The 288,358-nt window shown below is 36.5% G+C and overlaps 1 protein-coding gene across 1 annotated transcript; it reads left to right on the forward strand.

Annotated features, from left to right (window-relative positions):
* Positions 1-1,534: 1,534 nt before the first annotated feature.
* Positions 1,535-238,477, forward strand: TRDN (triadin). Its single transcript, XM_042796218.1, is given in 39 exon segments — positions 1,535-1,620; positions 34,921-34,928; positions 41,900-42,109; positions 55,508-55,645; positions 57,650-57,676; positions 73,382-73,432; positions 80,731-80,790; positions 82,898-82,957; positions 84,323-84,382; positions 87,005-87,064; positions 88,415-88,609; positions 93,461-93,520; positions 111,103-111,174; positions 122,567-122,629; positions 123,468-123,530; positions 139,415-139,468; positions 145,168-145,203; positions 148,124-148,177; positions 161,379-161,411; positions 162,779-162,805; positions 166,621-166,665; positions 169,633-169,656; positions 172,531-172,581; positions 173,090-173,140; positions 178,330-178,380; positions 180,169-180,219; positions 180,751-180,801; positions 190,070-190,099; positions 202,987-203,013; positions 204,075-204,122; positions 209,408-209,452; positions 211,500-211,517; positions 213,236-213,283; positions 214,155-214,175; positions 218,198-218,224; positions 219,311-219,346; positions 219,544-219,588; positions 220,505-220,552; positions 237,334-238,477. Coding segments are annotated over 39 exon segments (2,277 nt in total). The 3' UTR covers positions 237,477-238,477.
* Positions 238,478-288,358: the final 49,881 nt, after the last annotated feature.

The raw sequence follows: 288,358 nt of genomic DNA on the forward strand, positions 1-288,358 counted from the left end.
CCTTGTACTTAAGAGTAACAGGTGTGCTTAAATTAACCGCTCAAAAAACACCTGAACTATTCAAGACATGAATTAACTTCAGGACCAGCAGCTTTAAGTGCCTGATCCTCCACTCTTTTTGACTGCAATGAAAATGTTTATATACCTTGCATGGCCAGACAAGGGAAAAGAGCCTTTATTCTCTTCCTAATATGCATTGATGGCAGTATTTTAGGAGGAAAAGAGCTGGATCAAATTTATTTCTCAGCCCACTTGTGTTGATATGGAGTGGAAGAATTGATAATATTATTCTGAGTGGTTTAAAAAGACAATTAGGATTTCACCTGACGGTAGTGTTTGCTGGTCACTGCCAGGGCACTTCTGTAGCAATTGAAGAGTTGTTTTTTCACTAAGAAAATAAATGTCCTGATGGGGAGAGTGGGTTAAGAAGGATTCAATTGATGTAAAGAAGGCAAGATGGTGTTTTTTTCACAGAAAGTCTGTCAAGTCAGGTAGCAAAGGAGAGGGATTGGGACCACAAGTCTGCTTGTAGCATGCACCTCTCACTGCTTGCAGTATTTTGCCTCTGTGTATAACCTCCCCCAACACTGCGCAGCACACAAATTTGTCAGGCACTTCTTTGCAGTATGTGAGATATAAACATGATCGTGAACATTAGCTCAAATTTGGTGTGTGAAAAGTTCACATTCTGGTTTGTTGTATTTCAAGTCCTGCCTTTGTGGAGTTTCAGTGTTGTCTGGCCTTTTTTATTACTATAGATGAGCCAAAGGACTGCTTTACCCAACCATCATGCTCTGTTTCTCATTTGTAGAACAGATAATATTTTTGCTGTTACTCTGAAATGTGGGGAATAGAGGTATTGTTATATCTGTCTTCCATGGAGATTGAGTAAACCCTTGCTACCTTCCCTCTCTCAGACAAAAAAAAAAAGAAAAAAACAAAAACAAAAACAAAAAAACCTCCCCTCTCAATTGTCTGTTACCTAAGTAACAAGAAACATGGCTTTTTCTTGTTCATCATAAGGTAGCATTGCTGCATGAAGCAGAATCCAAATATGCAGGTTATGTTTGCTTCACAAAACCTTTCACCAGACATGAATCTGAGCAAATTTTGAACTGTCCAGGTATCTTAGGAGAAGGGGAGAACCACAAGTGATCAGAAAGGAAAACCTTTAAGGCACTAGTGATATAAAACGGGATTTCATAGCCAAATGATATAACTTTATCTTATACAACTATTTTAAAGTCAATGTATATGACTTTAAAATGTACAACTACAGATATAATTATTTCCAAGACTGACAAAATGATCTCAAGCACAAACCTTTATACTGGAAGCCAAATCCCAGAGATACAGAAAATATTTGTGTCCCAGTCAGGATTGGTTTATGGTGGCACAACGGCTGGCTGTCTTGCACTGCTGAATCTGGCTGCATGGCCCCTTCACCCCCCAGGGGACAACTGCCAACAGCTCCTTGGCAGCTGCAGTTTGTGCCAGTTGTACCAGAGCTGCACGGTTTCCTCAGGCCGCAGGAATGCGGCTGGGAGCTTCCAAAAGTCCCTCATGTCCTTGCCTTGCCTTCTGAGCTCTGGGGACGCAGCTGAGGATCTTCTACTCTGTGTCTCTGGGGTAATATTTTTATTTTCATTTAAACTGGGAATGTAGGAAAAGAAATGGTTTAACTGTTCCTTAAGGACCACTGTATTCCCCTGCATTTAGTCCAGCTATGTTCTGCTCTTTCAGGGAGACGGGGGGGCGGAGTAAAGAAGACACAGCAATTCTTTTCAGTAAATGCTTTGCAGACAAATATTCTTTATGGTTTGCATTAGGAGGTTGACTTTGGACATATGTTGGAGCTTGGACAGGAATCTAATGTGATTGACAATGACAAATGGTGACGTACTATACAAGGAAAATTAGTACATGTATTCACTATGATGAGTGGTAAAGACGTTAATGCTCAAACTTATTTCTCCTTTTAAAGGATCCTTTATTTTTTAGATATACTTTTTTCAGTGAAGTTGTAGCTGTCAGCACCGACGAGGTTGAATTTACTAATTCTTATCTTTCACTTGCACTCTGTAAAGAAGCTAAATTGCCTAATGAAAAATCGCCCCAATTAGATTTTCTTTTAAAACAGTGATGGTAATAATAATAAAGTGGGTTCTTCATCTTCAATTCTGACTGTGATTTATCCAAGAATGTGGCTAGAATGAAGGAGAAAGAAAGAGGAAACAAAAAGAAAAATTATAGCTATTGTTGAAACAAACAAATTTTTTAATAAATCTAGGTTCTGTCATGTAATTTGTTTCTTATAGCTTATAATTGCTGAAATATTTTGCATGATATATATTTTTTTCTCCTTTCTTCTGTCTCTATCTCTCTGTATACTTGTAACAAATAATAAATGACAGGTTTTTTTAGTATTTTGCATTGTAGGTTTTTGTATTGCTGGTGGGGTGACTGATTTTGTGTTACACAGAGGGTTAATTCCAGCTGCAGATTTTCGTATTTCAGGACTCAAAGAATGATTTATCTATTGCCAGGAGCTGACATCTATACCATCTGTGGAAATGCATAACTCAAGCATGTCCTAATGTCCCAGGGCAAACAGGGACCTGGGAGTAACAGAAAAACCTGCTGTTAAAAAAAACCCACAGGAGACACACTGTCTGCAGGACCACTCTTAGAGATGCAACGGTGTCACACACATGGGGATGTCCAGGACAAAAAGGCCTGCTTAAACTTGCCAAAAGGGACTAGGATGTATAACCGTCTATTCCCCAAGCCTATTTCCACACCACTGTTGTATTTCCAAACAAATAAATGGCTTTTAATTCACTGTGCCTTGATCCTGAGTGTATGCTCTCAGAAAAGCTAGGAAAGAACCAAAATTCAGTTGGGCCTTATGAGCTTTTGACTGGAGTTATTTACAAGGGGAAACCTTTGCTAATGTGACTATGGGAAGTCCTGTTAGTCTAAGTCTAAGAACACGTAGTACATAACGTAACATATCAAGCAGAAGAATAAGCCATTAAGTGGAAAAGAATGTGAGATTTCCCCTTGGCTTTGAAAGTCAGGCTGAGCAGATAGTTTCAAGCATCCCCAAAAGGGTTCACATTAATGAAGATACTTGAGTAGTAGTTTTACCCCATATTTTTTCCCAAGTACTTGGCATGAGAACATATAGTCATCTTTGTATTTTCACTTAAGACTTCTGTTCAAAATTGTCTTTTTTTTTTTTTTCATCTGTTTTTGGCAGTGTGCTCAACTATGGTGATATCTAGGAAAAAAAAATGCAGATTTCTATTGAAGCTTTTATTAAGAAGATCTGAGGACAAACTTGAAAAGTATTACTGGAAATTTGGTGCTGGGTCTGAAACATGAAGTTCAGGAACAATTTGGTTCTTTTGCTACACATATTTGTGTGATATATTGCTGAGTCTTGTTCGTTCAGCATAAAAACTTGTCTTAAAATTTTGAAAAAATAGTAACTTTTTTTTTTTTTTAATATATTCCTGTTCTCAAGGAAAAATTCATCAGAAGTGAATTTATCTTGCTTTGAAAGGACATTTTTGACCAACCAGCACACCAAGCTCATTAGGATATTAGAACAATTCTCAATCAATGTTTCTGACAGGGGTAATTCATGCTATGTCAGAGTCAAGCCCTATCTCTACTAATTGGTTGGCTACTCTATGTTCTGTACACCACCAACCTTGGATGCAGCTTGTCCTGAAGAAAAGGACAATTAAAGTAGACTTTCTGTCATTGCTTCTTAAAAGGGGTCAGTTACAGATATCTCTTCTTCAATATTATGGAGGTTGTCTTTTATGTGAGACGGATTCTGAGAAATTTCCCAGATATGAAAGTAAAGCCTTAAGGTTACTAACAAAACAAGACTCATTAAAATTGCAAGAATAAATTAGATCAAAAGAAAAGAAAAAAAACATGTAATATGGAACTGCTAAAGCTCATCCAAATACAGTCCACCTCAACGTGATGCAACAGATGCCCTCTCTGAACCTAGCTCATAGTAATACTTGGTACAGTTGCAGCAAAGAACACTGAAAAACCCCACTCCTAAACAAGGGGGCTGCTTTAGTCTGATCTCCCCCCACTGACAGTCTACTCAGTCTGCAAGAAGACCAGGTAGGATATCTTCTAACATCCTCGTTTCCTGGAAGTAGCTTTATAATTAGTGGGCTTTTTTGAATGTTATAAATGGTTCGTTTTTCAGTTACACACCCAGATTGAGGTTACATCAGCAGTTTTGCAGTATGATGTCTAATCAGGAGTATTGTCTACAGTATAGTGGAACGCTCAGTGTCGTAGATATTTTCTTTTGTGGCTGCTGAGTTTCTATCACGTAGGTTTGGAGTAATATTTTTTTTGTGAAACCTAACGTACTAAATGCCCCTTAATGATCTCAGAGTGCCAAGGTGATGTGACCCCAGCATGCTTGTCAGCTGTCGCCAGGCAGAGGCTGATTTGTATTCAGACCAGTTTCTCCTAGAGAGACAGGGATTCTTAACTGTCTGTCAGGTGTGCGCACTAAATGTAGGACAGATCTGCTACTGAGTTCAACTCTCTCCTACATATTAAAGAAGAATTTGTTTAAAACCAAGCTTTAACCTAGATCAGATATGATACCTAGATGTTATTTAGTTCTGTACTTTGGGTGTACTTTAGTATATCCAAAATAAGTATATACTCTGGTCATGTTGATTCCAAAAATGTTGCAACTTGTATTCATTAAATATCAATCACAAATGGAAAACAATTATTTTAGAGTTGTGTAATGGTCCATAGACCATCTCTGACAACTCTGACTGATCATGACTTCAAGGGCATCAGAATATGAATGTGTTTTCCTCTTCATACTGAAAAACACAGGGTATTACCATTGGGACTGAATTAAAATCTCATCTATAAGTTACAGTATTCCTAAACAAAAAAAAAAAAAAGGAGTGAAATGGCTGTTTCAGTGGAAGCCAGCTGATGTCTCAAACAAATATTAGTATTTTTCTTCATATGCACATCACAGCACAGTGGCAGAGATCACTCTAATCCTATATTTGCTTCTGCATATGCCTTTACTATTCATTGGATTCAGTACCATCCACTGTCTCCCTGGCATTATACTTCCATCCTATATTTAGTTCTTATCAGTTGATTACCGGCTGTTTCTGATAACAACATACTCCCAGGATTCATCAGATATATCAGAGTTAAGGTTAAGTTTCCTTTCCTTGACCCTGCTGTGCTGCTGTGCATGCACTGAGATACAAAGCACTTTTCTTTTGCTTAGTTTGATTTTGTAGGACTGAACTCTGAGAATTCCTCAGTAATGTGTTAGCAACAAGCTCAAATATTGTTCTGCATTTTCCTGTTGACTGATGGTTTTACTCGATTCCTCAAATCCTTCCTTTATCAGTATGAAAGTCTCTCCTCTCATTACCTAGTAATTCAATGTGATCTACTGTCTTTCCCTATTCCCTTTTTAATAATATCATCAAGGCGACCCAGAAAAGCTCATAAAGTATTTGTATACTCATACATTGATTACATGAACAACACAACTTTTCATCTAAAAGCATGATTTTGTAATAGAGTCTGTCAAATAATAAACCTCTGACATTTTCCTAAAATAAAATGTTCAAATAACTGCTTTTCTTTGATTCATCAGTTAGGATTCTCACTGAAATACACATTATCTGAGACCAAAGCACATTGTTGCACACAGATATCTGTAGCAGCATGTAGTACTTCCTTCTCCCTTTGTAAGATTGTTACTTTTTTCCATATCCAGTCAACTACGGAGCAAAGAGAACCTTCATTTTATTTTCTTTAACACAGACTTGTATATTTCAGTAATCTGATGTGAGGAGGGGTGCTTAACCTGCTGCTACAACTCCTTCCATCACCACTGAATGTGAGATCTGATCCTGGGACAGTTCATTTACCATGTATCCCCTGTGAGTGGGAAGGGGGTACTTATTGCTATCTTGAGCCAAGAACATTATCACGTTGTGCCTGAGACGTGATAGGAAGAAGATGAGAAGAAATTGTGTGTGTTCAGGATTGGATATCACTTTCAAGAACCAAAGTAGTTTTAAATTTTTTGGTTTTGTTATTATTTGAAATATGAACAAGGAGAGAGAAAGGACATGTTACAAAATATGATTTCCTATCAGGTTAGACAGAGAAGGCTCCCACTAAAATGCATTCTGGGTCAGGTTCATTATTTAAGATAGGTCAGGGAATTAATGTTTACTTTGTTGGATGAAGATCTGTATAGGTTTAGTGCTAGCCTTCTGCATAATGTGAATTTCACAGATTAGTGTAGAACAAACTCCTAAACTTGAGCCAAGTGCCAAACCTTAGATTATAGCAAAATTTCTAACTAAGCCTAAAAAAAATTTGAGAATTTCCCTTGCTTAGACTCCTAAAGAAGAAATGTGATATTCTGTATAATTTTCAGATGGTAATATTCATTTTTCAGAAGAAATGTACATATACCTACACAGAAGGAGAACTTGGTTTCCCTTAGTTCTGTGTATTTTTGCAAAGGCTGTGATTATCTCTAGTGAATGTGACACCCAGCTCCCTTGACTTTGCTCCCCTTAGAGGGAGCAACTGCGTAACTTCCAATACAGTTGCCTAGAGCTATACTTGCTGTAAGATATTTGTGCAGATGACAACTTTAGCCTGCTTCCCAGAATTAATATTTTACATATACAAGGGATGCACAAACTATCAAGCAGTTCTCTTTCTGGCCACTGGGTCGATGTGGAAAAACGATTTCCAGCTGGATTCTATCACTTCCTTTGCTTTTATATTTTGGTTTCAGAATATCAGACCATGATTGAGGGTGAGCATAAATAGCAGCAAAGGAAGTAAGGGATGGGGGCGAGAGGGCAGGTGGTAGGAGCTGAAATGGAAACAGTGAGGGTCAAACAGCCATACACATACAGTTATACAAACAGATATGCCTGGTTATAGTCCACAATCTCAGAACATTCCTGCATAAAACAAGAACAAAATTCAGAAATTAATATTTTCTCAAATTGACTCTTCTTATATGCCTAAACTGAGCCTTTATTTGATTTTCATTTGAATAGTCATACAAGCAAAAGCAATCCTGACTTCGCAATATTGATTAGCTTTGTGCTTCAGGTATTCAGCTGAGATGATATCTCTCACATCTCAAGCAAGTAGCATAACTGTCAAAATACAGATGACCCAAAATGTTTAACTGTTCCTGTAAAACCGAACTGCTGAAGAGAAAGACGTAATTAAGAAGGACAAGGGCTTTGCCTTAGTATCACACATCCTGACACCCTTTACTAACCACTGAGCTATTGTGGGCAGCTGTTTTGTTGATGTGAATGTGATTCCACAAATCATTTTGGTATTCATGAAAGAGCATGTTTGAAAGAATCAGGCTTTGTCTAAAATCTTTTCATCAGCCTTAGTCAGGAGGATATTCTAAAGGATGGTCTAAAGAAGCTAACAGACAGTTAGGAGGATGATCAGAAATGCACTGACTATTGATCATCGAGTAACCAAAACTTGTCAGTGCAAATATTTGGTCAGTAGAGCTGAGGAAGAAAGGGGATGGAGCACTGATTGTAAGCTTTGTCTAGAAAAAGCTAACATTTGCAGACATGGGTCAGGTTTGAAGTGTGCTAGAGGGAAGAGAAAAATAATGTTGGTGACTGTAAACTGTTCAGTGAACCTTCACTTCTGCATCTTTTACACTGGATAAATAGACTTCTTTCCTCATACTTTGCCACAGAGCCAGGTGCTTATATCTCCTGTGGGAAAGATGAGAAGAGCAAATGCCAGCCCATGTAGCAGAGACGAGCTGACTATAGGTTCCCTAGTAAGAACTGTTTAAGATGGTTTCTGATTTCATGTGACGATGACATTTATGTAGAGGTATGCTGGCTCGGGGGCACTTTTTTGCTAATTTCATTTTCAAGATCTTGCCAACAAACATAATTCCACAGCTGTGAAACTGCAAGCAATTCAATGAAAAGATTGATCAGGTTTTTAAATCATTATTCTTATTTGAATTGTTAATATTTTTGTTTCTCTGAATGGCTTTAAAAGTCTATTTGTTTTCAGTTTTATAAAATCTTTAAAATCACAGATTTTTTAAGCTGTTTAATTGTTTCCATGAATTAGATATAGAAAAAATCTGATCTGCTTAATATTTTTGCATATTACCTTCATGCATTTGGACTACATAAACTATTTTTATTTACATTTTTAACAGTGTTCTCTAATACTTAGGTGAACTTCACAGGTATGTGTGATAATTGCAGCAAATCAGAAGAGGACCAAAAAGAATCCAAACTGAAGAAGTTACCAATTAATAGGTTTAAAGTGGTGTCTTAGTTGGCTGTGAACTGCGATTAAGAATCAAAGTGATGAAAATCACCTAAATTTACCCTCCCCCTTAGTCAGTGGTAAGCTTCGTAGGACCCTCCCCAACCCAAATAAGGCCGGGAAGAATGTGCTAAGCACTGAGTGTGCTAAGAATAAAGTTGAGCTGGGATGGATAAGGTTACTTTGAACTCTATATTTCATGTTTCCTGACATACCCCCCAAAGAACTACAATTATGCTACAGAGACTGCAGGAGCGTTAAACAGTTCTTTCCCAGTTCTTTTGCTTTTTGCTGCCTTTCCATGCAATCCTGTCCTGCTTTGAGCTGGCCTTTTATACTTTTTATTTGTAGTGTGCATGGTTCTTAAAATATTAGAAAAAACATGATGAAGATTCACTGTGAGGCATGGCTATTTTTGTTAGAAGCTGATACTTTAGACTGAGCTTTAAGTGTTGCCTCTGGAAGGCCTTAGGTTTCTCTGGGAAAGCAGGAGTCTGCAGAGGAAGGAGAAAGTTCAGAGGGGTGCAAAAGAAGAAGGAACAGAATTAGAAAAAGCAGAGGACCTCCCTTCTTCTCATTCTGCAACTCCTGCAAGAGCCAGCAACCCAGAAGTATTATCTAAGTTGCCACAGTAGATCTTGACCTTTTTAAGAGTATCTCTTACCATCATCATCATGGCCGAGATTACAGCAGAAGGTACGGTAACTATTTTCAAATATAATTAACCAAAATCGATGTGTACTTTGACAGCGTAGATGAGCTAGCGTGTCAATATGGTTTGTTGCTCTTAGCAAATAACGCTTTCACTCGAGGATCATTTTGTTTTGTTTGTTGGATTACTTTCTACTTTTCTTTCCTGATTTTTCTTTTTTCCTTTTCACTCCTGTAGCCTGAGTTTCTACCAGTTACTGAAGCTAGATCTCTGTACACCTCTAAAAATAGCATTAGTCTCATTTGCAGAACAACACTGCTTAGGCAGCTCCATTAGAGTGATACAAGAAGGGCACTGTCAATATCAGGTGGTTTCACCCTTAAGCCTTTGCTCAGGTAAAGCTTTTGTAGTCCCTTATAATCGGAGATTTATTAGAATCAGAATAGCTTAGTTCAGTGGCCCTGATTTTTCCATAAGGAGCACAGAGTATTTGTGAACTGTACATGAAGTTACTGAAGGGTAAAAGCTATCAACTCTGCAATCCTTATTCAGGTAAACTTCTAAAGGAGTCAGTGAAAGTTGTGCTGAAATAAGCATGCCAGAGCTAGGCCTGCAAGAATGAAAGGCAATTGTATTAACCAATAAATACATATTCTAAAATATGAATATTTCATGTACTTTAATATTTCCTGACCATTCATATTTAAATAATATTTTAGATGCATAACAATATTTTATCAGCTGCAGTCAGACAGGGGATATATTTAAAATGCAACCTTCTTTAAATTTAATACTGAATATTTTAGTTGAATTTCATTCCAACCTTTTTTTTTTTTTTTCCAGTGCGGATTACTCCACTGTTTATCCAAATTTAATAATGACACTACCAAAAAAAAAAATGCTTTTAAGCAGTCTTCTGAAAGTTACTTTTATTCTACTTGTTGAGATTATATGGCATTTCAGTATATGAAAGCTGTATTTTTCATCTTCCATTTTTCATTGTTAATATTTGTAAGAGGATCTGCATTAAATGCTGTTAGAGACTGAGACCATTGGCTTCTAAAGGATTGATGTTAGCACTATGTCAAACTGTACAGTCCTTGCCTTATGTCTGGTAAGCTACAGCAAGGAGACAATGTGCATACGATTTTTAATCAGCAGTTGGACGGATCTATAATTTGCTTCTGGCAGCAAATCCTGCCAAAACAGGTGGCTCAGCCTGACAGCTCTAACTTAAATGCTAGCACTGGTTTATCTGGATATTCTTAACTAAGTTTGTTGGAAACATTGGTTATTTTGTAGCTTCTATCAGGGAAACCTGTGAAATTATATTTGTCTTCCAAAATGTGTGCATTAATACCATCAGTGTCAAAGGAACAGTATGGAAGTACCTCTTTCAAGGCTCTCCAAGTGAAAAAACCCTCCAAGTTAGCAAGATGTTTAGTCAAAAATTAACAGCAAAAATAGACTTTTCAATCAGTCTGGAAGTGGCTTTTCAGTCATTTAGCTTATTAAAGAAAGAAAATAAAAGACTCAAAAATAAAAATAAAAATAAAAATAAACAAAGGTAATATTTTTATAGTGTTTTGTAGTGTTTTTACAGGTGTTCCCTAGCTGTAATATTATGTGTGTGTCCTGTGATTTTTCTGTGCAAAGCAATAGACTTCAGGTGATAAGGGACATCAGCTCCACAGTAACCTGACTTTCAGCATGACAGGTAAATAAGCCATATAATTAGTTTAGTTCAGTTTACTTTAGTTGAATGGAGTTTTGGTTTGTTTTCTTATATTTAGAATGTACTTATGTTGATTGGCTGATTTTTAAGCTCTGGATCCACGAGATGGAAATTTTACTTGTGGCAGAAAACTAAGAATTCAGCCTGGGGCTAATGTTTCACTGCAGTTTATTTTCCTCTGGGGCTACTGCTGGCACTCATAAAACAGTCTGAAACTTCAGGTCTAAACTTCAGCAACGTATAGTTTGGACAAATAAAAACCAACTAAGATACCTCTTGCTTCATACAATTCCTTTTAGATTTTACTTTGCTTCATACTACATCCCGGCCCATGATTTGCTGGCATCTTTGTGAATTATAAGGATTAAAGTACTTGCTCCTTGTAAAAGGTATTCTTAACTCTATTTTACACTGTCAGACACACATCGGCTAGACTTAGGCTCCACGCCTTTGGGGATATGATGCTGACATGTCAGAGAGCACCGCACAACAGCACAATGATGCAGGCTTCAACACTGCCACGACCAAGTCTGCTGGTTTAGAGAGATGGTCCAGCCCTGGCAGAGTAAAACTCTTGGTGCAAATCTCAAGGTATCTTATTCTGACAGCCCATGTCAATACCGTGATCTATTCAGAGACAGATGCACAGGGCTGATGGGGTGCTCTTTCAAGTCAACGTCACAATAGTGACAACGACACTCTATAGCTTAAAGATGTAGCCACCAAGCAAAGACTCTGGCCCGCCTACTTACGTTGCAGGCCACATGCACTGCCTGTTAATTTCCACAGCTACAGTTTGGTGGTTGCGGAAATACTGGTGAGGTGTACCCAGTGAAAGACAAAAGTTGATCTCTGAAGACAGCAATTTATAAATGTACTTAAGATGTTGGCAGGACCTAGGTGTTCTGTTGGCAAATATCTAGGAGAAGATTCCATAGGATTAGCTTCAGCATCCTCATATTACATGTAATAGCAACCACAGAAATGTACTATTAAAAAGTGGAAGTCTTTAAAACTGTATACAAAAGAAATCTTAGTACAGATACTAAGTACTCTGTTTTTGCAACACTCTCAAGATCTATTACTATTCTTCTTATCATTATTGTTGTTGTTATTATGATTATTATTACTATCATTACATTTCAGCTGTTAATGAGTATCTTGTAATGGCCAGGGACTTTACTGTGAGCCACTTAAGAGCTTGCCTGGAAAGCCATGGGTATCTATCTATGGTACTCTGCTGTGTTTATGAACACTAGGATTGGACTGGACTCAATGGCAGATGTAGTTAGAGCTGCCACTGCTGAAATACAAATACAGAAGCCTGGCACCTCTGAGAAATGGCTTCTACCAATGTACAGCTTAATCTGTATGTGCATAGTAGCTCCAGCAGCAGCCCCATAGTTGGTCCTTTCTAGTCCAATCTACTGCAGGTCACAGCACAAGGTTGATGGATGTCCCCTGGCACTTTATCCTCCCACGCATGGAAGAATGAACAGAGACTCAGCTCTGCCTGCTGCAATGCACTGGAGACAGTGCACTAATCTAATCCAGGGAGGTGAGGAGAGGAGAAAGACAAGGTTTCTATGCCAGCTGTTTGTCTGCCACAACTTATTTCCCCAGTGGAGCAAAAGAGAAGCAGGAGTCAAACAGAAATGTGACAATGAGTCAGAATTCAGTCCTTATTTTGCTGCTGAGAGCTGTGCAACTACACATTTCCTCTGTCTCAGAGCAGGCTGCAAGGAGACAGGCTAGCCCCGAGGCCACACACAACTTGTCAGTGACAAAATCAAAATTAGCTTCTGGGTTTCAGTCCTTTTCTTAGGCTATTTGATAACTACAAAAAGTTTTAAGATGTAAACCATTTCAAAAGGCAGATTTAACAAGATCTGTATGCTTGAAGATTAATATACGTGAAACTGATAATATATAAGAAATAACACACAGGAGCCAGAGGGTAAAATCATAATGACTTCATGAGTGTGATGGCCAGAAGCTAACAACAGTCTCCAGTTGGGAAAAAGTTTAGCAAAGTCACACTACAGGCAAGAGAGAAATAGCTACTTCTCAAGGTAATTCATGAGCTACTGCTAGAGGTGTGAGTTGTGTCAACCTCAAATGGGCCCTAGATGAATAAATTAGATTAGATGATTCATTTTGATGACAAAAGGCATGTGAGGTGTTTCCTAGCCTTCAGTTAGACTGCTGTTTAAGCACTGAGTTGGGAGGTTTCTATAGAATTTATTTACAGCAAGCACATTTGCAAAATGAAAAGAAGTCTTCTTTTTCTGGCTTTCAATGTTGACTAGGAAGCAGATAGTATACCTGTTGCTGGTGGGTAAGGAAAAGATAACAATTTTGGCAAAGATTTTTTGAAGTAATCAGTCTTCTCTTGTTCAGAAGTACCAGGTAAAGTCAACAGCCTAATTGCCCAGAGAGACAAAAAGTCAGAAACCCCAAGACTGCCTGGAAAAAGTAACTCTTTGGGGGCAACAGAAGCTCCAAATTCTCACTGAAGTTCTTTAAAACTTGGAATCTGCTATGTCTGTGTGCTTGGGCAACTGAGGTGGTTAGTTTGGCTCTAGCCTGGGTGCTTTCTCATAACCTATCGAGGCAAGCAAGCATAAGGCAGAGTTTGTTAGCTTAAGTTTTAGGTTTAAGAATTTATGGGCAATGTTACTCACAGCTGGTATATCTATGCATGGTCAGTTGGTACAGAGAAACTCTAACATATCATTACCTTACATAGCCCCTTAGAATGTCAGCTAGCTGTGAACATCAGGAAGTCTTAAAACCTGTAAACCAGAGGTTTAAGTTAATGTGTTGTGTTGCTAGTCCATGATGGGATAAAAGTGCGTGTATGCAGTTAAGTCATGTTTACTTGTGTGCAAACAGCTGGACTGTATAATCACTTATCCACATTTTTAAAACAAACCTTGTGCTTATAAGTATTTGGAACATATAGTAAGGTTACTTATATGAAGAAATATGTTTAAAAGCCTAGTAGTGTTTTCAAGTTATTGCAGTGATTCCGACTGACTAAAAAATGAAATCTGTGCAACTATTTAGATTCTCAGAAGTCCCAATATACACCTTCAGGTACCTAATCCTTGAAAAAAAATGTAGTCTATAAATATTTTTAGTACTTTTACCCATTGCCTACAATGTAAATACTGAGTAAGAGGTGGATTCATGCTGCTTTTTCTGCTCTACTCTGGAAAAGAGAAACTGGCTTAGTTTAAAACACGTTTCATAATACAGGTCTGGCTTCAGTCCAGGACACACTGAAGACAGAGAAAACAGAGTTGCCCTCTTTGAAGTAGGTCAGCTGCTTACAGAAATGGAGAACCTTTCATTTTCTTTCTGATGCTGATATTTCCTAGTTTCTGCTCTGTATAAGATTGAACTGGTGGACAGAGCTCATTTTACCAGCATAAACCACAATTAAAGTAGTAGAGGGTCGATTGCTTTAAATCAAGATGATTGAAACACCTTTTAAATCACCAATTTTAATCATGATTTAAATCAGCAAACATGAAACTTGTATTTCAAAGCAGCATTTTTAATATTTTTTGCATATGTCTTCCTTCAATCTTTTCCCAGAAGAACGGAAAAGAGACGCTGATTCTTGTTGGCTGATTAATAATATAGTGACTGCATACAGCCTTTCTCATTAAACTTGTGCCTTTTACTTTTAGAGAGAAAGATAACCTAAATATCTATTAAACAGTTCTATAGCTCAGGAGCCATTTATCCAGATTCTTAGTTTTTACATTTTTTTTTTTTTTATGATAGATAATGGTAAATGGTGCGTTTCTTTTTTACTAGATAATGATTTCATTTTCAGTTGTGATTTCTGTCAAGCTTCATTAGGATGGAAATTGGAATTCAATTAAAATGGTACAAACCCAGCATTTTAAAACTGTTTATTTGTATACTGCAATGTACCGGTTATATAGGAAAAGTCAATTTTAAATAGAACCTATTTTGATAAGCTAAGTGATATATTAAACAAAAATAATACTACATGTAATTTAGTTTTTGGGCACAGCATCTTATAAGAGTATATGACTGATAGTGCTCATTTTCTTTTATTCAAAGGTTAGAGAAAGAAAAGATATTTTCTACGTTTTTTTTTTTTTTTAAATCCTAATTACTTCTTGACATAGAATAATAATTGGGTTCAAATAGTAAAATTGAAAATAAGAACATATTCTTTGCATTTACAAACAAGTTATATTCTCAAAAATGTTTAGCTTAATTTGACTCCATCTGCTTAGCCAATGATTTCCAACAGCTCAGTGATTTCTTTAACTTTCTTCACAAGTGTAATGGCTTGATCATTTAATGGCTTGATCACACAGCTTTTTGTTTAAATAAAAATAATTTATATAGATAGCAGTGTAAAAGTGTATAGTCAAGTAAAAGTGTTGTCCTTAGCACATCTTTTCTTAATTTCATATTTAATTTTTAAAGGGTGTATTTTTAAAAGCATTTAAAGAAAACTTCAGTTTCAAATTCAAAAACCGCCAACAGTTGTATTCCCTGCCTTCCCCCAATTTAGGATCACTTGAGTGGGCCTTAAAAAGGAGAATTATTAAAGATTAATATTGAAATGTCTTCAGCAGTTGCAGATGTTTAGATAAGTGTAAAACAGCAACAATGGCTTTTTCCTACAGTGCTTTCACACTAATTTAAAACCAGTTCAAAGGAATGGTCAAAGAGAACTTTACAGAGACATGAAGGCTTAATATCTTTACAGCTCTACATTGGCAGATCAGACTGCTAACAGGGAACATGAAGTAGATAAGCAGATCTGAACTGTAAAGTCACTGCATCTGAAGACTTAAAGCTATGGACAGCTAGCTATACTTCTTATCCATATAAACCCACTGTCATGTTCTCTTGTCAGCTTTAAACATTTCTATTGGAAATTATGATTATTTCATATCTTAGTTTTAGCCTTATGTCTTTATATAAATCTTGCTTTGGTGCATTGAAACATGACCATTCAGACTTTAGATCCCTGAGTGGGAATGTGTTTAAGTAGTATGTGGTCAAAAGGGACAAGCAAGATTTAGTTTCTAGTTTTACTCCTAATGTATGCCTACAGGACAGTTGATTTCTGTAAGTCTATTTTAGAAATTATGAACAAGTACATGGCTATCAAGTATATGACTAATGGTAGAGAAAGCGACACCAATAGGTAGCAAAGATACCAAATGACACCGCCCATGGATCTTGTCCTGTCCCACATTCCGTCCTTTTCTTCATAACCTCTGATACTTTTTTTGCTCTGTAGTAGTTTCCCTTTTTCTCTTTCTCTTCTTCTCCCTCTACCAAGATCAGGGAGATAATACTGCATGTAATATGCAGGCAATGTGATTCTGGCCCCTTCTCTAAATGCAAAATATAATCAGAACATGGTAAAGCACACAGTGAGCAGCTACATTATTCTTCAGACTCATTAAATTTTGAGGAAAAGGGGTGAGCTAACAAAGCAGATCATGTAATGTACAGAAGTCTACACAAAAAACTGCAGAAGGTACAGAATTTATTTTTTTTTCTCATCCCTAACTGTCTCATATGCTAAAACTCACCTATGTTACATTTTCAGTCAAATCAGTTCAGTTGCTCAAAATCACAGTCAGTGCTGGGTTTTGCCCTTAGAAATCAGAATGAAAGAGCTGTGGCTTTAAGTCCTGAATAAGCCTCACTTGAGTCCTGTGGCTGATTTGGGCTTTCTTTAGAATCAGCCCTACAGCACAGTATGAACTTAGTCTCTGGCCTAAAAAGTTCTGCTTGGTGCTATGCAAAGGCTTTTACCATAAGAAAGGAAAATATAAAATGCCAGGCACAGAAAAACTTTCTCACTGGAGAAGTCTCCTCTTTCTATCTTCAAAGATAGTTTTAAAAAATCCTTTACAAATATGTAATGAGTAAAGACCTGCTACTCCCTGTACATGCTTATATTCTCACAACTTCAAAAGTATCTCTGTACCTTTGCCTGGAGTCAAACTGTCAAAGGCACAATGACTCTAAGCCTTTGTAGCCTCCTTTGGTATGTAAATGAACTCAATTCTTTCCTATATTCCATTATGTAGATTTAAGTTGTGGTTCTCTATGAATGTCAGGAAGGCCAAATCTTGTTTCAATCTTCGCTAAGAGGTTATTCACAATTGACACAATTACCATAAATATAGTTTTCTGGTAACTATTTTACTGTTTTTAGAGGCATAATTTAATACAGCTATTCAAATGTTAAGATCCTAATTTTGCTTTGACCTTTTCCTCCTGTAACAGGCAAAAACTTAATTTTGGCTTCAGCTATATCTATGTAATTCCTTCTGAAGTCAACTGAAATGGTATATGAGCATATATGATGCAAGCTACAACTTAACATGCCAAAGATGCCATATCACATATATACAATACAGTTCAGTCTATAGACATTTCATAGGTTTATAATCCCAATTTTTAAACTGTAAATGTAACATGAATTTACTATAATTTTTTTTTCTTGTTAAGGGAACACTTCAAACCCTCTTCTTTCTAGAGAACTTGTTGCATCACTGTTCATGATAGGATTAAAAACTGTGAGCATTTCACAAGGAGATATCCCTTGTGACTCATCCCTTTAAATATTTACTGTTGTTTCATTTTGTTTGCATTTTTTTTTAGCAGGAGTATTATTATAACACTAATTATAGCAAAAGATCCATGATAGTTGCCTGGGAAGGTTAGATGACTTGATGGCTGACTACATCCTATCACTTGGAGAAGAACCACTACACACTCTGCTCTTAATTTGTGTCACAACCTGTAAAGTTGATGAATATGTTATTTGGTAGTGGAGACTGAATTCTGAGGATACAAGTTTTTCTCCTGTTCAAAAAAGGAAGGGCTCAAAAAGCTGTTGTTTTCTTTTCACTTTTTTACTCTGCAACAATATTTGATAAAATTATCACCTTATTAAGAGGCAGGTAAACTCAGAACTAAATACAAGCATTTTTTTTTTTTTTCACAAGTAACCTTGTTATCAGATGCCCAAGCAGAAATAATCCATGTGAGATACATTTATCATAAAATGTATCTCTTGTTCTGGACATTGTAATTTTTTATTGATTACAGAAATGTCATTTGAAATGCTCTGGAGAATTTAATGCTCTGCTGTTAGTAAACCAAATGAAGTGACAAGTTTTCAGATCAGTAACAGCCAAAACTCTTCTTTCTCAACCTACTCTCTTTCATCCTTCCCCTTTCAGAAACAAGTGCTGCCCTGCCATCTGCCCTCTGCCCAGAGACACACCTCCATGCCTATTCCTTTCATTTATCACAAGTGAGAAATCCAAAGGTTTTGTAACACAAGTTCATTATATTTTGCCTTCACATTGCTATTGAACCAGAGGTTTCCAGTGATTTGCTTTTTTTCTTTTAGTGATTTATACAGAGATCATGTTAGAAAGATCACAAGGGAAACTTTGCTAGGTGGCTGTTATTCTGGAAAGAAGAGAATGTAGTAACTTTGGAAATTATGGAGAAAACAGCTACAAATATGTGAGAATGCAATTTCAGGAAAGCCTTTTTGCTTTACAAGGTTAGCTACAAATATTGATGAGGCTTCGTCACACACTTAAAAATAAAATCAAATGTGGATTAAATGTGCATATGCAGATAATAGTGCATCAGGGTGGGTGGGCAATGTGCAATTTTGCCCAACTTAATGAATTAAGATTATTTCAACTATACAAGCAAAACAATGCCAAGGGTTAGGTTTTTGTCTTAAAATATAATTAGCGGGAAGTTTCTTCTAAGAATATATTTGACATCATTTCATTTCTTGCCCAGTATAGGCTAATGCATTTCACACTGTGAAGTGCTGAAGGCAGTTTCACAAAAGAGATACAAATGACTAAGTTAATTTTACAAGAGGGTTTCTATCCACTCATCAGTGTGTCACGTTAAGCATAGAAAACCAGAAATAATATTGCATCTGCAGACATTGCCAGAACTGTAAAGTAGCACTGGATCTATGTTATTTAGTTAGTTAGTTAGTTAGTTACTGTGGTAGTGCCTAGAGGTCAGGACTGAATTGGACGAATCACGTATCAAGAAACAGTCTCTACACTAGAATCTTACAGTAACTTTAACTTGTAATGTTTCTTTGTTTTCCTGAATATTTTTAGAGAATAAAGTCCTCCTGACAATAATTTTAAGGTTTAATGTTTTAGTAAAGTAAACAGGAAGCTGTAGAACTCTCCAAAGGTTAACAATGAAATTCTTGTCAATATTTTTAGTGCTCACTTGTGCTCTTTAGGTATACAAATCATGAGTTATGTTTTCTGCTTGCTGACTGTTTTTTTTTTCATGAGTAACTCAAACAAGAAGAGATTACTCTTCTCTCCACTCTGTCGGAGGCAGCCAGGTCTGTTGGGTGTCAGGACCTATGTATGAGATTCCTCACTGCCCCCCACCAGAGCCATTTGCAGCGGGATGTCTCTCCTCCCAGTGCTAGATGACGGTGGTGCTCCTATGTCCCCAGGTGCAGGGAGGAAGGCAGTTGAGATCATGCTCCCCATAGGCACACACTTCTCCAACCCACCCTCATTCCTCCCTTTCCCTACCTTTAGTCCTCCCCCTAATCATTCCATCTACTAAATTCTTAGTTCTGCTGTCTCAAATCACCTCTACTCCACACAGGACAGGCAGCAATAGTACTTCTCGCTTCTTGTACCTCCAATGATTTTGAGTCTATTCTCATGTCTTGGAAATCTTCATGTTATGAAAGAATTTTTCACCGTAGCAGAAACTGGTCTTTAGAGAAGTGTTCATCTTTAATGAGTTTTAACAATAAGGCTTCAGATCCCAAAATATAGGTGTCTAAATTTAAAACAACAAGTATCTCTGAGGGCCTAAGGCCCAAGATTTCTTCCATAAGTGACCTTTCCTTAGATATTGCAAAGATTATGTAAAATTTCAAGTAACTCATGTCCATTCTTCTCTCTATGATCCTAAGTCGCTCTAAGAAATGCTTCAAGTTGTAACTACTGATTCCCTGTATCTACAGAATCAGCCACTTTCCCCTTTATTCTTTCATTAAGTTGTTTACATTTTCTTGGCATTTCTCAAATGTAAACACAATTCTAACTTCCAGATGTTCCTTTCTTCCCTGAAAATGCCCAGGTAGACAGATATGGATTGCATCTTCTCTTGAAAATAGATGTACATCAGTTTCATTGGAGCAATTCCAGTATCAGCCATATCCCACTGGAGGAGGCAGCTGTTTTCCAGGTGAAACTATTAAACTAGCAACAAAAAACACATTATAATGCTATTATGTGTCTGTTTTCTAGACCAGCAATCTCATTTTCAGCCATTTCCACCTCTCCCTGCTTTTCTATGTTTATATAAATAAGTAGGAAAGGAGATTTTTCGTCTTTTCCTGTACGATGTCTGCAAAAAATTGTTCAGAAGTCTGAATTCCTGGTCGTGTAGGCACACAGGACATAGCAAATTGTTATGATTAATATTAGGTCCTTGTTTTAAGATTTAGAAAGGAACAGTGAAATAAAACTTGTATTAGTAAGTCCCTAGAAAATTCCCCAGATCTTCTTCCCACCCTGCACTATTCATTTTCTCAGATACCTGGTGAACAGCCTGTAGTTCACTATGTAATATGGAAATCAGTCTCTAACCTAAAAATCAACCAACCAAGCAACCAAAAAAATACAGATGTTTTTCTTTTTTTGGACAAGAATTGGTATCAGAACTAACAAATATATGTAAAGTGTCCTAAAAAAATGGAGTATTTACAAAAGTCTGTGAAGTCCTGTTTGTACACCATGTTCCTATTTCTCCTCTCAGTTCTCATCTCTGAATGTAAGCGATACCAAAGATATGTACATTCTCTTTTAGAATGTGTTTTATTCAAGTAAATATAAATTAAACATGAGATACATCATTAATGTATTTTAAAATATGCTTTGTATTCTGCAGACAGAGAAGTGCAGCTGTTAAAATTTTCAGGCTTAGTGAACTTCATGAAGAACTGCATCCTGTCTTAAAGTCTGTGATTTTTCAGAATCATATTGTAAACTTCAGAAACTTCAGTGTATATTTGAATGTGTATTTTCTTATAATAATTGTCTCTATAGTTTCCTCACTAAAACAACTTTTTTCAGCTGAGGTATACAAGTGAAAACATACCTTCCTACAGATTTACTGGTTCAAGTTAGTGTGAATGAAAACTCAGCTAACATGTTCATGCTTTTACATTCTCTACTCTCATATTCTTGAAGATATCACTCCACCTTTTTGTCTCAGTCTTACTTTTATTCAACTTTTTGCATTTACTGTAAACTCTTTTACATTTGTGGACTCACTGAGTATGTCAGGTCAATATCTTTGAAGTCACTATTGTTGCTGTTACTACTAACACAATCTTTGTTATCTTTAAGCTTTTGTTGAGAATTATTTCTCTTTGTCTAAAATAATACTTAGTCTTCAAAAAGTAGATGCACTTGCTTAGGTTTTTAATCGAAGTTGCCTACATGAAGTTTGCTAAATCTCTGAATTTGATTTTGGAAAAGATTGTCTTGTTTTCAAATAGTCAGGATCTCATATCTATGTTGGTTTTCAATCTTTCCTCTTCTCTTATGCCTTTCATTCTTTTAATTGGAAGAATCGGACTTTTCTGCTATATTAAATATAGAAATATTACCTTTATCCTCACAGTGATTGGAGAGAATATTTTCAATGTCTTTAAATAAAACTACAACTACAGTAGTGTCTCATCAGCTGAAAAAGAAGAGCACATGTTCTATGTGAAAGAGCATATTTTTTAGTCCTTTATTATCAGTTAATAAGTTGCTGATTACTTCTGGTAGCAGTAACATTTCTTTTGGTTTGTTTTTCCAACTTGGTTAGATCCTAGGGCAATGAAGTGGAGAGATAAAGAAATCATAAATTATTTTATTATTTATTTATATTACAACCAACATTTAATGAACAATTTTTTTGAACATAGATAAGAATAATGTGAACTTCCCAACACATGGACTATTAATTTTCAACAGAACTCTTGTACAAATACCATTTTCAAGGCTTGTGTGCTTCCAAAGGTATCATCTGAATTTATTCTATATAAATGTTACCTGCCCAAATTTCCACTATATGAATCTGCAAGTACTTCAGCACTGTAACTCCTTTTAATCTATACTTCTTTCTGCAGAGAAGTAGGTCCTGACTAAAGGTGATGTGAATTGAAATATCAGCTGGGACAGAACTACATTGCACATGATACAAATCCTGACAAGATTTTTCCATGACAAGTAGTCACAGGAATGGTGACTTTAACAAGCCCCTGGTGTTTATTTGGCTTCCAAATCCATTTGTGTAATGGTTTGCTAGGGAATAGCACTCTCCGAGGAATGAATACCCAGGGGATTCTGTCAGGTTGTACCCCACAAGGTCTGAACACTTCTGGTAATGGAGGGAAGAAGATCTAACCTGCACTTGCCCATTCAGTGACAAAGAAAATGTTCCAGCTCTCTCCCCCAACAGATATCTCATGAATGATCCTTAAAAGATGACAATACCCCTTCTGCCCTAATCAGCAGGATGAGCAGGAATGAACAGTTGATCTGGGCTTGGAAACAGGCTCAGTTGTAAATAAGACCAAAGTCTTATTTAAGTCTTACTTGCCTGGTTAGGTTGTGTGAACCTTTTGTAGCAGTTCCTAGTGGTGAAGAACCCTAAAGGCACTTTAGCTTTTCTCCATTTACCTGTTCAAAACCAACCTGCCTGTGCAGGTCCTGGGGAGTGCACAGGACATTGTGCATTATGTAGGTAGACTTCTTTAAGAACATCGTTCTATACAGGTTCTTTCACACTTCCTATGTGGCATCTGGACTAGGGTATAAATAAAGCATTATCTTAAATAAAAAACCAAGAAAAGTTATAGCAAACGTAGTACAATGTCTTATGGCCTACTTCTATTTCATATTGTGAATGCTATTCATTATTAGTCATTCAATTATTTTAGATACATTTTGTATCTATTCTTGTCTTCCACTATAATACTTTAATAGCATTCTGAATGTATTGTGCTTTTTAGGGGATGAATTGTGTTAGTGAGTGAAAGATTATCAGTTACGCAACCATAAGAATATAGTCAATGTAAGCTGTAAGACTAAAATATCGACTGTAATGTAAATGTTCATCTTCAGTAAATGTGAAAGTATGCATTTTTTATTTATTAGCACTTATCTAATTACAGCTGAAGCTGCACTATGTTGATATAATAGAAAAGGAAATTAATAAAGAAAGGTTAGATGATGAATAGGTCTTTGACCAGAATATAACAGCTGGCAAATTCTTGAGAAGATGTATACAGAATAGCTAAGCAGCTCTTGAAAGCTTTCTTAAAATTTTAGAAAAAAATATCAACTTCTATATCTGCAGAGGACACCTCTATCTCTTTTCATTATATGGACAGAGTTATGAGTTAAGACTACTATATTAATATTAAAGAAACTTCAGAGAATTGCTTGAAAGTTTCCTGAAATTAGAAAGTAGCGGTAGCTTTGGTATTCTTAAAATCCAAGATGGAAAGACTACAACAAACTTTAGACACATGTTGAATGTGTATAAATGGCTTGAAAAGATGGGCAAAGAAGTTGAACTACAGTCCAAGGAAGCCTGTGGTATATTTAGCTTAAACATTACACACTATAGAGGATCAATGAGCCAGAAGTTAGAACAGGAGACACAGATTCAGCTCTGTCTCCTGTCAGACTTCCAGTATGGTCTTCACTTTTTACTTAATTGTTCCATCACTTCCTTTCTTTCAAATGAAAATAGTATGGCCTTACATCAGAATATGAACTGGGGGGAAGATAAATGTTAGAAGACTAGAGGCAAATAAATCCACATTTGAAGATCTACAAAACTACTTAGAACAGAATTGCACATTTTGAATATGATGTGATACTAGGTGAAGGTTTAGTAAATAGGAGAACAATGACCTATTTATATGGACATGTTTGAGCATCACTAGAAGATTTGTGAATATAGCACAGGCAGTTTGGAAAGAAATACTAGGCTGAAAAATGTCCTTTCATCTTCTGTCTCTATTTCACTGATATGGAAAAAAAGGGGTTTTGTGTTGGATGAAAGAGCGGGATGTAATCAGGACAAACATGCATAAATATTCATTTCAGACATCACAGTTAAACTTCAGGCATAGGTATGCAACATTGTTCTTCACTTTTCCTATCACCATGAGAGTAGGGAGTGAAGCACAAAAGAACTAAGGTTGAGGCAAGATGCCAGGAAAATTACAGAGGTCCTGCAAGTGTCTGATGTGCATGCAGGGCACTCAAGCTGGGTGGAAACTTTGCAGCACCTGCTGTTACTGTGGGCTAGGAATACTGGAGCTCCTATTATATGGATCGGCTATTACAGAGAATGTGGGGAGGTGTTACAGTGCGCAAATGGGAGCTGAATGGTTTTGCGATGACTTTCTACATGTTTACAGCAGATGCTAAAGATTATTTGATCTAGAATCCATGGGAGGAAATCAGGAAACTATCATTCCAACCAGGTCAAAATTTTTCCCTGGTGTAGTTCACTTTCTGTTCCAGTTAGCAATAACAACATAGAGGGACCACCTTAAGATGGAGGCTTTTTCTAACTCAGAATAAAATCTTTTAAACTTCAGAGGCAAGACGTTAGCATTATGAACACTTTTTGGACTGATCATGCCATTAAAAAAAAGTGGAAAGATTTTTGTATGTTCTAAGATATACCCCTGAGATTTGAGGACTTCTCTGCTACTTAGATGTTAGTCTTCCATGACCAAATAAGATAGACTCCTCTTTTGTCTCAGTGTCTAAGGTTTTAATGTAGACTCAAAAATTGAGAAGGGCTATGAACTTCAGAAAGATTCACATGTGTTACATCAAATGTTAGCAAATGGATGCCCCATCCATGCATAGGGAAGAGATGTGACCAGAAAGGGCAACTCAGAGATGTTTCAGAACTTTTGTTCCATTTTTATACTAGTGATGATTAGAAAAATGCAATGAGAGTGAATTAAAATTAATTATATTTTTGCAACATTCTATGATCTGCACAATCATGTGTAGTTTGAATTTGTTTTCTAGAATTTGGAATCTTATATTGTTAAAATAATTTCACAAATATATCTCTCACTGGACATTATTGTTAGTTAATGTATACTACAGACACATAGGCTTACCATTAATGCATTCTTTCTGGTTTGGGTTATATACTTAGAAGCTTAGTGAAGTAGGATAAAGAGATCTTTTAGGCATACTCTATACAAATAGATATTAAAAATAAATCACCTTCTGGTTTAGATATCTTTGAATTCAGAGATTTTCAGCTTATCTGTCCCTGAATAATTTTAAAGGACTGTTAGCCTACAAGTAAATCATAGAATCATAGAATGGTTTGGGTTGGAAGAGACATTAAAGATCACTTAGTTCCAGCCCCTCTGCCCTGGGCAGGGCCCCCTTCCCCCAGCCCAGGGTGCTCCCAGCCCCGTCCAACCTGGCCTTGAACCCTTCCAGGGAGGGGGCAGCCACAGCTGCTCTGGGCACCCTGGGCCAGTGCCTCACCACCCGCACAGTAAAGAATTTCTTCCTTACATCTAATCTAGATCTACTCTCTTTCATTTTAAAGCCATTACCCTTTGTCCTATCCCTACATTCCCTGATAGAGTCCTTCTCCATCTTTCCTGTAGGCCCCCTTAAGTACTTGAAGGTTGTTATAAGGTCTCCCCAGAGCCTTCTCTTTTGCAGGATAAATAAGACCAACTCTCTCAGCCTGTCCCCATAAGGGAGGTGCTCCAGATCCCTGATCATATTTGTGTCTTTCCTCTGGACACTCTTGAGCAGGTCCATGTCTTTGTTATTTTGGGGTCCCCAGAGCTAGACACATAACCCGAGGTGAGGTCTCACAAGAGCGAAGTAGAGGGGCAGAATCCCTTCCCTCATCCTGCTGGCCAAACTTCTCTTGATGCAGCCCAGCGTATAGTTGGTTTTCTGGGCGGCGAGAGCACATTGTCAGATCATGTCCAGCTTTTCATGCATCAATATCCCCAAGTCCTTCTCTGCATAACCACTCTCAATCCACTCATTGTCCAGCCTGTATTTGTGCATGGGATTGCCTCGACACTTGCATCTCTTTCAAAAGTGCAACCATCCAGCCAATTCCTTATCTAGCAAGTAGTCTATCTATCAAATCCATGTCTTTCCAATTTAGAGACAAGGATGTCATGCAGGACAATGTCAAATGCTTTGCACATATCCAGGTAGATGGAGTCAGTAGGTTTTCCCTTATCCATCAGTGCTGTAATCCTGTCATTGAAGGCCACCAAGTTTTTCAGGCATGATTTGCTCTTAGTGAAGCCATGTTGGCTGTCTCCAACCACAGCCTTAAATCTTTCATATGAATAATTTTCAAGATTAATGTGTCGCTTCTCTAGTCTTTTTACAATTAAACCATAGATCAAAATTCTTTTTTCTTTTATAAGGTATGAATCCTATACCAAAAACATCCTTCTCAGATATTCTAACTGTCATATGGATAAATATTTACATTTTCATGGAGGTAGGGAAAAAGCCATTTTTAATTTTAAGATTCAGCACATTAATTCTGAAAAGAAGTTATATTCACAGCATTAGGAACTTGTTCTGTACTGTCATTGGCAATTTTGTCATTAGTGAAAAAAATGTTTTCAAATTATGTCATTATTGATTTATGTGGAAACCACTAATATAGAATGTTGTGGAATATATAGTTAAAAAAAATAATTTGGGATTTGGATTTACTCTGTCAGGTGGGAAAATAAGGTACCATCTTTTGTGAGAAAGAGGAAAATCTTGAGCTACATTCATCAGTTGATAATTCTGCCAATTCTTTCTCTGTAAATCACAAAAGTTGCACAATGTCATTATTATACACCACAAAAGACTAAGCAAATAAAATATCCTGCCCATATAATAACATTAAAGTAATACCCACCAAAAAATTATGTTAAAAATTTTACACTTCTTGGTATCTTCCATGCATATTTCCATGGCTGTCATAAAACTTTTCAAGTCAGAGTTGATACAGAAATTGGAACTTCACTTATTGCTTGGAAATAAAACAAATGAGCTTTTTAAGTTCACACATCAAAGCGTAGCTTTTCATGAACACATTTTTAAAAGTAAAAGTCATAGCTGACCCCCAAAAGCTGAGTTTGGATTCCATAGTTTCTTCAGACAAGTACTAGTGGGGAGGTATGGAGCTGTACTTACTTTTGTACATATTTTAATTGAGACTTGCCTGTAATTTCAATTTTTATTTTATATGCCACATGGATATCTCACTGCCTAGTGAGGGATATTTCTAGGATTTATTATACAGAATGGCTTAATTTCTAGAGCTAAATAATGTAGACAGGTAACAGCTTAGTGGAATTTAACACTAGGATAAATTAGAGAACACTTTGAATCTCATATCTGCGTGGTCAGTTGAGGTCTTTATTATTTTATCTCATCTACTCTGCAGAGATCTGAAGAGGTGTGATAGGAGGATTTAAATTGTAGGTCAATCTCCAGTCCCTTATAATAGATGAGGAGGGTTTGGGGCCGGATTTCCAGGTCACAGAAACAAGAGTCCCTAAAATAATCTGTAGGCTATTCATTGTACTGTCGAGCAACTTTTCTGTGTTTGTTTGTTTCAGAATGTGGTAGCGTGAAAATGAGCAATATTAGAAGTCTTTTGGACTTAATTATGGGTACAAGACAGATTCACTAATAGTCTCATTTGTTGTTCATTTACTTGTGGATAAAAGTCAGGTATCACTAGGAAGTTCTATAATCTGATCACTACTGTGTTCTATTGACAGGTGTTGATTTATTTGGGCTGGCAGGAGAAAGGATGCAGAGAATGGATAGATACGATTATTGAAGTGATTTTGTTTTTTCCTCAGCTAACCTTCAAGGAATCCTAAATTTTCTTGGTTTTCCTTCTTTTCAGTGTGTAGATGAGGTGCCATAAAAATATCTGCATAAGGAGAAAAAGAGAAAACAAGATACCTATGACTCTGTACTTGTACATGAATACTACATAGTGATCTTTTCTCATCAAACTTGAATTGACAATATTTTCACACATTCCAAGACTTGACCAGTGTATAATCCTGAATAAAATGGATTAAGACATGGCTAAGTGATGGTAGCTGGTTCAGAAATGACTGTGAGTAAGAGGGGGCACAGTGACTTTTTCCTAATTGGTTGAAGATTTTGATACTTGGGTATGGGTCTCAATAGTCTCAGAAACATCCCATTTTCTTTAGATTAATTAATACTCATTTGAAATAAATTTTTCTTCTAAAATGTGAGTATCTGGCATAAGCTTCTATTAAAGAAACCTGTGTAAGATAGTGTAAAGATTTCCCAGCTCTTGAGAATCTCAGAACACATTTTATATGACAGATGCATTGTGAATATGTACCCTCAACAAAGATCAACTGTTCTTACTGTGGCAGCATATCCTACGTGTCCCAGATGCCCATAGAGATTGCACCTCTTTCCAAATAAATATCAGAGATGACTGACAATATTAATTTAGTCTATCAAGGTTAAACTTCAACTTCAGATTACCATTTTTTAAATAAATATTGCAAAAAGAAAATTATAAACCACAACATTAACTTTTACCTAAACACTGAATTCTATTCCTCAATGTCAGCTCAGGAGCCCTCTCATGCCCCAAAACTGAAGGGATATTTTCCAAAGGATTCTTCCAAACCAAAAAAGAAGAAAAGTAAAAACAAGCTAAAACCTTCAAAGGAAACATTTATATCATGACTGCCACTGCGTCCTAGAATTCTTTTCTTATGGGAACACATGCTGAATACAAATAGTATATCAGAAAGCATTTTGGGGGGGGTATATTTCATTAGCCCCACAAGTTTCAAAGCAAGCTTCAGAAAGCCTTGTTTCCCTAGTATTTTAGGTGCCTATGTAGAGGACCTATTAGCTATTCTGTAAGTATAAAGATGGAGTACTCATATTTATTAGAAAATAACTCCCTGACAGAAGATAGACCTTGATTCATCTGTTCCTGTTTATTATAGCTAAATACTCTTTCATTAAATTGATTATATTATCTTGCAAGCCACATAACAGTTTTCTTCAGTAGATATCTTTCAGTTTTCTGTCTCCCAGACAGCACAACCTGTAATATAGTTTCATAGTAAATTGTCATTTACAGATGAGATATATCAGTGAAATAGATGACTGACTGTTACGTCCCAATATCTTGGGATGGTGACTCAGATTCACTGATTCTAAGATCAGGATTAGGGTGAAATAGTAACGGGGATTCTTCAATTCAAAAATCTCTACTTTTATTTGTTTGCAACAGATACTGGCACGAAACTTTGTCAACTAGCCTTGTAACTTCTGCAACAAGTGATAAACCCCACAACTTACACTGACAAACTTTGAATCTTACAACACGCATCAACAAGCAACAAATTAAACATGCCCTGACAGCCTTAAACATGTCCCAACAGGCCTTCCCATATATGTGGGGATATAGCACTCAGGCCTTCGATTCGAAACCTTTTATAATCCCTTGCCCCTCCTTCGGGCAGGTACTCAGACTCATTAGGATAATTAAGTGTCATGCACAGTATATGTGTTTAGAGTTCTCTTGGCTTTGGTGCATGCATAGTTTGTACCTTCAGAGTCTTCTGAAAATGGGTTGGTGGGCTTGGAGGTTATTGAGGAGTTACTTCCCCCGCCCTGCAGGTATGACCAGTGCCTGACCTTTCTTCTCAGTGCATCCATCATGAAAACGGCTTCTCTATTGGTTCTTTGTGGAGTTGCACAAGATAAGGAAGTAGAGGATCAGAAAAGTGCGGTCTAACCTCCATGAAGCCCTTTCTTCTTGCCACATCTTCCCATCAATACACAACACAGCTGAGCCCATCAGCTCAGAGCTCAGTTCCATAGAGACTGTTCCTTTTACCCAAAGTTCTTTGTCGGATGTTTGAGACATGAACTGTGATTCTGCCAGACCATCACAGACTTGCCACAAGCACTTATTTTAGTTTTCCCATTTTGTCTCTCTACTTTTTAACAAAGTCTTTTCAATATACTTATATATATATTTACTGCATAACTCTTAGTACAGCAATTTCTGTATTCTTGTTGGCTAAAAATGCCTTTTTCTTCTGTCTCTGGTAAGACAGCTGGGATCAAGACTCTTCAACATGACTTATGCATATATACATTCAAACTATGCATGAGGTGATCTCCATATCTGAGTGCTGTAATGACTGGATATCTCTGTATGGAGGTCTTGGCAGACTTGCAAAGTAAGACACTGTTTGCACCATAATTGTGGAGAGCATATTGAATTATTGCTAGAGCTTCCATTTTCAGGGTCTGTAGATAGCAGTCCATTAACAGATATAAAGCTGGTCTTACCTCCACTCTCGGTAAATTAGAATAAATGAAATCAAGCAAATAATCTTATTAATCATTCCTAGATACACTTATTTAAGAGATAATGTTAGTTCCACTAGAGGAAGCACAGATCTGGAATTGTCTTTACATAGTTTCTTTGTACTGGTATACTTGTCTGGAGTGAAGACAGAGGTATTTGTAACCTACTGCTTATCCTAGTGACTTTCAATATTTATTATGACTATCATTATTTTACAGATGGGAACAGATATTTTTCTTTTTTTCCATAACAAAAAAAATGTCAATGTTTTTCTCTAATCCCCTCTGAAGGTTTCAGGGATGTGTAGAGCTGAATTTCCAAAAACTAACAAGAGGAATGCATACAGTGCTCTGGCTTCAGAAGGTTTCATGCTATTTAAAGATAAATGGCAACCATTTTCATCCAACCTTCATATTGACATTTTAAAAGATAAGATGTACCTCTCAGCTTATATCAACTCACAAGTACATCTAAATATCCGTTTGGCATCTCTTTCTGAAATGTCAGATTTCTAAGGTGAACAGGAGGGTAAAACCTTTTTTTTACTGTTTTGGAGCACCAGTATGTTTCCAAAGAAAGGAAGGTATTACCACCAATCAATAAAAATATTCAGGCGTGGAACCAAACAAACAATGATTTTCAGGGTGTTGATAGTTTAGGACTGAGTGTTCCAAATTCAGTTACATTCTTATCTCACCTGCATTATGAGAAGCTGGAAATGAAACATTTGATTTTTGAACAAATCTCAACATTCCTAAATGAAAATGTAAAAACCGTATCAAACAGAAGAGTTATTTCAAAGATAAAAATTTGAATGTCCAGTTTTCATGATCATGAAAAGGCAAAGTCTACTGCCTTTTGAAAAGGGAGCAGCAAAATGTCCCTGTAACATTCTTGGTCACTGCAGCAAATGACAGTTTTCTTGTTCTTATCAACTGTATTTTCTGCAGTTTTGATTTTATAGAAGTAATTTATTTTGTGTTGATTATTGTTAATCCCTGTGGTCTGCTAAATTCTCAAGAAATTACTACACAAAGTGATATAGTTGTAAGTAAAATGACCTATAAAATTTTCCAATAAAACCTGCTTTCTTTTAAACCTGTTCCTTAGGGCTTCCCTTACTTTTCTTCCTAAAGCTCTTTCAGGTATGAGTTATTGCAGAGAGGTTTGCAATACAATCGGTCATATTTCTATGGGCTCAACATCAGAGAAGATCTTTTAACTACTACCTCAGCACTAATCCCTTCTGTGTCTACTGTATTTGAATAATCAAAACAATGCAAAAGCTTTTTGAAATAAATATACACACAAGAAACAACCACACAGAGACAGAAGGTTAAAGGTTGTATTGACATAATGTTCTTTAGAAGCAATTTTGGCATGAAGTGAAGGCATTTTTTACACTTCCGTGCAAAGGTATATGAGACAAATTTTCCTCCACTTAATTTGAAGTATCAACCAATGCTTTACTAGACTATGAAATTAAAACATGTAAGAAAATATGGAAATTCAACTCAAAACCACTGAAGTTCAACTCTTCAAGTGATTTAAGACTCATCTCATATGAATTTTCAATGGGATGTAAGCTCCTAAATTCTGCAGGCATCTGCTGATCTAATTGGGCCCTCTGAAGTCAACAGCTAGAAGTCAGTCAGCTGAGAGGGGTTACTTTACTGCTGATCATATTTTAAAACACAGTATAATTGGGGTATGACTGAAACTGGCTTCCACTTCCCCTCCTTGAAGTTCTCAGATTGCTTCAAGACATCTGTACAAACAGGTAGCATTCCTGTTCTTCACATGTAATTACCTAATACTACAGTTCATACCTTGGCCTATTCCAGAACAAGTAGTAGCTAGTATTAGTGTTTCTTCAACATGATCCAGTGATGCATTACCCAAAATGCAGATGTTGTCTGTTAGGGTCACAAGCATCAAGGGCTTTTTTTTGTTGGTGGTTTTTTTTTTGGTTTTGTTTTGTTTTGTTTTTGTTTTTGTTTGTTTGTTTGTTTTTGTTTTGTTTTGTTTTTTTGTGGTGGTAGAGGGGAGAGTTTTGTAAGACTTTTGTTCCCACTCTTCAATGCAGGAGAAATATGTTTGGAGCAAAGAGACATTTCCTCAGTTATATATCCTCACTCCTTTTCAAAATCTTCTGAAGATCTTTTTTTCTGTTACATTTGTTGCTAGAGCAAATTGAATTTCCTGACTGTAGAAGAGTTCCTTCCCTACTAACCTATTCCACACTCTGAGTTTTTCTAGACAAACCATCCTTAATTGCTGCTACTTGGATTTCTCCCCTTGATCAGGAAGGCTCCTGTTGGGGACAAGTCCAGGTTTCCCTCAGGGGATTCTGAGTCCTCATATAACAATGGCCCAAATCCATCATTTGAATCTGCATGGCAAGGAATTAACCATGTATGCCAATTGTTACACGAGATACAACCAATTTTTTACACACACAAAAGTATCTTTAAAGTAATATTTGTAGCTGTCCTCAAAAAAACCCTAAATCAGATCCATGCATTCAAATAATTATAGCTAGATGGAAAATGTGGGATTTGGAAGTATTTTGATTTGGTATTCTTGGAGTATGAGGAACTGCTGTGCTTCAGCTGATTAATTATTTCAAAAAATGATTTATACCAGGTATATAATGCATTATATAAGGAAGAGGAAAATACAGTAAAGAAACTTATTTATAAATACTGAAGCTTAGTTTCTGAGTTTTCCATATTTCTTTTGTTTAGAGTCACTAGCACTTCACAGCGGGTTTTGAAAAATTGTTTCATGTGGAAAATAAATCCTGCCATACATTTTATATTTCTTCTTTTTATTATAAAGGCCATTTGCATAAAAATAGTAGATTTGTTTCTTAGAAGTTCATTTTCTCTTGCTGCTCCTTCCCATTTAGAATCATCATAATCCTCACAATAGATTGACATGGAAATGGTTGTCATATCACAATGGAAGAATTAAGACTGTTACTAGGGTATAAGCAGCAGGTTCTTAAAGTGAAAAGATCCTGTTTCCATACAAATAGCATTGCAATTAAAGAGCAATGGAGAATCAATAACAGAAATAAAATATTGTTAAAAATGGATTTTTCTTTAACTTTGATATTTATTTTGAATTATTTGATTAAAATAAGGTCAGCAAGAACATGAGAACAGCCAACACGTCAGAGGATTGGTTCAGCAAGTGCATTATCTTGTCTTCATCAGCAGCCACTGGCTGAGGAAAAAGTGTTAGTTGAGGCATTAAATGCTTAACCCCTGACCTGCCAGAATACTTGCTCAGCATATAGGGATATGAAATAAAGGAAATTCTTAAATCGGAGATTATGTCTTTGTTTTCAGAAGTCCTTCTTCCTTTCGTACAGTTGCCCAGTCTCTATCATAATCTGGCCATACATCATTGGAAAGTAATTTCCTGTTCATAGTTATGGAGGCTTTCTAATTAGTATTAGTTAAGCTATTTTCTTCAGAGATTATTTACTTTTTTTTTTCCACATAACACATGGTAGTGTACTGTACCTGTACTGGTTTTGTGTGGAAAGGTTTTGATAGTGGGTGGGCTACAGGGGCAGCTTCTGTGAGAAGCTGTCAGAAGTTTCCCCTGTGTCTGACAGAGCCAATGCCACCGGCTCCAAACCTGGCTCCTCCGCTGGCCGAGGCCGAGCCCATTAGCGAGAGTGGTAGCGCTTCTGGGATAACGTATTTAAGGAGGGGGAAAAGGTGCTGTGCAGCAGCAACTACAGCTGGAGAGAGGAGTGAGAATATCTGAGAGCAACTACTCTGCAGACACCAACACCAGTGAAGAAGGGGAAGGAGGTGCTCCAGGCACCAGAGCAGAGATTCCCCTGCAACCCCTGGTGCAGACCATGGTGAGGCAGGCTGTGCCCTGCAGCCCATGGAGGCCCACGGTGGAGCAGACATCCACCTGCAGCCCGTGGAGGACCCCACACCAAAACAAGATGGGTGCACCCCAAGGAGTCTACGACCCCATGGGAAGTCCACACTGGAGCAGGCAGAGGAGTCCAGCTGGAGCAGGTTTGCTGGCAGGACCTGTGACCCCGTGGGGGACCCACCCTGGAGCGGTCTGTGCCTGAAGGGCTGCGCCCCGTGGGAGGGACCCACGCTGCAGCAGTTTGTGAAGAACTGCAGCCCGTGGGAAGGACTCATTTTGGAGAAGTTCATGGAGGACTGTCTCCTGTGGGAGTGACCCCACGCTGGAGCAGGGGAAGAGTGTGAGGAGTCCTCCCTTTGAGGAGGAAGGAGCAGCAGAGACAGTGTGAGATGAACTGACCACAACGCCCAGCCCCCAGCCCCATGAGCTGCTGGAAGGGAGGAGGTAGAGATATAGGGAGTAAAGTTAAACCTGGGAAGAAGGGAGGGGTGGGGGAAGTTGTTTTTAAGATTTAGTTTTTATTTCTCATTATCCTACTCTGATTTGATTGGTAATAAATTAAACTAATTTCCCCAAGTCCAGTCTGTTTTGCCCGTGACGGTAACTGGTGAGTGACCTCTCTCTGTCCTTACCTTGACCCACAAGCCTTCTGTTATATTTTCTCTCCTTTGTCCAGCTGAGAAAGGGAGTGATAGAGGAGCCTTGGTGAGCACCTGACATCCAGCCAGGGTCAACCCACCACAGTATCTTAAGAAACTTTGATTATTATAATTCCAAAATATATATCGCACCTTAGAATACAGCATTAATATCTCCCAGTTTTCACCTCATGTTATTTAGTAGTAGTAGTGCTGCTATTAGTATTATTTACTGACATTGCGTGAAGTACAAATTTTCTTTGAAGTAGATAATGAAATGGCTTGATAGGTTGTATCTTTTATTCTACAAACTTCTTATTGAAATCAATGAGATCAAAAGATTGGTGTACATAATTTCTTGGAGAATGAATGGAAAAGATTAATATAATTTACTACTTTAAATTATCAGATTCTCTCTATTGATCAAAAATAAAACCAATACAGATATAATAACAGAAAAGGAAATTAAAAAAGTACACAGCACCATATGTAATTATAAATGACTTTTCTGAATTCAATCATTCAGTTAATTTTCATGCACCATCCTCTCCATATTCCATAATCTCTATTCCATTTCTTTTGTCATGTAGAATTGGTTGCTGCATAATCTCCAACCCTATTTTCCACATTTCATAAAGAATATTACATTTTTATAACTATCAGTCACCAATAAATCTGCAAATGTTCCCTCACAGACAATCCCAGTCACAGCTTTCTAAGCCTTTATTCTGCAGAAAGACTACCTTTTAATTTTGAGAAGTTTGCCAATATATGCATGATATGTATTGAGAGGTTTCTCTTTTTGCACTTTAATTACATAAACTGTAGAATAACACTTTAGTGCTCTGTGCAATGAATTTAGAAGTCTGTAAATTCTGGTATCAGTTGTGAAACTCCTTTTATATATTCTCTTTTAGTTATTTCAGTTGCATTCATCCATTCATACGTACGGGGATGTAATATGATACAAAAGAAAAGAAATAGCTGAATGTCAGCCATCTCAAGAAATTTATGCTGCAGCTCTACATAAATTAGCTTTTCTTAAAATTTTCACATTTCTGCTCAACAGTTTGCAGAAGGTCCTTTATAGTCAAAAGACCTAGACTAGGTGCCTGCCATGTGTTTCTGGGGTGAACTGTAGATCACTGCCTTACTCACAGTCTGTTGCAGATAACGGTGATGGAGAAGAGCTTTCAAAGATGAGCTGAATTTGCCTATTTAAGTTGTTTTTCCCTGTTTCTATCTGCCTCTATATCAGTGCTAGGAAAAAGTCTTGCCTTTATTTTACCATGTATATCCAACAGAAAACATGATCCATATTACTGGATCTAACTAGGTTCCTAACCTACTGAAGGTTACCAGGACTACAGATCCTCCATAATAGGTGTTTTTAAATCCACTGTAATCACATGCTTTAGCAGCATTTGGAGGAGAGAAAAATATTTGGCCCAGCTGGACTCCTCTTGCTTTTCCTCTTCTGAGCTGTTCTTCACTCTGTTACTTACCACACAGTACCTGAATTTCTTGGCCTCTGGTGCTGGCCAGGTAAGATGGTGGAGGCTCTCCGTTCAGGTGTGTACAGTGGGTTCTGAGTGTCTCTATTCTCTCCTCTTAGCATTTTGTTCCCACATAAATGTATAAAGGAGGAAAAAAACATGAGTCTAGTGAGATTTTCAACTCCTTGTACCTATGGAAGTGCTAGAAAATTGGCTTCATGTTTATGATGAGGCAAAAGCTTTCTAGGCAAAAGTCAGCAGACCACTTCAAGAAAGCATGTTGTTACTGATATTTTATTACAAGCTACTATTAACCACAGCAGAAATTAGATCTTCTACTTTCCATTTTATAAGCCAAGGCTGCAGAAACCATAACAGAGTTGAAAAGAAGAGGATGCCATACTCAGACATAAGTATCACCTGAACAACAGGTGTAGGCGTAGTCTTTTCTTGAGGTAGAAAGCATTTTCCCCACATGGGAAAAGAGTGGTTATTGTGACAGCTGCAGATGTTTGTGGATTCACTAAGTGTGATGTGCTGGGCCTGAAAAAATACAGCGGATTATCATATATCCATTACCCAGTCCTTCACTGAAGGATTCTAATCCCTTGTCCTCTTCTCCCTGATGTACCCTCCTAACTGTAAGATGAAACTCCTGCTTGCCTGATTGCAACAGTCGTGGATTGATAAGGTCACCAGGTTAAAGCCCAAGGCTCAAGCCAATGCTTAACATACAGTGTCGATTTATACAGTCATTCTCTTTCTTTTCTGCTCCCTTAATTAGTATTTAAATATTCCAAGTGAAGTGGAATAGGTCGAACAGGAGACATTAATGACCTGAATCCAGAATACTCTATAGCCTATTTGTTGGAGTATTCATCTGGGAAGTGGAACAGACAAGTCAAAATCTACCAGCTCTCTAATTTAGAGCAGACGGCACTGAGGCTTCTCACATCCCAATTGACTTGCCCTAGCAACAATATTATTATTTAAAAAGGAACAACCTCTTTTTTATTAGTAGCATGACTAGCCCTCTGTTTTTAATATGCTCAGCCTTAAAAAGTCATTACACATTAAATACTTTACTTGATTTTAATATTTTTTTATGCTGTTGACAGAACAAGGACTTTTATACATAAAATAACTATGGAATAACAGAAATACAGAAAATTACTATTTTACATTTGAATGAGCCTGAATTAAATAGGGGTATTTTTTTGTTTTGGCTTGGGTTTTTTGTTTTGTTTTATTTTTCTTCTAGGGTAGCCGAAGGTATAGCTGCTAAACTGTAAAATCAAGTGCCCATCCTTAACCATGGACTCCTATACTTATTATGTCTTAAGGAGAACTCAGCTCACAAATACAAAGGCTATTTTATCTAAGCTCTGGACTCTGAAAGTCATACAGTGTTCTCCTCAAAGTTGTCACCAATTGTCAAGGTTTATTTATACTTATGAGACCTTATGGGTCTTCAGATTTCATCCTAAGTGACAACTCTGAAACCAGAGAAATAGTAAGAATCTCAGAGTTTTAGCTGTTTGGAATTTAGCAAATCAATCTGTTGATGTAAAGATGACATTTGTGACCTGATGGGGTAGTTCTGTGTGCAGGAGAAATTGGGATGTGGAGTCAGAGGTAAATATCCCTAGAGTAATCTTTTTATAGAAGTGTATATATAACTTTTTTAAAGTTCCCATCCTCATTGAAAATCAATAGCAATCACAACCCAAAGTGCCAGGAGGCTCTAGCAGACATGTGGTAGTGGATTAAAATTGGATGACTTCAGTTGTACCCTGCACTCCTGTGATGGATGTTGCCTCCCCCCAAGTAGGGACAACTGAGCTGCTCATGAATCTCCTGATCCACTGCAATGTTCATCTAAAGTAAACTGACTTGGATTCTGGTTGACTGTAATACAGACAATGATATTTGTCTTGAGAGAGAATATGTGTACTATATGGATGGCAAGAATATCTGGGAAAGTTCAGGAGTCTGATTTTAATCTGTTACTGAATGATCCCTGTCAATTGTAAAAGTAAAACTCAGTAGGCTCCATCAGGTGATTTCAAAGCAACAGAAATGCCTGTCTCTTACTTTCCCACTAGACACCTGAAGCCCCACTGGCCTGTTGGGCAAGAGCTCTGCCTAACTTTGGCACTTTTCTGAGAAAAAGGAGAATTGCTGCTGGCTGAACTAATGGAAATATTGCCCATGTGTAGGACCGTTCTTTCTCTACCGGTCTAGCTGTCTAAATAACATCACTGCAGGTTTGGGGAGGAGGGTAGCACTGGTAGGAGATGGACAAAAATGCACACAACACCTGCACACTGAAAAGCAAGGAACAAGCAGGGAAATACATCAGGATAGCCCCATGGGTAGTGCAATAACAGAATGGTTGTAGGGGGCAGGACAATCATCTTGGTGTTATTGCCTCTTCTTTTTGGAGTCATGACATTGCGATGGTATCAATATACAGTCCACCCCACATGAGATTATGTAGTAGCAAGCAATGTCTTCCTCAGCTAAACATCTCAAGCCAATTTTGTTTATATTAGTATCTAGGCACATAATAATCTAATTTCTATTTTCAGTGGTTTAGGACATCCTGTTTGGGTTCTTCCAGAACACTAGGTTCTTGCAGAAGTTACTGTAATGTAGATGATGCCTGCCAGTCCTGTGAGGATGTCTCTGATATAAAACATCTATAAGCACTGAAGCCCTTTCTTAGGCACCTGAATCATACTGCAGGTACCTGCATCATGATCTTATAGCAGTATAACAGCATTTTCCTTAGCTTGACTTCCAGTCAAATTTAAGTCAATAGCTGTTTACTCTCACTTCAATTAATGTAATGGTGGTGATTTTATTGTATAACATCCTGAGTTTTTAAGGGGAAATCTGACTTGGCTACATCAGCAGCCAAAAGCACATAGTAGATAACCTTCTAGCATATTTGAGCTTTGCCTCTGCAGCATTGCTCAGGCTGATAAATTGTGGGAAACTATTTTCTTCACTAAACAAAGCACATAGCAGCCTGAATATGAAAAGTTAGGTATACTAGATAGGAAGAAACTATTTTTACATAACAACAGACTTAGAGGAATGATCCTTTGAATGGTAATTATTTGTGTAAGTCTATATCTATATGCACACATAGAGTTTTAATTGCTTCTATTATAACTGTGCAAAAATCTGTCATCAGTATGTCCTTGGAAATATACTGTGGTACTAATCAGATTTGTCAAGATGAGACAGTACCTTTCTATTCTCTCTTACACATCATAAACTCTGACTGATATCCCCAAGGGAAAAAAAAATGTATAATATATCATTTATGACCTGTTGCATGCACAATTTACTTGCATTTCATATGCAGTAAGATAACAAAATGCTATTGATTTTGAATTTGACTTTAGGAAGCTGATCTCTATTGCTAGTTGTCACTTGGCAGATTTTTCCTCCTGCTGTGAAATGTTTGATCTAAAATTTATGTTTGGAGAAATGGAAGCAGTGATGATTTTATGATATTAAAAAAAAAAAAAAAAAAAGTGCATAAATTTTATCCTAGTAGATAGACATTTTTCATAAGGAGAATAAACATTCTATAAATAAGACTCAATTTCAAATAAGCAACAAAAACCATGTAACATGCCAATCTTGTTCTGCTTATACAACACTGCTGTGTAACAGAACAGCTTTCCAGTGCTTGAAGGCAGGCACTGATCAGTGTCAGGATGCTTGTGCAGAAAAAAGCTTAAAGGGTAGAGTTGAGGGAAGTACACACAAATGCAATGCACTACATAATAAACAAAAGAAATGTAGAATGGTTCAGGATATGAATCTGAACACACTAAAGATATGACAGATTAAGAATTAGGGAGCATCTGATACCAAATTGTCCTTCCCAGTTCTACAGATACGTGTGAGTTACATAAAGGTCATTTCAGAATCACCTGAGTATTGTTCTCACATTCTGCAGAAAACAATATTCATTAGCATAAACATTGAAAGACTTGTTATACCTTTTTTTTTTTTTTTTTTAGGGATAAATATATGTACCTATGGGTAAAATGGGTAAGATCAAGGATATAATCCTTTCTTCATTTATTTATTTAAGAATAACAATATAGCAATTCTCAAATAGAGGCTACATACCTGTTGTGATGGAAATACCTGAAAGTCTTCAACAGCTTTGTACCTTATCTCCAGTGATAGTTTCCAAATGTATATTTACCACTTTCTATGTAAAAAGCGAAACTAAATCTGTTTATCTTCGCATAGAGCAGCTCTGACACTTTCCTTACCTCCATCATCCTAGAAAATTATCTGCTTTATAGGTTGCATCAGCTGTGAGAGAAGACAGGTGGTCTCAGGGTGAAAAGCAAAGGTAGCAAACCAGGCAATACCTGATTATTTGAAATTTTAGACATCTGTGTGGGCAAAGGTCCCTGAAATCACTGGCATTCATTTAGGAGAATTGACATCATTAACTAGATCAACAACATATGTAATATATCACTGAATAATTTAACAGTAGCATACAAACAGATATTGTAAACTAAGCTAAGTGGAGATACTGTGCTCTTCTACTGTTTTTGACTGTGGAATTATTAATATTTTTACTACTGTTATTGTATATATTGGAAAATAAATATCAACTAAGGTTGTTCAGGTTATAACTTTCTTTTGTGAAAAGAAGTAATTTGAGGACTTTCAAATGTGATCAGGTTTCAGTTACCACAGTTTTGGTTTGTGTTCAGAATTAATATTTCTCAGTACTTCAGGAAGAAGCAGATTAAGTCATTATGGTTAACTGTTGGTTTAACAGTTAATATGTGTTAACTGTTTATTTAGTTAACATGCATACTCACCTTCCTACTAGATTTCTGGTACCAAACCTATCCTTTCAAGAATTAAGTCTGCTTTGCCACTGTAACTCTTGTTTCTTAGGAGACTATTTCATTAAGTGAAAAATGCCACAAACAAAGATATTTAAATATCAGCTACTCTTTGCAACTTGTAAGGATACTGGACATGTAAATGACTTGTGTTTCTGTTACATGAAGTGGAATATATATGTTCCTATTGCCACTGATACATGTCCTCGACATCAGAATCCAGTCAAACCTTGAGTGACATAGACATACTCATTCCATTACAATCAATGGAAGTACACTTAATTACATCACCTGAGAATCTGGCTTATAGCCCATAACAAGAAAGTCCTTTGTAGAGTAATATTTTATGCTTTCATCAGTCGCTCTCCTAGGTCTGCAGCTATTTGCAGCAGACTAAAATCTGTCATATTATAATCAAAAAGGCTGATCGTGGCTATTTCACCATGTTTGCTTCCAGATTAACTTTATTAAAGTAGCCCCAGTTCAGGAAAAACTTCTTCCAGAAGCCACAAGAGCCTGTCTTAAATAATGCAATATATATATTTATTTTAAATAGTCCGATTACAGAGCGATTTCAAAACAACATTTATGTTCTTGATTTTTAGGCTCCAAGTGTTACATTCTATTTCCTCTGCTTTGTCTAGGACGTATGTCTACAACCACAACAATAATAGATGGTAAGAACGGATCCGTTCCCTCATCATCCATGAAAGTGGGCAAGAAATCAGTTACAGAAGACCTCGTGACAACGTTCAGCTCACCAGCAGCATGGCTTCTTGTTGTTGCTCTGATTGTCACCTGGTCAGCAGTAGCTATTGTAATGTTTGACTTGGTGGATTACAAAGACTTTGCAGGTAAAATTCAGCATATTTTGTTTGACAATTTATATATTAAAATTTAAAAATTTATTAAGGAGTGTATATTATGTAAATATGCATGTCTTTCACCTTCTTGGAGACAGCACAGTGTCTCTGCTGAGTTTACCAGGAGAGGAAATATTGTGAGAAATGTCAGACGATATTAGTTTACACTTCATACATCTTTATAATTTAAATATCTCCATTTTGCAACTCATCCTCATCCTGGAAAATGTGTATGTTGACAGTAATATAATATGTATATGAGCATGTACGGTCAGATTTCTGTTTTGCAATTTCTATATAAAATTATTTCAAGAAAAATAAAATTATTAATTCATATTTTCTGAAATATAAAGTCTTTCATAGTTGCTTTGAGTATTGACATCTGCTTACACGGTTTAATGACAAGAAAAATGCAAAATATAATTTCTAAACACGCTAACCCTAAATTCATCTTCAAAACCCATAAGCGCAGAGTATCAAATTCTTAATATTATCTAAGTCACACCCTTGTCTTCAATAAGGCAGTAATTCTAGCCTAGCTCAAGATTTGGCAAACTGATTGGACAGGATCAAGTTCTGGGCTATATATTGGTTACTGCCAGCAAAGAAGAAAATGAAGTGGGTGGTACAAGGACTGTGATCGTGGTTGAGGAACGGGAAGAAAGGAACGAGGAACGGGAAGGAATGAGAAACAGAAATTACCTCACTGTTACTTGATTTTTCTGCCTTGTATCTGGCAATGATATATAATGAAAAATAAAATAAATTAGCTATGTTTGTAAAGGGTGCATAGCATTCAGCAAGACACTTCGGCAGTAAAACTTTTGTGAGGTAAACAGCTTATAATGTCTGGGAAACCTGTATGTGAAGCAAGAAAAAAATTACTAGGGTCATTCTCTTTCTTAAATAAGAACTCCAGCTCTAATGTTATCACATCTGTCACAATAATTAACTAGGAATTGAAATTCAGACTTCAGCCTATTAATTCAAAACAAATTGAGTTGATGTTTCAAAATTAATTTCCTGGACTTTATTAGTTTACTGATGAATCCATAGATTTTTGTCCTGCTATATATCAACATTGACCTCAAGATTTACTTAAAAAGCTTTTGAGACATACATAGATCTTGAAAGAAACCAACCAATCCTGGATCAATAGATGACACAGAAGCTTGAAACATGGAGAAAATGTATCACAAACCTCTGTTAAGTTTTTGCTTCTCATCTGTCTTTGTTTTCAGAAGGAAGTCACTTAACTTCCAGCAAAACATAGTTACTTTTGAGCAATCCTCCCAAAACAGCCATCAGATTTTAATTTGTACACCACAGGCTTAATGTTACAATGTAGATATAAACCAAAGGAGAGAAATCACCTTATTCTACTTTTAATTTTCTATATTAATTATCAATCAGTCAAGCTCTTAATATGTTTTCAATGAGCAGTCAAGAACCAGGGCATAACTCAGACTAAACTCTTAAAAGAAGTAGTTCCTGAGCTGTCAGCTCACACATGCTCTGTATACTAGTCAGGGTAATGGTAAACAATGAGAATATGTATTTGTACTGGAGACTGAAGGAAACTTTCTAAACAGGCGGAAATCTGATGTTCGTGTTGTATTGGTTAAATGAGCTTAAATCCCACAAGTGGTGATGGAAACTGACATTTTCAGACCAGGCTGTAGAAATAAAATAATGTAAAATTTAATCTTCCGGGTGAGTTCGTGTTTTGTGGAGATCTCTGAGAGATGATATTTTAGTATGTTGAGTTCATGAGTTTATTTCTTTTCCTTCCCAAAGATATTTCTGTTCCTAAATGATTAATTAAACCAGCATTTAAATTGTGTCTCAATGGTGAAATGATAAGAGAAGGAACTGCTCTGCTCCTTCTTCAGACCAGGATTTATTAGATTGGTTTTGTTATTAACATGAATTTAACAATGACTACATAACTCTTGTCATGACCTTTGCGTTTCAACTCCTGAGTTCCAACTCAATTTGATTTTTCCAGGTTAAACCCACTAATTTAAAAAAAATTACATGCAAATAGTTGAAGATTTTGCATAGGACCATCATATGACAATTTGGCCCTTTGCCTCCAGTGGAAGTAATGCCATCTTTTCATATAGAAAGTATAATTTGGAGTGTATTTTTAAGTGAATCCTTAAATCTAAAACACAGTGATATTTTCTTTTGGGTTTGACACTGTTCTTTGAGCAACCAGACCTTCATAAAAAAAGTGAATAGTTACTTTCAGGACTGTAAATTTAGATTTTCAAGCAGGATTAAAATCAGTTTCCTACTTTTCAAATGTAAATGAAAGATTCCAAAGAAATTATATTAAACTGTATAATTTTTCATCTATAAAATACAGAATATTCAGTGTATTTTTCCTTAAACACTTGCTTTTCATAAGTCAGTGCATTCAATTTCTTTCCCATTTCTTTACCTGAAATTCCATGACGTTCAAGTTTAGAAAGTATGCATAGCATATGAATGAGGCAAGCTGAGGGAGCTGAACTCGGTTAGTCTAGAGAAGAGGAAACTGAGGGGTGACCTAGGAGCAGCCTGCAGCTTTTTGAAGGGCAGTTACAGAGATGACAGAGGACTCTGTTCCACAAGCTCACATCAGACACTTGCACTCTGTTTCTGTGCCAGAAATGTTTGTCTCTGTAGCAGAGGCACTAGCAGTGACTGTACCGCACAGGACTGACTGTGGCAGAAAACAAGAGTGGGCTGACATAGTAAACCAGGCTGAGAACTGTGTGGCTGAGGAATTTACATGCATTTTTTCCTCCTGATTGCACTACCGAGCTACCAGCCTCTGGCCAATAAAGGAAGTGTAATGACCTGAATTACGAGTTGCCTAGATTACACAGAGACTCATGGACCTCTGTAGAAGCACAACACATCAGTGGAGTAGGAATTATTTTAGCCTTGAGCTCAAGTATTGTTTTCTTATTTCAATAATTAACAATTTTTCTGTCATTATCTTAAAGGCAATTCCAAGAAGACATAATATATTAGTATATGTATTTTAGCTCTTATGTATTCTTTTAATATACCAGTATATACTTCACATTGTCTCTATGATTAGGGTGCCAACGCATAGATTTTACTTCTTGATTACAATGATTTCATGTTCTTTCAGAAGTTAACTATCAAGTTTGGGAATTTTTATAATTTATATAAAATAGAACTTGTCCCAGAAGTAACTATATGAAAATAAGGTGTTTGTTCCACCCCAATATAGATGTGGTAAATTATTTGGGGGGGGGGGGGGGTGTCTATACTCAGTGTTTGAAAAGGAGCCTTTAGAACTGGGGGAGGCTGAAGGAGGGTAACACTTAGGTTTTAGGTCACAGAAGTTAGATTACCTGAATTCAAGCTCCAATAATAGAAAGATTTATGACATATTTTGTGTAATTTTACACATCCAGAACATGATTACTGTAAATTCTACAGTTCTCTGTAGTATCCAGGAGATGCTGGTTATGGTATAAAATATTGCAGGAAGACCCTATGTTATAGACTGCACATGTAAAGCCGTGCCTCCTCAGTGGTTATATGTCAGTTCGTTCAGAGGTTAGAACACAGATGGGTTCTGCAAGTCAGCTTCAGCAGTGGATTTTGACAAAAGCACGAGACAAGAATTAGATCAGTGCTGAAAGATTCACCCCTGTTCTATCTACCCACAAGAAGGAAATCAAATTTTGCAGTTTTGCCTCAGTGTGTTATGTTCATTCCTTTGAGAAAAGAAATGAAAACTTGCATTCCTATCATGTTGTATTGTACAACTATAAACAAGACTGAAATATTTCTAATGTGGTATGAAGGTGACATACATTACAAAAGCCTGAGATAAGAAACTACAAATCTCATGCAGTATGTAGTGCATATGAATATGCAGTAAGTAGCATACTGCATTGCAAGTTTTCTTATACATTCTCAGTATTTTCAGAAATACACAAAAAGATTCATTTTGGTTTGATGTGTGCTTTGCAATAGTTTTTTATTACAGCCATCCTTTGTGTTGGAAAACATACCTTGTTAATTGGCTTCATAATTCATGAATGTATTTCATGCATTTCTTGTACACATAACTGGATTATATATTTTAATTGGTAAATGTAACTAAATAATTTAAGATTATTTTAGTCCTAAAGATTGATTGCCCTGGAATCCATGTTTGCTAATGGGCTAATAAAGTGTTCAGAATTCCCTGCCATCTCTGTGACCAATTACAGCTAATTAACATCACCCTAATTTCAGATCCAGAGTGTTCAATATTCAGAGTAAATTGATAGTGATTTAGCCAGTCACCTAAAGGCCAGACTAAATGAAACCTAATGAAACCTCACCAAATCTGTGAAAAGCAAAACTCTCCACAAAATAATCTAAGTGAAAATACAGATCACCCAGATAGCACAATGATCTTGCCATTTTATCGTGCCTCATTTCTTAGGGAAAAAACAAAAAACAAAAAAGCAGTTTCTTTGTTGTGGATAATTTGTTTTGCTCAACCATAGTGAGGTTTTTAGAGACCTGCAGCAAAGGCAGATCTCTGTGGAGGTAATGCCTGTCAATGACAGGAATGGGCAGCTAACAGGGCATGGAGGCACAGAGCTCCCAGCTCCACAAGAAGCAGCAAGGATTCCAGTCAGATTTTTTTTGAATGCTTATTTTTATTTTCTTTTTTTTTTTTTTTTTTTTTTTTTTAAGTTAATAGCAAAACATCTGGCCAAATTGTTGTGGGGTCTTCCACATCAGCTTCTGACTAATACAGTCTGAAGTCACTGTTTCCCTGCCTTAGCTTGTGGTCACTTCTATTACTGTCTTGCAGCCACAGAAAGCTATTAGCTGGCCCTGGGTAGCCAGGATGATATACTTATTAATATTCTCCAGTAGAAGAAAACAAACAAACCAATAAAAATTTAGGAAACATATATTCACATGAACATCTATATTTTGGAGACAAAAGATACATGAAGATAAAGAACAGGACTCCAAACAACTTGTAGTCCATAATTGACACATAAGCATTTTTTTTCCCACTGTCCTGCATGACAAAACTGTAAAGTGCAAAACCTGTTAGTTGCAGTGTTTGTTTCATTGTTAAGAGAAGTGGAAGTCAGCAAAATATGACTATTCTAACAGGTTTATTTTCTTTTTTTACTTTGTGAGATAATCAGAATGAGGAATATACACATCTGTTTTTCTCCTGGAATGTCATCTCACTCTAGACATTCTGTTGGCCTGATGTTCATTGGAAACTTTTAAGAACTGCAAAAAGAAGAGTGTATTTATAATTATCCTTGTAATTTATGACAATATATCCCCCAGTATTAAAACTCATAATACCTTTGCACTTCTTCAGGAAAAAGAATGAACTTCTGGATTAGTTTAAAGCACCAGCCAACTTAATGGAACACATCATTTTGTCTCTTTTTTTGCAGTCTTACCAAATTGAAATAATTAGTAAAAACTTTTCCATACATGCAAAACCCTAGACAAATTTCCCACAGAAAAAAGGACTGGGATGTAAGAAAAGGTGTTGGCCCTTGCTGTGCTCACCTTGGAACTTATCAAAACTAAAGTCTTCTGAAATAAAATTTTTACTGTATTTACAGATGCCAATCTAGAGCATGAGTAGACAGCTTACCCATTTCAAAGTTCTTAATGAAATTCTTAATTGAATTATGTGGGACTAGTATACCCAAAACATACAAACCAGGTTTTTTTCACTGTCTTCCATAATAAAAACAATTAAGGTGATTTAAACCCAGTTCCAGATTTAAACCTTCAAGAAAGACTGTCCAGATGATGACTTATTTACCATGTTTCACTCTGCAGCAAATCTCACAGCTGATGAATGACAGTCTATGAAGTCCTGCAGTGCTGCAAGTACTATGTTCTTCCCAAATGGTCTAGCATATACAAGATGATAAACTGTGATAGAACAAACTTCATGAGATCATGAAGTTGAAAATATGAAATTTCAGAAACTGACTCAATGAATAGGGAAGGATCTAAGAAGACAAATAAGTCTTGCATACTTAAATATTCTTCATGGGACAAAACCCACAAATCGTATTTCCGGCCCATAATGGTATCTGTGAAATTTCTAGTTTTAAACAAACAAAGTCAGTAATTCATTTCAGTAACAATTGCAGTAATGTAATTCATTGGTTATTTGCTGTTGAAGAAAATAAAACAATTCAGCTAGAATTAACTATATGTAATATATTATTGTCAGCAATATGTTTATAACTTGTGAACATACCTGTGCCTTATTTAACCATGTTTTTACATTGCCCTGATTTGTACTGTATTGTCTCACACCTACAGCGTATTGTTTTTCTTCTTAGTGAACTCCAATCTCTGCTTCATCAGAGCAGCCCCACAGAGATTAACTAACTCTTCACTTCACTCCTTAACAAATTCCTCTAGTCGAGCGACAGCTGAGGATGTTCATTATTGTTAATGGTGTCTCTTCCTTTCTTTTATTGGCCTTTTTGGGGTTCATCCTGTTGCCATCCGCTATAGCCACCTATTCACAACATTGCGATGATCCCTGTTTACCACCTGGTAAAGATGTTCTGCCTGCAGTGTTCTGACTGTGCGTACGTGCCCGTGGTCTGCTGGGCAGCAATAACAAAGCATGGGCCTGAGCAGCGTGCCAGGACGTGGCAGCACTGCTTCTCTGCTAACCCCAACTCTGGCTGGCTGGGGCTGCAAAGTCCGTTGCAATAGCTTCCTCCCCATTTTCACATCTTGCTTGAAATAGGTCCGTCAGCCAAGAGGTGCCCTCAGTCAGGAGATTCCCGGGAAATGGTGGCAAGCCGACAGATACTCATTTTACCCTCGTAAATGCCCTTTAAAAATGCTGTTGTGCAATTATTTAACAGCACTGCCTTTTTAACCCAAAGTTAAGATCTGTGTTCTTAGAGAATTGAATCCTTAGAATGAGAGAAAAAGAAAGCTTCAAATTATTTTAGACAAAATGTCTGGTTGTTTCAGAAAACACCACCTAATTAGGGTGTGATCTATCAAATCAGAAGCCTTTCAGCTGATATCAAATCAAGTCCTGTATATGATATGTAAGGCCCATCCTAAACCTACATTACTGTCCAAGTGTATGGCTATATCAAAAGTACCTGAAATTCATACTTTGTGACACTTTGTGAATGTCTTTCTAAATTTTGGCAAGTAGGTTCTACATATAACTGTTCTGTTCTCATTTGGGGTAAAATGCATTTGTCCACTTTCAGGTGAGGTTTTCTCTACAGACTTGACCTCAATATAATTGTCTAAGGCTGATATTAGAAAGAAACAGAGAAGCTTTATATTACAAACTGTAGTCTTCATATTTACATATTTAAGTACCTGTAAAATTGTAATTACTGTGTAATGTTGAGTCTGTGTTTTCTGTGGCATTGTTTTTATACTTAAATTTTAATATATTTATAGTTAAAAATGAAATTATTTTTATACTTTTAACTGAATGATATCTGGAGTTTGTCCTGAAGCTTAGTGCTGTAAGCATGACAAAAATGTTGGTCTATGAAGTAGGAAGAAAAATCCCAAGGACACCTATGCTGTTAAACGGGACTATTAATAATGGAAGGCTTTATGTGTATATTAAGTTTTATATGTTAGATACTACTCTTCAGAAGACCACAGAGTAGAAACAAAATAATACTAATAATAACAAACCTTAAAAATATATAAACTTTGAAATTAAAATACAGGTTTCTCTATATTTATAAAAGAATATTTTCCTAAAACTAGGACACATTTTATTATCACAAACTAGTGTTAGGCTTTTATATTTTATCAAACATAACAGAAATTCTCTGTCTTCATCAGCTGTACCTTGTCACTATCAATGAATTAGATTATATCTCATAGATCAATCTTTACAGCAGATAATTAACATCACTTGTAATTTAATTGCATTCAATTCACTGAAGTCAAAATGTGTAATTGATGAAAATCCAACAATTATTAAGTAATTCACTGCAATTCATTAAAAAACTCACTTTTAAAATAGGTTGAACTATGAGTATATATTTAACTATTTGAAAAGCAAACAAGATTCGTAGAAGCTACAGTCCTTGCAGAATTATTAACACTGGAATAATGCCTGAAGTGATTTGCACAGATAAATCAATTACTCACTTTTTGTTGTGTACTTCACAGGAATAAATGACACAGAGCATGAAACATAACCAAATTTGCCTGAGACACTATGACAAATCATACCATGTGATTAATCAATTCCTATTTCCAAAAGCCACTGTTAGAGGATCCAGTATAAGTCCTGATGAAAAAATAAAAGTTTCTTCTGTTTGCAAAACACCACAGTTTTACTGAAGTTGAAGTGACTTTTTTACTTTATTAAAATTATCTTTTGTCCCACAAATGTACCTAATGCTGATTGAAGGACTTTGGAAGTCTGTCATTGGTTGATTTCAAAGAGCTGTGTTAAGTGTGAGTCATTAATTACCATAAAGGGATGAATTCTAATTTCAAATCAATTGGAGTTCAAATTATGAGCCAAGGAGAGTTCAAAACTGAAGAAAATAACTAGTCAGAATTCTTGTTCTCATGCTTTGAATTAAATTAATATCTCTGTACCAATAATGCCGGAAAGGTAGAAAGAATTGTAACAGTTTAATTTTGATGTAATAATAATGAAAGGCAGTTTCAAAATACATAAGGAGCTTTCAGAAGTATTTAATACCTACAATACATCTGAAATTATTTCTTAAATAATTATTTTAACCAAATTTGCATGCCTTTAGTAAAGAAATTCCAAACAAGATTTAACATTTTCTTGCAGATATCTATAACAGATAACAAACATTCTCTAGCTAAATTCAACTGATTTTTCCTACAATAAGGTTTTCTTGAAAGGTAGTATATAAAGTCCCTCAATTTGACTGGGATTCTTTCTCTGTCAGCTTTAACACTTTCAAGTTTCAGCATTTGCCAGAAGGTTCCAGAATTAAAATTTTGAAGTTCCCACTGAAAAAAAAAAAAAAAAAAAAAAAAAAGGCAAAACTGTTAATTACTCTCATAGCAGTGAAAGTGCCAGCACAAGTAGAGCTAAATTCTACTGAACTGAAAAACATCACTTATACTGCACCAAGTAATAAAAGACCATGACAAAACAAAATGTTATAGCAAAGCATTGTTGGTGGTAGCAGTGTTGTTCTGGAATGCAAGTAATTCATTGAGGTGAATAGTCATATTGACCTGGAACTAATTATGACTGTAAAGTTACAACTCTAAGTGTTTAGCCAAAGTGTACAATGATGAAAAGAATTTAAATATGAACCAGCACCACTAATAGGATCCATGTCACATACCTCAGTCATATGAAAATAAGGTGTCTTGTCCATGATAATTTTTCAGACTTCCTTTCCTTCCTAGCCTATGGAAAAGGATGTGCATCTTTGGAAATTTATTCATATAACCCTAAAAAATATGTCAGAGGAAAGCCAGAGACTTGCCTTCAGAAGGTCACAATATGTCTTTCTGCATTGGCTTTTGAGGGAGTCTAGAAACCGCCAGGGATTCAACACCTGGCTTTCAGGTACATTTAGCTAGATAGAATAATCTGAATTTAAACTGTGATTAAATGAAATTACATACTGTCAGCAAAATTCTTCAATATTAATTGCATGTTTCTTCCCTGAGCTTAACCTGCTGAGTAACTATTCACTTTATTTCCCCTCCTTCCTCTTTCCTCCTTCAACAGACATTTAGCATTTTTCTACTAGATTATGTAAGAGGAACAGTTGGCTCAGTCTCCCTCCAGAAAAAGGTAGAACTTCACAGCCTGTATCTATCTGAGATATACTCTGTATTCATAAAGGGTCTTTACAGTTTAAATTCAAGATCCTGTCCCTTTTACTTCCAGCACAATAGATGATATATCTTATATCATAAATTAATTATTGTTTATAGTTATATATTAGTTACAAATTATATATTGCATACTGTAAAACATATGCTAGCAAGAGAAGTATGCTGTGAGCTTAGTTTTAATATAAATTTTGTTCTAAGTCTGCCAAGAAATGAAAAGTTGGACAGAGGACAGCTAATCCAGTCTGAATGTGTCGAATCCAAGACTATTCTAAAAAACATTAATCATCCTATACCCTTGCTGGACATTTGTAAATAAAAAACATAAATCTAAATTACATCAAAATATCAAACTCAAACTTTGTTGTGAAAATCTGAATTCTCTCAGCTTCACTCTTGAAACAAAAATATGCAAAGCCTCTGGAAATGGTTAACTTTCTTTGCATGTGTGTGAGATAAATGGCATATTTCTCTCTACTTGCTACCCTCTGAATTGCTTTATTTCCTTCATTTCTTGTGTGTTTTGTTCTACTAGGGAAAGAATCTGCTATTGTCAAAGTTGTGGGGTGAGCTAAAAGCATGGATTTCATCAGTAGTAACTTTCACTTTAACATTAGCTGGTACGCTGTTGTTAAGCATTTTAGGACACATCGCTACTGCTAGAAATACTTTTCTAAACTGTAGGAAATACAACAGAAATGAATCAGAAGATCTATGCACCAGGAGACAACTTTCCAGACCTGTGTCACTTGCATCAGACCAGAAGTGGATCTCACAGTATTTGTTTGTATACAAAATTTAATTTTGCAAATACAACTAAAATGCCCTCTACACAGTCCCAAATTGATTTTTCTAAACTTTGTATGTTAAAGAGTTTTGCAACATGGGCCTGTTAGCTTAGGCATGACTAGAGAATTTCACCTTTGGACACTTACAATTTTTAATCCATTTTCATAATTTGCTATGAAGATGTTAAGAATTAAAGACCAGGATATGACACTGAGGTCTCTGATTCATCAGCAAAAATGGTTTGCCTTGGGGTTGTTGGAATAATTTCTTCTGCTCTCGATCTTGCTCTTCTTTGAGCATTTCCCTTGCCTGCCTGGGGGGACAGCTCTGATACCTGTGAAGCAGTTCTTGAACTGCTAGTTGGTAGACCAGTATATTAAAATAAATTGACACCAATTCTTGTTTATTTTACAGCTGTAGTCCCTGCAGCTGTAAAAGCTTGTGGCTGTAAAAGATACTGAGCCATCCCTAAGCAGCCAGTAGGGAAAGGGTAGCTGGATAGCCAGACTGGAAATCAAGTCAGCTGTCTGAAGTTAAACCATCCCTGCTTGTGAGTCAAAACCTCAGTTATGCTGATACCGCTCTGGCCATGTCCATTCTGCTAGTCTGCTCGCACTCCTTAGCGCCTCTAGATTAGAATAAAGTGCACATGACATTAGGGATGAGGTTGCAGATTTACTTTTTAATAGCCTAGATATAGGTATTCATTCTCCTGGTAAACACTTCAGAAGAGCATTTGTGCAAAATCAGTTGAAAAAATAAAATCTTTACATCTCAGTGCATGAGGCCAATGCAAATAAATAACTGCCTTATGATAAGCAAAGTAAATATTCCCTGTTATACTACCCAATCTTTCTGAACACAGTAGTGCACACACAGAGTAATACACTAAGTGAAGCGATCATGCATATTTCTTTGCAATTTTGTCATTTCATCATGACACACGATTAATGTATTTGATGTGCCTGGTTGTTCAGTAGCATATATCTATGTAATACAACCTTCAAAAAAAACATTAACCAAAATATTTATTAGGTCTACATTATTAATAAGTAGATGCAAAATAATAGAAAATCAGGCTGGTCTTTTCTGTTTCAGATTAATTAATTAGAAATAGAAGGAATTATTTAGTGATACATTTATTTTTCAAATAAAGCTACCTGTATATTTCATTACAGCACTTTTAGAAAATAACTGTTCATACTGCTGTCATCAAAGAAGTTGCTTCAAACCTGCACTTTGCCTGTCTGTAACCTGCAAGTCCATGTGAGACTACTTCTGATTACTGCTAAGGTCTGGCTTGTGAGTCAGAACATTGCAACCAGAAGTAGTTCTGAAGAGACTTGTGCTTAATTTCCTACTAAAATATTTGTGTACAGAAAAATAGTGGTAAACAGAGATATGGTTCCCATCTTGATAGTCTTAAATTCAGTGTATATATTTTCTATTGGAACTCCTAGGAACAAGACTAGGCCAACAACTCAAATTATATTTGTGATCTACATTCAATTGTCTACATTTGTGGGAAACCTTCATACGGATAAGGCAATCATTCAGTCCGCCATTTCAAATGTAGTGAACAGCAACGTAGAGTGAATAGGAGTTGTCCCTCTTCCTAAGTAGAGTTTGGTATGGATTTCAAGAAAATAAAAGTTTGCTGGACAGGAAGGTTAGAAGAAATACTCTGTCAGAGGATGGAAAGTTCCCTTGAAATACTATGCCAGCATAAACAGGGTAGGGAGAAATCTGGTGAAATCACAATTTGAAATGCCCTTAGGGGAATACTTGTATTGCCCATTGATGGTTCCTTTCCCATCGGTGGAGTTCATCATCCCCTCCAGATACAATGAGGAGCAGGGACCTCACGTTCATTAGATGTCCCAGGAAGGTGGAGCACATTAAACTACACAGCTTCCTTGTTTGCCAGCTTAATTGCCTACAGGAGCAGTAAGAACAGAACTAGTCAAGTATGTAAATGTTCACAAGTGTTTGTGAAAGAAACTCTAGAAAATTTGTAAGAGAAGAACCAGATACACAGGAGTACGTGTTTGAAAGTAGCTGCCTCTGTGTCACAATTTGAATTTGCATTCCCCTACAATCTAGACTCAGGTTTATTTTGGCCCGAGTATACATAGCTTTCTTGTTCCCATCTTTTATATGTACTCCATGGCAATGATACAACCTGTCTGTGTGGTTAAGCCAGGGATCAGCAATTTCTCCATCCAGGACTTGTGCAAAGGAGGTGGCTCACAGGAAGATGTGACAGAAGGAGCAGGACACAGAAGGCACTGAATCTTAAACAGGCGTCAAGAGGCAGAGGATCTGAGCCAGAGGGGAAAAAAAAAAAAAAAAAAAAAAACAAAAAACAACTGGGCTGAAGGAAAGAGATTATCTACAAGGATGAATATTAGGTAGAATTAAATCTATATTTATACTTTGCCCACCAAGCCTCAGAAGAACAGCCAGAATTTAGAGGATAATATAAAATCAAATTATCCACTGGGTCCTTAATCTGTGAGCAGCAAATACAGTAGGATACAGATTATACGAGTCTTGCACAGGAAGGAGAGCTGTCCTCAAACCTTTGAATAATAAAAATTAACATTCACAGTCTTTGTTTCTGTTAAAGAAGGTATTATAATCAGTTCTGTATAAAATGAAGATTAACTTTAATCACTGAAGGACTTTTTTTTATTTTCAAATCACTTTTGTTTTAAACTCTGCACTCAGGAAGATCTGTTAACAAGCTCAGCACAGAGCCACTGAGAATCATTCATGAGACATTGGAAGAAACCACTGATTGGCTTTATGGCTTTATTTCTTTACTGTCTGACATCGTATGGAGTGATGATGATGACAGTGATGAAGGTATTTGTAATGTAAAGACTTCTGTAACTGCTGTAACTGCTGTTTTACATGCATTATGTTGGCTTACTCAGCTTTTAACCTCACAGACAAGAAGGTCAAACAAAATGAAAAGTGAACACTGTTGCTACTAAAGCATCTACCGGCTACTCCAATCAGTAAATTGGTCTCTTTGTTAGCTTTCATCTCATGCTTAATGTACCATTACAGAAAAGCTGTCAGAATTAAATATTACGATTAGTACATCTTGAAGTAAAGAGCACTAATTTATACAAGACTTCAAAGCCACAACCAAAACGTGCATCAGGATATTGCTTCAGAGAATGGTAATAGCTATTCTCTTTTAATCAGCAAGAATCTAAAGAACCCTGGTAAATATACAGATAGACCAAGAAACTTAAAACTTTTTAATTTTAAATATTGCTGATAAGACAATATATTGAAATTAAATGAAAACAAAACAAACCAACCAACCAACCAACCAACCAAGCAAACAAAAAAAAAAACCAAACAAACAAACAAAAAAACAAAAAAACAAAAAAAAAAAAAAAAACAAACAAACAAAAAAAAAAAGAAAAAAAACAAGAAAGAAAATATAGCATTTTGGCTAAACTAGGGGGATATTCAGTGACATATTGCAGATAATTCTGTTTTCTAGAAATTATGGTTCTGCCATTATAGTAACATTCTTCATCTGATACTATCTGATAAATGAAAATAAACTGCTAACATTTCAAGTTTGGAAATAACTATCCTGTTGTAAAAAAAGTAGTTCTCTGGTATGCGCAGAACAGTAGTGGATCATCATGTCACATCATATTGGTCATTTTGACAAGCAATGAGTGTGGGAGCGACATCTTAATTTCACAGAAGTTTATTTTATATTCCATTTGGCTATACCAGAACATAATTAAAAAGCAACATGTACTAAAACTGACTTCTACCTGTTTGTTCATAAACCTGAGATATTATCAAGTGTGTACCTTTTAAATGTGTGCATGAGTTTTTTATATTAGCATCATGTATGAATACTAATAGGTAGGCTGCTACATGTGAGTCTGTGAACTGGGCATCCTATTCTGAGATATGATTTACAACTAGAAGAAAGCCAGTCTCTCATATGGTTGAGAAACAGAAAAGGTGAAATATGGAGAGCTTGCTAAAATTTGAACAGTGTTCATTTTTATCATTTCATAGCTCCCAAAGCACCTGCAAGCTTTCAAATACTCAATTGGGTAAGTGTTAATGCAAGTGGGAAAGGTCACAGAATACCTGACATACAAAAATTCAATGTCTGAATACCCACTAAGTGTTGGGAAACCTCAGTCCTACTAGCCTTTGGTCCAAGTGGAATTTCATCAATTTTGTACTAGGAGTGTGAAAAGGCAGTTGGCAACGTACTGTACTATTATATAAAAAGTAAGTGCATGTGAACTCCCTGCCCACTGTGTGCTTCAGTCAGTGCAGCTGAGGCTGCATATTTACCATAATCACTCATGTTAACTCCTTTAAATTCCATGTCCTACATGGAGGTGGGATACACTGCAGCAATCAGGTGCTCATAGTTCCACTGAAATATTTTTTGACTTGGATTTCACTGGAAGCATTGTTAGATTTACAATCTTGTTAACTTGCATATACATTTTATCATTTGGAACTAAAATGAAACTGCTGGGTCTTTCCTCAAAACATGAAAACATGCATAAAATCAAGCAAATTGTAAATTGTAGTCACAAGTTAACATTCAGAAGCATAAACACAGATTTGCACATTTCCTTGGTTACTACTACATATTGAATTTATCTACCCTAGACCCAGGAAAACCTCTATGGTAAGAGAAAGACTTTATGAAAAATCCAAAATCTCAGAATAGAGTGCTTGCCATTTAGCATATAAAGAATAGCATTATTATTTTATTAAATTAAAATGAGCCAACATGAGAAAAAATGTGATTTTTTTTGTAAATGATATTTCTTCTCTGATGTTTGTTCTTTTCTCTTGGTTTAGGTGAAGTGGAACCTTCCCTGAAAAAAGGTTGGTCAGTTGCCTTTCTATAGTGGCCAAATATTTTGCAACTGTTTTAAGAATTATCTAGTATATCTATGATATAGATTCTGCCATTAGTTACATGTAAGTCTATTAACCTTGTATGTTGTGCATTAACAAATAGTTCAGTAAATAAGAAACTCGAGTGATAATAGTTGGTGTACTGTTGGTTGCTTTGTGAGTATTCTTAGATTTCATTATAATCCAGAAAATCTGAAAAATGTTCATAAAAAAACAATAAAATTACAGAAATATTATCTGTACCCTTGCCCTGCATGTGGGACTTCTATTAATACCAATATGAGTTATGTGTATGCCTGGATAGAAATAATATTTAGAAATAATAATATAGAAAGAATATTTACTGAGAAATAATGGTGAGGTGTTATAAAAACATTTTGCCTTGTGCCAATCCAGAACCTTAAAATAAGGACTACTTCTGAATCTTCTGAAGAAAATGACTAAATCATCGATTTCTTAAAGCAGACAAGTGAAGCAAGTAGGATTTTTAATATAAATCTTTTCAGACATTAAAATTGTCATGCTGAAACATAAAACTTAGGTTCAACTTCTATTCAATCAAAATGAAAATGTATTAGAAGGCTTGACATATTGGTGATTGGATATAAACCTTTTCAAAACTAGGCTGTGTTTTTTTCTCCAAATTGAGCACAGCTTGATAATAACAAGATGTGTAACCAGCCCTATGTGATCTGAATTTGGTATCCATCAAATTCTCGGTAGGTAAATTCCTGTATTGAAGAATCTATCACCCCATTCACTCTATCGCTGAGACTACAATCCAGTTTTCTCTGAAGTTAATTGGAACTGGATCAGGCTTCTATTTAATGACATGTTTTGTCACTCTCAATAGGGCATCCAAAGAATTAATAGGCTTGAAGACAAAGACCATTCATTCATTTTTCTATGGACAATCCTTCATGTTAGGACTGAAGAAAACTTACAGACAGTGTAGGAAAACATTACACCTCTTTACTCTATCAGTGAGAATTGCAAAAGGTCCGTTATTTCCCTGTCTCTTCTCCTAAAGACAGAAATTTATTATTAATTTTACAGTTGGTGCAGAGTCTAAATCTGTGACATGTCGATGGCAGGGCTGCCAGGTGTGCGGGTGGAAGGTGTCTACTCACCATGGTCCAGTTCTAGCTGACCAGGCTGGGAATACTGTGGAGATACTTCACTGCTGGGAAGGCTTGATCCATAAAAACATTATGGACAACAATGAATTATTCCTTGGAAATCAGTGACGTGATCATGTCTCTTACATTTTGCACTGGGACACTAGGCTGTAGAAATAGAATTCAGAGAAGCCATAACAATAAGCTGGAAGCTGCTTAAATTAGTCCACTGGAAGTGATGAGATGATTGTTTGGACCTAAGAGTCCTCCATCCAAGAAGCTGACAATCTAACTGCCAGACTGAAATCTTTTCCTCAGTATTCAAAGCTCACAACCCTACTCTGGAGATAAATGCCTGAAAAAGTCTTCTATTTTGGGCATGAAGGAAATTGACAAGGAGCTGGTGATTCCTCTGGAGCTGGTATCTTACAAGATAACTTAACCACAGAGACGTGAAAAGGCTCAAATTCAAACATGCTTCATCAGCCTGGGCTGTAAATCAGATTTTGAGTGAGCTTTTCCACCTCCTGGATCAAGGTCTTTCCCCCCATCTTTCAGAGGATAAGGAGTCCCATCATTATCTCCCCGCAAAAAGCTGTTTCTTAACTAAGATTGATCAGGAAAGTCATCTCAGGCCCTTTCTGGATATAGCTGTAAGCTTTCACATAGCAACATCCTCAGATAACTTGTTACCATCTCCAGATGACTGGAGGTCTCCATTTCATCCTAGCAGCTAGAATCTAGCCTTGATTATACTTGATTTTGTAACCTCTTTTTCTGGGCTACAGAAATACAACATATGTGGCCTGAAGCCACCAGTCCATTAGAAATGTCAATGCAAACTATTGGACGTGTCTGCTCAGTGACAGGCAGCTGTGAGCTCCTCAGAGCTGTTACTGTCTTTCTTTGCAGACTTCTGTTAAAACCAAGCTGAATTGCCAGGGTCTAAGCCTACAAAGAAGTTTTCTGAGAGCTCTGTGATAAAGTGTAGTCAATAGCTTTTCTGCTTAGGCACAGTGAAATTCACTCCCAGGGCTAAAGCTCATGAGTGCAGAAGGGAAAGCCTCGGGAGGTGAGGCATGGGCTCAGACGAGCTCTTGCAGGTAGCACTCTCACAGACATCACGATCTGTTCATCTGAGCACAGGATGCAGAAATCTTTGAGTAGCTTTTCCTAACTAATGTGTCCTGTCATGTCTATGGTCCAGAAATAAGAGTTCCGGAAAAAAAAAAATTCTAAAACAAAACAAGAAATTGCATCCATGATTTTTCTCATGTGACTGCTGTTAGGGCTGGACCCAAAGGAGGACCAGCTATACAAATTAATTTGGAAACGTTTTGGGTATCAAAATGTTAGTAGGTAGATCTACAAATTCTGAACCAAATTTTTAGGTTATGAAATATTCTCTGTTTTCTTATGAAGGACCATTTCTGCATCAAAGTCCCTTCCGCTCTGCACAGCACTATTATCTATAGCTTTGTGAGTGATCTTCCTTTAGGTGTCTCTCATGCTTATGGCATTTGAACATCCTAAACAAAAATATGACCCAGTGATATGGTGCAGTATACTACTGCTGTCTTTACAAGAAGTTTACAGGAAACCTCTCAAATTTCACTGTGGAAATGTGCATTATGGTTGCTCTGCCTGATTTTTAAGTATTTGTATTGGATCTAATCCATAGTAACTGTGGTATTCATGATTAGGCTGAGAATTTTTGAAAAATCTCCATACTTATTTTTGGTGTACGGACAAGCTTTTACTCTTTTGCTTTGTTGACCATCAGATTTCTTGAATGCTAAAATGTTAACACAAAATTTACTTTATAATGGAATATAGTTACTGAAAAAATAAGAATATTGTTGGTACCACAATTAGAAAAGATTCAGGGGGAGTGGTAAGGACACTGTGTAGATGAAAGAAGAAGAGGAAAGTGTAATGATAATTACAAACCGAAAGAAAGCAAAGATCACCTTCCTGGAGACATAAATTAAAAGCAAAGATAATAAAAGTAGAAGTAATGACAATAGGCTTGCACATGCAACAGAACTAATATTAGTTTCAGAATACTTTAGAAAACATGAAAATGCCTCTTGAGTGCCTTTTTTATTGCAATTATTTTTGCCAGTCCAAGTCGTATCACTAATATTTCTCTTTAATAATTTGAAAAGAGCGAACATTTGATATTGTCTGGAATAAAAAAAAAAAAAAAATGTTCTTCAGGGGATGTAGTGAAAGATTATTCTGTAGAGGACCTCACAGTCTTTAACAATGCACATTCTTAGCATGCAAAAATTGCAGAGCATTTTCACAAAAGATATTGAGAAGTCTAATAGCTGCTTCTTGCACATTTAATGTGCTTTTGGCTTAATTTCTTTCTACAACAATGGTTATGACTGATAATCTTGTTAATTTTTTCAGAGTCAGTTTAACCTTTAGAGACAAATTCAATTACTTGACAGCTGCATGTTTTCTCATATTTTGGTCATTTTTACTAGAAATTATTGCTACAGGAAAAGAGAGAAATATTTACTACTTTTTGGTGGATGTTACTGACATCAGCTGTGAGTTTGGAAAAGAGTTGAGAAACATGGTGCACAAAACTGGAAATAATGAACTGTAAAATATAAGTCCGGACACTTCAGCATTGTCATCCATGGCTAAAAATATCATTATTAAACTGTTCTGGAACTTCACTTCAGTTTGCATATGGGTAACTGAAAATTTAAATTCTGAACATGGACTCCTCATTTAGCTAGACAGGGTACACCTGTCAAACCGTGCACACATAGCCGTGGGTTTTGTGTGTTATGGTAGCATCTTCTTCTTCTGCTTCAAAACAGCCAATGCATTCTAGATGGGAAACAGGAATCTGGTACGTGGTTTTAGGAGTAAATTGCTGGAAACCTTTGAAAAGATTCTTAGGTCAGAATTATTTGTGGTTTTACTTCATACTTTGGAGTTTAGGAAATTGTTTTCATAACCTTGATTTCCTGATTTCCTTCCCTGATTTTATGTTTGGGCTTAGGTTAAATCCTTTGTCTTCCTCTTTCTCTCGCTCTCTTGCAGTCTGTTTCAAACACATACATATCACTTGGTAATTTTCAATTCAATAGATACAATGAACTTTGAAAGCAGAGTAAGAAATAAAGCACCATCATGTCATTGTTAACAATTTTTGTATTACAAGATAGATTTTTATTGGCATAAAATTATTTTATACCAACAGTCAAAATAAAGTTGATTCCTTGAGGTAGAGATGGATCTCCCAATTTCTGTGAGTTAGCCTATGTGGGAGATAGAAAGATGTATACAATTGTTATATGAAATGATCCTATTCTCTTTACTTGGATATAAAATTCTTTCTTTAGAAAATGCAGTTAAAGAATCATAGATAAAAACAAGAATCCACAAACAACAGAAATTTCTGTTAAATTTTACAAGAAATATTGTTAATTACAAATAAACCTTTTGCCAAAGTACCTTATCCTTGTGTCTTCAGTTCAAATGAGAATATTGTTGCCTGAGTATTAGGCTGGCTATTAATATGCTGAAGACACAAACGTCATGCTCTTCTTATAAGACAGGGCAACTTCTGAGGGCACACTGACTTACCCTCAGCGGCTCTGGTCAAGGTGCAGTTCTGCCAGACCTGACTCCAGACACTCACTCCCTTTAACCCCCTCTCCACCCCAAGGTTAAGATAGTCAGCATTTTTTCAGCACAAACTGCTCAGATCCAGGTATTAATCTGTGCTAGCAACAAACAAAATACTCTCAAAAGAAAAGGTTCTCAGACCAAATCATTTCCTACATCCCTTTTTAAGAGTAATCAAGCAAACACCTACGACAGCCTGGGAAAAGGGAGAGGTAGGAACAATCTGCTTAGAGAAGACTGGTAAGGGATTTCCTAATTTGAATTTTCAAGTGGTTTTGATATTATGGCCTGTATAAGCCTAAAAGAACTGTTTGGGTATTCAGACAGGGTAGGGAAAAACATCTCAGCAAATATTTGAGGTTTCAGTTCTGCAATTTATGATGTGTGTCAGATCATTTTTATCTATTCAGTACATAAGAATGTTTATATATGATCAGACCAAAAGTCCAGCTCACACTGGACACTCTGGATGGGACAGAACTCCTTGCTGCCCAAGAGTGAGCAGTGCAAATGTCTCAGGAAGGATATAAGAACTATTAAAATATAGTGATAACTTCTACAGTTCTCCATACTCTAAACATTTGCCCCAGTCAGGGGCTCCCCGAGTCACGGTGTCACTGAATTCTACAGGGACCCAGTTCTTGCATGGCTGCAATCTATCTACTGCTTTCTGTGAACCCAAGGCTACAGACAGTATGCACATTAACATTAGGGAGCAAAACAGCCACGGCAGTTAAGTTGCTGCAGTTAGGTTTCATAACAAGATTTTGAAGAAGACATTTTTCTTTCTCAAATTCCCACATGATTAGTTAAGCAACAATTAGTCCCACTCATCTGCTATCTTAAAGATGTTCTGCATATATTAGGAAGTTTTACTTTTAATTCATGATCATCAAGCAACAATCTTTGTCACACTAAAAATATATTAGGCAGGATTCAGGTGAATAAACAAAGCTGACTACTGTCATTTTAGTTACCGCACAGTATCTCAGATGTAGCATGGGACTGGCAGAAATGACACAGGACCTATGGGAGAAGTGCATCCTTACAGGGTAGCTGATGACTACCAGAGTACATTAGGATGTTTAAAATGTCACCAGGTGCGTATTAAGATTCTTATATTTAAAATTCTATACTAAAAGTATTTTCTAAAGTTTAAAATAACTGTAAGTTATACATAAATAATCATTTGTTATTACTATAGTTTATATCACAAGAATATCTGGGAAAATTCTCATTGATAGCTAACATAGTAACTAGCTTTATTACCGGGCAGATACTGAAATTAGAACATCATCTTTCTCTAATTTAGAAGTCCTTTTTTTATACAGAAACAAATCTGGAAAAATAAAGAAAACAAGTGCATTTTCTTGAGGTAATATTCATGTTCAGAAAACAGTTTCCAAACAAAAAATTGGAAATGGACTGGAGAAAAGAAATTCAGAATACCATAGATGAGACCTGAAAACTGAGTTGCCGGCATGGTTATTATATGTGTGTCTTAGAAATTACTTATGCAGTTCCATTCATCCCTAAAGTATATATCTATTTGTACTGGTAATGCCTTCTGAATTCAGCTTCTTTTATGTTGCCATATGGTAATGTTCACTTTTTTGTGTATGAGTTGCTATTACAGATCTCTCTAAAAGGCTTTCACTGTCTCCCTAGGCTACACTTTACTACAAAGCATTCTGCATATCTTTGTGTAAAGTACACCCTGTGTTAAAAGATGAAAATCATTGATTGATTCAGTTCTCAGATGTTAAACCGCTTTTCCAGATATGTATTTTTTGCATTTTGCATTTTTGTGGCATCCATTTCTGTTATTAATATTCTTTTAATAATCTCGTCTTGTTTTACTTACTCTGATCAATACAGTAATAGCATATCCACTATAAAATAGCATTTTATAATGTAAAGAAAATCTTTTCCATATTATCCAGATGAAACAGAAATATATACAACTAGGGAACAAGGATGTTCAGTTATAGTTCTTTGGCCTATTGAAGAATAGTGATTGGGTTTCAGACTGAATTGGAACATTTTAATCCAAACTTGCCAGCTATGTTTTAATAGATACAGAGAGAACTTTGAGGCACAAGGCAAGCAGGAATCCTGGGCAGAAGTGTAGCAGCACAGAGGTTTGCAGCCGTTTAAGCTCTCCTTTTAAATCAGGGAAAACCTTAAGCAAAGCTGTGCATGTGACCTTCATGGAAATCTTCATTTGTGCCCCAGCAACAGAGCACTGAGGGTGTTCTCGCTCTAAGGGAAGAGGAGAGCGTTAGGCAGATGCCCCCCGGCTGAGAGCCTGCTGTGCCTGGAACAGAGTAAATGCCTGACCTGGGAAGCGAGAGGCTCTTCCAAACCTCACTTGTACCCACAGCACCAAAGCTGGGGTTCCTGCGTGTTTCTGAGTGACCTCAGATCCCCTCACAGCTACTGCTGTGCCAAGGAGAGGGTACGGCAAATGGAGCCCCATGCTCATGACCCGCAGGAAAAGAATCTCTCTTCTGCATGCCAGACCCCTAAAAAACCCCAGGGATCTAGAAGTGATTGAATTTATATATTTATATATTTGCAGACTAATACGTTAAGGTAGGATATGCAGAGTTGACATTTTTTAAAGCTGAGCAGAGGAACTGTGGTTAGTCCCGTGATTTTTTTCTATTTTTGCTTCCTTTCACAAAAAATCTCTTATTGAATAGATTTATATGGGAAAAGATTTCTTTGATGCTAATCAAGATTATAGATTTTATGTATTACTGTATATATCATTTTGCTCTCCTTAGAGGTCTACAAGTTTTGTCTGCATTTTTTTCTGCATAAAATTACATTAAATTAAATGCAGACTGATAAAATTGATTATGGAAAACATAATTTAAAATTGGTCCAATAACATCTTTGTAGGCTGGAATGCAAAAAGAGAAACATGTCAAGACAATTTTACTTTCCACAGAAGGAAAAGAAAAGCTTAGTTTTCATCACATAGCTCTATCTCTAATTTGTTTGGGTTACGGGGTTTTGTGGTTATTTTTTGCCTTTTTTTTTTTTTTTTAATCAAAGTGCAATTAGTATTCCTTTTACATTTCAGAACCAAGGTACAGAAATGAGATCTGGAAATGAAAAAAGCTGTCTTAACGTATTTATGTACTTGGAATAAAAATTACTTTTATGTAAAAAATGTTTAGGGTTGAAGATCTTTTAATATCTTCCAATTTAAATTCTTTCAAAAACCCAGCCATTAAAATTCCTCCATATAAAACAGTCTGCATATGGTCTTCCTGAAGGATGCAAGTGCTGCTTACAGGATAATTAGTCAAAGATAATTTCAAGTACCCTGATCCCCTTAAAAACCTTTCTGTTAAGATATTGATTTTCTGCTGCAAATGGAAACCTTACTAGAGTAAAAAGAAAAATCAAACCAAAAAATCAGTTAGGCTTTAGAAAAAAAAGAAAATAAAAGAAATGGTTGTACACTGTGTCAAGTTCCATTTGCCTTGGTAAACTGAGGTTTTCAAGCTGGAATTATCCACAACCTTGTCTTTCTTTTTTTTTTTTTTTTTTTTTGGTGGAGGATGTAGTACAACTTTTGGATTTATCTCAAAGAAACAAATCTTATGAGAGGTATGTAATTGCTACCATGTTTACAGCTAATATTCCAGCCTTAGGGACTTCTATCAAACTTTCCTTCTCACCTCAGCTTTTCAGGATAAATAAATATTTTTATATTTTGATAAAAGACAATTTTGTATTGAAAGTGTTTGTGGGATTAAGATTTTAAGAAGCCCTTGTAGATATACAAAAATACCCAAACATATAAAAAAGAGGAAAGGTCATTGACACCAATCAGTGATTTAGTGATAAATATGTTTTAATAAGAACATAGTAATATAATTATACACTTCTACCATTAATTGCTAAAGTTATTTTATTCTATAGCAAAAGGAATGCTATTTCAAACATAGCAATATGAAAAAATATGTACATGTTTAATTGTCTTTATCATAATGAAAAATGGAGTAATGGAATAAATTCAGTTTAGAAACTTGGGGATTATGAAAGGATGGCTTATAATAAAATCTTTACGTGGGCTGGGATATTTAGCTGTTATGAAAATAACATGCACACTGTTTTGAAAATGCCTTCCTTGCAATGAATCTCCTTCATTGTATGGTCTTGTAAAAATAAAAATAAGATAAAACCTCACCCTGGAATGAAAGCACTCCTCAGCATGATGATGAAGATGTCAGCAGGTCATCTACAGTGAATTTCTATTATAGACCAGTGAATCTGCAGTAGTGTGGAAACAACTGAATATCTGTTGAATTAGAATCTCATCTATTTATTTTTGTCTTGTTCTGGCTTTATAAAGAAGGCTTAATATATATCTGGAAGGCCATGTTAAATCCCTGTATTCTAGGGGAAACATAAAGCCTACTTGTTTGCTGTATGCTACTCAAGATAGGTAAATTGTCCAGAAATATTGAAGGGTCGTATTCTCTGTATCTCTGATAGCTGTTTAGTGATGCCAAACAAAGTATCAAGTGGAGGGAATAAAGGCAACTGAAGTGAAGTAGCTGAGCTTTGCTAAATAGATTTAGGACCAATCAACATAACTTCACAACAATGTTTACAGTTTAGAACAACATGCTGTTTTGGTTAAATATATACCAGAGCAGAGGGTTTGCACCAAGAAGAATGAGAAATGGTCTTCTGTGACCTCTGTTGAAAGTAGTCTTATACAGCAAATGAAAAAGATGCTGTATAATTCTGCAAAATAAAATATAAAAAAATAAAATAAAAATGAAAATAAAAAAGAAACCTTCATTTTCAGTCTAAATTGTAGTTGTGATTTCCAAAAAGATGGATAAACAATTTTGAAACCATATTTAAAAGGCATTGTGGCTTGGTATGTCATGCAGTGAATGAGCACACAAACCATTCAACATCTTCATCAATAGGAGGCAATTCATCTCCTGTCACATTTTCAAGAAAGATCTTACAACACATAACTTCAGGAAAAGTATTTCTGTACCCCAACCTCAAGTTGCTATGAGTCTCGGGAAGGGGAAAGATCTGAGAAAACACTGGGGATAATAAGACTGTGCTACTAGCAATCTAGTAGGGAAGTCACCAAAATTAGTCATATGTGTCACTCAGACTTTCCAACACTGAATGCTGGTACTTAAAGCCTTCTGTTACATTGATTTTGGTTCTTGGATGTAAGCACAATATGCCAATTTAATTCCCTAATTAAATATTTAATGTCCTTTTTCTTTTTTCCCCCATGTTTTTTTCCTATTGTAATATTTGGGTTGATGTTGGGTTTTTTTTTTGTTTGATTGTTAGTTTGGTTTTTTTTTTTTTTTTTTTTCTCTAGAGTACAGCTACATGATGTATTAGTAGTTAGCTGCAAGTTGTTCTAATGCAGAACTTCCTTTATTCTCGTCCTAGCCCCACAAGGATAACTGTCACCCTCACCAGCTGGTACTATATAGATTAAAAATAGACATCCGTTGTACAATTGCAAATTTCTCTTGAGGATACCAGCAGCAAGAGAGTTGAATACAATTCTTCATACAGACAACATCTAGAAACACATTAGAAATGACATCCCTCTCATCTTCTAAAGCTCTTAACACCACTCACTCTTGACTTGCCCTCGGTATCTATTTCCACCAACTCTTTAGGATAATCAGCTGCCTGCTACCAATTAGTCTTGATAAACTAGCAAGGCTATAGCCCCATTAAATTGCTGACAATAGCTGTAAGGGCTCAAATGCAAATTATTAACCTCTGGTTCACCAGGACGCTGAATAGGACTCATTTTCCTTTTTACACTTAGATATTTATAAGAAAAAGAATGTCAAAGCACTGAAGGTTTATATTGCTATGTTACCTGTAAGAGATTATAAAAAAGATGACCAATTGGTGAAATTTGCTTAGAAAAAACAATGTGTTATCATTTCAAGTAAAATTCCATCTGTTCAGTTATACCTTTAAAAGAGTAGATACACTAAACCTACGTTCCATTGTCACTACAGTATTTAAGTAGAAATAGGATGTCTTTAAGTATAAGGAGATAATACTGAATGTCAGGGATCAGAGTTAAATTCCCAGTTCTCTTGCTGACTTTCTGGGTTACCAACTAAAGCGCTCTTGTGTTTCAGATGGGTACAATAATCCCCTTTGTTCTCACTTTGTATCTCATATCACTGACATTTTTTATTTGCTTTTGTTTTGTTTTGTTTTGGTTTGGTTTGGTTTGGTTTGGTTTGGTTTGGTTTGGTTTGTTTTTAAGGAATATTTCATCTGCAAGACAGAAACAAAGGGTGGGGACTAAGAGCTGGTTTAGTAATACCATATTGCTATTCACCACTTCATCCTCTAATGAAGCAATATGTGGGGCTCTGCTTTCCTACTAGGAGAAGAAATGTAGCCCTCTTAAAGTTTGAAGTCCTGTCATACAGAGATGGCATCATCATAGAATCATAGTATGATTTGGGTTGAAAGGGACCTTAAAGATCATTTAGTTCCAACCCCTACCATGGGCAGGGCCCCCTTCCCCCAGCCCAGGGGGCTCCCAGCCCCGTCCAACCTGGCTTTGAACCCTTCCAGGGAGGGGGCAGCCACAGCTGCTCTGGGCAACCTGTTCCAGTGTTTCACCAACCTCACAGCTGAGAACTTCTTCCTTACATCTACTGTAAATCTACCCTTTTCCAGTTTAATTATTACCTCTTTTCCTATCACTACTATGCCCTTGTAAAAAGTCCCTCTCCAGTTTTCTTGTAGGCTCTTTTTAAGTACTGGAAGGCTGCTATAAGGTCTGTCTGGAGCCTTCTCTTCCCCGGGCTGAACAACCCCAACTCTCTCAGCCTGTCTTCATAAGGGAGGTGCTCCAGCCCCATGATAATCTTCGTGGCCTCCTCTGGACCCATTCAAGCAGGCTCATGTCCTTCATGGACAAGTTAGGGGCCCCAGAGCCGGACACAGGACTCCAGGTGGAGTTTCACGAGATTGCAGTAGAGGGGGGAGAATCCCCTCCCTCAATCTACTGGTGACTCTTCTTTTGATGCAGCCCAGGATACAGTAGGCTTTCTGGGCCACAAGCGCACATTGTTGAGCTTCTTGTCAACCAACAACATGCAGTTATAACACTATGTGGTACCTAAAGTAATTCATGTGGGGCTAGGCCCATAGGTGCTATCATAACACAATACAATTAAAGTAGCTAAGAATAATGCTATATATTTTACTATGTTAAAAAAGGAGATACCAAAATTCAGAATCAGAAACATGAGAGCAGACGGAGAAAGCAACTCTGTTTCAGGAACCAGGAGAATCTCCTCGTGCCCTGCCATGAGGTGCTGTGGTCTTCCTGCACACTGTTGCACCCCTGGCTCACATGGATTCAGGGGACTGTAATCTTTTTCTCTTTCTGCCAACCTGACCTTCCTGGAGCTGGGGCTTTGTATTGTACAACCAAATTCTGGGCAGTCATTAGATATGGTGAACTGCTGTTAATGAAAATTAGCTGAGTGAGGTGTGGGGGAAGATAGTGCCCAAACTCCATGTTCAGCAGGGATTTTAAGTAAAGCTGCCTGTGATACTGATCCTCAGCTCTTTGTGTGGGCCTGCTTTGGGTCAACAGTGCGTAGATATATCAGCCTGCTAACCCTGGAGTTGGATATACCTCCTTTCAGCATCTTGAAATGGTCAGTGAGGAGACTACTAGCTTCCCTTCTTGGAGTTATTTAAAATAATCATCCAGCATGTTCTGTATATCTGCACAGGACCCAAGGTCTAGAGAAGTCAGTGTCAAGCAGTATCCAAAATTAAGGAAATAAAGTATTTATCCATTCAAAACCCAAGAAATGCAAGGGGAAAGATAATTTTTCATGTCTGCTTGATAACCAATGAAAACAAACAATGAAATACAGCTTTTAAAATACATACTACCTTACAATAATTTAATAAACTGTGCTGTCATCTCATAAAGAATCGGGATGGTTGCCGTGGTGACAAAGATTATTTTTGCTGCTGCTTGGTTCTGTCATTTTTCTAAACATGAATTCATAATATTTAGGATTTATTAACAATGTGTCACACTGATAGAGATAAATTACATGCTTTAAACTGGCCATGTAAGTCTTCTATAATATTATAGTAGCTTTGTCAACTCAGCAATAAGATATGATGTGATTACTAGAAAATTAAAGCTATTTGTCATAAAAGATGAAGCAGAGAGTATCAAAACTCTCAGAACAGAAAAATAAATCTCTAATAACCTAATGTGTTTCCTTCTTTTAAATATTTTGGAGTTAGCAAAGAGTCACTATTTTCTGTCTTGTAAATTGATCAAGATCGGTGTGTATTAAGACTAGATTTATTTGTGCTGGGAAAATTTAAGTCGTAATGTATTAGAATTGATGTGTTCCAGGCTTCAATTTTTTATGATGGTTCAAACTATAATGGGGAGCCTATGAAGAGATCTTAATGATGGCAGAGTTTTCAGTATATAAAAACATATATACACACACTTACGGAATATGGAGATATATTTCACTTCAAGGAATTTGTGTAGGGTTTTTTGTGATGTGTGGTATCCTATTTGTAGCAGCAAGTTAGATGAGATGCTCAGTGCAGCTGTCTAGAGTATCTTTTTGTGTATCTTACTGAAGTATTTTTGACAAGTAAGCTTCATTGATGATACAACATGAGGCTGATTTAGATCGCCAGCTCTGCGGTCATTGCTTCATACTTGTTTTGCATTCAAACTAGCAATAAGAAATTCCTTAAAACCACAATAACTTTTAAAGCACTTCTTTGAAATAACAAGGGTTTATACTTATTTTTTCAAGAAAATTAGGCTTATTTTCTGTAGTGAGACACATAATAGATGGTCGGAACCCAGCAGAGCTGAAGCATCTTAAGGCAAGCAAGAAATATGTGTTCGTGTAGATGACTCTGCTTGAAGAATGTGATTTATCACTTAGTGGGCCGTATTCATCTCTGTGTGTAGGATGACCTCTTGAGCTGGGCAAGATATGTTCTCTGCTGTATGTTGCAATGCAGAGGAAGTGACTCAGCTTTCTTTAAATGCACTAAGTCAGGGTTTGCAGACAGTCCTGAGCAGCGGCATGGAGAACCGCTCAAATGTGCTCAGAATCAGGGAGCGATCCTCCGGCTGTTCTTGTCTTTCACCATTCCTACCTCTTATACCACCTAAACTAGTTTATGCATCCTTTTAAGCAGAACAGGTGGGAAAAATTTGAAAATCCAGCAACTTGATTCTCTCAGTTGATAGAAAAAAATCCTCACGTAGTTGCAGAAAGAAAAATAATCCAGGCTCAGCTGAAATACAGTAAATCAATATGGCATGATTTCTTCCTAATCACAACCTTTGAGGTTTATAGAGCAATAAATGAGCTGCACACCCAGGTTGCAAAGAACAAGATGAAAACTGAATAAAAAGTCCTTTTAGCTTAATGACATTGTATAATTAGCTTGGTTATTCTGCCATACATTAGTGCCTAACAGTGATATGTATTTTGGACTTTGTTACCCTTTATCGTGGTGAAATAATATTATCTCAAGCTGAAGACAACATAGGCTGATGCCATAAAACAGTTACGTTTCTTTCAAACCAGACACAATCATTATTTCAGGTGGCAAGTACTATCCAAAAAAATATTTTGGTGATGTACATCCTGTTACAACCTGAGCAAATAACTAAGGGTATAAGTGGAAGATTTCAGTTGTCTTCAACAGGCATTAAAATAACTCATTAGAGTTGAGATGTAATATGCATAACTTTATCTCTGTTAGATTAATTCTGTGTTCAGTGTTCTTCTTGTTTAGATCCTGCAGACCAAATCTAACTCTAAAACACAAGGAGGCATCTCCCATAGAGTCTAGTGAAATTTACATATGCTTTTGTCAAAGGCAATTTTGATCTAGTATTTTATACCAGTTTCCTACTGCAAGAAATATATGCATAGTTTAATGACTTTATTGCATACGTATAACTAATGGCCTTTAAATTTTTACTACTGTATGCAAACAGTGCTATGCAAGCTTAATGTAATTCTGGCTTGCTTTTTCTAAAATTCAACATTTTGCAATTTCAACATTATCCTGGATTTGGCACAATAAGAACAGTAGGAAAAAAAATCAGTTACAGAGGTATATAGCAATAAATTCATATCAGTGTCACAGGTGAGGAATTTTGTTCAGAAGAGGTGTCATGGCAAGGACAAGTAAATGCTGCACCACTTCCCTTCTAACAAGGCAGTTCTCAGTGTTTTGGTATACAGCATGATTAAAATGAGTCATTCTCTGAGACAACGATCCCTAACCTGGAAAATTTTATCTCTGTAGTTTGTATACAGCATTGAGTCTACCTTTTATTGTGTGTTGGAGTTACCAAATCAGCATGTGAGCTTTAGAAAATTTAGAAAATGTAGTAAAAAGAACATTTTTTCCATCCAAAGGTAATTTGGAAAACATAAAATACTAATCCTGGTAAACAGCTTAAGATACATACAGAAAAATGTTTAGTAAAAGCATGTTTTTTCCGATTCATGACCAACACATTATTGTATAGCTGTTACAGATCAACAAAACCTATTCTTGACTTCAAAAGTAGCTCTATTGCTCAATTAAAAACAGAATAATTTTTAAAGTCACTTTATTTTATGATTTCAGTCCATATATATTGTCTGCAATTATATCTATAAAATTGAACTTTATTGTATATAATTCTGAATATGCAGATAATAAAGCCATATCTCTGCTATAATATTTGAGGCACTTATTTTTTTGTTGTGAGAATGCATCTGATATTTTTGTGTGTTAAAATTATTTTAATATTGATAACTCTACATTGCATTTTTTTCAGAAATTCATAAACAGAAACTGGAGAGACATGAAAAAAGAACACCATTGAAGGGTAACTGTATCTTTTCATCTATTTACCTACATATATGTATGTTATATACAGTATATTTGTTAACTATATGATACCACTGCTGTATTACAAAAACAAAGATCAGTTGGCATAGATAGTAAATGATCAAAAATTCATGTATGCTTACACATTAACAAATAGTGTCATTTTATGTTTGTGTGACTACATTGTAAATGCACATTCATAAGATTCTCCAGCCCAAACTTATCCAGAAATCTTTTCTGTAGCAAAGGTGCAAGAAAGTAGAGTGCTGATGAACTTCCTCTGGTGCAAAATGTGTGAAGTGTGTTGGGCAAGGAAGAAAGTAAATTCATAGGCCAGTGGGTGCCATCCAAGTTAGGAAGTCGCAGTTAACAGTGAGCCAGGTGTGTATCAGAGATAAGAAAAGCCTCCATTTTAAGAACCTGCTATTTTTCAGACTGTTTAATCTCCTCTAACTGGCACTTTCCAAAAAATTCACAGAGGAACTGGTTTAGACTGGTTTTCAGAGGTCATGTACACAAAGAAATTTCCTGGGATATGTGCAGATTTTTTTTGCTTAAGAAAGCCTCCTCTGTAAAGGTTAGGCCACATAAAATTTGATGAGCATGTCTCTGATGCACGAGTGCTGTGCTTAGTAATGGCAGAAGGAAGCAAGAAGGAAACTTATTAAAAATAGTCTATATATGCATACCCCTTCCCTCACACAATTATATTCATTTCTGTACATATTTTTTATATGGTTTTATAGTATTTTACAACTCTAGTGCTCACTTTCCAGTTCTGTGCTAATCAGGGTTATCTGGAGTGCCTAGGATGGCTTCTCAACTACTTAATAAATAATGTTGTATGAAAATGATTTTTTTAGAGTATCAGTGGGCTAGCCAGGCAATAATGAACCCAGATCCATTATCAAGGAATCCCAGCTAAGGCCTTTTCAAGCACAGTATTCTAAAAACACAAATGACAAAAACAGCCTCTTGTGTACCATTTCATATATATAGAAGTGCATTGCTTTACATAGAAGAATATTAACATTGCAGAAATGATTACTAAGAAGTTATAAGATGCCAGAAAAAAAGCATTCAGGTGTCATTAGTTAAGTCCCTTTATGCATATGTCTCATAATGCAGTCTTTAATTATACAATCACTTACTGAAGCACAGGACAAATTTTTTTTCTGTTTCTCATTTTCATATTTAGTCCTAAAAATTCATCTTCTACATAGGAGGAACAATTACAAGAAAACATTCTGTCTGGTCTCAAGCTAGAGCACGATAAAGGTATCAATCTTTAGGGAGTTTTACTGTTGCCTTTTAAAGTACCTCCAGGAAGCATGTGCAAATATAATCTTTTATTGTGTTCAATATGAAAAATCCAGAGGCAAAATGAATGTTTTAAATAGAAGCAAACACCCCAAATAAATTTCAGTCCTCCACCCAAATACATGGGGGCACTAGACTTATAAAAATAAATTTAAGTATATTTTTGAATAGTCAAACCCCTTGAATCTAAGTCCCAAGATTTACAAGGGAGTTCCATCCATAAGCCTCATTTTGAAAAGATTGTACTGAAATATGAGGAATAGATAAAATGAATGAAAATCCCAGATGGAAGTGGCTGAAATTATAAGAAAGGTTCTTACGGTATTAAGAGCCAGGCACACTTGTGCCCTGAAATTTGCATTTAATTAAATATTTTGATAAACTACTAGGAATAAAGTCCATTTCAATTATTGTACTTAGTCAGTTTAATCCTGAAAAAAAGAAATACTCTGAGAAATGATTTAACAAAGCATTTGCTCTTGCTTAAGAGCACTGATATTAAATTATTTCATGATTATGTGTACACAGAAGCGCAAATTCACGACAAAATAGGGTCTTTCCCTTTTGATACTTGATGAATTACTACTTCCACAGGGGTCAACAGCACCCTGGACTGTATGAGCAGGAGCTCGGCCAGTCAGTGGAGGTAAGGGATTAATTACACCCCGTACTCAGCCCTAGTGAGACCATATCTAGTTTCTGTGTGCAGCCCTGGGCCTCCAAGCTCAGGAGAGCCATCCATAAATTGGGGCGAGTTCAGTGTGGGGCCGCTGCAGAGGTGAGGGCTGGAGCCGTGGTCCCGAGGGGAGAGGCCGAGGGATGGGGCGGCCTCAGCCTGGGGCAGCTGCCCTGCGAGTCTGTCACTTTGCGACGTACACAGGCTTTGCGAGACTCTGAGCCGCTGCTGAAGGCTCTTTAAGAAGTAGGTGCTGTAATTGTTCTTACTATCAATGAATAAGAGGCAACTATGCAATATTTTTTGGCAGCAAAATACATTGAGATAAAAGTAGATCTAAGCATATAGCTTCTGTTCGACGGAGGGTCCAGTGATAATCCAAATGGACCGATCATTTCTGATCTTTATGAAAAACTGATATTCAGCAGTGAAATGAGTTGTCCTGCATTTCCGGGAAACGTTTTATTACAGCAAGCATTGAGAGGGAATGGGAAAAGGTTGGTCTCCTGTGCGGCTTTTCCAAAATACATTCACTCATACATTGCTGTTGGAGTGAGGGATGGAAGAAGACAAGGTGGTGATGAAATGCTACCTCTGACAGCCGTACATTAAATCACAGTGATTTTAAGACAGATACTTGTGTGCCTCTGAATTGACACTGGCCTCTGTTTTTTAACAGAAAGTATCTTTGAATTCAGCCTGATTTGACAAATAGATTCCAGGCCCTTCAAAACCTTTTCATTTACTATGCCTAGCATATATCTGTCCCTCCTACCTCTATTGAGTTGTTAATAAGGTCATATTGATAACACAAATATTAAACATGACAGAATAAAGCTGACTGTATTTTAGCATATGGATAAATTATGAGATTATAATTATGAGACAAATATAATGTATCCCCATAATTTAATTTTCTGTAACTGGAAGACAAGATATCTGAGATAGCTAAATAGATAAATAGAGCTGGACCATACAAATCCACAGTATACTAGAAACCCACATAAGCTGACAAAATTAGAAAGTTAAATGGCATATTTATGTTTGATACAGGGGTTGTCTACCCTGATTTCTGGAGGTATGGCTACCGATATACCTGAGTTAATTTTAAACTAGGTAACATTATAGATACCAACATAGCTATAGCTATAGTGGCTCAGGTACATCTGTCAAGTATTTATTTAGCTGTATGGTCTTACAGCAGCCTAGGGTGAAGCCAATGCTGTGGTCAGTTTGACTACCACTAGTAGGTGTCAGAACTAAATCTCAGTTCAGATGGATGTAACAATGTCTGACTCTATTGCAATTAAATCTAATTTTAAATTGTACAAACACGTAGTTCATGAGACATTCATTTTTTCTCCTATGTAAGCATTTATGTTCAGTGCTGAAGGGCTAAATCCCGCACAGGGTTACGTGCTGCAGTGAGCAGCATATGCATGTCTGGTGCCCACTGGGGAAGATCTGATCAAACTCAGAGGCAAGCCTCTTCCCTCTTCACAGGTAACTGAGGTGGTTTGTAATGAGTGCGGGTGTCTCCACAATTCATCAGTTGCTGGGATTTCCTTAGATTATTGTTTTGGACCTGGAAACCTGTACCCCTCTCCAGATCAAGCCCTTTCCTTTCCTTTTACTTTTTTTTCTTTTTCTTTTTTGACTGTTCCTTCAAGAATTAAGATATAGCCATCTAAGGTTACTTTACTTCTGAATAAAAGCATCTACACAGAGATTTAATGCTCTCTGACTAATGCACTCTAACTTCATTGTATTAGTTCATTTATCTTAACTTTCCTGAGTGTTGCTCTGTAGACAAGCACTTAGTCAGTTAGATGGAGCAAGCAATCTCTGCTTCATGCTCACTGCACTCATCACCTAGTTTTATACTAAGCAGCAGACTTAAGACTTACTCAGCTGGAAACTATTTTTACTTCCCTTAGGTATGGAATTAGTGCCTCCTTATTGCATCTCTTTTTTTTGCACTTGTTTTTTTTGGAGTGGGGAATGTCTCTGTCTCAAACACTTTAATGAAGAAAAACTAAATCTCATCCCCCTTCATTATGGTCCCACTTGATGCAAATATACTATTAGATGATTGAAATGTGGTAAAATCTCTCAGATATATGGTAAAATCTCTCAGATATATGCTATAGTTCTTGTTTTTAATTGTATGTGAGGTAGATAGCAATATTCTTATATGATTAAGTTTGGAATATATTGTTAAATTGCCTTCAAATTTTCCATTATAAGCCCCTATTTTAGATTATTTATAAATTTACCACATTCCAGTCACTGAGGATGAAATTTTTCATGCTCATCTTTTTGCCTCAGGCTGAATTTTCATTCAAAGTCATATAAAAATGTTTCAGCAATTTCCAAAATCTAGGTTAGTGAGAATTAGGTTGGGGTGTTATATTTTTCCAATGCTAATAACAGTTTATTCTGAGTTTATACTTTTTTGGTATTTGCAAGAAAGTCCAAGAAGATTTCTTTAAGTTGTGGGAAAATTTTAGCTTATACACTTGTCATAAAACTAGTTTTAGTTATTCTTATTTTTTATGGATGAATCCAGCACCCTATTAAAAAAAAGAAAAGAGGTGATCTTTTAATTATAAAGTGTAACATAAAGCAAATAAAATGGTTGAATTAAAGTTGAATGAACAGTTTTAGTTCCAGAATTTTTCACCCAAAGAGTGCTTGAATTAGTAGCCTTAAAAACAGTTTTATGTGCTTTCTCTTTGGTTTTTAGATGCAAAAGAAAATCTTATTAACTCGAATTTGTTTCACAGAACCATGGAAGTATGACCAGCCTGTCTTATTTCTAAAACCTAATGTTTGCACCTAAGTGCTGCAGGCTTGAAACAAGGCATGCATAAAGTCCTTTACAGAGAAATTGGTATCAAAGTGACTAAATCTGGAAAAGATCTGTAGACAGTGAAGTATTTCCTATGACAGAGCTTTTAGGACTACATATGAAGATGAACATGAAAATATTTCAGTGGGGAAAAAAGAGTTAATAAGCAAAAAAAAAATCATATTTCAGTTTGCCAGATCAAAAGCTTCTGTGGACTTTGGTGTTCCTACTGCGCTGTGATTGGAGAGTCAGAAATGGCCAGTCATCACAGCCCTGAAACACGAACCCTTTAATTTTTGGCAACACCTGCCCTTCCCGGATAAGGTTCTACCCAAAAGCCATAGCACTGACAGTGTCCATAAGAGGTGACGGTAAACATTACAATCTGAGATTAGCAAACACTGAGGCTGTGGGGATATCAACACACAGGATAGGACTGGAACAAACCAGAGATCGCATTCAGCCTATCACTGGGAAGAGGAAAATAGCTTATGCTTATGCCAGCATGATCTCTGCTTATCCACATTCCAGGCTCCCTGCCCAGATACATCAAGCTACTTTTATTTCTTAAGAAGGAGTCCACTGATGCCTTCTCCATGTTTTTATATTGGAATCCACACAAATATTAATATTTCCCTGCATTTTAGCCCTTTAGACCATTTTGATGAATTGAAGGAGCCTTAAATTACAATCTTCTGTCCACTTTAAGGTCTGCGGACACTTAGTTCTGTTAGTGTCATTCAAAGCTTGCTTTGTTTTGTTTTGTTTTGTTTTGGTTTGGTTTGGTTTGGTTTGGTTTGGTTTAGTTTTGTTTTGTTTTGTTTTGTTTGTTTTGTTTTGTTTTGTTTTGTTTTCCAAATCATTAAATAGGGAAAAGCTATGGATAAACTAGAATAAATTTTAAGAAACCTACAACAGTCTCCTTTACACAAGTAAGATGTTCTGTGTCTAAAAACAAGCTTTCTGATTGCCAGTCTGTTCTGCATAGTTCAGCTATATTCTTTGACATAGAGACTACAAGGGCTTTTGTCCAATGTGCGAAAGCTCATGTTTCACTGCCACTGACCCTCACAGAGCTATTGTTTGAAAAACTGTGCTATTGCCCCATCCAAAACTGACAACATGTTGGCTCAAAGTGTTTTGCACAGAGCTAGCAGCTTCTAATACAAATATAAGATGTAAAAGCATGCTACAGTTTCTGACAAAATATTCAGTCTAAGTTCTACATGGTGTCTGGAAGGAGGAGACTGCTTTTCCTTGGTATGCTACTAGATATCCTAAAGCAATTGAATGAGTTACAGTCTGTAATTCATTCAGTAATACACTGTTGGTGTTGCTGGATTCTTCACAGCCTGTCTTTTTAGTGTAAATTGGCTGTCCACATTCCTTAAATGTTTTCAAAAATCTTCCTTCAATATCCTTCCACTGTACTAATTGTTATCAGCAATAATTTACCTGTTATGACTGGAAATCTATTGGAATAATGCAAACACACCCAAGACATAATGAAAATACTGAATGTTTGGAATGATTTTTCTTAAAGACATGGACTTATTTTTTAATGAGGAAATATTTAATTGACAAAAAAATGCTTGCACCTTTGTGAAATGACATTTTCTAGCAAGCTGATGAACTGAATGTATGCAAAAACACTACTGTGCTTGTGTATAAAGCTCACAGTTGTCTTCTAATCAGAGTTGTGTTTTCCGTAGTTTACTTCTTGACAGAAGCCTGAGTATTGCAAAGAAAATATTTTTCCCTGAAACTGCAAAATGTTAGTCTTTTAGTAGTAGAGATTGACAAGGAACATATTTGTCTATCTAAATCATTAGAATGTGGAATACAGCCATGTCCAAAAACATGGTCTGAAAGTCGGGTGGGTAATAGGGGCCATAAGGACTCATGTTTGCCAGCTTCTAGCAGGATGGGTAGTTGGTTGTGTTTTGAACAGCTGCTCTCCCTGAAGTTGCGCTCTGATTAAAAGAGATGTTTTCTTTTTAATCCATCCTGTGGATGAAGTAACAGGTAAAAATAAAAAAAGAGCACAGAAAACAGTATGGCAACTGTTGGGGTTTTTTTTAAGAATAGAAAGCAATGCTGTCAGGGACTGAAAATAATTTCCTCTGTCAGAAATCTTAGAGTCAGGGTGCTTGTGTAATGGGACCAAAAGAGATCCCACAGATTTGATTCAGGTTGCTGAACAGTCACTTATTTTGCAAAAATACAGTCTAACATCTGAAGACTTATTCAAGGAAAAATATTTCTCTTGGACCTGGAATTAAATATTGACATTAAGAATGTCTATACATCATCTAATACACGAGACTCAGAGCTAAAATCCGTTATTTGAATTTACAAATATTTCTTCTCGATTGCTTTGGTGAAAAAATAGATGTACGTCATACCTCCAGATTATAGATTTATTGTGGGTTTTTTAAATTATTTCTAGTAATCCACAGAGACAAACCTGAAAAACAAGATAAAATTGAGAGGAAGGAACCCCTAAAAGGTATGTTTTCAGCATTTGATGTTCTTTGTCTTTACCAGTGTTTCAAAACAGTCTAATCTATTGACTCTTAGACCCTTCTTGTAAATCCCAATTATGTTTAAGGATGGAGGAGGTGGTGTGAAAGTTAGCTGGAAGGAGAATGCGGATTTTAAAAGCACTTTGAATTCATCAATCTGCAGAGAGGCTAAAGTTATATTCAGAGATTAATGAATAAGTTTTTACTGTATTATTAACTTATGTAAAAGATGCCCAGAGCATAAATAGGTGTCTTTTTTATTCTTCTTGAATAACTCCAAGCATAATATTTGTCTTTGGGAATACTTCTGAGCAAAACATAATGAGTAAATTATAACATACAGGGCACGGTCCCTGGAGGCATTCTGCTTCAGAGACCTGCCTTTGAAAAAGAATTTCACCAGACTTATTTTAGAGACGTTAGAGAGAGGGTGTTAGAGAGGATTTACTAATTTGCTGTTGCTGTATGCCAACAACAAATTACAGATCCGCCTGTTGTAGGAGTCAGAATCAGGATACTGCTTCCTCTCCACCCACGACTCACGAGCTAGTTCTGGGTTCCAAGAGCCACCATCTAGTTTACCCCTTGTGAGGGATTTTTTGGCAAAATTGAATTTTGTTGGAACACATCTACTTGTTGAAACACTTAAAACATTCTGAGAACATGTCTGTATACCTAACTGTATTTCATCTTAAGGTGAATGTATTAGTTTTGTTTAGTGAACTATTGCTGCAGTTGCTACTAAACACTACTGTGAATAGAGATTGTCTATATTCATAGTACTAAGAAGTATTGCTTTTGGACTGTACATTATACTTTAAAACTAGTACTATGGATATGTGTCTTTCTAAGGCCTATTTCATTACAATGTGACTGGGAAACTCCAAAGTTTCACTGCATCCCTGTATTTTAACTGCTCATTTTCTACTTTAAAATGTATTCCCTTTACAAGATTTAGATAATGGAAAGAGCAAATAACATCCTTCTCTAATTTCTAATCAACTTCTGTGATGAAGTTTAAGAAAGTTATCTAATGACACAAAGAATAATTAGAAGGGTCTCAGTCACTTAGAAGTGACTCAGTCAGCTATGTCAGGAACACATTTTTCATGTATTTTACCATTATACTGCTAAAAAAATCTGAGAGCCTGATTCTTCTTTTGCTTACAGTTAGATATGAAATTCACAGTACTGTAAAAGAACTTCCTTATTTTCTCATATTTGACAAAGGGAATTTTACTAAACTGGGATAAAATCTCCACAGGAGTTAGAGTTAAAGCGAGCTAGCTTGCAGTTTCACGGCTGATTTTTCTGAAGTGCTCTTAAATCCACATGCTTATTTCCCATTGTCTGGAAAATTATTGTGTAAAATCCTACGAAAAGTGAGTGGAAAATGTTATGTGGATGAGTGGATAGCATAATACAGTTTCCACTGCCACAATGTTAGTTTTTACTTTGCACATACTGGGCATCTAACTATGGCTCTGTGATCATCACTGCCAGGGACTGATCTGAGCTAGTGTCCGTTACTAGCTATCTGTATCCATTACTGGCTATCTGGATCCATTACTGGTTATCCATTTCAAGCCAGCTGGCAAGTGACAGATGTGTCATTTGTGCACGTGATGCTCTTATGCTCCAGGACTGATTCCAGGGTTTTAATGAGCCTCTGCCTGACAGAGTATGGGGTGGCCCAGGTGATGTCCTCTTTCTAGCGCAGGCAGCAATATTTACTGTGAGCTCTGCCTTAGTCCTTGACAGTTTTCTGAAAACCTCTGTTTAGGAGTGGACAGACAGTTGTAAAAAATGATGTAGTAAACAGCTGTGGCGTGTTACAGTGGCTTGGATGGTAAGCAGTAACTTCTTAGCCAGAGTTGTCTGCTCACACCCATGTACTGTGATATACGCTGGGAAGATATGCATGGTATAGCTCAGGAGTAACAGAGTTAGCCATTTTGTCTCCTAAGGCTTATCTTGGTAGAAGTGTTTTTGAATCTGGAGTCTTTTCCACAGTTTGGTTTTGGTTTTTTTTTTTTTTTGTTTTGTTTTTTTTTTTTTTTAATATATATGAACACATTTCTTCTCTCCTAGTGACACATAAAGACAAACTGGAAAGACAAGAAAAACCTGAAAAAAAGGAAAGGCATGCAGGTAATGATTTAACATCAGAATTTATTTTATATTTTGAGGTACCCCAGAGCTAATTATCTACTCAATTTCCATTTATGTATCCGCTTGGTTGGAAAAAATGTTATAAAACTTTATGAATAAAGATCATGAGATCATATGAAAGCTTGCTGACATACAGACTGAATACCACTTTGCATGTTTGTTGGGGTTTTCTCTGAGGAAGGGAAATAACGTATATTTTATACTCTGGATTAGTATAATGTCCCAGTAATCTCTAAGTATTTCCAACACTCACAGTAAGTATGGTCGCTAAGAGAATACTGTCATCCAGGAAAAACACCTGACAACCAGTAATGAGGCAGGCCATGTGAAAAAAATCTTTTAAATACAATACTGAGTAGGGCTGTTGCATAGGCATTGAATAGGACAGGACTAATTCTTAAGTAACTTTCAATAAATAGGTATCTAGCAGTGCTGTCTTCCACAGTTCTTTTGAAAAACCAATGCCAGTCTGGAGAGTACATAGCAATGCTCATGTATACTTTTTTGTGTCCTTAGTATAAACTCATGTGCTGGAGTCAAATCATCAGCTGAGTGCTTCCACATGCCTCATCCCTGTAGGATGCCTCAGGGAATATGAACACATACAAATATCAGTTCTGCACACCTGTGGACAAGTTACTGTGTAAATATTAATTGCAAAAAATTAGCAAATCAGATCCCACATAGGAGAATATTCCAGACTACCTACCACTCAATAACTGTTTCACAACTCAGGTGTATTCTGAAGCCTGAACCAGAAATCTACTCACTACAGTGTACTTTATTTCAATTTGTAAAGTGGAAATTAAAAGCAAACAAAAAGCCCCAAAGAGCATTAGTTATAATGCCATTGCAATTAGATTTGTAATTAATTATATTGTTTAATCATTCATAGCTGGAAAAACTGTTAGTTGTTACGTGGAGTTCACAAAATCCTTCAGTAATGAACCACAGTAATAAACAAGAAAGCTCAAAAATAACAATAAATCAAAATAAACCAATAAATTACAATATAAATAAGACAAAATGAACTAAGAAATGGCATAAATAAGCATGACTCTTCTTGACTAACTTCTTTCATGGGATTACAGTTGTGTCAGAAAGGCCATTCCTCCCCCAGATGATGGCAGAAACCTCAGGGATGGTAGACAAGTTTTTGAAAGTTCAAATCACGTGTTTTGGTATCAACAGCAGACAGCAGCAGCTGAATCAATCTTTCTGGTTCTTTGTATGGATAGCCGTGATGCCTAATTGTATTTCTTGATTTTTTTTCTCTCCTGTTTCTCACTTAAAATGCAACATTTCTCTTTTTTAATAACCATTAATGTTGTTATTTATTTCTAGCTCTTCACAAAGAGAAACCTGAAAAGCCAGAAAAACATGAAAAGAAAGCACCTTCTAAAGGTAATGCAGGTTATTATTAGATGTACAATTTTAGGTTTTCAGTGCTTATATAGTTTGAGAGACTGTGGAGATAAGTATTTAAAGTATAAAGGTCATGTAGTCTATGCACCATGGGTTTGGTTGCTCTCCCTTTTGCTTGAGCAGGTCTTGATAAGCACCTGGGGGAAGTCTTGTTCAGCATATATTTCTTGCTTAGTTCTCTTGTTTTGATGTGGAGAGGTAATTATGAATCATTCTCGTGAAGCTAAAGAAATAAACCTATGACTATTATATTTGCATTCCTTGATGTCTTTTCCTCCACAATGGGATTCACTAATTTGCCTGCAAAAGAGGTTTTCTCTTGCGTATCAGTTTCAATCTGGTGCAGACCTAATGCAAGAGTGTTTACTTTCTCTCAGTTTGGGTCTTCCAACACATTCAAAAATAGATCTTCATTTTCTTTCCTTTATTTTTTTGCAATAACATTTCCATCTCAATACATGATTTGTACTGTACTCCAAGGGAGAAGTGGCTCTGGTTCAGATTTGTATATCTGTTAATTGTCATATAAATTCTGAAGCAATATTGTGTATGAGAGGTGATTTTTAGTATTATTTTGACTGATAATTCCATCTTTACCACCGTTTGGACAGAGGGATTTAAAAATCTAATCAACTTGCCCTGTTATGCCATTTTTTAAAGACTAACATTTATTACTGCTTGGAATTTGAGTGTTTTTGCTATGAAGTTTTTTGTTGGTTTTGGGTTTGGTTTTGTTTTTTTTTTTTACATGCATTGCTTTTTGGAAGCCTGATATTTCTGTACTGAAGTTAGGTTTCAAACTTTGCTTCTTCTTACTTGTACTCAATTAACTCTTGAAAAAAGTACTATGTAATGTATCTTAATATCAGTCTGTTCTAACATTCAAATGAATCTCATGATAATGGGTTGTATGAATTAATATAGATTCAAATGTAGAAATCAGTCTTTATTGGACTCAACCTTACTCTAAGGAGAAATGTACAACAGAAAGTAGGAGTGAAGACAAAGTGGAATGAAGACTGAAAGCCTTAAAATACTTTGAAATGTAACCATTGTACAAGCTCTCTTTTAAAGGGGTATTTGGTCATTTTTTTTACTTTCAGTGTATAACTTGAAAGTGTAGGATTTTTTTAATAAAGTGAAATCACACTGAAGTAATCCAGAGAAAATAAATGCCCACTGTGTCTGTGTAGATTTGAAAAGCAAATAACTTCCAAGAATAACTGAGATATTCCTAATGAGCAGCCAGCCTATTTACCCATTTATCTTCTGCTAGCTAACCAAATAATCACTTAGAGCTTTATTGTGTTTAATAGCAGCCATGACTACAGTCACTGGCTGGAAAATTTTATGAAAAATTTGGCCACTTAGTAACTGGGGAGATTTGTTGCTGTGGTGTGACAAGATGCTGCCCTCTCTTGAATAGATTCCATGTCACACGAGACCGTATGGGTGACTCCGTGCACAGGGGCACTCATTGCCTTCAGTGCTTCCTAAGGCACGTTTCCGCCGGCAGTGTGCTGAGCTAGACACTGGCAGGCTCATCTCCCTTTGGTCTGGGGTCTGTTCTAAACTGGATCAGCTACCAGTGGTGCCAAGGGGCCATTTCAGCCACTTGCAGTCCCCAGGAAATGAGGATGTTTAGGTCCAGGCCAGCTTGAAGGAACAGGATTACTGGTAGTCAAGTGACTAGCAGGTTTTCCCTATGCTCTATAGAAAGACTTGGGATATTTCTTCAACCCCTGTTAAAGGCTCCAGAAAGCTTCAGTGGTATGAATGTTATTTAAATACATCATCTAAACCTCAGCTATCTTAAAAACAAACAAATAAACAAACAAACAAACAAACAAACAAACAAAAAAAAAACACTAAAAACAACACAACAACCAAGCAAACAAAAAACCCCACAAACCTAAATATCAATCATTGCTCATACAAGCACAATTCCAGGATAGAATTCAGTTAGAGAGGATGCTACTATTATGCAGTTATCACTTGAAAAAAGTAATTAACTCTCAAGGCTGTTTTGATCTGGAAGTGTGTCTGGATAGAAAGCAAGAGGTGAGATAAAAGTCTCTGCATCAAATTTTGACACCCTTTCTGGGAAGTAGCACTGTGTGTTTACACAGTGTATCCTGTGCAGACATGAACTCACTTGAGCTGGGGTCTGAAGTGGGCACCAGGTTTGTGAATGTGTTTGAATGACAGTGAGGCCAAGCTAAGAGAAACACCTTTCTGTAAAACAAATGTAGCTACATGGCTTCCCGTTGGCTGGAGTGCAAGAAGTTCAAGACTGTGTCTGCTCAGAGCTTGAGCTGAGCAAGTTTGTTTCATCTAGAGTATGCAGTATAAATGTTCCCTACAAAGCTTCAGATCTACGTGACTGACTTGTTTCTGGTTAGGTGAGTCCTGACAGATATTTTGAATCTTTTTACCCCAGTGTGTGAACCTGACAAAAAGAAACAAGAATTTTGCAAACTGGAAAAAAACAGGAATCACGTAGAAATATGAAATTTCCAGGGATACTGTTGCATTTTAGCAATATTTTCTCATACTTTATGAGCTTTTTTCCCCCTAATATACAATTGTACTCTTTTCTAGTAATTCAAAAAGAGAAGCCTGAAAGACATGAAAAAGCCGAAAAGAAATCTCCTCCCAAAGGTATTTATTTATACTACATTTTTAACCAGAATCTACATTAAAATTAATAAACTTTATTTTATTGGAGCAGAGAATATAATGTATATGAAAGATCATCTACATGACACCATAATGAAATTAAAATATAATTTGAATTAAAATGTCTCTAGAACATCCAGGGCTTAGTCCTATGCATGATCCCTTTTAAAATGTGTTGAAATTTCAAACATGAGAATTAAAGCTATGAAATACTGTTTTTCTGAAAAAAAGTAGGCCTACCTGCAAGTGATATGACATATGCATTTTCACTATAACTAGTTAAGGAAATTCTTTCTTCACTAGTCAGCAATACTTGGTCATGCCATTGTTTGCTTTGGATGAAGGAATGCCAGTAGAATATCTGTATTCTGGTTTAGAATAGGTAGAATTATTTAGCTTACATATTGATAAAATCATTCTAGTCAGCCCAGTGGCTTGATAGAAGTAGAAATCTAGAGCCTTACAGAAGACATGCATTTTGTAGTGTACAAGTTTTGCCTCAAGGATGGAGATAGAGCTATGAAGAAAACAGAAGTGAGCATCACACTAAACAGATCAGTTTAAACCATATTCAGTGGCATTTTAAACTACTGTTGAATTTTCCACTGAAGTGAGCTAGAAACATACATACTGTCAGCACCTGTGTCTCAGATGAGAAAAATCTGCTGATACATACAAGCAGAAGGAATATTCCTGGTCTCACCAACCTCTGTGTAGTTTCAGACATTGATATTTACTATTTGGTAGTTCTCCTTGGAAACCTCACTCCGCTGCAGGACACAACATGAATTGGCCTGTCTCAGGCTAGTCTTTCAGCCTGGAAATTGATGCAGAGAGAGACTGAAGAACTCAAGCCTTCTTGGACAGAGACCTAAAATCAGTGCATAAAAGCGACCCTTACAAATAACTACCATTTAAATTGATTCATTTTTACAATTTACAACAGAGTTTAGCTCTCATGTCTGAAGATCCTCAGATTTAGCCTTGAAGTAGATTTTGTATTTGTTTCCTTAATGAACAACATTTCTCTCCCTAGTTTATGCCATAAAATCTATCATACTGTTATTATAATAATTTAAAATTATTTGCCATAGCTTACTATATTTAGTATCAGTCAAATACTTGGTACAGGACTGAAGACAATGTGCTTGCATCTCATATTTCTGTGTAAATCTGTCTGGTTTTGGGGGATTATCATTTTCATCATATCTGAGGACTGTGTTAATAATGAAGAAATATTAATTAATAATAGCACAAGATAAAATAAATTGTATTGAGTATTATTTTGTGGGGAAAGAATGACACTGAAAGCTTTTTCTTTATTACCTGCAGAGGAGAAGAAAGTAAAGAGCACTAAAGTGGAAGCAAAAGTTAAAAAGGAAGTAAAGGATGGAAAAGGAGAAGCAAAGATGGCTGAGAAGGTCAAGCAGGCAGAGACTAAAACAACAGAAGTTGGGCTAATAAAGGCCAAACCGAAAGTTAAGGAGGAGAAAGCTCTTCAGACTGTAACTAAATCGGAAAAGAAAGGTAAACAAAACCAGGAGGAAACAGATGAGGATCTTAAAAAGTTAGTGGGGAAGAAGCAGAGAGAATGGAATTAAAGCTGGCAAGGACCAGTCCACTCATGAAAAACAAAAGTGCAGTACAAATAAATTCCAGATGAATCTCACACTACTAGAAGGAGACTATCGAGAATAAAATAAATTTAACCCTAATAACCAGAATATTCTATTTGTCATGGCTAAAGATTCATTTTAGTTTAAATCCTTCTTCACCAAGGACCAATCTCTTCAGATAGGCCTGAGTTTTCATGGATTTTCTCAGTAGCATCTTATGTAATACATTACTAGCAGAATTATTCTGGAAAATATAAACCATCCAATGGACTGTTGGGAATTTTGTTTGGTTTCTACATATCTTCCATATCTTCCATATCTATATATCTTCCATAGCAATAAGGAAAGTAGCAGCAGAGGAAAGGGAATGTAATAATTTGTTTTACATCAGATTATATGAGGCATTGTCATGTTGTTATGTATTGTCTGATATGATGATATACCTGCCTGATGCAATTTGATGTGAACAACTTCCAAATTTCTTCTAAAAAGGAAAGAAATGCCATTACCCTGGTGAAAGGAAGAAATTGAATGATAAAACAAAGAAACAACATGCATCAACACCAAATGGAGGTGTTAAATATACACTCCTTTTTGTCCAAGCCAGCCTGGGTTCTTCTACTCCCGAGTTACACAGACTGATTCCCTGGTTTCCCTGTGCCTCTTCCATGGCATTAGGTACAACTTTGTACGAATGAAGGCAACAGGACCTGCCTCTCTGTACAAGGTGCCACACTGCAGGCACAGGATTATTCTGACATTAATAGAGGCAGCTCAGTGTTGCGTGGGACACCTATCTGGTCCTTTCAGCTGATAGCCACAGATAAATCACTTTGCCTGAGCATCGTAGCAGCCATCCCTGCCTGGATATCTGAATCTACCTGGGCAGATTCTCTTGGAATTTCATAACCATCAGCTCTGGACATCTTAGGAGTTGCCTAAACTATACCTTTCTAATAACCTGAGATTTTGAGACATGGTCCGTTTTCTGATATGCACAGTGTGCTGAATTAGAAATTTTTAACATTTATTTATATTCTAGTTAATTTTTGTTTTTACCTGAAATATTGGAGCCTTCGAGGCATAAAATCAAAGCAACATCTTTCAAGCTGACTGTTGTGACCAAGGGGAAAGTTCAGCAAATTGTTAAGCTCCTCTTGGGAGGTGGAAATCTCCTTCAGTTTTTGTTTGCTCTGACAGAGTTTCAGTGCACAGTGGGATCCATACTGTTCAGGAGAAGCAACGGTGTGTAGATGAGGTACTTTACTCCCTGACAGCAAAATATTTTAAGTAAGTAGAGGTCAAAGATTGCAGAGAGCCATAGAGAGTGGTGGTGATTTTTTGTTTGTTGGTTTGGTTTTTGTGGGATATTTTCACCTCTTTAGCTGATAAATGCCAGGAAGATGATCCATCTTAACATCAAACAGAAACAGATCATTTTGTAAGTCAGCTTTAGAATGTGATCCCAGTGACTGTGCACTGAACCCTGGCAGGTGGAAGTGGGAATGAGCAGCTGGATTGAAGGAAGGAAGGAGCCTCTTCATCTGTGCTTATCGCTGGAGATAGGGATAAACATGTTCAGTGAAAGCTGCCTTTTCTACTTTCATCCTTCCTTTTTCCACCGTAAGCCTCTGCTGCCCAGCTGGATACTCTCAGAAAATTCAGTTCTATATTTCAGTCCCACTGTGACCCAAGGTGAACGTAATTTTGAGGTCAATGTGGTTTTGCCAAGATTTCCTGATCCTGCAATCCTTACTTGTCCTTGCTCAAGGGAGTAGTTCTGCCAGCTTTTCTGCAACAGCATAAAAAATATAGCTGTAATCACAGAAGAGCTGTTATGATTTCCCTGCTGTTGCATCATTCCTTACTCAAATTAAAATTTAAAAAGATAGGTCATCTCCCAGGGTACATCACATGAGGTCCAACGACAAATATATCTATGACTGTTTTTATCAACAGGAATCTAGTCCCAAACTTTTACATGATTTATTAATATTCAGATGAATATTTGTAATATTTTAATATTACAGAGTTTAAAGGTAAAAACTATAGTGAGAAATTCTCTTTTTAACAAGAGGGTTTAAATTAAAAGGAATTTTTAGCTATGAAGAGACATTTAGAAAATCATATTCATTTAAAATTTCTTAGGTTTCAATTTGCTGATGTGCTAAATTCCCATGAACTTCAATGAGATCTTACAGTGCACTTTATTATCTCATATACAGTAGAAATGCTATTTTTGTTATTCAGTTTAACATATTGCCTTCATTTGTTTTTATAAATCCCAGTTTTCAGGGATTGAGTTGTTAAAGAAATCCTATGAGGCCAAGATTAATATGAAATCTTTCTTCTTGGGTACAATAAAGATTAAGGTGTTTTTTTGGTTTGGTTTGGTTTTTTAAGTTTGTTCAAATTATATTTCCACAAAAAAAAAAAAAAAAACAACATAAAACAAACAAACAAACAAACAGAAACACCAAGATAACAAACAAACAAACAAAACCCCAACACAAATACCCACAGTCTATTATAATCCTGGTCTATATTATTGTGTTTCAATAATAATTTTAATAATTAATAAATAATAATTGGATTATTTTAATATCAATGAAATGGTGCAAGCTGCTAGGCTCTCAGGCTGTGTCTATGTCATAACCTAAATAGAACCAGCACAGGCTTGTGCTCTGTCCTGTGATTGTCCATACAGCTTGTGTCCCTCGACATAGTTTTGCCCCATGCCATCTACCAGGCTTTTGTACAGTGCTTCAAAATGGTCCAGGGGCTCTTCCAATGGGCAGCATGGATGAAGGCAGCTTGTTTTGGCAAAAGATAGGTAAAAAAATCTCAGCTCTGTGGGCAAGAGCTGTGCCCTGTCATTTGCTTTCTGGGCTAAAGAACTGGCATTGGTCTATTTTATTTATTAATACTCACTGAGGCCATATTTGAAAATGTGTTGAAGTCAGTGCAAACACTTTGCTGACTTCAGTGGCTTTAGATGAGCTTGCTGAGAGTACAGATTTGTACTTGTTTTCTCACACATACACTGCTACTTTTTTCAGAAAATTAGCACATATACTTAGGGCAGATATTGCAGCCAAATTTTTTAGATTCCTTAAGGATGGAATCCAAAACTGGAGCCAGCCAGAATGATACATTTGAATTCCAAAATATGAAAGTAGAAACTGCTATGAATAGTCAGAGGTTTTAAAAGCAGTGTTTATAGCCACAGCCCTATGTAAGTCCTGAAAGGTCTGCCCCAGGTTCTACAATAATGACTAGTATTACCCTCACCATCACAGTAACAAGAAATAGCTGCATTGGCTCCTATCAACTAGTAGAAACAATTGGATATTTGCTGAGCTTGTAAACCCTCTCCTAATTTCTGCAACTGTGTAGGGAATCATGACTTAAAAACTTCAGTTCTCCACTCAAGGACTTCTATGGCAACCAATATAACAGTAGCAGTCACATAATTGCCTTAGCATCAACTAACACTGATGTTCCAATAAACTATGTAAGAAATCAAATAATACATGAGTGCTAATACACTTGGGAATGTATTTTGCAGTTAAATATAAGAGTTATGCCATTTTTAAAATTTAAAGTATTCCAAAGTCTTTCTTCTATTTGTTCTTAAGTTGGCAAAAATAAAGTGTCTTTGTAGGTGAGTAGGAGAGAGATGCAACAGGAGGTGGAGAAAGGAAGAGATGTAACTTCTGTAGCCTAGGAACTGGGCTAGAACAGTCCAGGACAGATGGATGAATATGCTTAACTCAAGGACAGCTGGGAACTAACTTATCTAACCAGAGTTGGCATTTAGTCATCAACATTAACTTTTAAAGCTAATGTCCCTTAGAGTCCAGTGGGATAATGTGTTTTTTTTCTGGCCAACTGGAGAACTCAACAATAATATTGCAATTCTTTAGTACTCAGTTACAATTCATAACTTTTCTTCACCATTCTTATTGTTATAAATTTTTATTAAGGTCCTCAAATCTGCTTATGTATAGGAGGAATCAATAGGCAATCAACATTTCTGAAATCAGAGTTTTATTTAGATTCAGAAGCCTTAATTTCTGAATAGCATAGTTTTAATATACATATATTTATCCAGATTTAATATATACATATATATGCATTTGTAAAGTTTAGTGTTTGGAAAATAATTCTGTAGTGAAATGATAAAATTCTGTGGAAAATCTCATTGCTACAAGAGTGTAAGTACACAGAGTTATCTTTATATTCCAATTCACTAAATGTACATATTGATTATACTGTTAAAACAATATTAACAAAATACTGTGATATAAAATTTTATTGGTTTTTTCTCTAACCTGGCTATGGCTATTTTAGATGGATCTTCAAGGATAAAAAAAAGTCTTTGGGACCTGTGGCCAGGCAGCAGTTTGCACAGTACTTGTGTGTAAGGTCAGGACGTCTGTCAAAATAGAGGCTGTGCACTGCTGACCTGGGGCGCACACTGAGCCTGCCTCCCAGAAGAAGAGTTGGTAGCGCTGGGGCATTGGTAGCTCTGAAGTTCTTTACTGGGAGGCTTGAACTAGATCTGGACAATAAATTGTTTCTTTCTGAACATGTGAGCTATTTAAAGCCCATGAAAAAAATCCAAACAATACTATAATACTATCCCTGAAATGTGCCTTTGCACTGCCAAGCTTTATCTTCACTGTTAAATAGAAACAAGATTTTAAATTTACTTTCTTCATTACTCTTTTTTTTTTTTTTTTCCTTTTTGCTCTGTTAGATCAATATGCATTCTGTCGCTATGTGATTGACATGTTTGCGCAAGGGGATTTTTATCCAGGTACTTTCCTACATCATTGAACTCTGTTCTAATATTCTTCTGTTTCCCTGAGAGTTTCTGCTCCTTTATGTATTAAAAGTGTGTTTTGTATTGTTGAAAGGTCTCACAAGTGCAACAAAGAGTGTGCAAATAGTTTTAATAAAGCATAAGAGCTAATGGCTGTGTTATTAAAGCTTTTAATTTTCTGTCTACAATGCATGAATTAAAATTAAGGTCATGTTAAAAGTAGAGTCAATTTAAGGCTGTAGAAATTGCTAAACTTTTTTTTTTTTTTTTGGCTGAGATGCAAGAGGAAGAAGTTTTTTGTTAATAGCTTATTGGTTTTATTCCCCACAAATAGCAAGCCTTAACCCCAGAACGCTTCAAAAATAGAACTGCCATTGTTGTTCTCGGTATATAAAATATCCTAGATGATCCTTCACTTCTGTGCTTTATCTTCTCTCTTCCCACATCTCCATGTTCATCTATTTTAACACAGACACTTAATTCTTATCCAAAAAAAGAAGCTAGAGCTCCTGATGATGACTGAGCATCATCTCATAATATTAAATCAATCTACCTTGACCTTATTTAATGGATACTCTTCCTTCTGAAATCCAGTTCAAGAGGACATACTATAGAGAAGACATAGTCCTAGGAATGATAAACAATGATATTTATGAAGTCATGGATAGACTAAGAACACACTAAGTCTTGCAAGCTTTGTTTAGTCAGTTACTTACTCAAGAAACTCTCCCCTAGTACTTCTCTGAATTGGATGTGTTTTCTTGTCTCTATCTTGTAGCTCAGGTCCTCTCTTGACATGCCCAGGTCCAGTCAGAGCTGGGAAGTCCTAAGGGTGTAGCTGAGAAACAGAGACTCTCTAAATGGCGGGATGAAAGACACAGATTTTTGTGGAGGGAAAATGAACAAGCTTGAGATTTTGGAAGGAGAGGGTTTGTATGGCCTGTTCTCAGTGGGTGACACGGAAAGATAAGGGGTTCCATTAAAAGAGATCAAGGTATTATATCACCTCTAGAATTTTCAAGACAGACAGATATAAACAGGTCTAGGCTCAGAGTGGTAGAAAGGTTAGCAAAACCTTCCAGAGACCTTCAGTTATGCTTTTATTTTAAAAATAACCCCCTGTACCAGATGTGATTCACTCAGTTTCTGTCTTTACACAGCTGTAACATTAATAAATCACAACACAAAGACTTCCATGAAGATCTTAAAGATCGCTCTTATAGTTCTCCTGACATTTGCTAGCAGCTTTGACACATGTCAGAGCCCTTTTCTCCAGATGGCTCCCTGGGCTGATTGACACTGTCCTAAAGCAGAGCAGACATGCTGTGGGAATGGAGTCTTGGGGAAGATTGCTTTTCAGTTTTGACCTTTCCAGCTGCAAGGAAACTAGGAAGACCATGAAAGGGAGCTGGGAGATAGAGATGGAAGTCTGTAGTTACTTGAATTTCAGAAGATAAAAGACATGACTGACTGTGCTTGCCTTCCAATGTTTGCCTTGTGTCATTTCAGTGTGCTATGACAGAGTTGTGCTAAGAAACCATAGGTAGAACAGCTGAAAAATATTCAGTGGTTATTTGGTGATCAGGTAGACTTAAAGGAGAACAGCTAGGGCAGCATCCTGAGTTGTCATAAAGTGGAAATAAGTCTTAAAGCACTTTAAATCATCTGATTTGTACATGAAAAGGAAGAGGATAGACCCTTAACTTAGGGTCTGCAATAGTCCAGTTATGGACCTGAAAAGCAACTTTTTGACCTGCTAAGTCATTTGTCGATGTCTGAAGTTAAATGCTGTGAATGGTTGTTGTGATGGAGCCTGACATATTTTTGTGGGAGGTAAAATAAAGCATTGCCTTCAAAACAGGCTTTAGTCAACCCACAAGCTGTGAAAGGCAATGCTAGAACATCCAGGCTGTGTCTCTGAAAAGCAAGATAAGGGCCATGCATGCTCAGCTCTGTGCTCTTTATAGAAATCATTGAGGAGAGCACCACCAAATGCTGCTCAGTTAGTGTTTTATTACTGCCTTTCTCAGGCAACGTGCTCATTTCACACAGGCTTTTGTGAATTGAAATATTACGGTAATTCATTTTCTTGAATAGATAAATGTGGGGAAAACACTAGCACACAAAGTCCCTTTAATAACCCTAATATCCAATTAGCTTTAAAGCCTGCTATATTTTATCCTTTTATCAGTTTATATATTTTATTATAAATTACATTGTCCAAACAAAGAGATCTGAGTGTAATTCAGCTAAGGAATTTAATTACAGTCACTTTGACACCACAATATTTTCAAACCAGGAGTCATTTCTGTCAATCCCAATATTGACATTTGTGAAGCAGAAAAAACACATTCTTCTCATATAAATTTCCTTCACATAGGTATATTGTTTTTTTGTAGGATTGTTTACAGCAAATCTTAATTTCTGTCTTCTTGACTTTAGAAGAGCAATACCCCACTCATCAGATTCTTTAGGCACAATATATTAATTTATAATGTCAGTGACAACAATATCGTTTAGTATTTATTTTTTGATAGTATCTTTGGAATTATGTGTATAATTGAAAAATTCATATTTATTAATGGCAACATTAGATTATTTTACGTTAATAAACTATGTGCAAGATTTATAACAAAGTAGACAATTTAAGATGGCATTTTATATTGATCAAATAATTAAAACTCTGGTCCTTGGGTTTCATCAATTAGATACACTTTTCAAAATATATCAATTAATACATTTTGACAGTTGCCTGAACAGTCTGAGGTCAGTTTAATACTCTTGTGTTGATTTTAACAAATGAGGCTGAAATGTTGTTCATTTACTCAAAGTTTTGTCATGTTACTGCAGTTTTAGCTTTAGGAAATTAATGAAATATATGTAAACTGTACACAACATTCACAGGAAGCCGTAGAAGGGAAAATACTTACAAAGCTGCTTCATGAAGCATTAACTTTTTTTTTTTTGTTTCTGTTTCTCTGGCCATCATTTGTCTCTAACTAGTTTCATGAAGGTCCTTCTGTAAATCACAACAATTATATCAATATCAATTAACTCTGAGACTTCTATTTTATTTTTTATAAAAGGAAAGTATCTGAGGTTCTCAATACTTCACAACAGATATCAGTGCAGTGTTAGCCATAATCTCAGATAGGTTTTGCTAAACCAGAAGTCCATCTCATGAATATCATGACTGCAATAGTGATTTACCCTGGATTCTGCTGAGATATTTACAGATGGTCCTTTTGAGCTCTATTGTACACATAATAAAAAATTGCTTTCTGATTTTATCTAATGAAGTATGGAGCTTAAGAATATTTTTTGACTTTCTGTCTAACATACATGTGATAAGTGACCATCTCTCAGAGGGACTGCTGAACCACCTTTCCTCCAAATGATAGCTTTTCTGATACAGAAGGCCAGTGATTTCTTTTGTCTAGTTTCATGGATATAGTCTATGCCATGCATTTGATAATTTATTTTATATTTCTGAATTTTGTTCTGGGTAATATTTCTAGTGTTCTAATTCATATTTTTATATTTTATTGATAGGAGAAAAGGTTCTAATTTAGTAGAAAACTTTAACTTGATTTTCATAACTTTTTTTTTTGCCCTTAGAGAGGCCAAATCCTTAGACATGTGGATGGATTTTAGGGACACTAGTTGGTCACTCTTTTAGTATGTAGCACACACATTTCTAAGTTAACTGGATCTGCTCTCTTTTATTCCCTGTTGCCATTCTCTTGTTTTACCACTCCTCCCCTGTTTTCTCTGCAATGTTTGCAAGCTTGCTTTACATTTATATTTCCTGAACTACTCTGGCAGATCAAGGAGCTGTTCCAAGGAAGTACCTTTTTTATTTTGCAGCTACCTAAAGCGGATTCTTGTGTATCTGTCTTTTTGCATGCCCACCTCAGCATGTGGTTGTGCATGCTGCATACTGTTAAGACTGATAACCTCTCTTGGGTATTTGTTCATAACGTGGTACCCTTGTTTCCCACAGGCATACTGTATATTTATGGTCAGATTTTGTTTTCATTTTAATCACTCGGAAGTTTATTTTATTTTATGTGCTTAGTTTTACTGTGTTAAAGAACTTTATTTCACAGCACACTGGACTCACTACTGGATGATCTTTACAGCTACCTAAATGATGACAGACAGAGGGAGAACAGATGTGATATTGTCAGTTTAGCCTATGTAAAATCTTTGTACTGAAGCACCAAATAACCCTATGGAGCTTATCCCACTACATGACTGTTTCCAGTAATAACTAGACTGCACAGGAATGTGACTATACCATTTCCTTTCATCAATTTACCCTCATACGGTTATTGTGTATTTCCATGCCAGGGTCTAAAAGCCAAAGTGATGTAGATTATTTTGCTAATTTTACACTTTTGAAAAAATATTTACCTTGGAGAAATTCATCAGGATTTCTGGCACAATTACATGGCAAGAGAGTATCCTATATGGTAAAACAATCATCCCACCTTATTAAAAAATCATCGATGCCTCACCCTTTGCACATACAGTCATGAAAAAGAGAAAAAAAAAAATATCACAAGCACAGCTAAGAAATTCAGGCAAAGTGTGGTGAGAGTCCATAGGGAACCCTATAGTCTGCTTAGTCCCAGAAGGAAGTAGCAGTCTGAATGTCCTTCATGTCTACAACATTAATCCAAGGCTTGCCTTTTCTCTTCCATTGATCAAGAAATATTCAGTCAAAGAGCAGGGATTATTGTTATTACACAATTTGATAAGACACTTCCAACACACTGTCAATATAATACATGCCATTTAATATCCAAAAAGATTTATGGAGATACTAGTATAAAAGTACATCAATATTATAATATCATGGAGTAAATTTCTGTGGGGAAAAAAAAAAAAAAAAAAAAAAAAAGAACATGAAGTGCCTAATTTTGAAAGTAAAAATGCCTGTATTTGCTGTGGATGGGCTGTAATTCTGGAGTTAAATACTTGCCCTCTGCTGTTCAGATAGGAAAATGTTTTAGGTCCTTGAACTATTTTGAAGTGTCACTCCTACCTGATTAAAGCTAGGATGTGTTGTGCATATATCAATGACAGGGTGTAACTTTTCACCTTGTTACATTACATTTACATGGGGGCAGCTTTGATACCAGTGTAGTGCAATAAAAAAAAATCAGACATAATAAATAAGGAAGCAACATGTTACTTGCTTCTTGTTTGGAGAAATTCAGCATTAAAAACTGTGGACCGAGTTATAGGCTTTTACATTTGAGAGAGAAAGCCAGAGAACATTATTTTCTTTCTGTGGTGAGATGCTTTCTGATGATATCAACTCAATAACCCTCTACCCTACAGTAGAAAACAGAAAAACCAGATATTTGCTTTAGCAAAATGCTAAAGGGAGAGTTTGAGAGCTGTGAAACTTGTCCAGTTTTACTTTTTCAACAGGAAAGGTACATAAGAACTAACAAGTCTTCTCCCTCTGGGGGCAGTACTGTACCCCAAAATTTGCAGAGACTTAGCTGGATTCATCTTCAGAGTTGACAGTTAGTTGTCCATCAGTTTATTAAAAAGATGTTCATATGATGAAACACTTGTCAACACATTTTTTTCTGCTAATGACATAAATGGAGATGATTGAACGACAGAAGCATTTATTCCTCTAGTAATCTCCTGAGAGAGTTCTGATTACTTTTCAGTCCGCAAAGAAAGAAATAATGAAGAGAATTTTAAAAATATGTATAAGAAGCTAAAAATTAAGTTTTAATTATTGAAAAATTTCTAATTTATTAATGTGCAATTCTTGCAATAATTTTAGCTGTCATTTGGAGTCTAAATATTGCTGTTTTATATTTCTATTCATTCATGTAAAACTATGAAAAGGCATGCACTGATGTCATTTTAGTGAGATTCTTGTCCATGACTTCTCTCTCACCCCAGAAGCTGTGTCTATTTGGTCAAACCCTGAAAGGACATTGATCTCTTAATGGGGACATTATCAGCACACAATCATGACACCATCCCACAGAGGCGAAACATCTATCCATTATTGCCTGTTTATATCATCCCACTGCGAATCAGAGCCAGATGCCGGCACACAAAGCTGCATCTGTCAACACTCTTACGGCATTCTATTGTAACTTTGCCAAAAAAAAATTTCAAATGACATTCACTCTCTCCGAAGCAACTACCCAGGGAATGTATGGTATTCTGCCTCTGTAGAGGAATGGATCTCTTTCTTCGATAGTTCACTGCAAGATACGCCAAGGAGTCAGATTTATGTGGTACAAAAGAAAGCCAAACCCTTTGCTGGTGTAAATGAGTCTATATCTTTGATTTTAATGGAAACAAAGCAATCTAATCTGTGAAAGCAGAGAAACTTGACTAAAAAAAAAAAATATTCTTACACTTATTTTTTTTTACTACTATTTCATATTATAGTCATTTCATGTGGTTCAGTAACCAACTTTCAAAATCAAGGGTCATTTCAAAAGGTTCATTAACAATATCTGAGGAAAGCTAGTTGTGTTGTGAAAGATCATCAAAAGATTCAACCACTTGAGATTTGAAAAATAAGCTATTTAGAAAGTAAAGGCAAAATTTCAATGCCAAAAAAAAAAAAAAAAAAGAGCTAATAATAAACAAATTGAGTTTCATATTAAAAAGTTAAAAATATGTTCAAGCAGTGACCCTGTAAAATAGTTATTACATTTAATGTCTCATTGTCATCATTGATTTCCAGTTAGGATTTTTACAACAAATACTGATGGTATTTCAAGTAAAGTAAGAAATTGAAGCATTATAGAGCTACACAACCCTTCTTCAGTACTCAATATCATTGTCAGAATATGAAAAATATTTGCAGAACATTATTTAAGCCAAAAGTAGATTTATCCATTTTTTTGAAGCATAGTTGGCAAGGAGACAACTCAGAAACCTAAAAAACATAAGTTCCAAAGTTCAGCCTATAAGACCATATGTTTCTTTCTTAGAGCTTGTATGGCTTAAAGTATGGGGAAAAACACAATTCCCAAAAGCAATAACCTCCTTTTCAAGCCTAGATTTATTAGCTTTTAAAAATCAGTATATTGTAAAAGAACCCAGTCAATGATTATGCATATTGCAGATTTTGCTGATGGTATTTCTATTTGGAACACACATAGGATTAGTTATTTACAGGGATGGGATACAATTGTCAATAAAGCTGAGATGGCAGCATAGGCAATGTTGGTAGAAAAGACTGTCACTGAAGTCATCTAGATCTATCTCTGACAAACTGTAGGGTTCAAAACTTGCCACGATAGACTATTCTTCCAGTAAAGATTATTAGTTTAGGCTAAATGTTTCAGCCATTTCCAAGACTTAGAAAGAAATTTTGTGTTGACCATTTAAAATTTGTCTCCTTCAGGTCTTCCTTTTCAAATGTTCCAAGTGTTCCTAAACTAGCTAAAAGTGGGACAAGATAAATTGACTTATTTGTTTCACAGGATGGAACATCTGCTCAGTAGCGGCCTGTTAGCAAATATTATAGTCAAAAAGACTTTAGGATTATCTACATGGATCCATGTATATGTACCTCTTGGTCATTTTCTAATGTTGGAGAGCAAGCTTGATGTGTAGAAAGATTTTGGTGTTGTAACACTGAGCACTACATTTTATAGCATCTATATTTTAAATTTTATTAACCTAATAGTCTCTGAAGACCTTAATCAGTTGTTTAATCTCCTTACACAATGCCTGGGAAACCATAAAGGCCATCGTGGAGTTGCTTAAGCCAACCAAGCCAGCCAACTACATCTTAAAAGCCAACTATTTCAGGAAACTAGGAACTTTACATGGGTTTCAAGCAAACATCTGTCCCTGATGAGATATGATAACCTAGAATCTTCTCCTTCGGTTAGTTGTATAAGCCAAGGTTATATATCTCTAAAATATATATATATCTAAAATTATAAGTGAGCTAATGAATCCATTAACTTCAGAATATACTCCTGAAAATGTCTTAGGGAAATCGACCACCATATAATGAGTCTGTCTCAACTTTAATAGAAAGGAATATAGCTGAGATCTATGCAAATGTGCCTTTAAACACATTGATGCTGAATACCCTGATACTGAATACCCTGAAATACCATGAAGAGGGAAAAAAATATACTGAAGGTATTTCAGTTTTCTTCTGAATTTTTCATTAACAACGCAAAACCTGTAGATGCATTGTGGGACTGAGAGAAGTTACTCTCTTCATCCAAGTATAGATTCTCCGTTGTCTCTGCTGCAAAATGATGAAGCTCAGTTTTAACAACAGAAAAGTTACCTGGTCACCATACCGCACAGATAAAAGAGCATAGACAGGATCTACAGATGCTTTGACAAGATACATTCCATCATGAAGCATTTCCAGCTTAGCAATGTTACTTCACCTCTTCTTCTGTGAGAGCGTGAAATGCAGAGGACAGAAGAGTGTTCAGCTGTGGCCTGAGCAGCAAGTGCTCTCCCTGCCTTGCTTATGTCTGCTTCCTTCTGCACGTAGGTGACAGGCACTGTGACTGTTACCTGTGGCAGGTCCATTCTTTTTACCATTTTCTGTTCAGGCGCTTTCTTCTGCCATCCACTTTCTTTCTGCATGTAACTGGTTTGTCAAAAAAGACATGCAACTTACTGACATATACCTAGAATGAATCAAGACTAATTTATTTTCTCCTCATCAGGAAATGTTATTCTTACTCTGCTACTTCACTTTCCTTTCTCTTGTTTCACCTTGTCCTTCAATACTCAGTATTATCTGACAAACAGCACATAGAGTTCAAAAGGTGTTCAATGTCCACACACATTAAAACTAAACAATGCTTTTATCTTTTTTTTTTTTTTTTTCAGTTAATCTTGACAACAAAATCCTTTCTCTTTATGTGATATTCATTCATATAATTGTTGGAGGTTTGGGGAGCATTATGTTGCTAGGCAGCAGTTACAGTGTGAAAAATCACGCACAGCTCTTGATTTTAGACCTGGAATATTTTGGTGGCATGTAGTGTCATCTTTATGTAGAACTACAAAATGAGATGTTTGTAAGTCATTGCACCTCACTTAGATACCCAAAAATTAATTGCCAAACTTTAACCTTTAGCTGTCTTTATAGCCAATAGTACAAAATGGAGGCCTCCAGAGGACAATTTCATCCTAAAAAAGATGCCTAAGATAGAAAAGATGAATCACCCTTTGAAGGTACCAATTTCTTTCCATTGACTATAAATGGATCCCTTGGGTGACATCTAGATTTAACTGTCTAAAAGTTAACTTTTAAATGTCTGGTTGAGAAAGAGCTACATATATTCAGGAAGTATGCAAAAAAAAAAAAAAGTGCAGGCAAGGATTTTGCTCAAATGAAGACTTGAAATGACAAATTTTCTCTAAGATTTCAAATGGTATTACCAGGAGCAGCTGTTGTCTCATCCAAAAAACCAGCAGTACTACTCTGAAAAGTATGAATAGCAATAGTAGCACTGCTATAGCATTTTGGGTGTGAGAGAAGGGGAAAAGAAAGAAAAGTAGAGGGAAATATTTTCTTAAATAACAGTGGAGAATGGTCCCTGAATAAATGTGACAAACAAAAGAAGCCTAAATAACTTTAGCACCAGAACAAACTTCCAATCTTTAGATCTTCCACTTTCACAGAATTTAAGCTTTGGAATTTTTAGTTGTTGTATGCTTACAACATTCAATATTTCTTTAAATAAAATTTTTGTTGTATATGGTTATAGGTGGGATAGAAAGGCGTGATAAGTTAAGTCAGTTTCCCCAAAATCATAGAGGAGGCCTTGAGCACAAGGTTTGAAACTCATGACAGTGAATTCCAGGACTAAAAATAATCTCTTTACAGGAAAAAGAATCTTTACTGGGAAAAGGAAAGGGAATGAAGAATCAGAGGTTACCAAAATATGGTTGTTTTAAAGTAATTGCTATCTTCAGTATTACAGTATTTTTGTTCCAGTATTTCTCCTAATTCTTCCTACCCTTTACACAAAACTAACAGCTTTAGTTTAAGTTGCTTCTTCCTGAAACAATTTAGGCCATGTATTCTGTCTTGATGTAGAAACCACAGCTGCTAAGGAGCATCAAACCTAACATCACCATATGTTTTAAAGGGTGTAAATTTTAGCCTTGAATTTTAATATTTATATTTTTACTATCACTATGTCATAATCTTGTAATTCCCCAAAATATTACAGCCATGGCATTTTTAGAAGAAAGAGAAAGCTCATTGAGTTCCTTAATTACACAGAGCCTAACCTTCAAAGATATTAGATACTTAACGCCTACCTAATACTTAGCTCTCATTGATTTCAGTGGGAGTGAGGAACAGAGTTAGTAGCCAACACCTCTACACTTTTGGGTACTGCTTTTGTTATTTGATCTAATAAAATCTCTCAGTTCTTTTCCCTCTAACTTCAGATTGCATTTCTGAAATTCTAACTTCAGAAAAATGGTCATACATTCACTCTTTTAGGTGATTATCAAGTACAGACAAGACAGGTAACATAATCATTAACTTATTGTTTCTCTCATTCTGGCAAAAAAAAGATTCAGAAAAGTGAAAATCTTACTGGCTTGTGGTCACAGCTATTTGAATTCAGTTGAACTTCCAGGGATTTCTATATTAAATATATTAATTATCTACAAATCTTTCTAATTGTGAGAGATAACAATAGCTGTAATATGATTTTACCAATGCTAGGCAGTTTTTGTTTAGCAAGACATGGCATATGCACTCTTGAAAACAACATAAAGTTTTAGTATTCTTGAAGTAATGTCTAGATAACTTCTCTGACTTTAGCATTGAATGAATCTGAGATGTAGTTGGACTAATGACAGTTGAAATGATGCTATATACAGATAAACCAAATACAAATAACTCAGAAATTACTGAGCAGTGATCCCATGGCATAGTCAGTGTCTATTACCTTTCATCATAACAGCTTATCAGTCCTCTCCATTCTGGTTAATTGTTAGCAGCAAGTATTTAATTGCAGTGTTTTATTTTCTCTGTTTTAATTATATTCCTGTGGATACTTCATAGTGTGAAAAGTATGCATCTATACCAACTCCTGATATTCGTTAATTATACTAGGGTCACTGTATATGATATCAATTTATTAAAGGTTATTTGGGGAGAGAGAGGAAAGCTGAATATGTCTTTTCATTTTATAATCTGCTTTTACAGTCCTTTCACACTCTAGTATGTGGCAATAATTATAATAATCCATCATTTCCACACAATAATCCATCATTTTCACTGTTCTAGGACTTACTTCTTTGAGATTCGTCTTTCAATATTTCTAAACATAACATGTGGGATTACTCTTACCTTCTAAATGCATGTGATTAATAGTGGGAGGAAGCGGAGACAATTCAATTCAATTTTCAATATTTTCTATTTTTTTTTTTTACTGTCCGGAAAAGCTGTGTGACTTCTTACTTAATGTGTAATGACAAAACTATTAACACTTAACTTTTAACTCCTTAATGACTTCAATCTTCTGAACACAAAAATTAGAACAGCTTTTACAAGATATGGATTGAGCTAAAGAGGGATTTTGGAGCCTAAAAATGGTAAAAATCTGTGGAAATGAATTCTCAACAGATATATTGTTGTAAATAGCATTAACTGTGCAGCTCTGTCAAGCAGCTAAGATGCATTGCATACATTTCTGATTGGGACCAATAATATCAGCTGTAGGTTAAAACAGCAAAAAACCCTCCACTCATAGCACTAACCATGTCTCTCTTCCCTGCCTAATTCGTACAGTTGTTATGCACACTTGCATTGTGTGAGATACAAACCCACAGGAAAAGAAAAATATATCAAATTCCCAGCTGTGACTTTAATTGTGTTTGGTGGCTGGATGAAAATGTACCAACTAACTGGTGTTCACACAACCTCCAGAAATCTGTGCCAATGAAATCTCACACCTGTTCAGTTATCAAATCAAGTAGCGCTAGAAAAAAACAATTTCTGTTCAGAAACATCACTAAATAAATACCTATATGTATTTGTGTATATTTGTGCATGCATATGTACACACATGCTCATGCATGCATCTACATATAATATATTTTATATAGGTATATATGTATATAAATGCATATAAGAATGCATTGTCAAAAACAACAGATGAACTCAAATCTCAGTGTGTTACAAACAGAAGACTATCAAGTTGCTGCTACTTTTTGCTTGGTGCCTTGAGAAGGGAAATTTAATCCTTCCCACTACTCCATTCAAAAGAGCATTTAGTTTATCAGCCTGCATCCATCCTTCCTATACCTTCACTGTCAACCTTCTGGTCCTTGCTTTTAGCTTAAATAGACGGATGGCTTCCCAAGGCTGTTAGGTTGTTTATAATAGGCTTAATTTTGTTGTCTGTGTGTTGACAGAGAAGTACCTATCAATAACATGCTTTACACATAAGTTAGACACTATGCAGAGCACCAATATTATCTGTGATATTTTTAATGTACTTTAAACCCAAGTGAAACATATAGATTGGGCATTATCCATGTAATCTCTCCTTGCCTTCTTTTCTTATGCATCATAATAGTAACTGGCTGATAGCTGGTGTAACAGAATGTGAACATTTAAAGGATTGTATTGCTACTGGTAATCACTGCATATAGTGTAGCAGTATTTTTCCTTAGGTAATACCAGCTCCGTGCAAAATGAGAGTTTCATCGTATGTTGGGCAATTATCTATTTAATAAAGGGCCAGATCCTTAGTATAAATGAAAAAGGGAAATATATTTTGACTAGTAAGGTAGGCCACCTTAAAAGCCTCATTTTATTATCTGTTAATTCCATTTGCCACTGTCAAAAATTGAGTTCTAAAGAGATCATTAATACCCTGTTTTAACTATTTTTTTCCATTTGACATAATTTTGTTATCACTTTTAAGACTTGTGAGCTACATCTAGATTAGTAAATCAAACTCATCTCAACTATTCTCTGAATATGATTCCTTCTGTCAGCGATCTGCATCCATTACACTTCCTCAAGGTCAAAGTGGGCCAGATACATCCAGGTTGATATTGGGAGTGGTACCTAGCCCTTGTTAACTTCTGAACTCTGTCAATTAGCTGTTTGAGACATTGCTACTTGGCACACATCAAAACTGTCAGAGGCTATTAAAAAGAATTTTGCAGGACACATATGTCTGAATTCCAGAATCCAGTAACATTCCCAGGCACCATTTTTCTTACTGCGTTCACAAAATCATCGTCTTATGAAGTGTTCCTTAGAAAGATTGTCTATTTGAGGCACCTGTATTTAAATTCATTCCTTCCCAAAAATGAGCATTTGCATTGTTCAAAACAGTTACATAATCTTACCTCTTGATCCTCAGCTATTCCTTCTTAATGAAAAACAGTTTGCTCATAGTTTTTCATGCACATGTACTGTGGAGAAACCTTTCCTCACAATTGTGAAAATGTCTGAAAAGTAATGACTGATTATAAGGGAGACCCTCATCTTTAACTTCAAGCAACTTACACATCAAAACTGGAAGCCTGAACAGAATGGTTGAGCTCCCACAAAGATTTCAATGTTCTAAAAACATATTTGGCAGTCTTACCTCATTCTGCTGATCCATGTCTTGTTCCAAGTTTCATGAAACATTTGATTTAAATTTACTTTTCATAACAAATGACTCTGCAAAGATCACACTTACTTTATTTCAATTATGACTACTATCATTAGGAAAACATGTCACTTCTGGGCAAAATGAGATTTATCTGAAGAGGTTTTGCTGCACAGTTTGAGGCACACTGTGATAAAGTGTTGATGCTGTTGAACTGCAGGATTCTCACTGTTCAGATAACTGGTATATGGATATGAGGAAGTGTACAGTCATAGGAATGTTGTTTCCACATAATTGCTTTCTGTGGTGGCATTTTTTCTCCCCATATCCAATTTGAATATTCAACCTTTTGCAATGCTTTTAGTTGTTTAATAATAATAATTTCAGTATCATTTTAGAAGTATTTTCTTTATCCCATGACCTTTAGCTTTAGAAACATAAAAATAGAGAATTTATCTATGTCAATTAAGGTCACAGCAGACAAACTGAACTGAGCAAATCAGGGAAGAAAGAAAACTCACATGATTTGATGTTATCATAAGAAATCAATTTATCCTCAATGCTCAGACATGACATTTTTGACACATGTAGAAAGGCACTTCCTAGATTGAGAAAAGTAAGGTAATTAAAGTTTGTCTTGTATTCCTTATCATGTAATATAAAAACTAAAATATTCATAAACCAAGTCAGAATGAATTTCTTCATGACATCTCAAGTGATTTAATGAACACTGATGACAGAAGTTTCACAGAGCTTGAGGACTGTAGCTTATTTTCAATTAAGTATTCATGTTACTATCTAGTGTCTTAAACCTTCTACTCATGTTTGCAGCATATTTCTTTCCTTTCAGTCACTGGAGGAAGCTAGTGATGTCTTAACATGACAATTTTTCTCTTGGTGAGCACATTCCCATGAGTTTAAATTCAAAACATTTTATTGTTTCAGTTTCCAATGGTTGTAATTTGTTGTCAAATAGCTGTTTATAATGTCATATGTGAAGGAGGTATCTGTAGCACAACTGCATGGACAGATTAGGCAGAGAAATGTATGCACATTTTTGTGTTTGCAATTCCATCTTTTGGAGTGTCCTGGGTTTGAGTGAGTGGTGGGTTTTTTTGGTATCAGGAGAGGGGGCTATAAGGGTGGCCCCTTGTTAACTCAAACCCCAGTTGAAAAATAAAATAAATAAATAAATATGTAAAAACAAGTCAAATTAACCTTTTTGGTTTATCACATATTAGAAAATTTAAGTCTACATTTGAAATGAGAAGCAAATAAATATGCAGACACTAAATTTCAGTGCTCTTTTGTAACTGTATTTTTAAAGCAATGAGATAACTGGATGTCCGATAATAATAGTGGTAATCTGGATAATGACCTCTCATGATTCATAGACTAATCTGATTGTCCACTGGGATCACTGAAAACATTCTGCCTTCCTCTCATTTACATCATAGATATGTGTCCAACTGGCCATTGCTGGAGTCAAGAGAGTAGACACCATTAATCCTAATGGTCTGATCTGATGAGGCCAATTACTCATTTCTATTTATGAGTTCTCTGTACTGCAGGAAACCACTCCTGCTTTATAACTTACAGAGGAGAGAAAAAGGAAGAGAAAAGAAATTTGACTTAGGATATCCCCTTTAACATATTTCATCAAAAGAATGAATAAAATATTTATTCAGTTACTGTCCTTTGCATTACTATCAAAGTGAAGAGAGAGAATTTAATAACACATGGAAACATTAAAGAAGCTTTTTATCAGAGTGGATGGGAACCTGCTCAGAACAAACATGCTGGCCTAAGGGAAAGATTTTGATCTGTGAAACTTAAGCTTTTGGTTCTTAAAACACTCTCATATTGGATCATGTGGTCCATTTGCATGAAATAAATGATTTGCTCAAAACTTGTAAAACTATAAAATAGAACTTGACAAGTCATTAGCAGTAAGTGGTATCACACTGGCATTATACTAACACTGGTGCAATCATTAGAAAACTGCTGCTACAGCAAAGAACAGAAAGATAATGGGGCCAGCCTGTAGTCTGACCTAGAGGTGTTAGATCATTGCTCCACACAGTAGATACCACAATGCAGTCCAAATTATTGACTATCCTTCTTCATTACTGATCTACTCAATGTTCTGAGCCACTGTCCTTTGTCATTTTTTCACACAAAACAATTAGTCCAAGTTTTAAAATTTATCACTTTTTCCACCTAGAGATATGTGACCTAGTTTAGGAAAAAACAAAGAATAGAAAAAAAAAAAAAAAAACAACACTGAATTTTAGTATGGGAATTTAATCAAAACCTGTAGGAAGGATAACATTATTTACCTGTTATTTATTAATTTTTATATTGTTTTTGTTTTCGTCCTGAACTAGGAATTCAATTAATGAAGTTTCTGCATGTTGACAGAAGTTATGGATATAACTTTTCTATTCTGGAGGGCAACAAACGGTATTCAGCATCTCATTAGTTCAGTTTGCAATTTCAAGATAGTTTTCTTTTTTTTAAGACATACAATGTTTGGAAAATCTCAGCTAGACATCTGGATTCCTGAAGTTTGCCTACCATTCATTTTAAGGCTAGAGTCATTCTGTGATGAGATTTGTAAATATCCACTTGTGATTACTGCCAAGACAGGAAATACATGTAAAACCTAAGATTTTTACCATTTGTTGCACAACACCTTCACTGCATTGATTTTGTCAATGTGTCAACTTTTTGTCAGTGACTCGGGCATCTGAGTTGGCTCTGTGTGTGATATTTTATACAAATTACTGGATGCACTAAACTATATGCTTGCAAATTATTTGCCTGCAATTGTACATATGCTGATGAGATGTAATAACATTAAGACCATGGCGCTCAAATCCCACTGCAGTCTTCAAGATGATGTTTTTCTCATGCATTCCCCATGAGTATACATACCTTTGTAAAATGAGAGGGGTAAGTATGATACTGCAGTTTCCAAGGCTCATTAAGATCTTAATTCCTCTTCTGAGTCATCACGAAGCATAAGGCATGGCTTTGAGTTTCTGATGTGGAGCAGGAGCTGAGATTTAACAGCCTGATTGCATGAGGACTCTGGTGCAGTGAATGTATGCTGGTGCATATGACCAAATTGATATCATATTTAACTAGTTAATTTTATTTCAGAGATCACAACAAATTGTGCTTTACAAATGACAATGACACGATAACTAGTGACCATAAACATCAAAGAAATAAATGAAAAGGAATTGAGAATGCGAACAGATGTTATAAACCAGAAAAGAAACATTAGTAATATAAGATTGCAATAGATCTCTTTGTGAATCTTTGGGGAAATGAAGTGAAAAATATTTTGGATAAAGCATTGTAACTGCACATAGGCCAAGACAGTACAGAAAGTCCCAGTTCAATACTCTGAGAGACTAGAGGTGTTTCAGTCAGCTGCTGGAATCAGAACCTCGTCAGTGTTTACCATGCATGACCTCATTGGTATTGTCTAATTAAGAATAATCCTTAAGGATGAGAAATATAATAATTTTTACTGGTGTTTCAAGGAGTTCATAATAAGTGGACTTGAGGGAACAACTGAAGATCATTTGTTTGACAGAAGAAAATAAGCTTTTATTGTAGAAGAGGCAATATGAACATGTAACCTTATTATCACAATATTATTCTTCAGAGGTTTTTTAGTCTAATGAAGAAAAATAAAACTGTAAGAATTTCAGCATATGCTTGATCCACTTCAACTTCATTGATTTAAAATATATCTCTTAAAAATAAATTATTTGTTGAGAAATACATTTCCTTCGTATGGTGTCTGGAAGATAATGGCTTTTATGCACAGTGTAATATTTTTAACATGAAAAAATCTGAAAGGAATTCAACCTCCCAGTGAATCTGATCGGATTGTTAGAGAATACATTTTCAATGCTTCTTAACCTATATGCTCATGTGCAGGACATAAGGAAATGGTACCACCTCGTCTTCTTCTAGAACATAGTCCAAGAAAGAAACCAGCAGCTAATGAAGGCAAGTTTGAGTTTTTTCCTTCTTTATTGGCTTCTTCTCATTAACTTTACCCTCTGTTTTAATGGATTTTGTTTATAAATATAACCTATATTATAAAACTGATCAAACAATTAGGCCTGGAACATGAATGGCACAATCATATTTACATTCCTTATAGTAGTCCCACAGATGGCTCAGGGGATTTCCTGAATGAAATAGATTACAGGATCAAGGCTCAATCTATGAAATGCTTTGGGTGGTGTTCAGCCATAAGGTGTTATCTAACTTTAAACATAATCAACGTTATCCTCTTAATATACTTCGGATTACTCTTCCAGCTATTGTTATTCAGTAATGTTTCTGTGTATTATCTTCAATAACAAACATAATATTTCTGGCTCTACATTAATCAACCCTATTCCTATTGTTAAAACCACTGAAAGAAAAAAACAAAGTCAGATCTTACCTTCAGAAGATTAAAACATAAACCCTGAAACTGTATTGTATTGTTTACAGTCTAATCATATCAGCAAAAATGTTGAAATATGCATTTTAATTTTAATATGGATTGTGGTTGATGACTTAAAACTACTACTTCAATGTACAGTCTTGGTCTCTACACCATACAATTTAATAGTACAAAACATGTGAGTCTTTTCATGTAATTATATAGCAGTTTTCCTATAATACTTTGGAGTTATTCAGTCACACCATGGCACTTGTAAATCTCTCTCATAGAAGTTTTAGTCCTATATTATCCAGAAAACAATTACAGTCTAAGGAAAAGACAGATGGGGTGGCAGCAGAATAAGGAACAAGAGCTACAAGATTTGCCTGCATTTGGAAATGGAAAATGAGAGATAGGTTTTGGCAGAACCTATGACTAAAACAAAGAGTTAAATTAATTAGCTACTTCTGTAAGATGATTATTGTGAATCAGAATGTATGGATAAAAATAGTTACATGACATATTATCTGTTTCCCCAAAATCCCTTTTACCTTAATTGTACATTTCTTTATAAACACACTATTTAAAGGAGTATAAAACTGTGGTTATTGTGACACAATATAGTATATAAATAGATTTGCAGTCCTGCTTATTTTAGGAAAATGTTTGAACCCTGCTTATCAGCAAAAAGAAGTCCCTGCAATGTTAAACACTGTTATCCACCAATTAAGCATAATGGAAAAAAAGACATAATAGAAAAAAGGGGCTGTATTTGCTGAGTGATAAACTTGATCTTTAAATATAACTGTTAGACAACATGAACTAGCATCAAATTAACATTAAGTTCTTGATTTTCAAAATCATGAGGAGCATGCAATTACTGCAATTGCACATGGAAATGACTGTTTATGACCAGTTACACATTTGTGTGTTTCATTAGCTCATTTATGCATGCAATTGAGTTAATTGTGAATGTAAATTAGACACCCATTTGGCAAACAAATTGGGGGGCAGATTATCTGCTCAGAATCATTCAACTAAATTCCTTGTAAGGCTCAAGGCCAGTCACTAGGATACAATAATGTTCATGCAAGAGTTTTGGAGGAAATGAAGAAGGAAGAATTACTTGCAAAATGCTGCTGTGAAAAGCTGTTACATTGCGCTATTGTGTGGTTTCCATATATGAGAAAATATGGCACAGAGCTGTTAGGAACCCTAAACCCTGAATCTTTAATTCAGCCCTGGGAAAAATAATTAAGTAAATTATGGGAATATTTGGCACAATGTCAGAAGGGAAAAAGAGAAGTAGGCAGAGGAATTTAAATCTCTGAAGTAGTTTAAGAGATCTCTCTCTGTGCCTTCTTAATGCATACATACCTTTATGACTGGTACATCACTAAATACAACTGACTAGGTAAAGGGACAGATTGAAACAAAATATTCTTCTTATCATAAATATAGTTGAAGATAGGATAATAAATTCTCAGAACATGGAACAAACACAAGCGTTTGGTAGCTGAGAAATGTAATTTATATAACATGGAAGGACTGGCCCAGCCTTTGACAGAAAAAAACAGCTATGAAAAAAGGAAAAAACATAGGAAGTAACAGAATCATTGTCATACAGAAAATTTATTAAACCAATCTATTTAGACTCTAGGTTTTCCAACTCAGTGATATTCACACACTGGATACAAAACCATGCAGCCAGTAAAGGCTGAAAAGATTTTATCATTTTTCTAGGTTGTGATGTGTTTACTATTGTCTTGCTTTGTCACTGCCATCTTAGGTAATCTTGGACCATTCTTGATCTCTGATAAGGTGAAAATAGTGTCAGTATACATGTCAGATGTCTCTAACATTTTTAGATTACTTGATACTTTCAAACAGAAAGCTTTTCCTGGATAGTATCCCATGTCCAGTAGAAACTATGCTCTGCTGAATTGGTGAGGTCTTATAAAAACAGGATATTGTTACTATGTATTAAATCTCAACCTTTCTCTCTTTGTCATTGCCATTTTCTCTTCCTTACAACTTCCTCACACCTCCACAATAAATCTTTTGGAAAAGGGTGATTATGTAAGACAATCTCAATTTTTACATTGTATTCTAGTAGTATGAAATAAATTGCATTGAAGTGTGTGCGTGTGAATTGAACTTTTCAGATATCTCCTGCTTGAAAAGAAAAATACTTTGTACTTATCTGGTCAGAAGGGAAAAGAACAGATCATTGCTCTCCTGTTTCATGGTGGTTTGACTCTTTTCAAAAAGCACTGCTGTCTTGAGATCTTACACTCAAAGTTCAATGAAGAGTTTGGGGTTTCAGATTACAGACAGAAGAGAATAGCAAAACAAAACAAAAGATCATATAACAATAAACAAGAGAAAGAGGGAAAGTGAGTTTGTGAAGAGAAAGATATTGATACATAACTTCTACTTGTGTTCCAACTTGGAAACATTGTTTGGTAAACCATGAAGTAAAAGACCTAATTTTAAATTCTTTATCTTATCGTTTTCTGGAGCATTCACAAGGACTTGGAGGCAGCTCTCTCAGCTTGGCTGACACTCTGATGCTACCATCTAGGGAGGACACTGGTGATGGCTGTAATTTGAACAGATCTGTTCTCCATGGCTGTCTGAACTTTGACTTTAATATGCTTCTTCTTTGACTATAGCCTTCTTCACCTCTTTTAACTCTAGCTATCTTGTACTTTGTTATCCACTGACATCTTAAAACTGCTCTGCAGTGTACATTGATTCTGTGAGTCCCTCTCTCAGATTTTGACGTTTTTGCCCAGCTCACATAGCTTTTATCTTCCTCTATTTCCTCTTTCACCTGAGAATGACTCTGCTTTCTGGTAGTCCTCCCATGGTACGCTCCCTGACATGGCAGGGTCATCTCTCAGGAAGATGTCGCAGTTAGACAAGAAATCTCAAAACTAAGCTCAGAGGCTTTGCTAGTTATTAATAAGGCTTCGTACTAATCGTTCCAGAATAGCATGTCTTTGCTTTCTTACAAGATCACAGCACCTTTGTGAGAAGCTTGTATCAAAATATTTCTCTCATTGGAAGGCATCTTAATGAATATTGCATATGATCTCAACAGACAGTATGCTTTGTACCACATTGAAGAGTGTTGTATCACAAAAATCTTTGAACAGCATTTTATCTGAGTATGATTTTCCAGATTATATATATTGTCCTAGAAATCTGTTCTTGTATTTTTGAGTGGGAGAGCATTTATCATGGAAGAGTCATCAACATAACCATTCTGATCTGTTAATGGATCGTGATGGACTCCGAAATATCCCTCTTCTTTGACTGAAGTATACTGGCAGTTCTTTGCCATCTTGCTCATATTTGTGATATTAAATTAACTAAAAAACAAAAATTTAAGATCTCTGTAATGTCTTCAGATGATCTCTAAGGAAATAAAAGTATTTTCTCTAGATCACTGTTTGAATCCTCTAATTACAGATTTTGCAGAATGTAGTAAAGTGGGTTGCTGTGAAATATGTTTAACTTCCTCCAAAACTCCTGCAGAGGTTAAATTGGTATTGAAATAAAAATCTGCACCAATCTTTGCTGCTATATAGAATGTACACTGACTATCTGAAGAAGAATGTCTAGTCTATACCTCAGTTCATTAATATAACATTAGGGGATATAACCAGGAGTATCTAAATTACTAAAGCCAATACAAATTTTGACAAAGCTCTCTTGATGTATAAAAGAGTATACTCTATACAAATCAATCTATACAAATCAATCTACCTCTGTACAGTCTGTCAATGGCTGCCTTCTCTTCTGTACACAGATTTTTATATAAAACCTTTTCTTTTTCTTTTGTACTATAAAATCAATTACCCTTAAAAAAATCCTTCTAGTGAAAACCAGTGATTCACGATACAAGAGAAATGCTTAAAAAATGCATAATTTTGAAGTTTTAGCCAAAATTTATAAAAATTTTAATAATATTAACATGATTTTTGGATGAAAATCCATTTTCTGATAAATTTTAATCCAGGAGAGAATAAAAAAAAAAAAAAAAAATGTTTCTTCTCAGAAAATAGGTTTTAATCTTGTTTATTAGAAGAAACAGTTTAGGTAGCTTTAACAAGCTACTGTATATTCCGCATAAAAACAAGTTTTTTGAGACATATGGGCCCTACCTCTCCATGAATCTGTACTGAAGACGGCAAAACCTTTGAAATAATATGCACAGGGTCTCAAAGTGAGTTATTTAATGATTTAGATTAGACATTTAAGCAGTAAACTCTAATGATTTGAGATAATGAAAAAAGCCTAAATCTTCACTGTTTCAGAAAGACCTTGACATTTTACTTAATGACATAAGGCTCTTCTGTACTACTTTTATTCTAGCATAAGACAGAAAAAAATATACAGACATTGGGAAAAAATCTTACTAGAATGTAGAAAAATTATGTACAAAGATATATATATTGATTATACATATTACTGTTTTATTATTATTATTGTTATTATTAATAATAATAATAATAATTCGATTTACAATATTAAATTATGCATTTAAAAATAAATGTTCACCAAAATCTACCCAATAAAACAAAACCAAATAACTCTGGGGAATATTTGAACTTTTAAAGTTTTTTTAAACTGTTATAGAAAAGCAATGATCTTTTACACATTGCACCTGCAAATGGAAATTACTTACTTGGATTAATATTCTCTGGGCTTTCAAAGGCAGAAATCCCATGTTTCTTTGGAAAGAAAAGAGGAACCTTTGCAGAAGGTGTCCTGCATATCCTGGACATCTTGTTTTCCTAAACCTCAGACATTCTTACTCAAAAACATGCCTCATAAAAAGCATAACCGAAAGCCTTCCTCAGCACTGGTAACACAACTGGTGCTGCTGTTGATACATGTTGCCTAATAGGGATGCCATTCACAAGAAGGGAGAAAGCTAACCCTGCTGCCTTAGCTGTGTTGGTTTGGCTCTTGCTAGGGATGGTTTTACCATAGTAAGTCAATGTTCCCCTGGGACTTTAATTCTTCATCATAATCATATTTGCATCATATCTATCACTGACCATTGTCCAATGGAGTTTCTAGTGTTGATCTTGTCATGGAAGTTGGCATGCCCACTCTTTTTTCCCTTCACATACTCATTCTGGCTTCATTACACCAGTATTTGTACTCCTTTGCTCCCTACTGTGTTGTTTAGTGAGGGCAACATATGGCCCCATGTTATTAACGCACAGTTTTGGTGCTTAATTCCACAGAGCCATGAAAAAGGAGTCTATAATCACTACAGGAAGAAATGAGGAACACTTATGTGGGTCACATGAAAGCACTAGGAATTCAAAGCATGCTGTTGCTATTACATACTTTCTGCAGACCTCAAAAATATCTCCATAAGCAAACTTCAAAGCTGCCAAATAGCGTTTAAAACTAGGATTTGAAAACAGTAAAACGGTTTCAAAAAGCAAAATCAGACTGGAGAGTTTGCCTAGGACTTCAGGGTATATTATATCTCAAATCACTTGTGTGCCACATCAGTCTTTCACTTGCTCAATATAAGAACAAAATGTATTGCACTACTCTGCTGAAACGAAACGGTGCGGTTTAAAAAGAGCTTTGCAGAAAAAATGCACTTAATTTTGGCCTAAGCACTCACCTCTAAGTTAGACTACATGAGTGTGTGTGTGTTTGTGTGTGTGTGTATGCACATACACGTGTTTGTGTGTGAAAAGAAACAATTCTGAGAACTTTAGACTAGTACTATTTAGGTTTCTTTGATCTTCCCTGACTTTCCAGTGGTTTGGCTGAAAGAAGACAAAAAAATTTCTCATAGAGAAAATAACTGGACCAAGGACACCCATACCCCAAAAAGGGATATTTTTCAGAGACAATTGGGATCAATTTTCCCTTGAAATTTAGATTTAATTTTAAAAGTATGAATTTGCACGACTTCCTAAACTAAGCAGAAAAAATTCCCTATATTTTTTTTTAATTCCTCCAAAATATTTGTAACCGTAAAGAGGCCTTATTGTGTGAATGTGTTTGAAATAATTTATAATCAAAAGTCCAACTCACCAGTCATTCTCAGTCTCCACCCTAAGCAACATGCAAAGGGGAAAGAAATGTCATCAAAAACTGAAAGGTGATGAATTGTTTTAATGTGTATGAGGATATCCAGGTCCCACTGAAATCAACGGCAAAGCTTTCATTGAATTCAGCAGAGAAAGGATTTCAGTCATCTATTAAAACAAAGAAAGAACAACCATAATCTTCTCAAAATTAATAAGTAAATACAATTTAAAAAATACACCTTGGGGTTTGTTTGAATGGTCTTTTAAATTTATGCCAGTGATAGCTTAGAGTGTACAGAGATGCTTGCAGAAAAATTAAATTAAGTTTTACCTGAAATGAAGTTACTGCATTCAGTCTGATTTATAGTTTCCCAGGAAAAGATAAATTAATGTTTGTTTTGTTCTGTTTTGTATGTAGGTGAGTATATACCTATCTCTGCTGCTCCTCATTTCTGTCAGGACGAGAATCAGTAGGCAAGAAAAGCTGTTGTAGTATTTCACAAAGCCAGGCAATATCCAAAGTCTCTCACAAGAGCTTTTCTCTTGAGATTTCCTGACAACAGGGTTTTAGATAAATGCAGATAAGCCCTGTATAAGTATCTGAACTTTAGAAGGCTTATCTGAACCAAAACATCTCCAAACTTCTGGTATTCAGTCCCACTAGGTAGTGTTTGTTATACACATGCCTCTCCACAAGAAGGTACTAGTGGCTGTATTTTGTTGCCTTCCTTACCTCAGTTTCTCAGAGTGGATGGGATGAGCTGACAATTCCTTCCAGAGTCAGTGTTTCTATAAGCACATAGAGCATCTAGAGAAATACAGAGAAGAAACTCTTAGAGCACCTTACTTTTCCAGCTCCCAGGCAGCATTCCCATGACACTATGCAGAGTAACTCACGTGCATCCCTAAATTTAGATTCTACTCAGCACTGGCACACTAGTACACTGGTTTTACCAGGCCTGTTTTCAAGTGTTGCATTGTTAGCATATTTCTGTTATCTCCCCTCCCCCCCATTGTCCAATAATTAGTTGACATCCCATGAGAATAACACAAAGACATTGTCAAAGCTGGTAAAGGCAATTCAGATTGAAACGCCTTTTTCTTGGTCTCTGTTGAATCTTACTTGCATTTCCACAAGTATCCTCAGTCCCTCGCCCATTATTCAGAAATAAATAGTTCCATCTCAGATGTTTATTTGCTTTAGGGCTGTTCTCTTTGCTCCAGTCTCTTCCCAAGAAAACCATTATATGCTGCTTCTTTTTTTTTCCCCCAGGAAAAAAATTTTACCTGAATTTCGCATTCAGTAACACATCACTGCTTTAATTCACACTTTTCATGCTCCCTGGATTCCTCTTTGTACTCCATAAAGCTCCACTTCTGCATAGAGTCTACAGAAAAACTTGACTAAATGCAAAGTCATTGCATGTCTTGCTGAATGATTCTGTCATCTTGTACTCTGCTATGTACATATATCCTTATTTCATTCTTGTGAAAGCATTGCATGCTTTTGAAGGTGAGGTCTTTTTGTACACATAATTCTTACAACCTGTACATAAAATGCGGTCCAGTACTAGTATTCCTGGTGAAAATATAGCATTAATTACATTATTAAGGAAAAGTAACAATATCGATAGATTTTTCAGTAGTCAATTGCACTTGAATTCCATATTGTAGTCAACACTGAATCATCAAAACTACCTTGTTTTTCCTTGTGTAACCCACTGTTCATACATACTATGATCCTTCTTTATGCAGCTGATCCATGGACATTTGTAGTCTTGTTACTGTTCCTAGCTAAAAAAATCAGTACTTTCAATTAAAAGATGGGGTTCATAGGGTACAGTGCAAAAGACCTATATAAGTTCCTATTTAATTTTTTTCTTTGTCTGTGTACATAGTTGGAGAAAACCCACTGCATTTACTGCTTCAGAAATGACATTTTTTGTTGGTGTTAATATTACTTAATATGCAACAATCTAAAAGTGAGCTGCTCAAATTGAGAGGAAATTAATTTATTCAACAAATGGGATTGCTTTCTTAAATCAGAAATAGCTCTTTCCATAATATCCATTTACCAAGTCCTTCATTCTCATTTATTTAAACTTTTGTCAGCAGTAGCTGTGAGGGACATCAATGGGGCTAGATGAAGCTGAGATGTGAATGGAAACCCTGTGACTGTTCCTCTCAGACTTGACCAAGAGTGCATATCTTACATTGGGCATCACTAGTGGGAAATGGGGTCCACAGGACTTTAATACCTCTATGTAATCATCCTCTAGAAATGTTGTAGCAAATATAGATGTCTCTATGCTCCCTGGACACTCTGAATATTGCAGCTTGAGATTTTGATGGAAGAAAATCACAACAGTGTGATTAATTGGTAAATGATTTAGCAATAAAAACTGCAGCTAGGGGTGTAGTCTCCTTGTGCTTTAGGTTATTTGCAGTAAAAATTCCTGATACTTTCTGTACATCCTCTATACAAAGCTTCACTTCTCAGATCTCCATGTCTCAGCTCATGGATCTCAAGACACATACGGCTCTGAACATTGTCATGAAACTTGGAGCAGATTTCACGTGGCTTAGCTGGGCCACAGAAGCATGCAAAGTGCTAAAAATGCAAAAGCAGAAATAGTCTCTGATTAAAGATAATCTTGTTGGTTGTAAGGACCTTGGGCTTACAAATTATTCCTGTGCAACACCTAACAGCAGAAGTATAAGGAAGTGTTGTTAACAGCTCCACTAGAACTGAGACACTCAGGAAGAAATGGAAATCACAGTAGTACCAGCAGCATTTCAGTCTCTAGTTACTCGGAGTAAAGGCTAGTGGAAGACAGTTAGAAGGAAGCTTTTTTCTGACAGTAACTGATAGACTAGAGGTACTTAACAGTTTCAGTTAAATTGGGCAGAGTAAGCAAACAAACCACATTTGAGAAATTAGAAGAGTTGTATATTTCAGTGGCACAGGAAAGTGGAGCTGTGGAACAGCTTGTGTGCAATTTGAGGCTGAAGAGTCTTCTATTTTGAGGAGACAGCCACGGTCCCTAGCATGAGTCTCTGGAACAGCGTGTCAGAGAGAGACTCCTGGAAACTCAAGAGATAGACAATAACAGAATACTAAAATATATAAAAGAAAATGAAGCTCCAAACAAGCATGTAGAGGATCAGCACTACTCTGATGCTCGATATGTGCTTAAGAAAACTGAGTACTATAAAGCACGCTAACTACACAAAGGAATTTGTAGCTTTAAGTCCAGTATACTCAGAGTTTCAGCAGGGAGAATTAAGCACACAAGACACTGGGTGAAACATTCTGTAAAACATGCGAGGATTTTCTGCTTCATTTTGTCAAGACAATAACAAGGGAAATGCATTGAACAGATCTGCTTAAAACAAGAAAGAACCGGAACATGTCAAGATGATGCTTAATGTTAAGTACTGTTGTCAGAAAATCAGTAGAAGTATGGTTTGGGGAGACCCTGAGTATTGGTAAATACATTGTCTACATGATAGGCAAAATAACTTTATTTATGAAACCACCATGGACAGACTGTGGGATTAATATACTCTATGAAAATAGCATTTTTTCTATCAAACATACACATCTTTTGTTTTGGTTTAGGAAGCATGCTGTGCAGCATTTCAATTAATTTTTTTCATTCCCTGTTTGTATATATTTTTTCATGCGGAAGAAAAGTCTATTGTGGTACCTAGAGAAGTGAACGTTACTTCATTTTTCCTTTATCTTCATGTTAATTTATGCAAGGGATAATAGCATATTTGCCTCTTGGATCTACTGGCTTCAGAAAATATTCCTATACCATAAATATTTTTAAGGTAAAGAAAAGATTCTTGCTTAAAGGCTTATTGTCCTGTGTTTGTGCTGTTTTGTATGGTAATAAAACCTGGTTTCTTATCCACATTCATAACAGTAAAACATCACAAAAAGAAAACTGTAGTTCCACTAAATACATCAACACCCAAAGCCATGAAGCACAAACTGGAGGTAACGAATTTGGCTTTTTGTGGATGATCAGTTAAAAAAAGCATTTAGGTTAGCTATTCTTATACTCTTGTATTCTTCTCCATCAAAATGGGGATTAATATCCCAGAGGAAAAATAAGAATTATAGCTTCCTCCTTTCCTCTACTGAACTCTCAATTTTCTAATTAATAACATTCATGGAATAATTAATTAAATTGCTGTAGCTTTTTGTATTAAAAAAAAAAAAAAAAAAAAAAAAAAAAAAAACTCAAACCCAAAAACCCAGAAAACCCCAAAACATTAGCCTTATTTCTACTGTTGTCCAATTAATTGATAAAAGAGGAAGATGTTTTTAAAAGAACAAGTCATGTTCTTTTGTAGTTGATGCTTTAACTGCAGTTCTTCATGAATAACAAACGTTCTCTAATGACAGTTTCACAGGTTTAATTCATGAAAAGTGTTATAAAGATATATTATATATGCAGGGTTTTCATGGCATTCTGCACTTATTCCTAAGTACCATTTGCAAGTTTTGTTGCCATTCAGTCAGTTTTTATAAAAGAAGCAGAACAGGTACGTGGCTACTGAATCACCACAATAAACTGTCAGTTACATCAGGTTAATGGGCATAATTTCTTGAATTAGTACTTACTTAAGTTATTATCTGGTGTATGTACTGGTTCCAGTTCTATCCTTTGTGCCACATTCACTGTCTGAGTATTAAGCTGTATTTCTGAGCTGCTGATAGTAAACTCAGAAAGTGACCATCTTACCAAATTTAGAACGTATTGCAGTTAGTCAAGGATTCTCATCCCAAATATATATATATGTACATACATATGTATGTGTGTGTGTATATATATATCTATGTAAAAGTAGTCAGCCGAACTTCTATTTTCTTTTGCAGAGAGAAAAGAGGCAAAGAAAAAGACTGATGTAAAGAAGGCTATGACTGAAACTAAAAAGAAAGGTATGGCTTGGAAATGTTTTTTATTGGCCTCATTCAGCTTTTAGTCTCACTCCTAGCTCAAATCATATTGTATTTTCTTAGGTTAAGACTATGCTTCTGGCTCTGTATTGTCCTTCTCTTAGTTGGTTAGTCACTATTTGCATGTTACCACTTCTTCAGTACCTGATGTCTGGTATGTTCAGCGTCCCATATTTTTTAAACTCTTTTTCTGACAAAAAGTCCTGTTTGGTGGTCATATATTCTTATTAAGCAATTTAATGGAGTCCCTATATATTGTAGGACATAGTGCTACTGCCAAGCACAAAACTCTTTGAAGATATCACTTGGTTTGTGGTACTCCACTTTCTGAAGATGGGGTAGATTGATTTATTTATTTTATAGAATCACAACCAAAACTTGCAGTGACCAAACTGCAAAGCCTTGAATATCCATCCAAATAATATTTTGGTTCATTCATTCCCAAGAAGCATCTAAAATCCACCAAGGTCTTGATTTCATTGGAAAATATTTATGTCATTCATCATTTTTTAATGATCTCATTGCTATTGGAGCTTAAGCTAAAAGGTACTACATTCATGCACTGATTGTCGCCTAGCCTTTGATGAATTATTAAGGGTCCAAATCATCCATAGTTGATGCATACTGATTAATTTTCATTTTCTGCTGATTGCTCTGTGGCTAGTTGGGTGCAAGTGCTATAAGGGAATAATCTGAACTAAACTCCCAAATAAGTCACATTTTTTTCAGCATGTGCCCACCAGGACTCGGCTGACTGCATATTTGAGTGTATGATTCAGAGTTCTAGCATATCAAATTACTTTCTTTAATTAAATCTTAGAAAAAGAAGGAAAAAAGGAGAAAGCTCATGAGAAGACAGCTGTCCCTGAAATTAAAAAAGAAGGTAAGAATTTGAAGTCTGTCTTTCTCTGCAGTAAATATCTGGCTATTTCATGTAAGAACTTTCAGGTTTTAAGCATTTGAGATAGGAGTATATGTAATTCATTATCACTTAAGAATTCAATCTGGAAGTATATATAAGGAGAGAGAGAGAGATAACTCACAGTATATTTATATATATATATATATATGTATATACACACATATGTGTGTAGTGTGTTTCCATTATATTATATATATATAAAGTCTCTTACAGATATTTTCTATATATATATGCATATATGCATGTGTATATATAATGCATGTAATTTTCAATTGTGTGAACTTGGGATTTTCACAAAAACATTAGAAACACTGCTTTCTCTTATACACTAAACCAATCAAGGTCATAAGTAGTTTCAACAGGTGAATAGCATGGAAAGACTAAATGGAGCGTATAGGTTTTTGCATGAATTATTTTAAAATTTCAGATAATTTTAAGTAATAAATAGAAATATCAACATATCAAAACACTTACTGTGGTAGAAAATAGATAGTTATCTTTCTGAGGCTTTATCCATGCCCAGGAAATACTTGTTTCAAAAGTTAAAAATAAAGATAGTGAATGACCTGAGCCTAATCAATCGTGTTTCATGCTATTTATTATAAAAAGATAAATTGTTCAATAAGACTAGAAATTAACATTTGGGTCCTTTCTACACTGAAATTGTTGTAATTTTTCTTTCCTATTATTTCAGTAGATTTGCAACTCTGTTTAATGCACAAATGTAAACATATTTCCAGTAAGTGACAAAGTCTGTGAAACTGTCTCATTAAAATCAAGTCTGATTAAAATCAAGGAGAAACAAAATGGTCGGTCTAGTGGTATTGTCATTATCTTGATACCTAGAAACACTGATTCTACTTACTACATTGTCAGACACTTTCTCTATAACCTTCTGCAAGCTATCAAGTACACAGATGAACCTTTCTGTAGACTACAGTAGCGCCTAAGACCATGGAGAAAGGTTTAGAGGACTGAAAGATTCAGGGCTATAGTTACTATGTCCTCAAAGCAAACCTTGTGCTCTGTTATCTAATCATTGAAGTCTGTTGAATTTTATCAAAAACTGAGAGGATATATAACCCATTGTTTGCTAACACTGTGAATTACATATGCAAATTTCAATATGCAACTGGTTTCTTTGTCATTGAGTTGTACATGGCCTATCTAAGGTTTCCTATTCAAGTGTTTATGGATGGGAAGAAAAATGTTAATTTATGTTTGGTGCAATATAAAAATAAACAGAATCACACAGAATACCTTGGAATACTATTCTGGCAACCTTGTATTTAAATACAGTAGTCTTTTATAGTAAGGAGTGGCACACTAGGGAAAGAATGGGGATGAAAGGGAATACTCTTTTCCAAGTTAAGTTGCATTTTTAAATGTAGAAACACAGATTTTAAAAGAAAATAAGCTGACAATTCAAATATCTTCTCTAATTTTATTCTGGTTCTAAGCTTGTATTTCACTTGAGAATACAGAATTGTAAAAGATTACATTTTATGGCAGAGCTGCAGCATAAAGTTATTAATATGTTCATCTTCACAAGCTGTTGCTAAATCCAGTGAGTCATCCTACCAATGCTGGAAAGACACAAATTAGACAAACCGAGACATCCACACATATCTGTCCCTTTTATTAGCTCTGTAGGTTACTGCATTTTGAAGAGTTTACTAGCCTTTGTGTAAGAGGATGGTAATCCATAATATATTCTAGCTACACATGTTGCTGTTATTCCTCATTCAGTCTGCTCTTTGAATACGTGTGTACTTTCTAGCTTTGATTGGCAGTACCTATTGTTATCCCTAAAAGGTTTTAAGCCTGAAATAATTGCCACATTTGATCAACAGAATAGTAGTGCATAGTCCAGTTTTGAAATGAGTCACCTCAATGCCTGATAGTATTTACATGCTTTGGGCAGACACAGCAAATGAACCTCAGAGCGCTTCAATCAGCAGCATAGATAAGCATCCAAAAGCAAGACTGTAGGAACAGCTTCCAATTTTCTTACCTTTTCCCATTAAAAGGGTAGGCAGAGGCCACTGCATTAAAAATAAACTCTTCACCCTGACTTTCAAATCCTCATGTTACCTCTGGATGCCCCTGATTTTGTGCCTCATTTTTCTTCCCCCAACCTTTACAATCCCTGAAGCCGAGGTGCGCGCGGGGAATGCTGCCTCCTCCTCACCACCTGCACCCCTCCCCATCCCGGCACCCTGGTCCCACCTCTGCTCCTCACCTTCACATACCTCCTCCCAGAAGACTCACCTCTGACAGGAGGCCCGTTAACCAGACTTATCCCAAAGAGGAATGGTGGTGTGTACAGGCTGTCAGGCACAAGAGAGAGAGAGAGAGCAGGAGGTGCTCACTAAGAACTAGGCGATAAAAACATCTCTAAAACAATGCTCTGAGAGCAAACACTTCCCTCTATTCCTATCCATCTCTTCCTCTAACAAGGAATGTTTGTGATTACAAATACTGAACATTTTTGCTGATTAACGTTTTAGATTAGGTCTTTGTCCAGAAGACAATTTTATCTCTAGTGTAACCAGAATGGAGTATTTTATTGCTCTCCATTAACTGCATCCTGTGATGTATTTGTTTATTTGCATGCCAGCTCACCCTTTCTCTGTTCCTCTCTTCCTCCATTCCTCTCTCTCTATTTCTGCTGCTGCAGAGGAGCAAGAGTCATCTAATGTGAAATGTTCCCAGTCTTTAGTACAGAGTGAACTGAATGATTCTTAATTAGCTTTTAAAAATGCATTGCAGATAAAACCACATTAATCCTCTGACCTTCAGCTCGTACAAAAACATTGTGTTAATTGTCCTGAAAAATAGATAATTCCATTGTTACAAACTCAGAGGTCTTGCTTAAACAAACATAATTGTCAGACACAAGGGTCTGGCACTGTCACACTTCAAAACATTTTACAAAAATCTATGCAGCGCTACTCTGGATAAAGAAGAAGCTGCTTCTCCAAATCCCTGCGAAGGGGCTTGCTGAGCCTCAGCAGAGACAAGCCTTTACCAGGCTCTCCCAAAGCTCTTGGTGGCTGGAACACATCGGCTTGGAGGGATCCAGCCTTCAATCTGATTGAGAAAGAGAACCCTCTCTGCTAAATCTTTGGTTCACAGCCCTGAAGAAAAATGAATATTCAGAGATTGGTGTTTTCAGGTACTCATGGTTTGCTTGCAGAGTGTTTCCTGACGGTCCTTTTCTCAGAGTGTCAACAAGTCTGGTGCTTCTCTGCTCCTTGTATCAGCTTTCCTAAAAATTCATGATGTTCACATGCAGCCTTTGTCTTTAAGTTTGATTGCTGCAAACTCCTTTCCCACTTTGTTTTAGTTCTCACAACAAATAACATAGGTAATAAATGAGCTTATAAAGCAATGAAAATGTCAGCCTGGATCATCACACCATTTCCTAACTAAAGCTCTGCTCAGCTGTCATTGATGATCTTGCCTTCCTGTTATTGCTGCATAATTTCAGATAATAATGGTAATAAAAACACCTCTATCTTGTGCAGCATTTTTTGATATTAAATCTTAGAATCACTTTAGAAGGGTAGTCAGTGCTTTTTCCTCCACTTGCCACACAGGGAAATTCAGGTATAGACATGTAACCCAGGCTATCTGTCCACATGGCTTATAATATAGATCTTATGAATGCCAGACGAATGTTTGCTGGATTAAAGATCCCAAACTTTTATACACTTTCATTATTTCCCTAATGAAAGTCCAGGAACACCAACCAATGCAAATGAAGTTCAGGAAGAAAATGGTTTTGCTTAAAAACATAAGTCCTGATCAGCTGGATAAGTGTTCAGGAATCCCCAGTCTCTGACTCTCAGTCACAAATGTTCTAACACTGTCAAAGTCAGGTACCTCCCTGAACAGTTCTGCTTAGCAGAGATAAAACAAGTCAAAATGTGCAGATGCACTCATCCTAGATCAGCAAGCACAATCTGACTTGTGTTTTGTTGTGTTGATACATGCATGCTCCCAACAAAGCATTCAAGCCCTTACTAAGACCACTACAGCCCCTACCTAAACCAGGGAGCTAGGTTGCAGTGGTTGCACACCCAGTGTCATGGATGCATCTATCATATAATAATTTTGGTTGGAAAAGACCTTTAAAGTCATTGAGTCCAATCGTAAACCTAACACTGCTAAGTCCCACTAAACCATGTCCATAAGTGACACATCTACATGACTTCTAAATACCTCCAGGGACAGTGATTCAGCCACTTCCCTGGGCAGCCTGATCCAATGCTTCATAACCCTTTTGGTGAAGAAATTTTTCCTAATATTCAGTCTAAACTTACCCTGGTGCAACTTGAGGCTGTTTCCTCTTATCACTTGTTAATTGGGAGAAAATACTGACACCCACCTTGCTACAACCTCCTTTCAGGTAGTTGTAGATAGGTCTCCCCTGAGCCTCCTCTTCTCCAGACTAAACAGCTCCAGTTCCCTCGGCTGCTCCTCATAGGACTTGTGCTTTAGATCCTTGACCAGCTTCATTGCTCTTCTTTGGACATGCTCCAGCACCTCAGTGTCTTTCTTGTGGAGAGGGGCCCAAAACTGAACACAGTATTTGAGGTGTGGCCTCACCAGTGCTGAGTACAGGGGGACGATCACTTCCCTGGTCCTGCTGGCCACACTGTTTCTGACAAAAGCCAGGACGCTCTTGTCCTTCTTGGCCACCTGGGCACACTTCTGGCTCATATTCTGCTGGCTGTTGACCAACACCCCCATGTCCTTTTCCACCAGGGAGCTTTCCAGTCACTCTTCCTCAAGCCTGTAGCGTTGCATGGAGTTGTTGTGACCCAAGTGCAGGACCCAGCACTGAGTCTTGTTGAACCTTATACAGTTGGCCTTGGCCCACTGATTCAGCCTGTCCAGATCCCTCTGTAGAGCCTTTCTACCCACAAGCAGATCAACTCCTGCCCAACTTGGTGTCATCTACAAACTTACTGAGAGTGCACTTGATCCCCTCATCCAGATCATTGATAAAGTTATGACTATGATAAAGATGTGTCTGTGACGCATGATACTGTGTCATATATTTCACACCAGGCAGTTTTAGCAGAGGAGGGGAGTGGTAATGTGTCTCTAGCTAACAAAGTAAATCTTTGCCTCCTGAACAGGAAAACTCTCCAAGGGTTTAAAGTTACAAACACTGAGGTACATTTTAATGATGTCACTGTAACAATCAAGAAAATTTGTTCTGCAGTTATGAAAAAATAAACTATAAGTTAATCTTAGATGTAAAAATTGATAACGCTACCTTATGAATACCACAGAACCAGGTTATTCTTGCTACCCTGTCATCCAATGAGATCGTGTAGCTGGGGGGAAAAGTCTATGTTTAATCATGCTTTAGAGGAGGGATATTATAGTAGTAGGTAAGCCGAACAGATTGGAGATGATCAAGCAAGAGTAAAAAAGACCTACCAAGTCCCAGTGATTTTTTGCATGGTTTGACCACAAATACATTTCCATCAACTGTACTTTCTTTGTTTTAAAGGCCAGTTTTTTGTAATTTAATAGGAAATGTAGGGAAAAGGCCATTTTATGCAGCAACAGTGTGTTGTTTGTTATTTTGCTCTATACAGACAAGAAGACAAATTCTTCTGATCATTTTAAAATTCCTGGTCTGAACAGCAACAAAAAATCTGTTTAATTTTATGACTTCCTTGGCTCAACCATTACCCTCTCAGTCTGGATATTAAGCCTTCCATTACAATAAGAGAACAACTACTGACACCTGGTGGCCAACTCTCTTTTTCTTTCATTCTATATGCCTGGCTTTTTTGTTGTTTGGTTTCAAATGTGGCTATTTAAAGAGTTTGCTGCTGAAATGATAAATCTATTCCTTACTTCTCTACACTCCTTATCCTATTGCTTTCATGGCTAGAAAGTTGTTAGAATGTCATCCAAATGTGGCACCATTCTCAAAAGAAACATTTTGGAATGACAGTGCTTCCAGCACTGCCAGAAAAGTAAAAAATAATTAAAATATACCTTATGACATAAGTTTATACTTAGGAAAAAACCTTGTTTGGCACACCCACTGATCTAGAAGAGGAGATGCACACCACACTGCCTGAAATACTTTGGGTTGATCCATCTGCAATGGATTGAATACTTCATCTGGAATCCAAATGTGGATCCCAGATTTTTGCTGATGAGCAAATGGGTTGTGCTTGCACACATTTGTAGGAAGACATCTCTGTTGTCTCAAGAGTAGGGCTTGAAACTCTGCCCTGCCCACCCCCAGGAGTGTCTTTCCAGATAGGAAATAATTGAAGTGCTAACAGCTTTCAGCAGCCCCTCCTGGGCACTGCCAAATGTCATCTCATGTTCCCTAATGTGATAGATGTCTCATGGTAGATGTTGGGAGGTATGATGAGTGCTTTCAGAAGAACCCCGATGTCAAATCTGCAAGGGCAAGTGAGGTGTAGAGGTTGTCTCAGTCTAGACTGCCTACAAGGGCAAAATGGAGTTGTAAAGCCAGACCAAGAGAGACCAAGGTATTTTAAAAGTGGCTGGTCACATACAGAAAACAAAACACATTTATTCATTAATTTTCTTATGGCTTATAAGACAAAATATGAAGAGAAGGTAAAAACTGCAGTGCTGAGGAACTGGGATGCACATATACGTGTTATTTTACATTTTGGATTGGCTGGACCTGTCTTCAGAGTGGATGCTACAACATGTAGGAGTTTTGTGAGATAGAACCCTGTCTGACTGTATCTTTGCCTTTGCTTTTTTGTTTTTTGATTTTTTTTTTTTTTTAATGAAAAAAAGATGTAGTGGGTTGACCCTGGCCAGCAGTTAAACTCCCACAGAGCTGCTCACTCAGTCCCCACCCACCAGTGGGATGAGGGAGAGAACAGGAAGAGTAAAAGTGAAAAAAACTTGTCAGCTGAGACAAAGACAACTTAATATGTGAAAGAAAGGAAAAAAAAAAAAAAAAAAACCAAAACAAAAAACAGCGATACAATAGCAATCACTCACCATCTCCCACAAGCAGACCAATTCCCAGACAGTCTCAGCAATGGCCACCCTTCTTCTTGTTCTTCCTCTACCCCCAGTTTTTATTGCTGACCATAACAGTATATGATAAGAAATATTCCTTTAGCAAATATGAGTCATCTGTCCCAGCTGTGTCCCCTCCCTACCTCTTCTCACATTGTTGGGGGCAGGCAGAGTGGGAAAAAGAGAAAGGCTTGATGCTATGCAAGCGCTGTTCAGCAATAGCCAAACCACTAGTGTGTGAACAGTATTTGAGCCACAAATACAAAACATATCACCATACAGGTTGCTATGAAGAAAATTAACTCCATTCCAACCAGACCCAGTACAGGAACCTACAACTTGTGTTTATTTGCAGCTAGGTTTAAAGAGATTAAGAGGAGAGACAAATGTAAAAATTAAGTAACAGAAATAATAAGCAATGTGTTGCCTAGTGATTCCTCATGCAGACAAATGAAGGTATAAGAGCAATAATTAGGGGAGCACAGTGTGCTATGCGTTGAGAGCAAATTCAGGAACAAATAATATTAAAGCACACACACACAAGAAAAGGAAAATCAAGTTATGGGCATTATCACAGTGTGATCCTTCTCTAGGGTAATACTTATCAATATTCTTTTTACATCTTTCTCTGCTAGACTGTTCATCCACTTGTACATTTCTGCAGGGGCCACGGCTTGGCTTGCTGTCTGTTTGTACAACCTTTAGAAAACACCCCAGCTCTGGTCTCATCTTAACTATGATTTCAATTGGTAATATCATAATATGAATCAATGCCCATACACCAAAGCCTATAAAAAACTTCTAGTTTTCCCAGCTGGGTCTCTGGAGCTTCAGGTTTCATCTCCTGTACTACAGGCTGATTCACTCCTGACTAATAACTTGCTCGTGACACTATTATGCGTGTCAGACCCATCCTAATTTTTACTTTCCTACTCCTCCTCTCCTGGATCCTATTCATAACTCACCTGCTGCTTCCTGACATTTTTCCATTAGTAGAGGTTTCTGCTTTCAGACACAAGCTACATACAGAGCCCTCAGCACCGTTTGTATTTACCAACCTGCAGAAATGCTGGATTAGAATTCCTGCACAGTCACCAGCAGGTGATGTTATTCACTCTTCTTTCTCTGACACAGATATCGTTTAGTGGCATCTCTTGATTTTGATAACAATTTTCTGTTTGTGGGTCTTTGTACAACAAAATCACAGAAAGTGGAGATGGAAATGAACTATTAGGACACCTAATTCATCCCTCTGACAATACAGGATAATTCCTTACAGAATATCTTCAAGTGTTTTATCCAGTTTAGCTTTAAATATCTGAAGCAACTAGGCCTCCATCAATTCCCACAGTTCATTCTACAACCTAATAGATCTCACAGTTAAGAAGCATTTCATTCCAGTCTGCCTAAATTTTCCATTGCTTAATTTTATCCCATTACTCAGAGTTATATTCTCTTGTGACACCCAAATATAGTCTTTCTAACCTCAGGGCCCAATTCCCTACTACCTCATGTTATAGTGCCATTATATTTACATCTGGAAAGTAGCTTTAAAACTGACAAGGTAAATGGCAAGTTGAGGTTGATATTTTTTCATATAGACTTGAAATTACTAACCCTGCAACAAGGAACACCAACCATGGCCACACATCACCTGTGTACTGGACACTGGAGAGACTGGAACTTGCACGTCAATAAGATGTCCAAATTGGAGAAATAACAGAAAAAAAGTTATTCAAGTTATTTACAAATTAAGGATATTCTTCAGAGAGAGTAATAAAGTATTCTATTCATCTCTTCAGAAAGAGGTAACTTTGTTATTGTGGATACTAAGTACCTGTAGAGAAAAAAATAAAGATTCAGGCAACTATAGCTCCCTTTAAACTAGTAGGAAAAATTTAACAAGAATGAAAGACTGGGAGCTGAAGCTAACTGAATCCAAACTGAAAATGAGGTACATGTTCTTAACACTAGGAGTGATAAACTACTACTGCATAGGGTGAATATTGCTTCCCCTGATGTCTGCAAAAGATGATTGTTTATCTAATGGAAGATACACATCAGCTGAAAAGGTGCCTAGTTGAAGTATAGGAATCTGACAGCAAAGTGTCAGACTAGATAACCTGGCAGTATGTTCTAGCCCTGAACATTATGGAAGTGTATCCTCAGAGATACACACGATAAGCTAAAAGAGAATTCAGTGAAGAGTTCAGGAATGCAGCAGGAGACAACTGTCTTGCAGGTTCATTGGAAAAATGGAAATTCCTTTCTGCATTATTTCTATAAGCCTTTGTAAGCTGAACACGTGACTGGCAGTCATCCTCTAAGTATTCAGTCTTCCATGGAAAATAGAAAAGCCTGCATTTCTAGTGGATATTTCTAGAAATCATAAAGAGACAGATACGATTATCTAATAAAAATCAAATTATACCTCTGCAAATAGATAAAAACAGAAGAATAAAAATGTGTTAACAGTGAGGGACAAGGCAAAAAGTCCATCAGAGTAGAGATGCAAACACAGCAGAAGAGCAATTCCCATGGTCTCCATGTGATGCTGTTAAGGGAGTCTGCTCCTGAAACCAGACAAAAGACAGCCCAAATATGTCTTACACTGAAAGTTTCAAAGCACTCAGTGGAATCTGAATCCTCACTCCATCATCATCAGTGACTGACAACATGATTTCAAAGATATTTAGGTACCTAAAGATGTAGTGTGGCACCTGGTGGGGTTTACAAGCACATCAAAGTAGGCCAGGCACAAAATTCCCATTGATTTGCTGTGAGAACTGAGCTCCTAAACTCCTCTACCACTTTTGAAGAAGTACAGAGGCTACAAGGTCACTGTGGAGTTTCTGAAAATAGTGTCCCTTCTTGCCTGTTGAAAAAGTTCTTCAGCCATGAGTGGTATCATTATTTATACCAAGACCAAACCAAATACGTATACCCTTCCAGGACATAGTTAGGGTTCAGTGTTCAATAGCTAGAAATAAGGTGAAATGTAAAGATGTGAAGAGTTAGAAAGAAGTTTGTCCTGCCCTTTTGTTGTCCCTCCTTCCCCTCATAGTAAACTGGCTCAAGGTAAGACTGACCCTCCATTGCAAGTGATGTGGCTACTCTGAGGTGGAAGACTCACCACCTCTTTCATTTAGTATCTATTGGCTTCAGAGGAAACTCAGACTCCCTTCCCTTCCTTGCCCACCTCCATGTGTTTTTCAAAGAAATCTCTGGAAGAGAAGGTAAATATTCACTGCCTGAAGTACCTGCTTTGTTCATGAAATGTTAGCAGCAGATGAATAAACTTTAAGCACCTCTCAGTGGCCCCTTTGCTAACTATTGTGAGTTGAGCGTTTTCAAGGCTATGCTGACTATTGCTCAGCCCAGACCTGCTTCTTTGTGTTTGTTCTTTTCCATCTTTGACTGCACAAGGCAGGGAGTGATGTGAGAAAGGCAAATGGTGAATGATGGTGGTAAGATCTGGTTGACAAAGAATTAGAAATGTCAACCCTTTAATAAATACAGAGAAAATGGAGACCTGGTTTTGTAGTACAAACTCACTTTTTGAAGAGGTGGCAAGAGAATCTTCCTTGAGCAAAGCACAAGAGCCATTTTAGTGTCTGACAGGCAATCTCTTCTGATTCTGCATTGTCAGTCTTGTAAAGAATTTTTTGGGGAAATATGATACTAGAAATAATCAAGTTAGAAGGTGGTATGTGTTCAATCTAAAGTCCACACGGGTAACCAAATAATCAGTTTGCCTTTGAATTTTCAGGTATATAGAATGAAGTACCTGTGCTGTGCAAGCAGCTGTGCGGCATAGCTTTAATTATAGAATCTAATTTATTGCATCAACCCTGTTTATGTTGGTCTGGGGTTTAATGTAATGTTTACTTTTCTAGTCACATCCAGAAATAACAGGATTAGACGATGACTATGCCTCAAACAGCGCAAAGTTAATCTTTTTAATGAAGGAAAACAGTTCTGTGCCCTCAAAATAAGATGTACATCTGAGTCAGCAGGCCTGAAATTTAGGGTAATTACTCTGTGTGAAACATCCATACACAGACACATCAGCCAGGTTGCAATGACATACCTATGTTGTGTCACCTATTTTCAGCTGTCACTCAATGGACAGGTTGAAGGCTTGACCCACCGATAAATAAAGTCAATGAGAATCTTCAGAGTTTGGGATCAGGCTGGGTTTCTTTCTTTTCTTTTGCTTTACACTTAAAAAGAAAAAGTAAATTTTCCCTTGACCTTGAAATTAAGTTTTAAAAGCTTTACTAAGTTTTAATGAACACATATTAGATAAAGACTTTCATGTCACTTATTTGAGAGTACACTTCAGTCTTTTGGATGCCTTTCCCCTGGAAAGGTTCACAGACCAGAGGTATTCCTGACTTATAATAAGGCATCCTTTACACTTCACTCTTAGTTACAATTGTTTAACCTTTCAGTAAATGTTCCCAATGGCCATAATTGTTCTCCTGATCTGTTTTTCAAGCAGCAGAGCCAACTTTGTGGCTTTGTGATACATAACTCTGAGAGACTAAGTCGGATGAAGTATTATTGAATGATTAGGATAATAGAATGGGCAGATGTTCTTCAGCGGAAGAACCATACATAGCTGTGGTTATAAGTGCATTGATTTTTAGCTTGATTGCAGTAAGTTCTGCATGAGGTTACTTTCTCATAGATTTTGCTTCACTTACGAGAGTGTAATTAGAGTGGTGTGTCACCTATAAAGATGAACGGATGGACATTATATTATTCAAGATCTCTCTTTTCACGGAGTGAGAAAGCTGACTCTATCTGTGTTCAGAAGTACAAAAAATATCTTCATCCTAGTGATAATGTCTACTGATACCATCTGTACATCCATCTAACCAACAAAAAGAAAGAATTTTAAATGTGTTGAGAAGTACAGAAAGATATCACAAGGACGCATAGCATACGTATGCTAAACAAACCCTACTTTGACTGAAAAAAAAAAAAAATTCTCTTGGGAATCATTCAGAAAATATTGGTGCTGAGCTTTCCTAGGAAAAATGTAGAGAGTATATCCGCCATGCTGTTTCAGCAAAAAGTAAAAAATGATGAAGAAAATTTTCAGCTGTTATAATATTTACAATAATTCAAATGAGAGTTTATTCCAGGAAAAGATCTGATTCTTAGATTTTAGGAATGAATGTTATTACCTGCATTTGCTACACAAAAAGCATTATCTTTTCCCTAAATGACTTCAGTTTGTATAATTAACTTCACTTACAGCTTGCTGTGTGTGGATGACTGTGATCTCATATTGTGCTCCATAGTTTTGCTTTTTTAAACCGCTCCTGATGAATGCAGAAGGCAATGGAACATGTTTCCACCTGCTCTGCGGTGTGGGAGACTGAATCTATTTTAGCAATTACAAGGTAGAGAGGAAAAATCACTAATTAGTGGAACCATGAATCACCAGTACAGTTGAAATTGGCTATTCCCAAACTGCAGGCTGTTTCTTACTACAAGTGTAGCTGAATCACTTGTTTGCTCACATCCTTCTCTATTGGCCTTATTTTTTACACTACTGAGTAAACTCTTTTAATGATCTTGGGAAATCTGTTTGAGATAACATTTGGTATTTCATCCACGCACATTGCCGTACAAATTTCTGGAAAGTTCTGTGGACTTTAGGCTACTGCCTGCATCTGATGCTGAGCTTCTCAGGGCTTGCAGGCCCTTGATGGTTGTGCAGAACATAGAAATCCTTTGTAAATGGTGATAGATACAGTGGTGAAAGGAGACAGTGCAGTGGGTAAGCAACACACGCAATGACTGGTGATCAGAGGGGACCTGGAGACACCAGAGAAATTAAGGAATTATCAAAAAGCCTGCTATTGTGAGTGGGAAGGAAATAGAGACGATGGTGAGGAGAGAGGGCACTCTTCATGGAGTGTAGAAGGAAGGGCTTGAATATTTTTCCTGTTTTGATGGAAAATGATCTGTCAAAGTGTTACAGTACTGTCACCAATTTTCTATTGTAATCAAGAACAGAAGAATGTTAGCTAGTTCTTCATAGTCCTAAATTCTTCAGACCTCTTTATATTCTACATTGGTTATCAGTACCTTTTGAGAATTGCTTCTTATAATCCAGTCTCATGTTGCTTGAGGAAACTTGATTCTACATTCAGAAGCTCCACTGCCTCCCATTTTCACCCAGCAACAGTAACATCATCTGCAGTTTACCTTCACTTCACGTCCTACAGTCTGGAAAGATTTAAACACAAAACCTGTAATCTGGGATTCAAGGTTTACTGGTCTCTGCCAATATATTTCCCTGTTATTCCTGAGTTATTCTCAAAGGAAGCTAGTTAAACTCTGGTCGGAGAGTTTATTGTTGTCACCTAATGGGTGAGGGAGCAGCTCTGAAGCAGCAGTGGTGCAGTACCTTGCTTTTCCTTGTGCACATCTTCAGGCCCACCAGTGCAATGACACGCTTTTCTTATGCTTACCAATAAATGATATTTTGGAAAGGCAAGAGGAATTTTTGTCAGTAGTTGTCACAGAGCATATGGCAATATCATGCTCAGTGATTAAGAAAGGGAACAAAATCAAATGTTGGTCCAAACGCAGAATTTTCCATGTGGGAGAAATGTTGGTATTTCTGCACAACTCTTTTATGCTTATGTCAAATTTTAGGGTTTGAGGAAAGTATGCTAAAACATGAATCTTACATTAGTATGAGCAGTTTTGATAGGGACTTCCTAGATTTTACGCCCATTGAAAAGAAGAAATTATACTGTTTTAATTCATTGTAATACGGAATTTTAAAAATCTTAATTGTAAAATGGAGACGTTACAATAGAAAGTATAAGCACTCTGATAAAATGCCTGTTTATGTGGGTATCTGCTATTTCAGAAGTGACTGAAATCAAAATAAAATATACTCCCAGAAGCTTTGAGATGTGGTAAGATGACAATTACTTCATTAATGTCATACAATTATTATAAAATTATCAAAATCAGTATAAATTAAAAAACAAATAAATAACAAATTCTTAAAGACAGTTCAGAATTGAACTCTTCTCAGAATGTTGGAATATTAATTGAAATCAATACTATTTTGTGGAAATAAGTTTTAAGAACTCCAAGTAAATGAAAAAAAATGCTAGACCACATTATATTTCAATAGGAGGTCTGAAAATTCTTGTTTAATTACTATATGTTCAATAGCAATTCATTTTTCATAATGATCCTTTACAAGTGTAAATCACATTAACTGCAAATCTTGCTACTTAATAAATTGTTTTTAAATTCTGGTACATCTGCTAGCTTGGGAGCAGACTGTACTGAGACTGGTCTCTAGGCGACTTTAATTATGTTTTTCATTCACATGATGGAAATTTTCAGCCATCAGATGCCACCTGCTATCATTTTTATTTCCACTCTTGTGAACTTTTGCTCAGGGCAGCAAAGGCAACATTAGCTGTCGTACTTGTAAGGTGCATTGTCTTGAAAGCTCTGCTGTTGTACTGCGTTTACAAAGCCAGAACCAGGCTCCCAAAGCATGCTCTCAGGCGTGCTTTGGCCGGTAATAACAGCCTGAAGCCTGGGGTTTTTTGGAGAACTGGTACAATTTAGACTTCAAGACACTGGAAAACTTCATTTCAATTTTCAACAAAATTCTCTCTGATTCTTGAAGTTTCTGTTCATTTTTCAGCCCCCATCTCTTTTTCTTCTCCTACTTTTAATTACAAATTTTATTGAATATGTAAGTCAAAATAAATTATAAGAGCCAAACAATGATGTAAAATTTGTATAAATCTTATTAGAAACATTCTTGAGTCAGCTGGTAGAGCTATGGTCATGTTGTGTGAGGCATCTTCATCACATAACTTATTTTCTGTTGCTCTATGTAGTGGGCTTGATTAAGTCCATTCTAGTATGCTATCATCAGCTAAAGTATAGAGAAGGTAGGTGGTCAGTGCTATCTGAGGTTTAGGATGAGAATTCCTCCTTTAGTAACTGCTTAACATTTCAAATTTACCTTTAGTTTTTGTTTCAGTGAATCATGTCTTTCAGAGGCATCTAGTAATTCCACAGGGTCTTCGTGCTTAGTCCAGATCAGCCAGAGTAGAGGAATACTTGCATCTTCAGCAGCCTTAACTTTAGCTATTGGGTTACACAATGTTTGATTAGGATATTAGCTACTGTTCAGTTCAGACATTGTGGTTGCCAACTGATGCTGAAATTAGTTTCTGTTTGGAACTTAGATATTACTTACAGTCATGTTCTTTGGTAAGCTTCCAAAGTTAAAAGTTGTTTTAGATACAGCATATAAAAGAATGCTTCCAGTAGTAGAAGTGGTTTTAGGCAGCTATTTTAAACAGTGCATCATTAACAGAGCTATGAATATATTGTCTCTAAAATATTAATTTATCTGAATGACACTTTCAATTTAAAATCTTTTATACACTTACATACATTTCACTGAGATTTCTAGGAAGAAAAAGCACAGAGAAGTCTTTCAAGAGAGTACAAATTGAGACCTATTTATTTCACAAAACTTCTAAATATACAAAAATTATAGGTTGTATGGAGTTGCTGAAGATCTTCTGTTCTCAAATGTACAGTGTACACTATACTATAAAACCATTGTTAAAAACAGCATAAAAGTTTTGTGAACCCCAGATCTAGAATTCACTGCAGAGCAGTGTTTGAAATACTCTGATCTGGAAGTGTGTTTAAACTCAGACAACCACATTCTGTACTAGAGCACTGGGGCATCCTTGTCTAATGGCTTATTACCAAGCTCTTAGGGACTCACTGGCATGAAAGGCACTATATAAGCTTAAAGGAATATTTTTTTTCTTGCCCCATATGTAGTTTAGATGTCACTTGCAGTTACTGTGTACTGCTAGTTTACTTCAAACGAATGTTGATCGAGGCCTGAGGAAAAGATCGAGCTATGTGCTAAAAAGAGGCAAAAGAATAAAGTATTGCTTTGCTGTTCTACAGAGATACATCTGTGCTGGCTGCCAAATGTTCATTCCTAGTTTGAATTCAAAATTGATCCTTTTAGCCTGTACAGATAAGATAAAAGTCTGGTCATATTAGTTTAAATATTTGGTGTTTTTAAATAAAATAATTTTTTTAAGTTTTACTGTATTTTAATCTTTTTCAAGAAGCAGTAAAAGAAAACCTGTTCATTCACCTGGGAAGTGTGGAGCTTGTACAAACATGCTTGTTTTTTGAGAATACAGACCAGAATAAAACTGTCTTCAAATATCTCCTGAGAATAACTGCAAAAGGGTGCTTCACAGTCCTTCACAGCTGACAAATTATTTTGTTAGTATGGTACTTAGCCTTTTAAAGTCTGTTGTAGGTGCTTGCAAAAAAGCCCATGGCTAGCATTGTTAGAGGTAACCAAAAACTTTGGATTGCTCAGTATTTGGGTGGTTTATATAAGCCCTTTAAGAAGACCTGAATATCAAACATGTCCTCAATAACTTCTGAAAAATTGATTGCTTCAGATTGGGTACAAAATTACCAAAAGTATCAGTTTTTGAGGTCTTATGTCTGTCGTCGTTTGAGCCTGGTCAGCAGCTAAACGCCAGGCAGTCGCTCACCCACCCTCCCCCCCGTTGGGAATGGGAAGGGAATCGAAGGGGCAAAGGGAGACGCGTGGGTTGAGATAAAAACAGTTTAATACCAGTGACAGAATAACACACTGACAGCAGTATCAGCGGGTAACGTACCATACAGCTGCTCACCACCCGCCTGCTCCCGGCCGGAGATCCCCAACACAAAGGCCCCACAGCCACACTCCCAGAAGTGAGAGCCCTTCCCGGCCCTCTCCTGCCTTTATATGGTGAGCATAATGTAAATGATATGGAATAAGGGGTGGCTACTGTCCTGGTTGGGGCTGGCCTAGAGCTCCCGTTGGTCTGGCAGCGGGAGGAGCTGCAGCCCCCTGAGACCCCAGGGGCTCCCCAGGCCCCAGTGCCCTCACCTGTGTGCGGGGGCGGGGGGAGCACAGCTGGAGGGCTGGGCCCCGATTGGCCGATGGTCCATGTCATGTGATACTGTGCTCACTATATAAAGGCAGGAGTGAGCTGGGAGGGGCTGCCACTTCCTGGGAGTGCTGCTGTGGGGCCTTTGTGTTGGGGATTGCCAGGTGGTGAGCAGCTGTATGGTACATTGCCCATTGATACTGCTGTCAGTGTATTATTCTGTCACTGTTATTAAACTGTTTCTATCTCAACCCGCAAGTCTCCCTTTCCCCTTCCGATTCCCTCACCTTTCCTAAGTGGGGGGAGGGTGGGTGAGCGACTGCGGGGCGTTTAGCTGCTGACCAGTCTCAAAAGATAACATGTCCTATAGTAAGTCTACTAAAGGGGAGTTTTTTGTTGTTTTACAGTGTTGTAGAAGTGGAGTTTTTCTTGAAATTAAAATGCATTCCTTGTTGTTGGGTATCAAATAGTTCTGTCACCAATACCAAGGACAGTCACAGTGCTTTTGGCCATACTACTGGTCAATGCTGCTAGAGTGCCCAGACTGTTGTTTATGTGTTATATGGGTCCTAATGAAGTTATATGGATTCCAAGTGTAGGCATCATTCTTGTGTTATACATTTGACTTTCCTGTTGCCAGACTTCAGAAGTAAAGTTTTAAAGAGAAAATAGCCTAAAGCTCTGGAGATTATACTTCCTAGGCTGATTGGCAAAGATGTGTTTGAGATAATGTTCACACATTGTCTAACATTGGTGTCTGAAAAAAGTTAGTTTCTTCTGGAAATTCCTCTTCTTAACTAACTTCAAAAACCAGACCCACCAAGAGGCCAGAGAGCTTGATTTTCTTTTTAAGAAAAAGACATAATGACTATAAGAACACAATGTAATATACACTGTGTTGCTGTCCTGGGTTGAGTGAGTGGTGGAGTTTTTTGGTGGCAGGGGAGGGGGCTATCGGGGCGGCCCCCTGTGAGAAGCTTCTCGAAGCTCCCCCAGCTCCAAGCCAGCTCCACTTCTGTTTGGGAAATTGAGCCAATCGGCTGCACCTCTGCGATAATGTGTTTAAGAAGGGACGTGGTGACGGGCAGGGGGACTTGTGAGGAGGAGTTGCTGCAGCTGCATGAACACCAAGGTCAGTGGAGAACAGAGGAAGAAAGGAGGGGGGAGGTGTGCTGGAGCAGAGACCCCCCTGTATCCTGTGGTGAGACGGCAGGGCGGCCCCCCCCTGCCACCCATGGAGGTCTACAGTGGAGCAGACACTGATTTACAGCGTGTTGTTCCTGCCCAGATGATCAAGGTTCTGTGCCCGAAGAAGGCCAGGGTCTCATGGGAAAAGGCAGCCCCCTCTGCTGTAATTCAGCACTGGGAGGATTGCAGCACGTGGGGGAGTCCCACGCCAGAGCAGCTCGGGAAGGGCTGCAGCCGTGGGAGAGAATCCAGTCAGAGGAAGTTGGTGACCCATGACAGAGCAGTGTGGGGAACACTGCGGCCCGTGGGAGGAATTCAAGTCAGAGAAAGTTTGTGGAGGACTGTGTCCTGTGAGAGGGGGACCATGATGGATCAGGGGGTAACAAGTTTTGGACACTCCCCTCACCGAACATGAAGGAAGTGGCAGCGCTGACTGCACCCCCCATTCCCTGCCCCTGCGCCACTGGGGGAGGAGGTAGAGATATCGGGAGCAGAGCTGAGCCCGGGAAGAAGGGAGGGGTGGGGGGAAGGTGTTCTCAAGATGTGGCAATGTTTATCACTGTCCTACTCTGTTATGTGTTGTTAGTGTCTGTAATAAATGTATGTTCTTTTTTTCTTCCCCTAACGAGTCTGCCTTTTGCTCGTGATCATAAAAGGGGGATTTTTCCCCATCCCAGTCCTATCTTGAACCCCAAGCCTGGCTCTCTGTCCCTTCTCATTGCCGGAGGGGAAGGAAGACAGAGCTGCTGCATTGTGGTTGGCTGTCAATCAGGCCCAAACCATGACAGTTGCCCAACCACACTCCTGTGGTTTAAAAGTTAAACCCTAGACCTGTGTGAAACAAAAATGAATGAGGCAAAATGCTCATTGATTTAAATTACACTAATATAACTCATTGTTCTATTAATTTTTGGTATTATTCTCATTTGAGTTGTTTAGTTTCATTCTATTTGTGCCCTATAGCAGGTAATCACATCTAGGGACTTCAGAAGTTCTGATCAGTTTTCTGTCCTTCTGTGAGAACTACCAATTGTTAAGTTCTTTGCAATTACGTCATTTATTTCAGTCAGCTGTGAGGAGCCTAGATGTAAAAGCTATATACCTTCAAAGGAAAGTCCATTGTTCAAGGTCCTACAAAACCTCCTCTGGACAATTTTCCGTAAATCCTTTCAGCCTAGTTGCATAAGTATGGTTTTAGAAATCAAACTTTAGGCACCTTGGCTTGAAAGAATAACCTAAGAGTAAAAATATTTACATTTTCATGTCAACATGTGCTATTGGAATAAACTATTGGTAATTTTTCTGTTCTTAAAAAAAATCAACAAAAAAACCCTACCCCAAATACACCAAATTATAAGATTTTCTTACTGGAAACATTTTCCAGATATTTACTCAGAATCTACTATATGTTATGTATTTCAGATGATGAAAAAATACGTTGAGCCTTTTAACATAAATTATGACTCTAAAATAGATTGAAGTATTTTGTCCTAATAAATGATGACTTCTATGAAGAAAAGGAAAGAGAGAACTTGAGGGCTTTATTTAGATCCAGTCTGTTATTGTAAATGATGGTGCCAATTTATTTAGTTTTTTATAACCTCCAGCAATAGGAGATTATTGTGATAAATGATTCATATCGCTGCAATATATACCTCTTAAAATTTCCATATCTGGCAGCTAATAGGCACTTCCTGAAGGCTTCAATAGGCTCCTTAGCCAGATAACGTGGCTGAAAACTGCCTCATGATTAATTTCATCTAAATGTGGTAATTATCATACTTTGAAGTAATGCCTGCAAAACATGCTTTCACAGAGAGTTAGTGGAAGCTGAGGATTAACCTAGAAACATTTCAGTTCAGAGCAGCATATCACCCAAAAAGAAATGTATTTTCCTCTGAATTTTTCAAGACTTTTTATTAGACTACTTGGCAGTCATTTTCATTAACTTATCTCATATCAACTTCTTCACAGCAATGTAGAGAGCAACAGAAACTGAAGTAACTTTGTATTATTATCGGTAATGGGATAGTCTTGGTTTTGCAAGCTACTTATTTTGGCAGCTTCTGTCCTGAAACATTTGTTGTATTAGTGTTTAAGAGCACAATTAATTTATCATTCATATATGTTGTGGACAAAAGAATTATCCTGCCTATATACTGTGCATACTATAAATTATCAGAGAGGATGTTCATTTCCTCATGGACACCCAGGGGAATAACTTCTACCACTACTCTATGCATCTCTCTCCTCCCTGTCTCACAGGACCTCCATGAACCACTTCTTAGTTGTACAGGTGAGACTAGTGAAAAAGGTATGTAAGGCTCCAAGTGTGGTTATAAAAATGGCTGATTTCTGTACCCAGCTAAAAGCCCTGAGGTAGAATAGCATCAAAAATTATAATGGAGAGAGAAGCTATCATTGAGTATTTCCTTCCATTTACATCTGATTAGTAAAGGTTCCAAATCTTCTGTCAGCCATCAGAAAAGTCCTAGAAGAAGTGGCACAAAAATTCCACCTTAACTGAAAATGAGACTGAACATCTTAGTTAAGTCACCCTGGTAGGCTACCAGGCAATGCTGTATTTTGATATACCCAAGTTATATTAATTTTATTTAAATCAACCAGAGACAGATTTTTGCCTCTTACATGGTCTATATGCAGGATTGACTGAATTTTTTCAGGGTCATATGTTATTCCACACTGGCTCAATTTTGATAAGTCATATATGTGCTCATTTTTAAAAACGTGAAAGAAATGCACTATCTTGAACTTCAGTTGAACATTGGCAAAAGTTTGGAGAAGCCAGGATCTTTCCTCCAGGATAGATTGGAGGGATAGCTTGGGTTCTGTCTGGCTGTCTCCTCTTTAGCTGTAAATCTTCCATTTGTTTTGGCATGTGGGAAATACATGACAGCTGGAGTTTTGGCTAGGTGTTATGTGGAGCCTTCCTAACTAGGCCTCGATTGTATGGTTGTCAACAATTGTAATAAAAGAATGCCTTTCATTAGACGTCTCTATACTTAGGCTCTTAACGCATCTTCCCTTGCATTTCTGCTACCTGACAATGTGCATGTGGTGAGCAACCGTGTCTCAGCCAGTATATGTAAATCATGGTAATGTAATCACATGTTAAATCTCATAGATTATTATACCAAAATTAAACAAAAATGTTAATGTTCACACAGGTTTTGTTACATTTACACTCGAGGTCAAATTAGTGCAATTATACCATGAAACAAAAAGATACACTGCGTCATTCAAATGCACTTTTCAGCAAATAAGCTGTTTCACCTCTAAAGCACGCACTGCTGTTTTCTACCTGTAATCCTTCCTGTATTTTTATGCGTATGTGGTTTTTTATCTTACAGATAAAAAAGAAGCTGCTGTGTCCAAAGAACTCAAAAGTAAGAAACTACTGTGCTATAGATTATGATCTCTTTTATATGTCATGTATTTTTTTAACAGCATGTTTCAACAATCCAAAATTTTATTGAATTGTTGAAAATACAAAGGAAGTAGCTACACCATTTATAATTGAAAAATGACATGTTTAGACTTCAGCTGCCTCCTACTTTTTAAATTCATTCTTATCCTACTTCTAATTCCACACTCCTCTTAGTGAATGACAGTTTTGCCTTTCCCTCTTTCCTATCACAGTCTTCAAAAACAAAGTTTCATGGGGAAGGAAATGTCAAATGAGGTCTCAGTTCAATGTGCTCTCAAGTGGCAGCAATTTTGGTAAATGTGCTGAGAAGACTGAGAGTCAAACATGCTGGGGACCACCAAATTTATCTTCACAAATGCAAAACACAGGCCCTGCCTATCTAGTTAATTCATATTCAGACAGAGAGACTTCTGAGGCAGAAGAGAGGCAGGGGTTGGGCTCTTCTGCATAAATAACCAAAAAAAGCCCTAAGAGCGTAATATTGTTAACAAGGGGACTCTTATGCCTTCCTTTTCTACAAATTTACAAGCATCAGTGCCTCAACACAGTAAGAATAGTAAGACAGTTTCACTGGTAAGACTTCATCTGCTGAAATCTCTGTTCTGAAATTATGGTATATAAGAAAAATTAGGAAAACTATGGGGCTTCAAAATCTCATTCAAATTCATGATTAAAGAATGAACTGACTCCCACCTCCATATATGATCTTTCCCGACCTGCATGGCAGAATAATGCCCTGTCATCCTCAATTTTGCAGGAATTTATTAAAAGATTTCTTTTGGCAATCAAGAAAATCTTATACATTGACTCACTACACAAATTTTGCAGAAATATTGAACAAAAGTTTCAATGGATTTACTTCACAAATAATGTCCTGTTAGTAAATTAACTGCTTGTTGCAAGCAGGTCTTAAGGTATCTATTCATTTGGGCATGATTCCTCTCAGGAGAGAACTTCCCAGCAGCTCTCACAGTAAAACTTCCCACCTCCATCACATGAGTGAAATTTGCAGGGTGACATTTTCAGCTGAAACTTGTTCACATAAAGGTGCAGAGTCATAAGCACTTAAATAATTTGTGAATTATAAACTAAAAAGTGTATGCTTACAAAAGGAAGTTTAAAACATTTGGCACATTTGTTTCAATGCTACTGAAAAATTAAATAAAAAAAAAAGTATATAAGGTTTTGGTCAATCATATGCTTCATTTTAAATTATTTCCTCAATTTAAATTATTTCAGTTGCTCAGAAACAAATCTTGATAGAACAAAAAGAATCATAGCTCAATTTATTTTCACAGATTTACAAACAAAAGTGAAAAAAAGTCTCACTGGCCAGCAAACTGAGAGCTCAGAAGGGAATAAATGTAGGAGTCCTGCAGTTTTGTATTAAATCCATCTTGTCATTTGTAGAATGTGTGTGGGACCTCTTGTTTCTTCTGCATGAACAGGTGCTCAGAAAAGTAATACTAAGTAAATTCTTCTTCAAGGTTTTTTATCTATTTCCCTGAAGGAGGGGCAAGCACCAGAAGTAATTACAGTGCTGTGATAATAGCTAAGTTAGGATATAATTATTTGTTACAGGCTTCTAAATGGATGGAAACAAGATAATCCCACACATGCAAACTATATTTTGTTTTCATTTTGTTTCACAAGGTGATATGATGCATCTTTTATGAACTTCTCAAAAGACTGAAGGGGAAGAACTCAAAATTACGTTCCTGATTTAGCCATATTATTTTTCTTTGTAATAACACAGTGACAGATGTGAAGGATTAACTAACATTTTTTTGGCATTCTGTAATTCAGATTGTGATTAAAATGATTAATTATTTCCTCTCACAATATGGAAATGTGAATTTTAAGTTAGAGGATCTTCTAGTTGATATAAAAAGTCCATTATGAAAATTGGTGGAGTTTAGTTTATGGATATTTGTTAAATTATTTTGGCTTACGTACAGTCTGGTTTAGTAGTTCCTCAGGATAAAAGTGATTAACTAAACATGTGTAAAGAGTAAATAAATCCAGTAGGCTAGTTAGGTTCTTCTCTCCAGGACTGAGATTCTCCAAGTCTGTTTGGGGATGCACATTTTGGACCTTCATTCTGCAAGGAAATATCCTACCTCAGCAAAGAGAGGGTAGTGCAAATGTTTCAAGGAAACACAAAGAACAGAACTACAGTTAAACATCGCGAGAAAGCCAGTTTCTCTGCTAGGAGAACCCAGCATTTGTTCTTTTAAGTGCAGGACCAAACATGAATTTGTTCTCCCAAAGCTCCTCCTTTCCTTCGGGTGAAGAGAGGCATGTCTGTGAATGTACTTTGCAGAAGTATCCTGATTTCAGCATTTCTCATCAGGGAGAAATTCAGATTAGGGAAAAGGATGCAACCTTGAATAGCTGTGCAATCCCACGAAGCACTGCTGCTGCATTCACAGCAGTGAATCCTCGCCAGCTGCTGTAGGCTGGTTCAGGACCTTCTGCTCTCTAAGCTGTGAGATCAAACGCAGAGGCTCCCAGCCCATAGCTGCTGCCTGAGTGGTGAGGCCATGCCCAAACCCCTAGAAACCTGCTTTGCTCTGCTTAGCCAATAGATATTGAATTGCTAGACAGAAAAAGCTAAAAAGTTATTCAGTGCCTAATGGCAGGAGTTTGCTAGCCCTTCAGCTGGTTATTTTGTTGATGTCTTTGAGTTTATTGAAGGAAGCTCAGCTTTTTTCTCTTTGGGTAATCACTTTGTCTAACTCATCAGTGAAAACACTGCTACAGGCTGTACCTCTTTAGAAACCTTTCCTCAGGTTTCTGTTTTTTTTTTTTTTTTTTAAGATTTAACACTTTGTAGTAATTGGTTACATTTGGTTTTTTTTTTTTTTTTTTTTTTTAAGAGCCAGCAAAAGCTCCTGCAGCCAAACCAGCCACTAAAAAAGCAGCAGCACCAGGTAAAGGAGTAAAATGTTCACATTCGATGTATTTCTTATATTCTTGAACCAGTTTATTGCATCATAGCACCATCTGCTGGATTATATGAAAGCCACTGTTTTGGGTTTTGTCTGCTCTAAATTATTGTGATAATTTGTGTGTGAAACCTTTGCTAAGAACAAAACCATTTTGCATTGATCTCTAACATTATGGTTGCTTTTTGTCATCCCATGGCAGATATCAGATGTCATATTAGGCTATTCTGCAGGGCTAGAGATCAAAAAATGAATCTGAACGTAGAGTGATTTTAAAAAAAAATATTTACAGAAATTAGTTTCCATGTGAAGCTATAGTCAAGCCCTTTGAGAAGAGGATATCGTTTTTCAAAGTGCCAGCCTTACAGGAGGCTTTCAAAAATTAAGCTTTTAGACAATCATATATATGCATTGAAAAAACAAGTAAGCTTTTTTTAAACAAAATAATGGTACAAATTCATATCTGAATTTAGATTGAATTGTAAAAATCTACTACTTTTTATTGATTTCCAATATCTTCTGTTTCCCAGACATCTTCAAAACTGTCACATTGCATTTCTGCTTAATTTAATAAAATCCAATATAATGAATAACAACCTAAATATTCAGGATACTTGTAGTTTTACTACATTTTAAATTAACTAACAGGAAAAAAAAGGGAATTCCCATTTGAAAATGTGAGAAGCATAAACCCATAATATTATTCTACTCTATAGTAGGGTGGCCAATGCTGTACCAGGCTCTGTGCTGCTGAGCTGTGCCTGGTGCTGGCATCACAGGAGTGGCCAACCCACTTCCTCCTCTGCGTCTTGCTTCCATCTGATCCCACTGTCTGTGGCTATGTGGATCTATGTCAATCTGGGACCTTTTTCTCTCTTCTTTCTTTTTTTTTTCTTATAAGATAGTTTTCTTGCTGTCTTTCTTGAATTCAGACCTTTTCAGTCTCTATCCGAGAGATTTCTTCCACTAAGTAAGAGAATAATAAGTTGTACCAGCAGGGGATACTGGGAATTGGTCAAGGACCGGTGCAAGCCAGGAACATCTTCTGTTGCCACAAAAGGGCTGGAAGCCTGAATTGCAGTTGATATAGGCTATCATAGGGCATATTGTACAGCTGCACATTGTACTGCGTGTAGCTGGCCTAAGAAGTGTCATTTCCCTGCTGATGCTCCCAGTCCTTGCCTGCTCTGTTTGTTTGAGGCTGTGTAATCCACATTATTGTTGTGGTTTAGAGCTAAAAACTGTCCTAGAAATATGTGTGTGTGTGTGTGTGTCATGGTGTTCAGTCTGGATCATTTCAGTAAGTCTGGCTCCACAAACATTTATGTCTATGTAACTGATAATTTCTTAAAGCAGCTTTGTTGCCAAAGTGTGTTGTATAGTTAGACCCTTACATGTCTCGACAGTACACTGCAGAAATCGTTATGTTAGAACCATATGCTTATAATTAATTCATTCCACCTGCTTGCATCCAATATTTGTGTTCATTTTTGAAAAATATTCCAGTGAGTCTGCTTGTTGGCAAGAATGGTGATGACAGTAATCTGCTTAAGATAAAGAAAAGGGGAAAAACTGGCATGGCTTCTTATGGAAAAATAAAATGAGTTTATATGTTCTGACACATTTCTAAATATCTAGTTTGCCTTAAAAGAGATAAAGAGCAGTAAGCTTTGACTTCTACATTTTTCTTTACCCTCCTCTCTGAAAATTAATTTACCCCCGGAATAACTCACCATAGCAAAATATTAAATATGCTTGTTTGGCAACATTGTAACTAGACTGCTGCCCATTAGCACAGTAAATTAAATACATTATCCAATTTCATATTTCATTTTCTTCCACATATCTTATTACACCACACCCTATTCCCCAGAATACCTTAAACTGAAGGTTTAGTCCTATTAATGGACTGAAGTGACTGAGGGCACAGCTGGTCATCTTCCAGTGCTTCTACATCACATATGTTCCTGGACTTAATGTCACTGGTGAAGAAAACCCTGCTTAATACACCGTGAAATATTTTTATCTCCATATATTTGTGCATGAAAAGCAAAGAAAGTGAATGTGGAATTTTGAAGTCTGAGAGCTGTGTCTGGAAACTGATGGCTGCTCTTAGGAAACCAGCTTCAGTGAATATCTGTTACTTGATTTTCAAAGTGGGTATTTTCAAATGTAGTGCTTTCTCAAAAAAAATTACCTCTCTGGCAACCATCTGAAACTGGCCTGGAGAGCATAGTATCTGGCTTTAAAGCAAAATAGTTTCACAGATATATGCAAGTGATGCTATTCTGAAGGGAGAAACCAGAGCTGAAGATATTTCAAGACACTAGTCTTCTCCAGTTATACTGTTTTATGATGTCCTAACCCAAACCCTGCTGCAACTTCTGCTTTCAACATGGTGCTTCACCTCTCCAGCTGTGCCAGGAGGACACGTCTGGGAGTGACCTAGCCTTGCAAAATATCTGTCTATCACTTTTCCTTGAGGAGGGGCTCATGTTTCTTTCACAGGATTTCCTCAGGCATCCCTCTTTGTGCTGGGCCCAGTGTATTCTCTGGAGGGTTTCTCAGCCCCTGGAGTGTAGGTGCTGAGCACCTGCCTCATCCTGCCGCCCTCTGGTAGGATGGGCGACTGGGAGGGAAACCTGCCCCTCGCCCCCCATCCCCACGGAGCCTCAGCTGGGAAAAGCTCCCTCACCATGCCGGGTGCCGAGCCCCATGGCTATCGATAATTCTCTGCCAGGTCCTGCTGTCCATGTGTCAGTTGTGGGGCACAGACGCATCATGCCTCCGCTTGGTGAGTTTGCTGGGTCTGTTTTGGCATTGAAAGGAAAGCAAGTGGGTTGTGGTGCAGGGCAGGGAAAGGAGCACAAGGCTCAAACCATGCAGGGAGCGTTGGCGGCCAAATTAGCAGAAGGGTGACTGGGATCCCCAGTAGGCAGCAAGAAGCCTCGGTGCCACTGAGCCCTGCACGCTCCTAAGGGATGAGAGGGTCAGGGATGAGAACAGCTCATCTGTGAATCCCTCTCATGAGATAATCTCAGATTATAGGCAACATTCCTGCACCTTCTTTAAGCATCAGTAATAGTGCTTTCCCCTGATGGTTCTCCTGATTTAAAAATCAGCTCTAACTCTTTTCAACACTGTAAAAATTAATTCCTAATTGCAGCTTAGAATTTCCCTGGAATGGTCTTGCAATTTTTAATTTAATTTTACAGTATGTTTAACAGAGTTTGTGCTGTCACTTAACTGCCTAATTACTGAATTTTAATGCCTAATTGTTCCCATCTTCCTTTCCGCACACATGCAAAAAAAATCCTATTCATGGCTCCCTTTGGGTTTATAACAGAAATATCATTTTCCCCTTGAAAATCAATGAAATTTAGTTGAGACCCAGAAAGAATAAAATAAGTATGACAGACAAATAACCAATTTTAAGTGCTTGGATGTCAGTTGAGTCCAATCTCTCAAACTGACTGTCAGTTGTGCTAGAATCATTACTATTTCATTATGACTCTGATTTTTCCACTGCTGGTAAGAAGCAGAAAGAAAGAGAAAAAAAAAAACAAAAAAAAAAAAAAAAAAAAAAAAAAAAAAACAAAACAAAAAAAAAAAACCAACAACATTATATAGGAAATGAGTTCATGAGGTAAATACAGAATATTGGAACACAGGCTATACTGAAAAACCTCGTCAGAGGATCAGTGGAAGAGGTTCAAGTTGCTCTGCCTAATGCAGGAAGAATTACTGGTTCTACTGGTAATGAGCTGTAATTACGTAACAGACAAATGATTTTAATTCTTGGTTCAAGGTGAACAACAGCAACTAAAATGGCAGCAGGAAAGAATCTTTATAGTTGCCATATGGTATAACCAGTGCTATTGTACTTAAAAAGGAAGAAATAAAACAACATTTATGGGACAGCAGGTATGAATTGAAATGGAGGAAAGGTTTATTAAGGAGCTGAGCTCATTTCTTGTCTTTTAATTATGTCTTTTAATAGGACACAAGTACATAGAAAGAATGTTAAAATCATGTAAATGTTACAAAAGTTTAATAAAATCAGCATGTCCACTGAAGAGTTTACCAACACTGTGGAATGGGCAAAACTATCATGGATTCTTTTTCAGGCTTCTCACAGTCAGGTAGCTCTCCTGAGTCACATGTCAGGGTGTATTTTACTTACAACACTACATCCCCTGCATCATCCATCCACCTACTTATGATCTTCTTGTGTAGATGTATTGCCCAAAAGAAGAGACATCAGAAACCAGTGTAAATTGGATGTTACCCCCGTGTAAGAGCTTTTGGAAAGAGGAAAATGAGAGGAACAGTGTTTCTTTCTCTTTCCCACTGTATGTGGACATAGCCCTAGTAGAGTCTGCCATCCTGCAATCTCTTCAGGATCTTCTGAGTGAGCTTACGTGCTCTGAAATTTCTCTTTATAAACAGCCACTGCCCTTGGTTAACATCTCTGCATATATTTATGTGGTACAAGTGTTACCAAGAAAATTCTTCTGGTAGCTGGAATAGTCTGTTAAGATTTTTAGTCCCTGAAGTTAACTCTCTCAGACTTTTTCATAATGTAAGCAGACATTTTCAGGGTTTATTTTATGTGTTTAAAGTTTAGCTCTTCGGGAACAAATGATAGAGGTAACTTACTGCATGCATAAGGATAGGCTTTGTGGTTTATTTCCACATGAAATAAATCTTCACTCAGGCATCACGTGTTTATGCAGAGTAAACAAAATAATGAAACCCTACCTGTATTAATTTTGCTGCTCAGGGTCCTTCGGTTTATATCCAGGATCATTCTGTAGTCCTTTTGAATCACAGAGGCTTTCTTCTCAGTCCAGTTTAGCATAATTCTTCCTCTCTTTAATTCACCTTAACTCTTTGGAAAGTTAAATATTGTATCTTCTCTGACTTATTCAGTTACTTTCTGGTTTTAAGGGGAGAGTTATAGGTTTTTCTGTCTTTGAACAGTAGGTGGAAATTATCTGATCTCAGTCCCCAGCAACCTGCAGAAGGATAGGAAAAACAGGGTCTTGGTCCTCACCTGTTTGTCCAGGAGAGCTTCTGCTTGACTTCGTGAAGCCTCGCAGCTGGCTCTGCTCCTGGTCTGCCAGAAACACACCGTACCCTCAGCAGCCACCACCACGCTGCTATTGCAGTAGTCCATCACTCAACTGCTTCTTAATATCTGCAGAAATGTATTATGTGGCTGGAGACAAATTTTCAGTCACTGACATTTTGATTCCAGCTCAAATCTGAGAAAATATTGCAGACTAGGAGGTCTTAAATTGTCTGCAGGATTATGTAATCTGGATCATTATCTAACTCTGAATGGGAATGGAGAAATGAATTCTTGATTTATGTGACAATATACACCATCAAAGGGGAAGAATTTTCCAATGTTACAAGATTTTATTTTACAACCTTGAATTCTTTGCGTACAGGATTTATTTAAATGGAGCATGAAATAACTTATTTCACACTAAACTTTCTAATCTGAAATCCAGTTTTTATTCACCAATTTTTAAAATCTTTTTGAATAAATGGCCTAGAATTCAGGATATTTTTGTTACTTTTCCTAGGATGTTGAAATGCCCAGTCTCATACCCTGTCATACTACTGTTGCATATATATATTCCTTAAAGTATCCTGTTTCAGGATCATACAGAATTAAAATAATTTCCTATACTTTGTTTCACATCATAGTGAATTGTGAAGATACTTGTACTAAAATAGCAGCCTTGTTCTTTTTTTTTTTTTTTTTTTTATTAACAGATATTATTAAATGCCACAGCCCAGTCTATACAACGCAGCAAAGTACTGTTGTAGTACTAACACAAAAATGGCATTACTTTAAGAGTAAGGCAGGGGGAGCAAGTTAACTACAAAAAAAGAAATTATTTAATACATGAAAGTAACAAGAATCAGAATAAAATAGGGCCAAAATTAAATGCTATTTAAATAAAAATCAGAGCCAAAAGGATTATTTAAGTGTTCACTCTTTATGGAAAAATGCATTTTAAGGTGTTTTGTTCTGAGGCTGGCAGTCTTTCATAGCCCTGAAGTTGTTTCATGATTTAAGTGCATTTTTGGCAAGAATTGGGCCCAATTTCAGCAAAGCACTCAACATATCTTTAACTCTATCTTGAGTCAGCAAAGCATTTAAGTGCGTGCTTAAGCTTTGTTGAGTCCACACTACCACACGCACTAAGTATATAATTACCTCCCCAGTCATTAGTCTTTTGGAAGACCACCTTTTCTTTGCTAGAAAGTGAATAAATGGGCCTCATCTTGACCATTGAGATCATTATGAAAATGGCACTTGATTTTCAGGGGTACAGTGGTGTGGACTAGAGTTTTCTATTACGTATATTACTATACTACATCTACAATTTATTATGTTCTTGAATGCAGCAGTGCTATCTTTTAGAGAGAGAGCAAGTGGAAACACAATATGCTTTACTATGATGTTTCTTAAATACAGATTTTCTCACATCATCATACAGGTCTACTTCAACTACATATTTGAAAGTTTCTGTATTAAGGAATTGCAGTCCAGTATCATAAGTATAAAACAAGTCATTATCAATATACAGTAACAGTTTAGTCTGCAGTGTGACACAAATAAACTAATGAGTTTTTTCTCTTCTATAACAGCTGCTTGGAGTGCCCAAGTTTGGAGCTTTACATATTCCATAAATGCTGGCTTTATTTCATGTATACAGTAGACTCTTCTACATTTTATTGTCTGAGCAACACACTTCTAGCACCTTCTGTCAATGTCCTCCTTCATGATGCTGCCTCTGCAAATACATTCTGAAGAAGTTGCTTGTCCTAGTTAAGGCAGTCAAAGAAGCCTTTCAAAATACTTAAAACACACGATCGCTTGATTTGTGGTCTGAGAGGAAGTATACCAAAGCTTTTGCTCGCTCTACCCTACTCCTTTGGACTAAGAGACATCAGTAGCTAGCTCTAAGTCAGGTGCTACATTTAGAGCTCCTTTTCTAAGTTCAGTAATTTTTAATTAAATTTATTTCTTTAGCATCCCATTGCATTAATTTTTATCGTCTAATATTTTTGTTACTGAATTAAATAATTTAATCTGCACATCATGTTTGCTTAATGACAGGGGAAACCTAGAACTGATAGTTCAAAGTTTTCTTTCTCTTCTGAAATGTCTGTCCAGACTCATATTCTCAATGAGTTGCAGAGCTTGAAGCAGAAGTCCTTCCTTTGTCAAAAGAAGGTGAAGTATGAGCAAGTAGTAATGGCTGAGTGCCATCCAAGCTATGACCACTCTCAGTGGGTATGCTCTTGTCATAAATCAGTTACAAAGTAATATGACTCATTCTACCACACAGCAAGAGATTATTAAGAAAACTGAGATACTTTCACTTTGCTGTGGTCTATGAGCATGTGTATAACTGCTACACCTTATCTCATGCTCAGTAATTTTTATCATGTTGCTTGTTGCCCTCCTTTGAGAAGTTCCATCTGGAGTGATGTAGAAATACCTTCCCAGAAGTACTCTTCATTCAAATAGATGTGGTTCAACACAGGATTTTTCTAAATCCAATAGTGTCCTTCTACTCACGGGGGATTGACTGAAAATGCTTGCACCTGAGCAGCTTAGTCATAGTTTTCCAAAGGCTGGAAGTACTCTTCAGATCCTTGTTTAAAAGGAAATAAATGTTAAGCTTTTTCATAGGTAAAGATCTACTAGCAGATACTAACTCTCTGTATTAAAGTATCATGACATGTTTATAAATTACTTTTTTTTTTGCCACATGAGCCTTAACCTGAAAGCCCATGCCAGAAGTCCTAAGACTAGTGAAATTAATTTGTTCTTAAAACAAATTAGTGCTAATGATAGGCATTAATAATGGATTTTTTCACAAGGGCTCTGTTCATAACATGTAAGGTTTTTAGAGACAGTCCTTTTCAAGGGTAGTACATTAGTTTTGAACATAAGCAGTGCCCTAGTCAGAAATGTAGGATTAACCTATTTTTCTTTTTAAGAATTCTAAATTAAAAATATTTTTATTCAAATGGGAGTTAGTCATCTGTGCTGTATGAATACACCCACACTGTGTATTGGTTCTACTCCTGATGGGAAACCAGAGGACCCACACCCTCCCCTTCTCATATAGAAAAAGTGATGAAAATGTTGTTTTTCTTGGAGTGATCAGATATACTCTACATTTACATAAGTATGTTCTTCGAGAGTTTTGACTTGAGCAACTGATCTATTTGCATGTGATTTGAGTCCTCGGGGAGTGTTTTTCCTCTAAGAGGAGCTTTGCAATACTGACAGGACAGACAACAGAAATTTGCATTCTTTCAATTTCTTCCTTATGCCTGTTACTTTTCTCTTGATCACCCCAATTTTTTCAGAAACTAACAGAGCATTTCAGTCTCTGAAGAGGAAAAAGTACCTATCTGCTTTCTGAGAAAAAGCTTTGTCATTAGGCTCTACTATAATTATACTGGAACCTTGTGGAAAGAAGTTGCCTGCTTTCCCTCTGAATGAATACAACCTTCTATTCGAAAAACAGATGATAGACATTCTGCCTACTCAAGTATGAAAGGACAGATCCCATCAACCTCAAAGAACCATCTGAAATCTAATAACGACCCCACCTTCTAAGATCCACATCCCAGGGACAGTGCTCAATGTATTTTGATCATGATACTAGACTTGAATGAAGGTTTCTAGCAATCTTTATTCAAGTATGTGTACATAATATGGAAGATCGTGTACTGTTACAGCTATTTTGATATCAATATGGGTTTTTTTGGTTGTGTACACCTCTTGAGGAAGAGACAGAACCTGTTGACTTCTTTAAAAGATAAAGAAGGGTTTACTAAAGTATGTCTAGTTTAGCATCTCCCCTGTAATGACAGCAAAGCTGATATATAGTCATATGGGAAGATTTTGAAATCACAGATGTCTAGTTTGCCTTTGGTGAGGACTGACCACATCCATCCAAATTAGGGACCTTGACTAATTTGATACTATTTATCCTGTTACTAGCTTCCTCTCTGAGCATCAGACATGCATTCAAAATGGTGCAGGAACTGTGTTGAACAAGAAATGAGCTGTATTAAAATGAAGCTAATGCAAGTGTTTGAATATGAGGCAGCACCTCCATCTCCTCCCTCACAATTATTTATTTATATATTTTGTTAAGTGAAATTACCAAAGAGGACAGTATAACCCTAATCCTCTGCAGAAAAGTCTTTAAATTTTTTTGGTGGCTTCTACCTTATTCAGGAATCCTGAGGCATTTCTCAGTGGTGAAGACTTCTATCCTCAGTTTTGATGCTATTGCTTTCTAGCTGTGAAAAAAAGCTACTGACCCAATAGATTGGACTGAAAGTATTTGCATTTCATCCAGGCCTCTTCTCTTTCTTTTCTTTGCACAATGTTTTCCAAATTTTTCCCAACACAGTAGCAGATTTCTAACACAAAGATACTGATACAGAGAACTGTCGCCTACTTTCCTTTTCTTCACAAAAATCCATCAGAAAAAGTTTATTACCCACCTCAAATATGTTTGTTTAGGGAGGGGAGGGTATATATGTGTGGCATGATCTCCCCAAGTAAGGGGATTCCTTGGCGTGTTCTTATCCCAGAAAGAAAATTATTTGTCTAGTTCATTATATTTATAAATCAAAGTATATAATGACAGTGAGTTTTTCTACATTGAACCAGGAAGTAGAACAGCAGTCAAATATAACAGGACAAGTACTTCTTGGACACAGGAGAACTGGGAAAATCTTGTTTGATGCAAAACTTTCTAATGTGGATTATCTCAGGTCTAACAATGTGACTAAGCTCATATTGCAATCTTTCCCTTCAACAGAAGGGACTAAAGGGATCTTTTCTGTATCTAGCTGCTTATGTTCACAATATTCTTAATGAAAGCATATCTTGGAAAGCTTTACCGCCCTGACTCATTTGGTTTTAATTAACGAGCATGATATGAAGGTCTGAGAAGGGAAATGACAGGCATATAGCCCATAAAACCAGGATTACAAAACTGTAAGACCAGGTTAACTTTCTGCTTTCTAAGGATTTAAGTATTCAAGACACTACATGGAATATGACAACAGTACACTTCACTGAAATAACTGTGGTGAAATTTAAACAGTACAGAAAACACCATTTTTATGTAGCTAGAGTACAAACAAAATGGTGTTGGTTATTGAACATGTGGTGCTTACCACAGAACAGCAAATCCACTTGAAATGTCATTTATTTAAACTTTTCCCAATCTGTGTGAATCCATACACAAATTTTCTTTTTCTGAACACTTCTTGGACTTGAAAGCTTTATCTGATTAGGAGATAACACATGTGCACACACACACACACATACATATATGGGCACACATAGCTATACAAATTAGGATGGGCTATCAATTGTTGTCTTCTGGCAGATGGCAGAGGGTCACAGTTTGTGACTATCCATCCTGGTAGTAAAGTGAAGGTGCACCACAGCAAACATGCCAAATTAGATGCTTTTCAGCACTGTTTGTGCTTTAGGGAAGACTGTGTTTTACTGAAGAGCGACAGAGACATGTTCAGGTTCTCTTCTGTCTCCCACTTGCTGCAGGGGCGTCTAAGAGCATGTCCCTAGTAATGAAACAGAAACCATATTTATATGGTTTTATGGACACTTTATACATAAATTTGCCAATTTTCATGAAAAAGGAAAGCCACTTGTTCAAAACATCAGAGCTTATAAAGGGGGTGAAATGTCAGACTAAATCAAATCTCAATTCCATGCACGGTAGAAAAATAATATATTACCAGAAAAAGTTTCCTGAATATAAACATGCTGTACTTTCTCATATACATACAAAAATGGTTAAATATAAAAAGAATTACAAATGTCATGGTAAATGCCTAATGTGTCTACAGTTAGCAATATCCTTTCATGTGTCGTACTAAATACATGTCAGTACAAAAAAAAAAAAAAAAAAAAAAAAAGAAAGTGACATTGAAATCAAGCAATGATAACTTGTAACAAAAAGGGAAGATCTATGTCTGAACTTTCCTGAAGCTTATGGCTCACACAGTGAAAGGTCTCAGTTCATTCCATTAAAATATCAGAGTAGGAATCACCTGGAATTTCATATTGGTGTCAAATTTCCCCAGAAATGCTCGATGTCAAATTCTATGTTATTAATTTTTTAAAATTTTTGTCATGGGAAAGGATCTTATTTCATATGCCTCTGGAAGTAAAACTGTTATAAAAGAAGCTCTATAGAACTTTCTTAATGTTTTCAGTTGTAAAAAACAGGAAATAAAGTTAAATAAATGGAAAATTTTATACCTTGCAAAAACACTTGCTGAGTGTTGTTAATGTCATACTGTTCCCTGATCTCATGAGAGCTGACAGATCTTAGAATGAGAGGGAAAATTAATTGCCTCAGAACCACTAAAGTCGTAATTACATTTCCTTCAGTTTCCAGGAAGCTGTCCTGAGCAATAGCAAAACAGAAAATCCCACAAAACCAATCAAAACTCTCATTTCACAGAATGAGTTCTAAAATATCTGTATGAGATTGGATACTCTGAAGAGCACTTGAGCTACACAAAACCAAAGCTGCAGCTGTTATGATTAAGCTCATTGAGTCAGCCAAACTACTGATTCCCAAACTTCACTCCTCACTTTTTGTTATATTTCTCCTCCTTGACCTATACTGGGGTTACCACCCAAGGTAGGATGTCATCAACAAAATATAATATTTATTCAGAAAATAAATCATTTAATGTCAACTTGCTCTTTAATGTCAACCGAGTTCCATCGGTTTTCCATATTGCTGGGAAAATCATATCCCTGGCTCATTGCTTTGGCCACATCAACCTCCTCCATGACCGTTTCCACTGAATCTCACCTCTCATATACAATGGGACTATAAAGCATCTATGATATTTTAAATGTGTATATGTTATATAATAATTACATTAAAATGTGCTTTATATAACCATATTAAAGCTAGATCCTTGATTTCAGTCAGCTAGTCTGGATGCTTTAAAGTGTACATTTTGGCTGAAAGATATTGCTTATGAAATTTTGATGAAATTCCATTAATATTTTTGGTAAAAACAGAAAAATTAAAATCCTTTTTTTTAAAAAAAAATAACTCAAAACAATGCTTTATTTTAGAAACTATATTTTTATTTAAAATATATTTAAGCTGGCTTCTCATGTAGATTTAAAAACTTAGACAAAAATTAATATTTTATTTCAGATAAAACTACATGTGTTGCTTGACACAAACTTACTGGGAGTGGGAGTATGGGACAGTGACATAATTTTGTTTAAAACAGCAATTGTGGGGTTATTTTCATATTTTAGATCAGCTTGACCTTTATAATACTAATTATTTTCATAGCTCTGCATGAAGTATATCTCTTTTAGATGTCCACTTTGCATTCAGTATTGATTATTAATTAATATTTAATGTGAATATTAGTCATATTAATGTTATTGATCAACATGTTTAATTTTCTATTGGCAGTTCTTGTTCTTTTTTGCTTATTCAGTTCAAGGATAAATCAAATTTAAGGGTAGGCTTGCTTTTAGTGAGGTTACAACATTCAGAATCACTTTGAACATGGAACTTTAAATCTTGATTCTAGAGTGGAAATTGATTAAACATTAATATTCCTCAATTGAATACCACAGCATTGATACAAATGTATTATATAATAAACATGGGGAAAATGTAATCTTCAGATAGTGGTAAGCGACAAGCATGTATTGAATAGAAACCGCCTTTATCTTTTAATCAATCAGATCAGATACTCTTGAATTTAGGTAATGTTCCTGTGTGGATCCAAACCTTCACAGCAGAGCCCTTCTATATGCTGTTTAAAAGCACCTGCAGGCATCATCTGCAGAGAGCAAAAGCTTATCTATTTTTTTGTTACAGTGAACGTCAGCCAAGGCTGGTAGATCACATTCAGTCTCTCCCTCTTTCCCCTGGAACGCCGCCTGCTCCTTCTCTGAGGATGTTTTGAAGCACATTCTGGCAAGATGGGAGGAGCTGTTACAGAAACTACCATTAAAAATTTGTAAATCCCAGTCCTAGTTTGCCAGAGGGTACAGAGTTTAGGTGGAGGAAAATTATACTTGATTTTTTTTTTTTTTATTTTTCAGAACCACACAAGAAAGAAAAAATGATGGAAACTGGTGATTATTCTCCCCTTTTTATCTTACTCTTCAACTATCCTAATGTTTTAAATTAATCCATATCAGGGGTCAATGTTTGATTTGTGCTTATTTTCTGTTTTTACAGCCAAAACACCAAGGAAAGAAATAAAAGTACATGGTAAGACATGTGAAAGACAGTGAGTTTTGGAGTTTCATTTATCTGGCTTGATTTTAAATTGAGAAAGGATTAAATAAAGAGACCAAAACAGTGAGGCCAGAGATAAAGATTTGCTGATCTAAACAAAGTTACTTGAGCAAATGAATATCTGTGGAGCAGCCATGCAGTGATTTGGTCTTCTGGAACTGAGATCTGACCAAATGTTGCTGAGAAGAACAACAAGGGTGACAATTTTTAATTTGAGCTTTTAGAAGTTTATATTTTCAATGAAGGAGGCCTTCTTGGAGGTTGCAGTAAATGGGTGGAGGACAAAACACAAAATAGGAGCTTCAGGATGTGGAGGGGAGGAAATATATAGGTTATTTTATTTTGTTTTTAATACAAGGACCCATGCTATTCTTGTATCTAGGTGCTCTTCTTATTCCTGACTGGAATCTACTTCTCCATCTTATCCAAATTTAGGAGAGCACAAAGATTTTCAACTCCTTTTACAGCTAAGATTGATGACTCACTCATCAGCTGACTCTATTTTCTCAATTATAAATTCTGAGCAAAAAATACCCACAGTAGACAGTCAATTATAGAAAAATGAATCTGTCATTTTCTATAGCATAAAAAACTGTCACAGGGCTTCAGAATGAAGCTGTGGATAATGAAGAATGAGAAATGTGGTAGTTAATTAATTTGGATTTAGTTAATGTAATTATGAAGAATGGTAAGCAAATTAAACTGAAAAAATAAATTTTCGAGGAAGACTTTTAAAGGTGGATCTTACCCTGCATCAATACGAGAAGAGTTCTGTGCTTTGAGTTTTCAATAAACCAAAAAAAAAAAAAAAAAAAATCATTAACTTCCCCACATTAGTGAAATTGTGAAAAGGACATTTCTACTGCATACCCTCTACCTATGTTTTACATGTACCTGTTTTTAATCCTTCTTTCATCCTCATTAATTGAAAATAGTAGACCTATTTAAGCTCCATATATAACTTACCTCTTGACCTTGTTTTCCATTGCTTTTAATCTGCAGGTTAATTAGTCATCTGCCATGAGACTATCCAAATAAGCAACATATGTGCGTGTCAGTTTTTCTCTGCATTAAAAAAATGAACGCCTGCTCTGCATAGATAGGTAGCATATTGGCCAAGGGAAGAGGTGCTAGGATCAATCTTAATTTCTTTATGCATTTACAAAACTTGTTTCCTGGAATGTTTTCTTTCATTTTACAGCATCTGTAGAAACTCTGAAGTCAAAAGGTGAGCAACTTTATCTATTTTAAAAATTTAAATGGAAGATTGCTATTGCTAACTCTACTGTTAACAAAAAAGTTTCTTGTGACAAAACTAACAGGTGTGACTTATGTAAAACAAAGTGAACCTTTTAAATTATAATGGATCCTTCCTTGCAGCACCTCAAAGCACCTCTAGAAAACAGGTGTCTTCTACCTGAGTTTTCCATAAAGTAACAAACTGTAATTCAACAACTGTATCAAACTCAGTTGTTGTGGTTTGAGCTCAAAGGGCAGCTGAGCACCACACAGCCGTTCACTCACATCTTTCCCCCCCAGTGCTGGGAAGGAGAAAATGAAGAAAAAGTCTGAGAAATAAAGATAAGGACAGGGAGGGGCAGCTCACCCATTAGGGTCATGGGCACTAACACTAAAAAAGACAACACTTAACAGACAGAGTGGGACAATAAGAAGCATTACCAGATCTTAAAACCACCTCCCCCTACCCTTCCCTTCTTGCTGGGCTCAGCTCTGCTCCAGATCTCTCTACCTCCTCCCCCAGTGGCGCAGGGGTCAGAGGGTGGGAGTTACAGTCAGTTCACAGCTTCTTTCTCCACGGGAGGGGAGGGAACACTGTGCATTCTTCCCCTGCTCCACATGGCTCTCTCCTCGTGGGAAACAGTCCTCCATGAACCTTCTCTGGAGTGATTCCTCCCCATAGGATGTAGCCATTCCCATGTTGATCTGGCACGGGTCACCACTGCATGTTGCAGACTTCCCAGCACCAAACTACAACAGCGGGGGCCACTTCTCCCCTCAGAGTCCCAGCTGCTCTGACGCATCTCCCCCCTCCTTCCTTCCACTAACCTCAAGATTTGCATGGGTGCCCTCCTCAGAAGTCCCAACCCCTTCTCAGATTCCCCTTCTTAAATATGTTATTGCAGAGGTGCAGCTGAATGGCTCAGCCTTGGTGCAGAGGCGGGTCTGACTTGGAGCTGGGGGACTTTGAGAAGTTTCTCACAGAGGCCACTGCTGTAGCCCCCCTCCCCCACTACCATAAACCCCTGCCCTAACAAAATGTAATTCTCAAACTCTATCAAACTCAGTTTCTAACTCTAAAAGAAACCATAAGGATTTTGTGAAAGGCAGAAAGGAGAAGTAACCAGTCTTCTAGAGAGACATACCACAACGGGTAATATTTATCTTTTTGCAAGCCCAGCTGCAGCACAAACCCAGGGACTGAACAGTTGTTTTCCTTACTGAGTCTAGGAAGTTTTACAGGAAGGTTCAGTGAAACAGGTTTTGCCTTCCTTTCACACAAGAACTGCCAATGGCAGAAGGTGAGAGGAGTGGGAGCATCAGTGCTTGCTCCAAGGGTTGCTCCTTTTCAGAAGGCATAGGGAACCAGGACTGGGGAGAAACATCAAGGTCATAAGTTTGACCTGAGCAAATATTTAATTGTGTGTCTCAGTGTCTGACTTTTTACATATATACAATGCACGATACTAGTTATGAATTGCCTTCAGGAACATTGCAGATGTCAGTTGTGTCCTAGACACAAATGGAAAATGGAATGGCAAGTTACGAATCGCACTTCACTCTCAGTCCATGTTTATTCATATCGATGACCATCTTGCTTTATAAACATTCCTTTTCAAACAAATGGGACTGCATATATCAGCTGCTCAGCCTTCTGGATTGTGGTCTTTGAGCTGTCTACCACAAGTCAAAGGCAGAGAATTGAGAGTTTCCAGGTTTTAATAGCCTGTTATCATTCAAGTGTCTTCTTTTTACTTTAGAGTTCATCTCTGAAGCCTTATACATATTAACCAGTAAATTCAGACACAAGTAGTCACGCTGAATTACAAGGCAGTAGAATGCTCTTCTGGAGCATGGGGAAGGGTTGCAGAATCACCACTATGGAGATTAATGTAAGGAAATCAAAGCTGATACATTATTCCCTTCATTGGATGTTTTTAAGTTCCCTGCTTCATGGGCTAAATTCATAATGCTGTCATTGTTTTGCAGCTAATTGTATTGAGCAAAACAGAAACCAGAGTAATTTAGGCATTTATTTTCTTTATACTCCCACCAGACAAAACACAGAAACTAAAGGAAAAAAAAAAAAATGTTGAGTTAAGCTTTTGCATTTTTAGCAAATTCCAGACAGTCAAAGCTGAAAATAAAGGTAGTCTTGCTGCTATGGGTGATTGAGTAAACCTTTCCCCTATTGCTTGAAGTCTCTGAGTAAATCTTTTTGTTACATTATTATTTCTTCTGTAACGCTGTAGTATGCATATGGAGTCAACATTTCAACATCTGAATATATTTCTGCCAAGCCTGTGTTCATCAGGGTCTGAAAAGAAGTGAAGCAGTTGTTTCCTGCACAATCCTTCTGCAAACTTGAAGTTTTCTTTGGCCACTACTGGGAAATGCTGTCATATACCTTTTGAAATTTTTATTCCCACCTATTATATTTACTGTTTAATTTAAAGTCATTTTGTTTAGGTCACTTGTAAAGTTTACAAACAGAATTAGCAGGGGTTTTGAAACTACAGGGTTTTTACCTCTATGCTTTTTTTGCTGTGAGTAGCCTCAGATTTTTCTAGTGAATACTATATTTCATATATATTTAAGTGAGAAGAAAACATTTGTATACGTAATAGATCTTCATCATGTCTTCTGCACTTTGCAGGATGGAAGCAAACTCTTCCTTATGAGATATTGAATTAAGGGGCGCTTGAAAAAAATGAATAGGAAGTTCGCAGTTCATTAAGGATAAACATAAATTGTAGGTTTCTGTTATATGAAACAAGAATCACTCTGTTATTTCTGTTGTCAAAAGGTCAGTCTCACAACTGAATATGTTGGTGTCAGCCACCTTAGTTTTACTGTAGGATCAGCCTAATATTGAACTTGGAATTATTCTCCAGTATTTAAGTAAATAACAACTGTTTTAATCAGTCACCAATTCCCATTAAACAGAAATAGCTGATGTTAGCTCTGGAGAAATTGTTAATTTCTGAAAAATTACTTGTTAACAAGTGATCTAAATTTATGTTGTTAATTTTGAAACTCAAACATAGCCCATACTCCAGGGGGAAAATGGTATTTATATTAAAAAGTTACAGCTGTTTGTTTAGCCTCTTAGTAAGAATCACAAAGTAATGTTGTTATTTTCTTCTAAATATATTTTTTTACAATCACAGATGAATTCTAGTGGTGTTTAATAGCTATATCTTTCACTAACTCTGAACAAAATAATTGTTTTTCAATCTGTATTTGTTTGTTCTTTATTGCTGCTCTTTATTTACTTGCTTGCTATTTTTCTGCTATTAATCCATTTAGATTTAGCAGCTCTCTGGGCACAGTGAGGTTTTCAATATTCAGTAGCTGTTGGCAAATTTCAAAATTTTTAAGCATATTCATAGAAGCCAAATAGTCCTGTTCTGAAAACAAGCAAGGCTTTTTGTGAAATACTCTTCTTTGGTAATTAAAATAATTTATCTGCTGGCATAGAAGGAGCTATAGGCCATTCCCACTAGCTTGTGCTTCTGATGAACTATCAACATCATATGAAGTTTTGTTGCATTTTCTCACAAAAGGTTCTGTAATTCTCAAAGAAAAAGGTTCCTTGTTTGCTATTCCTCTTTTCTTTTTAGGTTAGATAAAAAATTCTTATTTTGTAGTCATACATTGGGGGAAAAAAGGTATCTCATGCTTGCAAATCTTTGAAACCATTTGCTTCAAAGTAATCTGTAAGCATTTAAGAAAAGATTTGTCTATTGGGGCAACATTTCTGATTAGAAATCTTACTTAAACCTTATCTTTGTTTTGCATCAGTACCTGAAAAGAAGGAAGAAAAAGCAATGAAGGCAGCAGAACAAGGTAAAAAGAAAACAAAGCATGTTGGCATTATCTCTCTTAAAAGACAATGACACAGAAACAAAAACCTCAGATACAGACAGCTGGATGACAGCAACCTTTAAATCCATTGCTCAGCTAGTATTTGTCGGGGCTCTGTTACGTTTATCAGAGCAACAGGGAATTTCCACTGGGAAACTATCCTTGTCCCACTTCCACAAAACTGCAACACTCACAAAAAGCTTCAGGTGAATAGGCCACCCGCTTCAGCTTAAATGTCCTGGGCTGGGACTTTGTGTCCCACAGATCTTGCAAGAGGCTTCCTGCCCCTGCAGCCTAGACACGGATCAGCCTTTATTACTCAGTCTTAGAGAGTGACTTGCAATGAGGTAAAGGGGCAGAGCCACCTGAAAGTCAGCTGAGCTGTCTTTCTTACCCAAAATGGAACATTAGCCCCATGAAGAGCCACAAGAGTCCACTGCAGGGAAATTCAAAAGCTTCTGAGGGCAGAACTCATAGATGTTTTAAGCAAAAAGCTTAGGGTTGGTATGGATGAGTCATGAATGGGAATGTCTGGGAGCGAGAACATCAGAAGAAGAAAGGATACGAGAACCTCATGTGTTGATGGCACATAGTTCAGAAGGTCACAAAGTCTACATACAGTTTCCCAAGCCAATGAGAGTGGGAACACCAAGGGACAGTCTACACCCAGGCTAAAACAAAACTCAAGCTACTGAGTGATGATGATAAACGTAACAAGAAAAGTATTGGAGCCTTAAAGCAACTAGATGAAGATCTGCCTTTTCACATTATATGCACTTATATGCATTATTATTGTTACTTTCTGCATTATATCCTTCCTACTTGCTTCTTGTATACTTGTTAAAAGCAATCCATACGTTTTTAGGTTAGCATGGTAAGGAGCAAAATAGTAAAACACTGGCATAAATACCCAAAGCTAATCAGCCCTGGCTTCCTCTATATAATACAGTTCCTAACCTATTGTGTTTTGTTACTGTTTACCAAAATAATTTTTGTATTTACTCATGCTCAGATTGGCAATTAGAACCCTGATGATGAATTTGGCATTTTTTGTCTTACCACATTGGCATTTTTTCCAAACTTGACAGTAACCTTTAGAATAAGGTATAAGACATATTTACCCATGTATCTTTGGTCAGTTGAGCTAATATCTCATTCTTTTCTCCAGTTTCTCAGTTTCAGCTTTACTCAGCATTACTCAAGCCAGCGCCAGCACCCTGTAGCAGCTGTCAGCTGCTTGTTAGTTGTCATGGAAAATGTTATAATTAGGTGGGCTTTGGCCTAGATTTCAGTTGTTAGTCTGGGTATCTCCACACTATTTCCCATTGCCATACAAGTACTTCCCCAGCCATCTGCACTGCTTCTCCTCTGTTTGGCTATCTCATGCAGCAATGAGGTGGTGTTTGCTGTAAGATATGTCCCTTCTACAATATGCCACCATTAGATGGGACTTCATCTGTAAAATATTATAACTGTGCCATAAAGAGCACAGAGTGAAAAGTACAAACCATAGTTTCACATGGCTGGCACTGAGCAGGGATTTTTAAACCATCAGTTGTGGTACCCAGGAAGCTCAAAAGCGTACAGACTTTCCCATGACAGCAGTCAGCAGCAGCAGCACTGTCCCCATGCCAGCAGCCATCTAGCTCCTGCAAGTCAAAGGAATAAGAGCAATGTGTAATGTCTATCACAACTATTTCTGCAGCTACTTCCAAGTGCTGGCAGCAGCTCAGTTCTTCTGCTGCACAGAAGCGAACATAAACACCTTCAGACAGCAAATGCCTCTGCTTCTCATTTCTGCACCTTATATGTATGGAGCTACTGCCAACACATTGATCACTCAAAGACAAATGAGCAAAAAAAACTTTCAGGAATTTTTTTTAATATTAGCATGTACTCATATTTCTCATGGAAATGTAAAATATAAGGTGATGGAAGCAGCTCTGAATTTTCTTTTGAGTGAAGAGAAAACTGTACCTAATGCACTGATTCCAGGTATCTGAAAGATCTGAGGGAAAGAGAGGACTCTCTTAATCAGGGTAGTATGAATATACTAGTTTTTAAACTGAAAGGGATTTTTGAGCCTTTTAGATGGAGAAATTAAATAATTTATTCTGCTAGCTGTTATATGTAAGGATACATGTCAAAAAGCAGAGGGATTCAGACCTGGTCAGAATTAGGATTTGCAATTTAAGAAAAGCACTCAATATAAGGAGACTTGCAGGAAAATCTGGAGCGTTGGGGGTTCTGTTTGTTTAGCAATCAGGACATAGCTTCATTGTTTCAAACCTAAAGGTTTTAGTGATCAAACATTCTATTTCAGCTTTGACCTTAAATCCCTGTGGTCTAGAAATGGGCTAAAAGGTTGTAGCAACATTTCAGTTCACTGATCTTCTATTAGTAGCAATGCAAAGTTGCATGTAACATTTTTAACTGTTAAAAGGAGGGCGAGAAGGCAGAGAACTCCCATAAATGTCTAGAAAAAGACAGTGCTTTAATTCTTTGCCCTATTTGTTTGAAAAAAAATGACAAGAAGTGTCAGGTGATTGTCAGGGAGTTACCACCTGTTATTAAGGCTACTGAGAATTAATACTTAAAAGAAATGAGGAAATGGCAAAGATTTTTTCTTGTGATATCTAGTAGTATTGAAAAAGGAGTTAATTACCATAAATTAAAGCAAGTCATATGAAACCAGGTTTTTTATGCTCTTGTTGCATGTCTGCAAGGTATTAGGTAGGAACCACGAACATTTTTCACATTTACTGTCAAGCAACTGTGGTGTAGAAATCACTTTTAAGGTATATTTAAGCACTTAGGGACAGCATATATTTAAATACATTTTCATTAGCTGATTGTATTAAAAATAATTTCCTATGTGAACATGTATTCTAATATTTCCTTTTTCTTTTCTCTTTTCACTTTTACTTCTCTTCTCTTCTCTTTCCACAGATAAACCAAAGACGAAACATGGAAGTAAGCTATAGTTTTACATATTGCTCCTGCCTACAACTGATAATGTCAGATCTTTAAATGAAAAAAAAATGTATAAAAGCTCCTGCTTCTAGTCAGAATTGCAGATTACAGTTTAATAGACAGACTAGATCTAATATAACAAAGTTGATAATAGTAATAATGAATATGTTGAGAAATTCTAGTCTGATTTATCCAAAGAAGTTTCATCCTAATACTATATATGCTTCCTTGACAAAAGGAAGAGTCTTGTGCAATGCCAACACAAAGACCCCACCAATTTATAAAGTTTATGTTTATTATTTTACACTCAAAATTCTTTTCTCCACACCTGCTAGGCTCATTACAGGTCTCAGTCATGTATTCTGGTGCCAATATGAGCTTAACACTGCAAATCAATACAGCAAGTAACACAAGTCTCTTGTCATGGGATTTGTGTTACAGGTTGTCATTTTGCCAAGTTATGGCAGACTGTGTGACAGACCTCAGTAAGTTCAGTGCTACAGAATATGGTTGGTGTTTATTTACACTTTAATTTCCTATTTCAAGGTCAGTCCTGGGTAATTTTTTTTAATTTTTCAACATGTGCCACATACCATCATAAAAGCCATTTTTTCTCCTGGAGATGACAACTATGACTGAAGCACCTTCAAAGGTTTATAGATCACAAAAGTTTCCTTGTTTGGGGATCACTTGGGACTTCAAGCTTTGTCAGTAATGACTTAAGATTTCAGTTCATAATTTTTTAATGTTTTTTTCAAAATGCATCATTGATGTGACATCTTCTGCAACAGTTTGAGTAACTATGTTCTTAATAATGGAAGTGCACAACAACTTTAAGTTCTTACAGGCAGGCTCCTGAAAGTAAAAGGTTTATATTGTGTATTAAATTATTTATTTTTTTAAAGGCATAATAGCATAGTATTTATGTGTGTTACTTGTATTCTTGTATTAATCACAAAATCTTTATATGAAATGTGAATCACAAAAAAACAAACACTACAACAACAACGATGAAAACAACAAAAGGAGAAAGGTCTGTGTCTTTCACTCTTTTTTTTTTTGTGGAGACCATTACACTGAACATAGAATCTCTGTGGAATTTTTCATAAATCATAAGCACAAAAGGACAAGTTTTTCAGAAGACTGAGTTATTTTATGTTAGCACAGATTTCTGTCATTAACTTAATATTTAAAAATTGGTGTTGACTTTTTATTAGGACTATTAGAGATACATAGTTCCACTGTGTATGCTTCACAGACATCTGCAGTAAATTATTTGTTTTCTCACTTTCAAAATTAGTGACTGAATCATAAACTGGTGAGTACAAAACTGAAAGTAGAAACAGGAGAGCAGGGGTAACTTCTGAAACAGATGTCTGAAATGTAGTGAGGATGGAAAGAGACAGCTTTAGTACAACAAAGTTACACTTTTGACCTTGTTCAACAAATTGCTTTCCCAAGTCTTCTCCTTTAAAAATTATATCATCTGGAAGCACAATCTAGAAGGAGAAAAATAATGAAACATTTATCCCTTGATGGCAGCCCCAACAGAACAGGAGTTTCAATGTCAACAGTAAATTAAGTTTTTCTACTTGATGTTTACTTCTACCATAAACAAAATTTTATTATTTCTGGATTTCTTCAGATTCCACATGAACTTAGTTTGTTTTACAGAGAGCTGAATACTAAATCATGAACAAGAACATTTATTGATACCATGATAAATGACTGTGTGACACATTCCATACTTTTATAAAAAAAGTAACAATTTGTGAATTGTGTGTGCTTAAGACTGTAAACAAGTATCACTGCAGCTACTACAAGTTTCATATCTATCTGCTAGACACAACCTCCTTCTCATTAGGAGTCTTGGTCTCTTATCCTACGTGTAGAAACCAAGAAGGTCTTCTAACAGAATTCTTTAAGATCTTCTGGCACTGAATTTCTGCCAGGCTTTTCAATATAAAGAATTTTTTGCTTTATATCTGATGGACAACATTGTTGTTTTGTGGGGTGTTTTTCCCCAGAAAATACATGTTAATTAGTATTTCTCAGCTAACATGTATAAACCAGTGTAACCAGTAGTTGTATGTCTGAAACATTTATTTAACATGCAAAAATACCAACCCCAAGTTTCTATTCTTTCTGACTAGCTTGTTTTGGGACAGTCTCATCTGTCTTTTTAATTTTGAAGGGAAAAGTTTTGGAGACCTTGGTTTCATCAGGCCAGAATGATGATCTCACATGTTATCTGAAACAGAATTCTTGTCTTCTGTCTGGTTCAAATTCTTTCTTATGACTTTTACAGGGGACTGCCCTTCCTCGTACAGTATCCATCAAGGATGATGTGGTCTAGCAATCTTCACTATGTGTCTGTAGGCAAAATAAAAAGAACTCTTCATCCTCTTATTTGTCATTATTTTGTTGCTATCTCAATTTGATATGCATCTGACCCTTAGGAAATAATAGTTCCAATAAAGAGACCCTTGGACTTGATCAGCAAGAATTGACAATCCCAGATGAGAGGTCATAGCCAGCTCCAATGAGTCAAAATTGGCAAAGGGTCAGCTTTGCTCTTCTTGTTAACAAAGTTGAAAAAATGTCCTTATCCATATTAAGATAAAGCTTGCAAATTTTGTAAGTTTTATAGCTAATCAATAAAACACACTTTCTGGACTAAACCCTCTGACCAGAAACAGGTAAATTTCAATATAACTCTTCCAATCACTCTGGTTTTCACTATTTCTTTCAATATACAGTTATAGTCTCTCATGTGATATGGATGCTTCATTCTCTCTTATGATTAAATCTCATAGTTTCATTCAGTTCTGGCTTCTGACTGTCACTTTATCAGTGTGAATTCTTCTTTTACAGATCCTGGAAAAGAGAAAGAATTGAAATCTCCAGGTGCTACAAAAGATAAAGGTAACACATCAGGGTAAAACTGTATAAAACCCTAAGATCTGTGTGCATCAAGAAAAAAATCTTGCAATGCAGTGGCCATTTTGTTTTTACATTATAGTTTAGTTAAAAATTTATGAGCATAATACTATTTCAGTAAATTTATGATAAAACTCAATTGGCATTATCTGGTTCAAAAGTGCAAATAGAGCCTTGATAATATGAAGCATCTGTATGAAAACTTGGAAGTCCAAACTCAGAATTTAGGAACACTTGTTAATGTTTATTATTACAAGTTGCAAAGTGAAATAAGTTTTGAGTGATCTTTGTTCTTTTATTATACTTAAGAAAAATTCATGGTTTCACTTTGTGAGCATGCTAAAACTGATGAAAAACAGTTTTATGCTACACATCTAATTAGTATCATGTCTCAGTTAGAAAATGTCAATTATTTAATCAATCATTACCCCAGAAGTATTAGATGTTAACCTTTTATCACACTAGCTTGAAGATTAATACAATATTTTTACAGAAAATACCAAAGAAAAGCAAGGAAAGAATCCTACGGCTTTAAAAGATAAAGGTAAGAATAAACAACAGAATATAAAACTCATTGAAAACCATACAAAGTAGAATGAAGATATTCATTCTAAAATAATAATTGTAAATCTTTCTCATTATAAATCTTAACCAATCAACATTTAATTGGTTAAAATATTCTACAGGATTTATAGCATGAAAAGAAGGGGGGGAAAGGGCATAAATAGAATATGGTGAGCCAATTAACTTTCAGAAGTCTTAAAATTAATTAGGTAAGTATCACAAAACCACTCTAAGTAATAGTTAAGAACTTTTCTAAAACTTTCTCTTCTGAACAATGTCAAGTGTTTAATAGGAGCTAGTTAGTAAAGTCTGAACTAAATGATTGCATAAATCTGTAGACATAATATAAATAAATTAAACTTTATGCGCATATGAGTGGGTAATGTACTTTCTGGACTCTGCAAAGACTATAGTTAAAAACCCATAGCTTCATCCAGTCAATCACCTGAAACATGAGAGTTGGTCTGACTCTTTCTTTTATTCCTTATTTTTTATCAGACAGTTCCCATGTCTTTTTTAATTTGGTCAGAATAGATGGTTAGCTCAGCTGATTTTCCTTTCATCCATTATTTTGCTGGGTGCTTTTTACCCATCTTATTGCTTCCGTCCTTTCTAGAGATAGCCGTATATGAAAGGAGTGATTTATGGATAAGTCTTATTTGACATGTTCTTTAGGTTCTTCAGGATAAAAAGATCTACCACATAGATAGACATATTAATATTTATTTTAAATTATAGTCATATGCTATTTCAAACAAAGAACTGAATGAAGAGTTTAATTCAAGCACTATGGAAAGATGGAAAAAAAAAATCTAAAGCAAAAGGAGGAATAATCTTATTGCTAGATATATTTTCTAAATCCTGGAAGCTGTGTTCGTTCATTCACTCTTGTTTAATTGGGCAATCACTAATTAATCACTTCTTTATCTTTATACACAAATTAAAATTAAATTATAATAATGTGTAAATTCTGTGGTTCATGTATTGTCTTCTATGTATATTCTACTCCTAATGTACACATGCCCCATTTACATGAGCTTAGTTACTATACCAGAACTGCATACCCAGACTCTCCCAGGGTCCCATAGCCCTCTCCACAGCCAGCCTGTAATCTGTTGTTTCCTCATAGCGTTGTGTTGAAAAATTAGAAGAGGCCCTTGAGTGACATCTTTGCCCCTTCCTCCTCTGTGTGGAGCAGGTATGCTCAGCCTGCTGCTCCTTTTAAAGGATTACTGGGGGAGGGGAAGAAAAGGAAAGACACAGGAGACCCAAAACAATTTTCATGTTTGGCAAGAGTTTCTTTAGAACCGATGGAAAGGGGCTTGCCAGCCCTGAACAAGCTTCTGTAGCGTGTACTTCACTGAGTGCTCCCACGGCGCTGCTTTTAATCTCCTAGGCTCATGCTCAATAGGTCAGCAACTTCAGTCACTAAGTTATTAACAGGTCTTTTTAACATGACAGAGGAGGTTAGACCTTCTCCACCCAACCTTCTGAAAGAGACAGGCAGGAATTTATCTTAAACCTCAAGTGCAGGCCATGTTATATCGGATTTCCTACATTTTAGTAAGATAAGGCAAATATCTCTGTAAAATTTCCAACATATTACTCAAAGTGTTACCAACTAGAGCTTCACATGACTTTCTTTACTCCATGTAATACAGTCATGTATGCCCAATTCATTACTGCTGCTAACAGCAAGATCTCAGCCTACTACTTGATGCTGAATAGAGCTGGAAATGCACCGCAGGCCCCTGAGTCCCTGCAGCAACACTGATGTCCAGCCTAGTCAAGCCTGATCCCTCAGATCCTGAGAGCACTTGCTGATGCATCCATCACTGTTTCCCATAATAGGCATCAAACTTGCCTGGTTTGATGTTCACAGTTCACTGTCTGTGTCTAAAAATGCAGGTGCTGATTATTGAGTTAAATAGCTCAGTTCAAAATATATTGGCAGCAAAGACTCTATAGGAGAAACTTAGAAAGGTGTGTGGGAGAAACCCTTAGAAATCTTGGTGTCTTTCTAGGCTCTGTGCCTTCCCTATTGCATTTTGGATAACTCTGCTACATAATCATATATTTAGCACTAAAAATCCCCCATTTCAGTCACTATACTTGCCCAAACTTTAGCTCATAAATGAATCAAAGCCTTATTTGCATGCCACTTTTTCCCCTTTGTATCACCTCTTCAAGTCTACTCAGCAGGCCTCTCGAAAGGTTGACCAGGTTATTGGGGCCTTCTCTTCACTCTTTGTAACTTAGTGTCTTACAATGTGTTTCTTAAAGTGTTTCTGGCAAATAGAAATGTATTAAAGGACACAGGAAAGTAAAGACATTTAAGACTGCATATACATGAAATTATGTATCTTGGGAATTTGTTACTGTTCATGTAAAACCAAATAAAGGAACATTTTTAGGTAAGGTGTTAAATACTTGTGATGATTAATGTTTGCCTTATGCAATAAAAGATGCATCATCATGCCTCATTTTGTTTGAAGGATGGGCTAAATTTGGATGAACAAGGATGATGTCCAGACCAAAAACCTTATCATAAGGCAGGCTATTTTTCATAAACTGATGCATAGTGTTTTTATTTAAAAAAGAGAGGAAAAATAAATCCCCCTGCAATGGGAGTTATAGCTCGAATACTCTACAGATCACAACCTCACAGTGTTACCTTATCTATTTTATTAGTTGGATAGAGTCTTCAATCTTAGAGTCTAATCTTATTGGCAATAATTAAGAACACTTGAAGAATACACTTTCAGTTGTCTTATGACAAAGGACATCTCAAGACTCCTGAATTTATAACTAGCTTTTCAGTTTTCTCCTGAAGAAGCCCACTTACAATAATGACTATATAAACGCTGATTTTCTGTTGACATAAACATAGTCAAATAACGTGAGGCTAATGAAACTCTAAGGTATAATTAGCCATGTAGTTTTTCAGTAGATATCTCACCCAGATAATCAGAATAGAAGCTCGTTCATCCAGAGTCTCTAACAGTGGCACTAAAAGCTTATCATATATCATATATAACTCCTCATTGAATTTTTGTAAAAACTTTTCTAAAATTGTACTGTGTTGAAAGTGACAGCATTTGTGCTGTATAGAAAATGTAAATTCACTCTTACCTTGTGTTCCATGATTTGTTTTCCAAATAAATGCTCTTTTTTTCCCTCTTGTTTGCTTTTGCCATGTTTTGGGATATCTTTGCATCTTTTCTTATGTCAGCTATGTGTGGAAACTAAGCCTATTTACTTTTAGACACCGATTGGTAGGGGAAATATGTCAGTAATGTGTATTTCTTTCTTACCATATACATAATAGCACATTATCAATACAGAAAGAAATGTGGTGATTTGCACTTGTTATGCAATGCTTGCACTTCCTTTAAAGTAAGAGTAAAATGAAATAACATCTTGCCTGTAGCATTTTTTATCTTAACTTATAACACACCTTTTTTTTCTTTAAAATAGAAGGATTTATTGTGAAACTCACCTACAGAAAAACAATGTGTGTTCAGCTAATATTTCCATCTACTTCTTTGTTACTGCCATTTGCATGAGAACTAGATCTTTATCCTGAAGAATGTACACACTGCTGTTGCTGCACCTTTCTATACCATCCTCCTAACCTGATCCAGCTTCACCCTTGGAGTAAGATGTGGGAGGAAAGCAGCAAGGTGCATGTTGGCTTTAAACCAACTTCATGTTTTCACTATTCTGGGACCATCAGCAAAGTGGTCAGTTGAGAGCAGATATTTGAAAAGTCTTTAGTGAGTCCCTGTTTAAATCCCTGAAGATAAAAACCTGGTCCCTGGAAGAAAAGAAGGACTGATGATCTGAGTAGCTTTGACTCAGAGGGTGGGGAAGTTGGTGCACCATGGAAAGTGTCCTGCATTGATAGCTGCATCCAAAAGTTGTAAGAGTCAAAAGTGCTGAACCTGCTTTAGGAGCTACAAATCGTAGGAAATCTTAGGGATGCCTGCTACATGGATGGAAAAAAAGCCTTCATGGGCATATGCCACCAAACCCACAAGGCCAAAGGAAATAGTTTGTGCTAATGGTTGCTTTAACAGTGGCTGCTGATCTTTGAGATCACAAATGTGCACATAGAGTAAAATGGCCAAGTTCGGTAGCTGTTGTCTCAAGGCTTCCTATGCAGTCAACATAGAAACTCCCTCAAAGTGTTTCAGTCTTCACACTGGAAGTTTTATCTCAGTCCACCTGCTGCTGTGAAGACCAGGCTCCTAATTTAAGTATCTGTCCCTGAATGGTGTGATTTCTCCAACAGCTTCAGCCACCCTGGAAGTGAACTTTTTCTGTTACAACTCACACTTAAGGCCAGATGGATAAGTGGGATTGCTTCCTGGTACCATGGCAGCCAGGAGGATGAGCAGAGTTAAACTTATTTTGGAAAGGATCTTCTTTTAGCTTTATCTGTTTTACTGAAGCTTTGGTTAACTCTCGTTTGGTATAAATGGCATGTTTTTTTCTGGATGCTTAGGTGCTATATCCTGTCAGATGGAGTGCAATTGGGTCTAGTCAGCATCCTGCAAGATGTGATATTCTCTCACTTAAACCACATATATTCATAAGCTTATGAAATTACTTTGTCACTTTTCAGAAAATTATTTCCTCCTAATATTCCCTGATACATACACTTAAGAGGTTAAGAGGTTATTTCTTAAAAAAAAAAAAAAAAAAAAAGAATATTAGTTGTTTATACAACATAATGTATATTTTTCTTGTGCTTGCTGATCCTGAATGCATGCACCCTGAAGGAACAAGGCCAAAATTTTGTCTTTGTCTTCAGCCCATCAGAGGAAACAAAATAATCCCCTCTGTCTTCAAGAAGTTTTGGATAAGGCTCTAAGAATTTCTAATCCTGTGTCATTACTCCCATTTTCCCCTTCTCCTTCTGATTTCTTCCTTCTGTGAGGTACCTACAGAGTGATCTGTAGTAACTTCTACTCTTGCATTTGCTAATATTATTGCACCTTAAAAAATGTACTTATATATAATTTACTTACTAGAAAGAAAGTAAAGTCAGGTCTATTTATGTCCACAATTTTAATCTTAATTTTTAAATATTTGGGAGGTTTTCTTTTAAGTGTAGAAGGGTAGTCCTATCTTCTAAATCTCAAAAACTTAATTATCTCCCTACAGATTCTCTGAAAGGAAAGAATCCCAAGAATCCAGAGGGGTCAAAAGAAAAAGGTAAGTGACAAGAAATTCAGAACCAAATTTCAGAACAGCTATTCAATGGTAGAAACAGGTCTTGACTAGGAATATGTGAGGATGGAAAAGCAAACCCATCCTGGTTCATTTTCAGATTATTTTATCCATTATATTGTCTTTAACAACATTTGTGCTATACAGATCCCCAGTAGGGTTCCTAGTATCTACGTGGACTTCTTTTAAATGCAGAGATTTGAATTTGCATCATGGGGGAAATACTAAGATGTATTTCTAAACCACTTTTGTATATTAGTCTGTCAAAAACAAGTTGTCTAAATCTCATAACAGGGACATTCCTGCAGGGAACTAGATTAAATATGACCCATGTGGCTATGGCTCAAGAATGTGCTTGACTGAGAATGAGATTGGCTGAGTCTAACAGCAGATCCAGCTGTTTGAGGGTGACTGATATAATTCAGGGCTTTTTCCTAAGTTATTGGCAACATGGACACATAGGTCTCTAATCTTTTCAGTTGCCAGAGGTGGGCCTGCTAGCTGTGCACACAAAGGTCACGGATTATTTGATAGTGTCTATTTGGAGAAAACCTTATTGTTGCAATGTGGCATGTATTGAACACAATGCAAAGAATTATAAGATTCACATGCACTGATGACACTGGAGAGTACTGAAACAGCTCAAAAATTTGAGGGAAACAACAAAAGCTATCAGAACTGTGCATGGTTCCTGACCTATAAAGGCTCATCTGAGGTGCAAATTGTGGAGAAGTCCCATCTTTTTGGAAGCTGGAGGTATTCAATGCAGTCCAGACTATGGCTGGCATAGCGCAGAGTACTGAATAGTACAGCAAATAATACAGCAAAGTGATGCACTTCTGGGAGGAATGTATTATTCCTTGTGAAAACTCTGGGGAATGAAGCCAGGGCACTACCTTGGGCTCAAGATTCTCCTCTTTGTCACTGTTGTCCGTTCGTGTGTCTCACTTGGGTACCACAAGAAGATCGTAGTTATCCTTTATTTGTGCTTAACCAGGTTCTGGATTTTCTTTTCTCCTTGGGTTCTGCTTTGTCAGGTACAATAAAGAGAGAACTAGAATAACATTTTTTTTTCTCATCTCCTTTAATATTTTGTCATTAAAGATACAATTATGTTCTTAGACTATTCATTGTGACATAAAATATATGAATGTATATTGGAAAGATGAGCACTGTTCTTATTTTTTACCCAACTTGTCTATGATTTTAAAAAGGCTATATATATTCAGAAGTAAAATCCTGTTCACAGGCAATATCAATATGGCCTCTTTGATATTAAAAGAGCAATGGAGTCCTGAATGAGTAACTGGTCTTTTTGTCACTCCTCAGTAAAGAAAAATCCCACTTACCTTTATCAGCAGCCCTTTGCTTTCAAGACCAGTACCCCTAATGTTTTAATTGTATCAGTGTGGATTAATTTTTTATTTGAGTTCAGCAAAAGAAAAATCCATTGATGCCAACTGCTCTATAGAATTGCTTTCCCTTTTATAAATTGTTATTCTTCATTCCCTACTTGAGAGACAGTTTAACAGTTTCCTCAAAATGCGAAGAAACTAATGATATATCGAAGCTTATTATTTTGCATATCCAAGTCTAAAAGGATGAATGAATAACGTTGTTTTGTCCCATTCTTTATTTCCATACTGTTAAATCCATTTAATTATCACATCTTTTTTGCTCTCTACATATGAAACTGTTTGACTTCCTTTCATTTCAAGTGTCATCTTATTTCTCTAACCTGACTTGTGATAAATGTTAAATGCTTCTTTCTAGAGACTGGTAAAAGAAAAGATGTGAAGCCCCCAGCAGTCTTAAAGGAAAAGGGTAATGTCTTATCATTATGTGGTTTGGAAACAACCAGTAGTCTTCATGAAAGAGATTGCTGGTACCTCAGGACAGTTTCAATATATTTTGAACTACAGGCTTTTGGTGAAAAGAAACTAAACCTAGTTTCTTCTCACTTATAATAGAATCATAACCCTTATTGTGGTGTTCTTTAACCACTGTCTGACCTGCAAAGCCAATATTGCAGCAGGAATGCTGGTCTGTTCTGAATGAATTAGTAACAGAGCTGTTAATGAATTCATGTGACAGGCTCAAATGACAGGCTGCACAGGAATGAGTGCATGGCTTGAACTGCAGAAACTGCCAGCTAATTTAGTGGGAATTATTTTTGTTTTGCTTTCTAATCTGAAATTGAGCCTTTTATTGAAGTAAACAGAAATTCTACTTCTCAACACCTAACTCCTTCATTTGGTTGATCTGGTATTATGCACATTTGTTACAGTACTGATGGACAGAGTGTATACTTATATTACTTTCTCCTTCATTTTTTGTGTTTGATATATTTTCCAGACTCTTCAACAGGAAAAGAAATGAAGGCTTCAACTATGACTAAGGAAAAAGGTAACTATCCCAAATTGAGCTGAGCCTTAGCATAAGATTCAGTTGAGAAACTAAATCCTTTGTGCAAGTATTCTCAAATGAAATCCTAGTCTGCTCACTTAGTCATCCATAAATATCCTTGAATGTCATCCTTTGCTCCTGGACATTTTTTTTACCTGGCTGATAAATGAGAGACACATATGGGGCTATACAAGCAAGTTCTAGCAAAGTTATGAGGACTTATTTTCTTCTTTTTTTCACTTCTGTCTCATTTTTTCTATGCAAATTTGTCATTTCAGATTGCATTTTACTTTTCTTCTATAGCACATTATTGACTGTGCTTTGCTCTCTCTTCTTGCATTGAAATATCAGCACTAGCCATCAAATAAAAATCAATTACAATTTACAGTACCTCTCAAATACTAGGCATTGTTAGGCAGTGATAAAACTGTAATTGTAATTAAGGAACTACTTTCAGGTTTATTTTTTCTTATCAGCTAAATTCAAACAAAACTTAATTTTACTTTGACAGTATTTGCATATTGATTAAATACTACATGCTCTTTAGAAAGAAGTCTCTATGGTTAAATGTGTAAATAATTTAACATGGATAAGAATATGTAATAACTTTCTAGCTAGTAACAGTCATTTAAGCCATGGGAATATAGTAGTCAATCTTAAAAAATTGCAGTCAGTTTTGAAAACTGCTTCAGATAATTGAATAATATTACTTCCTATCTTTAGATTTTCCTTAAGGATCACTAGAAATAATGAGGCAACATTTTCTCTGACAAAGCTATAAGTGATAACATTTGCAAGCTTTTATGTGCAGCTCATTCACGTAGTGTATGTAGGTAGTATATAGCAGAATTGTAGAAATCAGCTATTACTTTACATAGTTAAGGTTTAAGTGCTACAAAAGGAACTAGGGTTTAAATAGTCTGAAACTTCAACGTAGTCGAAAAGGATAAACCTGGATTGTCAGTCCAAGGTCAAGGACATTAGAAAAATAAGGACGCATTATTGTATCATTTCTTTTAATTTACTTTAGTCAACAGGGAGTATTGAAGTGCGGGGTTCTTTTGTATGTTGATTATTAGTTTAATGCAACTTGGATTTTTATTTTGAGCTTCAGTCAAGAAAGGCCTATGATCTTCCTGCTAGGTTCTTGCAATCCTATCTCTGAATCATAGGTAGGATAATGAAGAGTTAAACATTGATTAGACCCTTAAGTGTTTGACTATTGATCTTCTCATTGAGTTTCTTATCTGGTTTTTGTCTTAAGCTGTCCATAAATATTTCCAGTTTGAAGATTGATTTATTCAAACTTAAGTGATAATCAAAGTAAAATACTATTTATTATCAAAGATCAAATATTATAATAACATAATATATGTCTATAAGAGGTTTTTAGCTGCACTGCTAATGAATTAGCTTCAGTGAAGTGTCAAACACCCACCCAACTATACAAAAAAAATAAGTATTTAAAAAGGACTTATTTAACTCGGTTTGATCAGCCAGTGAAACAACAGGTGAATAACAACTCCTTTTCCAGAAAGGACATGCTTAATTAAACATTGTAGAATTTCACTGACTGCACATGAAGTGGTTAATGCTCACTATATTTGAGAATGAAACTCAGTACCCAGAAGTGATTAACTCCACTATTTTTTTTTAATAACATTAAGTCTTCTTCCCATAGTATTTGATAGAACACATGCAAGATTTTCCTTACACTATAGCAGTAGAAAATATGAGCCATGTTCCCAGTGAACTTTCATATCACACAGAATTTTTCTGCATGTGCTAACTTTTTAACCTATAGATTAATACACTGTAAGAGACATAAAAGATTCTGTATTGCTGTGTCATCTTACAGTCTTATCACTTCCTACTTGTCAAGAAAGATCTGAATGTTTAGTACAGGGTATGACAAGTTGAACTTCACTGCCATACAGGATCACACTAGAGACACCTATGATTATTCCGATGAAAAGCAATGGCTTGGATGAAGCCTGAACTAGACCTGATTGATTTTTATAGTTACAGGAGGATATTTGGATAAGCAATGCTGTAATTTAGTGGGGACTAATTCGACTGAGTCTGCACAGCCTTTACCAGCTTCCCAAGTGAGATGAGTGCTACTACCCTAGGGGTTTGCGTACAGCCGTGAATGTCACCTGTGGATGTACCTGATGCCTTGCACACCTCACTGAGAGCAACTGGTATCTCACAGCAGTGAGACCATGTCTCTTTGACTCTAGCTGGCTCTATAAGAACTTAAAATATTTGGATTAGATACTATAAGACACATGATCAGGCCGACTGCCTTCTTTGTAGGTCTTGTGTATCTTAGTTAGGTCTGTAAAGTGGCTGTTCTGAGCTGGACTGCAGATCCTTCAAAGCCCCTGGAGCAAGACTGCAACAGAAAAGTGAAACTTGAGTGGGAAGATCTCAGGTTGTATACAGGTGTATACAGATGCCACCTGAGTGCCCACAATAGAATTCAGTCATTTTCTAGTCACTGAAGTTCATGACACAGCAAACTTTATACAAGCTCACTTTGAAGACATTTCAGCTCAGTAGCTGCAGGTTTTTAAAAGTTGTTTCAGTCTTTTCAGTTCCATGTGACAGATCTTCATAAGCCATTTCTTAGCTGCTGGGATTCATACGAATGCAGCACTTCCAAAAGCAAATACAACTCACTCAGTGACACTGAATATGTATGACAAGACATTGACATTTTGTCAGAAGAGTGTAACCCTGATACATAAAGTGGCTTTAAGCATCCATGTGGGATGCTGTGCTTCACTAAACCTCTCTTTCCTAACAACGATAAGTGACATGTCACATAGATCAGGCAGTTTGAGAAAAGCCTCTCTAGGGAAAGTGTTCCAGAAATTTTGTGACCATTGCCCTGTAAAGAAGTCCAAACAGGAAGTCACCTTTATGAGCACTGGTACTTATTTTTAACTAAGTGAAAGTACACAGGGATCTTCTTCAGTGGACATCTCAGTTTAAAATATCCAACCAAAAAGGCCTTGAGAAACAACAGTGGTTTGATTAGCACTTGCCACTTTATAGAGATCTGTCAAATCCAGTGTATATTGCATTAATAAAAGTGGCCACAGTGTAACCCCTTTGTTACGATAAATACATTTTTGAAATGTGAAAGTCGAATTCACACAAGCTGGATATAGAATTGCAAGAGAAAATCCTGAATAACAGAGAACCTAAATGTAAGGTAGATATATTAGGTGTATAAAAATTGTAATATCAGCCTGTTCGAATGGCCCATCTATTACAGAAATTCATTGCTGTATATTGCTGATAAGGAATACTTCAAGAAAATATCAGAGCTTTAAAAGTCAGACACTAAGATAATGACAGATATATAAATACCAAGACTGAGTCATAATGGGAGGTACAAAATCCCCATTGTGAGTCAGCAATTCTTTGTAAAATTCTTCAATAGACATTAGAAAATAAGAGAAAAGGAATAGAAATAACATGCATAATATGAATGAATACCATTTTATAAAAGGAAGGAGATAGAATTTTAATTCTAAAAGGCAATTTATATAAATTAATGGTAAGGCATGTTTTATGGCCAACTATGAAGTGTAACATTGTCCTTATGGCTTAATACTTGATTTTTTTTTATTTTTTAAGGAAAATATTAAAGTTGAATATGTAGCATCTATATATATGTGTAGAAATATACATTGAGTAGCCAAAACAAGTTTGTAAATGTAAGTATGTCTATTGATACTTAAGGTATTTCCCAGAGGTAGGGACTGATACATGCTGGGACTCCCACATCTCCACAATAGCACTCTGAAAAGTCCTCTGAATGTATATTTACAACATTTTATTTATTAATGCTTATGCAATGAAACAAAATTCTTGTTGCATAATACTATTGTCTCACATAATATATGAGATCAGAAACCAGGATTCTCTTTGACTGGGACAATGCACTTCTCAGCAGCTGACAGAAGGAGGCTCCCTCTGGTCTACTGCCATTTTATGGCCCAATTGCCCTCTTTTTTGCACAGATCCCATGAAAAACTGTCCCTCTCCAAAAATACTTCATACTTTGGGCACTCTGTCTGAAAAGTGAGATTGGCAGGGAGGCATTTGCACCCTCTGATGCAGCAGAGAGATCAGATCCCTGGGTAGCTCTGCCCCGCTCCTTGGTCTTTTGCGAGATTTTCAAACAGAGATTAGTGCCTATCGTTGGGAGTGTGCTTGAATTAATCCTCATACATTTTTAAGTATCAAGTTTCAAGGACTCATACTGGGATGAGAGAAGTCTGGCTTCTGCCAGTAGTCAGTATTTCCTGTTCTTTAGCTGTTGGTGAGAGGCTGGACCAGACTGCACGCACAAAGGGGACTCACTCAAGAATGTAACCAGTCTCTTACCACCTCTACCCAGTGACTTTACAGGGGGCCTGATAATCCATATAGTGTGAATCCTGATAATCTGAAGCAGAGTTTGCAAACTTGTGTTGCTTTGATTCTGGACAGTGTGCTTGTGTATTCTCATTAAGGTGTTGCTGTTAATAAAGAGAAAAACACTGTAAACATCTGCGGGGGGAGGGGGTTATGTAGTGAATGTAATTTTTCTTAGTAGGTCTGACAGGTACATCTTACAAATTAAGGACAAAAGGGATAGTCAGGTTATTCAGGGGAGTTCAACCACATCTTTCTTGCCAATTAATACTAAAATGCATGAAGATAATTGAATAAGAAGTTATTTCTCCAAACCTGTTCATTAAAACCTGGACCAGAGGAGAAAAAAGGCAGGAAAGGTGTCTCCTGCTACTGAATGAGAATCATTCTAAACACAGATGCTCCAACCAATATAAAGGCTAAATTCTCCTCTCTGTTGCTCCTTATACTGGTTCTTTTAACTGTGGTTTCTTAACAGGATTAAAATTTCTCTTGACATGGATGAGAGAAATTCTGACCTCAAAAAACTGGAAGAGAGAGAGAAAATAGCTATTAGGAAGACCTGAGAGAGAAATATCACTTTATACAGTTCCTAAATATTTTAAAACAGTACCTTCTTCTCAAGCTATGAACAGATGGACAATTTATGGTGAGATGGGCAAAGACAGTATCAGCTTAGCAAATGCCAGCTGCTTTGCTGCAGCTGCCTACATGAGGTGGTTTTCACTTCAACATAACAGCATGCATATGAACAGTTATCACAGAGTACCTGACATTGAGTCTGCATTTGATCTTGTTTTACCATAACTTACATGCCTATAACCAAAATAAATGTAAGAACTTACTCAAAGCTTTCAACTTCAGCCAAATTAGTGACTGTCTGTCTCAAAGTGTGCCAGGGCAATATATAATATTTTAAATTACTCCAGGTTTATTCAGAGATTTTAAAATCAGTCAGAAAAGTGGTGAAATCATAATTACAATCAAAACAAAACCAACTATATGGAAAATCACATTACAGAGATCTAGCTTGCATGGTTTCTACAAAAGGAAATTATGTCTTAGCAATAAGTGTTTTGAACATCTTAATAAAATAATAAGCACTGGATTTATAGGATGGTTTAAGTAGGTCTTTGGAAAGTTCCAGTATAAGAATTGCTACAGAAACTAAATAGCTGCTGCCTAAGATGCACAGTATTGAAGAAAATAAATATCTGATTAGGAAGCAGAAAGCAATTGATGCATTTTCATCTTGCAGCCTGTTTACAGATTAATTGCTTATGATTCCATGTCCGGACTCATGTTATATTCCTTAATTAACACGAAAAGATAGAAATAGTAATGTAATGAAATTTTCAGATGACATAAAATTAGTTAAAGAATTCAGGATCAGAAGGGGCTGTGATACACTGAATTTACAAGGTGAATGGGAATCATGATGGCAAAGAAAATTTAGTGTCAATACATAGAATGTAATATATGCTGGAGGGAAAATATTAAAGAAGAATTTATCTCTAAATTAACTATGTGTATTCAGAAAAGGACCTAAGTATTACTGCAGACAAGTCAGTGAAGAACATTTTTCCATATGCAGATGCATTAGGAAAAAACACATATAGTGTTTTAAAGCCATTGCATAAATCAACGATGCATCTTGTCTGGAGTGTGTGTACAAAACTCTAACATGATAATGTGGCACTGGAGTGGGCTAGGAAAGAGCAACAGAAGTCTCATAGAAAGAGGAATCGGAAAGATTGAGATTAGCTTTGAGATTAATTAGTACGATCATGATAAGATTGAAAATCACAAATCTAAGTCAAGGGCTCTTCAAAAACACAACAGAGGAACTGGATATCTACATGGAAATGCAGTTTTCGTAGCCCAAATTTTCATAATTGATTATTGTAAATTTAGAAAGGCAGTTAAATTTCATGTGTCAGGATGGAAACCAATTGCTTGTTCTGAGAAAATAACAGGAGAATTTGTGGAAGAAATCATTCTTTGACAGTGTTCAGACTAAAATCTGTTCCTGGCTACTGCTGAGTCATAAATCTACATGGACTGGATTATTGTTGACTAGGAAACCGTGTTTTCAAGATTTTTGGAGTTTTCAAGACATTTTCAATATTTCAGAAATGTTTCCATTTGCTGAAAAGCTCAGAAAAAAAGTCCCTCAGATCTATCATTATCTATGGGATTAAAGGACTGCTGGTGATCTAGATTCAAGTTTCCTATAAAAGTTAAAAAACGATAGAACCACCCTAAATCTGATTTTTTTTTTCTCCATGAAAATACTACTATGACACACTTCTATGATGTTTCCACCACTCAAAATTTACTTTTATTTTCCCATCCCACTGAAAAAAATTTGAACAAGATGTGCCATGGTTCGTAAGGATTTTTTTCCCCATTCCCAAAACATAGAATATGATGGTGCTCACTTTCAGTTTCTGGAGTAATTGTCAATTTGGATTCATGATCCCTGAAAATAGGATGTATATACTTGATAAACATATTTTGTTTTGTATTATAACTATATTATAAGGAAATGTATGACTGGATTTGGATAGGTCTACGAAAGGAAGACTGGTTTAAGGCTGTTAATATATTCCTCTTTGAAGAGGTTTGTAAGTACAAATCCCTAATTAAAGAACTAGACAATACGTCTCATCAGTACCGTGCAAAAAAGTTGGCTTAAGAATTTGTTCTTTCTCCCAGTAATCAAGGTAAAAAAGAACACAGCCAAGAGCACCTCTCATATCTGAGCATCACATTTTCTAGATCATCATTCTACGTTGTTTCATGTCCTTCCCTGCCTAGCTATAATATATTGCTCACATTTGTTCTCATCATGTAATCTGGGTTTTTATCAGTTGTAGACCAAATTCCTTGGGTAATCTATCCATCTGTTTGTTACATTTCAGATATAAACACATTGCTTCAGCTTCTGAAAGAGCAATGTAAAGGATGATGTTTGTGCTCTTTTTCATTTATTCCTTGTTATTTTAAGTTTGAATAACAGGATTTGATCAGAGAAATGCTGTTGACAACAGTCAGAATTGAGGTCTCTCCGTCTCTTAAGAATTGTTGAGTGTTTACAGAACATTCCATCAGAAAAACTGTGACAAAGGTGAAAATTCAAACAGATGTCACAACGGGATGTAATAGCAAAATAACAGAAATTATCTAGCCATAAGTGCCGTGGCAGGCACGGGCAGACCTTGCTCTGCCTGTGCTCACCTTGGGACCAGAAGCATGGTGAGCCGCATTCCAAAAGCTGACAGAACAGAAGTCAGGAGGAGCCCAGAGGTGCATTACATGTCCTCTTATAAGCCTTCTTCTTCTTCCTCTTCTAAGCCTTATAACCCTTCTTCTACTGCTGGCCACATTCCTGAGGTATTGAAAGCATGTTTCATTCTTAGAATAAGTGGTAGAAAACTTGAAAATCCTTTGAAATCAGATTTTTTTCTGATGCAGGCCACTGATAGATAGCATTTTAATAATTTCCAATTTAACCTTTTCCTTTTTTATCTGTTTCATCCAAATGTAATAGTGAATGAAATGAAAGGACTTTCCATTTTAACACTGAAGAGGTAGAGTTCGGCACTCAACCCCAAAATGCAAACATCTGAGACTGTGCCTACTCCCTCCTTTGACCTCATGACCCTTGATTTCTGTCCTGCACCAGGGAACATTCTCCAACGGAAAGGCAGAGCTCTGCTTTTACATCCTTCCTTTCCAGTTCCAGTGCTGCATCAGGCCAGTTCATACTGGCAACCTGGTGCTAAGCACTGTTTTCTGGGGAGTAAGAACTCTGAATTTTAATTCCTCTATCTTCTTTTGTCTGCAAATGCTAGCCTAAGGCAGAGGCTTACTACCACCATTTTTAACAGTCATGTTTTAAAATAAAGTGACATCTATAACTACATTTTTCGAAGGTTCAGCCCTATAAATGTAGGCTGGGGAATGGGTAGTACATGGATTTCAAATGGACTTAGGTATGAACTTGGCTCAGTTCCATCAGTTTTGCAGCAATCATCTGTAAATGCAGGTAATTTTCCCATTTTAGAGGCCTCAGTCCTTTTAGTAAAATTTTGATATGTTTTCACAGTATCCATTGCAGATACATGCATTATTTTATTGTAATCCCAGGCTGAGCTTTTGGGGGACTTTTATTCTGTCTCCAGAGTTTGAATACTGGTCACACAGCACAGCTTGCTCTAGAGAACTGAGTCCAGGTTGTTTAAACTGGGTTTAAGGTTTAAAGCAGCAGTTTCCTTCCAGTCTCTTTTGAATCTTCCTTCCTATAAAACTCACGGTGTCATAATTGGAGGTGGGACGGCTGCATGATCAGATCTTGTAATTCCTCATGTTAGGCAGAGACTTAGACACCTGAACTTGACTTCAGGTGGTTTTTTACTTCTTATTTTATGTATTTTTTTACCACTACTAATTTTAGTAGCAAAAAATCACATATTTCCCTTAAACAGATGATGCTTCATAAATTTCCTTCAGACTCCCTTTACCCCTTCATGCTTTCCCATTCCAGATTATCCTCCTTCTTCGTTTGTGACTAATTGCGAGAATCTAGAAAACTGGAATTTTCTCTCATCAATAGCAGAGCTGGGTGTCTGTGAGGAAACACTTCAACTTTCTGATCATCAGTTTCTTCATCTGAGAAAGAAATCTATTTCTATTCCTATACTGCTTAATATATGTATAGTTTGATATATATACACAAAAGGCTCGCATATAGGTGTTTGAATTATTTTTATTGATATTACCTGTTATTAACTTCAGTTGTGAAAATACAGTATTTTTATTTCCATTACAGCTGCCGTGAAAAAGGAGGGGGAGAAGAAAGGTAAATCAATTATTTTCCCTTGACTGAAGTGTCTTTCAGGTTGTGACCACTGTGAGAAATGGTTCTTTCATTCAGTGATACAATTGCGGTGACATATACCACCTCGCGTGCTACCATCAGCTTGCTTTCTCTGCTCCTGCTGTGATAACAGAGTTGTCATTTCCAGTATTGTTAGTTCCTTTTCACCACAGGCCAACACAGCCCAGTATCAGACACATCATCATTCTGATTGGGAAGAAAATGAAAAGCTTTTGTTACCATGTTAGGATTTGTCAAAGAGAACAAAACTTGCAGTGCACCGTGCATGCTGACCTGGCTGTTTGTTCTTTGCAGAAGGCGCTTTCCTAGAGACATTTAATTTCTTCTTTTCAGATACGTGTGTAGCATGAATGTAAGCTTTGATGAAGTCATTCTTTGGTATTTTAACAGATTAGTAGAGAAATTTGACCTGAATGAGAGACTAAAACATTACTTAAAATATGTAAAGATTTATCAGAAGTTAAATATCTATTTATAGCGTTGTCTTTCAGAATAAGAATTGCTGAGTTGAAACATTTTTTTTGTAATTTGTCAATTTTATTTCAACTTCAAAAATAGTGAAATGTTAACACTGAAGTGATATTTTTCTTTAATATATTCAACTTTATCAATTATTTGGTTTATAAGGCATATTTTGCTCACTAACCCTGGAATATTTCCAGAACTTTTCCATAGATTTCAAAGGATTATTTGAGATTTAGTATTGAGTAAGTGAGAAAAAAATTGTCTCTTTATTTCTGAAGTTTACTGATGGGTGGGGTGGGGTAATTTTGGGGCAGGAGGAATGTCTTTTGTCATTTCAAAAAGCTTTGGAAATTCTGTGATTTACATAGTTGAACAGTGGAGCCAACCTTTGCTGTCTATACATGAAGACATTTTCAATCCTGTTAATTTATTATTATCCCTATAAAGAGTTGTTAACTGAACTGGAAAAAAAAGAATTATAGTCTCAACTGTTTTAACAGCTTATGAGTGAAATCTTGGCTTTGTTGATGTTAGTGGCAAAAGTCCCATTCACTCCACTGAAGCCAAAATTTTACCTCATGTGTTTAACAGAATAATAAAATTAATTTTGGTTATCAAAAACAGCCATGCTGAATAGGTATCAAGCAGGATATTTTGTCCAAAGATTAATTTGCAACAACTGAGGCATGAAAGGTGGCACACAGACATCAAAATGCCTGCTGTGTTCACAGTCTTGAATTTATCACATAAACTGTTACATCCTTAATGGAAAGAAAACAGTGAAGAAATTGCTAAGGGTGCTACTTCCGTATGCCTTACCACAGGTTATGGGTCCACTCATTTACAGAATAACTTCAAGGGAATTTGAAAAATCTACTGCTTGCCCTTGGTTCATTTTTCACAGGTTAGCATTCTTTTCCTCCTTAGCCATAATCTTTCCCCAAAAAAAATGATTAAAATATGCATTTTTAATGAACATTTTTTGAAGTTGGATCTTTTTTTCCATTTAATTTTCTTTTTTTTTTATATATCTTTTCTTCTAAAAAAATAGCTTTCTTAGATTTCTTAATTTGTTGAAAGGATTTTACCAACAAGTATAGGTAGGATACTTTCAAGCACCTGGCTCAGGGCAGGGTGTACTTAATCCTGCTGGTTACCACCAGTTTGCTTCACAGAAACTTGGAGGTGCAAACTGAAAGTCAGCTTTGGTCATTCTTGTGATATCATAATTTTATTTATTTTTGGACTAAATTTCCCTCTGGTTTTCTGAAATCATAACCAACATTGTCAGCAAGGAAGGTAGTGATTCTAGTAAAAAATATGCTAGTTCAATGAGATTTTCCAGTAACTGAGGAAAACTGGTTCAGTTACATTCCTGTCTTCAGTAGATGTGCATTAAACTGAACAACTAGAGAGAGGTGACAAGGCCTCTTCCAAAAAATGAACATGCTATGCTTTATCTTCCTCATCTACCTTCACACTGTCTGCAGGCCCCACATGGGAAATATTGTATGTCACTAGCTAACTCCTAATATGATCAGACATTATTTATTTATGATTATTGTGTTATCCTAAAAAACTGCTCCAGGCTGAACGTGTATTCCTCTGACTGGCAATAACAAGCATCCATGTTTGCTCGTTTTGCTTAAGGATACAGTAGTTTTTGTCCAGCAGCAAAAATAATAGAAGTAGCCAGGCAGTGCTCTAAATTGACTGGCTTATTATCCAAAATATATTATGGTAGTAGCTTTCACAGTTCAAATACCACTTTACCATTTCTCATGCGAATCATGAAGCACATAGGCACTGTACTGTATATGAAACTTTCTCCAATTAGCCTGTCTTATTCAAATACACACCCCTCATCTAGAAAAACAAGAATAATGTGCAATACAGTGACAAGCCATCATAAAAAGAGAAGAGAGGATGGAATGACACTTTCTATCGACAGTACATTCCATGCATAGCATAAATCAGACATGAAGCAGTTTAAAAGAAGAGATAGAAAAGAACAAAATTGAGATAGAGAAAGCTTACATATTTCACTGATTTCTCCAAATATGAGTGATGCTAACAGGAACCTTAAGGCCCAAATTATGCAAGAAATTTATGCATTAACCATTTTTATTTGAAAGGTTAGCTCTCTAAAACTTTGTGACCAAATTCCTAGAAAATGGTCAGCTTCAGCTTCCAGCATCATGTTATGCCTTCTTTCAACATGTGTGGGATAGAGGAGCTGTCATAGAAACGTGTAAAAAGTTGTCAGTTCCTAAAGGATAATAGGTAACAACCCTTTGCATGAGGAAGGCACTTCCTAAAATCCCCAAGAGCAAATCTGGATGCCAGTACACAAGTATTTTTAACCCTTGCTCATGATTCAAAGCACTGCAAGCAGGGATTCACGTGAATTACAACAGACCCACGTAGCAGTGATGTGAGATAAAGCCCACCAGCTTTAGGGCACCTCCAGAAAACAGTAAACAGAGCTGTAACACCAAAATGTTTCAGCATTTTTTCAGTTTTAAGTGCCCTTTTAAAATGTTTTCAATGTTTTTTAAAACCAAAACAGTATTGTATATTTCAAAAATATTTCATAAATTCAGGGAGTTCCAAAAATGCTTTGTGTGAAATGAAGCCAGATTAAAACCAATGTTTCACAGTTCTGAATAAAATGGAATTTCTCATTTCAGTTCATACCTCCCATAACTTACTGATTTCTGACTAAAGAGGGCATGAAGTGAGATGGGGATGTCAAGCAAGCAGCTTTAACAAGCTTCATACTTTCTCTCTCCAAGTCAGTCTCAGGAAAACTTGCCTGAAGATTTGTTACTTCTGTGATTCTAGTGAGCCCAAACAGAATTTAACCATCACATAATCCCTGTGGGTTATGCATCCACATGTCTACATGTAGAAAAATCCATCTTATTGTTTAATGTGAATCATGAACCTGAGTTGCCAGGAAGTTTGTTTCTCCAAGCTCCCTACAGCTAATGAACGAGAGAGAGACCTATCTTCCTTCTGAGAGCAAGAGTGCATCTAATTTAGGGTACTTGTCTTCTAGGTGTCTCATAACCTATATGGACTGCCTACAGTTAGATTTTCTGAATACTTGTAAGCTAGTGAGATACAAAAGCTAGTTGTCTCTTGATAACATGACTCCCATTCTGATTTTCAACATTATCGTTATGTCAGCTTGCTCTTCAATTCATTTAATATTTTTTAGAAAGCCAAAAAACACATTCATCTGACAAGATTCAACAGTAATAAGTTGACAGGAGAGTATGCAGGATTGCATTTTGACCTTTTCCTAATAAATGCATCATGGTATACAGATAGTTTGAGTGCAGCTAATATAGAACAAAATGCAGAAAATGGTCAAGGCATGCACATTCCAGCTCCAAGCTAGATATTTTTGCCAATCCAGTAAAGGAAAATTTCTTTCAATTACTCCTGGCAATGGTACCCCACCCATCACTTGGAAACTGCTGCTCTACATATCAAGTGTGGTATAAACCAGGCAAGATAGAGCAGTGTTCATTTTCAGTATGTATAAAAACCAAGATGCTTTCCAAACTGAAGAAGAACTAGGTAGTAGTGCATTTCAGAATGGCCTCACTTTGGAGTTGACCAGAAAAACTAGAAGGCAGCTTTCTTATTCATAAAGCAAATTGTCACAGCGTCATGGGATTTCTGTTCAGCTGCAAATGCCACTGGTGCAGCATGAACCACACCTTCATCATGTAGTTTTCTAAGATGCCTCAAAGGATAGAAAGTGGACTACCTAATTTTATAACTGTGAAGTATATTACACAGCCCCCCTAACAGCCCCTAGACAGAGGCGGCGGCAGTGTGTGTGGGGGGAGGAGTGGGGAAGTAGAAATACTTTTACAAACATTTGCTTAAAGTAATGTCAAAAATTCAGCATTATATATGACAAAATAACACAACCAGTAACATGCTACTATGCTGTTTAAACTAGCAGTGCTATTTAGTCTGTAGTTGAAGGCAGGCTTCTCTCTCAAGAGTTAGCAGCATTGAATTAGCCACAGGGTGGAGCCTAAAGGATCTTTGAGGCGGTAGTTACCATTGCATTCCTCAATCAGATTAACTAAATAACGCGATTTTACTGAAGAACATTCTATGGGAGTCTTAAACTGCAGACAAGGTATTCTTCAGTGTAAATCCACTCCTGTCTAAGGACATTTTTCATTGAATAGATGATTGGCCGTGCATTGGTGAGCTTTGACTTTCCATGCTGAAGCAACAAAACCACGGCATTTACGAGCAATATGGATGAATGGAGGATTTGCATGAAATATGGAAAATGCTTTGAAAAGTCTGCATCAGCTGAAATTTCTTGTCCTCTGTTTACCTTGTCTCAGCTAACTTGGGGGGGTGTAAATAATTTATGTCCATTTTTCAGGGTTATATGAGACTTAATGATCTGTACAACCTCTGTTAAGTGATGACCAGATCTTGAGGGACCAGGCTCATGCACTTTCCATGTTGCAGATATTTCAGTAAGGATAAGACATGACCAGAAAACACCCTCCAAAGTACCCACTCAGTATAAATAGGAAGTAGGTAGAGGAATGATGAGTGAAGAAGGCTCAAGACTTTTTACTGAATTCATACATTTAAGAACTTTAGATCCTCAGATGAGTTTAATCATTAAGAAACTTTAATTCATACAAATTTAGATGTCTGAAGTTAGTCGTCTACATTGACGCTATTCACCATAGTCTCACTTTAGAATTAATGGAAAGAAATAAGTATCTGCAGAGAATGTTTCATCTGTCTCATATATCTGTCATAATTCAGTATATTTATCTGTCAGAATGAAAAGACTTGCTCCCTGGAGATACCTATATTTCTGATGTGACTATAGCAAGGAACATAGTTTAGATTTAGTAATAAAATAGAAAATTAACCACAGTGAACATCAGGATAATTTGTTGTTAATTATTTTAACAGTCCTCCCTCTTTTAAGAATGTGACATCGAAAGAGAAGAAAGGTGAGAAAAAGGATCAAGTCATTTATAGATCTTAATAGCTGACTGAATATCCACTCTCACTGTACTTAGATGGCGGGGCTAATGCAAATGTTTATACAAACTCCATGTTTAGCTCCCTAGCAACTCATTTTTCAGTGTACTCATACTTAAGACATGTAAAACTATGATGCTAACTTGCATCAATGTTTTTTGAAAAATACCCACAATTTTATTCTCAAGATTTAATCTAAACCTTGTCATTGACCACACCTTTGTAATCCATTCAAGGTAAAATTAAGATCACACTTTTTTGTATGTTTTATGTAACAACAAACCTGCAAAACAAGTTCTGGTGCAGCATTTCAATTGCAGTTATGATTACAACTTGTGTTAATCATTCTTACTTGCCTTAAAGTACAACGGTAATTTATTCAGCCTCTGCTACCAATAAATGGAGACAGCTAAACTAGTATTTTAATGATTATGAAACAGCTGTGATTTCTGAAGAAAGAGTGATCTGAGTAATTGGTGGCCTACGTCGTTGCTATAAGTTAGGTGTAATACATGTATATCGGCATCATGTCAGCAGCACTCACCTGTCAATCAGCATAATATGCCTAAACACCTGGATATCCATATAACACATGGTTAATTGGCTAAAAATTTCCCCATGGGAAAAGCTGTTACTTTATTACTCTGTGCTAGGATGTCTGCAAACGGATGCTCAGAGGGATTCTATTCAGATGCAATTCCAGAATTAACAGTTCTTCTAGTGGCAATCTACATTTCCTTTTTTTATCTATGCAGACATCATTTTCAGAAATGGGGTCTTACAAAGTTGTAGTTACAACAAAACCAGTGACCAGCAACATTTCATGAGGAACAAAGATGGCTCAGGATGTTCTGCCTCTAGAAGTTAATCATTAGCCCTTTGCTTTAATCACCATATTAATTTTGATAGCACACTGGGAAAAGTCCATCTTTTCAAAAGCTAGTTATCTTTTATTGTTGTCCACTCCTTATATCAACTAATCTCTCCTCCAAAATTGTTCTTTTCTAGATTTTTACAAGGTCATATTATTCTTGTCTTAATGACAATAATTTTACATTTATTTAATAACATATGTAAATACATATTCAGCCATGATTATACTTTTACAAATCCAGTCATAGGTAAGACGGAGATCAACAAAAAAGTTCATATTCAAAATAAATGCATGGAATCTGGACCCAAGGGGTTAGTTTGACACCTTTCACAAATAACAGGTTTCATAAAATAGACTGAAGATTCAAATATTAATGAATATTTACATCTGCAAGAGGTGCTCCTTTTGGCTCCAATTGTTTATATAAAATGGTGAACAGCACTACTTTTACATAAGCTAAAGTCAATATTCAGGAAAAAATTCATCACTCTAACATCCTACATACCTCAGTCTGCCCAATTTCACTCAGTTATCCTTTCTGAGTCAATAATTTGTGTTGCAATAAAGCATGGCCTGAGATTGGCTATGTTTTGCCTTAGATATATGCAAATGTAAAACTGATATTACTAAGAGTGAAAGCTTGTTAAGCATATTGTCCCTCATCTGTATGTTCCCATCCCACAATTTCAGGGAAGAGCACATGAAAACGTCTGAAGCTGAGGATGATATTGAGAGGAAGCTCTTCAGGCCTTTCGCCACATGTGCCTAAAGATGAAATACATTAACGCAGCACATGTACCTCATCTACATTTGACTGAAATTTTATTCTTTCCAGCTCCGTCAATGGAAGATGTGTCCTCCTGGGATTTTAAGACTTATAGTACTTAAAGACATTAGCTTTCAGTGCTATCATACAAGATTGCTGTTTCAACAAGGCTTACATTTCCCAGTGCATTTCTATTGTTTAACTGACAAACTGGGAAACAGAGAAAGACTGGGATCATTACTGATGCTCCCTACAGGCATGCATCTCAGATTGAAGTTGAAGCAATTCCTCTCATTAAAAATCATTTAAAACTCTTGGAAATGTCTGTACTTCTTTGCTACTTCTCCTATATTTACACCATGCTAAAGTTTCTCCCTTCCATCCTCTTTCTAAACTACATTTTTTTTTTCCCCAGTTATATAAAGTGCTCTTGAATTGCCAGTTAAAAATAAATCTTAAAAAACAAGTTGTTCTAGGCAACAAAAACAAAATCGCCCAAAATCAAGAGTCAGCACATTCTTCACTATGCAACCCCAAGGTATAAGGCAAACCAAACTGCAAGGACACAAACCTGCTAACTGTATGAAGGCAGATATCTTGGACCAGGCTGCTCTGGTAATGGAAATAAGGCAGAAGGAACTGTGAGAGCAGCCTGACAGCTTTTTGGTAGAAAGTAGCGATAGAAAGATCAGTCTGTTGCAAGTGAATATACTACAGGTTCTCGTATCAGTGGTTAATTATTAATTATAATGGCAAACAATGGCATTTTAGGAGGGTTTACCTGAACCATTTACCCTGTTGTCATCATTACTCACAAGAGTCCTGATGAAACAATGATCCAAGGAAGTCTGTGGTGTTGCACAGACCCAGACAAACACTCCCTGCTAATGAGTGAGAGCACTAGCTGAAAGCTCAAGTTCTCTGTTTCCCTGCAAACCTTCCACATACCCTTATATAAATCAATTTCAGTATTTCAAAGCTGTCATGTTAATGTGGGATAATGCTTCTTTAATGTGTAGAAACCTGGACAAATATCCTGGAAAATTATAGGTTTAAAGTAAACCCGAAATGTAAAATGAACGCTGTAGGGAATCAAGAGATCCGGTAAGGACATGGCTGGAACAGCATGTACTTTAATATAATCATACACCAACTTCCTCTATTTATGCCACCACCACACTCTTGCTTTCTTTAACCCATCCATAGGGTAGCTATTGGCCATACACTGTCAAGGCAATTTTCTAACATAGAGCAGGGGTCAGGATGAGGACAAGCCATTCTCTTTATAGGAAGCTTGTTGCAGCTAATCTGTGAGAAGACATTTTTTTAGACATATGCTTAGAAGGCTGTTTTTTCTGTACAGTCAGTCTGCCAGCAGCTCAGCCAGCCAGCAGGACTTGAGTAGGACACAGTCAGATATGAGGGATTGGGTCTGCTGATCTAGAAAACTTGTGGGAATATTTGATTTCTCATTTGAATGACAAAATAAAGACAATAACTTCACAAAGGTGGAGAGCTGCTCTTGAACAGAGTGATAAATCCCAATAACCCTTTAATAACCCTTTTTTTTTTTTTTTTTTTTTCCAAAGTCATTATCATCTGAGACATTCTGAACTGGTCTAATGTAAGGAATACGTTTTATTCTGGCTGACTTTTTGATAGCATAGTTGCTCCCCAGTCTGAAAAACCTTTCACTGACTAGACCAAAACTGTTTTATTCAACCTTAAATCAAAAGCGCATTGATGATTAAACACAATAATGTGGCATCTTTAACCCTTGCAAGACTACAGTATTCCTACTGAATTTTAAAAGAGGAATGTCCATTAGTTTATCTAAGGGCCAAATTGAATATCTAGAGTTCACTTTCAGGGGGAATGAACTTCTTTAGCTTGAATAAGGAAATCAAAGATCTATCCTCTGTCATGATGTATAAACTAGAAGGTTAAGGTACAGATCTGGAGAATTCCATTAAAAGACTCCTGCTGATCTTAATTCTTCTTTTGGCCTGTAATGTTGTTACAGATTAACATCATGGGTGTGTTTGTCTAATGCCCAGTCCAAATCCTGTTAAAGACTCTTTGTGTTCACTTTAATGAGAGATGAACCAGGCTCTTAGCCTAATGGAAAGTAACGTTCTTATTTATAATACACATGTAGCTACCCAATTAGAAATCATTTTCTCAGCTACAGCATGTGTTATTATTTTGTTATTCTTCAATAAAACAAATAGTTCTGGCATCGCTTTCATTTCCTGCATGACATATTCTTTCCTTACAGAGTGTGCACACTCACAAATATATTTGTTGTCTGAACAGCAAATGACTGTTTTCCAGATGGAAAATAGACATGTTATAATCCAAAAGCACGTTCTGCTTTTAGCCTCACCAATTTATGGTTCAATAAAACAGAGAATTTCTTTTCTGAACCCATATCAGAAGCTAATTTACAAAAATATGCCGTATATAATTAATACCCTTCTGACATTCAGAATAGCAGGCAAGAGTCAAAGAACATTTGAAGTGAATGTGAAAAAACATCAAGATAACTACCAAGACTGGTTATCAAGTTTAATTTAGAATGACACAAAAGAAATTTCAAAAACATTTTTGCTGAGGGTAGAACCAGATATTTTCTTTGATACAATTCAGATCTTATGTAGCTTCAAAAATTTCACCAAAGAGCCATCTGTTTTCATTAGATCCAAATCTGACCCTTTTCCTACTCTAATATAACTTAAATGTTAAACAAATAAAATATTTACTCAGGACTGAATTTTCTAACATTGTGAACAGCAAGCAGGTATTTACCCAACAGGTAGCCCTGTTAATAACAGCAGAACAACAAGTGACACCAAGAGTTCACCTAACCCAACACCAATGACCAAACCAGCAAAGGCCTAGGGAAGAGTACAGGAATAGAACAACCACACAGAGATCACCTTGCGAACTCCCACAATCTCAGCTCAGGAACTTCCTAAGCCAGAAACCGTATCTTCATGTTTAAGAGCAATTGGTAGATTTTTTTTCTTTCCCAGTCACTTTCTGAAATCTTTAAAATTTTCAACATTCATACATTTTGCAGCATGGAGTTTCATAATTTATCTAGTCACTGTATAAGGAAATATTATTTAAACAAGATACTACATGAAATGAGTGAGAGCAGCAGAATATAACCTTTCATTTCTCATCCCTTACCTTAAATACCATATAATATATCATTAAATATTCTAGAAAGTCTGGGTAGGTCATTAACATTTAGGTTTTATCTTCCTGTTTTCACTAACTAGACTACAAATCAGGGTATCTGTGATATAGACAATCATAATACTGGAAAAATTAAACTAAGGGTCTTGGGATTTAATTTTTCAGCTTTATGCTTACTGTATAAGTCATTTGAATTGCATCTTTGATGAAATAGTGTGATAAAAAAGAAAGAGAAGATTAATATTTGATGGACTGAAATCGGAGTTAACACGTATCAAAACATAAACATTTTTCTTTATGGCCTAAAGACCATTTCAAATTTTCACTTAGGGTTTTTTCCCAGCAAAATATAAATATGTTTCAGAATAACCAATACATCCTGTAAAAACTTTTAATTTTAGAAGATTTTTGTTATTCCATCAACATATGTAGAGGAAATATCTCTGAGATTTACACTAGAAGAAAAAAGAAGGCTAAGTTAGGTGAAGCTCTGATAGCAATAATCTTAGTGTTCAAGCTGTGGCTGAATACTGGTGCTATACGAGATTGTCTAACTAATACCTCCACAGAAAATATGAACAAGGGCAACACAGTTACCTTCCTAAACTTGAGGGACCAGACTTTGGCTGAGTTCCTATTGCTTTAAACATTCTCTGTGACTCATATTCACAAACAGAAAAGGGGTAATAACTGCACGGGCTTCACTAGAAACTTAAGGTGTAATGGTTTTGTTTTGGCTTTAGTGTTTTAAAACAAATTACAAATCTGTGATAAGGATGTTATAACAAAAGCTTGTTTGTGATCAGTAAGAGTCTTTAAATTAATACTGTTCATATGTGGCCTATCTCTGATCATTACCGGAGGTCACTGAAAGTGTCATGTGGCACAATATTCTATCATAGCTATGTAAGTCATTATACCAGCCCATGAAGTTCATATTTTTTTTAATATTTGCCATTAATTTCCTTTTGCAAATTGAAATTCATAGCTAGGTGAGTATATCTCACTATGTCTTTTCTCATAATACAAAATTAATTTCCTCTACAAATTTCAGATATATTTTGGACAAATTTTATAGAATTTACCTAAAATTATGATGTTTAGGGAACAATTTTTTGTGGGTTTTGGGGTGTTCATGAAAAACAATTGAGCCTAAATTTACAAGAACTTTTTTTTATGCACACAAAGAGAACAAATGTAGCTTTGTCATGGGATCCCTGTTTTTCTGTTGTTTGTTATTTATAATTCCTCCCTTAGGAACAAGAATAGACACTTAATTTGTATCTTTATTCTCTATTACCCCCCCAAAAAAATTCCATTATTTTTGTTTTTTTCTCTGCACACCGTCTCTAGTTGCTGTTTCCTTAAATGTACAACAACTTGGATTAAATAATAATATAAAATGAGAGCGTTTTTATACTACAGGGAAAACAAGCAAAACAAAAACTCATTTTCACAGCAGTTACTTTTTGCACCGAGCGGGAGCTCGGGAGCTCAGTGAATCACAACCTGGGAGCTCACAGCAGCAGAGTTATTGCTTGTGTTGCTGGGCCTGCAAAGGCAGCTCATCCCCTGCACTGCTGCAGCTGTCTGTGGGATTATGCTCTTTCAAACACAGGGACTGCTACGTGCAGGTGGTAGAGACTTTATTCTCTTAAAAACAACAGCTGTATTGGAAAAGTCAAGAGGAAAAACCCAGCTGGTAGGTTAGGTCTTGGCATTTCACTTCCTTCTGTAGAACCAGTAATGACATTGGGTACAGCTCCCTGAGCTTTTGCTTTATCTGATACATGTTCTCTAAAGGTCCGTGGAAACTATTAGCTCAATTTTCAGTTTTATCTCATCTGGTTTTTTTTCTGGAAAAAAACAGAAAATAAAAAGGCACAAAGTTTAGGAGCTGTGGCACTGAAATGATGAGTCCTTTTGTTTAGATGTGCCCTAATTATGTTAATTACATCTTTCTGCTCCTTGAAATATCACTGGAACTATCTGAAATTCATTGACATCAGTAGGGCAGGTGCGATCGTCATGGACTTTTACATTTAGACTGCCCCAGGTGTCATCTCCTCACTCAAATCATTTGTCTGGTTTTGTCCTCTATTGGACACATTGTGGTCTGAACTTGTCCTACCTCTTAATGGACACTGAACAATGCAACTCACTTAGCAAGATAGTTGCCTTAGGTTTGATATATATGGTCATCATTTAGTGAGGGCAACTCAGCCCACTGAGGAGGCTCAGAGCCTTCCAGCAGTATTTGTATCAAACATTAGCTATATGAGAATTTTAGGTTGCCTATGTTCTTTAACTAAGTGTCCCAGTTAGGTGTCTGGGGTGGGTAGTGTAGGACAGACAATGGTAACTGTTGCACATTTTAATATAAATTTCACTGAATGTTTATTTTATGTGTCTACAAATGTCATGAATAAATGTATTAAATCCTGCATTACAGTCACAAAAATATTAAACTACACCTTTTCTGTTTACTTCTAGCTACCTCAGAGAAATCTCATGAACACAGTAAGTATCGAGTTGATAAAGAATGATGTTACTTCAGCTTTTATGAGGAAGGTTCATGTCGCCAAAGTTTTAGCAGTTTAAGATAGGATTCATCAACACAAGCTCACAGGAAATTTTGGCGTATGAAACTGGTTTTCAATTACTCTCTCTGTAATTCAAGACCAGGTGTCTTTCGCAGGTTCCAGTTTGCATGAAAACCATTTTCCAGTTCAGGCTGAGATAAGATCCGCCTGTGCCCTCTGCCTCCATGGCAGCTTTGCATTGGAAAAAATTCATGGGGCCACAGACGAGGAAGGATCTGTGCAATTCTCTGGCTAGGGCTCTGATCCAAGCAATAGAGAGATTTATCTCTTGGTATGCTGCAACCCTCACCTGCTACACAATGTAGACATAGCTGCTATAAATCAGTATGAAACATATATTTAACATTCCTCCAAAATGCCATAGCTTTCTTTTTTTCTGTCTCATAATGGTGGGGGTTGGATATCATGCTGTTTTTAAATAGCACAAAAATGCATACAGCTTATATTTTAATACAGCATAATATTTACTATTGTTACTGCTTCACAAGATATCTATGGGATCCAGGATAACAGAGAAATATGGAAATCTGTTTTTTCTTTATGCAATATACTGAACTTTTATGTGCCATTCTATATGAGACAAACCCACTTCTGTTGTAATAAAACATTTTCATGATTTCTATATTAAACATCAAGGAGGAATTGTCTACATAGAAGATAGGTGATAGCAATCAAAATTAGTAGCAGAAGCATTTCACAATTTTAGAAATTCTATGATATTTCTAAAAAAACAGAGAATAAAATTTTGTGATTTCTTAAACCAGGTTAAAAAGTAAAAAATTTTGTTTGATGTTATTTATAATTTTAGGGAAAAAATAATTAAATACCTTTTCTCAAGAAAGATATTTATCAAAAAATTCTTCTCAAGTCTAGTGTGAATAATACAAAGTCATATTTTGAAATCATAATAAGAATCTTTTATTTTTAAAATCTTCTAAAAATTAAAAAGCCTTCTAATGTAAGGGGTTTTATTTGCAGAGCATGAGCACGTTAAACATGAAAAAGCTATCTCTCAGACTAAGCCAGGTAGGTTTGGTAATTTAATTTCCAGTTACTCCAGGCTTCACTCAATAAGGATATATGTAGTTTGCAAAACTTGGAGACTTCCCTGAGCTAAGCACTGATTTTTTGCTTTGTGTCATTGGCTTTTTCAGAGCTTGGGAGAGGAACAAAAATGAGGGTGAAATTTAAATAAAAGGATTCAGCTTTCACAGTTTTTCATAGTATCTGTGACTCTCTCTCACTGGTGCAGTATGGTTTATAAAGCATTAACAAAACCCATTTTCCAGAGTTTGGGGAAGGAGTTGACTATTGCCCTTCAGTACATCGGAATAATACTGGGAATTACCCCCGTAATCAGGCTTTTCAGTAAACCAGTTACATGAAGTGGGTAGGGTCTCCAAAAAGGATGAATTACAGTTTCACTAGATGTATTATAACCCAAAGAGAGGCAGCCTCCAGTTTCTGAATCTCAGAAGAACAGGAGCTGAAAAATTTTAAAAAATAATAAAAACAAAAAGTGAAAACCTGGGCTGACTATGCACTCAGGTAAACTGTAAATAACAACCAGAGACAACTGGCTGCAGGACAGGGGTCTCCCTTTTGAATGAGGGCTTAGTGCCTCATCATGTTTTTGGAGGAGGAAGGCACTCAGGAGTCCACAGCTGGGTCTGGTGCAAAGAAAGAAAACTAAGATAATCTCATAGAAAACTCAACTATTGGTGCTCTGTTTACATCACTCCTGAGTGGTTTTACCAGATGCAGTGAGCACTGAAAAAAAGTATCAGGGTCCCACCAACCTTTTCTGATAGCACTGTTCTTTGAACTTCACATAAAATAGAAGTGGTCATGAATAAGTGATTGGATAAACCATGTAAAACCTTATGTGTTCAATGATAAACAGGCAGCCTTTTTTTATTATTATTATGGGGTTTATTCTGATTTTTTTTTAAAAGCAAGAATTTTCTTCTATGCGTTTACTATTTTTCTCATTTGCTTTTATAATATGATATTCTACTTGTAAGTTAAGTATTTTTATAGACATTTTGAAGTTTCCTGCAAGTCTTGAGTAGCCAATTTAGTGAAGTTGCATTGCTGAGTTTGAGTCAACAGAGGAAAAAAGCAATGTTTCTCACTACAGCCTTTTTTTTTTTTTTTTTTTTCCCTCATTGATCACTTTTTGTGTATTAACAGTTAGCAGAGTGCTTCAGCCAGCAGGTGAGTGCAGGTAGGTTCAGCCAAGGCAGGAATATCCTAGCAAGGAAGCCACCCTACCCAGTTCTGCATATCCTGGGAGGGGTCAGTGGTGTGCCAAACAGGGGACTGTCCAGGCAGGTGGCACAACCACTCACCTTTCCTGCAAAATTTAATCAGTCCTGTTGCACAGTCAGCTTGATCTCATCCACACAATGTCATAAAAATAAATTTCCTTGGTGAGGCATTTGCAAACATAAGAACACCATGTCACAATCGAATACATTGGACTGATTAGAAGCTTGCTCTAGTATAGTACAGTATTTTCCAGACGAAAGACCTTGGAATTTAAATGCTTGAAAGGAAAAAAAAATAAATAAAAAAGGGGGAAAAAATGGCTTGCTAAATTTCCTTTAGCATAAAAGATCTCTTCTCAGATGATTAATGGTTGCTTTGGAGAGCAGTGGCTGTTTTGAGTTTCAGTTGATGACTGGAAGTATTAATCTACAAGCACTGGTGGTAGCAGTGCTTCTGCCTGCTGTGTGCCAATGAGTGCTCTTGAGTTATCAGACTGAATTATAAAAGCCTCGTTCTGTATAAAGCAGTGACCTCCTTTTTCACCTTGATTCCAAGCAACTTCAAACTATTATTCCTATACCTCACGTCATCAGACTCAGAAGCATCACATGACTGAGAAACTAGAAAATTTCAGAAAATATATTGATCCTGTAGGGAAATGTTTAAATTGAAGAGTGTTTTGTGTATGTGTGTGAGAGGAAGTACAGCAACAGAATTCATTCCTGATGTAATTCTTCTGAAACTGCCTGCAATACACAGAGAGATGTTTACAGCTTTATATTTTTCCTTTTAAATTAGATACATCAGGGGAAAAAATTAATATTAATGCTTGTAATGCTGCAAAACTAGAGCTCTGCAGAGGAAAGACATTTTCTCCAATGAAAGATTTCAGAATGTTAAACTCTGAGCTTATTCAAAATTAGAACAGAATCTGAATTTTTCTGAACCATTCACAAAAAAATATTTGGACTTTTTGTGGCTTTATGAGGACATAATTTTTTATTTTTTTTCCTGAACTCCTTATTGTATAGTAAACAACAAGTTTGGGAAAAAATGGAAATATTACTTCTGTTCTTGCCAAAATAGTATGTATTATCCTCATCAGATTTTTTATCGCTGCTTTTCTTCATGTTGGATCTTGTGAACAGAAATTATTTTGTGAACCTTCCTGATGTTTTGAAGTGTGTTCCCTCGTAGAGAGTGTTCTCCTTAAATTTTGATAATTTATTCCTTGTAGTTTTCCTTCTGGTTACAATCAGTGGCTAGAAAAATCAGAGAAGAAGCCATAGTCACCTCCTGGAGATCTTCCACATCAGGGTGTTCTCCAGTGGAATCAACAGATCAGTATTTTCTGTGTGGTTAGGTTGCAGAACAAGTAGATGAATGAATACCAAAGAATTACTGTATTTATTCCCAGATGAATGCAAGTCGACAGGCCTGTCCAAGACACTTTGTTTTCAAGAATTAATTCATTGTGAAAAGAAATCCCTCCCATACTTTTAAATGGATCAAACATGTCATCCACTCACAGACTTGTTTGATCAACTCTTAGAGTTACAGAGCAAATACTGCTGTAAATTCTCACCAGAATTAGAAAAATTTTTAAAAAAATCTTATTTAGTGTTCAAAAGAGCAGCATTAATATCTAAAGAAAGAGAAGATCCAAACCTTTTGAGCTTTACTTGTCATTAATCCAGTGGATGGTACAAGACCTATGTTTAAAGTCAGCATGCTGAGGCTTTTTGTGTATTGCTACATAGAAAACTTAATACCCCAACCTAAATTAGTGAAATGCAATGTTAAATGCTAAAGTTTATCTAAGAGCAGAAAGGGGATACTTTATCTCAACAAGTTGCACCTTCAAGCCGCTAGTTGTTCTATAAAAACATTTCTAGCATCACAGACAGCCATGAAATTGAGATGAGATTTTTTAATTCACTACTTTCATAAGGAGCTGACAATAACAATAGCTGAGTAAGGGGGGAAAAAAGCCCTAAACTTAATAAAAGTGAAAATAAATTAAATCGCCACCTACCAGATGACAACTAAAAAGCATAATAATGCAGGGCTATATTTTATTTCCAAAGGATAGAAAAGATCAGTAACCATGGAGCTTAATCCCTCCCCGTATTTTCCCCATCAGTACTGATTTTCTTCCAGAAACAAACAAAAAAACCACAGAATAAACAAACAAAACCCAAATCATGATTGCTGTACGTTTCATGTCCATACTTGCACTGTAGCTTTGCTGGATGCTGCTGTGTTACGGATGAGAAAAGAACTATGCAGCAATGAGGCTGCTTCTCCATCTATTGACAGATGATAGATATCTTTTTAGGCATCTTTGGTAAGTATACACCTCTGGGAATTTCAGAGAATCAAGTTAAAAAGAAATCATCACAAAGAAGATAAACCTGCTCTCTGCCCTCAAGAGAAAAAAAAAAAATCCTCTGGAAGATACATGCTAAATTCAAAGGAAATGTCATGTATATTGAGACCACACAACAGTCTGCTCTTCTAAATACTGTACTATCTACATATTTAGTCAGAGTGCAGATTAGGATTAAGCATCCAAACTTGGACATTTGGGTTCCAGACAGCCCCCCAAAAAGAGCAGCAGTTCTTGAGGTTGATTGTTTGAGGGTACATAGGTACAGTGATGGCTAAACCAGGAATCTGATACTTCACAGATGGTTCTGGACAGCCACCCCCCTCCCAGTACCTCCCTCCATCATCTCATTTAAGAACCAGTTTGACCACCAGGCTGGAAATAATGCTCATATTCAGGAGCCAAGCAGCTTTGTGCATGCACAGACTACCTGGTAGGTTTTCTAGCAAACTAGTACTCGTCTGAGTTGAATGGCTTCAGGGGACTCTGCCAGACCTGACCTCTTCCCAGACACTGTCAGTTTCAACCTGATGCCTTACAGAAGTCTTGGGGAAAAGAAAGGGGTCAGAGGCATGTGGCTGTAAACTTCTATCAATGAGAGGAAGGGGAAATACATTCTGAATGTGTCTTAAACACGTTTAAAAAGAAAAGTAGTGATGTATGTGAATGTTGTAAGGTAGGGGTTAGGAGAGATGTTTGAATTAATGTATGGGAAAAGAAAGAAAATGGATGTAGGGCTATGAAAGAATCCAGAAGGGTGAAGATCAAGTCAATCAAACTGGGCAGAGCAGAGATCTGAAAATAAAAATCCCAATTCCCACCTGACAGGACCATTGGACAGTTATGACAAACCTCACCTGATTAGAAAGTGTAGTCCTACTTGTGCCTCTGTCTGAAGCTTCATCCAGCAGCCTACTCAGAGGAGAGCCAGCTCAGGTCTGGTGGCTGATGTCAACATGGGTCCGTGTCATCTGAGAACTGTGCAGAGGAAAGCCACGGGCAGCTCAAGAGCCTGTGAACTTGGGCAGCTTCTCTCATGAGATTAGCAGAAACTCAGGGCTTCTCTAAGGTTTTGTGACTGATATCCAGCTGGGTCTAGGTAAGCTTGTCCAGTAGCAGGTGGTATGAACCAGCATTCAGTCTGGCACTGTCCCATGTGGATGTGCTTCTGCGAGTTAACATGTGCTCAGGGGTCTCAGTACCTTTCTCATCTTCAGAGCGTAGGCACACGTGAATATGTCCACGCATATTTGCGGTTAGGCAGTATCTAAGCAGAAGTTCTCAGCATTGTATAATACCAAACTGTTGAACTGAGACACTTAGAAAGGTGATGTTCACAGTTATAATTGTTGTATTAATAGAATACAGTTTCCACCTGAGTACCCGCCTGAAAGACACTACCAGGTATGTGGCTGTGTTCTGGTGGCTGAGACATTAGGCCCAGTAATTTATTTTTTCCATGGAGTATGATCTCACCTCAGAGTCAAAACTCATAATGCATACATGCTGTTTTACAGTACTAGAATGAGATAGTGATGCTAAAGACATCTATTTATTTTGTGATTGTGAACCATATGTATATTATCATGTATAGAAATATTCTTCCAGTTCAGTGTCAATTTCTAATTTTAATGCTGCTTTCACAATACAGAGGAGAAAATTAAACAGCAAAAGACAACTCCCACTGAGAAGTCAGGTAGGAACAAGTCATTCTCTCCTGATTTATGGGGGGGTGGGGGAGAGGGGGTGTTAGACACTATTCAGTATTCATCTAATATAGTACCTTTGAATCGCAATCATTTTTTTACAGTATGTTGAAATATGTGACTGATAACACTTTCTTAGAGCAAATCCAGCAGAATGACAACTGCAGATACCATTCTAAGAACAGTCTTTCCGATGACGAAGCCAGGTCAAGACATTTCAGCTTTTGTGCTGCTTGTTCCAGCCTCTCTGCCAGAGCTGGGATAATGTAATGGGGTGTAGCTGTAAATCAGATCTCTGAAATGATCTCAAATATCCTTGTAAGGCATTGCTGTTTGTTTTTTTCCAACCTCAGATCTTTCAGGCGACTGAATTTACAGAGACCAGTGCCCAAGTAGGGAGTAATGCAGGAGGATGAATTACCAGTTGGGTTAGGAACTTACATGGGTCTTAAACTGGCTTTCTTGTGGGGAAAATGTTTTTGGAACTAATCTCTAAGATTTGGGGTCTTTTCTATGATTTAGACCTTGTAGGTTTTGTAATAGTAATGCTGACAGGAAAAAATCCAATAATATTGACTGTTACAGAAGCCCTGAAGAGTCACCTAAGGAATTAGAGCATTCTCATCATCATTCACAGTCAGCACAAAGTTGTTTTGAAAGATTTTTCTAGATATCAACCTCTTGATTTCTACTGGGGGTAACTTTGATCCAAACATGAAATGAAAGATTGACAAATCGGGGACAATGATGCCAGTGATGGATTTTCATTTGATATGATGATGATGATGATTAATATTTTCAATAAAATAAAATGCTGGTTTGTTTTAAGCTGAATGATGCTGGTTACTACCTCATGTCTATTCTTATTTCGCATGTCTTTTCTTCCCTGCAGTAGCAGACTAGATGTTTTACAACATAGTATGGTTCTGTATTTAATTGAACTTTTATATAATTTGTGGGTTTATATTTCTTTCTGCAAGAACTCTTATGATAATCTATCGTTTTACTATAAATCAATGTTTTACAGCTCTCTATCCATTTATCCAATAAAAATACTTGTTTGGTAGTTTTTATCTGATCATAAACTGCTGTAGCTTGTTCAAAACCATATAAATTATGTTTCTGTTAATAGAATTGGAGAAATTATTGCAAAATACTTCAATATATTTCTAACCTGAATGTTTAATGAGTTAATTACTGATATTCACACAAGTCTGGAGAAGGAAGAAATGACATCTTTGAATTTACAGGATTTTCACACCTAAATTCACAATTTTGTTTTTAGAGTCAGCTAAGTTTCACTTTTAGTCTGTGATCAAAATCAGAAGGCTCAAACTGTGGTTTAGCAGTGGTTGGAGCAAAACTGCCAGAAATATCGTGACTTGACTACTTTTTGTAAGATCTGTTAGAGTCATGTGCTTGCCAAGTCTTTTTCCTGTTTGTTGGAACGAAACTGAAAATGCAGTATTTCAGGTTGGCCGACTTAACATAAGCCACTACAGAAATAACTTGTAAGTTTTCAGATCAATACCTTTTGAGCTTGAAACAGGCAACTTCAAACAGTGGGTAAGTCTTCTTATCTTTCTTTAACAAACCTTTTATGATTATATGAATTAGCCTCTGGAGATGACTAGCGCTCTCCTCACTAAAAGCATAGACCGATGTGTTCCTGGTGTTGCAAATAAGTTGAATCCCACACAAAGTTTCCAATCATCTGTTAACTGGTCTGGAGCTACTTCTGATTTACACTGTTACACAGTGAGAAATATTCCTGGAATACATAAATGTGTTACCATGCTAAATGACAGGTTACTGCATTTCAGCAGGAGTTTATAGATAGTGGGAGTTGCAAAGGTCTAAACCTGCATTTTAGGGGTCTGGATGTTGTGCATCTTTACATGAGTGGGGAAACTAAAAACAAGTGATAACTGACTTCCATAAAAATATTTAAATGTAAAAAAGAAAAGAAAAAAAATGTAGAATCTCTTTTCTTTTTCTATCTAAATATTTCAATTTACTTTCTTTTGTCTTCTGTAGTCCAGGCAAAGACATCAAGTACGTGGTACTTACCTTGATCTGAAAAATTCTTGTAAAATAGCTGGATATGTGTGGCTTTTTTGATTTTAACACATGGAAACTCTCCCTTAGCAGCTTCTACTTTTGCTTAAAATTATAGTGTCTTTATCACCATGCCTTCCATTACTTTAATTTAACATACTGTCTTGTCACTGCTATTTAAAAGCCTATTTGACATAACCAATGCCTTCATTGCAGGAATCAACTCATTCTATGCTTCCCATACCACAAGTATCAACAAAAAAATACATACAGGAGTGACAAGTTTTTTTAAAAATCATTGGTAACAAAAATTAGTTGGGTTGAGTAAATATTGCTGAATTAAAAAAAAAAAAATAAAGACATCATCTTATTTTCTTCCTAATCATATAATATTTTAGTATATCTACATCTAGAATTTTTCTCAGTCAAAAAAAACTGAAGAAAGAGTCCATAAATTAACTTACCATTCAACCTGTTGGCTAGCTTTCTATATCTTTTTCATACATTCAACATGCAAGATAAACTGCAAAAGTAAAAAAAAATATTAAGTCCCCAAATACTGCCACACTCAGAAAAAGTCCAGATATGGGAAAAATATCACACCTCACTGCCATAAGTTTTAACTCATATCTCATAAAACTATTTCCCATTTGAAATTCCCTATCATGTCTTCATATCTTCACCTGAAATCACAGTTGCTAGGAGCTCATTTATTCATCTAAGTAGCAGAAGGGCTGACGCATATTGCCCTTTTTTCAGGGGCTACTTACAGTTTCAACATTTTCCACTTTACAGACTACCTTTGTGTCCTTGTTGTTCAAAAAAGTAACTGATGCACATTTTTTTTAGCTGTGTGAATCATCACCTGGAAACAAGGCCAGCATAGGTGTCCATTGGTTCCTCAGCTCTAAAATGTATTGTGGCCCCTATTTGCATGCATATGCAGGCAAACGCATAGCTGCTGCTATGCTATGAGATTTGTGATGTGAGGTTTTTTAAATTCCTTTTAAGCTGGTGTAATTTCTGTATAAATGTTGTAGAGCTAGACCTTGGTTTTGAAACAAAGCTTCTTCAACTTTTCCATTTCCAGCAACCTAACATAAATTCTCATTTTTTCTGGTAACAATTGTGAAATAAAAAGGAGAGCAGAGAGAAAAAAAAAAAAAAAAAAAAAAAGAACAAAAAGATGCATTGCCTACCAAACAGTGCTAGTTCTCTAATTTTCCACAGTTAGATATAATTTATTTTTATGGAATAGGATGTGTTTGAGACTTGGGGAATTTCAGCTCAAGTATGTCTGAATCAACAACATACAGGTCAAGTGAATGGTTGCTGAGTTGCTCCGTACTCTCTTTTCCCATAACAAAAATGGAGAGCAGATATAAATTACATTTCAGAAATTAGGAGGAGACCCTATTAGCAGACTTATTCCTTAAGATACTTGCATGACTCTAATTAATAATAGCTATATGTGTGGAGCTAAGTGCAATACTACTAAACAGTTATTTTATGGAAGATCCCTCAGTGGTTAATCTGTTAGTAACTATTCATGTGCCTTTTCTGCAAAATAACAGCATGAAGCAAGAGCAAATGGATGTTTATTCCTGAAAAAGTTATATGCAATCTTTCTTAGTTTAAAAAAAAATAAATAAATACATACAAAATGTAACTTAGAAACATTATGGCAATTTTTTTATCATGTTTCTTTTATCTAGAGCATGAAGCAGTCAGACATGAAAAAAATGCTCCACCTACAAAACCAGGTAAGTACTGCTGCATTTTATACCTTCATTACTTTTGAAATTGTTATTTAAAGAAATTGCAAAATACAATTGCATATGACAAATGTCAAAATCATGGCCCTGTGATCTGTTTTGTTGTATAGAATGGCCTTGACATGTGATACAATAGCTAAGATAGCACACTATGTATTTCCAATGCCAGTTGTCATTTTCTGAAGATATATATATATCAAAGGTTAAATTTCTGCTTCTGTGATTCCATCAATGTCAAAGAAGTTATGCCAGCAAAGGATTTGAGCCGTTTTCTGAAAGTGTTTGTTTTAAATTGCTTAATTTTACTAATTATTTGTGGGTATTTGCCATTTATTTGAACGTCACAGTCTTCGTGCATGAGTCAATTTCTCAGAACCAGCAATAGTTTAATTTTCATCCATAGCAGGTATTATGCAATATGCTATCCAGATCATGACCTGCCACTATCCATCATCCGTGATAAATGTCTCTCCATGTCATAGCTCCTATGCAGCCTCACTTGTACAAGATAGAGCAAAATTACTGCAGGTGTAGGAAGCAGCATTGTTCAGTTTCACTCTGAAGCAACCACTATGGGTTCACAAAATGTCTTCTTCATGATTCTCTGTGAAAGGAAAAAAAATGGAAAATTAAAATTCTTATTGCTTACATTCTTCACCCTTAACTCTAGCACAATTATCATGTGTAGATGAGAACATCCCTGCTATTATTATCTATCATTAAATTGTCATTAATTACTGTGAGATTACTAAGAATTACTGTTTGATAAATAGAACAAATAAAGCCATTCTCCACTATAAGAGTATTATGCTGCACCTGACAGTTCTGACCATTTTTCTTTCCTCTTTTTATTTCTCAGTCAAATTGAAAAACACTGCAAGTATGTGTCACGTCTTGTTTCCTACAAAATATAATCCTTCCTTTCAGCTGCATGTTGTGCCAATTTGCATTTTTGCAATTTTGTCATGTTAGATAATGTTATTTCTTGCTTATACTACAGAAAGTCTTGTACTTCATCTGCTTATTAAGAGCTGAACACATCAAAACTAAGTACATTTATAATTTAATATTGTGACACTGCAAAATTCAGACTCTGTTCGCATTTTTTATTTTTTATAGAAGTAAATTGTGCTAGTAGCATAATTGATGCTCTGGTGATTTTAGATGAGTGTAGACACATGATTTATCTTTATGCAAACATGCTGTTTGTTAAAAATAACAAAATGGCATGTAGTATAACTGAATTAGACAATATTTTCATTACTTCTTTTACCATTTGGAAATTACTTATTTCATTAATTCACTAAGCATGTTCTTGGCCTTGTTTCAATACACCTTTCTTTTTCCTACTTTAATAAAAAACTAAATTAAATTAAAGAAGAGAAAGGAATATTTCCCTTTTAGATGAGTTTTAAGGAGGATTCAAGGAGAATTTCTTGCATAACAATGACTTCCACTGAAGTCATTGGATAAAGTCCTTGTTAAGGTCAGTAAGACTTCTAAATAGATGAAGACTTGGATCTATGCTTATTGTAGCAAGTCATTACATATTACATACTACAAATCATGATCGGACAACAATCAGAAGGACATTGTTTACACTGCATGCTTTGAATTATGAAAAAGTTGAAGTACAGACGTTCATATATGAATTAGTTGTAATCTCTTTAGCACAGCATCTCTGTTTCCTTTTTTGTACTGTGCCTGGCACATCAAGACCAAACCCTGTGTTATTCTGATGCAAAGTAATTTACAAAGAGCATCCAAAATCAAGGCCAAGTCCCATGAGACACAGACCTCTTCCTGCTCCAGGTCAGAAGCTGACAAGACAATGCAAACCGATTCCATTAAGCTTCCTAAATTAATCACCTATGTTAGGTACTTGAAGTTAAAGAAGATGAATACCCACTCTTAAACACCCGTCATAAAACACAGTGCTATTCTGAACCCCAGCTCCAGAGGTAAAGGGTGAACATGAACGATGTGAAATATGCCAACACTGAAGGATCTCCTGCAATCCTGAATTGGAGTGTTCAGTTTTCAAGTGATCATTGCAAAATTATTTCTTCCTCTGAAGCAATTGGTGGGTTTATTTCCATTTTTTTCCAGTATTTTACATAAATTTTCCTCTATTTGACTCGGTTATTCATATTTATTCAGTCTTGTATTCACTGAATCTGTTCACTGACGTTTTATGTCTTCTGCTCTGATTTATCGGAGAGAATGCTACCTCTGCCATTCTATCTCTACTATATCTCTACTATTAGAGACCCATCAGAGATTTAAGTGACTAATTCCTCATGCTTTAAGAAGTATGGATCACTGTCTACAATGATTTTGTTTTGTTTTGTTTTTTTTATGAAAAGCTATATTACCCTAGCATATTGTGAATATAAGAAACAGACAAGATATTTTCCCCTGACCTTTGCAGAGGGATGTTTGTACCACATTCTTGAGCTTATATCCTGCTGCTTGAAATTATTATAAAGGTTAACAGTGCCTTTAGAAAAAGAAAAAGACAAACAAAACCCCAGTAACAAACATACCTATGATATGATCATATAGAGAAGTAATTCTGTTTATCTGTTTTGAGCTAACCACCCTTGAATAGCCCTAGTTCAAGATTTTAAGCACCTGAGCTATCTATTTTAAGTTATCTTTTTTCTATTAAAATAAGAATACTTATCTGGATCACTTAGCTTTCTTTATTTGTAGACCTCTAAATGTCTTTGTTTCATATATTTCTCAGCCAGGTGTACAGTATACTTGTCATAACATGAACATAGATGTCATGTAATTCCGTATGAGATGTAGGCATGGGCACAAAATACTCACTGATTTTGGAGTTCAGGTCTAGTAGGAATGTAAAATAAATCCATACATTTATCCTGGGCTGAATTTATTCACACATTGTAACCCGTGCAGTCTTATTGTAAAAGAGGTTTAAATCAGTATAGATCGTATCATTAAGTGAATGACAGGTTATAAACAGATATACAAGATTGAGTTTGAAAAGTCCCAAATTAACAACAAATACATTTTTACAGTAGCCCACTATGTGAATTACCATACAATTATAAATGCAATTAGTAAACTATCTTATTTTTCACTATTTCTGTTTTAGCATGCAGGAGGGTCTTTGACATCAATTGATTCTATATTAAATTTGAATGTGTAATGAAGCTCAGAATTTGCTCCCTGTCTACTGAATAATGGCTCTCCAATTGTGAGAGGTCACCTTGAACAGGGGACAAAACTGGTGGCATATCTTAGTCATGCAAGAGGTAATACCAAACTACATTTTGCAATCAAGATAAAGAACATTTAGGCTGACATTTTAAGAAAAAACTAAGCATGGTCTAAAGTCTATTCCCATTTGTTTCTATAATGAATCTCCCATGTCAGGTGTAAAGTGTTCCCCAAAGCCCTCAAAGTGGAGGTTTGCTGACACATTGAGAGGAGAAAATGGCCCTTAGATTACATACACCAGAGGGTCAAACTAACTACCCTTAAGGTCAACAGTCTTACAGTACCGCACTATCTAAGGGAATCAGTCATTCATCCTAAATTAGGATATATGCATATAACTGGGCCAGTCCAGATCCTTCAGTCAGACAACCCCTCAGTTAAGGAGTGAGATCTTGCACCCCTTTCCCAGATTTAGTGCCTCAGACAAATATATTTTCTTTTTTTTTAATTTCTGAAAATGATAAGAGGTATTAATCCATGGATCACAGTGTAGTAATGTATCAGCTTTCAGCAACTATGAGCATGATCATAAGCAGAAATGTAATTTTAAAGACATAAGCATGTTAGCATTAAACTGGCCTTCGCTGAATGCCTGTGATGCTTAAATATTGAGCACTGACATTTATGAACAAAAACCTGAGTGAAAGTTTTCTGGAATGTCTTAGTGAAAATCATGTTTCATTGTTTAGTCTTCCTGTTGAAAAAACATTGACTGAAACTTTTTCACCTTGGTATGAGCTGTAGAACCTCATGTTCATCTGAAGTCAAAACTCAGCATGAAGAAAATACAGAGATAATTCAATCAAAGGAGGCCCTGAAATGTTTTATGAACATATTCCTTTTTTATCCAGCTTTAGGTTCAAGGAATAAAGGTTTTGCTTGATTAGAGAGGTTACTCTCTTTCCTTAAAATTGTGTTCTAAAAAAAAATCTGGGACTAATGAAGTAGTTATGGATAAAAAAAATTTCAATTTCAAATCACAATTTAATTAATTCCTTTGACTTAAAAAAAGTACTGATGGTTTACACCAGGGAATTTCTGTCCCACTGAATTGATCGATTTTCATTAATTATTGTAGGTAATATAATAACACAGGAATGTATGCTTCTTTTGTGCTAGGTGCTGTGCAAAATGTAGCCAAAATTTTTCCAGCTCTCTAGAGCTTTTACTCTTAAAAGGCAAGGCAAACTGATAATGCAGGAGAAACAATTATACAGGGGTGAGTGCCAGCTTTTCAAGGTCAGTGTCAGTCTTTGGTTGAGATGTGTGGATGATAAGAGATGTAACAATTAAACTGAATACATTTCTTGTAAAATTGCATAGTCAGCTATAACCTTGAATGCACATTTTAAAGTAACTCTATTTAAATACTTGCGGACTGGAAAGCTTTCATTGGCACAGTGCTTGCATTTGCAGGAACCATTGCATGCTGGATTATAGTACTTCAAAGAGTGAGAATCTTAGCTTTCAGTATGAAATTCCATGTACCCGCCCATTGTTAAGGCATACTTATTTGCAAATTAATATCCTGCAGAAAAGTTGCAGATGAAAGACATCTATTTAAATGGTTACTTGCCTTGAAAAAACATGGTACTGAACCTCATAGTCTTTTCCTTCTCCCCTTTCTCCTCATTTCTGGTCATTTTTCTGAAGAGCCAACAGGTGAACTCCCAACAGCAGGTAAATACTAATTTCCTATGGTATATCTTATCAAAATAATTAATAAACATCAGTGTTGGTTTATACATGTTGCTCATCAATAATGAACAACGTTAATGTAAACCAGCATTGGTAAACTGACAGAATCACAGCTATGTGGCTCTCTACCAAAGAACATCAGATTATGTTATTTCCACTGTTCATCTTCTGCAGCATGTTTTGGTGAGATAGACACAGGTGATCAGCACTGAACAAGCTAGTGTTAATCAGATAATACATGCACCAGAAGACTTTCAACAAAGCGTTATTACAACTGTTCGGATGACGGGAAGTGAAAATTAACAATTCCAAGGCTGCCTGCCAGTTTTCTTCTGTAGTCAACAGGGAATACTGAAATGGGCTCAAACTCCTGAAGCAATACACCTTACTTAATTTCAGTCCGCCTTGTTGAATGGAGTCACAGACCAAACGCCTGTGTTAGCAGGCTGGTGAAAAGGTTGCCGAAAAGAAAAAAAAAAAAAAGAAAAAACCAACCAAACAAAAAAGCCCCACATGTTCTAAGTGAATGTAAAATGAGAGAAAAATAAACCAAATAAAATAAATCAGAATCTACTTCTGAAGGACTTCAGAATGGTCATATCTGGTGGTTCTAAAGGTCCATTGAGCTCCATATCCTGGGGTTCTTTAATCGTTTATTTGCTTCAGACAATTGAGATTGCTCCAGGAAAGAGGGTAAGAAGCAGGCTCTAGGAAGCAGAATCCTTCCCTGATGCATTTTGGCCACCAATAATTAGGGAATTCTAGAAATTGTTAGGTAATTACAGAATTCTAGTGCCTAAATCCTTTATCAGGAGTTTCCAAAATACTCTGCAACCAGCATTATTCAAACAATATCCAACAACTGTTCAGAAAGCCCAGAACTGCCACTAAGGGTAGCAGCCACTGTGGTAATATTAGATACATTGTACACATGCCATGAGATACATTTACCACAGATTTTATTCCAGGGAAATTACTATCGAGATCAGCTTTGTTAAATATACTTACTAAGAGTCCCATATTTCTGATGCGTGTCAGTTAATGATGTTTCCTTGCAAATCTTTCTAGCCACGAAAAAAACAAAGACAAGTAAGGAAAAAGAAGGTAAGAATTTACTCTCCATGTGCATATATATGTAGAAGGTCACAACAAAAATAGTATCAGAATACAATTTTACATGTATTGCTATTTAAAACTACCCCTGTCTTAATTGTTGAAGAACTTTACTTGAAAACTCTAGGTAATAATCTATTCAGCAGTCAATTTACCAACCTTGAACTGTGCTACTCTTTCCTTGCTAGAAAAAACAATTGCGAAGAAACATCTGAAGGATGAAAAAACCAAAGGTAATAAAGGGATGAAAATCTCTGCAAACAGCAACGAAAATGCAAACATCGGGGTTTTTTCATGACATTGGAAACAGGAGCTTTGCTGGTCTTTCTAAACACGTGCAATTAAGGCAAAATGATGAAACTGTGCATAAATCCCCGGCAATTGAGTGCCTGAAGGCTGCTTCGCATGTGAGCGCCCCGGGTTCCGTGGGCGCAGGCAGTGTGGCTGCAGCAGCGCCAGCCTGCAGCCTCCTCGCCCGGCGCAGCGCCCGCAGGCTCCTCCAGCACCCTGCTCACGCACCGGCGCGCTTAACAGCCCCACCGCTGCCACTATGCGCCCCGGTGAGGTAGGGCAAAATTCGTCTCCATAGCGTGTGTGATGCTTTAGATCACCAGCTTCCTCCTGTGGAATAGCAACATCGATAACAAGAAGCGCTTTGTGCACGTAAGATAGACGTCACGGTCACCTATATTCTCACTAACCTGCTGTACACAGCACTGCCTTGATTGTTTCCCTGTAGGAATATCCAGATAGAGAAATGTTTTCTGCTATACCTCTGAAGATAATTACTAGCAATAAGTTACACTCATTTATTAAGTTAGTAGTCTAACATATAACTGTCGCCTCTACATTGCTTAAAGACAGTGACTTGCATATAAACATTGTATATTGAAGACCTGGAACCTCAAAGGGTAACAGTTGTACTGGTGTAAGTTTACTAATCTAATATCTAGAAGTTTTATTCTACGGTTTTACTAGACATAAAATATTTAAATAATTTACTAGGAAAGTCATGCTTAAAAAAAAAATATCCAATTTACAGAGATTCTTATCTGTAAGTTGATTCCAATAAACTAGCATGTTTCTTATTGAAATTTATTTTTGCCTGAAACTGAAGATTAATTTATCACCTATGTTTTTTTTCTTTAGGAGTCCCACCACTTAAAGAAGCTCCACGACATCACAACCTGACATCAGGTACATGATTTTCCTTTATTGTAAAGGAGATTCCTTTTCCTTTCGAGAATTTTCTTCTTTTTTTTTCCCCCAATTTTTGCTTGTGGGTTGTTTGTTTGTTTGTTTCTTTCTTTTAATGGAGATCAGACTTGCAATCTTTTCACATCTCTCATTCAAGTCTAGGGGACAAGATGTGAGGCAAGCCAGGTAAATCAAATCAGTAAATATTGTTCCTGTGGAGACAAATTTGCTCAAATGGTATTGCTTTACCACCTTCCTAAAATTATATTTAGCTAATAGTTTAGTTATAAACCAAGTATCCTGTTATTAATTTGACAGTGCATTATTTAAAATAAACATATGCCCTCATAGAAAGATCTGTTCCATAACAAAACCACATAAGAAGAATCATGCTCACTTTCTTTCCTCTCATATTAAGAAATATTGTCTCCCATCACAGTGTGCCCTCTGCCCCAACCACCCTATAAAAAAGGTGAATAAAGGTAGGGCATTTTAGGAGGAAATCTCGCTGCATTGTGTTAATGGTTGGCTCCATGTTTTTCCTCCTTTACAGTAAAAAGAAAAATATGTTCCAGATTCTTGACTAGTATAAATTAATCCCTTTGACGTCAATTGAAATGCATTGATTCATGTCAGATAAGAATCAAAGTCTTTAATCTCACCTGTGAGGTGTATCTGGTTTATACAGAAAATAGGAACTAAATATTAGTATGGATGCTCTCAATGCAACTTTGTTGTCTTAAACTACTGAGGAAAGAATTTCACTGCTAATAATCCAGACTGTTTTGGTGTATACAAGTTTTTTACCTCTTTTACCTCAAGTAGAATGCTTTAGAGTCCTATATACATGATATAAAACATGTAATAAATGTGTAGCTTTATGTATCTGTGTATTTATAAATATCTATTTATCCATATGTATAAACTTAAAATATTTGAATAATAATAAAAAATGGTAGCTAAGTATAAAACATGTATAGAACAATCTGTCATCAATGAAAAGAAATTATAAATGAAATGCTAAGATCAAGCAACTAAATGTTAGTATGTGTATTTGTATGAAAATATTTGCACACATGGATCATAAGAATTTGTTGTTTAAGGGCAACTACATAAAAAATGGCATAGCTTTTTTTTCATCTTTTTTTTTTCTTAGTCAAAAATACAGAGTTATACAGTCAGATATAGACTTTAATTTTTTTAAGGATTCCGTTGTTAAACGATAGATACAGAGGTAGAAACTATGTTAGCAGAAAAATATTACTATTTTAATAGTATAGAATTCATATAGACCAAGTAGTGTTAATCGTAATAAATAACCACTATGTTAAAACAATGATTTTTCCAGGGGAGAAAAGAACTATCTTATGGTACAAAATTCCTAATTCAATGTAAAACAGGAATATACTAAAACTTGTCTGCCAGCAGTCTTTCTTCTGCACATCATGCTCCTGCAAAGTTTACAGCATTCAAAAACTGTTACTGTGGCTTTCATTTACAGTAATTGTTATGATGGGTTAATTTAATTGTACATTATTATTACACAGTTATTCTTGACTGGATATTTCCCAGATCATAAGCAGTTCTGTGAAAACAAGTCTTCATAACTGACTTTGCAAATAGAACTTACTATGGAAATATTTTCAAGCTGTTCTTTATCCACTGAAAAGAATAAGTTAGTGTTCAGACAATGGATGAAATGTTTCCAGAAGAACATCAGAGTGATTTCTCTTTATGAATGTTGTTCTTTGGTATTTGCTCAAATTGAGAATTTAAAAGTCCTAGGTCATGTACACTTGAGTTGGAACTTGATAGTTTTTGTCTATTCTGTTTGCAGATGAAACCAGTGTATTTTTCTCAGTGTGCTAAATATTAATAATTTTTGCTGATAAATGGAAGTAGAAAAGGATTTACACATTCTGAGCTAATCTAGAAATTTAAGTAGTAAATCTTCTTTCAGCCGTCAAAAGCTGAATAGATTCACATGTTCTTAGATTTTGATGAGAGTTCTTCAACCTTTCCCTGATATTAAAAAGCAATCAGATAAAGAATAACAAACAAGTTTAAAAGCTGTATATATCTTCAATTTTAGAATGCTACACATTTAAACAGAATTTTAAGCAGTACTGTACCTTTCGTAAGAAATGGTAATATGTGCAGTAGACAGTATATTTCATTCCCCTGTAGAGCTGCAAGGAATTACTTAGAATTCTTTCCCCTTCTTTCTCCTGTCCTAAATGTCAAAATTGACACCTATACAAAGATTGAAACTTACCCACACACACAAAAAAAAAAGAATTCCTAGAAATCCATTTTTTTACCTTCTATATTATAATAAATATATTTTCAAGCACATAGAAGCAGATTTTTCAATTCTTGGAGTAAAATTTGAGGCTTATATAAATTCACCTCTATGGTGAAGACTATCTACCATGCCCTTTATATGAACAGCTTTATAATTTTATCAAAGTCCTAGTTTGTTTCAAGGCTTTTACCAAGGTATGAAAATCTAAACTAATCAAAAGTTCATTATGTTTATTACAATTATGTTGTAGCTGTCCTCATGGCTGAAACAGGAAACAACATGCATTTTTCATACAGTCAGTTGGAGAGGTTGATATTTTTACTCTGCTGTTATCTAAGCCTACACATGTGCAAATGTGGCAGAAACAAAGAGAAACCGTAATGGAAGAGCATGAAAAGCGAGAAATAGTGAGATTAATACTAATCCTGTATAAATTTCTTTTTTAAATTAGAGAAATTATTGTGGATTATTTTCAAGGTCAAGAGAAATCAAACTAGTCATGCTAACTTCCATGTAAATAGATGTGTCATTAAATAGACTTACATAATTCACGCATCTGCCCTCATATTTTATTAGAGGTTTAAAACTTTTTTGGACATCAGAAATTCTATAATTACTGTCTAGTCAAAGTTGTACCTTTAGGAAAACTAAAATTATCATTAAGCAGAGTTGGAACACAGTTTATGTGAGCATATTATGCTAGCATTTTTATTAAAAAAAAAAAAGCTTTTCTCAGCTAGATTTTTCCTCTGCTTCTGCAGTGATAAAGAGGAACACAGTTTCCCAAATGTTTTCTAGCATAAATAGGAATCATTTCATCATATTATCAGCAAAAGATATGCAATGGCACACCACATGAAAACCTCAGCAACTCCAGTATATGAATTCATTACATGTGTATTAGCATGTGGTGGTTGGTTTATTATTGTAAGGTTGTTTTATTGCTTTGCCCTTTCTGTCTTCCTGTAATTATTTTCCAATGCAAAGATTTCCAAATTTAGCAAAAGGAGAAAGTTTTATTTAATATGTGATTTGATATGAGAGCTGTTTGAGAGACCATCAAGGATGTTTCCTCAATGCTAAGGGAAAATAAACCTGCCAGCAGTGCAATGTGTAAGATTTTTTCCATGGGTCGTTATTTTGAAAGAGAATGAGATCAGATTCCTTTATTTTTCCCTTGATTCTGCAACATATAAAAACTTTGGAGGAAAATATGACCTTTTTCATTATTCTGAAGTTGCAGTATTTGTCTATTTAATTAAGCACAAAGATATTGGTACTGTTCTATAAAATAGAAGCATTGAACTACTTTGAAAATAATGCACAATATTCAAAAGTGAAGGCAAGAACTTCATCACTGCAGGACAAGTATCTCTTGTCTATAGATGGGTGATGAACTGCAGATACTATATTTTTTATTCTCCTTGCCACCTAGACAGTCTGTGTATATCACATGCATGATGGTACTGGTATTCTGCCAGCAGTTTCTTCCAGAACTTGAGCTACATAAACTCATACTCCCAAAGCTGACCATCTGAATGCAACTAGATCAAAAAAGCTGAACCAAAATGTTGAGGAGAAAAGATGTGATGTCCCTTCTCAAAATAGAAAGATAGATCAAGGAAGGGATAGATCAAGTTAAATGTAACTGCCATGTCTCTGAAAGTAATAATGAAAACAGTAACAGCATCCTTGAAATAATTCGTATTAAAAATTCATAATTTTTTTCTCACCAGAAGTCAGCAATAAATCAGTAATGTTAATGTTGTGTTTTCTGGACATAAACAAGTGTGCCATTGACTGGAAAATAATAGAAGGACCTGGCAGTCTGAGAAGTGTCAAAATTTTTTGTGTAAGATCTGTGCTCATTCATTTACAAGACCTGTGTCTATGCAGGATATTCTTATCCAGTAAGATTTTCCAGGGTCCTCATCGCTCTGCAGTACAAGTACTCAGCGCAAGAGCAGGATGAACTGCGTACTAAGGCTGCTTGCAGGAGACCCTGTGTAGAATAGCCTCCATTCTGTGGAGACACATGAATGTCTCAACATTTCTCATTCATTAGAATTGTGAGGACCAAGGCTGCATACGCAGTCTTTCCAACAACTTGGTGTTAGCCATTCCACTATTCTGAAGTTGACTTTTAAAAAATTACTTGAAGACTAAATCTCGACAGGCTTGTCTAGACAAAGAAGTGGAGGAATACTGTGTATTAACAAGAGTAGTATATTTAAAGAGCTCAGTTAGAAAGTACTAAATGCTTGAGTGGTCACTTATTAAGAACTAAGCTAACCTTGATTCAATTTAGTTTAACCTATTTCAAAATAGATGAAAATTTCACTGATGTTGCTTTAATTCTGCATGAGTGCCCACAAAACAATTTTGTATGGCCTAGTTAATCCACTTTTGAAGTTAACTTGAATTAATCTTCCTGTTTGTTCCTACATAGAAAAGTCATATAAGAGGGAAATATCAGTCACATAGTAGTAGCTAGGTAAAATGAATGCTTTATGATCTGGTCTGAAACTGGTTAAATGTCAGTGGAAAATTTCTGGATTGCAATAAGTTTTGAAAATCAAAATCTGTAAATACACACTACAAATAAGAAAAATACATCAGATTTTATATTAATTATAAGTTTATAGATAGCCTCTCAGCATAGTGACATTGTAATCTGAATTATGAATTACAAACATTCTATTTAAATACCCAAAGGGTAAGTTATATCTTTTGTAACAAATAAATTAATGGAGAGAATCTAGAAGCACTTTGGGTTCCTGCTGTGTCTTCTACAGGAGATCTATCCCTGGCTCTAAACTAATCTCCTTTTTTATCTTTGGTTATATTTGGTAATAAGAGATAAATCCTGAAGATTAAAGAGCAGAGGGAGTACTTTCTAATCAATAGTGAAAACCACTGTTAAAAATATAAAGCCATACCCAAAACATTATTTTAGAAGATTTTAATGTCCCAAAGAGCCTGTCAAAGAGGTTCCATAAAGCTTAAGGTTTCTACATCCATAAGGCACCTTCCCCTGCAGCACAGAATTTTTTGGCCCCTACATCCCTGTTTTTGAAACAGGGAAAGCTGCTGACCTAGTGCTCAGTTCCTACAAAAACTTAATTAGGCTCCACAAACTCAATTAACAATTCCTGTCTGCCAGACATGCTTTGAGTACAACTAACCCATCAACATCAGGCCCTCGACAAAATGCAGCTGTAATTACTTTGCGTTGAAAATGGTGTTGATGGTGATATTCTTTCTGTACCTGTGCAGTCATTGTGTACTCTCCAAGGGATTTAGCTGACACTCTTTCAGAGCTCTCTTAACCTGGAGAGACTCAACTTTATATCTTCCCCTTCCCAGGAGGGCACTAGGGCTACTGAGTTACAGAATAATTATGGACGGAACACCAGCTGCCTGTTCCTCTTGAATTTATACAATTCCAGATCCATTAATACACGAGTAATTGGTACTGGAGGTTAATAGACAACATTTATCTATTTGATATAAAGGTCTGTTCCTGCTTCAAAAACCTCTTAATGTATAATACTTCAAAATGTTTACTGGGTAAAATTTATAAATAATTCTGGACTAATTCTTATACTATCGGGCACATCTAGTAGTGTATGCATATGTACAGCACTAAGTTTAATATCTAGAGAGCTTGGTAGTCTGTAATGGAGGCATATTTCCTGTTGTCATTGGAGAGCTGGTTTGTGAACATGACTTCAAATGTAGGTGTTGTCATTCAATCTAAATGTTTTTCAAGGTGTCTGAAGTCTGCTCTATATCTTGGTCTACAAATATTATTAGACCTCTCCCATTACACATGATAATGTGCCATCTCAGATTATAATGATTGTTTACATCAAAATGGAACAAGCAAAATTCTACCAGGGAATATAATAAGGGAAAACTCAGAGTCCAGACTGAGATCCCAGAACTAAAGAAAGATCTTTTCTAAAAAAATTAGTTGGAGGATGAGGAAAAGTTGACAATGAAAAAAGCAGTTGAAAGTTGAGGCTTTTTACAATTAGTCCATAAATTGATTACTTCTTATGTTAAGCCTCAAAATTATTTGCCTAGAGAATTATTAGACAAACACCTATATTTTCTATAAATTTAGGGATAAATTGGACTAACTAAACAACATACAAAAGTCACAGTCTGTGAAAAAAAAAAAAAAACTATGAAAAAATATCTTATTTAGAATGCTGGTTTAAATCCAGTAATGAGAATCTGATTTGTCTAAGTTTGCAAAATGAATCCAATTAGTAATATTATTTATGCCTGTTGGACAAAGATTTAATTCTCTTCCTCTTAACTGGGTCAAAACCTTTTGCTAAAATTAAACTAAGCAGATCCAAGCATTTATAAATATATATATAATTTGTGCCAAGTGAAATTAAAATATACATATATATATCTCAGTATAAATCTCTGAATTATTTTGCCACAAATGAAATATCAACATCTAGTATCTTAATGCTTTTCATTGTTAAGTTGGTTTTGCCTTTTATTTTGACTGCTATGTCTTCTTCAATAACACCGCAAGAGAAGTACATATTATGTATTTCTATGTCATATCTTGTGGAAGCAAAGTTCTGTACAAAATGTAATTGTTCAAAATTTTTCTGAGTCAGAGATTATTTATCTTTGTTTTAGATAAATGGCCATTTGTTCAAATGCCTCTAGAACTTTAGGAAAGTAATTCCTCTAATGTATGTTCCTTCTCTTCGAGTGGGGACATTGTTTAGAGGACAGAGCAACTATCTTACTTTTTTATCAACATAGTTTTTGTTTTAAGCATTTATCATCTGTAAAACAGGCATCTTGATGTTGGAGTGAGTTCATGTTTCCAGGTTATCATGAGTGTAATCAAGTCCAGTGGACAAATCATAATTATGCGATGCAATTCTTAGTGAGACCAGAACTGACAACAAATGTCGTGAAATATTTTAAAGAAACCAGCCTGTTGAGCTTCTACAGTTTCTTGCTGTTTTGCCTTGTTCTTAGAACTGTGCAAATTCAGGGTGAGGAAGACATTCTAATTTAGCTTCATCTTTCATTGAAAGTAGCACACAGGCACTAATCCAATCCTCCTAATCATAAGCACTTAAATAAGAGCATATTTGCACAAGTTCCATGGTCAATGAGAGGGTCAATTTCTCCAATGGGTTGCTCATCCCTTTGAAATCTAAATTGCCTCCTAGCATCATGTCATGTGGCTAGAAGCTAAATCCAGTGTCTGATGTAAAGCAAGACAAATTTAGACCTATCAGGGTTTGTCAGTAGCCTAGATCAAGCACTCTGTCTTTCCTGATTTTTTATTGTCATAAAGAAGTGCTGCTGATCCCAGCAGAAAAGTTCTCACTAAGATAAATGTGTGCGCATAATGTTACACACTTCCAAAAAAAAAAACCCTTTGTTTAATAAAGATTACAGTTAAAATAATTAAAATGAAGAAAACTCTTGTTTCGTTCAGACTCCAGTTTCATTTTCATTAGTTGCTTAATTGTCTTATCATTTGTCTCTAATAACTGTTTTTGTTCCCACTGATTGAAACACCGATAAAGTCTGGTTTCTTTTGTGTATTTAACAAATTTCCTGAGTAAGTTGGGACCACAGACACTCATAAGAAATGGAATAATCTTCTGGGTGTTTTTTGCTCATTGGTAAGCATTATTTTTGAGAGGTGTATTTATTCTTTTAAAGTATAAATATTTTACTTTCTCCAGACCTTGCAGTCCCACAATGTTTGAAAAAGAGCCATCAAGGAGAATGTGATCTGAGTTCTCATGACTATAGCAATGTTGTTGTTAGTTTTTAACTCTGCTACTCAAACACCTATAGTACTTTCTATTAAATAACTTATTATCTGACAGACCCCCTGCTAAAATGGATATGAAAACTTGGATGATCTCTGCAAAGATGAGCAATTAATTGCATTATATCACAGGCATTTCGAAAGGAGCTTTGAGAGCTACTTTCTAACCATTCTTTTTCTTTCCTTATTCGAGACACAAAATAAGTTGTAGAAGAAATCTTCTCATGAGGCATTTTCTTTTTTTACTTGTCTATGCATTGTCTATACAATGCTAGAAAAATGTCATTTTAAGGGGAAGTTTTTAGATGTATAGAATTGTTTTAAAGTAGTAGTGATATTTCTTGCTTATGTATAATGGACATATAAAAGTTTTCTCCTTTTCCCCCTCCACCTTCCCATTAAGCATTGTACTTCCTGAGAACGGCAGTAGTGTGGCTGTACAGCATGCTCAATAATAATAAAGTTGAAAAGAATTTATCAAAAAAAGATAAATCTAATTTTTGAAGCAAATCATGTTGTTTTTCAATAGCCAGTATCTAAACATGGACCATGTTGTGAATTTAAAAAAACAGTATTTGGTCTCCTGCATAGGCCTTCAGCATTCAGCTTTGCTATTCAGAGAAATGGGATTTAATTAAATGTCAGTTACACAATGCCACTGAGCACAAAGACTTATATACTTATTTTAGAAAGTGTGAAGGCAAAAATTTGTGATATTTAACAAGGATTTCACACCACTTCCCTTCCCCATCTGCCCCTGGTCAGGTTGTTGTACTATAATTTTGCTGAAATGGTAAGGAAAAGAGCCCAGATTATTTGACAGGGAATGAAACAGAGCAAGGGAGAAAATACCTGCTTCACTTTCTTGCCCTTTAGAAAGTGAAAAAAACTTCAGCTCCCCAATCACTGAAACAAATCTTCTTTGTTCTTGCATGGTTCAGTTTTGATTGCTGAGCCAAAATACAGTATGTGCACGCCTGAGAAGCAATCAGAAAGAAATTAGTGCAATTGTTAATACTTTCCTCTTACTTATAATCACTTAATAATTAGATGTTTCTAGTGCTATGATTGCCTGAATTTTTGTGCTTTGTTGAACTGTTTAATTCTATTAAGAGAACCTCTGAGTGAAGAAATTTGATTCAAACTAGAAAACAGTGGTAATAAAAATTGTTTCTTCAAACATTCTCTGTAATTTTCCCTAATAACCAAACTGTTGTTGCTAAAAGCTATTGCTTTTTAATTAATGTTTTATTTCATGACTTGCTTTAAGAAGAGCTATCTGAGCCTTATAGAAATGGGACTTTAACTGTTGTAACACATAAACAGGAACACCTTTATATTCTTCAGGATCATTAAATTTTATTACTCTCTGATTTTTCTACCCCCTTTCCTTATAAGATCAGAAAAAATGACTACCTTGAAAAAAATAATTTATTAGTTTGTTTGGATGACCATAATTCTTTACACAAAACTCCCATTAATTGCTTCAGTAGGCACCTGAATGGTAGTTTAGACCTCTGAATGGTAGAAAGCTACACCTAGGTAGTCTTCTTTAAAAATATACTAAATAATATTAACTCAGAAGAAACTTTCATAAAAGTTATCACAAGGTCACTTGATATCCTTAGAGCTTAAGTGTATTCCCAACTAGACTGCATACAAGTAAAGAAGGAAGTTAAAACTGTTTTTTCTCTTTAATTACACATTCCCAAACCAGACACGCTCCTTATTAAGTGGAGCTAGAGCCTATCATCCTTTGGAAACTGTGAATCAATACATATGAAGCCAAACTCTTTTACAGTGTCCTGACACCTTGACTTATTAAGCTCTGTCATGTCTCTTAGGATGGAGTGCCCTCATATTTATGAATTTTCTTAAAGAACTACTTCAGCTAAATCAGCATGGAAACAATTCCAAAATAGACTGCTTAGTATATAAGGATCTATAAAGGCATATAAATATGTAGGATGAAAATGAACAAGTCAGTGCTTACTTAACACTGAGCTTTTATAGTCTCTCTTCCACTACAGGGTTCTTTTAACTAGCTGACAAGTGCTTAATTGCCTGTGTCCTGGTAACTGGGCTTCTCATTAAAATCTTTCCCCATCCAGATTTGCCACAGAAGGGGACCCCTGGTTGAGGACCCCTTTATTCCCTTTGTATAGAAGGTTCTTCTGGTGATCTATTCAGACTTCAAACTCCTCTCTTTCCATCAATACCTTAATCCTCTCAGCAGAGAAATATTTGGGATCCTACTGACACTTCATCAGTGTCTGCTTTCTCATGCTTTCAAAATGTAAATGGATGAGTGTGAATCTTTCTGCCCAGACAGCAAATAAAGACTGTTAACCAACATAAGCCATCACAATGCAAAAAACTGTAACCACCTGTTAAGCAATATTCAAACCTGAGTGTGAAGCTTTCTCATAAATTGATTCTAATATTCTATACAGATTCACACAAATTGATAATTTATGACATACAAGGTGGATTAAACACCTCACTGTCTTTGTCAATGATGAGACACAGAGTAATCTGGGATGGTAAAGGACCATGTGGATGACACCGTAGTGGTATCTGTAGAGGATATGATAGATGTGTATGCTTTGAAAGTTAGCTCTGATTCTGGGATGTATTTGGACTTCTGTGAGCCTGTCTGCTGGTTCTCAGCCAAACCAATTCTGCTGGTATCTTTGCCTTATGTGAATATGTGGAAATGAAACAGTATCTAAAATCACTGTTTAACTATTCCAATAATCTCGCGGCTTTGGGATTGTATTTATTCTCTAGTGTCTCTTCCCTTACTGGGACTTGTGTCAGCTAGTTGTCTTTTACCTGTTACCTGTTACTTTTTCCACTCAATAAGCTTCAAGAGAACAATTAACAATGAGTATTATGTAATTTGCATTCTATATCCTCAAAACAAAATTAATAATCATTGAACAATCATGACAATTGGGACAGGTGCCTGAAGATTGGCAGAAAGCAAATGTTTCTCCTATCTTCAATAGGGCAAGAAGAAGGACCCAGGGAACTACAGGCTGGTCAGCCTCACATCAATCCCTGGGAAGGTGGTGGAGCAGCTAATCCTGGAAACAATTGCCAGGCACATGAAGGACAAGAAGTTAATCAGGAATAGTCAGCATGGATTCACAAATGGGAAGTCATGCTTGACCAACCTGATGATCTTCTATGATGAAATGACTGGCAGTAGATATTGTTTACCTTGTCACCAATAAGGCTTTTGGCACTGTTTCCCGTAGGATCCTCATAGAGAAGCTGATGAAGTACGAACTAGACAAGCAGACAGTGAGGCGGATTGAAAATGGTTAAACTGCCAGGCCCAGAGGGTGATGATCAGTGGCAGGACGTGTAGTTGGAACCCAGTAACTAGCGGAGTAACCAAGGGGTTAATATTGTTTCAATTTATCAATTTCATTAATGATCTGGGTGATGTGGCAGAGTGTACCCCCAGGAAGTCTGCGGATGAAACAATACTTCAGTGAATGGCTGATATACACAGGGCCATGTTGCCATCCAGAAGGGCTTCAATAGGCTGGTTTCCTCCTTTCTGCTGAAGAACTGAAAGCATCAGGAGAGTGCTCTTGCAATATTCCTCACATTTTTTGAGATCAGCCCTCCGTATGAGATACATGTCACTTAGAGATCAAGAGCACACATAAGCTCCACGGAATACTTGAATAATTTTTGGCTGTCTATGGAAAGAGTTTAGCATTTCCTTCTGACCAGCTCTAAACTTCACACAAACCTTGAAACTAGGGGGTTTTGCTCATTTCTCTGCTTTCAGGAACTCATCTTGGCTGTTCTTACACCAAACTGATTTCCACCCAGGCAAAAATAATTCTAAAAGAACAAAAATCACTTAAAAGATTTCTCTCTTTTTGTGAGGAAAAAAAGTGCCCATTCCTTTCACAAAGTGAAAAACAAAGAAGCAAATACCACCTCCTCCAGCCTTTCAGAAATTAATTCATCTTAGGTATCAGATGTCATAAAAAAAAATTTCTACATTTTTCCAGCATTGACTTTTTTGTTTCCTCAGTAGTAGTCATAAGGGAAATATAAGTAATTATGTGAATTCTCATAAACTACATCCTAAACAAAAGCATAAGACCAGATACAAAGCTTTTTTTTTTTTTTTTTTTTGTCTCAGCTAAGCTGACAAAAGACATCTAGTGTTAAACCACATTTTGCTCCTACTGTTCATCTTTTTTTGGTAACATTTGCCTTCAAGACATGAGACAATACATTCAAAGTGAGAACTCTCTTCAGTTTAAGACACATTCTATATTCACACTGAATGTGAGAATTACAAAGACAGAATGGGATGCAGTTGTAGTCTTATTTGCATGAAAAAATTCAAATTGTTCTCCTGACTGTCTTCTATCGTAACACTGTTGCAGACTCTGATACAGACACAGTTCCAAAGATGTTGGTATTTTTGAATGAACTTCTTATTTGCATGTTTTAGAGCTCAAGTTTGCTAGATAAAGCAGTCAACGGGCAATATGAAAGTGTAATAGTGAAAAAGCACATAGAAAAAGGTGTAATTCTGAGACCATGTCCTCCTCCATAGTCTTACTACATGTGCAGCTGACTTTGTTTTGCTTAACAAGTTAGAATATGCTAAAGACAGATCATTCAGTTTATAGAAAGTGTGAATCTCATCAGCCATAAAGAAGAAAGACAATATATGAGATACTAGAAAATATATTTTTAAAATAATATAATAAAAAATACAACAGACATTTGCAATATGTCTACGTCAAACTATGGTTGCTGGAGTAGATAAAATATAAAAGATCCATCCCAGGAAGGCATGTTGATTAATTTTTCTTTTAGAAATTAGTAGCTTTGTACTGGGAGAATTAAATCTGCAAAGACAGTATGGAAAAAAAGGCCTTTTAAAATAGCTTGACTATCACTCAAAACCTGAAAATGCCCTCTTTCTGTCCCTACAGGTGCAAGAATAACACCTTGCTTACTAAATCTTGTACTCTGATAACAGTATCTACGAGATCTCACATATCATACTACGTGTCAGTCTTTTCAGTTCAGTGTTTTAGCAAGTGAATCTGCTTAATTTATTCATGTATAAACATTGCCTTAATATTAGGATAAATCCATGAATCACTGTGCTTTAGTTTTTCTAACTCCAAACAACAATTTGAAAAAAATTTTTCATTTCACAGTGAAACATTTCAGATTCATCCCAATGATGTTCCAGTTAAAAAGTAAAACATTTTTTTTTAAGAAATATTTGTAGGTTATTTAAGAAAAGTTTCATTTAAGAGTTTTGAAAATCAAAAGGTAGAATTTTAAATTTTTTTTTTCATATATCCTTTGTTATTTATAAAGTTGATTTTGGATATTTGGGTATTTTAAATCTTCTACTATAGTCTGTTTAGTATGGATGAAAAAAGTACTTATTTTTTTTAGTATATCCTTCCTCAAGATAAAACAGTTGACAACAAGTTTTAATTAAGTTTTTTGTGGACTTTGATTTTTTATTTTTTTATTTTTTTAATCAGAATCTATATCTTCCCCTTCAGTCAGAAAGGTTTACTCCATTGGAAAGTTGTTACAGCTTTATTTCTCATTGGCTGTACCTTTACCTATGCCTCAGCAGCTATGAGAACCTCCCTACAGATTATTTCCTCTCACTGCTTCACTCACACCATAGAGGAGACCTCTGTCAGTGTCAGTGTGGAAGGAGCCCTTGACCATGTATGTGGATACATGCCAGTTCAGAGCCTAATATTACAACCCACGCAGACCCTAAAGGCTGGACCCTTAACAAAGCATGCTGTCATTAGCACCAAAGGAAAATTTTGTCACAGAATTAGGTTATCATTTTCAAAATGTGTGAGCGCTAAAGAGGAATAAAGTATTTTACCAATGATTTTGACTGCTGGCTGACAGCAGAGTGATTCTCCAAAACACTAATCTTGGAAGACGGTATGCTGTAATATTCATAGATGCTTGAGCCTCACACCCCTTACACATTTCTGGAAGAAGTGTGATTGTTTTTTCCTCCTTATCTTAAAAATTCTTGTACTTATTCTGCCTTTTCTAGTCCCCTTGTTCTTATTCTCATCCCATTTGCAGTGTTTTTCTATCTTCTACTCTTCAGTCTTTCCCACTCTCAGTTTGACCACAAAGTAAAACTTATTCTGTTTTTTCTATCTGTCATGATCTCCAGCCCTCGTGTTCCTCCTTGCCATGTGGTTCCCCTGTCACTTTTCAGTCACTTCACCACAGTCTCTTCACACAACTATGTCCATTTTTCTCCTCAAGCTCTTTGGTCAACTTGTACATCACCTATTTCTTCTTCCAATCATCCTAAGAATCACCTGTCCCAGGCATTTTTCTAGATTAGTGTTCATCTCCTACCATGACAGACCACTCTTTTTTTGCTTGGGCAGTCACAGTCTGCACCATGGCTTCCCATCTCAGCATCATCACCCTTGACACAAAAGTCAGATGTTTTCTGCCCTCAACATTGCCCCTCTGGCCTCCTACGATACCTACACTTTTTAAAGAAAAGATTTTTTTTATACCAAGAAAATAAAACCTTTTTTTTTCCTAGTTGTTTTTATGGGTTTGTTTTTGGTTTTGTTTTTTTTGGGGGTGCGGGGGGGGGGAGGGGGAGGCGGGTTAAATATGCCTACATTGTTCTTTTGGGTTCTTTGCCAAAAAATAATCTCAGCCTGCAGCTAATTTCAGCACTGGAAGTTTCACCACAGGTAGTTAAATATGGTAACAAGTTACTGGAATTAGAGTCTTGTGAAAGGAAGTAGCCGGCAAAGTTATTAAAAGTAATTACTATCATCTCTATATCTCCTGAGCTTCTTCTTTATCCTACATTTTCCTGATATTTTCTGAAGACAGTTGATAAGTAGCAGGCTATATAAACAACTGAATGTCGCTTCAAAATGTTGCACTCAGTATAAGCACATACTTGCCAAACAACAGGACTCATTTTACAGACACTATAGGTATCTCAGAAATAACACAACCAAGGGTGATCTTTAGCATTACACATTCTAAATAGACATAAATTTTAGATTTTTTTTCAAACTAATCATATTCTGTGCCTATTTATCAAATTTAGTATTACAGCCCATGTAACTAGTTTGTGGCTGTTGGCCAAGTTTGCTCTTTCCCTATCCCTCCACAAATTTAGTGGCTTTTAACAACAGACTGCAGGTCAGATTTTCAAGTAAAATATACTTCTTTTAGTTAGATTTACTCACAAAAGTTACCTTAGCTCAAGAATGGAGTAAGTCTACTTGTTGAAACTCTAACATATCCCTGAAACTTTCTGATCTTGCCCAAGTGCCTCGGTAAAATGGCCAGTGGTAGAAGACAGAGCACATCGACAGCATGCACGTAGTCCGTGGCTTGTCAGGCCTTGGTCTGTCACACTTGAGCTGTGAGCTCTAGTCATGAGAGTTGCTTTGTCTCTGTTTTCTCAGATTCATCTCACAGAATAACATCAGAAATACTGGAAAAATGAGAGAAAAAAATGTTTCCGTTCTTAGATTTAGTAGAAAAGCAGTAAGTCCTTTGCAGAAGGATCTGATTTCCAACTCCATTTTGAAGTGTGCTTTTTAGATACCAAACACTTAACCTTTGCACAGGTTGGGCAAGAGGACCACAGAGGATAATATAAGTGGATTGAATACACTGGCACTTCTGACACACCACTCTCTGTTCAACCACTTACTGTGACTTGGCAGTAAATAAATAAAACCTGCATCTCAGTTTATAACACAGGGACCCTGGAGTCCATCTCGGTTTAGAACTGCCACCGGGAACAGATAATTTTTTTTAATATGGGATGAACAGTAGTGGAAAGAAAAAGTTATCAGAAAATCAATTGCATGAAAACTAACTTGTTTCAGATGCCAAAATTCCTCCAATCATTTTCCCCAACACATAACTGACTAATAGTTATCGTTTAAAATCTTGTCAATGTCAATCTCAGAGTGCAAAACTCAGCTTTTGGAACAAATTAGGTCAATTCCGTCTGTGCTAATGTGTTTTTGAAAGCTTTTAAAACTTAATGGAAATAAGTGCAACTAAACAGGCTACTTCTCAAAAATCGAAAGGGAGAAAACCTCCCTGAATGTGAAAGACTAGGAATGAAGTACTGTCACTTATGATCCCTTTATTGAGTATAAAAGATAATTCATGTGAAGCCTAATAAAATATGTCATTATCAGTATTAGATGTGAGTCATTCTGGAACTCCACAATGTATCTGAAAGTGGATGTGAAATATAAAATCAGAAAATATATGTGTGAATGTGAGGAGCTTCCATTCAGCTATCCCAAAATGCAATTATTCTGGGAGAATTAGGACTATAACACTAGAAGAATAATGGGTTTAAATGTGAAATTGTCAACAATTTCTCATCTTGTGCTGCAAAGATGACTCATTGAGCCTTTTACCTAAAATCTTGTTGATATGTGGAACCTGGCTTTTGATCACATTAGAGTTTTGTGCTGTAACTCACTTAATGGTAATGAAATTATACAGATATTTTCTGAAAGAACATGGAATAGACTCATTGCCCCAGTTTGGAAGCCATATATATTAACCATCTCTTCCTTGTTTTCCTAGCTCCTGTCCGCTACTTTCAATGTGTCTTCCTAAATGGACCTAATGGATTTGGACTGCAATTTCCCTCTAATCCCCCTTCAAACAAGGAAGAAAAGACTCACTCAAAGACTTCCAAGAGAAAGACAAGGAAACCAGGGCAGTAGAGGGACTGAGTCTTGTGATCACTCACATTTTGCACTTTATCTTTTCTGCTGAGGTCCACAGTAGTTACAGTGGTACTTGTCATTGCAAGCATGTGATCCACTCGGATACATGTGCCTGGAAAAGTTTCCATGGGGCAGAGGCAAAACAAGCAGTAATGAACTGTGTTTGACAAAGGTAGAAATGTAAAAGTGCCCCATTTCTCATGGAAAGGCTGCAATGCTAACAAAGCATTGACCTGATGGTGTGTGTGAGCATGTGTGTGTGTTTTCCTGCCTCTTTTGCTCTTGTTTTTCTTTACCTACCTGTTCACCATACAAGTGAGTCTGTTTTCCATTTAATCTTATCTAGGGAGTGAAAAGTTGAATGTAGCTCTTATATCAGCAAGATTGCAAGTCTACCTGCAATCCTAAATCATTTCCTCTTAACGTTCAAACAAATTGCTGACAGGAAAAAGTCTCACTAAGTCATGAAAATGTGCTCTGTGACTGGTGCTATTTTTATGTCTCATTGACCAGTGTAGCCTGAAGCTCACACTTTCTCGGAGCAGCTCAATATTCTGTCAGTAAGTTGACTCTGCAAGTCACATTAATGATGAATATTTCTATTTAACTTGAAGCAGCAAAAGCATGGTCTCTTTGTCCTGCCTGTTGGTGAAATACAAACTCTTCACTTCCTAAAGCCCAAAGTGAGCAGAGAAAGTGAAACAAAATGGCAAAGGTGAGGAAAACCAGTGTTTTACCAACATGAAGGCCCCAAGAAACAAATTTAATAATTTTAGTACTTCTCCTTTTCTTCTGTGGGTAAATCAGATCGACTTGCAGTGAAGACCATATAAACGGAAAATATACTGGCCAACCATTTGCTATTAGCAAAAGTTAGAAGAACAACCGTGGTGTGAAACTAAGGCAACCCAAATTTCCAATAGGTAAACATGCCAATTTGATGCAATCTCAGATCAGTGAACAAAAAAACCCAAACAAATTAAAACAAAACAAAAGAACAAACAAAAAGCAATCAAAAAGTCACCAAACAGAATTATATTAAGTCATCTGGGCAGCTGATGTTGCTAGATGAAATGTAAGGACTTCTTCATAGGACACTACTGTTGAGAACTAATAGATGAGAACTGGAAGTAGATATGCCAACCCTCAGCCTTCTTTTATGCATTTATGCAGAAATAATGGGTTTGTTGCCTTGAGAAAGAGATGAGATGGCATTTGATGCATGTGAAGACACATGACTGAAAAATGGCATCTCAATTGTCTGTACATCTGGCAATGTAAATAATCATGCATTTTTGCAAGCTGCTATTTCTTTGTATTTCTTTACTATATTTTTGCATTTAATCTGGGAAATGTACAGCAATGATCTTAGCTATACAGTTACCTGGTGAAGCAGCATGATGCTCTTTGTACAACCTGGCTACTTGCAGAGCCTGAGCACACCAGTAACTATATACTGCTTTTTTATTTTTAGCATAGTTCAAGATAACGTCAGCCCCTTCCCCATCCTGGCCAACCCATTCTTACCTTAATCAAATAATTGACTCACATGAGTTTTGGACAACTGAATCTTTGACAGGTTAAATCAGAAAGCTTTGCTGTTACACTGCTGGTTCAGGCTGGTACTCTCTGATTAGTGGTCATGACCATACAAAGTGGGTTCTCGGTCTTAATGCACTCTCATATTGCACAGGTCCTGTGCTGCAAAAACTGTCATTGCAACAAGCAGTCTAGACAGCAGTTTCTGGAAGGAAGTAGGAATAAGTCATGCCCTAGGAGTAGCTCTTCCCACATAGGAGCACACTGAAGATAAAATTGTTCATGGTGAATGCCTCCATAGTCACCTGTGAAATCTGCTCTGGAGAGAGAGCTGCCAACAGAGAATTATTCATGGTAAAATGACAATCTTTAATTTTCTTTCAGTGGGCCTTTTTATATTTCCAGTGACTTTTTTTCCTTCCCAATTTGTGATTTTATATATATTATTATGGATGGTATTACCCTAGGTTTTTACTGTGAAAGCTTTCTTAAAATGAGGTTATAACTTTATGAAAATCAGTTAATTTAATTCAAGACTTTATATAATTCCAATAATCAGGATAAAATTTTAATATAATATAAGCTGTTATTCTTTTCAGCTTCTTTTGACATTTTTTTTTTTTCATTATAGTTAGCCTTAATCATTTCTTCGCATTTGGGTTGGGAGATGACAAAAATATGTTACAGAACTCATTTCCATGTTTTAATTAGATATCTGAAAGCTCTGGAAATATAAACAACTTAACTGAATGAGTGATATAAAATCAGTCATTTATTGTTATTTCCTAATCTCAGTCACTGCCCTGAAGAACAGGAGAAAAAGGTCCGCTCTCAAAGTGGCAAGCATTTTTCTCCTTAAATTCACCTGGAAACATTAAAAAAATTACTTGAATTGCATGGTTTTACTCAAATTAGCCTGAAATATTGCAAAATCATATGCTGTTCGTTATCCATTTTGGAAAATAAAGAATATAAACCTTGTTCCAGTGGCTGTGATATATTTTTCTGTGAATTCAGAAGTGGAAGACAACAGTTTACATATGTAAGTTTTCTATCCCTGGTAATCTGAATATCATCTGAAAATCATCTGAATATAAAGATGCAGCATTTCTTAGAATCAGGCTGGAAAAATTAATCATTTGACATTGTATTTATTCCTAACGAGCTTTTTACAATACTTATTTTATCTAGTCTTCTTACACGCTTTGTGGATTAGACTCAAACATACAAAAAGCTAAATGCTTGTTGTAGTTATTCAAGGTAGGACTTCATCTATACCAAAATCTCATATGCTCATCTAAGTGGTTATTTAAAATACAGCTGCACAATCAATACAGACAAACCTGCAATCTCCAATACGTAGTCTTTAGTACAGAAAATTGGGAAAACAACCACCAAGAAACTAAGAGAGCAAAAATGGTGAGATTTCCCCCCTCCCCTACCCCCATAGGAACTATGGCTTGCCCATATCAGCAATTGCTAAAACAGGTGAGCTGTTGCTACAGCCTGAAGATAGCACAGCTGCAATTGTGCAGGTCTGTGTTGGGGTTCAAGAATCCTTTGCCCCACAGAGTATGGTGAGCCTTCCCACGTGGGAGGGATTTTGCTCAACAGTTTGGCCATGCCGTTGGATCAGTGTTTCTAATCCTTTCTTGAAAAAGTGCACCTTCCTCTGAGATGCTAAAATCCTGCTGACGTCAACAGGAACAGTAAATTTCCAGAAGCTCTGAAAATCAAGACATGACCAAACCCAATGAGATCAATTTTGCACTGCTCAGCCAAGAGTAAATTGCCCACCCCAGAGAGAGCTGCCTGCTCTCGCTAGTGTAGTCCACAGACCCCATCAGCAGCCCTCCATCCGTGCTCAGTGTTTCACGCTTCTACCCGCATCACAGCTGGAGTCCAATTTTATCCATTTTAAAACCCTCCAGCAAATGGGAGCTTTTCTCAGTGGCTCATTTCTATTGCCCTCATCTCCAACACAATTTCTGAGGGAAGGTTGAAAAGCCCATATAGGAAGCTATTTTGGTGATTAACCGTGCCTGTATACCAGGTGCAGGTGCCCAGGCGCTGGCGGGGGGCAGCGGGGCGGCCCCCGTGAGGGGAGCCCGGGGCTGCCCCATGCTGGACACGGCCGGTTCCAGCCGGTTCCAGCCGGTTCCAGCCGGTTCCAGCACACCCAGCGCAGGGCACGGCTGGGCCCCACAGCTGAGATGGCGGCTCCCGGGGGAAAGCCTGTGTGAGGAAGGGCAGACAATGTCACAGAGAGAGAGGCAGAGGGAACAAAAAGAGCGAGAAGCAGCAGAGGGAGCACCAGGGTCGGAAGAGGAGGAGGAAGAGGAAGTGCTCCACACCAGAGCAGAGATTCCCCTGCAAGCTCTGAAGGACCCATGATGGAGCAGACAAAAAGTGTGAGGAAGTGAGGGAGAGGAACCACCGTGTACCAACTGTAACTGCTGGAGTGAAGGAATGAAGTTGAGCTTGGGAATGTGGGGAGGAAATGTGGTGTTTTAATGTTTGTCTTTCTGTTTCCCAATATTCAAATTAGCAATTATATTTTCATTGGTTAATTTTCCACTGGTCTGATTTGTCCACATCAGTAATTAATAGTCAACCTGCCTGTCTTTACCTCAGCCCACAGGCTTTCTTATTTATGTTCTTATTTTTTCCACCTGAGGGGAGAAGTGAGCAAGCAGCTGGGTGGGAGTTTGGTTGTTAGTCAAAGATAACCCACCACAGCTGGTAGTTACACAGATTCTATACACCTCCTACTAAATGGCAACAAATTGCTATTTGTCCCACATTTAGGGTCTCCACTTAGAACACAAGAGAGAACATACATAACTTCTACATCACTGAAAGATTTATCCCATTGATTCCCAACTCTAGAACTACACAGCTAGGTTTTTTTTATACACAGCCATTTACTACTTAGTATAGTCTAGTTTAGGTGCCAAATTCCCTGCATAAAACTCTATGACACTTGGCTTTAATCCAACATAGTATGAGAAGTGCAGTAAGCACAGTTGAAGAAGGATGTCTTTATCTGCCAGGACATAGGCATTCAGGAGAGCAGCTGAAAGTCTCTTCCCTTTCTTACTGTATTTAATTCTTTACTTCCACTTCACCATCCCACTGTATAATCCACTCAGTATAGTAAGAAATCAGTGAAAGACTTCCTCCCTTAAAGATAACACTGGTTGTTTAAGCTGCTTTAGACTTAAGACAGTCAACTGCTGACTGTCCAGCTACATGACATCTGTAACATTTCTTTCCAAGGATTCAAGATTTTGGAAGCTAAGAAAATAAGTAAAAGGATTACATAAGTAGTACTGGGAGAAGAGGAAAGGGAAGGCATGAGGGTCTGGTAACTGACAAAATAAGAGGAAATATCAAATGCTATATGAGGGTTCCTAGGCAGGAACTTTGCGTAAAAGAAGAAAAATTTACTAAAGATTCAGCTTTGAGAAGGTGATATTTCTGCCACCTTTTAGTTCTCCAGAAAGAAGATACACAAAGGCAAATGAACATATGAAGCATGTGTTATTTATACAACTGAAAAGGTCACTAGATACCTAGCTTTCATACCTTCCATTTATCCTGCGTGAAGTTCTCCAGAAATTCCCAATTAGCCGAATAGTTAAGGAGTCATATTATTCACCTGTGAGCAAAACCTCATTATGCAGAAGTACTAGACTTTCAATTAAACAGTGAAATAACATGACATTTTGTGGTTTTTCTCTTGGTTTATGGATTTCTGTGTATGCTTGTTGCTTGTAATACATCCTCCACACAACAATCTGTTCTGTGGTACTTGCATCTCAAGAACTGTGTTAGTTATAGCTGTAAACACTTCTCAGGAGTTTTCTTCAATTTCCAGTCTTGTCTTTTATTATCATATAAATTAGTAGAATTTTTAGAACACAATTTTATTTTGCCTGTTCCAAAAGCCCAGCAATTTAATTTACTCAGTGATGCTTCTTTTTGGAAAGGTATTGCAAAAACACACTTTTCAGATATTACTTTTATTATGTAAGATGGAAAAAGAGGTTCTGTTTTACCAAAGCTCACTAGATAAAATCTGTTTACAACTTTGAGCTTATTCACAAAGGGAAAAATATGTCCTTGCTCAAATGACCAATGTGACCCCTGTGTTCTCTTTGGCTTGGTTTTTGTTCTGTGTTAAGAAATACTTAAATGGTCTTATTTTCTATAGATGAAAGGATACCCTGCCTACAGGCAAACTTCTTTCCAGATTTGTTTTTACCTGAAACATCCTAATTTTCTCTAAGAATATCTAATGGTAATAAGCATGTCCATATCCTAAACCTTTGGGGTTTGCCTCAGTCACCAATAAGAAATTATATTAAGTAATACTGTCTGCAGTGTCAACCAGTACATCACTGAACATGGTTAGTAGTAGAGGTAATAAGCAGCTTCTTCCTAATAAGAGTGATATTTGCTTTTGTAATTCGGAAGTTTTCTTATTTTTTCTCCTAAATTTTGCTCAGAAATACATTTAGTCTCCCGTTTAACCCATGGTAAACTCCAGCTGTCAGAAAAAGCAAACATTCTTTGAAACCCAATCACCAAACTTGTAATTATGGTAAAGGGTAAACAGAAACACTTTAGTCTGCTGCTGTTTTGTTCTGTGGAGGAGCATTGCAAAATTAGGGTCTTCTCAGCTTTGGACCTGTCAAAGAAATGGGAAAATAAAGCTCCTGACATTAATACTCCAACACACTTTCCAGCTGAATGACAAAGTTATCAATGCACATTTATTGTGCAGCCCACCTTCTGTGCTTTTTTTCTTTCAGAACATGAACAATGAAAAGGAGGAGTCTTGAATACCGTACTGTTAAATTAGAGCTTAGCTGTAGCATTTCAATGAAGAAAAGGCAACATGAAGACAACTTGATGAGAGCCTTCCATACGCCTCTTTAAATACCGTAACTTCCTGTCAAAGTGATATGGCCACCCTTCCTCAAAACAAAAGACAAGAATCTCTTTGTTCTCTCCTTGACCTTGATGTGACTGGATGTAAGTCTGGCTTGAGAAAATCTGAATATATCACTACTGCTTGGTGATTTTTTAGTGTGTGGAAGTCAATACAGTGTTCTGCTGTCATGTACTTATATATATACATATATATGTGTGAGTGTATACACAGGTACACTATACTTGCATACCTACCACTAACATTTCAATTGGAATGACAACATGTTCTCTGATAGATCAAACTAGTAAAGTAGAACAAGGAAGTGGTGAGATAAATAACATTAACTGTTCTTTCTGAATTCACAAAAAAAATGTTTAAAAAAATACAAAAGAAGAGAAAAACAAATTAAAATATCTGTTTTTCTAAGAAGATTTTGAGACCCTAACTATTTAAATCAGGCAAATCTTCCTTTTTAGTTAATTGTCAAGAGTGTTTTTCCCATGAATGCCTTGCCAATTTATTTATCATCTCTGGGCACAAGTAATAAAAGTTAATAGAATTCTATAGACTTTAAGGACATTTGGATCCAACCCTGAATCTACTTTTTTTAACTGATTGATCATTTAGCTAATCATTTTGGAAGCTTCCCCAAAAAATAAAAGAGAAAACTGAAGTACCAAAGCATTTTTTCACATATTCATTTTCAAAACAAAAGCAGAAAAGGCACTTGGAAAATTAATACCAATGACAGTGAGGTTATTAAATGTTAAATGTCATGAAAATGAAACATCTGGGTTCTTCAGCTTCCAGAAAATAAAACAAACAGCATGCCTCTAATTTGCCTGAAACTTAATGATTTAAGGAAAAAATAGTCTAGCATTTTCAGTTTATAGCAACGCAGTTGATGTCCTATAGCTTCAGTGGGTTGCAATTAGTGAGAATGATAAACTCATGTAACCAAAGGCAGAAATATTGTAAAATTAATCCAGGCATGGGATACCAATTCACATTTTTCATGGGAGTATTTTACAGATTTATTTCTTTTGGGGCAGCTGTATCATGGATGATAATGATTGTCACACTGCAATAAAAAGGGTCTCTGAAGTTTAGTTGACATCGTAAAGCTTCTGAGAAAAATTACAGCAATAGAGAAGTTAAGAAGTTTTGAGTATGAGACTATTTGACAGCTTTCACCCCTCATGTTAAGACCCCTTCTATGAAGGTCTTCTATCACATAAAACCATTGTCAGTATTTTATTTTATTTTTATTTTATTTTATTTTTTATTTTATTTTATTTTGAAGCACTGAGACTGTACCTAGGACAACAGCTTAGATAATATTGAATGTGCACTTCTGTACATTAGAATTTAATATTTGTACATTAAAAATAACTGACAGGTTATTTTAAAGTTTAAAAACAGACTTCCTTTTAGTGGATATCCTTCCAAAGTATCCAAAGTAGTGCCTGCTTTATGAAGCCAATTTTACACTTGTGAGAAAAAGGCCTGGAGGCAAACTATCGAGTGGAAAATCACACATGTGAGAGTGAGAGACTGAGGGCACAAACATGAGTGCAACTAAGCTAGTGGGATCTTTCCTTGTTGTGGAAGACCTTCTTTCATTCCTTCCCTCTCCAGCTGAGAGGAGAGACCAGACCTGCCTGCAAGGAGTTGGGCATCCCAGGAAGAAATGAGAAACAGGAGGACAGTGAAAGCAAATGAGAGCAAAGTCAAGGCTTGAGGGACATGAGGCCCTGGTCTATTTGGAGGTTATGGAACTCAAGAAACCATAAGGTCACATATACAAAGTTGAATTTTTGTACCCTCGAACATTTTCTATTCTTCCCTGGGACAGTAGCATTCGATTTTGCAAGTGTTTCTGAGGACCTATCTTTGGATATACAGTGTTCATGTTCAGCTTAATGAACAGGGAATTCAATCTATCTCCCTTGCAAACTGCAAGCAGTCTGTGTCTGCTTTTGTTTAATTATTTTTTAATAATAGCTCTGATGGATATCAGTCCCTGATCAAATAAATTGGCCTAGCCAGCACAAATCTGCAGCTATGCAACTGAAGCTGCTGACCCTCTAAAAAGTCAGCATTGTCTCTTCCTTTCTTCTGTGTCTGGCAAGCACCCAAATACACTGAACTGTCTGTACTACCCTCTCCTGATGGACAAACATCACCCCAAACCACTTTGACTGTTAGTTTCTCTGGGGAAATAAAAATTGCCTTTCTACAATGTGATCTCTGTGGTCTCTTGAAAACTGATGATCTTGTGCTGGATAATCACTAGACAGCGAAGGCTTGCTTCTGTGATGCATTGGAAACCTTGACTCTTCCTGGGGACTGAATTGCTGTCACTTCACTGGCAAGTAATTACCTCACCCACCAGATATGATCTCAAAAATATTTATGGAAATGCAGCTCATCAGGTGTGTGAAAACTGAGAGTCATTTGCTTCATGAGTTTATCAGACCTAGGGTAGTTACCCCCAGCTGATGCCAAATAAGGCACCCCAGTAGAGTGTTCCTGAACTCCTCTAGGCTGGATGCTCTGTTAATTGTCACTATTAGTAACTATAATTTGATATATATTTGCACAGGGCTTGGTGCACATCTTAACATGAACATTAACATCATAATAATACATATAAATAACTATAAACTATGATAATTACAATTCAGCTAAAAAATCATCTGGTCTTTAACTATCATGAGTCCAATGTACATTATTCTCTTAATACTCGTCTTAACTTTAAAATTGACAAAAACAAAACAGTCACTGCTAAACTCATCTAATTCTAAAACTTAAAAATATATGGAATTACACAAGTGTAGTGAGTTCTATCCCCTTGCCCAATTTCAGTGGGCAATAATTTCTATTCTCACAAGTACAGGAAAGGAATACAGAAAGACCCCAATCTCTTCACTCTGCCTGACAGAAAACTAACTTCTCATATAAAACTTAATTAATTTTGCTCTCTTCTGCTCCTTTAATATGTCCAAAGTCATCTTCAGATGTTTAATTTTTTTTTTTCCCATTGGAACAAATATTAGATAATGCTTCTGTTATTTTTTGTGAAAGGAAAAATAAAAACACTAATATCCTATGAGACAATGAAGTAACTTCTATCTAACCTGTAGGAAGAGATGTGCAGAGCCTAATATCACACCAATAAAGCTTTTTTCTTTCCCACAGCCCTGTTTCAGCCTTCCACAAGATTCTATGAAACATTTGTTCCATTTCCTGTTTCTGCCAGTCACTCATGACAGAATGAAAAACAGCTCAGTCTTTTTAACCATTACATTTTCTTGTAAACCACAGCCTTGGGCAAAATACTTCTGCCTTTATGCTGTACAGAAGTATAACCTCATATAACAATACTAGGAATTCCCTATATGAAACAAATAAATCTTTTTTTCCTGAAGAGTAGGCATCATCTCTTCTGGTCTATATGGTATAGTACTTCAACAAATGCGATTCTGGTTGCTGACTAAAATTCTTATGTGTGAATATAAGAAGAAGAAAATGTGCATACTCCTCTCATTGCAGAAATAAAGATGGGATTAGATTCTCTTCCTACACTCCAATTATCAGAAAAAAAAATACCTGAGGGGTTTGGTTAAACATTAGAAACCACTTTCTGCTTGTAAAGATACTTACTCAGTGGAAAATTGGTAGAATCCACAGACTTTTCAAAAATTTTAAAAGAAAGGTTAGATAAACACGTCAGGAGCGGCATCATTAGAGCTGATCCTGACTAGGGACAAGGATGATCACTTCACAGTGTCCATTCTAGTCCTATGTGCTATGGTTGAGTTAGTGTATATCCTTTACATTTTTCTTGATACAGAAATAAATTGTGAAATGCCAAGAAAGTACATGCTCCCCAAAAGTTATTCAGCTGCCTAAATAGCTTTTGAGGTGCTTTTATCGAAACAAGATGCATTCTGACATTCAATACTATGGCATATTTTCAAATATCTTTGAAAACGGTGGGCTATATTAAATACATTAAATATATTTCTGGTAATCAGACCTCACTCAAATTATAACTGAAATCAAGCTAATAAGACTTCTTTAATAAATCAGAAAACATTTTTATTTGGCATTTTTGTGCCGTAGATAATGACCAGTTCCAGTGAAACACTAGTTGATTAATAAAAAACAGGAAAGTGACATATAATTTCTGAATGCTCCGTGTGCTTCACTTAGCATATGATAAATGAAATATTTTACTATGTAAAATTTTAATGTGTAGGCATTAATATGTTTATTCACTTTTGTGATAACATATAGTCATGCTAAGGCTCTTTATACATACTTTCCATATGGAGTGTATTCATAGGAGTGTGTATGTGAAGGGTTGATGGTGAACTGTGTTGCAGTTCACTCAAGTACAGCACCACTGAAAGGGCTGACATCACACATAAGTTCTTCTATCATTGGGTGAAGCTGAGCGCTTAAATTTCTCATCATCCTGTCTCAAATTTGGCTTTGCCTTGTTTCTTCTCCTTGTGTGTGTTTTAATAAAGAGCTAGTCGGTGACTCAAAGGACAAGTCCAAATACATAATTGTTCTAAGGGCAACAAAGAAGAGGTAATTTAAGGAACTAAATTGAAAGTAATTTTTTCCTTCTTCTGCAATGGAGGAAAAAAGGCCTATCTAGCCAACAGTATAATTTCAACCACCATAAATTCTCCTTCCAATACAGCATCTATGTTGTAATGTGTCTTTATTTCCATATTATTAAAATTTATGGGTTCTTCTCCATTCCAAACAAAATAAACTAGGCATTTTCTGACCATTCAAAATTTTAAGTAGTGCATTTTCTCTCATTCTAACCTCCTACATTCTCACTACTTTTTCATTCTCTTAGCTATTTAACAAACACATTGAGGCCAACTTCATTCACTTTCTCAGCCACTATTATCACACTGAATTCCTATCCTTCCTGATACTCATGATTTCATAGTCTTTTTTTATAGCCCCAGTCATACTTTTTCAACCCAAAGAGCTCAAGTCCACGTTGTCATTCATCAGTGAAGTAATGCTGAAGAAGGGATGTGTTTATTTGTGCTGTTTTATTGAGGTAAGAATTAAAGCAAGAGTGCTACTAAACACACACACCTTGCTGATATAATTTTCTTTATCTACAAACATTTTCCAAGAAATCCATGTGTTACTTTCCACTAATATGAACAATCCAAAACACAGATTTCCTGTGAGGGTGTTCTTGTTCAGATGGTGATATATTGAGAATTAGTGTCTGAGTTCTGAAGATCTGCAGTTCTGAAGAAAAAGGAAGATCTCGTCAGTAATGGCTTTTCAATGAACCTCTGGGGCACTATACATCAGGATTTAAGCCTGCATGGTTCGTGTGCTGAGGACTGTATAATTTCCAGTATAGTGAGAAATATTGGATGTGGAATGTTACTTGTCCATTAAAAAGCACCTACTTTGCTACTGCTGCTTATCAATAAACTCTAAGAATAGGCTGTGTGTTGGAATAATTCAGAAAGAAACGTCTGGTTCCCTTATAAAAGCTCTTGCCATAGAGACAGCATCTTCTTTGCAAAAATTTGGCTGTGCACGAGAAGCTTAAATTTAATAAGGCCATTAATATGGAATACAGTAGTTTTGTTGCATACGTCAGGCCTGGAAACATCAGGAAGGGCATGAATACCGCCAACATGCAGATTGACAGCACACAATTAGATTACAATGGAGCAGCACAACCCTCTACCAAAACGGAGGACCCCAGGATCTGTTGTATCTATCTAGCAGATTAAGTAAAATCAAACACAAAAAGTATTCATGCATAACATGATGGACTATGGTTGACACTCATATTTCAATTTACCAATTTTATGTCTGTGAAAATAAACAGTATAGGTTGAAGTGATGAGATATGAGGCCTAAGAGTGCAGCAGAACAGAACCACCCAATAAAACAATTCATCTCCTGCAAAACATAACTTATCATAAGACAACTGTTGAAAACTTAACTATTCATTTTCCACACCGTGATGCTCAGTTGTTGGTAGCTGGCTAAATTGTATAGTCAAACAGCTGTAGAGGTCAGGGGAATAACAACGGAATACCAAGACTCAGCTCTGAAAACTGGTTTACAAACCAAACCTGACTGCTACAGCTTGAGCATTATTTCCACATGACAGTACAGCCAGCTGTGAAAACCGTTATGTTCCCAGTTCACTTCCTGAAGAAAAAAGACCCACATTACAAAATCCAGTACAACTGCTGGTCATTCTTGGTCCTTTCATCAGCAGTTTCTACCATTTCAATCTCCTTATGCATTGAGAACGTCTCTATTCTTTCAGTGAATGAAAGAAGGAATGACTGGCCCCAATGAGACAATGGGAGAACTTTGCAACATCAACCAACCCCAGTTCTGCGCCAACTCAGCAGCATCCACAGACACATCTGACTCCCACACACCAGTGACAACAGCACCTTCATAATCTCACTGTACATCTAAGATTTAATTTCCCAGAGGAAATAACACTGAGTTAATAATTAGTATTAATGAGCTAATAATACTGTTTGAAAACCAAACAATTCAATCATAATAAAGACAAGTAAATGTGCCTCCAAGAATACAACCACACTATACATGGAGACACTGCTGATTGAAAAAGTAGTTGTGTGAACAGAGCAGCAACAGTAATGTCTTACATTTAATATGTCAAGAGAATTCAGAGGTTGCCACCTTCTTCAGTGGGGAAATAGTATCATCATATTTGTTTTGCTTTCCTCTAGGAAAATAAGGATAATTATATTTTTAAGACAGAAGTCTAAACAAATGAAAACTGAGTGAGACTTTTCTCTTCATCACTCTCACAAATGTTTCCTGTTCCATCATTCTTCCAGTAACAGATAAAATCTTTCATTATATGGCTTCCTTTTATATCTTTTGGTGATGGATATGATCTCCAAAATGGAAGAGAAGGATTTTCTGGCTTTTACCTGTGCTTCAGCGCATGGTGTGATTCTAGTGCTCAGCACCACATTACCTCAGTCCTCCACTGTTTTTAAGCATTCAGGAAATGTTTTACTTTTTCTCTTTTCTTTCCCCTTCACTTTCTTCCCCTCAGGAAGGGAAGCATTCCATTTTTAATAAAGAAAGAGGAAAGAGGAATGGACAGGATTGAACATGTTCTTGTCTTCCCCTCCACCCAAACCAAGGAAAAAAAGTTATAAAACTGTTGAAATGTTTAAAAGAAGATCAAAGTACAATTTATTTCTTATAAGCTCTACTAAGCATGTATATATTTGAGGTTATTTTCTTTTGTATCCTATTGTATATACTCCTTCACCATGAGCTTAAGCATTTTTTCTTGCACAGGAATCTTATCTCAGAATAAACTAAAATACAAGTTCAATAAATACATTGACTGATTATTCACAGAATGGTTAAAGCCAGAAGGGACCTCTGGAGGTCATCTGGTCCAACACCCCTGCTCAATCAGGCCCACCTACAGCTGGTTGCCCAGGACCATGTCCCATTATTCCCCTCTCTTTTCCTGTCTTCATTACCCTTTTCTTAATGTAGTCTTTCTTATCTGGTATAAACTCATGTTTCCCAGAAAGAAATTAAGTCTAAACCAAAGCCACGCTATTGCACTGCAACAGGAAAGTCCTCATGGAATATAACTAGACTATAACTATGCTGATTATCACTAGTAAGACTTTCACAGGTAATAATATCACTAACAAATCTTTTATGCACAGCCAAATTCCTAGCTTATAGCAGGAAGCCTGCAAGCAATTACACCTGCTCCAGTGTTGAAGACACTGGTTTTACAGTTTGGTACTTACCATAGTGTATGGGGCAGTCACTACGTTACACCGCCCTGTTCAGCACTAGAAGGCATACTGCCAGATTAGAGGCTGATTTAAATTGAAGGCTACATGTGTGGATTGGGATTGTTCTGTTCATATTAGGTGATTAATTTATACTACTAAGAGCAGGTATACTATTAAGATAAGGTTCTTCAGTGATTTCTGGCTCTGCATACAGGTTCACCTTTCCCTAATGTTTAAAGTCAGCTGGGTCTTAGAGCTTGGCCAGAGCAATTACTGAGTCATCAGTGTGTTTCCTCATTTCTCCCAGGTGATGTATCAGCAAAATATTTCCAGCTAGAGAGGACATTTGGACAATTATAGATGTATTCCCCATTGCCCATTCTGCGTGCTAACCTTTGCTGAGGTTTTGTTGTATGTCCTCCATTATATCACAAGCAATCATGAAATAGAGCAAATGTGTCCATCTTTGTCTTCATTAGGTACTTGCAACAGAAGTGATACATCCATTGATTACAGAAACACCAAATCAATGCTACCAATAATACTTTTTCTGGCTGATACTAAAACATGTCAGAAAGAAACTAAATCCAAAATCCAGCATCCTCTGTAAAACAGATAGCACTGTCATGCTACCAGGAATGAAAATCATTTTTATGAGGAAAACACCTCTTTAGCAGACTACAAGGTGAAATGATTTTGGCTTCTGATTCATCTTGATGTTCTCAGACACAGTGAAGTGTCTTCAGGATTAGCACTCTGGAGCAGTGATAAGCCTGTCTGCATTTGACCCTTCTGTTGGGAAATCTTGGTTCAAAACTCCCAAATGTTTAACAGCCTGTCAGTTCTCAGCTGAGGGATCATTTCTTCTCATACAGTTCTGGCACAGGAACACCGGTTCATTTTTAACCAGGATACAACAAACTCACCTTCTCTCCATAAGGAATCGGGTATATTAAGTGGTGTGACAGCTGTAACACTTTTTCCCTTGATATCTTCTAGTGCATCATCAAGGAAGTTACAACACTACAGCCGTTGCCTCCCACCAAATATATCTAAACTGGGATACATCTACTCCATTCATGTCTAAACATTTAATGTAGCCAATTAAGATAGAATCGGATTCTGATTGCTCTGAATCACCTTCTGAAAGTGTTTATCACTCTCCATGGACTAGAGAGGTAGCCTAGGCAGACTACTTAGCTACCTTAGTTACCTACATTAGGTTCCCGACTTGTCCCCAAAGAATAATCAACACAAGCTCTGAAAATAAGTGGCTGAAACACGATTCCTTTTTAGACTATGTGTTTTGATTTACAAGACAGAAGTAGATGAACAAAGGATCACAGTTAAAAAGTGCTAGGCAAACCTAAGCCATTCCTTTCAAAAAGCAATATTAATCACTCATCAGTGTGATTATTTGCATGCTTTTTGGAACTTTCTGCTTCACATCAACATTTGCTGTCTGATATACCCCATGCAATTTATTCACTCATTCCAGTACTGATCACACTCTTCCGCATTCTTAAGCCTACCAGACTGCCCGTTATTTCTTCCAAGCATGAAAAGTTTAATATTCTCCACCAACGCCAAGATTCTTTCCAGAATACTTTTGTCATCAGACTTTCTTTTTCACTCATCCAGCAACACATTAACTGAATTAGTTCTCTCCATATAAAATTTTCATGACAAATCCTTGCCAAAATCAACCCTGCACACTGTCTTATTATTTTAATTAAACATACCTTGACTGATGCTTCCCAGATTAATAATTAAGTAATTTTTTTAAAAATGGTCTGTGCATTTCCAAGATATGTAGAGAAAGTTAGTATCATTTCACATCTAAGAAACTAAGGAAGAGGAAGGTGAAGATATTTGTTTGAGATCATACAGGAGAGTGGCATTATTAATGTCATAATGAACAAAAAAATAAAAGACAAAAAAATGAATGTTGTTCTGCAGCAGCTGAATTAATGAATCCGCCATATCCTTCCATGATAGTAGTTGCCTTCCACATTCCTGTAATCTTCCCTATCTCGGGATGTCCTGCCAAACCCTAAGGCCTACACCCGCAATGTCATGAGCTCTCCCCTTTTCACCTAGCTGCATGACATACTCTTCATTTTTTCAACAAAAAGGCAAGTCAAGATACTGACTGTTGAAGATGTACTGATGTGCACCATCACTTGGATATTTTACCACTGCTCCCATTCCCACATGCTCCCATTTCCACCGAGAAGCACCAACATGGACACCTATCCTCTACCTAGACATCACTTCATATGACATTTACCAGAAGAAAGTCAATTATTTAACTCCTCTACCAAACTTGGCTGCAGTTTGCCTAACAATTCACAACTGCATAAAGAAAACAAACATGAACAGACATAAAGTCTGATCAGTTCATTTCCTTAAGAAACTGGTCTCAGAAAAGTGTTCAGGCAACTGTCTCATGGAAAGCTTTCTAGTAGCTAAGCTCTGTCTATCAAAGTTGTAGATCTGTGGTTCAGTAATGATTCTGCACCAAACTGGAAAATTTTGTTGACATAATATATTATTGTTACTCTTATGTCATTGCTTTCACACTGTCATCTTCTGTGTATAGCTCTCCTTGGATTAGAATATTTCGTCAAAATACTGTAATGTAATACGAGGTAAAGTTCAGATATGACTTGGCTTGGTTGGACAGCCTCGACCCAGCTATGACATGACACATATTTTCCATCAGAATGATTTAAATTTTTAAATCTTTAAGGAGGGTGACCTTTACTTTCCTGTACATTATTGAAGTGGAAATGTCTTATCCCTTGACATGCTGCCATTTATTTTGGGCATTTGGTAAGTTTCCAATTTCCAATTGCATTAATTCATATCACCTTCACATTCTCTTGTTTTAGTCAATTAATGATAAATAAATTACAATGCTCTTTTCATTTAGGACAACAAAACCAACTCTGCTATTTGTCAAAGGAGCCTTGAACCTCAGAAATTTTCTTGAGAAAATTCCTGTTGATGGATGTTTTTTAACAATACCTCATTTCCCTTCTTTCCTCCCACAATTCTCCTGCATCTTATTTAGAAGAGAGCGGCAAACTGACAGTTTGTGGAGACAGGCAGCCATTAGTTATATTGCTATAGCTGTTGTTCTGACCTGAGAAAGGAGGTCGAGACAATTCTTAATTGAGGCCACCTTCATTTTCAGAAGCTTCATGAATCCTGCTGAAAGACCTGAATAACAAGCTCTCATCCTGTTTGGACATGAGGCAGTCTTTATGTCTCATATAGGATGTCTTCTCAAATAGAGCATGGACCCTAGCAGAGATTTTTATTTAATGAACTATTAGATTTTGAAAAGTCTGCCAGTCTAAGACTGGAACAGACTATACCAGCAATGGAGAAAGACATAATGTATCTATAGAGACACTGATGGTCCAAAATTGTTTATATGTGCTTCACTGATAAACACAGCAGTTCCTTCTTGGTCAGAATATTAATGGCAGATGTGTCCCAGGTTTACTAAGGAACAAATGTGATGGTCTTTCCTAATTTACCTTAATGCTCTGAGTGCTGTCAAGAACTGCTGCTATAGAGAAGACTATTTCACTTTTTCTTCAATAAACTTTGATCATGAAAATAGTCTAAAATTGAATTTAAATCCAGTTCAAAAGGAAATGTTTATGGAGTCTGTCAACAAAATAAAAAAGTTAAGCTGAAAACATACAAGAATCTCTCAAGGTATTTAAGAAAATTATTCTGAAATAACAACATTTCACATTACAACACAGGAAGCTCTGGACCCTGAGAAATATGTAACATTAACATTTTGAGCTTAGATACCATACTAAAGGTCAACGAATAGACAGTACATAAAAGTAATACTATTTGATTGTTAATGAAATAGGTAAGTCTTCTATCATATAGGAACACATGAATACTAGATTCAAAAGTCTATGCCAAAATCATCTATTATTCTGATAAAGACAAATTTTAGATATGACTCCTCCAGGCTGGCTCAATGGAGTTTTACTAGCATGGAAGTGGCATAACCTTCTCAGATAACTACAGAAACAAAGTTTCTGTATCTTATCATTCAAGGACCAATGTTTTCAAACTAAAAACATTTCCAGTCATTTCATAAAAACTCCACTGACTTAAGTCGAGTTACTAATAACTTTTACTACCCCATATAAAGGTGAAATCAGATTGAACATCTACAAATGCTGAAATATATTGGTAGTGTGTAATCAACATTAGAGGCACGGTATTTACCCAAACAAGTAATTCTTTTCTATCTATTGAAAGTCAGACAAACAATGCCAACAAAAGTGATATTATTTGCAAGGTATAATTTAGTATTAGTAGAACAGAAGTCTGTTCTCTTCTTAAGAATGAAGAAACTGATATCAGAATAATTTTTTTTGTTATGTTTTGTTGTAGGTAATTGTTGAAAATCAGCAAAGCTGGCTAATCAGCTGTCATCTGATGTTTAAAAGCTTATTTTTATTTAATTTTTAATGAAAACATTTGAATACAGTCATCAAACAAATTTATCTCACAATGATTTTCCTCAGATTGAAAATGTCAGCATTTGGGAGAGTAATAGTTCTCTTTTATTCCTCTTCTTTCTAGCTTTTCCGTCTCCCTCCTTCTGTTTTCCCTATTTTCTACAACCTCTGGAAATAAGATATCTTCCTTTGTATTAAAAAAAACAAAAAAACAAAAACAAAAACACACCAAACAAACAAACAAACAAAAATACCAAACAACAAACCCATACACTTCTTATCAAGAGCTTTGTCAAATTCAATAACGCTCATGAAATATAGGAACAAAATAATTAATTTAAAGGACAACTATTTTAAATAACATTAAAATAATAGGTAATTTCTCTAGATAGATTTTTCTGATGTATTAGAATATCACGATTCTCTTTTTTCATATATTCGTTGGTTTATCCTTACCAATCAAAATCGAGTAAATATTCACAATTTCTTCTTTAATTAATTTTCCAGATATGGGATGGAACTAAGTCCCTGCTAACTATAATTCCTGCAACCAGACAAACTTTTTTCAATCCAAGAGGATCCAATGGAATTATGTAATTGTCCCCAGGATAATTCTCAAAAAACAGGGCTAAAGCACAAAATCTGTGCACTCATAAGATTACTTTTCTTAAATTCTTATATAGTGAAATGTCTCTCAGCTCTGCCATATCACTGCTACTTTTTAGAAAGGTCCAATATAGTATAGAATATTTCATGTATAATAGAGAATTGTTTATGCAGCATGCTGTCTTCTAAGATTTCTCAAATATTGTGCTGCCTGTAACTGTACCAGATTGGTTTCTTAACTGATATCTGTGCTTATGGAATGTTAGAATAAATCACACTGAATTTCAGTTTCAAGTTCTAGATATGAGTGACTGAATGTCAACTTTTTTTCCTAGGATCATGCAGTTGTTTCAACATGTGATGTATTTAAATCAGTAGTCAGTTTATACAAATGGAAAAGAGACTTACTTGATTTTATGTTTGATCTCTTTAGTGTTAAGGATACTTGAATTTTTTCCTTACAAATTTTCCTGCGCTAGTAGAAAGCACTTTGATGGAACCTAAAAAGAAACTATAATTGTCTTTCATGTGGAAAAAGGATCCCTTTTGTAACCCATCGGAAATCAATGTGCCAGGCTGGGGAATACATTTAGAGAAATGATGGTTCAGGAGAAAGTTCTTCAGCAAAATTAATTTAATTGCCAAAGAACATCATCAAGGACAAAATAACTAGGACTGTAATAATGAAACTTTCATAAGACTTAATGAAGAATAACATTATCAATTCAGGGAGAATAGGAAAGAACTAGACAATCTTCAAGACTGGAATAACAGGGAGGCATGAAATTGAGGACTACAGAATAGAAGGTTGTTCACAGAGAGACTATGATCTGATAGTTAATAATTCAGAAATGAAAAAGCATGAGAATGAGGATTAATATTTGAGGGACTGATGATCCATATGATACAACTATGAGAACATACACAAAAAAAAATATATCAAGGCAAAAATACTGATGCAATTCTCTGTATATAAAACAACAAGTTATAAAGTAAATATGCTTTTTTTTTTTTTTTTTTTTTTTAATAATGCTCTACTCCTTATAGGAAAGAAAAGGGTTCAGCTTCTGGATTTATATCTTGATATCATTGTTTCTCCTAACATCAACATCTGCTGTTTATCTGAAATATTAAGTGACCTAACTGGAAAACATCTTTGCTTCAGAATTAAAATTATGGCAGAAATAATACTTGTCCCAGAATACATCGCCTACTTTATTAAAACCTTTCTATTGTTTTCTGCGAAGTCACACAAATTTGTTTGTGTGATTAAGATTTCAGCTCATGAGGGCAGAGAAATTTGATCATTGAAATAAATTTCTAGAAGAACATTTCTTTCACCCTGGTCACATCTTTCAAGTCAATTTCTTCTTAGTGGATTTGCAGAACACCTTTTCTCACATGTATTAATCAGTTATTAGCTGTAAAGAAATCCAAATCCAATCTGAGTTCTATAAGATAAGAACCTGCCCTTTTCCACTTCCTGAAACTAGAGAAAAGATTTTCAAAATGAGGGAAACCAGCACCTTATTCAGAGCAAAAAGGAGACTGTGACTACCTTTATCATGGTCACCCTTAAAAGCGCCCATTAAAATTGCCAAGCCTGCTGAGAAAAGAGGATGAAAGTTAACTTAAATAATTAAACATACCTAGGGCATCTCACCTATGTGCTGCACTGGTTTTCAAAGCAGTTACTTGTGAAAAGCCTTTCACAAGTGAAAACTGGATTCACTGTGTCTTCATGTCCTGTGTTGAAAAATATATAATTCAACAAGTGATGTCCTGGCTACATTGTAAAAAATATCCATTCAAACAGTGGAGAAATGGGGAGACCTCAGCTGTGAAGAGAGTATTTTTTCTTTTCTGATGAGAAAATAAAGAAAAAAAACAAAACAAAACAAAACAAAAACAAGCAAATTTAATCCAGTGAGACCCTCTCAGGATTTTAGTAAGGATCTTCCTCTGTTTTATTCTCTCCCAAAATGAGTTATACATAAGACATTACCTTAAAAAAAAATCTTCACTTGCCTCACAAAAACTCAAAAATTCTCTATAAATCATTCAACATTCAAACAATTCAGTGCTGCTTCCTGGTATTAAACTACCAACTCTTAACCTCCAGCTCCTTAGCTTCTTCTGGAATCTTTTTTTGCAACCTTATTCACTGCAAGAGCAAAAGCAGGAGAAATGATCTATTGCCTTTAGTGTTGAGGCTCAGGATAGCAGATTATTCTGTACCTTCTAGCTACTTAGTATTTAGGTGGAGAATGAGATATTTTTAACTCAAGAGAAGCATAGGTATATGTCAGTAGCAGTATTCTGGAAGGAAAATGAATGCACAGAGTAGGCAAGAGTGCAAAAGAGCACGATGTTTGGTTCCTGACAAGTGATCAGTTCACTTTCTTCACACATCAGCAATTCCTTCTCCATCTGAAAAACATGAAAGAGGATGGAGAGTGAAATGTTAGCATTGGCATTTAAGCTATATGTGATGCACAAGGCTCTAAACTAGAACCTCCAGATCTTAGTTCTTCTGGGTGAAAATTGCATGAAGAGCATATTACTAAGGTCCTTTTGGGCAAAGGGTCTGGTAGTAAAATCCCAAATCCTGCTTTCTCACACATATCTAAAACTCCACATTTTCACTCCCTAATGCATCAGGACCAGAGGGAAAAAAAAAAAAAAAAAAAAAAAAAAAAAAAAAAAACACTAGAGAGACAGAGATCTCTCTTATTGTCTCTACATCAGCGCACTTCCATGCAGAGCATAAGGACAGTAGAGGAAAGGTTGTTTAGTGTATGTCTTCATATGCATTGATGGTTACATCTGATTTTGTTTCATGACTAATCACAGGGATAAAGAAATATATATACATATTTTTTTTACAGTTTAAGCTCAGATCTTGCTCCATGTTACTAACAAAAGGAAGAGATTGCACAAGTCAATACAATTCCCTTCAGATTTATCAGTGATTAAGCAATAGGAAACCATATTGTCTGAAACTGTGTTATTTGTAACATCTCTCCCACTTTAATTACATTGTTACTTTCTTGTTTCTTCTGAACTGAAATTCTATACAACATTTGAGGACGTGAAAGGATTTGTAAATCTTAAACTTGGCTTCTAATGGTGGTTTACATTCTGTGTTCTTTGAAGACTCTGCAGTTAGTCCAGCCCTGGTTCTTCAGTGTAAAACCAGAGAGCGTGACATTTTGTGATGATAGATGATACAGTGTCCACAGAAAAGCTGCAGAGTAGAAAAATATTAACAGATTTCATTAACTTTGCTCAGTGTTATACCTCAATCTGTGAGTTAACAAAGGAGGCATGAACCTCTAGATATTTTATAATATTTTGGATCCAAAATTATAACTTCTTATGGTAATCCCATCCCAGGAAACACAATCAGGAATCTTTCAGCTAAAAAAAATACACCAGTTTGATTCAAACCACTTTATGTGGTGAAATGAAACATTTTTTCAATGAAGAGGATTGAACTGTAAAAGATATAAGGAAACAGACATGTACAAAATTTATTTCAGTGTTAAACATTCAAACTTCTGCAGTCACTGAAATCTTGAGGAAATCAACTGCTTAGCAACTGTTCATAGGTAACTACGATTGAAAGAAGGCACTGCCAGTAACCTTTAAACATCATTAGAATAAGTATCTGAAACAGCTCTTCCAGAGGTCATATTGTGAGAGGGTTAAAAAAAAAAAAATCCTAGCTAGTTTTAAGACGGAGCATGATATGCTTATGAAAATGATTTTATACTGTAGATATCCCCATGATATCAAGACAGTAATTATAATGACACTTTCCATCCCAGTTTCATATAAATTCTGACAATCTCAATGCTTGGACAAGGTATTTGGATGAACTTTTTGTCCTGACACTTTTTCAAAGCCTCTGAGTCCAGAACTACCCTCCAGGAGTTTGGAGAGACATGTGAAAGTGCACCAGGTAGCAATTCAGCGTGGAGGAGAGGTTGTGCTTCATTTAACCTGTCCATCACCCCACTCGCCGCTGGAAGGCAGGATCCTGCCCAGCAGGTTGCTGGCTGCAGTGTCCTCTGTGGGCAATTAGGGTGTTCAGAGGCAAGGGGTGGAATGTCTTCTTCCGACCACAGCAATAACAGATTAGCCTGAGGAGAGAGGAGATGCTTTAGCAAAGCTGGTCCCAGGCTAACAAATTAAACAAAATCCTATTTAGCTCCTACTGTGTGGATGGTAAAAATACAGAAACATTAGTGTGTGCACTTCAGAAAGATATGCTCATAATGAGCAGAGGCTCGAATTCTGTTACACTTTCAATCTCCAGATGGTTGTAAAGTATAGCCCTTAGTAAAATTCATTGCAAACACTGAGCTGAAAGTAATAGCTACACTAAATGCATGACTTAAAGAAATAAGCCCAGATACATAACTAAATGAGAGTGAAGGACAAGGAAGGAGACTAGATCCCTTCCTCTGTAGTAGCTCTCTGATTTTTTAATATCAGAAGTGATCTAACTTCACTACTACTTGCCTCTTCTGAGTCAAAAGTAGCACTGTTAACTTTGCCATCTGTTCCCACTGTTTCCCATAGTCAGCATTTTGGTCCCTTTCAAATCTAACATCAGCCAGCTAGCCCTTGGCCACAAACCCATCCTCATCTCAATAACAGCACACCAGACCCAGTCTGCCTGTCTGCAGAACAGATAAAGGAAACCCTTATACATCTTGTCCACAGAAATAGAAAATGCACTGTGTCTTTGTTGAAGTTCTCCTCAAGCAAAATATACAGAGACTAGATAAATTAAGATGGAGGGTCTGAGAAAATTAAGCACTTCCTACAGCTGTTACAAAGTGCATACATTAGAGAATTGTTCAATTGAATATCTGTACAATAGGCTAAGATACTAGAAGAACTAATATCTGGGGTTTTAACTTTCAAAATTGTCAAGCTAAATGTTTCAATCTTTTATAATAAAAACCTTAAACCTTTCTACTTTGAAATAACTTTTTTTTCAATTAGGCTAAATATATTCAATTTAAATACGGCCAATTTTCTTAGATCTCTGTGAAAAATTAACAACAAAAAAAAAAGGAAAATGTATTTTATTTGAATCAAAAGTATTTTGGAATTCCATTTTGCAAAGCCTTAGATTTTGATGCTTTATCCTAATTTAAAATAGATATTTTTTCTTCAGTAAATCCATTTTCCATTAAAATGATATAATCTTTCTTCCTCAGGTTGTCCTTGCAGCTGCAATTCAGAAAGAAGTTGCCTAAAAGACAATATCTCCATTTGTGTATTATTCAGGTTATGGCTACTGGGACAAACTTGTTCCAGATTCCAAGTTACAGAAAGATGTATTGTTTTATTACCCAGTCAGGCACTCTTACTGAGATACATGCTTCAATTTCTTTTTCAGTCTTTGAGAAAGGTTTCTACATTGTGTGCAAACCTGGAAGAAAACAAACATCATGTTATCAAAATAAATCTCACTCAGCTGAAAAAGGCTGAATAGAGGTTAATTCAATTACTTAATGGTTGTCTCCTTTTGCCTCTTCCTTCAGGCATCTGTGCTTTTATATGTTCTGCTTCCCTCTCTTAACATGGTTCTATAGAGTTCTTTCCTTCACAAAGGAAAAAATACTCCATTTTGCTCTCTAAACAAAATCTTTCTCCATTATGGAGGAACAGAAATATGCTCAAAAAAATTGTACATGTAGTGTTGAAAATACTCATTTACAGCAAATAGTTTTCATTTAGAGTGAACTGGCCATTGCTCTTAAATTTGTTTGACTTATTCTTGAGGTCAGAAATCTTACTGAATTAAATATATAGTAGGAATAGCACTGAAAAATGGATCAATAACTTCAAGTGATTTGATCAATAACATTAATGCTTGACTCCAGCTAATACTTGAATATATCAAGAGAAAACAGGATAAATAGCAGTAGGAGTTAAATAAATATGCTTAATAGAACTCTAATGAGAACAAAATTTAATGAACTGCATGTATATGTTTTCAGCTTTCCTGCTTCAGGGAAATTGAATGTGCTAACTCCTGTTAGCATCATCCCTTGGAGAATTTAATGCACAACCAGTAAGCTGCACAAAATGATAACCAACCTACATGGAAGGAGGGCAGTAAGTGAACAGTGAATGAGGTGCCTGGGACTATTAATCTTTGGCACCCACTTGTAGCTTGTAGAATAATTATTCTGCTACACTTAGGACATGCCAAAATGTTCATACTTAGAGTACCCAGAACTAGACCTTCTATGCAGATGCTCAGCACTCTTCTGTCATCCTCTCAGGCAGATCCATCGCAGTCCATCCTTGGTAGTGTCCCCTGGCACTAACTTAGGTGGGCACTATTTATTCTCCAGTCAGACTGACCTAGTATTCCCCTCTCCCTGTAATAAAATTGCAATATTTGTGCTATAGACATTGTTCAAAACAACTTCTGCTTGATAGCATATTCAAACACTAAAATCAATCCTCTTTATTGCTAAATAAAAAGGGAAAATTTGTTTCCTCTGTGTGTTTTTACTGTCATTCACTGAGTGAGCAAAATTTTAAGTTTTAACAATGGGACTAAGAATAAAGAAAACTAATTAAAGAAACCCAAAGTCTTTGTAAGGTTTGGTAAGATGGACTGGATGACTAAACTACAAGATGGGTGAATCCCTTGCTGGACCAAAAACTAGCTCAAACTTGTGATCAATGATTCAAACTTCAACAAATATATATATATATTTTAGTACCTCATGACAGAAAAACTCCATGCAGTAGTACAGGTTACAATGCTTCTGCAGAAAAACCATGGGGATCATGGTAGGAAAGAAGTTAAACATGAAGCGGCAGTGTGTCCTTGCAGTGATGAAGGCTAACAGCATGCTGTGCCGCAATAACAGGAGTAGAGTGAGTGAGTTGAGGAAAATGATTATTCCAATCTGCGTGGTACCTGTGAGGAGGTATGTGTTGCCCTGTCTCCAGTTTTGCCACCCCAGTGCAAGACGTGACCTGCATACAGGCCAGAGGAGGGCCTGTAGCATGGTTGGGGGCTTGCAGTACATGGAGAAAGGCTGAGGGAACGGGGGTTTTCTCTGCCTGGAGAAGGGAAGGCTAACAGTGAAGACCTACTGCAATCTTCCACAACCTGAAGTGTGGTTACAGCAAGACTAAAACCAGGTTCTTCTCTAAGGTGCAATGGTCACAAGTTCCAGCAAGATAAAAAAATTTCACCATCAGAGTGGTGAGCATCAGAACAAGTGTCCAGAGAGGCTGTGGAAGATCCATCCTCAGATATTTTCAAAATTTCACTAGCTTAATCAGCTCCTGAGCAAAATGATATAACTTTGACAACAGTTCAGCTCGGTGCAGGTGGTAGGACCAGACCACCTGCAGGGCTTCCGTCCAACCAGAAATGCTCTGTGATTCCCTCAGCCTAAATGCCATCTCTGGTTCCGCTCTGTGCAGCATTAAGTAATGCAGGGCCAGTTCCTACCATAGTAAATTAGCAAGAAGGTCATACAGAGCTGGGCTGTGTGGCTTCCTACTCATTGCACAGGGGTTGTGAAATGCATAGAATGACAGGTGTTCCTTCAAGGATTTAGCAAGGGTGATTTACCCAAGGTTGTGCATGCCTATGGGACATCTGGAAACTGAACTAAACACAGGTTTCCAGCCAGCTCACTGATTAATCAGCTATCCATTCACAGTATGGGAGCTGCAGTTTCTATGGAACAGGCCTGTGGAAGTGATGCCTTCCATCTGCACACCAAATTTCTTTACATGGACCAGTAGTAATTAAAAATATAAATCTTCAGTAAACTGAAAACTTTACAAAAGAAACCCTGATGTTATGCCCAGTTCTTCTTTGTCTTTGAGTACATATTTACATTCTTGGCAAAAGGTCAGCAGCATAAAATAATGCATTCATATCCCCTTCAGCACATATCTGTTACTTTGATTCAGCAAACCAGTATGATCTTAGCTGTAGACAAAAGACCCTGACCAAGTAACAAAGAACCAGAGATTAAAATGATGGGTTGTTTTTCAAAGAAAGGAGCATTATAATAATAATTTAAGTATTTTCTATTTCTGTCTTTCTATGCGTGCAAAAGCAGCCTGATTCCTGGTCTGCCCCATTAGTGCTTAATTAAAACTCTTGAAGATTCACATTAATTTGTAGGTTACTTTTTTTAAGCCCCTTACATTGCATCAAATATTATGGACTTATTTTAAGAAAAGTGTGAATTGTATTACTATAAAAATGACTCATCTGAAGTAACAGATAATAAAAGCTTAGCTATAGAAACATATCTTGTCAAAGAGGTCAGACAGAAATCTTGTCTATACGCAACTCAGATACAGATTACTGCCCAATAGCCTAGATGCATTGCAGGATTTTTTTTTCCTTGTTTTTTAAACCCTCAGACATTAGCTAGGCCAACAAGCAGACTATAAGATATGATGAGCCAGTGGTCTGATCTGATACAACAGTCCCATGTTACCGTGATGAAAACAATAAACAAAACATACATCCACAAGGATCCTCTTCTGTAATGAACCATGTTCTTCAAAATATTCACGCACCTGTACATATCATGTACAGTTCTTACATGATATGTTGATGTGGTGAAGAAAATTCCCGTAGACCACGTCAAAAATTATTAAGACATGCTCATAATTTTGTAGCTGCAGAGGGAAATAAGATAGAAGAGAACAGCCTTGCCATTAACAATTCTGCATTGAGAGTAGGTTAACAATGCCTGTAACTTCACTTCTTCCTGTTAGCTCAAATATAAAGTACTGAACACACAAATAGCAATATGAGCAAGCTGACCCTAAAAACCTGACTCCCTTTCAAATATATGAGTTTTAGTTGACCCATTTCCGTCCAAAATGATGAATAAAATACCAGAAATCTTTCTGCAAGCTCTTTGTGAGAGAAAATTCCTTAATCTGCACAGGCTTTTCTGCAGTGGAGAAAATCATTACTGGCAGGGCATGCTAACATATTTCAAAGAACACCTCCACGACCTGCAGTGACAGTCAGGGTTTAAAGATAACTTGTGGTCTGTGTAGGTGAATTTGAGTTTGTAGAGATACCCACACACCTCCTAAAGCAGGAGGCTGGAAAAGGGGATTCACCTGACTAAATGGATATCTTTGCTGCAAGTGACTGCAGGATCCCTTTCTCATCAATAGAGAACTTGTCTGCACTGTCAAACAGAAAAGATATAATTTATAAAACAGGCATCTAAAAGAGAATAAATGATCTGTAGTTTTCTCCATTGTTTGCTGAGCAAGTCTGCATTGACTAGCCCAGGCACAGCCCTTATCTCTGCCTCTGTCCATGACACCACTTCCAATAATGAAAGCACTGGTACAAAAAGGATTCTAGTAAATACTGTAACTGAAGTTTTTCTCTATGAATGGAGTTTTTTTCTGAGTATCATATATCCTTACACTGTAGTTGAATGATGGAGGAAACTGATGTTAGTGGTACATTTCCTATAGCTTATATGTGGTTTCTCAAACTTGTATAAGGTAGGGTTATAAAATCACTGGCTAACCAATGCCCTTTTTTTGTTGATATTTTCCACTATTGCTATAGGTGGTACAGCTGAACTTTTCTCTCTCTCTCTTTTTTCTTTTTTTTTTTTTTTTTTTTTTTGTAGGAGAAGGGCTAAATTTATTGAAATGTAAAGCAAAGACATTGATGGGCCGTTGTGGTTTGAGTCTTGTCAGCAGCCAACCACCCCGCAGCTGATCACCCACCCTTCCCCCCCCAGCTGGGAACGGAGGAGGGAATTGGAGGGGTAAAGGGAGACTCGTAGGTTGAGACAGAAACAGTTTAATAATGGTAATAAAATGAGAACAATGACAGTAATAGAAAATATCAATGGGCAATGCACAATATAATTGCTCACCACCCGCTGAGCGACACCCAGCCCGTTCCCAGCTAGTGATCCCGAAATACCAAGATCCAGCAATTGCAATCCCAGAAGTGAGAGAGAGAGAACCTCCCTTCCCGAGCACCCCTCCTCTATACAGTGATCATGACGTTACACGATATGGAATATTTCATTGGCCAGTTTGGGTCTGGTGCTCTGGCCGTGCTCCCTCCCAGCTTCTTGTGCCCTTGCACACAGGCAGGACATGGGGAGTTGGAGAGTCCTTGAAATCTCAGTAGCAGCTGAAGACATCAGTGTGCTATCAGCATTCTTCTCATACCAAACCCAATGCTAAATCTAAAAGACAGCACTATTTTAGTTACCAAAAAGGAACATTAACTCTATTTCAGCCCAAACCAGGACATGGGCAAAACTTAGTTGCATGAGTAGTAGCCCACAGTGAAAAGAAGTCATTCCAAGGCCTAACATATAGGGGCAAGTGGGCATCCCAATACATAAAGTGAAGACCTCCATGACATTTTCAGAATCGCCTTCTTTGCGGTCCACTGAAAATGTCTATGTGCTGCTGTCTATATAGACATCATCATAAATATATGTTCATGAGTGAAATACTCAATTGTCATTTTATTACCAGATAAAAAATTTGGAGTTTCTTAATTTCTCAGATCTCAAATTAAAAACCCTGAGTGAATTTTTCCTCATATCAATGATTATCTCTTTTGATGCAGAGAAACAGATCCCGTATGTCCTTCAATAACAAAACCCATCTGTTCCAGATGGGACAGATATTTTACTGCTCACATGGAGAGGACCATAAAGGAAGTTTCAATCACAGAACTATCAGGTTTGTTGGCTCTACATGTTTCAGGTTGATTTTTTCCTTCCTAATACAGACAATTCTGGCAGCACCAAATGTGGTCTTGTCCCTAAATTCAGCTTTACCCAGAGGGGTGTGGTCAAAAATCAGTAAAAATGTGGGAATACTACCGTAAGTGAAGGTAAAGTGCACTAACAAGCCATAGGGTTGCAGGACAGCCCGGGCTGGACGGGAGCTCGGGGGGTCCCTGGCCCGGCCCTGCCGCAGTCAGGGGGGGCTCAGCGCCGCGGTCAGGGGGGGCTGCTCAGGGCTGTGCCCCCTCGGGGCTGGAGACCCCCCGGACGGAGCCTCCCTGGGCAGCCTGCGCCTCTGCCCCCCCGGGCCCAGGGGAGAAATATGTTTTCAACTGCTGTAGAACTGAAAGGAGATGGTGCAAAGGAACATCTGACTTTGTCTTTCCACATTACGAAACTTCCTAGAAGATCTGCCGAGGTACCTGTAGAACAGCACTATTCCACCACAACATGTGGCTGTGGTAAGAAGAATTAACTGTGAAGAAAAGATAAAAACCATGAAGGGTAATGCTTGTTTGAATAAACATGTTATACAATATATATCCACATGTTTCTATAGAAGAGAAATTTTTAGTCTAAATGTAAGGTCCAGATATTAAAAAAAAAAAAAAAATAACAACAGGTAGTTATCACTTTCAAGGGAAAGAGACATTTCTTTCTCCCACTGATTTTGAGACACATGAGACAATGTCATATCACACTTCAACCTCCCATACAATATTCTATGAAATGCAAAGCCTCAGTATCATTTACTCCATGTCAGGACTCACTCTATTTCTCCAGTCCAAAAAGAGATGACAGAATGTGATGACAGTAAGTCCCAACTTCACTGTGAATAAGACTTTTTCTGGCCTGAGGACAACCAAATCCAGCTGAGAATATGAAATCAACAGAAGATTGGGGATAAGTGTACAGAAGTCAAAGTCACTATCATTTACTGCTGTTTTAACTATAAAAATTGGAAATATTTTTGATATTTGAAGAACGTTGAAGAAATGTTATTTTCAGTACACTCAGTCTTCAAATGTGATTTGAAGGCTGGCCTTTGACGATAGGTCTGTTTCATGCCCATTTCCTACTTTATACCTGCAACCAGAGAAGAACAATAGTTCACCAGCAAACGTATAAAAATCCTCCTATTTAAGTCTTAGAACTATTATTTCCAGACCTGTACTTCTAACTGGATTAAGTAAAATTAACACAGCAAAGTTACAAACTCCTGCTTACGTAAAGACTTTGGGCTTTCTTTCCTGTCATATTAAATCATGGCAGGGAAATTTAAAAGATATTTGAATGAGTTTCCTTCAGCAATATTACCTTTGAGTAATTTTCTGAGTATTCTTTCTGAGTCTTTAAAGTTATAATTTCATATTATTTATTTATCTCATGATGGAAATTAATATTTCATATATGTGTGTGCTTCAGATTGATACAATATTTTGTCTGTTTAGTTATCAGAACCAGTATTCTACACACATAATATTTTAAATGTTACTACACTTAATAAATTACAGTCAGATTATTAGATTCCAAAGATGATATTTGGTTTTATAATCACTATGGCCAATAGAAAAATAATCTAAACATATTTTTTAAGCAAATCTATATCCACTGACAAAACAAAGGAATTCTAACAAGAACCAGTGTCAGTTTGTTTTGTCCTTTCCTGAGAGCAGGTAGTGCAAACACACACAAGCATATTTCCAAAACATCTCCTGATACCAGAACATGCAGTTCTCCAGTGAGAATTCTTAATCACTGGAGATAAAAGATGCAGGACATCTTTTATCAGCTCTGAAATAATTTATTTTATGTGACTTGGAATGAGCTGTAGTTTTCTCAGTTCCAGAAAAAGATAGATTAGTTTACCAGCACAATTCTACATTGTTGAGGTTAAAATGAAAGAGTTGAGTTACATTCCTGGCAAAGGCAGGCACTTATTTAAAGCAGCCAGTGACAGTGTTTGCAAGATATTAGATCGTAAAGTTATTTATTATAAAGCACATTTTGTTTGGACCTGACAATTCCAGCAATTCAAAAGCCAGCAGCTTGATTATCCAAAAACTTAATTATCTTTAAAATTGTAAATGTATTTTATCTAGTTTAATTGAGACTTCAGTGATCATGCTATCTGTCCTCTAGTATCCAAGAGTCACTTTTGGGCACTAACTAATATTAATCAAATATTTACAGAGGTTCTGAGGTCTCACAAGTTTCCTGCAAGTACAAGGAAAACCACCAGTCAGATGGAGTGCCAGTGGTGCACCCGATGGTGGAAGGGCAGGGGCAGAACAATGCTTCTCTATCATCTTGCCCAACAGAAACAGCAGCCAGCAGTTGCTGCCTCTACAGCTTTGAATCAAATGGTGCTTGACCAAGAAGCATTAAAAAGAGATAGCTAAAGCAAATGAGATTTTTGAGGAAGATTAATATCTTTTGCTGTGTGAAAAAAATTAAGTTCCTATTCTGACCGATTGAAGAGGGCTTGTAGGAGAATGGGAAGTATCACAGTAGGGGGCATGGAATAGTTGAAGGGAGTTGGGATTACTATGGTGGAGAGACAAGAAACGCTGTGCAAAAATCCATAGGAAACTAGGATTCCTCAGTTCTACTGTTCACAGAATGATTTGTTTTAAGAATGGGGGTTTATTGTTAAATCCTTGTGTTGTGTCCTCAGGCTACCTTAGAGTCAACTATTTCAGCCTTCCTCTGAAGGTAGGAACTTACTTTAATTTTTTCCATTGACAGTTAACATTCTAACAGTCTTGAGATATGTGATAAAAATCAATAAATAATAGAAACTGGGAGGGATCTTAAGCAGGCAAGATAAACTGTGCCTAAACTACTATCAACAATTTTTTACCTGTCTTATTTTTTAAAATCCTCCAGTAATAGAGATACGCACATTTTCTGGGTGCCCTGTTCCAGTGCTTCCTGTTCTGGTTGCTTTGCACCAACCTTACCAACACTTCCTGCACCAGTCGCTGGCACTCTCGTCGTTAATGCACTACTTGAGAATACCAAGAAACCACTTACCAGCAAGGACTAGATTATTGTTGTAGGTCCTTTCCAACTGAAATATTCTAACAATTTAGAGAAAGAGAGGACCTATGTTCCTCAGCAATAATATGAAGGACAACGATCTTTTCCATTTAACCCAACTTTTGATTATACTTGGAGGAAGACACCTCTTAAAGCCATCCTACCAATGAAACAATGTTACAGCAACATGAGTCCAACAAAATTAGTGCAGAAGAGAAACATTCTTGTTTCAAGTTCTTACCATCACAAGCTACAGCTTCACAAGACAAATATACAAAAATTCTTATCCACTACTGTTAAGTAAAATACTTCCTTAAGGGGAAGATCTGCTTTGTTTCACATTAATCTTGGAAGAATCCTCATTGAAAAATCTTTAATATAATTTTCTATCTATTCGGGACAGATGCTAGGTGACACCCTTCTGTAGAAAAGAATGTAAAGGTTCATTCAGAGACACTTTCAAGATGCCACCTACCTGCAGCTTCCCAGGCTACTTCTTTTGATTCCTACTATTAAGAAATTTTGGGGGTCTCATGCTGTTCTATTACTTCTTTGACTGACATGAAGTATGACCCACGATTTGGCCATGAACATATACATACATATGAGAGATTGAGACACAAGAGCAAAATTTTAATTCATATCAATAACTTCTGAATAAATTCCTTGTTAAAATATTATAAGGAAAGCATCATCTGGATGTGTTTTTGTATGACATAGAACAATCTTGTTCTGTAAATCTTTCTTATACAATCAAGATTGCTACAAGTGGAACTGAAGTGCATCTACTATAACACTGTGAATGCTCTGAGGCCTGGATATTTGTCCCTTTGTAGCATTCTGAAAACAGAACCATAATTTAAATGTAATTATTTAACCCAGGGAAGATATGCATTTACAAAGAAAAATCCTGATAGCTGTAAATGAGTCTTACAGCAACATTCACATAACATAGAAACTATGAAACTGAGTTTTCAGCATCAGTATGTTTTGTTTCATATTTTGAAGAGATTACTTGTGTGAATGTGTGTCTAATTAATAGATCCTTAGAGTTTAAAAAAAACAGCTAGAATAATATGGCTATGACTTTGAGTCTGAATTTGCAAAGATCAGTGATCTTTTTTATTATCAATATTAATGGCAAATATGTTTGTCTTCCCTCCCACTCTCACAAAGGAAGCTCTAGCCCCAGCTGAGCTGCAGGTACAGGAACCTGGTTTTTGCTGGGTTTTGCTGCACATCAGTCACTGGGAGACCAAGAGTCTCACACTTGCTTGATCTGACTCCACAGCAGCCTTTCGTAAAGCAAACCTCTGAGGAGAACCACTAGCTTTCACTGACCTCATATCCCACTTGAAGGTTGCTCCTCACAGCGTGTTTCATGCAGTGTGTTGGTCAGCAGGCTGTGGCTCCGGGAGCTCAGGTGGGATCCCGGACTGGCAGGTATCTACGGTTGCCTGACCCCTGCAGACACAGATCTCCTTTGTCACTTCTAGAGAAACCTCCTGCAGCAGACTCAGAGGTTGCTAACATAACCTTCCTCGCCAATCCCTGTCACATCTGGCAGACCGGTCTCAGTCTGCCAGCTTCCCAAGCAAGTCCCCAGGAGGTGGACACCTCCGAGTTGCCATCACACCCCTACCTATGCTCCCTGAATGCCTCTGTTGGAGCAGACTGCTTTCATTCAGATTCACTTCACTCCCCAGCACCATGCAGGCTTTACTGCAGGACAAAGCAGAGGCTTATTTATCAGAGCTGAAGGTAATAAATTCATAACTATAACAACAGAACTGCAAGCACAGGTGATATAAATTGTTATATTTAACACTAAGAGGCCTATTGACTTTTCCTGGGTGTTTCCTACAAGGTCCTCATGGCATATGAGAAGTTGACATTCCTCTTTCATGAAATAGTGACATAGTCAAGTAATCCCATCAAGTTCTGGAGAATTTCTCTCTTTTCTCCAGATACACCAAGCTTGGCTTCTCGCTTCAACTCAGGGTCATGCCAGTGGCTCATATTTTGTGCTACTATTGTGGTTTAGATTTTCCCACCATGTCATCTGCATCTGCCCCAGCCAGGTTCAGGCACGGCATGGATCCAGGCAGTGCAACAGTAGAGCCCAACTAGCCCAGCCACTTCTGGTGTAGGAAGGGTGGGGAAAGGCTGAGGAAGATGGGCTTCCCACTGATTCCCACTGTAAAGTTATGCTAGCTAGCAGGTGTTTTCAGGTCTATAAAATTTAACCATGAATCTTCATTATCGTCTTTATAAAATCTTCATTAAAATAACCAAAAATATTTAAAATAATTAAACCATGTAACCTTCACTGAAAATATATGTCATATCTATTTTATTAAAACTTTGGCTTTTGGTGTTCTTCCAGATTTTTGCTTCAAAGTGCACATGGATTTTATGGATACAAATTTCAGGAAACATGGAAGACTCTGCCTATATGGCAGTCCACTTATGTTCCCTCCCCAGTAGCTGTTCTCAGCTTTTGGGTCTCTGGATCAAAGAGTCAAAAGGAGCTTCCTTCAGAAGTGCAACATATGCGTCTGCAGGTGTTGTACCATTTCCACAGTTATCTCCAAGAAATACGCAGAGTATGAAGTCAGGATAAGAAATGACAAAAAAATAAACTGAAAGTCAGAGTCATTTTGTTATTGAAAGACCTTGCAAATTATCCAACCCTGACAGCCCTGGCTGCTTGGATTAGCCAACTTTCAGAGAAATAAAGCCTTTATCATTGTTTCTCTCTGGAACACTGTAATTACCTCCAGCCTCTCCTCAGTGTCCCTCCAAAGGGACAAGAACATTAAGCCACTAAGCCACTGTTTTTCTCAAAACAGCCACTAAATAAAGAGGCCAGAGGAAGAACAGGAATCGTAGGTAGCTATTAAACTATATACTGCAGAGTTTTTAAATTCTGATTTTGTAAAAGCCTAAGCAATTACTAAAAATACATAATTTAAACTACAACCATAAAAATACAGAATTATATAAGGAACAGTTTGGAGAAACCCTGAGAATATCAGTTAGCCCAGCTCTGGCAGGATCAATTATCCTTGTGTTGTTCATGAAAGACATATGGCTAAACTGTTTTTAATATCCTCAGCAATTAAGATTTTACAACCTCTACAGACGTCTGCCCATACAGCACAAAGTTATAATTTTGACTAGCACTGACACTTTGCTTTAGAAGTAGGAAGTGTTTCTTAATATCTAACTTGATCTCTTCTTGCTGAAAACAACGCCTATTAGTGTTTCTTTATCTACCAAAGACTTGGAAAATAGTTTATCCTCTTATTCTTTGTAACAGACTTCTGTACACCTGAAGTCTGTTACTTTGTCCCAATCATTTCCCATTCTGTGTCTTACCCAGATCTAGTTTTCTCAATATTTCCCCAAAGTCTATCTTTTCTATTCTAGAGATTCTCCTGGGCTCTGTGTGGTTGCTTCACATCTTTCTCAAAGTGTAATGACCACAGCAATCCAGCTTGGCAATACAGGCCTGGGAGGAATCGAAATCCTTTCTGAGTATACATCCCAGACACGATGTTCACAGCTGTACAACCTTATTAACTTACATTCAGTTTGTGGTCCAACATAAATCCCACATCCTGTCTCAAAAGATCTGGTATTTTATTATATTTCTGTTTTGCCGATTATTCCTATCTGTGTTGCCATGAAGCTTCGTCTTGGTTTTTCACACCAAATTGTCAAGATCTGACAACATACCTGCAGTCTTTCTCCCCTTTTCTCTTTAACCAGAGACTTCTGAGATACACTTTGCACTTTCAATACCAAGCAAGTGTGTTATCTTGCATATACAAGCTAATACTTTTTCTCTTTTCCTTTGTTTGTCCTTCTTGAACATACTATACAGATTTAAGTTCATCTTTGTTGTGGTTTGAGCTCAGAAGGCAACTGAGCACCACACAACTACTCACTCCTCCCTTCCCTCCCAGTGATAAGAAGGGACAAATAAGCCAGTCTTGGGATTCAAGATAGGACCAGGAGGGGCAAATCACTCATTAGGGTCATGGGAAAAAGGCAGACTTGTTAGGGGAAAAAAAACAACATAGATTTATTATAGACACTAACAACAACACTTAACAAAGTAGGACAGTAAGAAGCATTGCCACATCTTGAGAACGCCTTCCCCCCACCCCTCCCATCTTCCCGGGCTCAGTTCTGCTCCCAATATCTCTACCTCCTCCCCCAGCAGCGCAGGGGCAGGGAATGGGGCGTGCAGTCAGTGCTGCCACTTCCTTCATGTTCGGTGGGGGGAGCTTCTGGAACTTCTTCCCTCCTGCTCCATCATGGTCCCCCCTCTCACAGGAAACAGTCCTCCACAATTTTTTTCCCATGGGCCACAGTGTTGCCTGACACTGCTCTGGTATGGAACACCAACTTTCTCCAACTGGAGTCCCTCCCATGGGCTGCAGCCCTTCCCGAGCTGCTCCAGCATGGGACACCCCCGCATGCTGCAATCCTCCCAGTGCCGAACTACAACAGTGGGGGCTACTTTTTCCCACAAGATCGATCCCGGCCTTCTTCGGGCACAGTCACCTTGGTCATCCATGTGAAACACCTCACAGGCCACAAATCAGTGTCTGCTCCACTGCAGATCTTCATGGGTGTCAGGGGGGGCCTACCTGCCATCTCACCACAGGATACAGGGGGGTCTCTGCTCCAGCACACCTCCCCCCTCCTTTCTTCCTCCGTTCCTCCACTGACCTTGGTTTTCACACAGCTGCAGCAACTCCTCCTCACAAATCTGACTCCTCCTCACCACATCCCTCCTTAAATACATTATCGCAGAGGCGCAGCTGATTGGCTCAGTTTTGGTGCAGAGGCGGAGCTGACTTGGAGCTGGGAGAGCTTTGAGAAGCTTCTCACAGGAGGCCACCCCTACAGCCCCCTCCCCTGCTACCAAGAAAACCCCACAACTCACTCAAACCCAGGACAATCTTCTAGTCATATTGGTTATCCCATCTGTTGTGCCAGTTACTTCACAACAGCGATTAGGTTAAGTTTCTTGTGTTAACATATAGGTGCCTATATAGTATTTATGGTATATAGTATAGAAACCATTATGAATTGAGCAGTTATTCCCATTTTCGTTCCTTCTAAAAAAAATCTTAGTGACTTAGTGGTTAGTAAGAATAGTCTTTTTGTATCTAGATCCTCGTTGCTTACATTTAGCTAGGATCTTGTCGCCTATCACTGCTGATCCAGACTGGTATCCTTTCCTCCTAGGTCAGCAAGAGAACATTTTAGAATAATGTAAGTTGGCAAGATAATTCCCAGTTTTTGTGAGGTGAACTCCATTTTGACAGCAGATCATTGAACTTCATTCCCTGTTGAAAGGAACAAAGCTCATTCTCTTGATAAACCTTAAGGTAGTCAAAATGTGAGTTTCAGTTACATAGAAAGTAATTACACATGCAAATGTGTCAATTACTTATGGAAATTATAGGTTACATGACTACCTGTTCATTTGCATGCACAATTACACAAACTGAATAAGAAACCATGACAAGTTTAATGTGCTAATTGGGTGTGCAATCAGGCATTCAGCTAACTCACACCTAATTGGGCACACCTCACTTAGAAAATTATTTTCCTAGTTTTTTGCTCACCTTTAACATTTTGGGGGAAGGGTCTATAATAATTCTCTCATAGTTATAAAATTGTCAAAGAGAAATCATAGTTGTCCACAAAGAACGTACACCTCAATACTATCTATAAGTTTGGTTTTTTGATTTGTTTTGTTTTGTTTTTTGGTTTGGTTTGGTTTGGTTTTCCCCCAGTTTGGTCTTGTCTGAAAACTATACAAAGTTCCACCAGGCCACAACTTTGATGTTGTCATTAATCAGTTTACAGACTCCATTCCACAGTAATCTATTAAACTTTTGAGAAGAATTCAACACCAATAGCACCAACATGCAGAGATTATGACTGACTTTTCTGTCAGTCCTGGGACTCATAAATTCTATTATATACACATAGTGCTTGTGCAACATGAACTATGTTTTTAACTAGGATGGCATTTAATACACTGAGGACCAGATTTTCACTGACAGGCAAACACAGATGTTTGTGTATGCCTGATTTATGTGCATAAATGTCAGCTGGGTAATCACAAATCAGGGATCTGCGCACATATATACTTACATTCTGAGTGGCTGTGCACACAGGCAAACAACTGATGTAAGCATGCAGATCCACTTCTAAGTTAGATACGGGCTTGTACTTGGGGTGCAGTACTAGCTCCCACATTCAGGTTAGTCACAGCTAAACTGGCTGAAAATAGCTGAAGAAGGAGCCAATGGTAAAGCATTAAAGATTTCATGATAAAATCAGAGTCAATACATACAAAATACATCCCATGAATGGAAGCAATTGTAATTATATCTGTACAACAGCAGGCTTTTAATAAGATTTTATGACTCAGAAATTAGACTTTAGAGATACTTTGAAAAATTCCTTGAAAATGTTAGCCTAGTACTCAACAGCAGTCACAAAAACAATATGTGGAACTATTAGAAAAAGGAAAGGGAAGAAATATGAATAAGGTCACTGAATAAAACCTTTGTGCATTTATGTCTCAAATGCTGTGTGCAATTCTGACCATCACATATCAAAAATCATATAGCAGATATCTACTGGTAAAGTAGAATCAGAAGAGGCACTGAGAAATGTGACAAGGATTTTTAGAAGTATGTGATGGCCTCTGAGGACAAATTATAAAGAGCAGGATCCCTCCCTAAAATTTAGAAAGAAGTAAACATTTAAATTTTTTTTATTAAAAACAAAAACAAACAAACAAACAAAAACAACAAAAACAAACATAAACAATTTCATGGAAAACATCATTAAGGAACAATGATATTGTTCCTTAATATTCTTTTTCATAATATATAAGGGGCATATGATGAAATTATAGGCAGCAGGTTTCAAACAAATCAAAGGAAGCAGAGATTTATGCAGTACACAATTAAATTGTGGAACCTTTTGCGACAGGATGATTTAGATAGCACAAATATGAATAGGTCCAGATATTTTTTAATAAATCATGGAAGATCTACTAAGGCATTCTGAAATAAGATGTTTGAGATGTGACTCTGCTTCAGTAAACACCTAATCCAGAGTGCCAGAAGGGCAAAAAATGCATCAGGAGAGGTGGCACTCTGCCCTTCTTCTTTCTTGTAGTCTTTTCCTAAGCACGAAATGTTGTTCACTGTCAGAAGCAGACACTAGTCTGGGTGGACATTTGACCTTACACAGTATGGCTGTGTGTGTATCTATATTTATAATACAACTCTTGTTCCTTAACTTCTACCTAGTTGCCTTTTTCCTGTCTTGCGCGCTGCTCTTATTTTCATCTAAATAAGTCTTCATTCTCATTCTTATTGAACTGAAATCTATTTTTTTCAGACCATTTCTCCAATTTGTCAAGATCATTATATTTAAATCCATTTCCTCGTATCTTCCCCAGTAACAGTGATTACCTGAAGGAATGGCTGATATCAGTAACTCTAAATCTTACACCAGCACAGTTAAGTTACCCTAAAGCTCATAAAACTTACTGATGCTGTATACAAAGAAATTATGGTATTTTAAAATTGTGGTATAGATGTCTGGATATATCTGTAAAGACAGAACATTATGGTTCCCAAAAGTCTACATGATTTTCCCTGCATGCTGTTATTTTGCATAATATCACTATTAGTATGGAACATCCTGAGAGTTATTTCAGACCTATTAATATTTATAAGATAGGTGCAGCTACTGTTCTCAGTTTGTAGGCACCTGTTGAAGTAAGACAAATTAAAAAAGAAAAAAAAATGCTTAACGTGATATTAGTTTGAATTATTTCATATTACACTTTCAAGGTAGATGTTCCTCTTATTACCAAATTCTAATACTTAGACCCACAAAAGCACTGATGTGTTGAAAGCCTGACCTTCAGCCGAAGACCCTGGAGTTTACTGTTTTCACTTCTGGCAGTAGGACTGGGAAGGGAAAAGGCTGCTAAGTGCAATATAATGTCACTCCCTCTGAAGAGAAAAAGCACATTGACTCTAGCAGGGTGCGATGCTAAAACAGCAGCTTGACCAGTGGAGACCTATGTATACCAGGCTTAGATTGAGGCAGAGCACAGCTGTGTCAGTAGGCAACAGCCTGTGCAGATATCCTTTCAGGTACCTAGAAAGGAGTTGCACAAAGGCTGAGTTGGGAGATATCTAAACTAATCATTCAGGAACATAGGTGGAAGAAAGGAAAGGGAAGAATTTGGACACTTTCCATTAGGAAAAGTTCCACTGCACCTCTTTCCATTAGGAAAGTTAATAGTCTTCTCCCAAAGCTGACATCTTTCTTTTAAAAGATAAGGAAAAGCCAGTGCTTCTTAAAAAATCATGCCTGGAGCAAAGGGCTTGCACTGCCACCCAAGCTCCCCCACCCCTTTTGTCCAATAGCACCGTGTACTAAGACCTCTCTCACAACTTACGATAAAAAATTTAAGTAGTAAGATATTCAGGGAAGAAACTGCCAGCAAGAGAGGAGCTTTCACTGAAGATGCTACACCTGATACTTTTCCTGAACTTACCTAAATGTAGGCTGCACCTGAGTTCCAGTTCAGGCTCCCAGTTCTAAATTCCCTCAGTGAAATTAGGCCTAAAGAAATATTTAAGTACTTTTCTCCTTAGAAGATGTTTTGATTCAGAATCTGTAATTTAGCCTCCAAGGTGACTGTATGGTTTTCTTTGACGAGATTTCTAAGTTGTTTGACAAAAATAATTGGTAACTTTGGCCTTTTCTAATGTGTTTGATTTAGTACCACATGTGAGTCTTATTATAAAATTAGTCTCTTATAAACCAGTAGAGAACACATTAAATGGATTAAGGACTCACTAATTGGCAGATGCCCAAATGCAGCTGTCAACGAAGAGTCATACTGAAGTGAGAAATATTCTAACAGGATGGTCTCTTTGCAGGGAATAATTCAATAATGCTTTATTAATGCTCTCAAATAATACACAGTAACACTGCTGGTAAAATGTGTGGATGACACATAGATTGCCAGAATAACAGATAATCATGATGAAGACATCCAACTTGTCAGTCTGGGCCCACTCAAACAAATGGACTTTTTAAATACCAAATATCTCTAGACAAAACATCTGGCCCATGCCTGTGAAATTAAATACTGCATATGGAACAGGGAGAACCACACAAAAAGATCAACTCAGCATGAGCTTCCAGAGTGATGATGAGGTGAAAGGGGGCTAGTGAAGTCACTGCAAGTATGTAAATAGTGGAGCAGAGATTGGGGACAAGAGTGTACTTCTGTATGTGACACTAGTGAAGCCAGCATCTGAATATTAGTGGAAAAATTTCCAATTGTCACTATCTTCACACACAAGCAACAACCTTGCTCATCACATCCTATTCTGCCTTTGTGTAACATCCATTGGATAAAACATTTGAGTTGTTTCAGGAGCAGGAGAGTGCCGTGACCACCGGGCAGCGCAGAATTACCATGCTTGCAGCCCCTGCTCCTTCATGTGTGGTGTCCGTGCTGCTCAGTGCCCCATCCCCAGGTCAGAGCGGGATGTGTGGGCGACTGTCCCTCTGCCTCACACCCCACATCCGTGCTTCCCCACAGTCTGATGGAGTATGCAAAACAGAGATGGGAAACGTGTATCCCTCCAGGTCAAACCTTAGTCTCTTCATTGTTAGGAGCATTCGTTGCAAACACCTTGTTACAAAAAAAGAGTTGGCAGGGAAACCTGTGGTGTTTTCAAGGGATAAGATCTTAGTTTTTTGGAAAGAAAGTGGACAGATCATTCCTGTCAGCAGAGGGGTTTCGGATCCTGTGTAGTAGGGAGGATGTACCCAGTCTTCTAACCCTTTCATGGCTGTACAGTGAGGCCAAAAACACACTGCATTTAGACAATAGAACTTGACTTGCGGATTACATGACAACTGGAAGAGCATTCTTTATTCTAACCAAAATACGTGCAGAGTATTTATTTCACCAACAGGGTCTGATGTATGGCTGCATGTTTCTAGACTTTGGGACAGACATAAATCAATTAAATATACACTTTTTCAGTAAGATAAATCTTTTAAAGCACACCACATTATTGACATTCTTAAAATAAATATTTATGTTTGCATAGTAAAACAATAAGGTAAAAGTTTATTATAAATCATCAAATAAGTTTTCTAACAGTGAGAAAGTTAGACCCACGAGGTTTCTCTTTGCTTACTACAAACAAGATAAATGACACATTACAGGTTTATGCTGTAAAGAAGAGTTCCTCTTCCTCAACATGTTATTTTCCTTCAATTACATACCTGACACATCATACATAAAGTAGTATTTTTTATTAAGAATATAACTTATTAAATATACATCTACTGTTTAATGTCCTTGGAGTCACAGCACCACTGAAGATTAACCTTTCAAGCTTCTTAGAAAACACAGAAAAGTCTAATAAGTTTTTTGATGTTAAAACTTTCCAATTAACTAGTTTAGACTGCTCAGACTAACATTTCAGACTCATGCATAAATACATCACAAGATCTATCTTATTACTCTACTAACACGAATCCTTTCTCCCACTAAATTAAAATATATACTTATGCCCAAGGTCTAAACACTCTCTTGAAAACTTTTAAGTACTCACCCAAAAGTATATCTGCTTTCTGCTTGCATACATAGTGCTTAAGAGTCCTAGTAGATATCTTCATAAATATTAAAATATCAACTTTTGATAAATATAATAACATGGCCAGTACTAATATCCTCCCTTATACACTTGGATCTGACAGGAAGATACACCCTCATATCAGAAAAATTTCTGACTCTTGACCAGCCCATGCATGAGAACAAGCAGACATGATTTTGTGCTGAGCACATGCTCTTGTTCTACTCCTAAAGCAGGCAGGAGAAAAGAAGGACCTTCTCTGCCCAGCTAGAAGGGGGATTCTGCCTTCACATCTAAGGAGAGAGAAAGAAGTTCATGCAGGTTATGATCACGGTAAAAATTAAAGGTATGTCAGGACATAAAATGTCTATTGTTCTTTAAAACAACGGTTTTGTTTTGTCCCCTATAGCCTCTTACTTCTTCAAGAAGCTCCATGCCTTCCAAGCTGGATACTATAGCTATGGCTGCTTGTCTCCTGATTCCTTTTGGAGACACAATACAAGAGGCCATGAGCTGAAGAGAATGACTTTAATGTCATGGGGGATGGGGAACATAATGCAGACCCTCTCAAAAGAGGGTCTGAAGCTGTAGTCTGAAGCGACAAAATCATCTGAAGCTGCACTGTTATTCTTCCTCCCCTTATATTCACAGTTGCATTTTTATTTACGAATAATGCGCTCAGTCCTCTAGCATGAAACCAAGATAGCTCCTAAACATACCACGTTTTTTCCCTGTAATCCCAAAGGAAAACTATGATTAATATATAATGTCTTTATGCAAGAATTAAAACACAGGAGGAGTACAACTAATTAATGTCTTTTAGAGATGCCAGCCATCCTGAATCATTGGTAAATACAAGTCCAGGAGATCAGACTGCTGCAAAACCTATCAGTGAGGTGCAATAGATTGCTATGATTTACAGTTCCTAACGGATTCCCATGGAAGGAATGATTGATTTCCAATAAAAAAGCCTTGGATTCACAATAGGGAAGCTACCACCTGTTTCTGTTTGAGAAGAAGGTCTGAAATGTATAAACTAGTCTGTGTACAGTATTTTCTTTTCCTGCTGCTAATTCTTTAAATTACCTTTTAACCACTACTGACACCATTTATTTTTTGTTCATTAGCCTTAGGTGGTACTACCACAGAATTCTCATAACAAACCAAGAAAATATTGTTCAAACCTGTATAGTAATCATTGTTACCACCTACCCCTCCACGTAAATGTGACAGGAGATAATGGTACAACATGTACTCAGAAATATAGACAATTGCATGGCTGGAGCCAGAAGAAAGTAGTATGCTGATGTTCAGGGGGGTAAGAGCTATTTGATGTGTTACAAGCTCAGGTAGTTAATGAAAAGACAGAGAGGATGTTTTTTTAAATTGCTAAGAGGCGTAATCTGCCATTCCAAAATAAACTCAGACCTCAAAAAGTCCTGATTCCTAATAAAATAGATATTGTCTGGCCACAATTGGTTTTCAAGCTTCCAAATCTTCTGATGCTACTCTCAGTCATTCTGAAAAATAGCCAAATTCCAATAAATAAGCAATACACAGGCTTTACCTCTGGATATGCAGTCTGTCTCTTTTGAAGGAGACCCACTCACATCCTGGTCCATCTCCAGGTTCCTGTGTCTGACTGCACAGCTAGCAGTACCTCTGGTTGCTTTCAACACCCCAGGGCAAAAGGTGGGTATGTGCTCACAGGTGTGTTAAATGAGAGCAGCTTCCATCATTAAAGCTCCAATTCACACACCGGGACAAGTATCCTAACAATTTATATGCTTTGCTGTCATCTCTTCTCTCAATTCCCTTTTGCTCTTTTGCCTCCTTTAAAGCCTGTACATACAAGGATAGTTGTCCTTTTAAATTATAAAACAAGTGAGTACCAAAATAATTTTCTGCTGACCAGTGCAAGCAGCAAATAATAATCCTTCCTTTACAGACTAGTGGGCCAAGAACCAGAGCTGTCTCTCCATTCCCTGTCCACACATGAGTCAATGTTCAGCCAGTGCTAAAACTCACAAAGTCATCACTCAGAGCAGAGGTCTGTTATTGATACCACCCAGCAAAATTACAGTTACTGAAATCTCAAGCGTGTAAGCACTGCCCATTCAGGAGATTTCCTGCAGTTCGTGAAAAATAAAGAGTAATTCAGAATTTAAACATGTGGTAAATTCCAACTGCATCACTTAAAACATCTTTGGATCTCTGGGTTGTGATACCCCCCTTAGCATAAGGGACAGGGAGACCTTAGAGTAAAGCCTCCAGGGGGAAGGCTTTGAGCCTCCATTGCTGTTTGAATAGAGGCTGAATTTTTCAAGAGATTTAGCTGACCACAGAAGAACTGTTCTCCAGATTTATAGGCAATAAGTCCTTATATCCATCACAGGGCCCTGGGTTTTTTGGATTTTTTTTATTTTTAAGGAAAGAAAAAAAACTTCAAACTGTGGTCTGCACCCATCCCAAAATCTATTTTAACGGTCAGTGTGCATGGAATGTGAGAAGAGGCACTTTTTGTTGAGACTCACTGCAGTGTCTTTTATTTGTCCATCACCAGGCAAATCATTTATTCGGGAAGCCTGAGTTTACGTTCCTCACACTTCTGAGGACTTGAATATTCACCATAATAAAGATCGACTTGGAAAGGCTTTATGCCATAACATGGTACATTCCTTTTGCCTTGCCTCTGGAAAGAGTAGCTTGAGCACATTTCAGTACTTAGACCATGAGTCAACATGTCTTCTGTGATGGAGAGAGGCAAATGTGTGTGAAACAGTGCCACTTTGAAGATTAAGTCCCTGATTAAATATATTTTATTAAGCAAACATTTTCCTTTGGAGACCTACTTCTCCATTACAAATAAAAGGTGTAAATGGGCTTCCTCCTGTTGTTTAATAATTTGTAAGGGAAATATTCTCTTCTCCTCTGCACTACCTCTGTGCAGCATGTATGCTGTTTCAGGTTCCCATTGTGTTTCCCTTGCCAGTCATACCAACAGTTTTCCCTAGACAGGATTTCTGTTCTAGGATGTGATGAGTAGTGCCCTAGAAGGTGCTCTTTATTGACTAGGGTGTATAGAACTAGGTCACAAGTAGCTGAAGTTTGGTCAAATGAATCCCATCCATTTTGACTCAAATTATAATTGTCAGCTGTTTTTATTGTACATTCTCCTTCATGTAAGTATCCAGTAGCTTTACTTTTACATCAAAAGATCACACTACGACAGCAAGTAGTTCCCTTCAGAATAACAATGTAAAACATAACATTTGGAGCATAGATTTTATGAAGAACCCCATCTCAAGGTAGATGGAGTATCTTCGAAGCACTGTGGTAGATTTAATTTGGCTGAAGAAGGAGTGGTGAGCAATTTCACTGTCATCATGAAGAAACAAAATAAATGCAGACAAAGAGGAAATGAAGGACTTTAAGCTTGGAAAAAAATATTTAGATAGTTGAAGGTATAGTTATAGGTATGATTCTAAGTATAGATACTGATATGTCTAAGTATAGACACGTCTATGTGTACATCTCCTGTCTGACACCATTCTTAGGCAGCCTTGTTTCTGTAACACAGATTTTAAGAGCCAGGAGTGATTTAAATGAATTTTTCTCAGTCCTAGCCCTTTGAATTGTAGAACTGTGGTTTTGGAGAAACTACATGACAATAAAGCAATTAATATATTTTTTCTAGTTGTATTTATCTTCTGCAGAAACGTAACAGTCAAGAAAAAAATAAAGGATCTTTCTGGATACCAAAACCTGTTTTTAACACCTTTGCGGACCCCAAACCTAATTAAAGGCTGTATGCCAGACAGCTTTTGCAGCTGGCTTGTCCTTGCACTATTGTTTTAGAAAATATACCAATCTCTTTGAAAAAAAAAAAAAAAAAGCCACATTTTCTCCATTTTTATGCAATGTACTCCACAAAGGGGGAAGCAGAACCAGGATACAGAGCTCTACCTACTTCCTTTCCTTACCAATTCTCCCCTCACGTTATTTTCAATGTGGATACCAGTCAAGGGCAATGACCCTGCTAATAAAAATCTCCTGATTTCAAAAATAGGGAAAAAAAAAACCATTCAGTTTTCCTAGTTTGCTATTCCAGACATAGTGGGATCCACATATCCAAATTTTGATGACTGAGGTATAGGTGTCTGTATGGGAGTTAGTCACCTGTCTCCCCTTACAAAGAGTGATAGGTTCCATAGCGCACAGATAATCTCCTAGGTGAGATAACCCTAACCATGAATTATCTTCTCCACTGATCAGATCGGGGTTCCAGGTGACTACCTCACACATAGATGTCTAAATTTGGGTGAGATGAATTTTGTTCCTCAGAAAAATGTATGGATTTTGAAATTATATTTGTCCCAAATTATAATGAAGTGTACAAATCCCTGAAGTTTTAACAAAATATAATATCCAAACTGAAGCAGAAACATTTTATATCATTGTTTTAACTAGCATTTCTTCAAAATAAAAATGGTATTAAAATAAATATTAAAACTCTTAAAAAAAATACTTTAAAAATGTAAATAATATTTAAATGTTTCACAGTTTCAACGTTGCTATATCCAAAATCTTCAGTAGGAAATTGTTTCCTGGATCAATTCTGATCAGTCTCACTCAGGAGAATAGGGAAAGCAAAGCTTCATGATGGAAAAGATTCAAAAGCTTGAAACAGTCCTCTCCCACCCTGGCTGCCTCATCACGCAGTTTCTGATGCAGGCAGTTTCTGATGATCTCTGATGCTGGGGTACAGTAAGAAATCCAAATAGGGTGACATTAATCATCTGTGCTCTGGAATTATGGACCTCACTAGCTGTGGATGTCATAGAGGTAATAAAGCTGAGGGATGAGTTGCTTAAATTTATAGAGCAGGTGCAAGCATTAACTAAACTTTTCAGAAGATTAGTCTTACATTTTAAGATGGGAGTTAATGATCTGATTATTTTTCTAGTTCAGTAAATCAGCAAGTAAGTGACTTATGGGACCCTCTTTTTCTCTTTAATCTTACTTGAGTGAATCAGTGAAAAGAACTGATATATATTTGCTATCTGTGACCTATTTTGACAGAAGTCAAGCAACAGAGAAGCTTCAATCTAAAAGTTTCTCTTCCGTGAGAAATTGTGGTAGTTTGGCATTTGAGTCTATTCTGACACAGAATCAAACATGACCTGAGAATGAAACATGAGCAAAGGCTTCCTTCAAAAAACATGTGAATAATTCAGACTCATAATATCACTTTAGCATTAACAATCAGAAATAGTGGTTTCAATTAAAACAAAAAAAAAATTACTTCAACCATTTTAGTTATATGCTATAAACAGTCATAAAATCAATTTTAAAATCAAAGTCATTTTGAGAAGGAAAATCAAAGACAAGTCATTTTAATCAAAATGCTCTTCCAAATAAAGACTGCAAACTGGAACATTAAAATCAATACCAGTAATGCTACAAGCCTCTGGTAGTTTTCCTCACAAAATAAAAAGTCCCTTTGGGAAACTCAGCTCAGAAAAGCTGGCAGTTTTATTCTCTGCCTTCCTAAAATTAGTTCTCTGATGGTACCAATGTTTTTCTCCCTAGGGTGCAGCAGTTTTGTTCAGTAAGGCTATGTGAAAAAATCCCACAGAAACTAAAACCCATTTAAAGTACCATTTAGGTACATTTAGGTTTGTGCATCTCAAGTTGAAACAAAGGAGCTGTGCTGTACCTGACCTCTGTGGTCCTTCATTATTTAGTGACTTCAGCCTGTAACACAAACTTGCATCTACAATCTGAAACCCACAGCTGTCACTCTACAAACAAGCTGTGGTGAAATGCAGCAAGCAGGCCCCCCTTCATTATGTGGCATCCAACAAATACACAACTATCCCTGATAAGCATGTGCAGGAGATAAATTCTTTTAAAATAAATAAATAAATAAACAAAACAGAACAAAACAACAGTCATCTTATTAGTGCATATTTTTTTGCACAAGGGAAAATGATGAGAAGGTAGAACTAATTATTTCCAGGGGAAAATACTCAAGCTAAAGCACATTATTTGCATTTTATTGTCTCTGCAGAGGTGTAAATTGCTGTCATCTTGGGCTTTATATTGCACTGATAAGGTGCTTCTAGGAAAGGGAAACTAGGCAGAAAATTGGCTTCATTATGCATTTCTGAGACGCTTATATTTAATCATTACGAACAGCCAATCTTTGAATAATAAACTGGGGGTGGGATTAAACGGTCAAAAAGAAATGTCTGCAGCTGCAAGGTTATGAAAACATCATTTGATGAATTACCCTGAAATGGAAGAAAGGACTCATGTCCCAACCTTCCCAAAAAAATCATAACACAAAAACCACCTCAGCATCAATAGAATTAGAAGACAGGGAACTGGCAACAAAGGAAAACTAAAGAAATTCTTATATAGTAGATCCATCTGCTTCCTTTCATAATGCAGGGACATTACCAGAGAAATTTAAAGGCAATGAGCTTTAGAGAACTTGAAGATGGGAAGAAGCAATGGTAGTATGTCACATTCCTACTTTCCCTGAAAACCTGTGTAAGATCCTCCACAAAAAACAAGTGGCAGAGGATGTTCACAGGAATTATGACCTGAGGACAATCTCAGTTAATTCCTGAATTTGAATTAATCCACATTGCACAGCAGTTGCCTCTGCATTTTACTAAAGCCTTGTAACAAGGTGGTTATATTCAGTTTTCAGCATAGTGAAAAATAAACAGTAGGCTAAATCCACCATTCCATAACATGTTCTCTTATTAATTCAGCTGATTGATATTCTGGCAGATATATTAATTTTCCCCTTTCTTTAATTCTGGAGCTTGAAGACCATCATACCCTTAAGTGACTGCAAACCATACCTCTTGAAG

The sequence above is a fragment of the Tyto alba genome, unplaced genomic scaffold (genome assembly GCF_018691265.1).
Source record: "Tyto alba isolate M040663 unplaced genomic scaffold, T.alba_DEE_v4.0 Super-Scaffold_22, whole genome shotgun sequence".
Taxonomy (NCBI): domain Eukaryota; kingdom Metazoa; phylum Chordata; class Aves; order Strigiformes; family Tytonidae; genus Tyto; species Tyto alba.